The following is a 286526-nucleotide window of genomic DNA, read 5'->3' as shown; positions in this document are numbered from 1 at the left end:
TCATTCCCATGTAGCGCAGGCTCTGTGCGCAGCCCCCTAGGACTTTTGGTTCTGCTGGTCTTTAAGGCTTCAGACTTCCTGCTGCATTATTCCCATGGACCTTGGGCTGGAGCTCACACAGGGGTCTGCCCCCGTGCACTGCAAAGCTCTCTAGCCAGCTGGATGCATTTAATCTATTCACATCCCAAATGACACCTCGCCCACACACTTGCAGCCTCTGCTCTGACACAGGGGTCCGAAACCCCACAGGCTGGGGAAATGGCACAGGCAGAAGATAGCCTTAGCATAGCTTGCAAAGGCTCTTCTACAAAGGATACTCATCAGCAGAAAGCAAAGCAACCCTCCCACCCCCTATGTAAGAGGCAAGAGGGGTGGGGCTGGGTCAACCCTACCAAGCTGATGCCCTTACCCTGCCAGGGCACTTGCCAAACGACCTACACAGAGCATCACTGAAGTGCATCTACAACCAGAGCTTGTGGCACAAGTCAAGACAAGGGTGGTTTTTGGCTCAGGACACCCAGGGAAACCTTCGTTTGGGTTAGAAGAGGATTTTCAGGGTCTGATTTTCAGAAGCCCTGTGCTCACTCAGCTCAGCTTCCACGTGTGAAGTTGCAATGGTGATGATTGTTTTCTCAAATACAAACCCAGCACAGATGTCGCCTAGTTATCCAGACCGTCACGCTCCCTCAGAATCATGAATCACTCTTGTTAGGATGGGAAACAAATGGAGATGTGCTGGTATCAAAGGATTCGCACGTGTCTTTCGTGCTTGCTTCCAGATTTGGCAGTGCAAAGCTGCAAATGCTGAAAGCATAATCCACGCCAGGGGCTCCATCCATAGCCAAATTGCTCCAGCAGATGTAACAGTCTGAGGGGGAGGAGAAGCTCAATTAGGTTCCATATGACACAATTAGCAGATATGAATATCAAGCAGCCTCCGCATCAGCTGCAGGCCGAATCACAAATGACAGCTTTGGTGTACACGCTAACAACCGGCATCCCAGAGAAGAGTGGTTGCAGAACCAAATAGAAGGAGCTGCAATCCTGTCCATTGTACAGGGGAAATCTGAAAAGGCCGGACTGAAAGCTACCTTGGCAAAGGAAAGAGTGTGGGATGGGAGGGCAAACACTGAGGTCCATGACTACCTGCAGGTTTTAGGAGGAGGTGCTGGAAGACAAGTATTAGGGGTTGATTGCAGGGTGCCTGGAAAGTTCATGATGTGCTGTAGGAACTCGGGTGAGACACCAGAAAGATGAAGCAGAAGCTCCAGCCTAAAAGAGCAGAGCTCAGCATCACTGTGTTTTGGGCAGCAAAGCCTGTCTGTCCAACATGTAACCCTGGAGCTTTGCAATCAAGCAGATAATGTGGCTCCTGGCTGCTCTTCTGTGTCACTAGGGTGGCCATCATAGAGGACCGTCCTGTTGTTCTCTGTCCTCTATTGATATGGACATCCGATGCCTTTTCTCTTCGAGAAAAATAGAGGACATAAAGACATTGGGTTTCATACCAATAGAGGACAGAGTAGCAGAAAACTGGAATGTCCTCTATGATGGCCACCTTACCTGTCACCCACCCAAGGGGCTGCTGCAAACATGAATGAATGTAAAGCCACATGCCACGGGTCTGCATTTTGCAGAAGGGGAATCAAGGCAGGCAACGGCCCAGGGCTTTGCCTGAAGACATGCAAGTGGCTTGAGTCAGAGCTCTGAGTAGAGCCCACATCTCTTTACCCCACGGGAATATCAGGCTGCATTTCTTAATGCAGAGTTCCCTGACCCTAGCAAGTAGCTAAAAGTGCCTGGGATCACCCCGTGGGTGAAAGGCAGCCATAGGCCAACTCACCTGTTGCCGGGGATGTTGCATCATTTTGCAGAGCAGAAAAGAGCAAGCAAGGAGAGGGCAGTACCTGCGTCCCGAGTGACCACGTCCTCCCATGAGCACTTCCACAGCAGGCCATGGGCATGCCTGGATAGGAGGGGGCAGGAGGGAACAAGAGTCTTAGGGCCTGTATGGCACAAGGAGCCAGGAGGCTGGGAACGAGCGGGAGTCTCATTAAATCCAGCCTAATGATCAGGAGATAGTCTTCCAATGGGGTGGGAGTGCAGCGAGCCCGGCAGGCTCAGTCCACTTTGCCCTTAGTGGTGCTCAGCAGGGAAGCTGAGGATGGAAAGGACTGCAGACTCCCTCTCCCCTGACAATGATACTCCCAGAACCAGGTCAGCGCCCGCTGGCAGGGGAACAGAGGACGATGCACCTCTTCACAGCATTGCATTCCCGTGAATGTTTTTAAAGGGAGGGAAACAGCCAGCAAACCCCACCGCCAACCTCAGTTCCTTCTGGGCTGAAGATTTATATTCCACGCTCCTGCCTGGAGGGAACTTGGGCCCATCCAGATTTCTAAACTTGTCTAGATGAACTGAAGTAACCCCCGTTTCCAGCCAATGCTTCCCAGCAGCCTAGTTAATGGTGTCGCAATGTGAGGAGGACCCACGAGGCCCGCAGACAACAGGGAGCAAGGACAGCTCGGTGAAGAGAGCCTGTCTGTGTTACACGCCACCAGGACAACCCACGTGAATCCAGCGCCGGCAAGTGGGCCTTGAGCAGCAAAAGAGGGAGGTGGAAACATCGTGGGGTTGCTCAGGCTTCGGGTTATGCAGGTTGTGGTGCGGAAATGAGCAAACGTTAGCGGGCCTGGGGCACGTGGCTTAGGAGAGGCTGAAGGAATGGGGCTCGTTTAGGCTGCAGAAGAGAAGAGGAGGGGGGATGTGACAGCAGCCTTCAACGCCCTGCAGGGGGGCTCCAAATAGGATGGAGCTGGACTGTGCTGCGTGGTGGATGGCAGGACAAGGTGCAATGGGCTCAAGGTGCAGCAAGGGATTAGGTTGGATATTAGGAAAAACTTTCTTACTAGGAGGGTGGTGAAGCACTGGAACAGGTTACCCAGAGAGGTGGTGGAGTCTCCATCTTTGAGGGTTTTTAAGACCTGGCTCAACAAAGCCCTGGCTGGGGTGATCTAGGTGGGGCTGGTCCTGCTTTGAGCAGGGGGTTGGACTAGATGTGACCTCCTGAGGTCCCTTCCAACCCTCATTTTCTATGATTTTAAAAGATCCCGCTGCAGGTTAAAGGTTACATCAGCGAGTCAACCTAAAATAACGGAGAATCCAGGTGACATAGGAGGGGTTAAGATACACAAAGAAACAAATGCGACTGGCAGGTCTACCAGCTGGATTCACGTGCGCATGGAAATATTTTACAGGAACCATTATCTAACGGCCTCTATAAGGATCTAATCTGCATCCTTGCACCCAAACGCATGGTAAAAGGACTGAACTTGGAGGATGGCCACCTTCTGCTCTGCCTGTGTGTCACAGGCAGGCTGTGGAGTTAGGGTTTCTGTTTCGGAGAAGCCCATTTCCTTGGACATCTGGCGCCATCTATGGCCTGATGCTCTGCAGTTCCCATTTGGCTCATTCCTTCTGCAAAACCTTGGCTTGGGCCCATACTACAGACAACCTCCAGCACATCTCCCTAGTCCTCTGGGGTTTGCCCTTACCTCTTCTTCGTTCCCCAGAGGAGCTTCCTCAGAGCAGGCAATGCCAACCAGGGGCGAGTGCCTGTTCCCCCGATAGAGGATGGTGGGCACCCAGTCCTGTGGTGCATCACAGACCACGTGCGGTGCATTTCTGTCATGAAGTTTTTATTTATTACCATCACAAAGGTCCTGGTTTTCGAAGGGGTTTGCTTTCTGCTTCGCTCTTGAATTCACGTCAAGAGCCAGAAGACAAGGCGGGAACGTTGCATGCAAGCCAAATCGGAAAGGGAGATACAAGGAGATGCACACAAAGGGCTTCCTCTTCACTAACATGGCTGTTCCCCAAAGCTGTTGTTATTTAGCCCCGGGCTCAGGGCAGGGAAACCTGAATCGGAGAGCTCCCCCCATACCCGGTGCTGAGTCTCCATTCTTTAGGAGCAGAAGCAGAGAGAGGGAAAGGGGAGTTTTAGGATGTTCATTTCTGGTCTGATCTGTCGCCTTCTGAAATCACCAGCAATTCTCCAAAGGTGCAGAACTAGGTCCTCCAAAACTCCCTATTCCTTTTGCAAAGATAATCTCTTAAAGAGTGAAATTCTCCCCATGGTGGACAGCTCAAGTACAATGTATGCACCTCTTTAAATGCACGTGATGACCCCAAGGTCCAGATCCTCAAAAGCACTTAGGCACTGAAATCTCTGGGAAATAGGTACTTAAATCCCCTTGAGGATCTGAGGCAAAGTGCTTTTCATTCATCCTTGCTGCACCCCAGAGTGGGGATCTCCTTCAGGTTCCCGTGGAGACATACAATTAAAATAATAAACCAGTCTATTTGCTCAGTTTAGCTACTCTCTTGCATGTGCAAAACATCTCAGCAGCCCCCTTGCTCCCCACCCACTTCACCCATGACATCCTTGCTAGAGGAGGAAAGCCCAGCGGTGGAGCAGAGTCGCTGCAAGAGTCACTCAAGCAGCCAAGGTAAGAGGATACACGTTAAGAACAATCCAACATGTGGAAATGAAATCCTTCATCGCTCAAACGCACTTAAACTGTGGGATTGTGACTGTGAACAATTTTTTTTAGCAGGGGAGAGCAGGGAGGATAAGCGGGAGGATAGCCCCAGGTATGGGACAGATGCCTCTGCTATACAAAACAGACAGGATTCATTCCCTGCCCTGCTAGTGGCTGGTCGCTGTACTTCTCAGCCAAAGGCACTTCCCTAAGGGTGCCTCCAATGCTTGCCTACCCAGGATCTCTCTAACAGCCACTGTCTTACAGGTCTTGCTCTGCTGGCTGAAGAGACAGTGCTTTACCATGCAGTGCAATGCACAGTTGCCTCCAAAGTGACACCGGCTCCTCTCCCAGAGGGGACAGGACACCCGTTGCATAGGCTGGTGGGGCTAGACGGGACAGCTAACAGCTGTTCGAGAGGCAATAGGGCACGTCAGGCATGTAGGCCTAGGTTTGCAAAGGAGGCTAGTGATTTTGGGTGCTCAATCTTAAAGAGGCTTGATTCCCAAGAGAAGCTAAGCACTCTCTGAAGAAACCAGACCTCTTTAAAGGGTTATGAGGTCCTAAAACCTGAGGCACCTGGAGTCCCTGGAGCAGGCTCTTCAGAGGTATTTAGAAGCCTACAGATACGTAGTGTGTTTCCAACGTGCCCCAGGTGCCTACTAGTGCGAAGTCACAAGGTATTCATTTCCATCCAAGTGACACGCAGATGGGAACAGTTTGCATTTACCTTGACTTGCTCCAAACTATTCAAGGGTGACGCCATGGCCAATATGGGACCAAATACCCGTCCAGTGTAAATGCATGCAGCCTCACTCATTTCCAAGGGCTCTTACCTATTTACATCAATCGAGAATTGAGAGCTTATTCTGTCCCGTTTCTCCACATGCCATCAAGGCCCATGCATGCAAGCCAACGTCCCTTGGCCTGAAGTGACAGGGACACATCTTGAGTACCTGCTCCTGGCATCAAAGCTGAACGGGCCTGTGAGTGCTCCATCCCATTCAAGAAGCATGGAAGATCAATGCTACAACTTCTTTCTGAGGCCATCAAAAACCAAATCATCATTTGGGCTCTGGCTGCCAGTGAGGGAACAGCTGTACAGGGCTGCTTTTGTGTTACAGATCACCACAATTAAATGAATAGTCAAGAGAAAATACCCCACTTCTCCCTCTCCGTTTTGTACCCTGGAGACTTACTATTACTGGCCAAGGGATCTGCCAATCTTATTTCCTCCAGATCACACATCCTGTCTCTTCCAGAGGAAACCATGCAGCCCAGACACGACCCAGAGTGATGGGGAAAGGGGACACAAAATGGCAACAGTTATCACACGAACAGAGGAATAAAAAGAAAGGAAAGGAAAGTACAGATACCGAATTTTAATCTGTGCAACACTGACAGTGACAAACAACACAGAGTGCCAAGAAGCAATGCAAGTCATCAGAGCCTGGACATGCACCTTTGACTATAACGCTTTTGTTATTACTCGTTTTTAATGTCATGGCTGCCACAATCTTCGTTCATTATTTCAGAAACATCTCTGGAAATGGAGTGCAGAAAACATCACAAGAAGAAACCAATCGGTTGTTGTTGTTTTTTAATAATGACCAGCTTAAAAAATAATAAGAATTAGTCAAATAAACTGAATATTCCAAAACCAGAAGCAAGACCTCTCCGTTACCCAGGGGGCCCACGTACTTGATTTTCTGTAGGCTCTGCAACATCTATTCCCTGGTCATCAGTAACAGCAATGAAATACGTGGTGCTTTTACAGCATTTCTCATAGGCAGAGCTCAAAACACTTGCCAGGGTGGACGGGTATCCTCAAACCCACTTTAAAAATGGGGAAAGTGAGGCACACAGAAGTTAAGGCCAACATTTTCTAACCCAAGATGCTTCCTGCCTCATTTTTAGAAGTGTGGAGAGGTCTGAAGCGCCAGCTGTTCTTGCCTGTACTCGAGGGTCCTCCCTGCTTCTGCAAGTGAAGCTGAAGGCGTCTCAACACCAGGCTCCCAAATCGCTGGCCACGTTGCAAGACTGTGGCCTAAACAACTTGCTCAGAGTTAAGTCAAGTCAAAAGCTGGGAGCGGGATGAGCACACAGGTATCCTGAGTCTGGTCCAGAGCCTAGAGCCTCATGGACACGGTGCCTTGCAGAGAAAGGGAAACCACACCATATTGCAGAGCCACAAAAGAGATGGCACATCTGCTTCCAGCAACAGGCTTCTCTGTCCAAGAAGAAAAACTTACATTGCTACAAAACCTAGCATCAAGACAGGCTCTTTAGTCATCAAGAAAAGCTTTCTAGTCAGGCAAGAGTTGTTTTTTTGTTGTTTTGTTTTTTAATGTGCAAATATATAAAAGAAGGGATGGGTGGGGGGGGACGACAGCAAATCTGGGTTCATGGACTACAATGTCCGGAAGGTGGAAAAGCGGCTGCTGCAAATGCAGGCCAACAAAAATCAACTGCCAAGCAAAAGTGGTCTTCAACAGAGGTCAGGCAGGCCGCGATGGAGACAACAGGGATGATTTCTAAAGAAAGTGGGATCGACTGGGATTGCCTTTATCCCTCTGCGTTTTAGGGTTTCTCTGTCGGTTGAAGCCCTTATAAGCCCAAAACCAACACTTCTTTCCTCATCCACCTGGGCTCTCTCTTCCTGCCAAACACATTTCTTTCCTACCTCATCTCAAGGGAGAGAGAGGTGAAGGGCTCTACTGTTTCTTTGCTCGGGCTGCGTCAATGTGGCCTAGCGCCATCCTGAAGGCGTTGTACGCGGCTCCCAGGAAGCAGGCTAAAGAGAGCCATGGCATCACGCAAAGCTTGTGGTTTCTCTGAGAAGGGGGATGACTCCCTTTTCATCTGCTGTCTTGCTGATGCAAGACTCCTTGCTTCCTTGAGTAAGCTGGACTCTCCGCAGCTTCCCCAGACAGCAACAACTATTGAAAACCCAGGCAGCCTTCCCCAACTCGGCCAATATTTTTTGAGGGACAGGTCATTTTGCATGGCTCACACAGCGTCCCTTTGGGGATAGCAGCTCCTCCCTGTGATGAACTGGAAGATGCAAACCCTCTGCCAGACTTAAAAGCCTTTCAGAGGAAAGCGTCGGAGCAAAGGACGTTCCCTCTGCCTGCGGAGGGCTGCAAATTCTGCACCGTTTGTCATTCATCATTAGAGAAACTTGCAGAAGTTCATTTTAAACACCCGCTGGCACCTGCAAGCGACTGGAGAGTAAGGGAGAGGAGAGGCACAGCAGAGTTTCCAAGAGGATAGCATTTTGGCCCTAAAAGAAGGAAGGGAATTGAGTTTTCCATGAAATCAATGGGGTCTTATGTGCCACTGCTCAGCTTGCAGAAACCCAGGCCCCGCCGGCTTTGACAGGAGGGAGATACACCACTACAGAGCACGCGGCTATGGAGTCCAACCCCGTCCCTCCCTCCCTTCCATCTCCTAGGCAATGGATCCAACTGCAGTCAGGAGGAAACAGATCTCTCAAGAGGCCATCAGATCCCTTGTGTCATTGCAGTGGCTCTACATGATTCAAACGGTGGCCCTGCTCCAGTTGAAGGGAATGGCACAAGTAATACGAGCTAGTCTGGCCTAGGATAGACCAGCATAACTTCACTGCAGTCAGTGGAACTTGTTACAGCAGTGGAGGATTGGCCCATTGAGGGGCTATCAAGACCGGGAATTGCTGAAGAGCCAGAAATATTGTCATATCAGTCCTGATGCAGGGATGCAAGTCTCCTGGAAGGGCACTTCAGCACATTGAAGCATGTGCGGAAGTGATTTTCTGAACAGGGTTGGAGTTGGCTCCCGAACTGAGTTGTGGTTCAGGTGGAGCGATGACCGCAGGACCCCTCGCGACGAGGCAGCAAGCTCTGTGACAACCAGAGACACTGACATTCCTGCCATATTTTCAAGCATAGGTGAACATCCTGAGGGATTACAATCACTCACTGCAAGGTTTCAGGCCTTCCCCCGTGAATGCTGCCTTTTAGGGGAAACAGAAATATCCAGTCTGCAGTTCTCAACCCCCTCCTCCCCTCCAACACATTTTTTCTTTTGCTCTGCCAATGCAAGTACCATCCAAAGCCCCAAAGCTATTGCTCTTTCTGTGCTAAGAGGCATGAAATCATATCCATCAAGGTCTCGGAAAAAAAGAAAGCCGGCAGTACTGTTTGGAAGCGAGTAAGCCAGATATGCATTCGAGTCAAGCTCCCGTGGTACCGCTTAACAAGCAACAAAATAGATCATGCAACTTCCAACCGCTTTGTGCTTTATATTACTAGCAAGAGAGATGTGCAAAAGGGGATGACTTTTCAGAACAGCCCAGACAAGTCAGTCTTATTCCTGTCGTAGCTACAAACAGAGTACAGTCGCAGAACAAGAGTGAGCGCCTTACCAGCTAAGCTGGGGAGAGGGGAATAAGCAGTCACCCCAGGTAGATGGTTACTCTGCTTGAGGATCCGGGCTTTTATGAGAAGCTAAGGGTAGCTGGGTACCGAAAGGATTTGGGTGCCTAACTCTCTTAGGTTCACTGGAAAATCCCAGTGAAGGTGCTGAAAGTGAAATATAGGTTTCATCCTGACTCAGGTCTCTTCTGTTGTGTAAGGTCTGTGCATGGGCGGTTGGACTTCTGGCCACCTCCGGTTACTGCAATTATCATCGTCTCACAGCCAAGCACAGCCCGTGGCTCAGGACTGCTGGTTCGAGGTTGGATGCACAGCAGGTGTAATGCAGAGCAATTTATGCCAATGGCAGAGCTGACCTGTTAGCTCTACACATTGCTCCTGGGAGTTGGACAGTGAGGAAGCGCAGGTTCAGGAGAAATACGGGAAAAGCCCGGTAAAAGAAGAGACATTGGTGCTATTCGGGGAGAAGAGATCCAGTCCCGTGCACTGACGCCTGCAGGTATGGGATTGTCCTGCTGGGAAAGAAATCAGGCTGAGCTCTCAAAAGATTCAAGCCCTCCTGACTCGGACTGGCGTATGAAGCACGATCTCAAGAGTTTCCCCATCTAATTGTGTGCTACAAATGAGAGGAAATAGGCTGCATGATATTTGAAGCCTTCCTGGTTTCCAAGGCTTGTGACAGGGCAGAAGGCCTGTCATGCACCCTCCCATAATCAGAGTAACGCTGCACAGCAGCACAAGCGGTTTCCATCACAAAAAACAAAAACACTGCACTCTGTAAGACGTGGCTGACTGAGCACGAATGCAAAGCACTGGAAGAAAGTCATTGTTTTCCCAGTGACGGGTTCACGCTAATGTGGATGTGACCTTGTGGCCTTCTCCTGGAAGGAATCGGACCTGGTTGGATTGAGGGTTGCTGAGTTACCCCTGGTGCAGCCTACAGGGGAGAACAGACTTACTACTGGTGGCTGCTGACGAACCTGTCATTGCTAGTCTTCACAAGTCAAATTGCTGATGTTTCTGGAGCCTGAGTTAATGTGCGAAATCTATGTGCACGCACAGATGGTCACGGCTGTCTGATTATGAAGGCAGGCAATGCCTCTTCTGAATATTTGCACCCGTGGGGAAAGCTACACTTGCTCACTAGCGTGCAGACATTGCCAAAGCAAGGCCATACGGACTGGCTGCTGCCTGACAAAGCATGGCTTGCTGTGGTTACCCCACAAGGTTACGGTTGGAGGGGAAAGGGAAGCAGTGCCTGGCACAGTGGCTAGGGTTTACCAAGGCACAGTCCTATCTATTAATCATTCTTTTGGTTCTGAAAAGCAGCCACTGCCCGTTGCACAGGTTTCCATTAGTGGCACACGGCACTACACAGGAAAACGTAGGAGCAGGTTACATCACATCTTTCCTCCTTGCTGGATGGGAAACCAGATAAGCAGCCCAACAGGTGTCATTGCAGCCTATGGAAGTTTTGGGTACCATTTCAGTAGCGTTGGGTTTGTAGCAGGGATGGCCACAGGCCATAAAATCTAAGCATCCCAGAAGTCAATTGGCACGTGGATCTTGCACACACAATTTTCTATTTAGGGAGGTGCAGCCAGGATGAGGCCAAGAGATCTGGCCTGATAAGCCCTGGGAAATGGGAAAGACTGGAAGGCAATCACTAGTACGCCTGCTCACCCTCCTCCACAAATTCAGGTGGCAGCTGATGTCCACTAAGCTGCAGACCTCAGCTAGAAAGTGCAAGAGGTACCTGCACGTGCATGGCTAAGGATGTCGGGAAAGGTCCCCGGGATCCATGGTGCACCGCCCCAGACACAGGCAGCACAAGGAGTTTCCTGCTGCATTGTGGAGCCACCTTCAGTCGTCTCTCTGCACTTAGGGCTGCTTTCCAGATTCGGGAATCTGGACAGAGTCTACACGTGCTATTGCGCTTCTGGTCTGCTCTTCCATTCTGCCAAAGGGAGGAGAAAGAAGGAGCAGCCCCATGAGGGGCTGGATCTGATTTTTCTGATTTCCTGTTGATCTGGCTTTTTTTTTTTAGCAGAGGCCCATCGTTGTGACACTATAAGGGAGCAGTAGGAATGGACGTGACCTCCTGGGAAAGGCTTCTCGACTCCCCTCTCCACGTGCTGCCCAGAAAGCAAACCTCGCTGTACTTTCCAAAACTGAAAAATGAGAGCAAACGCCTAGGAAACAAGAGTCATCCTTCCGCCCTGCGCTCCCTTCCAAAGCCCAGCTCTGGTGTAGCTCTGCACTGTGTCAAGGGGTGGTGGTTTTGCCTTAAACAGCTACAAGCTGGAGTTTGCTCAGACAGCTCTCCTGAGCTCCACGGCCCTGCTGGTTCTTTTCAGAAACGATGAAAGCAGCTAACCAGACAGTCGCCCAGCCGTCTCTGTCCCCAGGCTCCAAATCTCCTTGGCCATTACAAAAGAGTTAATGTGGTTCCAAGTTTTTAACCCCCTTCCTCAACCCAGAAAGATGGGACACACAACATTCCCAGTGTATTCAGAAAGAGGAGTTGTTTTAAAGCTAAGACAATCTTGGCCCCATTAATACTTTTCATGCAGAAAAAAATCTGGATACTGTATATATTTCATCAGTCTGCTTTACACCAAAGGCAAGATGGCAACGTGAAATGCGAAAGGGAAACAGAAAATGCAGATCGTCGACAGAAAGATGGAGCTCAGTTCTGGTCTTGAGATCCGTCTCAGGGGAATGAGCTGAGCTTATCAAGAGGATAGAGCAGAAAGGGCAGGAAATGGGAAATGAGGAAAAGGAGCTACGTGATCCCCCCGGAAACATCAGCCAGCCGGCAAAGCACAGTAGACGTGGGGGGGCGGAAAAGATTTTTGGCTTCATTGCTATTGCAGGCTCCCCTTCCCCTGCAATAATGTGTAGGTGTGTAAACCTCGCAACCAATATCGCCTAGGTGTTCGACATACACGAGACTACACGCAGCAACGTCCACGACAAATAAATAAAGATATCGCTCATGTAGATAAGTCTATAAAAAAGCCTCACTTTTTTCCACCAAAAACAAAACAAAAAAAGAAAAGAAAACCCAAACCCCACAATACTGTATCACAAAAGAATAATATTATCCCAAGCGACGCAGGCTGGGCCGTTGCTGAAATTGCGGATGATGTGGAACGATCATTTCCAAATGCCTTTTATCCGCCGCCTTCCCCCCGCCCCGATGCAGTGAAAGCCCACTCCAACCGTGAGCGCTTGGAGGGCTCGCAGGGGCCGCGAATTCCCAGGCATCAGCAGTACCTTTCGGCTCCTCCTTCAAGTCTGCGGTTTTCTACCAAAGAAATGTCCAATCTCGGGTCGTTTTCGGTCCGTTCGAAACAAAAAAGAAATGAAAGGAAAGCGAAGTGTGCGGGGAAGGGGGGTGCTCCCCACGCAGCGGCCCACCATTCCTCCCCCCACCCTGATTCTCCACAATTTGCTGCTTTTTTGTTATTTTTTTCCTCCTCTTTTTTTTTTCTCTTTTTTTTTTTCCTTTTTCTTTTTTTTGGGTTTTTTTTTTTTTGAAAAAGCGGAAGTTGGCAAATGGGAACGGCTGATTGAGAGCGCAGGGTGGGTGGGGGTGGCCTCACACTTCAAGCACATCCTTTGTTCGCGTAACAGAAAGGAAGGCCTTAGAGGGACAGGCGAGCTTCTTTACTGAGGTGGTCTGATGGCACAGAGAGAGTCTTCCCCCAGACATCTGAAAGAGAGACGGGGTGGGGTGGGGAAGGAGAGGTGCAAGTCAAACCACGCTTCAATCAAAGACACCGGAGGCAGGACGACATTTTGGAGTGCGAGAGGCAGTGCGGCCAGCTCATACAATTGTATCCAGGGTGTGTCCATGTTGGGGGCTGCTCTTAAGGCACTAGCTCCTGGAGTCAGGGGATGACAGGAGGTCAGCCTTCATTGGGAAGGAAAAAAAGGCAAGTTTCTAGCCTCTATGACTGCAAGAACAAGCTTGGAAACATGACACTGGACAGGCCCCAAACCCACAAGCCAACAGTTGTTATGGTCTTAATCAAAAATCTCGTGTTTTTTAAGCCCATCTCATCTCAGTCTACCGAAATTTCACAATCAGGAACTTGATCCAAAATTGTGAAATCCTAAAAAAAAAAGACTCAGGTAGCACCAGAGCAAGGTGAAAACACAAAGGGCATGAGGGGAAGTAGTGCATGGAAATGTCTTATATGTATGTAGGGTTGACTTATAAATCAGACTAATACAGTAATTAAATAAGAATCCACATAAATGATCATTAGTGGTTTCTAATAACATGCTGGCACTGCTTGGTAGTAGCCCCTGAAAGCTGTGCTTTGCTCAAGAGCACCTTCTCCAACCACTGCATTTTGCAAGCTGCCTCCAGGGCTTTGCTAAATGTGATCGCTGCAGACACAGCGTGATCCATACCGCAGCACCTGCCAGCTTTAAAGCCTTTACAACGAGGTAAGCTTTACTGTATCATCGCTTACAACAGCCCTGGAGGATGCCTGAAAATCCAAAGGTTGTTTGTCACTGTCCCCCAAGCACACAGAGAGGGATCCACACCGTGTCAGCTGGTACCAGTGATGAAATGCCTAAGGGGCAGTTTGGAACAAAATCCAGCTCAAGCTGAGTCTAGCTACAGATGTCAGCTCCTCTCCTGTACCCTGGGGAAAGGCTTCTCCCTCCCTCCCTTCCCACCACCAGCTTCTCCAGGTTGGCATCTTCTTGAAGCCTCCTTGCACCTCTGGAGCACAAGGCTTTGAGAGCCGCTTTGCTGTGTGCAGGCACCCAGGGCCAGCTCTGCTTTCCACACTCTTTCCCTCCTGAGAGCCCAGCCTTTTCCTACACTTGTTCTCCACTAGAGTCTGCTAGATACCGCCTTAAAAGCAGCTAAGTGCATACAGGAGGGGAGGGCTCAGAGGAACCCATGAGCTCCAGGGAATGCAGTATCTCCAGCCCTGCCCACTCATCAATACGCTCACCCTCGTTACCACGCCAGTGCCCCTTCTAGCAGAAATGCAAACATGGAAGCAAGCTCCAAAGCCTAGAGCAGCTCAGTGAAGTGGTACGAAGCCACACTGAAGCCTCTTGGGATGTTGCTCATCCTGCCTCAATGTGGGGAGCGAAGCACTGAAAACCCAAGGGTAGAGACAAAGGTGCGCTGGGACGTCACCTGGCAGGCTTGTTTCCTCCAGTGCACTTCCCAGGACCCAGCCCAGCCTATCTGGAGTGTCTCAGAGCAAGGGCAGAGCACCGCAAAGCAAAAGAGGGCCTGGCTTTGTAGCACATCAGCTGCTCCGTGGGACCTGCCCATGTGCACACTGCTACCCCGTGGCAAGCAGTCATTTAGCCCTCTTCCATTGAGGAGTGGATTAGCCAGAGCTGATCCTGCCCACGGGCTGGGGGTGGTCCAGCTTCCTGAGGTCCCTTCCATCCATCCTACTGTGGCCACCTACAAATTCATTAGGGGGACGCAGCAAGGGATTGGAGATGCTCTGTTCACCAGGGTGCCTCTTGGGGTAACAAGGAACAATGGTCACAGACTGACAGACAGCAGATTTAGGCTAGACATCAGGAAAATCTTCATGGTAAAGGTGGCCAAAATTTGGAATGGGCTTCCAAGGGAGGTGGTGCTCTCCCCTACCCTGGGGGTCTTTAAGAGAAGGCTGGATAGGCATCTGGCTGGGGTCATCTGACCCCAGCGCTCTTTCCTACCTAGGCAGGGGGTCGGACTCAATGATCTGTTGAGGTCCCTTCCGACCCTGGCATCTACAAATCTATGAATCGACTTCCCCTGAATGGGTTATTCCATGCGTCAGGCAGCAGCAGCCCCACCAGTCCTGCCTACGACAAACACTGGTGCCCAGCCCCAGCGCCTTGCTCAACTTACCGCAGTTCGGGACTCCAGGACTATACGAGTCCGTCATAGAGAGATAGCGCCTGTACGATGGAGGGGTCGGCTTTGGAGCCCTCCTGGAACTCCTGCAGCGTGAGCTTCCCGTCGGCGTTCTGAAAGGCAAAGCCAGCGAGAGCTGCAGAGGGCTGATAGCGAAGGGCTTTTATTCATTCATTTGAAACTTCTGCCCGTTAACGGAGGCAGAGTCCTTCCCAGGATCAAACCCCGGACTGGCCTGGGGAGAGCAATGCACTCAAGCAACCTCACCTCTCAGCCCCCCGCCCCGCTCAGGAACCCACGGGGAAGCCAGAAACCGGGAGAACATTTCAGGTAAATGCCCCCACTCCAGGATGTGGTCTAGGTGAGGGCCGTCATTGAGACAAGTGCCAGAGGCAACACAGGGGGTGCTGAGAAGCCCTGAGCAAGCTGGAGGAAGTCCACCAGCCCCAGAGAAGCACTGGGCAGGCTGTGGAGAGCTCACTGTGAAAGGAGACAGCTACACAGCTGGGCGTTTCATGCTCTTGGCGACACACGGGTACTCCCTGTGACTCACCTTGTCCATCATGGCGAAAATCCGATCCACCCTCTTTTCTGGGGTGTTTTCCTCTTCCGGGAGCTCCACTGTATTTCCCTATGGGGATACGAGAGTGCCAGTCAAACATATCCCCTGCTTGGGCATGCCCTGCCTCTTTCGTGCTGGGGGACCTCTGCATCTTGCTGTCTTTTCCCTGGCTTTTCTGGCACTGGTGACCAGGACAATCTCTGAAGGTCACTGGCAGCTACAGCAGCTTTGTGCTTCTCTGTCTGCACTGCAGAAAGCCAGCTCCCCTCCCCACAGGCGTGCCCCAGCTACATCACCCCCTTAGCAAAGACCCACACCTGGATGCCAGTCCCAACCTGGAGCAATAGACTGAAGCACCAGAAGCCCAGGCTGCAGCAGCCTGGGAAAATGGATAAGGAACAGTGCTCTCCCCACAGTGGGATGCGCAGCCAAAGGGGTCTGATGGGGGCTGCTTGGTCTCCCAGGAAGCAATGGCTCTGAAGTCACGTCTGCATCATAATCGCAGGGAAGGAGGTGCTGGTCAAGGGCTCCCCTGCTCTCCCTTGCCATATCCATGAAGCCAGGGGTGCAAACTCCTTCTGAGGCTGCCCATTTCACTTGCTAATGTGCCGTCCACCCTCCCCTGCCCAACTGCTTACCACCATCTGATAAATAGCATCTACGATGTCCAGCATCTCATTCCTCGTGATGTACCCGTCATTGTCCAAGTCGTACAGTTTAAATGCCCCTGAAACGAAGAGCAAGGCAGAGGGGCTTAGGAAGCTCCACGCACTCATGCAGGGGCACAACCCTGCTGACAGGGCACTGATCAGCTGGGGGAGGTGGCAAGCGGCTGAAGTGCTCTTTGCCTCCAGAGAGGATGAGACCCAAGCTGCAGCACACTTGGCAGTCAGGCAATGGCCTGTGTGTGAGATGAATATATAACCTCCAGCTGGCTAGTGCCTACATGAACCCTGTTGGTGCTAAGTGGCCCCCCCCCAATGCCAGTCTCAGCAAGGAGGCCAAGACCTGAATGGCTTCTGGGAACTGAATTTGCCCCTGGGAGCTGATATGCATTTGCAAGGGGACCCCTGCCCTGCTGCTGCCTAGGCTCCTCCCGTGCCAAAGGTAATGAGGCTCTTCCACAGGGCAGTCGATCCACCACACACCTTGGGCACTTCAGTGCACGCGCACTAAGTGGCACACAGCTCTGTGCTCTGGAAACCTGCCTCTCTACAGCCCGCTACATGTCCTCGCTCTTTGATTCCAGCTGGCACACTGCAAGCCTGGGCACTAAGAACAGGCCTGTCCCAGGGCAACCACAAGACCTGAACGAGACATGCCTTTGCAGTGCTCCCCTAGGCAAGCAGCCAGCTTGCAGGGTCTGCGTGCTTTGGGCTGTGCTCTCAATTTTAGCCCAGCCAGACTTCAGAGACAGGGGGTCCGGATCCCGGTTTCAGATGGGACTAAGCACTTACACCGCAGCTTCTCATCCAGTGTCCCTCGGGAAGTGACCGACAGGGCTTGGATGAACTCCGAAAACTCGATCCTGCCATCCTGAGAAAGGAAAGGGCCCTGTGAGATCCCGCAGCAGAGGCTCATGCACGGGGCAAGAGGCTGAGATGCAAGCAAGCCAGCTCAGTGCAGATGCTGGGCTGCTGATTCGTACGATGTGAGCAGAGTTTTGTTGCCACCTGTTCTAGCAACTGAGATCTTCCCTTGTCATCCAAAGTGACCCCCCAAGAGTCAGGGGTCAAGTTACTCCTAGAACTAAGGGAGTTAGCAAGGGGTAGGAGAGCGGGCAGGAAGTTGACCAGGGGCTGGGCACCAAAATGCACTGGCAGCCACCTGGAATCTAGACTGCTGGAGCCATGGCCTCATCCTGAGCTTCCCTTCACTGAAGATGGGCTGCACCCACCCCCAGCCAACGAGGAAGGGAACATAAGGGCAAGTCTGCAGGGCTCCCGCACTATGCCGGGGAGCGCCGCAGCAAAGTGCAGCACACCTGCTCTGCATATGCCGCCTCCTGAGACAGAGGTGGAGTGATGGGCATGTGCCCGCGAGTTCTCCTGAAGGCAGCATGTGTGCAGTGGGCATGGTTTGTCTCAGTGAGAGGGCAAGGCAGTTGGGAAAAGCCTGAGGGGTCTCTGGCCAGCGCGGCTATGTAAACTCAAATAGCTCTGGTCGCCTATGGAAAAAGGCACATGAGACATGGAAGTGAAACACCTTCTCTCCCTCATGGCATTATCTGCAGAATGAAGACACAGGAAACCACTGCCCCACATCTGCATGCTGCATAGGTCTGGGAGAGGCTGGCACTGACTGGCACCAGCAGGGTAGGCAGACCCCAGGATTATTTCCTCTGCAGTTTTGCAAAACCATTGGTGCCCAAGTCTGACAATATGCGGGCACAAAGAGGAGCCGGCACTCCCCAATACCCCTCTTTGGGAAAGAGAAGAGAGCTTTAAGTGCCAACAAGGAGGAGAGGGTTAAAGGCACGGGAGATTAACATTTATCTCTGTGGCAGCTCAGCTGTAAGGAGCATAATCTGTCTTGTGATGGCCATGTAAAACCTGCGGCAGCCTATAGTTCCAACCCCGGATCACGCCGGGGGCTCTTGGGGAGATGGGATGCTTGGCCTGGAGGGCTTTTGTCAGCTGCGTCAAATGCCTCATAGCACCTCTCTTGCTTTGCACTTCATCCCCTTCCCCCAGGATGATAATCAAGTAAAATAAGCATAGGGCCTCGTCGCAAAAGCTCCTCCGCTCTCATTTCACACCCCAAGAAACTAACATTGGGGCTTGGGCGCCGTGAGAAACGAGCGGTGAGCGGGCGGCTCTGCGCAATAAACTCCATGGGGCGTCACACACCATGGGACTGGCAGCGCGGAGAGGAGGGGCTCAGCTCCCGGCACACCCCACTTACTTTGTTTTCATCAAAAACGTTAAAAACAAAGGTGGCAAATTTGGTTGGGTCGCCAAAGGGGAAGAACTGCTTGTAGATCTTCTGGAACCCGGCAGCATCCAGCTGGCCGCTGGGGCAGTCCTTGATGAAGCCCTTGTACCTGGGAAAGAAAGAAAGAAAGGAGGGAGTTGCCTATAGATGAGCAACACATCACGCAAGCCCTTTGCACCTCTAACTCAGCTGAGGCTATTGTGGCCACTTTAGCTAACCAATGCACTAATCCTGAGCTGCACTTTCTCTTGCAGTGGGAGTCTGTGCAGACAGCAAAAAGGACCTGATGGCTAATTTCCTCCCCGTGACTCTCTTTCCTATTGCAATATTTCTAGGATGTCTCTAACTGAGACTGTGTCTGCACATACCTGGATGACCAGGAGGTTTTGGTGCTCCTGCCAAGATAGCTCTGTGCTTGCTCATGCCAGTGCCTGTTTGCAAGCTCTCTCGTGCACCAGCTGCTGCACGAGACGGTGCCAAGATCAAAGGCACAAGGTAATGGGATGCCCTCGTCCTGGGGGGCAGGAATGGCCAATGAAGACAGCACCGAACTGGGACTCAGAAGACCTGAGGGGTTCTGCTCTTTTCTTGGGCACGGACCTGGACAGGTGATCCCCAGGGTCCTTACCTGTCAGATCTACAAATAAGAAACACCACCTACAAGCCAGGCATTCATTCTTGTATCATAATGATGATGATAACAAAAATGAATCTAGCCCAACAATCAAATCTTCCATGTGGAAAAACAGTATTTTCACTGGCCCTTTGAGCCGGGGGACAGCCCAGGCCCAGGAACCAGCACGGCATGAGGGCTAGCCCTAGCTCTGATCCTACCTGTCTGTAGGGACTGCCCAGAGACGTTAATGCCTGCAAAGTGTTTTGTAGATGAAAAGTGCTGAAAACATTAATAATGAAGTGCTCGCACAGAAGAGACCACAGGCATTAGAGTAACACTGCAGCTGATGTGTAACTTCTAAGTCACTGCAGTGAACGGCACAGCATCTTATCATAGGAGTGCATTATGCAATTACTTATCTGCTCAGATTAGGCCCTGAAAAACCTATAGCCCCATATGTGCTGTTGCGCTATGTGCTCATTTAAAAGCACTTATCATGCAAGTCTCAGAGCAACAGTCTAACATAATAGCACCATATTAACAGGAGATAGTCTGCCTTTGGTCTGTGCATGGGGCCTCGCTGACTTGAACAGCAGCTCTGCGCAGGGAACGCAAACAAGGCCATTTATAGCTCCAACTGCAACACTGCAGCTCCATCCTGGCTCAGTCGAGGAGGCCTTTGTATATACAGTCCTGGGTAATTTGCTATAGGCCGTGTTTTTCATTCATGGATCTGAAAAACCTTTGCCAAGGAGATTGATATTGTTACTCCCATTTTAAAGGTGGGGAAACTGAGACATGGGGCAGTGGAGGGAGGGACCCAGAGTGTCACAGTGAGACACTGCCACGGTACAGGACTAGAACTCAGGTCCACTGACTTAACAGCAGCATCTTCAGCTGCAAGCCCGCCAGGACAAATAATTTAATCCGTCTAAGGAGAGAGTGTAGGGAGCAGCTCTTTCACCTTGTAATGGGAGGTGGGGGCTGCTGCAGGGGCTCACGGGCTGAGGTAGAGCAGAAGCAATGGCACTCAGCCAAGTGAATTGTGGTAGCAAATACTTGACTAGCATGTGAGCAATCTGCAGGCTGGGCCCGGGTCACGGGAAGAGTTCGTCAGACAACTACCAAGAACAAACCAAAAAAGGCAACGGCCCTTCCTAGCCTAGGCTGGCAGGGTTATAATGCCCCGGTATCTGCAGCAAAGGGGAGGGATGTGGCTCGCATCACTTCTGGCCCCCTTTGACTCCCAACCTGGGTCAGTGGGATACAGGAGACACCTCTGGAGCATCAGTGAGACACCTTCCCTGCTAGGAACACGCCAGTGCAGCAAAACTGGGGCCTGCATGCGAGTCGCCTGTGGAAGGGGAGCAGGGCTCAGTGCATCAGGGCAGTGGCTTTGCTCTGCTCCAGCTCCAACGAACCAGAGCACCAGCGTGAACGAGACTTCCCAACTCCACTGACAGCAATCGTCCAACTCCTCTGAGCTCAGTGGGGCCAGGACCTATCTCTAGGTGCTTTGTGTGCTGCTAGTTAGTCATCTTGCTGTGTCCCCCACCGATAAAGCATGGTGAGAACAAGCAAGGAGGAAGGAGAGGAACAGGCAGAACTGGCCTCTGCCATGCTGCTCTCCTGATGCCCACACACAGACTGCTGCCCACAGCAACAGCTACAGCCCCCAAGCCACCTGGGAAGCAGCCACTAGCCACCGAGAGCCACACGCACCTCCCTTCCACAGCTGCGGAGGAGTTGACTTGGTGCTGGGCTGGGAATTAGCACGCCAAGGCCCCCCCGCCGCCAGCTCTGTCCAGATGGAGACAAGCCACCGCAGCGATCAATCTTGCACCTCCATCCAGGACGGTGCAGCAGGGACAGGGGATGGAAATATTTATGAATTCCCACTGGCTGCTTGGCCAGCTCACAGAGTCAGGCTGTACTGCAGCCGGCGCTGGAATAATATTTACAGGAAAGGGAAGCACCGATTGATGTGGGAGCACGCTGTTACCTTCTGCGTCACTCCACCAGCTCCGGGCGCAGCGGCCCAAGTAAACTCCTCTCCCCTCTCCAAGCCTTCCTAAGCCCCAGGTGTTCGGAGGGAGCAGAAGGACGTTACAGGATATCAAATGAGTTTGTTTAAACATTTTTCCTGCCTTGGGACAGCAGAAACAGGACACCTGATCCTGATGGAGCCAGGTCGGAAGGTAGCTCGTCTTCCTTGTATATCCTCACAAGTTCCTTTCTAACTAGGGCCCCAGTCCTGTACAGCATCACTGTGGCCAACCTCCTGTTGATCGGCACAGGCTGCCCGTAGGATTGCTCAGGGTGGGCTGTTTTGAATGCTGTGGGGCTTGAAAGTTCAGCTCCAGCTTCTGGAGGGTTTATCCTGCTTGAGGAAGGATGGCCAGACAGCAAGAGACAAATCAAGAAGTACAGCATAGTGAAATGCAACAGCTGGGTGTACATAAAATGTTTTCTCTAAGGCAGAACAGGATCTGGGTCACTGGACCTATACCGCTGGCAGCCAAGGGTGATTCTCCTTTAGCTCAGGGGGGAAAAGCCTGGGTTTTTGGAGCAGCAGGATCAAGCTCCTGTCCCTGTAATCGCAGTAAATCATCAGCAGCATGCAGCATCATGTCTTAGGTATGCCTGGGCATGTTACAATGCACACCCGCTGCAGGGAATCCCACTGGAGACTGTCCAAGTGTACAGAGGCTCTTGTGACTTTTATGCCAAGACACCTGACTCTCTAGAGCAGGGGCGGGCAATTCTTTTGGGCAGAGGGCCGTCTACTGAGTTTTGGCAAGCCATCGAGGGCCGCATGACAGGCAGCCAGGGGCAAATAAATATTAATTTTCTACATTTTTTAGGGTCCCCATGGGCCGGATAGAATGGCCTGGTGGGCCGCATCCAACCCATGGGCTGCATTTTGCCCTCCCCTGCCCTAAAGCCAGCAAGCCTCTTAAGCGCTCCTGGGGAAAACGCTGTTTGCTTTCATTAGAGGTCATAATGCCTCAGACTACATGAGGTTTCAGAGAGGCCAGATACCACGGTGACGGGCCTGGCACAAAAAATACCTACACAGACAGTTCCTCTGTCCTGCTCACAGGAGCTGGATGGGTGACTCCCAAAGCAAAGCAAAGAAACCCAGACCCACTGACGCTTGCAGTCTCATGCCTCCCCCAATCATATGCAATTCAGTACCACTCCCTGGGAGCCAGTCCTAATGACTGACCCAGGTGTGAGTGTGGGGCCAGCTGTTGACAGGTGTGGTTGATCATGGTAGAGCCCTTTCACCCACACCCTGGTGTGTGGCTCTCCCCTTCACCTCTGCAGAGCTAAATTCGACATGGGTTCTCGGGAGCCTCCAACCCCGAGCCAGGGGGCCGGGGGCCTTGGCACGGCTGCGCTACTTGGCTCACCATCATGCCTGGCGGGTGCCGGAGCCCCAATGGGGACGGCAGTGGAGCCCTGTGGGAAGCAGCAGCCTCCCGCCAGAAGTGCCAGCTGCTGAGGGGCCTCTGCCCTCTCTGAAACCCAGGCACACAGCACCCTGCAGGATCTGGCTCTTGACTGCAGCAGCCTGTGAACTGGATGCTCCCTATCCAGGTACCTTAGGTAGCCACATAACCCCTATAGCAGCGGTTCCCAAACGCTGACAGATTGCACACCACCAATTTAAAATGATACAGCCTTAAGTACCAGCAGCAGATTTTTCAGTTCAACTTTATGTCCCACCAGCAACTTTTTGTCATATAAAGTAATTAGAATAAATCTATTAATGCATACCACTGACAGGTTGTCTGCGTACTACTGGTGGTATCCATACCACAGATTGGGAACTGCTGCCTTATAGCTGATGTACTCCCCATGAGGCAGGGCAGTGCTATTATGCCCATTGTACAGAAGGAGAAACCGAGGGCCATGTAGACTAACTGACTTGCCCAAGGTCCCACAGGGAGCCTGTGTCAGAGCAGGGACTGCAGCTCAGATCTCCTCAGTGCTAGTTGACGACACTGCCTCATCCATCCTAGGGAGAACCCAGCCTTGACCCCCGGCTGCTCCTGTAGTGACTGTGATGGTTTGAGGAACCCACCTAGGTATGGCAGGTATGAAATTGTTGCAGCCCTGGATGCCACAGAGGAGGGAGAGTCAACTTCCACCCAGACAGAGGCACCTTGGGACCAGGGGGTGCCCAACACCAGGGCTGGAAGGCCCCATTTTCATGCAGGGGGAAGAGAGGAAGAGCACTGCACCGGGGAGGATGAGGAAAGCCAGCACTTCAGCCTCCTTCATCCATGGATGCTCATAAGCACACAGGCTTAGCGTGGCGGGTCCCACACACAGCATGCCTGAGCGCCCGGCTGGGGGAGCTGTCGTACGGCTGGGTGAGGATATTACAAGGAAGGGACCCACTTCTTTCTTTTCGGCTTCTCCTTTGAAGGCTTAAAAGTGAAGCCACCTGATCACTTGGAGAAGGGACCACAGTGAAGGAAAAATTATATGAATTAACACATTAGCGACTCCAGTCTGCAATTAGGGCATTTAATCACAGAGCTCCTGATTTCAGGATGTGACCAGCACAACAATAACAGTCTTGATAATAATTGTTACCCGCACTGCGTGGGAAACGCACCTCGGTGTCACATCACACTAACGAACACCGCGCATGTTGCAGGCACGGGGCCGGATTCAAGTTCAGCAGGGGCCGGGTGACCTGGGGACCACTAAAGAGACCTGCGGCTGCTCCATCCATGCTAGCAAAAACCTCCTTAACACAAGCCTGGAGCACAAACCTCCGTGCAGACACCTGGGCCTGCCTCTCTGCTCATTCAGAAAAGAGCCTGAGATCCAGCCAGCTGACACAAATGCAGGGGCGTCCCGGACACAAAGGCATTATCCTGGGCAGGAGGGAGGAATGAAAGACAGGGCTGGAGGGAGGAGCTTCAAAGCACGGCAAAACCTTGTGAAGTGAGCTTTGTCAGGGCTCAGCTCTCCAATCTGCCCCACGCTGCTTGGAAGCTGGGCTATTCCCTGACCGTGGGACGGTTTGCTTAGCATGAAAGCATAACCCATCTCTCTTCCCCTTTGCACAGAGAAGGGAGGCAGGTTTGTGAGAAGCAAGCGCGGTCCTGACACGGGACGGGGAGCCAGGCTCCTGCGGGGTTTCAGCGTCCCACCTGCCAAAGAGGCAGTTCTTAGGTGCTGCGAGGGACACGGCGAGTCTAACCAGCGTGCATACAGAAAGCCAGAGCAACAAGATTGCCAAGGAAGCCCGTTAGAGCCCGAAGGGATCTGCCCATTAGTGCCGCAGTGCCGAGCAGCCAGCAACGTGCTCCGTTTCTCACCGGCACGTCTGTGAAGGCGAATGCCCAGTGCAGGGTGGTCCCGGGCAGGGACCTCTGCCTCCCTGCCAGACCATCGCCATTCAGGGCTCCCGACACGTCTAACAGCAGCACAAGGCAGCATCGTCAGAGCATCTGAAAACCCACCAGGCTTGCAGGCAGGACCAGGTACCACGTTTGAACCTGCAGGGAGTCCCAGGGCCTGAGGTGAGGAAGGGACTTATCAAAATAACTGACAGTGTACAAAGGAACAAGCTGGCAGAGACAGAAGCAAGAAACTCGGTCGCTTCATCTCCCAGGGCAGCTGGAGTGAATGGGAGCTGGCAGCTTCAATGGGCCTCACCCAGAACCAGATGGAGCTTCTGCCACTTGCATTGCCAACTGCTTTAGTCGCAGCGCACTGATCTCTCATGAGCAATTCCAGCAGTACCTAGAGAACCAACCTGAAACCAGGGCCCTGTGTATACACCGGCAGAGCGCTTACGTACAGCCCAAGCAGGCAGCCGGGTCGAGAAGGGGAGAGAGGAACAAAGCAGCCTGCCAGATAGCACACCGCAGATCCAGAGCGGCAAGAGAGTCTGCAGCCCTGTGCCCTGTCTCTGGGAAGTAGGGACTCGGGCACAAGGGTTAATCGGGGCAGGAGTGATGGACCGGCCCTGTGCTGGCTCAGTGCAGGGAAAGAATACATTTCATCTGGAGCAAATGACTGACCTTCAAACTGGAGAGATCAAGGCTGAGAGCAATGGCAAGAGCCAAGAGCAGCGCAGGGCTGTCCAGGAAGAGAGGCAGAGATGCTGATCCAGAAAGTGATGCCATTACTACCCATTGTGCTTCCCTTTGCACATCACTCCTCTTCTCCCAGGGGCCCTATACCTTCACACATAACAGTATAAGGCTTGCCAAACACACATCTAGTGCGGTAGGCAATCTCAAAGGGGTGCTTCCTACCTCAGCGGGAGAGAGAGCCTGTGGAGAGACTCTGGGATTCAGGACAATTTGCCTCGCCACTGCCACTGAACAAAGCACTTCATCTCGTTGCGCCTGGTCTATCCGCATTGTAAACTCGGTGGGGCAGGGGCTGTCTCCCATTTCTTGCTCAGGGTCTGGCACAAGGAGGCCCTGAGGGCCCTGCAGGGGGTACAAATCACGAACAAGGAGGCGTGTGACCAGGAAGCACCACTTTTCAGATTAGTCCTGGGCAGAGGAAAGGGTTAACCTAACACCACAGCATTCATTTCTCTTATCATCAAGAAGAAAAGCAGAAAGAGCTCCTAGCCCAGCCCCGCAGCTTGGCTGAGAACACAGACGGAGATACGCCGACATTAAAGGGCCCGGGGCCCAGAAGGAGCCCAGCTGATTGCACCGGTGAGCTATGGGGTTTGTGCCGCTTAATAAGATCAAAGTGTCTGTTGGCTGCGTATGCAGCAAGGAGTTACGGATAACGAGCTGGAAAAGGCTCCCTTTGCAGGCAGTACACAGGTGACCTCATCTCCAAAGGCTGCTTGCCTTTGCCACTTAAATCAATTCCCTGAAATTATCTCTGCAGCAAAGCCCTGAATTCCTCCACCTACAACGGCAAGCGGCTAAGGTTTCAGCTGCTGCAGTGAGAGAAGCCCGTTACTCCCTCATAGGTGTCATTGAGTCATCGGGATGGAGGGGCTGGCTCTGTTTGGGATACCTGGGTCCTTTTGGCATGGACTGGGTTCAGCTGGGCATCTTAATGCCCAGGAAAGGAGAAGTGCAGGGCAGGGCATGGGGGGACCGATTCACTGTCCCTCGAACATGAAGGAAGACAAAGGAAGAACCAGGCTTTCCGCTGAGCAAGGTGGACAGCAAGGAGGAGTGATCTCTGAACTGCATGGTCAGATGGGGCCCTGTCTTTGGCTTTTGCCCCCTGCCTCTGCCATGTTCAGACCTGAGGATGCTGCAGTCTGCCGTTAAGACCATCCTTATCCCACCCTCCCCTGCAGTGCTGGCAGCAAGAAGAGACGAACAGCTGGGACAACACAGCAAGACAGATACCCCGGCTGTCTGCCTGTTCCTGGAGCATGAGGGAGTCCTCCGGCATGCAACGTCCCCTGCCCCACCGTGCATGCGAGCGCTGGAACGGGCAGAGACTTTGCTCCACCCCACCTGGCCCTCCTGTGCTGGGGAACATGTACCGAGGCAGACGCAGTGCCAGCAAGGCGATGTCTGCTGTGCCAGCCCAGGCTGGGAAGGGGGCAGTAACCTGGATACAGACTGGGGCTCTCAAAGATTTGCAAAGTCAAAAGGCACCTCCTGTTTCAAGACCTTTGAAGCTGGCTGCAAGCATTCTGCGTGGATGAACGTGCTTCTTCAGCAAAGAAAGAGCACAAAAGGCCTGTCTTCTCCTCTGTGATGGGCGAGTCAGTCTGGATCTATTAATAGGTAATTATTAATAATTACTATTAGAATCCTTGACACTTAGCAAGCTCTAAGCGCAAAGGCCCTGCGCACGGAAATGCTTGGGCACAAGCTAATCTGCAACATAATGCCATCCGCTCCAGTGAAGCTAACCTGGAGTCCATTAAGTGCTTGGCTGAATCGCAGAATTATAGAAAATGAGAGCTGGAAGGGCCCTCAGGAGGTTGCATCTAATCCAATCCCAGGCTCAAAGCAGGACCAGCCCCAAGCAGATCATCCCAGCCAAGGCTTTGTCCAGTTGAGCCTTAAAAACCTCCAAGAGTGGAGCTTCCACCACCTCTCTAGGTAACCTGTTCCAGTGCTTCACCACCCTCCTAGTGAGAAAGTCTTTCCTAATATCCAACCTAATCCTCCCTTGCTGCAACTTGAGACCATTGCTCCTTGTTGTGTTATCTGCTAGTTGAAGGCTGCTATCAAATCCCCCCTCAATCTTCTCTTCTGAAGCCTAAACAAGCCCATGTCCCTCAGCCTCTCCTCACCAGTCACGTGCCCCAGCCCCTGAAACACTTTCATTGCCCTCCACTGGACTCTCCAATTTGTACACATCCTTTCTACAGTGGGGAGCCCACAGGGCTCCAGATGCGGCTTCACCGGTGCCGAATAGAAGGGGAAAATCACTTCCCTCGATCTGCTGGTGATGCTCTTACTAATGCAGCCCAGTCTGCCGTTAGCCTTCTTGGCAACAAAGGCACACTGCTGGCTCATATTCAGCTTATTGCCCACTGCAACCCCCAGGCCCTTTTCTGCAGAGCTGCTGCTTAGCCAGTTGACCCCAAGCCTGGAGCGGTGCATGAGATTCTTCCATCCTAAATGCAGGACTTTGCACTTGTTCTTGTTGAACTTCAAGGATCAGGATCTGACCACGAACCCAGCGATCTTCCTAGGTGATTCCTACCTGGGGCTGGATGCGAGCATCACCACCCCCATTTTACTGATGAAGAAACTGAGGCATGTGAGAGCAAAGCCATCAACAGATGGTATATACCCATTAACTGTCCCTGAGAGCTGGGCTCCTAACTCCCCTGGGCTCATTTGAAAATCCCACCTACAGAGAATTGCCAGCATTACCCACTGAGTCAAGAGAAAAACCAGGACTATAAGAGCTCATGACTCCCAGGCCTGGCTCTCCTCCAAGCCATGGTGCTGCTGAACTGGGCACCATCCCCTCTCTGTAGCCAGTTTTGGAGGTTCCAGACAATTTCCACTCACATGTGGAGTCCACCCATATGAAAACACTGCAAGAGGAGCAGGGGCATTTCCAGCCCTTGCCTGCTATCAGAGAGAAAAGGAAACATCATATAGGGACGTTCTATCTGGGCTGGCCCCTAGATTTAAACAAAGTAGGATCGTCACATCACCAAGTACCCAATTCAAGTCCAGCTCCTCCTCGGGGGTTAGCGCTACAAACTCTGGTTCCCCAAAGTGAATGGAAGGGGAAGATAGGAGTGATTTCTATTTGCAACTGGTAACCGCAGCTGAGACTTGCAGACTGCCAACAGCACAGAAACTCTATTATCTTTTCAAGCACCTCTCACCCCCCGCTCCCTTCTCCTCCGAACTGATTGGTGTCTTGAGAGATCTCCTCTGACCACATGGATTAGGCCCTTCCTATCCCCACCTCCTTACTCCTTTCTTCTGCTGGGGTTGGCCCGGCAGAGCTGTACGTGTGTTTATGTCCGTTCTTATTAACATTTGCTGTATTCACTGGGCTGCACAGCTCCTGCTTTTTCTTTCACGCTTGTCAGAGGCGCTGTCACTGGGGCACTGAGAGACAGACACACACCCCAGCAATGCTTAGCAGAGCCGGGAATGATTTTAGCAAGTGCTGTGTGAGCTTCCCATCCTCAGTAGGAGGATGCACCTCAACCCTGACCTTGCAATAGCCTTGCTACTCCAGTTCTGGGTTCCCAGCAGACTTGCTCAGCCACCATGTAAAGCATTTCAACCAAGCTTCCCAAACTGTGACCCAAGGAGCTAATGGACTAAGGAGAACTGGCTGGTCACGTGCTGATGATTCCTCCTCCTCCTGGTTTCCAGCTGCATGAAAAAGAGCTAAAAATACAGTACTTCCCTAATGCTGTTTCTCCATGTCAGCAACTGCAGTAACAGGCCCAGCAATACGACGTGATCCAAGTCAGAGCCAGGAGGAGCGCAGATGATCACAGGCCAGACAGGAGGGATCCCACGAGATCTTTGCATTAAACCTGTGGTCCAAACTTGGGAACCGCTGCATTGATGCATGAGCTTTCCAGAGCTCCAGCAAACCAGTGGCTTTTGCAGCCAGCAGCCACCAACCAGACAGCCTTCCTGTGCTGGCGTTGGGCCCAGGGAGATAGCAGCCAGCTGCCGTCCAGTCAACCAGTCCAGCATCCAGCACCTCTCCCAGTCCAAGCACTTAAAGGGGATGCAAACACTCAAGCAGGCCTCTGCAAAGGCAGAAGACCCCGCAAGCTGGAATGGCCACTGCCACTTCAGCATGGATTGCAATGGAAATTTCCATGTCAAGTGGTTTTGTGCCAGGGAAGCCCCTTAGAGATATGCCCCCAGGCTGCTGCAGGAGCTGCAGCTGTTGCCAGAGCCCTGTGCTGGGAGTGCTGCAGAGTGCCGCAGGCTGCAGCAGAGAAATGAGCATTTCAAAACCCCCTGATGCACCTTGCATCTCCCTCCCACAGCCAGTTTTAGGTGGCAAGGGGGGGCATTGAAAAAAAAAAAAACCCCACAGAAAAAATTGACCTCCAGCTGGCACCTCGGCTTTTCTATACGTACATTTAAATGTGCATCTCCTCAACAGCGCTGCTGCAAAGGAGGAGCATTTTATTAGGTGGAAGCGAGCCAGCAGGACTCTGGGCAGCCCCACTGGGCACATGGCATCGATGCAAGTGTTGGGCTGGCAAAGCGCTTGGCCAACCCTGAGCTAGTGCAAATGGGCAAGAGGAGGAGTGGACACGGGATTTGCTTTGGATCTGAGGGGAGCCAGGCTCAGAGCTGAGAGCAGGACCTGACTCGCAGCAGTGTTCAGTCCACAGGGAGTGCGAGATCTCACGGCTCAGGCCCTGGATCTCCATACTTAATACTCCTGGACCATGAATAAACGCTGTCATCTGGGACCAGGTGCCTGGTGGCCAGCAGCTAAGCCCAAAGCTGCCTGCCGTAGAGTAAGATGCACTGAACGCTGAGCAGGTTGCCAACTTGTACATTTTATTCTAAGTCATGGTGGGTTTTTTCCGGCGGTCAATCCCCAGCTCCTGGAGTCAGGTGAAGGTGTGAGACGCTCACTGTCCACCTTCTCAGCCCTCCCAGTTGCAGAGAAAAGTTGGAAACTTTGAATGCTGAAGCCTCAAAAAACCCCAAAGGCAAATCAAGAAACCTCAGCAGGTGTTACTGTATAAGCGCTCACGATTTTCAAGTCCCTCTCAGGATTTCTGCTTGGCTAGAGCTGGCAATGTTGCACTGGCCAACAGGGATCAGGTTTTTAAAATGTTGTTGTTTAAAAATACAATGCAGTGGAAAGGGCACAGGACAGAGACTGGCACTGAAGAGACCTGGGTTTGGCCTTTGAAAATCCAGCCTGCGGCAGTGCTAAGGACACTCAGCCACTCTCACACGTGCCCTGGAGGTCTGCACTACGTTATCATTTCACCTCTGCCAATGCCCTCTGCCCCCTTGAAGCCAGGGTCCCTGCAGCCCAGCTCTTCCTAATGGCTCCCTGATATCCTAGCGAGTACAGCTCCTTGTAAAGCCGGCTGGATGAAAGCTCCCCGCAGAATCGCTGCACAGATGCGAAGGAGGAAATCTCAATTAGCAGAAACCCTACAGTCATTTTACAACCCACTTCTCTGCAAGCACATGCTATTGTGAAGCCTCAGCAAGAATAATACACAGCACCTCAAGAATGCCTTGCTGCACAGCGCCACAAAGCGCTGCATAACCAACACAGTCAAACCCCCCTGAGGCAGGCAGCTTCGTCCAGGCTACAGATGGGTAAGCTGAGGCATGGGGTGGGTAAGTGACTTGCTCAGGGTCACAAAGCATGTCAGTGGCAGAGGAGGTCGAGACCCAAAAAAGCCCTGCCTCCCAGCGTTGTGATCTCAGCGTCGAATGCTGCTGCAGCAGACCAGACAGCCTCTTCCGCTATGGGAATGGTAGCAGGAAAGCAAGTTACAGAAGACCTTGAAAGGGCCACATTTCATCCATTGGGTTTGTGCATGAGAAAGAGAAGCTGTGGCCATGTTGCCAGCGTTCCCAATGCTATTCAGCAGCTTTCTTAAATCCCCAACTCCTGGCGGGCTGGGACGTGCAGGCCACTCGCAGCTTTTATTTACTGAGCTGTTGTTTTTTTTAAAGGAAACTTCTACTCCTCGTGTTTGCGGAGAAAAGCTTGAAACTGCGACCCAAATGTTAAACCAAAACCCTGAAGGCAAAGAAAAGTCCCTGCAACGGGCTATTTTTAGAAAATCTCATGATTTTTTCAAGCAATCTCATCGCTGGGAGCCTGAAGCGTGACTGTGGAGGCTTGGGGCTCGCAAGACTGCATGTGGCACAGAGAAAATTGGAGGGGCTCAGGGAAGATTCCTGCTGAGATGCGTCCCACGGAGCAGCAGGGACTGCAGGCGCTTGGGGGATGCATGGAGCCAGGGCTGGGCTAGTAATGATAGGATGAGACCAGAACAGACCTGACTATGCCAACCACAGGGAGCCATGCAGCCCTGGCTGTCTCACTCATTAGCCTGCCCACGCCCTCTCTCCGCACCTGGTTTCACACACAAACCAGTGCTTTAGCTTATCCCAGGAGGGTGGAAGAAGGGCGGATGCAAGTATACCAGAATGAAGCTGCTTACGGCTGTACGGCGGTTTCTACAGAGAAGTGATTGTGATCTACCAATACAAGATGCACGTCTCTAAGTAAAACTGGACACGCATCAGCACATGGGTCTAAAACACCTGCAGGCCAATAAGCATTAGGAGCCGTGTTGCCAGGTACAGCCACTGCGATGGACGGAAAGGCGTGTAGACTGAATGCACCTGGGCATGAATGCACCCTCTGCAGGTGCCAGGTTGTGGGGAGGATGGGCTGCCCCTGGGAAACAAAGCCACAGCATGTGCTGCTAGTGGGTAAGACAAGTGCTTGCAGGGGACTGCTTTAATGCCATCCCCTCTCTCTCTGGGCCTGGCATTTCTCCTCTGCTGTTCCCTGCATCCCACCCCCCACTGCCCTCCATTCACCTTAGCTTCTGGCAAGGTAGGTTTGGCAGAAACAGGCTCCCACTGGAGCCAAGCTGAATTTGGTGCCAACCTGAGGCTCTGCAGCTGTTGTGCTGCACAGTGCTAAAGGGTTTGAACAATTCCTGGTGGTAGCACCTCTACCCATGGAGAGGAGGGAGGCTAACAGGGTTCACTGAAGCTTTCACACTTGCAGGGAGAAGCTGGCCTGGTTCTGCGGCTGCCTTTCCACTCCTAATGTCAAGCAGGGCTGCAGGGAACCTTACCTGGCACAGAGGGCTCTTGGGGAAGGTCACAGGCTTTCACCTGTAAAAACCACCTGCCGATTTTGGGAAGGGGCCGTGGTTGCAAAGTACGGCCAGGAGCAGCTGCGGTAGGGCAGATGGAGGCAACGCCAGCCAGAGGACAGCCCAGCTCCTACCTGGCAGTCAGGGTGAGGCCTCTGTCCCTGAAGGCAGACTGGGGGAGGCGGCAGAGCTGCCTGGGAAACAGGGTCAAGCATAAATGCCCTGGGAGTGGGGAGGATACATGCAGCACTGGGGAAGGTGCAGGATGGTGAGAAAAGCCCGGATGTGAAGACAGAAGGAAAAAAGTCACAGGGGGCATCATCCCCCCCATCTCCGTGGGGACCCACTTTCTGGGAGCCACGAAGGGTGGCAACAGGGCACACACGAACACAGCGTGGTCTGCACTTCTTCGGCACCAGATCATGCTAAAAAGACCCAGCTGTCAGCCAGGCGCACGCATGCTCTACTGACTGGCAGGGGATGCATTAGGGCAGCTCGGCCCAGCGAACCGCAGGCAGATTTCAGCACAAAGATCCCGGGCCAAACTGGTCCGATCTGTGCACGCTATTCCGAAGCCATCAGGCTGAGTAGTTTGGGACTTCCCTGCAAAGACCCCACTCCTTCACACCCTGCCATTGTGAGAGAGCTCTGCTGTGCATGCCCCAACCCCCTCAGATGCCTGCTGCAACCTCCAAGGGTACAATTCATCCCCACGCAGGCCACGGGCTGCGGAGAGAGCTCCAGCTACCAGAGCCCTCCAGGCAAGCAAGGATCGATCTCATAGCAGAGTGCAGGCACCAACTTTGCACAGGGGGACTGGAGGAGGGGGCGGGAGAAATCCAAGAAGGGAGAGAAGTGGAGGAGAGGCTCAGCAATGATTACGTGAGCATTATGCAACTTGGTCGCCCAGATCTGTCAGGCACCAAACAACTCACGCCGAAGCCAGTTCAAGGGGGTGGGAGGGAGGGGAAGGGGGCGGCAAGGTGGGAGGCTGAAGTGCCAGTTACATCTTTTTCACTTTGCTGCAGCTATGACTCATCAAGAGGAGAGAGGGAGAGAAAGAAAAGTCCCTGCCTGGTTTAGAGAAAAGATAAAGGGGAAGCGATGGCATTTCTGGGGCTTCAGCATTTGGGATGGCAGATGGGACAGCAAGGAACGTGCCTGTGGGGGAAGCACACCCCCACACCCTCCTGCAGGAACGCTTCACTTAGTGCCTTGTCAGCAGATGCCGCCGCGCGGCAGCCTCTGGGTTCCCCGGCAGGGACTGGGCACAGGCGAACAGGTAGCAAAGAGGCCCCGCAGCCTGGGCCCACTCCTAGGGACCGCCGTGGGGATGGCCCAGATCTCCCACAAGTGGGCAGCACGGCGGCACAGCTCTCTGTCCAGCTGGCATCTCGGCCCTTCAAAGGAAAGAGAGAGAACAGGGAATCCAGAAGCTCCCTGCGATAACAGCGCTGTGCGGGGATCTCAGAAAAAGGGACCAGACGATTCTCTGACGAACACCATGAGAAGGTATTCAAGTTACAGGGAAGACCTGCCACCAAGAGACCCAATGGTGGGAGGGACTGGGAAGAGACTGGCACCGGTGTGACGCCGCCAAACTGGCGAGGAGGGAGGGGAGAGGGCTCCCCTCCTTGGGGTACCAAGTCCCAGCAACTTCCCAGCTCTATTTTACAGAAGCGGGTAACAGCCCTCCTAGGGGCTGGAGGTGAGGGCACACACGGGCACTCCAGGTGGGCCCCATCACACAGCTCCATCCCCCGTGGCAGGGAGAAGGCTGCAGGGGAGGCGGAGGTCTGCCTTGCTTGGCAAGTCGCAGTTTCCCTTGCCCTAGCCGGCGGGAGCAGGGAGCCCTTGGCTCACACACGCCTGCTGAAAGCCCCAGCCTCGCTGCACAGAGCTTCTAAATCACACACCCTCCTCTCCGCGGCCACCACCCTGCCTCCCGCCTCGTCCCTCCGCACCTCCCAACACCTCTGAGACAGAAAGTATAGCTCCAAAAGAGGGGTGAGGGGGTCAAGCAAGCAATAAAAGGGAGACACAAACCATTCATTCATGATACAAAGGTGTCTGTGGATACATAGAAAGCTCTAGCAAACAAGCTGGCCAGGAAGCTGTCCCCTCGGTCGCAGCCTCCACACACATATCCAGAGGCATCAATATTAGCCACTTCAGGGCGGGGGGGAAAAAATAAAGGCCAGTTTAAAATAGACTTTCCACCCACCTCCTGCCTTCCCCGGAGCCGCGCAACGTTCTCGAGGGGCTGCTATGAATAATCACAAGCTTCTTAATTTGCTCGCTGGCAGATCGCCACTGACCTCCAGTGAACAGGCTTCATTTAACAATTGCAAGGTGAACGATGGTCGCTCCCCACCCAGGCAGGCCCAGTGGAGCTGGCTGTGTCTGCGCCCTGGCAAAAGTCATCCTATGAATGAGGACTGTAATGACACTGGCATCCCGGCAGGGCCCGGCCTCGGGGGAGCAGGGAGCCCTGTGCCTGTCCCCGAGTCACGACAGAATCAGAAAGGGAAAGTGGCTGCCCACAACCATCCTCTGGGCTCGCAGGATTTCCTGGGGCTCCTGTGGCTGGAAAAAACCACAGCATCCAACTCCTTACCGAGCCCTAACCAGGACATGCCCTGTCCTTCTGGTTCCAACAGTGCACCCACCAGCTTTTCAGGCGGCACATAAAAAAAGTGACATTGCTGTGCATGCCTTCAGAAAGAGGGGTCAGCAGCTGCTTTACTCTTCATACAGGACCTTAGGAATAGCAGGACACTGCATGAAAACAGCACCAACTTCACTGCCCCCTTGGCTGGGGTTGAGGTGGGATCGGATGGTCATATGGAGAACAAGGTATCTGGTTACAGCAGCAACAAATGCAAAAGCCAGAGAGGGTATGAGACCCCACGCCTTGGGGTTCAGGCCCGTCTCTAATTTGTACAGATTCAGATGCAGCCTTTGGTGGGGATGGGGGGATTATCCCCACATCCACTGATTTTGACGGTCCTTGCACCATCTTCAGAAGCAGCTGGAGGGAGATGGGGTTATCCAGCCAGAGGGACTGTGGGGCTGACCCGACTGGCCATTCCTATGGCAGAAGAGGCAGAAAAGCAGCCCATAGCTAAGGACTTCAAGGTAGAAATGTTGGGGGAGGGATGGGATGAAGAGGTGCAATGCAGAGCGCGAGGGCCTTGTGCTACCATCTCTGCGTAGGGCTGGAGGCAGATTTGTGGCTTGGCCACAACCTGGCTGGCTGGCAGAGCACACTTCACTGCCAGCACTGTGCATCGACAGCCTGGCTTTATTCACGGCTGCGGCAGCAGAGTCTGGGATAAGGAGGCCGTCACGACCTGGGAGGCTTCTCACTGCAGCAGGAGCGAGAGAGAGATCCTGAGGAGGAGGAGGTGGTGTGGGAACGCGCTGCCGTCTCCCACGACTGTGCCAACACGTACAGCCCACCGGTAGCCAGGAGGAATCGCTGAGACCTTCCCCTGCCATCTGAGATAGGAGCCACCGAGTGCAGAGCTGTATTCCAGCTGTCCCTTCAGCCATGCTGCCGAAGGAGATACACGCAGACCTTCCTCTTCACTCCTGCAGCTGGCCCCCTTCCAGCAAGTGGGGCTTGGGGAGCAAGCCAAGTAGGCAGCACAAGTAACCTATTACACCCTGTAAATCATCTCTGTTCTCCCCTGCACACGGCTTCTCCCTTCCTCTCCTCCTCGGCCCCAGTGCCATCTTTTGCTGGCTGCCCCTGGTTCACCGGCAGACACTGGGGTGCCTGGCACAGAAAGCTGGTGCCTGGCACCCAGCTCTGCCCATCCTTTCCTGGGAAGTGCCGAGACGGAAACTGGGCCAGCATGACACAGCAGCCAGGACCCATGGCTTCCAATCCCTCCGCGTCCCTGAACATGCTGTGATGGGGGTGAATGGCTTCAGTGAGCCATGCCTCAGTTGCCTGGTCTGTAAAATGGGGTGACACCCCTGCCCTGCCTCAAAGCAGAAGGGTTTGGAGAACCCCAAGTTTTGAGACCTCTCTGTGAAAGGCACCACAGAAAACTCAAGTGTCATGCTCTGCTAAGAGCTCTCGCCACTCAGTGGGCATGAAGCTAGAAATAATGCAATCCCGACGATCAAAATAAAGACAGCCCCCGTCACACCAGAAGCAATGGGCAGCCACACCTTCCTGCTGCAGCCCAAGGGCTGACTGCGCACCCAGTGCTAAGGAGATGGCCTGTAGCCACCCACTCAGAGGCCCGGGGAACAAGGAAAGCAAAGAGCATCAGCTGCATTTTCCTCCCGCTGGCAAACACCAGCACTTCCCTTTCCGCTGCAGAGGGAAAGCCCAGGGAAGCACGAGCAAACATGTCTGGGTGCGTTCAGCTCTGGCTCCAAACAAAACAAGCTCATTTGCATGCAAATTAGGTGCAGCTCCCTGGCTCCTGGCCAATTATCAAGGTGGCCCCCTGTGCGGCGATGGCCCCTGCTCTCTGCTGCAGGGACGGACACGTGGCAGGGGTGCTCCCTTACCAAGCTGCAGACTGGCACACACCTGCACTGGGGTTCGGATGGGCAGGAGGCCCTCCCTGCTGGCCCCTACCTGCAGTCTCCCCCTGCTCTACTGCAGCAGGGAGGGCTGTTGTGAGGACCCAGGCAAAGAGAAGCTGATGCTTTAACCTGCAGGCTTGCGGAGAAGAGGAGGTGTCCCTGCTCCTGCTCCCCTCTGCACCTCAGCCCTGGAAGATGGCAGGGAGTCCATGTCCCCTTCCTGCAGTGGCTGGGTTGGGAGAGCTCAAGAGCAAGCCAACACGTGTGTGTCTGAGAGAGACACCCTCGTCCTCTAGAAATGTGAGGCTGCCAATGCCTGGACCCACTCACTCAGCCCCAGAGGTGGGCCAGAGGATTCCTGAAGCCTCCGCACCAGACAGACAGGCTTCCACCTTGACTTTGCTTCCTCGGCTGTCTGTTCCTCCCTCCTCTTGGTTGCTCTTCCCTCCCTGCCCCTGCTTTCCCTGGGTGCCCCTCTCACGTGAGCAGAACGCCTGGTTTGCATTCAGGGCACAGCCGAGCAGATGGGCACTGCAGGGCCCCAAAGGGCAGAGTCACTGTCTGCAGGGAGGGGGAGGAGGGGAGAGGGGCACTGACCTCTCACTGTCCAGTTGCTCGGGCCTCCTGGGATGAGCTCCGTGATGGAGGAAGAAGGCACTTGAGTCCTAGCACAAAGGAACAGCTGGGGACAGCTGTATTACCACATGCAAATGCAGCATCACCAGGCCATGCACTGATCATCCCACCGTCCTCCGCTTCCCTATTTCCTCCCTGTCCTCCGGGGAATAAGCTGATGCGATTAGACAGGGGCAAGGACTGATGCTGGGATGAACAAGCCCTGAAGGAGAACAGCTCAGCCAGCAACATTCAGAGAGCACTGCCCCGACCTCCAGGGCACCGCCAGTACTTCCTGGGGGCAAACGGAGGAAAGCCTGAAGTTGAGGGGGGAGGCAGATGCCCTGCTCCAACCTACCCACTCACAGCCTCTCATTAGGAGCCTGTCTACAAAGGCGGTCCTGGCAGAGAAACAGGACAGTCCTGTTTAGCCAAAGGCTGCACAGTGCTGTGCTAGCGGAAAGTTATAGCATCTTGCTGGGGCTCCAGAGATAAGACTGCTCTGCCCCCAGTTGACCAGCTGTAAACAGATGCCTGGTCATTTGTGCTGGGAAGTCAATGGCAATCAGTGCAGCGGTGGCCACATGTCACCCCAGTGAGTCCCAAGCTACAGAAACTGGCCTGCATCAACCACACCAGCCTACGGGGCTGTTTAGCTCCAGCAGACTTCTGTCCGCGTGCTGCGCTAGGGTACTAATTAGTCCGTACTATTGCAGTCACATGATTATCCCTCTGACTGCAGAGGACGTTGGAAGCTTTCCTGGTTTTATGGGAGGAGAAATTCTTCTTAGCACAGACTGGAAAATCTTGATGTTCACAACTCTTTAGAAACAAAATGCCCCATCACTTGCTGCAGAAACTGCTCCCGCTTCTTCTAGCCAGCCCCAATGCCCACAGCTTTCAGCCAGGCATTTTTAGCTACTGATTTTGGAAGCTGAGCAGGGCGGAGGTTGCATCTGAGCACCCCCAAGTCCAACCCAAGTCAGCAAGAGGCGTGGGTGGCCCAGCCCCTATGCAACCAGGCCAGTTTTCCAGAGTGTGGCTTTTACTGGGCTCAATGAAACCCTGAGGTTTCTCACTCCCCAGCCTCCTTATCCACGCTGCCAGGAGTGGTAAGAAATGGAGTGAGATGCCGAGGGAGGGATGCTGTAGCTCGCAGGCTGCTCTGGCAGTGCCAAGACGCCTCCTCCCTACCAGAATACATTGCGGGTGGGTTTTCATCGCACTCGCGGCTTCCTGAGACCTGGAGCGGGCTCATGTGCTCTCCCCCACTTCAGCTCTCCACACGCCACGTGGGAAGAGAGGCAACTGTCCCACCTCCACCCTGGCAGGTCTCAGTGGAGGGGGACGGGAACTGACGTTACTGGGCCCTGGCCTGCCCCATTATGACTGGATGTACTGGGAGGCACCGAGTGAGAGGGTCTGACTCTGAGCAGTGGAGGGCAGGACTGGGACGACAGCATCTCCAACAGCTCCCGTGCACGGAGAGCCCATGGTGCTCTCATCCCCTCCCCTGCACTGCAGTCCCTTTGTTCTCTGGCAGCATAAGGCACTGAATCCTGATGAACTGCCTTGCACTGGAGCTCGCCGACAAGGGGATCCAGTGTAATCGGAAACAGCCCGACTCTGCGGCCTGGACAAGATGAGCTGGGGGCATCTGAAATGCCTTAGAGAGAAGTCCCCTGACCTGCTCTCTCATGCCTTGTGTCTTTGCTCAGCTGATGCTACTGAACACACATCAGGCAGCCTGTCACCGAGGGGATGCACAGCCTCCTGAGAGCAAGGACAAGGGTCCTGCAGAGATTTTCCTTCTGATACGTGTGGTTTTCCCTCCACGCTGCAGAAGGCTGTGCTCTGGAGCACAGGAACCAAGTCGGACAGCTCGACCCTGGATCGGGTGTCCTCGGCAGGAAGGGGTCTGTGCAGGAGGGCGCCCTATCCCTTGGTCCTAACCCACAGCCCTGCCCACGACTCCCCTGGGCAAGTCATTCTGGCCTCCAGCCTGTGCCTCAGCTTCTCCAGTTGCAAAAACGGGGAGATGATACTTCCTCACCTCTCAGGGATGTTGGGGGTTAATGCTCCATGCAGCATCTAGAGTGCATGCAATGCCACTGAGCTGCACAGCAGAAGCTCTGAACTACGCTTGCCCCCTCCACACAGAGGAAATTGCCAGGTCCCTCCAGAAGCCCTGACATTTCATGCAACCAAGGATGTTAAAAGCTGAGCTCCAGCCTGAGCATGAGCACCTCTGTTCTGCCCAGAAGCCCAGCTGTTTGGACACCTGTTTCCCTGAAGAAGGGCTGAAGGCCTCCAGAAGTGTAACCCCCTGAGCTGCTGAACCCAAAGGGATGTTCTGCACAGACTTGCCTCAAAGCAGGATCAAGCCCCTTGGGCAGTGGAGTAAATGGGATGGGCACATTTACATCATGAAGGACTAACCAGCAAGGGCTCTCTAAACATTTGTGGCCCACCAGCATCTATCATCCCTTCCAGTGGGTCTGGCCAGCCTAGGCCAGCTCTGTACTGATGAGAGGAAACTATCTGAAATCCCTAGAGAAGACCTGCAAGACCAAAGGGATCCCCACTGCATTGCCACTGGCCTCACATCCAACCCCAAGAGTCAGCAGGCTTCAGCCAGGAACACTACTGCCATGGTCTTGATCCTCCCATTTCAACTGCTACCCAGCCAAGCTCTGCCCTGACTGCCCCCACCCCAACAGCCCCCTACCCTTTGCGTGCCTGCACAGACCGTAATAGAGACCCCAACTTATGGGTCTACGTTACACAGAAAGGGCAGCGTCGCGCCAGGTTGAGTCCAGTCAAGTGTGAAATCCAGAACAGTAGAGATACCACACCCAAATGCGGTGGGACCTTAAAGTCAGGCATCACCCAAAGGCACCTAGATTCATAGATTATAGACTCGAAAGGGACCCAATGGATCATCGTGTCTGACGCCCTGGCCCTGGCAGGAAAGAGGACCGAGGTCATATGACCCCAGCCAGGTGATTGTCACGCCTCCTCTTGAAGACCTCCACGTTCGATGACAGGACCACCTCTCTTGGGAGCCCGTTCCAGATTCTGGCCACCCTGTGAAAAAAAATCTTCCTAATGTCTAACCTGAATCTACTTTCCACTAGTTTGTACCCATTATTCCTAGACATTCCCTGGGGTGCTCTGGTAGACAGCGCATCCCCGATTCCCTGCTGTCCTCCTCTGATAAACTTGTAGGCGGCTACCTACCGCCCTATCGTAAGGCCCTTTGAACTCAGTCCTCACTGGCCCTAGGAATGACAAGTGCTGCACACAGGCAGAAATCAGATTGCTCAGGCTGGAAACTGGAAGAAGATTTATGACCATCAGTGAGGCTCAGGAACAGCCTCCCTGTAGAAGCAGGGCCCACAAGGCTTGATAATTTTAGGAGCAGGATTAGCTGATAGGGTTACAATACCTACAACAGCAGAGCACCCATCTCAGTGGCCCAGGAAGCCCCTTACAGTCCTTTTTACCTGGTCTGGAAACAGGGAATGGAGGGACTGGTTCCCAGGGAAGGCTGGGACAGGGTGGCTTGTGGGGTAGGAGTGGGTGACATTTGGCAGTCACGCTGCAAAACTCCTAGTGACGGGCTGTGCACCCGAAGTCGTTGATAAGGCTGCTTTGTGGCTTTCTGGCTTATCGACTGCTCTCCGTTCCTCCAAACCCTCTATGGAGCGCCCCATCCAGTGCTCAGAGAGGAGGCATCTTGAGCAGCCAGATCCCTGCAGCTTAACTCTGTCACCTGCTTGTTAAGAAGCTCGATCGTACTTTTCTATGCTGGAAAATACCAGCGCAAAAATGGACCTGCTCACTCAGCAGCTGGGCTCCCCGTGTGTGGTCTCGCAGGCTTCGGCTCACTCCGCTGATGAAAATAAGTTTCTTTCTCCTGGCAACCCAGCAGAGCTCCACCAGCCCTGGAAACGGGGAGCGGGAATCTCCAGCATCAGCCACAGGATTGCTAACCGAGCTCCAAAGCAGATCGGGATTCTGCCCCTAGTAACTCTCAGGCAACTTGCTGCTGGTCTGTCAGGGGAAACCTGGTCTGTGAAGGCAACACTGGAGGTGTAATCCAGAGGCTGAAGCCACATACGGTAAGTATTTAGTGTGGGGAACGAATCTTCCTTTCCGAGGCATGGAGCAGAGACGCCCCCACCTCAGGGCCCAGATGCCAGGTTGAGTTTGCAAGGCTGGCAGGCAGAAAAAGCCAACCTTTTAGTTGTTAGGGGTCTGATCCTGGCATCCGCACTTGGTATTGGGCAGATTCTTCCTCTCTGGGTAGTTTGGTCACTGTTTCCTCCACTAGATTATATGGCAACCTTTCAGATTTCTATGGAAGGGAGAAAAAAAAGGGGACAATGACTTCTCCCCCCTCCCCAGAAAAAGCTGTTGTGAAAAATGTCTCCATTTCTTTGCCAGCTTCAGTCCCACCCAGTGGAGAAAGGGATGGGAGAACTTGGGACCAGAAATCATCAACATACGAGCATGGAGCCACATGATACCACTTTTCCAGAGCTGCTTTCCTTCCAGCTCCCGGACTATTTTTTAGAAGCAATCACTTTGCTACCAAGCAGTGGAAGAAAAGGCATCACTGGCCTGAAAGCCCACCGAATCCAAGGGCTTCTCTACACTGTAGAAAGGGCTGGGACAGCTATTGCAGAACAAGCCGTTCTGCAACAGCTATGCTGAGACAGTGAACACTCTTACTGTGGAGTAAGAGCATGTGGCTGCTTTAACATACTCCAGCCCGGCGGTGAATTAAGCTGAACCAAGAGAAGGCATTGTTAGTCAGCAACTGGTATGCCCACCCAGGCAGCCAGTACAGAAGAGCTAATAAATTTTGAATGACTCCCTTCGCTGCGAATATCATCCCCTGTAGACAAAGCCTAACTAGCATGCTCAGGAGCAGAGTAGCCTCCAGCCTATGATCTACAGCCCACACCATTAGTGTCCCACGTATGAACTCCTGTTTATCATCATCTTGATATGCCAGTGTGCTTCCCTGAAGATAACACAGCGCTAGGAACTGAAGTGCACTTTAATTATATTACTCCGTTCTCTGCCAAGACTCCCAAGTGTTATTATTTACAGTCAGATGTTAGGCAAGCAAGGCTCCCTGGGAGTCATGGAGGCACAAAGGATAATCACCTTGTTGAGAAGGCATCACGTTGGGACATATTTTGTTTCATGCCTAGACTCTTTGTCCTTAATCTCGCCACACGTGAAATGGAAATGCCATTATCCGCATCCAGGAGGAAATCTCCACAAGGGAATCCTCCCAGGCCCGGAAGCATAATGGATCTCTGAATGCCGCTCGGACCCAAATTACCATAATCCCATTTGGCCGTCCCGACCCTGGAACAGGACTCTGTGCACTAGGCAGGCTGAATCACCTGTTGGGCTGTATGACACACCGCTGGATTCATGGGATTGTTTAAACGCATGCATGTGGATTTTTCCACCACGTTCTTCAGACGCGCCCGTGGTGCCCAACTTCCAGAGACGCTGAGCACTGCAAGCTTCAGCTGAGGTCCACACGGGCTGCAGGTGCTCAGCGCCCCTCGGATGATACGGCATCGTGCAAGGCATGCTTTGTGTCGTGTTGGGAGTGCAGCACCCTTTAGCAAACCTTATTAAATCCTTACCTGCCTAGCTGGACAGGGGGAAGCTAGTCCCTTCCTGAACAAACCTCAGCCCACTGAGTGCACACCCCTGTCCACAGCTCATCACTCCTGCCTCTCAGAACCAGTGGCTGGTTTCCCGGTTGGCCTACCTTCCGTAACCAACATGTCGAAGGCACTTTTTTTTCCCACTTGGGCCCGTCCTCCTCTGTTTCTATCATCAGCCTGTGATAGGCAGTTTGCATTTCGCACTAACGTGGTGTGAGAGGAGAATCAGTGCCTGTGCATCTACCCCATGCAACTCACCTAAGGAGCTCGCTCAGCAAAGCCAAGAGATGGCAGGAACCCAGGCTTTGGCAAGCTCCCGTTCTTGCCGACTCCTCCACATGCCACGTCCTCACTTCCAGCAGAAGCATTGCAGTTGGTGAGACCACATCGACATGAGCCAAGAACAATGTGCTCCTGCACGTGCTGCCGGGGAGGTGGGAAGGCCCAGCCGTCCCCGTGCAGGCAGGCGCTCCACCGGCTGAACACCGTGTGCAGAGCAAGCGCTGCTGGCCTGAGATTTATGGCAGATGCCACATCACAAGAGGGTCCCCATAGCTGGCACTGAGGAACGCTCTCCTCCACATTTATCAGTCTCTCATGCACGGGCAGAGGCCCCATTCTAGCATGTAGGTGACCACGGACCAGCACCGCCATCGCTTCCCATCTCTCTGGAAGGGGGCAGGAGAGGAAACGCTGGCTGCGGCTTGCTTTGTTCAGCCGCTTTCACTCCATTATTTACACCATGCTCCAAGAGTCTCACGGCTGTCTAACGCACAGCATCTTCCAGCTATTTAGCCAAGGAGATCCCTGGGGGGACGGTTCTGTGCCCTGCAGAGCCTCAAGGACTACAGGGCTTGTGTTGCACTCAGTCACAAGCAACCCAACAGGGAGGGGAGGGGAGGGGCAGGGGCTCCATGACGAAAGCCAATGGAGATTATCAACTGCTACCCAACACAGCAAACTGTGTCACCCCTTTCAGGCTAGCACCCTAGCAAAAGTCCTAGGTTCATATCCTGTCTGCCCCGGGTCGCCAACCAGCCATGCCCAAACATGAGGCCAGGTCATGAGACGTCTTCATGCACAAGGGAGCTCCACGGCCAGGAGTGGGAACAGCTGCTCAGTCAAGACAACCGGCCACCCCAAGCAGTTGGAGGCAGTGTGGGATCTCTACGTGGTAGGACTGGATTATGGGAAGGACTCTTGGGGAACAGAAGCCCCATCCCAAAGCAGCTTGGGGCTTTGGAGACTGTCATCCCTGCCTCCACCTCTCAGCTCAGCCAGCTCCTGGGCAACAGAGCTTTGTAGTCCCACTGCCTTCCTCCCCAAGACATCCACCTCCACGGGGGGCTTAGGATCTAGTCAAGCCTACCACGTTGCTTCACACAACCATTTTCTACAGAGAAAGAGAAGCAAGCAGGCGTGTGCACAGAATCAGTGCTGGGCAGTTGCTGCACACACGCACGTGCACACACACATGTGCATGCACACACACACACACTCCTGCACTCACAAGAACCAGAAAGACAAGGTTGGAAACTCACCACTGCTGCACCTCCTTCTCTGTAACTGAAAGAGAAAACAAGAAAAGAAAGGGTTTTAGCCATTTGGAGCCATTTCATTTGTTCACTGGTTTCACTTGAAGTTGTCTGGTCTCTATGACTTGATTACCTTGCGCACATACCTTCATGGGGAGAAAGTGCTAAAAGAAAGAAAGAAAAGGCTCTTGCAGAGAAAGGGAGGGCATGAACCAAGGGTTGGAGGCTGATGCCCGACAAATTCACAGGCAAAATAAAGCACGCATTTTAGCAGCAAGGGTGATTGACCCTTGGACCCAAGAGCCAAGAGTAAGGGTGGCCTTGCCATCTCTTGACCTCTTCCAGTCAAGACTCAGATGCCTTTCTGGAAGAAACGCTTGGGTTTACTCAAGTGACTGAGCTCCAGAGACAGCGGGGTGAAATCCTGTGTCCTGTGTTGTGCAGGAAGTCAGACAAAATGATCTCATGGGCTCTTGTGGCTTTGGGCTTGGAATTTATGCAATTTTATTACTTTAAGGAAGCCTCTTCCATTACCAGTTAGCAAAACTTTATGGCTGCTCCTCAACTGGTATGAACCAGCCTGCTCCACTGAGGTCAGTGATGCAGCCCTGATGACATCGGCTGAGAACTTGGCCCTATTCCCCTAGCCTTTGAAACCCAACACAAAGGCTTACGCAGACGAAGATACAGAACAGCCAGGAATTTCTTTCCAGTGCCTCTTTTACCCTGATGTGGGGAGATAAAAGCACCTACCTCAGCCTGAATATCAACAAATGAAACACACACAGGGAGAGATGACTTACCCGCTCCCTGCGGTTCCTTTTCACTGGCATCGCAGCTGCCGACATGCTGACTTTAAAACCTGTCTGTTTGTGCTGGGTTCTTCTCCTACCTGTTGTCTCAGATCCCACTGTCACATTTTTTTCCCCTGATGACTAGCTAAATCCTTCGAGAAAGTGCTCGCTGATGGTTTGGAGATCTTTTGATGTCTTTGCTTGTCATAACCCTTTTTGCATTAATCTGAAGCTTCAGAACGGGCTCCCTCTGGGTTTGGATGAATAAGCTTTGTGCATGTGCATGTGCGTGTGTGTGTGTGCGTGCACGCATGTGTGAAGGCTCCGCTCCTTTTTTTGGCCTCCTCCTCCCCTCCGTGCTATTTCTGTTCCTCCATTGTCATGCAGTCTCTTCTAGCTGCCTGCACCACTCGGCAAAGCTCTTGCTGCAGGTACATGCATGTAAATGGGGCGGCATCTACCCAAACGTAGCCTCCAACAGGGAGCAGAGCTTTGAGGCCCTGGGCTGTAACAAAAGGCTGTAACAAAACCTGGCTTTTGCACCATTTCAGCAAAAAAATCAAACATTTCCAAGATGAATCCCCCTCTTTGCCCAGCTGAGAAATCAGCCTAACACTCCCCTCCCAGGACTGTGCGAGGCCTGACACATTAATGGGTGCGAAGGCAGTGCATTTGGAGTTATTCATATGAGATGGGCTAACGGTGAACAACTTATCATGTGTAGTGTGGCAGAACTGAGAGCCTGGGCTAGACCTGAGCACAAAGGTGCCCCTCCACCCTTGCTGTAAATATACGTACCAGCCTAGAAATGCCCAGCAGGACCCATTTTCTAGGCACTGGAGGATTAGCACTGATAGAGCATTGCCCATTTCAGCCGTGCACAGGTCAGCACCGACTGAAATCAGAATCTCTGCGCAGCTGCTCCATGACCTAAGTTTTGATAGTCCAACCTCGCACCCTTGCTAACAATGAATGAAAGGGCCATGGAGGCTGAAAGGCTGAACTACCTTGTCAGCCCTTCCACTAACAGAGCCGAGACACAATGGCAAAGCTGTGAGGGAAGTCGAGACTGCTGCTGCCTGTGCTTTACCTGTGCCGCGGATAAATAGGGCTTCTCTCTCCAACATGAAACATTATATGAGGACTAAATTCATTCCAACAGGGAGCCCATTTACTTTGACAATACTTACACGAACTAAGAGATTTCCTGCAAAGCAGCTGCAGCAGAATTCTATTATTAAAAAGGTTCAGCGTGCAAGCAAGTTCACGGGATTGACAAGGATTTACTCATTTACAGGGGCTTGCTAACTGTTACCATGCAAACACAGAAACCTGCAGAGAAATGTCAACCTAGCTGGTGCAAGCATTTGACCAAAAGCGAGGCTTGGCCGTGCAACAAAAATCAAGAGGGGGGAAATCTCTTCAAGCAGCTGGGCTGGCATTGGAGATTGGATCAGTATTGGCTGATATGCCTCCTTAAAAACTGGCTATCGGTATCAGCCCCCAAAATCTCTATTGGTGCACCCCTACAGGAAACATTTATGTCGAGGGGACTTGGTAGCAGCTTACTGCTACACTAGGGGAGTACATCGAGGCTCAGTGAGCACCTGTTCACCAAGGCACCCAAAGGAAAAACCAGGAGTAATGGCCACAAACTCCTGGAAGAGCGATTCAGCCTCAACATAGGAAAAACTTCTTCGCAGTCAAGATGTCCAGACTGTGGAATAAGCTCCTTCCAGAGGCAGTGCAATCGCCTACCCTGGAAATCTTCAAGAGGAGACTAGACAGTCCCACCTTGCTGGGATCACTTGACCCCAGTTGTCTTTCCTGCTCGGTGCAGGGGGCTGGACCCGATGATCTTCCGAGGTCCCTTCCAGCCTTACAATCTATGAATCTATGAAATATATCCTCTACTTTTCCTCCAAAACCGAGGGAGCTAGAAACCGGATGCTGACCCCAGAGTGATTCTCAAGCACTTGGCCCCTCAGCCCAATGCAAGGTCAAAGCTGGTCCCCCAGCTTTCTTGAGAGCACTGCTAACAAGCATTTACCAAGCCCAGAAAAGAGGCAAAGAAGCCACCCTGGGCATGGGGATGGAGACATCCACAGCAGCGAGAGCATCTTCATTGCCTCGTTGTTGGGTGCAGTGGGTGCAGGGCATCAGCCAGGGTAACGAGAGGGCTGTGCTCTTAACAGCCTTCTCCAGAGCACCAGGCAAGCAGTACAGACCCATGCTGCCCTGGAGAGTGACTCTGCATTGAGCGGGATGGCCAACCCCCTGTATTCAAGCGCTGCGGGAGTGGCCCACCCTCTAAAACCCCAGGAGAGTAACTCAGAAGTCAGGTGATTCCAAGAAGAGGCCGATGCTTGTTATCGGCCTCCCAGTTTGGGAGTCTTTAGGATCTTGCGCTATTGAGGAACACACTTCCCGAATGAGGCAGAGGGCAGGTTTGCTCTGTGGTCCAGGAGCGTGACTGCAATTTGCATTGGCTTAGTGAAGCTCAGGGAGTAGCCTACCAGTATTACAGGCATTAACATCCAGCAAGACCCACTTCCCAGGCACCGCATGGCTCTGAGGAAGAGGCACTGTGAATAAAGGTTTCACTCCTGCAGTGCCCAGAGGTCAGAACCTCCGCATGGCTGCACGGTGAGCTAGGAGCTAACCATCTCAGCAAACGTCCTCACTAGCGATGAAAGAAAAGCCAGGAAAATCCACAACAACACGGGCTTCAGCTGATGAGCCCATCCCCAGGAATCCAAGTGCTGTCTGTGTTGCAGCAACTAAACTGCTCCCGAGACCCAAGCCAGCTCAGGGCTGCATATGCAACCTGCAATCATGTCTTTGGGTTGCAGTAGAGCTGCATCCTGCGGCTCTCACATCATCCCCTGATTCCAGGAGCTGGCTCTGCAGGAACACACAGGGTCTGGCTCACGGGAAGGGGAGGATGCATGGCAGCATCCCTCCCAGGACAGGCTGCAGGCATGGGGCAGACATGCCCTCTCTGCTCAAGGATCTTCCATGAGCCAATGGGGAGTGGTTGAGACCTGGTCTATATTCACTTATAAACAATTGTGACAGAGAAAATTGTGAAGATTAGCAATAGGAGGCTGCAGAATCAGCCTGTTCTAACGCACCTGTTTGGAGCTTGCTGGAGCCAGAGACAGTCATTGAAAACCCAGGGCTGCCCAGATGTTTCTAGCCCCAAAAGAGAAAACATACTCTCCTTCGCAGACAACAAGCGGCCCTTCCCCAGCGGATGCCTCCTCTCTTTCCCCAGGCGATGCCACTTGGAGGTATCCGTTAAGCTGGCTGATCCAATACAAGGCAAGTTGGACCACTGTCATCAGGACAGAGCCATGACCATATATTTTCAATTCTTCCCCCACAGGGCACCCAGCAGGAACCTGATGTGAGCAGGTTGGTTGCTGAGAGAATAGCCTTGTTAGTCATTTCCTCTGCATCTAAATAATAATAATAATAATAAAAAAAGCAATAGGTCTAAAATTGACTGGGATAATGAGGCGGAGTGGAGATGTGGCAACATGAGAGCCGCTGATAAAAATAGAGACCCACAATGCATCAACAGATGCCAATTACCTTGGATGGCGCGGCCCCAAGTAAAAGAAAGCAATTTTCCATCAGAAAGATTTATAATGTGCTTGGCAAGAGGAGCAGCTTGCAGGAGGGAAGGGCTGGCATGGATGCTACCCCAGGGGCAAAGGAGACGGCACAGGCCAGACACGGCTCCAGCATGCCTGCTACAGCACCGGGAGGCACAGGGCTGCCAGAGGGCTCCAAGGGCCTCTGCTATCAGCTGTTCAAGGGAAAGTGGATACCAGATCCCCAACTGGTATCAATCACGCGGCTCCACTGACTTAGCAGAGCCCTGCTGACTTCCACCAGCTGAGGATCTGGAGTGGTAACCATATGATTACCGCTGTGGGAAGGGGTATGGGCTCCACTGCACCAAAGAGCATTTCCGCCCCCAAGCACTCACCGCTTCAGCATCCTTGCCTCGCTTTCTTAGTCCAGGCCTGCCCCTCGTCCAGCTCCCGTCTGCTCAAAGCCCTCTGGCTTGCACATGGAGGTGTCTTACAGCGGACAGGCTGGCCCGCTGGAAGAAGAGGCTCAAACCCAAGGCCACCCCACACTTGAGCAGCTAACACAACAGCTGTGCAGAGGGGATGCCAGCTAAGTGACCCCGGCACCATCCGTCCTGCTGTGCCTTCCTCCAACCCCCCTGCCCTGGATTTTGCTGCCCTTTGCCTCCTCTCTGTTCCTGGCCTGGGATAAGCACTGCTGGGACAGGAGGAGCCGTAGATGACTGGTAATAAATAAAGACAACCTGATCTGCCTTTCACCCCAGGAAAGCCCTCCCAGGCCCCATTCCCACTGGGTTCAGTGCCTGGTGCCCCAGTTTCACAAATTCAGGTGCTTCTAGCAATCCCTTCCCTGGCAGCGGCAGGTGCCCAGCCCCGCAGGAGATCAGCTCCCTTTGTTAAATACTGATGCAGGGATTTAAGCACCTTTGGGGGCAAACTTCAGCCTGGTCATCGGGTGGAGACAGGCACCTCCTCAGTGGCACCCATAAGCATCTGAGGACAAACACAAAGCCACTGCAAAGGGGGATCTCTGCAGGAAAGGCTGCCCTGCTCAGCCCAGAGCAAACAAGCAGGTTGCACAGTCACTGGGGAAGAACAGCCTGCCCCGATCCCTGATCAATTTAGAAACATCTCTGAGATGGACTGGGATCACATCTGGCCCTGCAGCAGGAACACACGCATACAAACGGCAGGGGACCTTGGGTACCCGAGTTGGGGGCACAGCATGGCATGGAGGGGGCCCACAGCAGCACAGCATTAATTGCCCTCTCCCCTCCCCCCTCCCTGACTGCATTTCCTCTACTGTGCTATTTCAGTCTCCAATTCAGTGTTTCAGCTCCAGCAGGAAACAATTAAGAAACTTGGGCTTTTTTTAGTACAGGAAAAATGCTGGTAACTCCATGCTTGGGCTGGGAGGGGAGGGAAGCAGGGATGGAGCTGAATGCCTGCTCATCCGCAGCACGAATGACGCTGCCTGTGGGACGCCTTCCAAAGCCTCCCGGCACCCACTGAAAGCAGGGAACGGCACAAGCTCTTAGGAGCATACGGCGCAGAGAGGCTAGGTGCAGCAGGGGTGGGGGTTGTTCCAGTGCTCATCTAACAGGCACCATGTGCCTACGTCTACACTGCTCCGATTTGAGGTAGCAAAATCCCAGCCCCAATCCTGGATGCTCTGCAGACTGCTGGAACCAGAAGTAGTCTGCACCACTTCAGGTACTGCAGTCACTTCAGTGTGGTGCTGGGGCCCAGCTAATCCCTCTCAGGTGTGCCAGGATGCTCCTATGTGCTGTGGCAGCATTCAGGGTAGGGGGAAAGGGAAAGCAGATCTGGGGCCAGTTTTCCAAATTTGGAGTCCAAGTCCATCTTAGGGACTCTTCAGGACACTGAGACAGCCCCGATATTTGGGGTGGTCCTGGACTATTCAGGACAGCTGGTTACTTTATCCAAGTCTCCAATGGGAGTGGTGCCTCTAAATCTCCTAGATCTCCATTCTGGTCTCAGTTACACCAGCGGAAACTCTTGGGCAAAGGCCACCTTGGGAGTTGTCTCCACCCGTCTCAGATGGCATCTTTAATGCCAGGCAGGCATGAAAGGAAACCCACCAAGCAAACAATTGCATCTAATCGGATCCAGAAACTGCCCTAACCATTTGCAGGTGCCTACAAAAAAAAGGCAAGGGAGTTTTGCAAACTGCGTCATTAAAGCATTAGAAACAGCTAGGGAAGGCCACAGAGAGCTGAGGTCCCACATCCCAGCTTCGAGCACCATGAATAAACCTGATCAACACATCAAAGAGCTACTCAGCACAGCTCACAAAGACACTGGCATGGACCCAGAAGGACAGACTTCCATCTTCAGCTCCCTTTGTGCAAAAATAAAGTTTATTTCCAACCTATGGGGACTTTTTACCATCTTGTACCATCTACACTTTTCCTGGAGCCTGACAAAACGACTTTGATTCCCGAAAGCTTGCATAAAAGAACAATTTTCTTGCGATTCTCCAGTTGGTCTAATAAAAGGTAACATTTTGGAACCAAGAGTTCTAGTTTTTTGTATGTAGACCTGAGGCTCTCTTGGCCATGCAGATGAGGACGGCAGAGCAGAGCAGTCCTGTGCCTGAGCTCGCACAGCAGGTTGCAACCCAGGAGTCCGGATTGCTATAGCCAGTAATGAACATGCTCTGCAGAAGGAGGAGCCAGGCTGCAGCTCAGAACAGCAAGGGATGAAACCCTGCCTCTAATAGTCTGCACAGGTGAGTCTTCCTGTATGAGACTGATCTTCCTCTAAACCCATCTGAGACCTTGAAGCTAATTCCCACAAGCATCCCAGGCCTCACCCCCCACCCGCCGGATACCTCTCCACTGCAAGTACAATGCTCCTCCAATATCAGTACAGAACAGCGCACACGCACAACTCCTGCCCAAACAAACCATCTCCCTGCACACATCAGCCTCCCCCTGGGGAGAGGACAGGAGAGTGTGAGCCATCTGGGATACATCATGTAGCGCAATATTGGAAAGAGCTCAGATGACACAGTTAGGAGATGGCTCGGAGAGCCAGAGCAGAACAGAGCAGAGGGCTGTGCCCCATGGAGATGTCCGCACCACGTCCTTGGCAGGGATGTCCCCGAATACGCAGGGGTGACTCCACTCCAGGGGCATCTTCCAAGACCTCACACCCCAGCGTGCTTCTAAGAATGGTTTCTCTGCCATGTCTCTGGGTCTGGCTCGTGGGAGGGGGAGGATGCATGGCAGCATCCCTCCCAGGACACGCTGCAGGCATGGGGCAGACACCCTCTCTGCTCAAGGATCTTCCATGAGGCAATGGGCAGGGGTTGAGACCTGGTCTATATTCACTTGTATCAGTCCTCACCGGTTAAGTTAACCCAGAGTCACATTGCCTGTGGGCTCTCTCATCCCCATTTATACCTGGCTTCTATCTGTTCTCCTCAGGAGAGTAGATTTGCAGGCAGAAGCCAAACCAAGTGAATGACTTTTGCGTTTTAAGCCAATAAAAGACTCCCCACAGAGGTGAGACCCCATTCAGCTGAATCCACTGCAACCCTGCTGTACGGGCAGGGCCTGGGAGTCCGTCTCTGGTCTCTCAAGTATGATGTTGGGCAGCAAACGACAGGGCCCAGAGCCTGGGGCATGAAGAGAACAGTCCCCATCCCCCCAGCATGATCTATAGGGCAAACTGGAGGTAACCTCTACCCGGGGAGGGGCATGATACTGTAAGCCCCGTGTCCTTCCCCTGAGCAGAAACCCCTGCATGCAGAAAGGCCTGTCTGCACGTTCCTCATCTAACACAACCTCAACCTCGTCCTGTCCCAGAGCCCAAGCTCACGTCTGGAGCCAAAGACCTTTGCAATCCAACTAGTGCTCCGCAGACTCCATGGCTGGGCTCCATTCCCCACCTCTTTCCCTTATTGAATGGACGGTTTATAGATGCAGCTGCCAGGTCACCGTGGCGTGTGCCATCAGGGAGGACAGCCACGGGCCAGACATATCTGCAATCACAGCTGAGCAGAGAACAGATCCTGCAGGAGCCCAACAGACAGTCCGTTGCTTCCTTGGTGCTGCCAAACACTAGCACAAACTGTGCAAACCCCTCCCTGTGCAATAGCTCGGTGGCTGACCCAGCCTCCTGGCCCTTGAGCCAATATAAGAGTCCAGCTGCAAACTGCGCCTGGCTGGCTCAGCTCCTTGCATTAGTCAGAACAGCCCGCTAGTATTTTTTAAACCTTTTCCTCAGTTGTCGCAGAGGTGACGCCTTGACTGAAACTGATGCTGATCTCCCAAGGTGGGACTTGTTAATATTCATCCCTGGAGCAATGCCAAACAAAGCAGGGTTTGATGGAGAGACCCGTGACAGTTTTATGGTCCAATATCCAGTGAACCACCAGGGACAGCCATAAACGCTTGTATATCATGTGCTGGGAAAGCGGGGAATCCCAGAAGGATTTCCAGGGATACAGCATGCCTCCAGCAAGGTTGCAGCATATTGAACCTTCGCCTCGTGTTATTCTGATCACCACCTTTATTACTCTTCCCCACCCCCAGACCCGACCTGCTCCACTTCGTGTCTCCATCACGACAATAGCTGCACTTTCACATGGCGCCGTTCAGCCAGAGCTCCAACGATACTGAGCCAAGGCATGGAGAGAAGTACCAGTCCTATTCAGATACAGGAAATTAAAGAGCACTGAGGTTAAGTGGCTTAATTAAGGTCCTGCAGGGAATCAGTAGCAGAGCTGGGAAGAGATTTCACATCTTCAAGCTCTCAGCCCTCTGCTTTAACCCCAAAACTGCTCCATCCCCGTGCATTCAGACCCCTCCCAGCCCCTGGAGGGTAACAGCGGGCTCTCAGCCCCACGAAGGCTGAAGCTGGCCCAGGGGCTCACAGGTGAAAAAGAAGCATCTATTCACTGCTCCCCCTCTGAATTCACATGCGTTTCATGTGTGGCAGGAAGGAAGAAGATGTCTGAGAGATCTGGTCTCCTTTCCAATGCCTTCCTGCTCTACATTGATGGCACAGCTGGGAAAGGGGGTGGGGAGGCAGAGCCCTTCATTTGGGACATAAATCAGAGTCAAGGTGTTACCTCCATCTCGCTTGCAAATGAAGCTGCTGCTACAGCGCTGAGCACCAGCGAGCACATCATGAAAAGCCCCTGCCCTGGCTGGAGACAGGGAAGCACTGAGGGATGGCATCTGGGCAAAACAGCAAGGAGTGGGCCACTCGATTCCCTCTTTACCCAGAACAAGGAGGCGCCAGCGATAGGAGCAGCAGGACAGGACAGTACCTGCTTCCCTTAAAGGGACACTCGGGTTGACGAAGACCCCCCCTTTCCCCCAGCTCCACATCCCAAACACTTCATTATTCTTCACATTCCCTCCTATAGGCAGCACCCCTTCCCCATGTGGCTAACATCCCTCCTTGCTGTGCGTCCCCCGCCCAGGTAACACAGGGCATTCAGGACAAGAATCTCTAATTATGGACACATCAAGCCGAATGCCAGCTAACCTGGAAGATGCTAAACCCGTAGTGGCAGGTATTGACTTCAGCTCCTTGCCACCCTTAATTCCCACTGTCACTTTGCTTTCAAACTGTCTCAGCCTTCTCCTCTTTGCCCTCCAGTGGCTGTGGACAGCCAGGGAGGTGAGGACACTGGGAGCCTCTTGTAAACCCATCTCTTGCTGGATGCTTCCCTGGGGCAAGATGCCATTAAACCTTCCCACTGCAGAATAAGCCCCTAGCTAGGGATTTGCACTCCTGGCATGCTACTGACTCCATCTACGGGCAATGACACCCCTCGATCGAGAGGGCGGTCTCTGGGCTGTCTCTCCCCCAGCCCTCAGAACCACATCCAATGCCGTGCCACACAGACTGGCAGTGATTAGTGATGCTAATCAATGTCCCTGCAGCAGCAGCTAGCAGATGGATAAACCTCGGAGGGCATATCTGCTTTGGGCTCCAGGGTGTGACTAATACAGCTGGAAAGATACTGCAGGAAAACGAGCTTCAAGGTTTGGATGTGCCCTTGGGTGGGGGTGTAGCAGCCACCCTGGAAGATCCTGTGCTGTCATTTCACCCATTCTGATCTGCTTGCAGCTCTACCATCCCGCTCACATCTAGGGACTGGCAGAGCTCAGAGCCTTGCCAGCTATGCTTCAGCATTGAATAGGGACTTGAACCTCAGCTGGTACAACAGAAGTCAAGGGAGTTACATTGATTTACACCAGCTGGGGCTCTGGCCCTGAGGGTACATGTGCCAAGCGCAATGCAGTGCCTGGCAGAGAGATGCAAGCCAGCTTGGTACTGGGAGCAGGAAGGCTGGATTAGCATAGCATGGCACCTGGGCTAATTATCTCTGGCACTAACATGACTGCTGCTTCCCAGTCCCTGTTCTGAGCGGGCCTGGGTGTCTCTGCACTGTGCTGGGCTGTGTCATGAAGACATACCCAAAGCATTTAAGGACAAGAGGTGATCTCAGATCAAGAGATAAGATCCAGCACACCCACCCCATTTGAGTTCTGCTACAGGATCTGGAGCTAAATCACATGGGGGGCCCATTTCTGCACCAAATGCAGCTCAAGTCTCCTGGGATCAACTAACACAAAAGAGCTGCCACACGAGGGGCAGCCGTTTATGTTGGCAGCTCAGCTGCCTGTAGTGGCACCGGCCCCCAGCTAGAACACTGATCTGACTTAAAACTCACGTGGATCTGAAACTTCACCCACTGAGCACCGCTGACCAGTGGGGTTTTGAACAGCACCAGGAGAAGCACAGGCTCCAAGGCTCCTGTTCCCCGTGGGAAGACTTTTTAAGGCATGAGGCTGCCTCAAAGTGACCCGCACCCCTAATTCTGCTGAAGCTTCCTTGGTCTCTCCCCATCTCAGCAAGTAAATCAGTAGGTACCTGACTGAAGGCCAGACTGCTCTCAGTTCTACCCGTGTGATTCCAGCCTGACTTGGGCTTGACCTCTTCTGGTCCAGCCTTGTGTCCTGCAGGAGATGTGGTGTCCTCTACAAATAGTTGGCATATTGGCTTACATCTGCGGCATGTACTAGGATCCTCTGGGATCAAAGGCACTGGAGAAATGTAAGAAATCATTATACACATAATTAGCCCTAACAAACAATGCTGGGCTGAAGCCCTGTGCTATGTGTCGGAGCCATCCTCCTACATATACAAGGTGCTGCGCCCACTTGCAGCATTAGCAGCTTGGCGTCTACTACTTGCATGAAAATGGAGCCACCTGTGGAAGGATGTGGAGGGGGAGCAACAGGAATGAGACTGGGCTGCCCTGGGGATGCAACTCATCTGGGTAAAGGCAGCATGAGAGAGGTTATGGAGGGCAGCCAGCTCCTTTGGAGAAGCTCCATCAACTGCAGGAGCCTCCCAGGCCTGTGGATATCATTTTGTGGTCCAAATCCTACTCAGGCTGGCCACCCTCTCACGGCTCGGTGCCAAGCAGGGGTCTCAGCCCCAACTTCCATTAATGGGCATAATAAATAGGGAGGCTGGTGCTTGAATGGGCCCTGAAGACCAAGGACCTCTTGGGCTGGTCCCTCGGCCCCAGGAAGGTCAGCAAAGCAGCACAGAGAGGAGCAAAGGATATTGAACCTGGGGGCTCTTGGTCCAGCACCTCCAACAGAAAATGAACCCGCCCGAGCAGTAAAAAAAGGGAATTAAAAACCTTAAGGGAAGAAATCGCGCCAGCTGGTGAAGGGGGAAGGGAGCGGAAGCAGAAGGCGAATACAATACTTGGGGATTCAGAAGAAAACTGGGCCAGGCTGGCCCTTTAAACAGCAGCTTTGGTCATTTCTGACAAAGCCTGCCCAGTGCCTCTGATTTACTGGATCTCCAGAGCCAGGGCCAATCCCTTCACTTCCCATCAGCTCAGCTTCCAGCAAGAGCTGAAGTGAAGCACTGGCTGCAGCCGTCCACGCAGAGGGGGGCCGGGGCTCTGCCTGCAGGGGCTTGGGCTCCCAAGCGAAGGCTGCTCCTGGACCCCACTAGGTACGCACAGACCCTGCATGCATTGCAGCCCATGAGCACAGCACTGTCACAGGCTCCCATCAGGCCACCAGGCTGCTCCAGGCCTGCGCGGCTTCCTGAAGACGTGGCTGCTTGTTCGCATTGCCACCCAAAGGGTTGTGTGTGTGAGCCTCTCTTCTTTCCCCAGCCTTTGCTCGGTGTGCGCCAGGCAGCTGCGCTCTCAGTCACTCTGCTGCTCCTGCTCTGTGGGCAACACCGGGTCTAGGAAAAGCCCTGCACTCTCTCCCACCCAGCGCACGTGCACCCGCCCCAGGCTAGCTCAGCACCCACTGCCCTCCGTCCTACAACAGACAGTCAGAAGCCCAAGGGGAACCGTGGCAGGATGGCAACCAACACTAGGCTCGTGGGGCCAGAGCATCCACTGCTCCTGTAAATACAGGGGAACACCCTGCCTTGCCTAGGCAGGCTCCTGTGCTGCTGCACAGCCCAGACTGGAGATGCAATCTGGAGATGGGGGGGTCTGAGCCAGAAAAAAGGGCTCTGCAGACAGGACCTGGCAGCAGAACAAAGCACAGCTCTGGTCCCTGGGCAGGGGGGGCGTGCACCCACCCATGGCTGCAGGATCGCAGCGATGTGGGGCCAAAAGCAATGATTGCCTCGTAGGAATGACGCCCCTTCTGCTCCCTTTGCAGTGCTTCTCCTGGCTCGTGGCACAGCAGCCCTTCCCTGCCACTTCCCCGGGGTCCCCCCCCTGGCCCCCCTCACCAGCAGGGCACAGGCACTCCTGAGACAGTGGAGGCCACGGCAGGTGCTGAAACCTAGCAGCAGGATGAGACCCAGCAGGAGGCTGCTCGGGATGGAGAGACTGCCCCCGCCTGCATGCAGAAATTCCTGCTGCTTCCAGGAAAGGCCACGGGGCCTCGTTAAACACTGCCCTGCTGAAGGAAGGGGATGGACGGGTCACTTGTGCTGGTTCCTTCCAGTCACTAATTCTGTTCTAATGAAAAACGCGCCTGCCCCCAGGGACTCACCCTGCTCCTCGTCACGGCTCCAGGGAGCTCTTAGCAGAAAAGCATTCGGCCTTAATGCAGCACCTTCTCGGGGGAGCACTGGGCCTGGATCCTCCATTAGCTTGTACAAGGGGACATTTGCACTGGTTGCGATGGGAGCAAGATGACAGCGCAAGGCTGCAGGGAGGCTGGACTTTTGTACCACCCTTGGGAGAGAAGGGCACAGAAAGGCGATGGGATTTCCTCAGGGCCACGCAGTGACTCAGGGACAGAGGCAGGAATAGGTCCCAATGCGTCCAACTCCCCATCACTCGCTCTGAGCAGCTGGCAGGGATTCCTGCGTGCCCAAGTGAACCCAACCACACACCCACCCTGCCACATTTGTGTTACCTGTCACAGAGTAGGTAGGAACGCAACACTTTAGAAATATCTGAAGCCCCAGGTGCAGGTGGAGGATACTTGCCGGTAGCAAGTATCCTCCACCATGTGGTTCTTGGATGATTCAAACAGATTTGAACCTGATCTGGCTAATTTGACCTGGACATGAAAAAATGTCCAAAAAATTAAAAAAAAAAAAAAAAGAAGGCAGAACAGCCCCCTGCACCTGCAGCAACCCCCAAGAAAGCTGCCAAGCCTTGCACCCTTAGGGCACTGGAGTGGGCAGCCTGCCACGGAGCAAGCAATGGAGGGCTCTTTCAGGAGTGGCGGCAGCAGGCAGACACCATACTGCAGCAGGGATGCACCTGCCAGAGGACGGAGGGGCAGGATACTTCCATCCAGGGCTGTCTCTGCTGCAGAAGGCAGTTGCATCTCCCCTGGACTGAGGATTTTGTGGGCAAATGTGCCCGGCTGCAGACAGCACTAGGAAGGGGTGGAGGTATGAAGGTGCCCCAAAGCCTTTGGGAGCAAGCATGCGGCTTGGTGAACCTGGGGATGGGCCCACAGGGCTCGGTCCTTGGACCGATACTCTTCAATATCTTCATCAGCGACTTGGACGAGGGAGTGAAATGTACTCTGTCCAAGTCTGCAGATGACACAAAACTGTGGGGAGATGTGGACACGCCGGAGGGCAGGGAACAACTACAAGCAGACCTGGACAGGTTGGACATATGGGCACAAAACAACAGAATGCAATTCAACAAGGAGAAATGCAAAGTGCTGCACCTAGGGAGGAAAAATGTCCAGCACACCTACAGCCTAGGAAATGACCTGCTTGGTGGAACAGAAGCGGAAAGGGATCTGGAGTCCTAGTGGACTCCAAGAAGAACATGAGTCGGCAGTGTGACGAAACCATCAGAAAAGCTAATGGCACTTTATTGTGCATCAGCAAATGCATGACGAACAGATCCAAGGAGGTGATACTTCCCCTCTATCGGGCGCTGGTCAGACCACAGTTGGAGTACTGCGTGCAGTTTTGGGTGCCGCACTTCAAGAGGGATGTGGATAACCTGGAGAGGGTCCAGAGAAGGGCCACTCGTATGGTTAAGGGCTTGCAGGCCAAGCCCGATGAGGAGAGACTGGGGCACCTGGACCTCTTCAGCCTCCGCAAGAGAAGGTTGAGAGGTGACCTTGTGGCTGCCTATAAGTTCATCACGGGGGCACAGAAGGGAATTGGTGAGATTTTATTCACCAAGGTGCCCCCAGGGGTTACAAGAAACAATGGCCACAAGCTAGCAGAGAGCAGATTTAGATTGGACATTAGGAAGAACTTCTTCACAGTTCGAGTGGCCAAGGTCTGGAACGGGCTCCCAAGGGAGGTGGTGCTCTCCCCTACCCTGGGGGTCTTCAAGAGGAGGTTAGATGAGCATCTAGCTGGGGTCATCTAGACCCAGCACTCTTTCCTGCCTATGCAGGGGGTCGGACTCGATGATCTATTGAGGTCCCTTCCGACCCTAACATCTATGAATCTATGGGGAGGGTCTACTGCAGCTCAGTGCCACAGAGAAGTCCTTGTGCAGGTGGGTGCCGTGCTGTCTTGGGCACTGTACATATGCAGAGGAAGCAGTGACCCCTGCCCGAAAGAGGTGAGAATCTTGATTGACAAGCATTAGCATCACTTCCAGAATAGGAAAAAGGGGCACAGGATGAATAAGCAACTGTCTAGCAGCACTGTGACAAAGCTGAGACTGGCACCTGCCTCTCAGGTCCCAGGCCCAAGTTTTAACTGTAAGCCCATTCTTCTTCTTCTGGTAGCTATGCAATGTCCTTGAGACAGCCACTCTAAGGATATGTCTACACTGCAGTCAGGGCAGCTCAGAGAGGCACCTGAGCCAGCTTTGAGCTAGTTACCAAGGGCACCAGCAGGAGCGCAGCTGCCCCAGCAGCCAGGTAAATGCCCCGGTGGTCTGCCATGCTGAGCTCTGTGCTGCCACAGCTCCAGTGCAAGTAAACCCCAACTAGTCAGCTTAAAACTAGCTGAACCGCAGCCTCCTAAACACACCTCACTTCATTCCCATACCCTCGGCTTCCTGAGCAATCACTCTTCCAGGCTGAACCTTCCCCCGTCTGGTCTCAGCCTGAGGGCGAGATGCTCTGGAGGGCCCCAGCCTCATCTGTTCAACCATGCTCGGGCACACCAAAGGTGGGCATAACATTGCTCTGCTCTAACACTTTTCTTTGGTGCTAACAGCCCTTTGCACATGCACCAGATGAACCATGGATGTTTGATGGAGGCCTGAGACCTTCCTCACCATCTGCACTGATACAATGGGGATGATGACTACTGCTGCCTTCCAGAGGACGTTGTGAGCGCCCAGGCAGCCTGTGCTCGACAAGGCCTTTGAGATCTTGGTGCAGCAAGTCCTCAGCAGGGAAAGCACCACACCACCAACGCAGTACACCCTGCGGTTCCAAGCCAGCCGCCTGCAATCAGCTGCACTGCCGCAACTCAACTCAACTCAGGGGGCTGGACAGCAGGAAGGGCAGTGGGTGATGAACTGGACCCCTGGATTTCTATGTTCTTCCAGGGGAACTCGTGCACGCAGACCTTGTTAACACGAAATGCATGCCCCATCTGCTGCACACAAGGCTCCCTTTGACCTCTGCCCAGTGCCTCAGCTGGGCTTTGCCAGGTTTGAGTCTCAAAACAATGACATCTCAGTGTGTCCATGACCAGGCAGCCCTCCGGTGTGACCTACACACCTCCAGCTGTTTCCAACAAGCTGAGTCAATTCGCAAGCCCCAACATCACCACAGGCACAGTGCAGGCTTTCAAAGAGGCAGGGGCAGCACTTCGTAGAGCTGCAGACACTGACAGCCAGAGACTGGCAAAGAGACATGACCTGGCACCAACTCCCGTCGAGTCTGGGTATCCCAATCCCTTCATCCCCTTGGAAAAGATCAGCCTGGTGAACAAGACCCCACAGGAAATGAGGGTTGGAAGGGCCCTCAGGTGGTCATCTAGTTCAATCCCCTGCTCAAAGCAGAACTGTCCCCCAATATATCATCCCACCCAAGGCTTTGTTGAGTCAGGTCTTAAAAACCCCCGAGGAGGAGGGAGAGTCCACAACCTCTCTGGTTAGCCTGTTTCAGTGCTTCACTAACCTCCCAGAGGGAGAGTTTTTCCTAATATCTAACCTAAACCATCCTTGCTGCAACTTAAGACCATTGCTCCTTGTTCTGTTATCTGCCACCACCACTGACCTAGGAAACCTTGTTGATTCCCCCAAGAAAGAAGCAGGATTCAGAAGAACTGGCTTGGAGCTTGGATGGGGCCAATGGACCCTGGGGATCATTGCAAAAGGATAAAAAGGAAATGAAAGCAAAAAATCAGAGCCAGAGGCCAGGGTGCTTTGCTCCAGAGGGAGCTTAGCTGTGAATCATTTAAACAGATACATCTTAAAGGGAACCAGGGTCTGATCCAAACTCCTGTCCTGCTTTTCCAGTCCTGGCATAGTGGTGTCCTTAGAAATGGGGAAGCACTGGGCCAGCTCAGGAAGATGCTCTGAGCGGGTTCCCGGGAGGTAGCAGTGAAGAGGGGTGCTGTGCGGACTGGGTACCACTCAGAGACCCGGGGTCTACCCATGGCTGGGCACAGTTCCTCCCTCTGCGATTCTGCTTCCTATCTCTGGAGGCAGCAACCTGCTTGGGGCACCACCTTCCTCACCCCCGGGCTCAGCAGCCGTGACTCTGTAGGTACAGCCCCAACATGACACAGCCTCCAGGGCAGCTGCCTGGACTCCTGTCCACCCTCAGCACCTTCCCAGTGCAGACTCCTGTGTGCCAACAGGTTCAAAACTGCCTGGCACAGACTGACACGGCAGGCCTCACTCTCCCCTGCCTTGCCCCTTACCCCCATACTGAACAGGGATAAAGGGCTCCTGCTCTGATGCGGGACACGTCCTACAGCCACTCAAGAGTGATGTGAACAGCACCCGTGTGGGCAGCCAGCTCTGATCAGGTGTCCTATGATCTGCATGGGACCCATGATCTGCAGATGGCCCCTTCTCCCAGGGACGTGAGGGAAGCGAGTGAACAGGCTGGCCTGGAGGCAGCAGGGATGCAGGTGAGCTGTACAGATACTGCACCCGCCTCCGAAGAACCAGCAAGGCTCTTCCTTCCCCTTCTGCAAACAAGGGGCAGGTTCTCGCTGGCAAAGCCCCTTCCTTGGTGGCCATTGCTGAGAAAGGCATCAGGAGGAGCAGAGAGCACTTCTCACGATGCCTCTCAGAGTATCTTCCTTGAGCTGTGCAGCTCAGCTTCCCCAGCTGCAAAACAGAGACCTCAATGGCTGCCAAGATACTAAGAGCTACTCTTTGACCAGATACAGACACGGGAGGGTCAGCACCAGGAAATGTGAGTGCCACATACCCCTGTGTGATGTCCCAAGCTTCAGCGTGACCCCCACCTCACCCCCTCTCTTGTCTCGAACCCCTTGGGCCTGAAGGGGGGATCGGGAATAGGGGTGTGCATCTGTGGAGAGAGTGCCGGGGAAGGTGGATGGCCATGCAGGGAACGCGAGAGCTGGGCATGGACAGGTTCCTCTAGCAGAAGCCAACAGGCAGGAAGCTCAGCATGCCCGACGCGCCCACCTGCTACCAACAAAAGCCAACCTATAGCCTGTATCTAATGAGTGCCCAGTCCCCACACAACGGGACTCCCCACCATCCCAACGGCAGGCTTGGGGTGCCACTCAGTGAGATCAATTATGACCATTCCTCCCAGCCCAAGGCCACCCCCTGCATCCCTCCATTTTGGATGCCTAAACAGAGAATGAGGGACTGGCCTACCCCCTTCTCCCCTAAATGGCTTGGCTCTGGGGCTCTGTGAGGAACAAGCAGCAGGTCACTGCCTCTACCATGAACCCCCTCCACCAAGGTGCAGCAGAGCTGCTCCTGTTAATCATTGATTACACTTGCTAACATGTGCGCCAGGCAAGGGAAAGAGCAGACAGCGAGGGCGGTGAATTCTCATCCAGCGCCATCTGCCCGGAAATATGAAACATGATTGGATCTGGGCAGGGGTGGGGTGGGAAAGGCCTCCTTCCCCCTCACATGCATCACACACTTGTCATGCGTCCGGCAGGGAGCTGCAACACTTCATGCAGCTTGATCCTAGTGGGCATCCCGGCCACAGGCATGCTCATCCTACCCACCCCTGCAGCCAAGGTTTTCAACCAGTGACTGCAATGGACTCAGCTAAATCGATCCTAGTGTTTCTGCATCACAAAGCAAGAGGGGCCCGGGCTGGTTAAGCGACCTGCTCGGTATCATGCACCAAGCCCTCGGTCTCCTTACCCCAGCCCTGCACACTGCCGGCACAACACAGCAGCAGCACTGCTCCCATCCCAGACAGGCAACATCTAGCTGCATAGCATTTTTGTGCCGGGAAAATGCTTCGAGGTCCAGACAATGGCAGAACAGACAAAACCCAGCACAGACACCAGGTAACTGCGCTACCTGCCAGCAGCCACGAAGAGATGGGTGGGCTCAGATGTGAGCAGACCAGACTATATAGCCAACTGCCCACATGGGCAGGCAACAGTGTCCATCTGGCTCTCTCTGTTAGCCAATGCAGCACCCTGCGTCAGGCCGGTGGCGAGAGCAGCCAGCTGCTAAGGCTCCCTGCAAGAGCTACCCAGACTCTCCTCTCACCTTCTGCCAGCCACAAAGGAAGCCAGCTGCCTCTCTCAGCCCCGAGCTGGGGAAGACACTGTTGTGTGGTGAAGTCACTAGGGGCACAAGCACTTCAGTACCAGGAACATCCCAATGGATATCAGATAGTTGCATCTGCCAAGAGGTCAGCGGATGGAGCTGAATGCAGAATCTGGTCCTCTCTGCATATAATGTAATGCCTGCTGCACCCCTGGCACACTGCCATCCTCAGGAGCACAAGATACCCACCATCGCCCAAAATGAGATGATAGTCAAATGCCATGGGCACTTAGCAGCTTGGGCCCTCACACCGCTAGTGCCCATCACTGCCATTCGTGTTACAACAGCACCACGGGCCCAGTCAGGATTGGGGACCACAGAGGTATTCACGTTCATCTTATGGGAGCCAGCAAACAGTCCCTCTTTGTACCAGCCTCTCTGCTCTCATTTGGACCCGACCCTCCCCATCAGGTTTAATGCTGTCTACGAAAGCCGAGCTATTTTCTCACTTCAAACATCACCATCTGCCAGCAACAACCCCTTTCCAGACAGCTCTAGCTTTGGAAATGATCACAGCCCCTTCTGAAGTGCCGATGCCGTGTGTTAAAAGCGTTCACCTCAATTTTCATAAATTAGCTCAAAACAGAAGGGGAGAGAGAGAGAAAAAACACCTCTTTTTCCTTTGCCAACTCTGGCGTTCCACGGGAGTCGCCAAGCGATTCATTTCAAGCGGGTCCTTGCAGGACCCTCCGATTACTGCCCTTCGCTCTTGAGAACGGACACTGTCCTTCTCTGGGATCCTAGATCGGCCCTCAGCAATGCCGACGTCTCCGGAGGAGCCGACCACGCCGCTCTCCCCGACCGGACGGAGAATTACCAATGGGACTCCTTCAACCGGGGGAAAAGGCTTGTCTGGCCCTGCTACAATTCATACGATGCACCACACTGATCCCATGGGAAATGTCGGAGGCAATGAGAACACAAAGCAGCTGGAAAGGTCTCAGTTGAGAAGCTGTGTCTGTTAGTTGAAACACAGAAGGAATAACGGACGGAGAAAACCCTTCAGACTGGACTCAGAAACTAGGCTCTCCCCCCGCCTCTGCCCTACTGAGCAATCATGAGCAAGCCAGGTTATCACGCAGTGCCTTGGTCTCCCCCAGTCCCTTTGTCTGGGTGCACACTGGAAGGTCTTTGGAAGATGGACTCTCTCTTACTATGTGTTCACCCAGCACAACTGGACCATGATCTCAGCTGGGGTCTCTAGTTACTACTGGGGTTAGAGCTGCAATAACACTCATTTCAAGCCCACAACAGTTTCTGTTTGGTCTAAGGACTTCCTCTTATCAAAATTCAAGTTTAAAAATATAGGCAGCTTTGCTGGTTAAACATTAAAGGTGCACCACATTCCTAACCCCCCGGGCTCAGTAGAACTGCCACGGTTCAAACTGGGAAGTACTGCTGGCCCGTCACCCATTGCTGCTCATCACGGGGCTATGCCGGGAAAGGAAAGGAATTGCAGACACATTGGCTGGACTTGTTCAAACATCCTCTCCTCATCTAGCCAGAAGCCAGATTTCTCTGCAACCCCCAAGAGCAAAACTGTTCAGCTGTGTGCCTGGTTCTGCGACAGTCACGCTGTGCTCCGCTCTGCCATACAAGGAGCTCTCATAAGTCTTCCCTGTCCATGGGGAAGATCCATGTCCAAATCGGATTTGCAGGAAAACTGATCTGAAAGTCATGCTTGAACACGACTCCCGCTCCGTGGGGTTTTAGCAGTCGGCCTTGAACTGCTTAGAAACCATGGCTCAGGAGCCGATTCTAGACTAGGCTGGCAGCAGGGCTGTAGGACTTGGCGCCGGTAAGTCCACACTGGTCCTTTAAAACCACGTGAAAACCTTAAGTGACACTTGAACTCTCTAAACACTGAACAAATCCGATCAACACTGTTCCAGTTCCAGCAATACCGAGGCACCCTTTGCAGAGCTCTTTGCCCTGGGGACAGCTATACCGTGCACTGTACAGCACTGCAGTACGGCATAGAGCAGTGGTTGTCAACCTTTTTAGATCCAAGGTCCCTCTCAGAAATGCCAGCTCTTAGTTTTCACTTGCTTTTTGACTATGATAAAATACTGAAGCAATTCTTTCATTGCAAAAAATTCAGAAAAGGCCACAACAGGTCAGAGTGCTGTTGACACTATGGATCCCTCTTTGAAATCTCTGGTTTCTCTTGTGAATCATGTTTGCATGCTTAATGGTGCTAACACTGCATGGCTCCCCACAGCACTCTTGACAGGATCTCAAGGCACCCCAGGGTGCTGTGGCTCACCCGCTGAGACTCACCAGAGCAGAGGAGCCCCAGAGCTCAGTGAGGGCTGCTACCATGCTTCTCCAGCACCGTCATAGTGAGACAGCTGCTGGTCCTTGATCAGGCTCTTTCCATGCCATCTCAGAACATGCAGTGCCCATGCCCAACGTGCTTTACAAAAGAGGTCCATGCAGCTATTTCTATATCATCAGTGCAGAAGATGAGTCACAGAGAGGTAAAGTGACTGAGCCCAGATCGCCCAGCAAGCCAGCAGCAGGGCTGGGGACACAACTCACGTCATCGACTCACAGTCCAGTCTCCTTGCTCCATGCTGAGATGCTTTGAACCCTGGAGTTTTCCTGGGCTCCGTTTGCCAGCACGGTTACTACCGCATCACCCAGACCTGGGGCAGCAGCAGGTTAGCAATAATAAACCAGAGGTACATAAGGGCTCTCAAGGCCACTAACTCTAGAGCTGCGCCAGTGGGGAAATGTTTCGACCCTCTCCCTCGTGTCCGTAATGTCTGCTTCTTAACACAGGAGACCAGGAGTCAGCAATCCTGCGCTCTATTCCAGCCTGGCCTAAAATTGGCCAGGTCACTTCACTTCTCCATGCCTCAGTTTCCACAAAAGGTATAGCAAATCCTACATCGCAGCAAATACAGACTAGAGGAATAGCAAGCCAGGACTGTGGAAAAACAAAGCTTTATTGTTAGCAGCGCCACAGTGCTCTAATTATACACTATCCTGCATCTGCGCCAACCCCACATTTTCCAGTTCAACATTTAGGACAAACAGCTTTTTCCCTGAATACACCGGTATGCCAATAGCTACTGATAAATACCTAGAGCCATGACTGCCCAAGGAAAGGATTCGAGGGGTTATATGTGTTGAAAATACCAAAATAAAAAGTGTACTGAACACAATTCTGCCTTGCTCTGTTTTTTGCAGACGCAAGAACTGCAAGTACAAATGGCAGAACTGGAGCAGGCTCAAGTCTAGGTCAACCCCGCGTGTCAGTAAAAAGCGATTTTAAGGATTCTTCTGGAGGGGAAAAATACAGTAGATTTATAATCAGAACAATACAGTACCTGTTACTTCTAGAATATTATGCAAGAGGCAGAGGGAATTGTGTGAGCATCCGGCAATCTTCTCTTTAACTGTCGCCATTAGTGGCTTGTCTAGCTACTATACCAAATAAACAGGCCCATAAGCAAATCTGATCCCATCTCCCTCAGGGCTGGTACCAACAAGTACACTAATATGCAATTAGAATCCTCTGCAGACACTATTAAATATTTAACGGCTGAACGCTGGCTTTCAGAAATCAGCTCAAAAAGAGAGAGAGAGAGAGAGAGAGAGAGATTCATAGTTTGTAACAAACAGGGGAAGAAAACTGTGTGACAGAGTAAAAAGATGATACTGAAATACTTCCAGCAACATCCAGTTGCTGCTTTCGTTTCATTCTAAGTTGGAGTTAACCGTGGTTTTCCCCATGAGCTGACAGCTATTTCCAGGGCACAAGGTTGATTCCTTCAACAGCCTGGAAGTCCGAGGCAGATGGGATCCCATACGTCTTCCAGGGATCAGTGCAAGGGTAGTCCATTGCTTGTGAAGCAGCCAGCAGTCCTGGGGAAAAACATGCTCTTCCACAATGGCTTGTACTAAAACCTGGGGTTATTGCTTGGTTAATTTTCCTGCTTCACACAGAGTATTTGCTACTGCCTGGTTCACAAACATGATGCTGCCTCCCTACCCAGCCCTTACTCCAAAGGCAGGGGAAATAGGATGTCTTTTGGCATTGGCCACCTCCTTATTTGCAGCATGCATGGGGAGAAATTGGGAAATTCCCAATCCGGCCAAATGAAGACCCCAGGAGAGTTTGATCCTGCATGCACACAAGGGTAGGAAAGACCATGGGTTGTCAAACAGGGACAAAGACGTGAGTCTGTACCCTCATCTTAGGTAAGTCTCTTAGGCACGTGGAAAAATGGAGATTCCACCTCCTGATGGTGTAAGCAGAGAGAAAATCTACTACTGCAAGGTGCTTAGATGCACAAGTGATGGGAGTCACAGGAGTACCTAGACAGCTGGCAATCTGGAGGGGCACGAGGACCTGCTGGGGAATTAGGAAGACCCTCTGCTCCTTTCCCGTAAGGTAGGGGAGGATCAAAACTGCACGGGGTCCCTGTGTGGAAAAGGTCGAACAGAAAGTGGCCGCTGGTCTGGAACATGCCAGCACAGCCCTGGATTTGGGGGCTGTGCCCCGGTGCCCCACAACAGTCCCTGCTTCTGTCCTTGTATTTAAGACTTGATCCTGTATCGCTTCCCCCTTCCCATCCCACCCCAATGTTCCCACAATGTCAGGCAGCAACTTGCTATGTCTGCTGCGTGGGCCCAGGACAAGGCTGCCCGGTGTCGCAGGAATGCAGCTAGGCAGCCTCGGGGTCAGGAGGCAGCGTCGACCTCAGCACCAGCGCTGGCCCCCCTGAGCAGAAACCGTTCCCCTGCCACTGTGTCCCATGGAGGAGGCTACACCCAGCAGAAATGAAGTGGGGTAGGCTGCTTCCAGGGCCTTAGGTGTGTGGGGTGGCTGGACCAGAGCCCTGGATTTTGCTCCCCCAAAGTGGGCCGCTTTAGCTGATGCCCAGCATGCTAGATCATCACTAGCCCTCATGACGTATCAGCTTGGGGATGCGACCAAGTGGGTAGTGACTCGTCCACACAACTACATTCCCAGCTGTAGTCCACTGCAGGGCCCGGGTGCTTCATCGGGGATCCCCACCGCCTGCTCGGGGTACGCCCAGCCCGAGCATGGTTGATATTACTGCTCTTGAATCTTTCAGTGCCTCCCGTTCCCTTTTTACGTCTTCCAATCCCTCCTCCAAGGGGATGCAACATGGAGAATCCAGCTGCTCTGCTCCCCAGCCCAAAGAGTTTCATCCACATATCACACCAGCATCAATCCAGAAACTGCTCAGCAAGAAAGCACAGCACCATGCCATGGCCAAGCCGTAGCACCTACTCTCTGCCCAGCAGCTGCACTGTTGGCCTTGCTTAGTGCTACTCTGAATGTGGGCCAGCTGTTCTCAGCCAGGCTGTTGTGGTACCCTGGGGTGCCTTGAGATCCTTTCCAGGGTGCTGCGGGGTGCCACGCAATGCTAGCACTGTTAAGTGTCTGCACGATTCACACAACAAACCCAGCCATTTCAAATAGAAATCTGCAGTGTCAAAAGCATTCAGACCCGTTGTGATCTTTCTGAGCTCCGTGTCACAGAAGAACTGCTCTATTACTTTTCCATAGTCAAAAATGAGTAAAAACTAAAAGCTGGCATTTTCCAAGAGGGGCCTTGAGTCTATTGAGGGGGGCTCTCAAGGCTACAAAGGTTGGGGATCACTGATGTAGGCAGATGTTCTCCTTCAAGTTCAGCCCCCCTTTCAAACTCTCCTAAATAGTAACTGCCAGACAAGCACATCAACCACTGAGCTAGGATACAAGGCAGCAGAGCACAGCATCCCTTACTGCGGAGGCGCAGCCTGCGCGTGGCTCCAGGCTCCAGCAGGAATTTCTGCTTGATGAAATAAAGCACAAGTGCAGACCTCCAAAAGACAGTCTGGAGAGAAGCAACAAAATGAAGCTGCAATTGATCCTTTTCATTCCCACCCTGATGGGATAACATTATATCTCTGTTATAGCTGCCTCCGAGAGGAGCCCAGCATGCTCTAGGCTAGACAGCCAGAGACCTCCTTTCCCATCACCAAATGCAGCTGCCTCTGGAGTGGAGCACAGTGTCTGTTCAACACTGCACAGTGTCGCCACTGGAGTCACAAACGGGATAAGCGGTTACCAGAAATTCACCTCTTCAGGACACACATGCAGTGAAAGGGCCTAGATGCCACAGCAATAGGTATACTGAAGATGATTAATATAGAGATTAGTCTAGTGAGATCACCCCGCCAAGGAACAGCTTAGAGAATGGTTTGGAAAGAAATGCACAGGGTAAATTTACTCGCATTCAGCATCTGAAAGACAACTTGATTTGCCTTGGGTCACCACAAGACTGAGCTGCAGGAGTGCTAAGGCCCTATTGCTCCAGCTCCCCAGCATTTCTCAAGGTCAGACTCAGGGTCTATTTCCAGGCATGTAAAGATGGACATAATCCTATATAAACAATGCAATGTAGTGCCTAATGGAAGGACAACTGGCAACCCGGGCACTTGACTGCCTTCCAACAGGAGCCTGTGCTTGGGGTGCAGTTTTGGGGAACTGTTTGCCCGTAAGGGCTGGTGGTTGTGTCTTGCTTTCCTGGTGCATGCAGACGATCAGCTAAGGGGCTCATGTCTACCTACTCCCAGAGAGGAGCCCTATTCTTCCAGGGGGGTTACATCTGCTGGACACCATAATGAACATGCTGGTGCCAGGGGCAGTCCTGCCTAACTGGGCCCTGCAGCTGCAGAGCCGTACTGGCAGCAGGCAGTCTTACGAACCAAAGCAGCACAAAGCCCTGAAGAGACACATCAGAGACCTGCTGCCGAGACAGATGCCTACCAGACTCGTGCTATTTGCCAGAGTAACACTCGGGGCGGCTGCACAGAGAGCAGTGGGGTTTGGGAAGGGTCTGCATCCCTTTGCCTCGCTCAGGGTCACTGACACTGGTGAGTTGACAAAAATCATGCCCCCTCTCTGGGCCTTGCTTTTCTGACCTGTAAAATGGGTGCACTGCTATTAACCTGGTTAGCTGCTGCGCTCGGGACTCTGCAGACAACAAGCATAAGAGGTGAGAAGCACTGCGCTCGATTTTTGCTATCCCAGCTGTGTTTGGTTGGGGTGTTTTTAAAAGGAAACCACTTGGCTAATACGCTGTCACTGGGGCTGAACAAGCCAGGGTTTTCAAATAAGTCTCCCAACAGGAAACCCTTCCCACAAGCCCTGTTGCAACACAATTTCTACTTTCCCCCTCCCGCTTCCACGTGCCTTTCCAGGCCCCCATCCACCCTCTCATGTCTCCATCTCCTGGAATCAGTGTTGCCAGCCAGCAATTAATCAGTGCGGCGAGGGAGGAGCTGAGCTGAATGGCATGGCAGGGAGAGTGCTTCCCTTAGCCTTTCCTCTCCCCAAATCTGTGGCAGGCTAGGCGGCTGCAGCTCTAGGCACGAATCTTGCGCTCACTCCTGCCAGGGCCCTGCACGTGGCCGCACTCTGCGGGCTGACTTAGGTTGCTTCCAAAAGGTCTTGCCTTTCATTCGGCTCAGGTGGCTCCATGCGGATGTCTGCAACCAAGAGAGCATGGTGTTCCGTGCAAGGTCATGCAGAGAGGCACTGGCAGAAGAGGGAAAGGAGCCTGGGGCTCCATCCACTGCCGCACTTTGCCTTCTGGTGTGCACAGCTACATCGATGACTGTGCCACTAAAGGAACAGCCGCTAGCATGAGATCTGCCCATTACAAAGCCCCCAACCCTATGCTCTTGTTCAGAAAATTCGAGGGAAGTTACTAGTTAACAACCGCCACGCTGGAGAAGCTTGCTCTGCCATCCTACAGAATTCAACCCACCTCTAGGTTTCACGGCAAATCGAAATCAATACCTTTATCGTTTGCTCTTAAACTAATGCCCATTAATTCAATGCATTACTGTTGAGCACCAGAGCTAATTTTGTGGCTGCATTGTAAAGGAGGAAGAAAAAAAAAAAGAAAAAAAAACAGGATGCTGAAGCGAGTTTAAAATTTACCAAATTAATCAGTGCGTGGGACACGGTGGGGAGGAAACCAGCACTGAATTCTTTGGAGGACCGGTTGGCGATGGGGGACTCCTTCATGCTGGCACAGGTCCCTCACCAACAAAGAGCTGCCCCCACCCTTCACTCCTCTCTGGGTCTTCCACAGAAATTCATTGGAGACCCCCAAACTACACCTGTAAAACACACGGATCTGGGCCCCAACTGTGCAGTCGGATCCACCCAGGCTGGTTTCTTATAGCCCTAAGGATCCTAGTCCAGCCTGGTCAGCCCTCGGGGCTTTTTTCTGAAGACCACAGGTGCCTATGTGAAGTGACTGCATAAGAACCTCAGCTTTCACTTTAAAATATATATTCTTGGCATTTCTGCACAAGATTCAATACCCGAATGCCACAAAAACCAGAAAGTGCCCCAAACCACCACCAAACAGTGTTTTTAAAAAAACCCAACAAACTCTCAGACTTTGTAAAGCAACCTCATGAGTGCTATGAGTAGCCAATACTGTTACCACTGGTTTGGGAGTGAGATTTGAAAGTACTTGGTCCTCTGCCTTTTGGGCAGAAACCAATGTCCCACACGATTCATTCCTGAAAGACAAATATTCTGCCCCTCTCATCGTACAACATGCGTGTGCTCTTGGCACTGTCCATGGTTTTGGTTACATGCATGCCTGGCTTACGGGGATGCTCCATTATCTCAACAGTGCCATGGCTCGACAGGACCGAGACAGGACCTAAAGCACCCTGGCCCCATTTCTGCCAAGCACACTAAGGTTGGCGAGGTTAAGGACCTGCTTGAATTACAGCCCGTGCCTGGTTCGGTGTTGAATCAGGGCCTTGACAAGGAGAAAGAGCAGGAAGGATTTCCTTGAAGACTCAGGCAGTTCTCCCCTCTCGGGACAAAGTGCACAGCAGCGATCACCATCTTTCTATACTAGCTCAACCGGGCTTTAGGGCTTAATAAATTAATGATTATGAGGCACTTTAAGAGGCTGTGGATGAAAGGCACTTTGAAAGTGCAAAGAATTACATAATTCATTATTAATTATTATCAACGTTTGGTGTTGGCTTCTGCTGTATTCCCCTAAGAGGCAGCAGCTTGGACTTCTAGAAAAGTTAGCGCTCTCTGTGCTTCATCTGGGCTCCAGTCAGGTTGACTCACCCCGCCACTTGGCAGGCAAAAGGAACCAATTTCTAAAAGTTTCTTCTCACATGCCTGGAGATGCAGATCAGCACCCAGTGGCCACCCCCAGTCAGACTGAGGTATCTAGGCACCTTTTAAAACTGCAATAAGCATCTGCCTGCATCCTTAGGTATCTAAACACCATCAAAAAAATCTGGCCTAGCAGAGCTGGAAAACAAACCCAAGAGCTCTGGTCTCCATTCCTCGGGCTGTGGGTTATACGGCACAGCTCCACATATCTTCCTATCAATATAAGCCAATACGATGTCCGCCCCCCCCCGGTTACAGAAATGCACAGTGTAACATTCCTGGGATAGTCTGGACTTGCACCAACACATGGAGCTGTGGTCAGTTGTACGTACTGACAACTTTATTCACTAGAGTGATAGGACTGGGGTTTTGTGCACTGAAACCCAGCAACCTCTCCAATGGAAACACAAAGCTACCCCACAAATACGAGCTGACGTAACAGAAGGAAATTTCCCGTTGGGATCTGTTGCTAAATGGCTCTGCTCCATACACATGGCTCGCGGCATTATAGAAAACTACGAGATGGGATGATAGCCTCGCAGGAGAGTGACCTGCACCCCCACGGGAGCCTCATCTAAAGGCGCTTCTCAGTTTGCAATGTAAATGGGCCCTGGGACGGCAGCACACTGTGCCGCGGAGCAGACTCCATGCTGGCAGGCCTGGATCGCACGTTGAATTTCAGGACGGACGCCAGGGGATGGCACTCCACAGTTGTTCATTCAAGGCCTGGCAGCGTCTCTCTTGGCTCACAAAGGTGCTCAGATACTATGGTGATAGGTAGCATTGATAAAAACCTACCACGGACAGCAATTTGGACCAGGTAATGGATGAGGGCATGAGGTGAGAGCAGGGATTTTCATCCCCCCAAAGGAGCTGTGTGTTGGTTCACTGATGCAACTGCCCTCTACTAATTCTGTTTGGTGAGAGAAGTGGGTCTAACAGACTGGACAACTGCCCGTGGGAGATCAGAGTTCAATTCCTGGACTCTCATCTGCAAATGAGGTTCATACTTCTCTATGTCACAGGCTCTGAGGATAGACTCTAAGCTACGAGAGCCATGCAGGCACTGAGGCCACAGGCAGAAACCTCACTCGCCTGGACCGCTGTGGCAGACACGAGACCACTTTGGAAAATATGATTAGCACCAGGGAGGAGGCCTAGAGGAGCAAAGCGTAATAGTCCAGTTCTAGTTCTGCAGATACCGCTCTGCTAAAGGCATGGAGGCTGCACAGGTGTAAGTACACGCAAATCTGGCCCCTGGGACTGAACCTGTGCCTGGCCTGTTGAGCCTGTATCTTTTACATACCCACACAGATAAAAGTGTGCAAAAAGCCACCTGCACACACCAACTCAGGGCTGGCAAGGGCACTGCTGCCCTGCATGTGTGTACACACCAAATTCAGTGAATTGGGTGGGACAGAGCAGATGTGGCAAATCAAGAGCCTTGCTGAGGCCAGCTGAAAATGTCCCGTAGTCTGTAGCAATGACTTGCTTTTTGGGCCAGCATCCAAAGAACGTCAGATTTTTTTTTTTGGTGGCAGAGGAGGGGGACAAGCAGAAGAGAAAGGAGGAGAAAAGAAGGTGGGGGGAGGGGTGGCAGTGTTAAAACACCTTACCCTGAGTTGGGTTGGGTCAAATACAGTCAAATACAGTTCAGTCTATTGACCAACCAACTATCGGTCAAAAAAATGTAAAAAAATAGCCAACAGGTCCAAATAATACACAGAAAAAGCACAAATTTTCCATTGAGATGTGTTAAAAACAATTTAAAATATATTTCTATCAAGAAAACTATAAAAAGTGGGGGGTTTTTTGTAAAATTGTTATAATCTTTGACTGTCAAAAAATATGCAGTCAATTGACAATGTTTCACCGGTTAATTGACTGGCTTCCAACCCTAATGGAAACGTTCCCAAGGCAGACACACACCCATTCTGCAATGCTATTACATTTGTTCTGCACCTACCACTGAAACGACCCTTGTCTGCCACGTACTTGTCCCCTGTGGGATTCACTGGAAAGGGCTGCTCTTTCCCTAGGGTAGAGTGGCACTACAGAGTAGACTTACACCGGTAAGCAAGTCCAGTGCCAGCTTGGGATGGTGCCAGACCAGCCTGGAACCATCTCCACCATCTCCAGGAAACAGTTTGAGATGGGAGTTGGGCTGAGGAGCCCTTAAGGGTCTGTCTACAGAACAAAAGGAAGGTATGATTGCAACCCAGGGCATGCATGTGATGTACCCAAAGTGCCCTGTGCTTGCACCAGGCAGCAAGCTAATCTGGTGGGCCCCTGCTACAGCTCCCTGTGCAGAATGGATTAAATCTAGTTTGGATATGCCTGCCTGGACCCCAGTCACACCTGTGTTGGGGTATGCAGCCATCCCTGTCTGACTTGCTCTAGTGCTATCAGCTCCTGGCTGTCCAGAGACGGGATGCAGCAAGACTGAATGTCGGGGTTGTGCAATGCACCAGTGTGCCTCTTCTTCATATGGGAGAACCAGCTGCATCCTAATCTACTGCTTTTTTGGGCAAGCGCTGCTGTGGGACTGCAGCAGTGACAGTGGAGAGAGCTCCTAGGTCTGGCTACACATATTTCAACTATGCAAAGAGAATACCTCCAGCCTGGATGCAGAGAGGTAAACTTAAACACAGTAGCCTTGGCTTTCCCTTGATTCTTTCCGTTAGAGAATCATTAGAGCAATCCACTTGCACCAGACAAAACAGTTCCTCTGCTAGGAGCACCCATAAGGGCAGATCAGAGCTTGCAAGTCCTCTCCTTTGGAAGAGCAGAGTATTAGGCTATTAAAATTTATAGCAAAACAGAGAGGGAACTTTCTGGTGTCTGACCCTTCACTGTGCTACAGAATAGGGAAAAGGCTCCTCTGCTTCATGCACCGAAACTCTGAAAGCCCTGCCAAGGGGCAAGTCCTCATTTTAAAGTAAAGCAAGCTGCCTGGTTCTAAAGTGGAGTGAAGAGCCCAACTGCAGTGCTCTGCACGTACTGATGGATCAATGCATGCCCATGCTGGGCAGGAGGAAGCCCTATAAAGATCTTGAAGCTGCAGATCCAGGTGAAGTGCATATGGCGTTAAGCAAGTGATAACACAAGGCCATGTATGTGGGGAGGGGGGAAGATGGGGAAAACACATCCCTTGGACATTTACAGCTAAGCAAAAAAAGCATTTTTTAATAGGATGGGGGTGTTCTCTTGGCTTCCTGCCCCCTATAAATAATTTGTTGTCTATATGCCTCTCCCAACTAATCTCTCATGAATTCCTTCAACAAAGCCCAGCAGTGTCTGTGCAATCCATTAAGAGAATGAGTAAGAAATTGTCAATGCCATGAACCCCCCTCCCTGCTCTTTTACTAAAAATAAACCAAAATCAGAGGGGGCAGCGACAGAATTTCCGGACTCCCTGCAGCTTCACCAGCACAGCACACATCACAGCAGTCTTTGCCACTGAATCTTTTCTCTCTGCCCCCTCCCCGCTCCATTTCTCCCTCTCTCTCACTCGCATACACACACAGAGCGTGGAAGAGATTTGCAGGGATGGGGGTGTTTTACTCTCCTTGCCAGCACTTCAGTGCATTGTGATGTCTGAATCACCACCATGAGCTCCTTGAGAAAAAAAAAAAAAGATACCTGTCTGTCTAGTGCCTCTCACAGCAGCGGTGGGCTAGTCGCCCAGAATAATTAGTGGAAGCATTTTCCCCCTTGCAATTGCCCCCCCCGGAATACCTGCCTTTTGTTTTTTTGTTACGAATGCAGCGCATCCTGCAAATGGCACCAAGGGACACATTTCCCTGCTCCACCCCTGTGCCCTCCCAAGCACACACATTCACATGGCATAAATCGCACATGTGCAGCCCCCAGATGCACACAGCTGGACCCCATCGCGACGAGCAGAGGTGTCTTCTGATGAGGTTTGGGATGTACTCCAGCCATCGCCCTCATCCCACAGCAGCGTAGCACATCTTTGCAGAAGAGGGGAAAGGGGTTGGATTGGGGGGTGGGGTGGGGTGGCGGGGTGTGCGTGTGTGTAGGGTTTTTTTTCTTTAATACTCACAGTATGTTTTCCTGGTCAGCTCTTCCACAACTTCAGGCTTCAACTTGCTGTTGGATTTCCCCATTATGGCCCAGCCGCTTTCTCTCCAGACTAATCAGTGCATAAATTGCTGTATCGCCCTGCAAACTCCCCCTGTTTCACTGAGGAGTCATCAGGGCGCTCGCTTTGACTTCACAAATAAATAAATAAATAGCCACACCGCCACCGATACCCTCGGATGCTTCTTCCAGCTTTCTCTTCTTCCTTCCTCCCTCCTCGGCAAAGAACAAGGCTCTTTTTCCCCCCCACCCCTTTTCTTTTCCTTTCAACAGCAGCAGCAGGGTCAGGATGAGCAGGGGAGATCTGCTGCTGTTTCAGTGCCTTGCTGGAAGCTGGGATCTCAGTCCTGGAGGATCGGCGCCCACTCTTCAAATGAACAACCACCAAAGAAAAGAGCTGCTATATCCCGCTCGGGGAGACGGCTGCCTGGCTCGGCCGCGATCAGCGCTGTGCTTTCGTTTAAATCGCGGTCTCTCTCAATGGGAACAATCATAAAAAAAAAAAACCCCACTGCAGGTTGATTTATTTTTCCGCCCTTCCCTCTCCCGTGCGCCGGCTGGAAAGGAAGGTTATTGTGCAGGAGCTGTCTGCGCCTGTCTCCCTCCCTCTCTATCCTCCCTGTAGCTCCGTGGACTGTTGCTGCTGTCGTCCCTGGTTACAGAAACACCCTCCCCTCCTTTCTTTCCCTGTGTAGCTTCAGCAGGCGCGGATTTGTCTGCGGCCCTGCTGATAAGGTGTTAACTAGAATCTGCCAGTCAGGCAGCAGCAGGCCAATACCTCCCTTTTTTTTTGTCTCTTCCCTGGCTTTTTAGATCAATCCCGTTAAATGAGACCAATAACCTTTTCATTCAAAACAGCTCCGCTGCTGCTGTTACTTCTTTTTTTTTTTTTTTTGCACGGTGTGTTGATTTTTCTCCCCCTGGGGGCTAAAGAAAAGGCCGTTTCTTCCCAACTTAGATCTCAGCGTGGAAGGGAGATTCAGTCTTTACCACGCCTCCCTTCCCCTCGCCAAAGTCATTTATGTTAGATTCATAAAATCTAGAGATGCAAGAAGCTGCCGGGGTCCGTGGATCGCACCCGCGTGGCCTATGCGGGGTCAGTCCGCTGTCTCCTGCCTGCCTTTCACTGGGAAGCAGCACCGGTCCGCAGATAAAGTGCCCTGTCCATAACTGGGCTTGCTATTGTTACTGGGAGTTTGCTGCCTTTATGTAAAGTCTCTTGCTTAATGGTAGTTATTGCTTCCAGCGCTGCAGCTTCTTTTTACAAGACATATTCCCTTTCCTGGGTTCCTGAGACTGTGTTTCTCTGGGCATGTTTCCCCATCAGGTATTAATTAACAGAAAAGCAACTTCCAGCGAATGTTGTAGATAAGTCGATGGCATTTATTTGCTCTCTCTCTCCCCTGGGGGAATTTTATGCTGAGTTTCCAAGCGAGGGTGGCAGGAACCTGCAAGAAACAAAATGTGTTTTCATTGCCGACCGCTCTTTGTAAATCATTATTTTCCTTATCTCAGAGGAGGTAAATGCTCCTTCTTGAAGTATTAGACAGGGGTCTGCCCATAGTCAGGCTGCACCTGGATGGGTGCGAAAACACTCCTTTATCTGGATGCAACACAGAAAATAAATACACATCCCATTTGGCAACCTTTCCTACACATGCTGCCTATCTCCAAAGAGATCAAGTAATCCAGTGCAATATATTAATCTCATCATTTTTAAAACAGCAAAAGGGACACTTCCTCCACTGGAGCCATTCAGAAACCTAGGCACCAGCTTCTTCCCTTGATAAGCATTTCATTTTAAAATGTAGGGCATCTTGGTGATAACCAAGTGAATGGCACCCAAGATACCCTGTAACAACCAGCTGGTCAGAGAGGTCCCCTCTTTTGCAGCCAACACCTAGAGCTATTTACCTAGAGCATTTGCACAAGGGGTACACTGAGATGGGGAGAAATCATCAAGTCACCTCCTATAACAGTACTAGGCATGGTGCTCACACAGCAGAGCAGAACCCAGACCATTCATATCTGGGGGACTCACAGTTTAGTTCACAGGGGGCGCATCTACACGAGCTTTAATGCGCATTAAAGCATCACACAAAAAAAGGGCTCTTTCACTAATGCGCATTCAAATAGTGCACATTTTTCTAGTACTTCACAATGGAGATACAGTCCTAGATTTAATGCACATTACCTAAAGCGCATTAATGAACGTGTAGACATGGCCCAGGAAGTAGCCAACCCAAGAATGAACTGCTCGGCTGTCTGCTGCAGCTGCGTGCACCCCGGGCTAGTCCGCAGGCACTCGCCTTCACAGGGGCAAGCAACCAAACCCTGCAAAGTACCAGGTCCTATAAACAGGGACATCTGAGCACCATCAAAAAAAACACCTCATTTCATGAGACTCCATTTCTTTTAGGTTTGCTGCTTCCCAGATTCAGGTGGGGGAGGAGGAGAACTGATCAAGGGAGAAACAGCCCAGCAGCATGGATTTAGAGCCCAGAACAAGGAATATTGTGGGGCCTATGGCATGCTACATGACCACAGGCAAGACACCAGAGCCCATGGGTTCAGCCAGGGCACCTGATTTTATGGACCGCCATTCTGGGTAGCGCCAATTTGAGACAGGAAGGTGCAATTTGCCCACCCGTTTCTCACCAGGCTCTTCTGAGGATCCATTCATTGTTTGCAGAGGGGAAAGGGAGACCAGGAGAATACCTTCAAAAATCTGGCCCCACTCAGTCTACCCTAGGACCAGACAGACAATCAGCGGCCGAGCTGCAAACACATCTCAAGGGATAACTGCTCAGCTCAGGAGACCAGGGGCATTATTCATTTGGGGACCCAAAATTCTTGCCAGGCTTTTTTGTTGTTGTTGCCACAATGCTCTCAGCCTCCCAATTGTTTGCAGCTGGAAGGGTGGGACTCTAGCCAGCCAGAGGTTTTTTTTTTAAAAAAGGCTAAATTTGGGAGCTGAGACCAAGAAGCCCACCAATGGGGGCTGGGAGGCTGCTGGGACTAGGGCAGGAAGAATCAGCCATGCTGTCTCATAATCCAGAAAAGCTCTGTGTGTTAATGATCTGTACGGATGCACTGGTTTATTTCTGCTTCCCGTCTTCTCTCCTACCTCGCATCTCAAATCCTGCCTAGGCATGCCCTTACTCAAATATCAGTGCCCAGCGAGAGAAATCATCAGCACTAAGGCAGCAGAAACTGTTCGGTAACCCCGCAAAGCATGTGTGCATATTTATAAGTAACAGAGGTGAGGGGTAGGCAGGCACAAGATTATATTACACACACGCTTTGCTCCTCTATCGGGGAAAGGCTGCCTTACCGTCAATTGTCCAGGGACGTATTCCCTACAGCAGACCTTCCTAAAATAAATAATTCTCTATTATCAAACCTTCCACAAACAAGCTCATTAAGGCAGCAAAGTTTCAAAACACAGAGGAACCCTTCAGCAACACATCACCTGTCTGGGCAACAGCAGGCTGATGGCAATACAGGAGACAAAAGGAGGGAGGGACAAGAGCTTCTCTCTCTCCCAGTGGTGTTATGACCCCACCGACTTCCAAGACGTTGCTCTGGATTTACACCATTGCAGCCAGGAGCAGACTCTGGCAAGGGTCTTTTTTGCTCCTAGGTGTTCTTGAAGGAGGGGGCAGAGGGCCTCAGGCAGACTGCGCTCAGGGGACCTTGTAAGGCCAAGAGGAAGCCTGTGGTTCAAGCACTGACTGAGACTCTCAGATTCAATCCCCGTTTTGCTCGGAGACACAAGAATATAGCCTTGGGCAAGTCCGCTCCTTTGTGCCTCACTGGGGAACCACTACCAGCAATATTCCTTTGTCTGTTCTGTCTTGTGCAAAGACAAGCTCCTTGCAGCGCAGCGCCTCTTGCAAAGGGTGCATGCATGCACCAGCACCAAGGGGCCCTGACACAAGCCCAGACCCCCAGGAGCTCCCATAGGCCACAGCATCGTTCCCAGCCTCCTCCGTGCCGCCGTGGCATTTTAAGACAAAGATCTGCAGCTTAAAAAAGTGATGCTAACAGGATTCAAATCTATTTAAAACCCAGCCCTGCCTGTGCTACACAGAACGCTCAAGGAGAAGCTGCGATCACATGAGGGAGAGGATAAAAGTCATTAAAACTGTGCAGACAACTCAATTTCTCTCCCTAATTACTGCCTTTACCCCCACATCAATAAATAAAAAGGGCGGTGGCATTTGCTGGAACATAGTGGTATTTCCAAGCCCCCTGGAAAGGTCTCTGGGGCAGGCTGGTGTGAAATGGTAAAAGGGCGGGGAGGCGCAAAGCCGTTCCATCTAGCTAAATGTGAGCACTAACAAATGATCTGTGCACAAACGAAGCATCCAAATAATGTGCCTGAAGGGGAAATTCAGCACTGGGCCAGCCTTTGAATGCAGCCTCGCTCCTAAACCCGCTACGTTTCTCTCCTGGGGTATACGTCCATGTCCCAGGCAGCTCTCCGTTAACCAGGCAGCGAGCGACTGCAGTACAATATTGCAGTGTAATCACTAACTATCTTGGGTACTCTTACAACACGGCAACAGCAATAGACACACAATGCCACAAAGGATATTAAGTCCCGGGTTTTCAGAACTAGCTTTTTCAGTCTGTGCTCAGAGTTTATACACCTTCTGTTCACCATATTGCAAGCCGCTGCCATGGAAATGATTATTCATTCAACGATATTCATTATTCTACTGCCTCTGTGATCAAAGAGGGTGAGAGCGGGAGGGTGGGAGGAAGTTCACACTTAAATAAAAGCCAGCGTCTTTTCAAATCCAGCAGCGCCAAAGCCTGGAGCATGCTCTGCGTTATTTATTACTGGAAGAACTCAGAAGCGTGTGGGCTTGGAGTACAGTAAGATCGGTTGTGCACCAGGCATTTGTTTCCTTGGGTATTTATTTGAGAGAGTTAAACAGAATGACTTCTCCCTAACTGGTCACAGCAAGTCTATTAGCTACAGAAATACGCTCTGTTACAGGTGGGATAGCCACCTTGCAGTCCAACATAATTGAATAAGCATCTCCAGTGGTTTCTGCTTTAAACTCAGGACATTGTTGGGAGGGGGAGTTTATTATTATTGTTATATAACTGATAAATCATTCTGGCAAAACATTGCTGGACCAAAACATTGCAGTGGCAAACATCGACATCTTCGTTTGCCTGCCTTTGGGTCTGCGTAAACCAGTGGTTCTCAACCTTTTCAGATTCAAGGCGCCCCTCCTTAGATGCGAGGCCCACTTTGCAAAATGCCAGCTCTTACTTTTCACTCCTTTTTTTGACTACGGAAAAATAAAAGCAGTTTTTTCTTTCGGTTGCCAAGACCCGAGAAAGGCCCCAAGAGCTCAGAACGGTTTGGCAACATGGGGTCCTCTTGGAAATCTCTGGGTTTATCATGGGAACCATGTTTGCCCGCCTAACGGTGCAAACACTTTGAAGACTCTCAAGGCACTGCTGGCTGCTGCATCCTCCTGGTTGAGAATCACTGGTAGAAACAAGCACAACACCCAAAAGCTCACAAAGAACAATTTTTCCAGCTATGTAGTTGGTCTAATAAAAGATATCACAATTATTCAAAGAAACCTTGTCACAGCACCCCAAGGAGCTTGAGTACAGAGGCCCAGAGCTGTTACAAGAGCTGTGTGACAGCAGTGTTACACCAAAGGGACCGTGTGCACCTATTTGATGCCTCCCAAATTGCTCCTAGTTCATTGCTTGGAACATCACAGGAGTCCTGAACCCCCTGACCCCGCATTCAAGCCTGGGTGTGCCAGACACTGCACGTGCACGCATGCGTGCACACACACGGCCAAACATGTGTGCACACACGCATGCACACACACATTTGCATACATACAAATACATGTACACGCATGCACAGCTACATGCACGAAAACATGCAGTCACACTACATGCACATACACGCATGCAGATACACCCACACATAAGCAGACATGCACACAAATACGTGTACATACATGCGCACACACGCAAGTACACACACACAGATGGACACAATACATGCACATGAATACAAGCACATCCATGCACATAAATACATGTACACACATGCAAATATATGTGTGCACACAAATATGTGCACACACATGCACGTCCAGAAATACGTGTGCACACGAATACATGCATGCACATAGAGACCCACAGGTAAATACAAGCACACTCACGAATACACACAACTGCACAACTACACGCACACACACAGAAATACATGTGCACACATGAATACACACATGCACATAGAGACCCATGGGCAAATATATACATGGACACACATACATGTGTGTATTCAAACACACTACACGCGTGCACACACAAATACACACATGCACATAGAGACCCGTGGGTAAATACATGCATGCACCCACAAATACAGGCACACACACACATGTGCACACACAAACGCACAACTACATGTGCACGCACAAATACACACACATACACAGAGACCCATGGGTAAATACATGCATGCACCCACAAATACAGGCATACACACATATGTGCACACACAAACGCACAACTACATGTGCACACACGAATACACACACATACACAGAGACCCGTGGGTAAATACATACATGCAGACACACAAGCACACAACTACACGCGTGCACACACAAATACACGCATGCACATAGAGACCCACATGTCAATACATGCACACGCACACACACAAATAGACGTGCACACACCTATGCGTGCAAACGCACAACACGCGTGCACCTAGAGACCCACGGGTCAATTCGTGCACGCACACACGAATACACGCGCACACGCGCTTGCACATTCGCGCGCGCGCACCGAGATCCATGTGCACGCAGGGATACGCGGGTGCACGCACAGGCGCACACGCGGACACCCATGTGCACACGCGAAGACACGTACATCCACGTGCGCACCCCCGCCCCGCCCAGCCGCGCCCCGCTCGGGTCGGGTGGGGTCGGTGCCGCGCAGGCCGGGCGGCGGGACGCGGGCAGGGTCGGGCCGGGCCGGGCCGGGGCCGGGCGGTGCCCGCGGGGAGGCTCCTCCGCAGCCGCCCGGGCCGCGCCGCCCTCTGCCCCGCGCCCGCCGGGGATGCCGCCGCCGCCGCCGCCGCCCCGCACTCACCGCGCTCCACCGCGGCTCCAGCCCGGGCCCCAGCTCCGCCTCCGCCGCCCCGGGCCGCGCCGGGCGGGGCGGGTCCACGCGGGCTCTCCCCACCGCCTTAAAAGCCTCCGGCGCTGTCGTGGCCTTTCTGGGGTCTTGGCAACACACAAAACCCACCTCCGGCTCCCCCCAGAGCCGGCGTGGGGGAGACGCGGGGCCGGGAGCACCTCCAGAGGCCAAGCCATCCCGGACCATCACCCCCAGCTCAGCCCGCCACGGGTAAAGCAGGGGAGCCCGCTATAAAACCTTGTCAACACTCGCTCAGGAGAGCCCTGCTATGGAGGAAGGCACCCCCCCCACCCCTCTGCCTGGGGGGGCAATTCCTTCCTGACCCCAAATAAAACGAGTGAGGAGCTGGTATTTTCCAAGAGTGGCCTCGCGCCTAATGCAGGGGCCTCGAGTCCAACAAATCGAGCAAGGCTGAGCGCCGCTGCGGTCTGCCCCACCTCGTTCCCCAGCCCTGCACGCGGTGAGGATGAGGAGGAGGAGCAGGGTTTGGAGGAGGAGGAGGGTTTGTGTGGATGGAGGACCTTCTGGCTTGGACCTGCCCCCTGCTTATTGCTGGCCTGGTGTTGATAGCCTACCTGTGCACTGTGTGTGCACGTCTATTTGTGTGTGTGCATGTATTGACCTGTGGGTCTCTGTGCACGTGTGTTGATAACTTACCTGCAATGCAGGGCACCTCCAGCCTGAGACCGGTGCTTTTTAAATATGATTCTGCAGACAATTAAACTCATAAATCAGCTATGCAGATGGCTAAGGGAAATGTATTACTGCTGCCTTCCCCTCTCACATGGAGCCATCATGGGCACCTTGCTGTGTTTTTAACTACCCTCCCCACACCCGTCTGGGGTAGGGAAGTCACAAAGGGCACCAACACCAGGCCAGGGGACCTCTCCAAATCCTACCGAACCTGTTCTGAGCATGGGACCGTCTTTGCTCAGTGCGCCAGGACGTGCGTAGCTTGAGGCCTGTTGGGCGCTGGACTTGGTAGATCACACTCCACACAGGTACGGCCGCTGCTGCGTCCTCACTCATCTGCCCCGGTTCCAGCGCCATTGAGACCATCCTGCTCTGTTTGGTGAAGTGCTGAGCAGGTGTGAGAAATCCCTTTGCCCTCCATCGTCTAGGCTGAACAGTTTCCCAGGCAAACGGGAGCAGAGGCGCCTGCGGGGCCAAGCGTGCTGATGTGGTTCCACGAACAATCAATGTAGACTCATACTTAGAGCGCCGCTCGTCAGCAGAGAGCTCGCAGAGGCTCTCCTGCATCAGTCCTGGTGCCAGCAGGCTGGGATCACGGGGGAAGAGGCATGTTGCCAGTGTTGTGTGCTTATTGTCTCAGTATCATTATCCCAAATGATCATTGTATTTCCACCATCTCCTGTAGCAGACTAGGGAACTAGCAATTAGTTCCTTCCAACGGCAGAGATGATTCTCATACCGCTGCATGCCAAGGGTGGGGGGCGCTTGCTGTTTGGATAGCTTGTTCTGGTCTGGAGGTTGCCAACTCAATTCAAATTGTGCCTTGGTAATACCGGACTTCCCAGGTGGCCCCATGAAGAAGGGCGTCTACACCTGACGTAAAGGTGTCACACAATGTGAATAAAAGCATGGAAATCCAGCCCTGCTGTAAAAGTGAACAGCCCCTCTCGTGCACTTAGCCCGCCCGGCAGGGTTCATAGAAAGCCAGACTTGGTGGGGGGAAACATGGCAAGGACTCGTCTCAGGGAGGGAAAGGAATTTACACGTGAGGCTGATTAACTACAGAGGCAGCAAAAAAACAGCTATTTTAGGATAATATTAATGATCTGACTCAAGCTGACAAAAGCCAAAGAAATTCTTGGCACCTCTGTTGGCTGCCCCCAGCTAGGAGCTGAGAACGGGACTGGCAGAGAGCGCAGGCACTTATGCCATCCTTGGAAGCAGGCCTGCCAGGTCAGGGGCGAGGTGTGCTAGCAGGATGTGGCAAGACAGACCTCAGATGCACTATCCCAGAGGCACCCGCTCAGGGATGAAGCAAGGTCTTCGGTCCGTGGGGCTGAGGCTCTGGCAGCCTCCCAACACGTGCTTGATGGAGCATTGGACTGGACTGTGCTTTGTATGCACATCCTTGCAGGTTCCAGTTGGACGCATTGCACAGAAATGGTAATTTTATTGAGGGCAGAAAAAGGTTGAGGCTGAGCCAAATTCATCCCTGAGGCAGCAGCCATCAGCAGTTACACAGAGATGAATCTGGCCCATTTCCTTCATATACCCTCCTGTCCTCTGCCCTGGCATTTCAGGGACCTCAGACCCAGGCACCAACTCCAGAGCAGAACAGGGTAAGTTAAGGGTGCTGTGAGCCGCCTTACCTACGACCCCATTGCTTCTTGTCTACCAAACACCACATATTTGAAGCATTCCTCGCCTTGACAAGACACGACTGGACCAGCTGTTGTTTTGGCCCTGAACCCACAACAGGTCACACTTTCAAAATGTAAAATCCTAGCAGAGGATTGACATGGTAATTGCTTTGATGACTGAGCTATAAGCAGCCAAATCACAGAGCCTTGGAAATTAAGGTTTATAACCTCAAATGCTGAGGGACCTGAGCTCCAGCAGCCCTGCTGGGCACCACTATAATAAATCAGTTCTACATACTATGAAGTGTTAGTACCGAAATCCAACAGGACTTCAAGTGAGAGTAATGGAAAATGTATTGATGTACCAACTCGGTGCCAGCTGGGAGAGGGGTCCTGCAGGCTTTTCTCCTCCAGATGGTGGGTCTTTAAACATGAAACCATGGACCAGCATCAGAGAAGGGGTAGTGGCAGGCATGCCTACATATGGCTCAGCGCAGTTGCTTTCTAAAGGCTGACATGCAGATGGTGCGCTGGGCACGACTACCCACTACACTATTAATCTCTCGTTAAATTCCAGTATATTTTTTGAAGACTGCATTCTCTCCACAGCCTCTAGGGCATAATTATTATGTTAATACAGCAACCTTGAGAGGGCGGGATGTTGTGAACTAATTGGTTCCTCTCTTTTTTTTTGCCTGCCTTATGTATTAAATCCTAGGGCTAAGACACAAGAAGGCAAAAGGTAATGACTTCTGCAGGTCCTTAAGCCTGCTAGGATTGCGTAGCGAACAACAGGGAAAAACACTCTTCTCTCCGCCCTTTGCAGATTCAGCTTGCGGCAGAGCGACCCCAGTTCTGTTCAGCTCCTCTGAGCCTCCAAGATGCATTTCCAGCTGGACAGCTTGCTTGTTAAGAGGCTGAATCCCAGAAAAGTTTTCTGAGAGATCAAAAAAAAAAAAAATGGGAATGTGGCAGAGTATTGTCTTCACTAAATACGCTAGCACTGTTAGCTGTGCGATTTGCAGCAGTTGCATACAGCAGAGCCACTTGGCTCCATTCACTGGGCTGCTCAGGACACATGGCTCATGTGGAAAGGCTTTTTTCTCCTTTCTCTTTAAAACATTTCCAGGCAGGGGTGGGTTGGCATGAGGGAGGTACCCCTGTGAGGACTGCTCCAAAGGGACAGAGAAACACTGTGGGAAGTGTAAAGAAAATCTTTTGGCAAAAGATTCCTTGAGCAGGCCTACATCCCTTGGGGTGTAGCAGAGGTGGCAGGGTGCAGTCTGGATTTCCAGTGTGACACACAGATATTGGGGATGGCCAGAGGGCCCTGGACAGACACATTTTTGCACCCATGCACCATATAAGCTTTTGCACTCGAAGTTCTCCACTCTGAAAAGACCTGAGAAGGGGAGTTCAATCTTCATGTCCATTACAATCCAGTCCAAGTACACACATAACGCACAAGGCGCACAATTGTGATGGCCACAGTTGTGCTGGGCGCTAGGTGGAACCCCACTGATTTCTGAGGTCACTCATGAGTCACATTATATTTTCAGCTCCTCCGATTCACATGCAGCAGAAACACCGGACACATTGTCAGTGCTACAATCAAAGAAATGAACAGTCAGCAGATGGCCGCGAGCTTTGGTCACTATCGTTTGGAGTCGGTTTTAAAAGGGCAACAGAGCCACAACAGGCTCTTTGCCAAGCCTCCTGTTGCAAACCCACCATCACCACCACCCAAGTTTAATGAACCCACCCCTTTTCCAGCAGCGCCCTCAGTTGGCCTAAGGCATTTCTGTCCCTTCCCTTCTCTGAGGCCTGACTAAAACCATCCGCACCCATCCATTTTGCAGATCTCAGCAAGACCATGCCAGGCACTGTTGCAGCCTCCCACCCAGCAGCTGTGATTCATGACAACACGCAGGCACTCTAGGATCATTAAGTCCCAGCAGATATCTCTGTTCAGCGTTTGCAGCAAAAGTTAAGGTCCCTGACTTCTCAGGAATACAGATGAGAGCACACACACGGCTAGCCTCACTTTCATTTATCGAACTGGTGTCGTGGAGGGGATGTGGAGCCGACTCAGTGTGCGCGCTGGAGAAGCAGGGTTGCACACCAAACTGCAGATCAAGCACTTTTAGCCCACATAGAAATGAGCAACAGGAAAGACTGAATCAGGCATCTGGTCCAGCCGATCGCCAGTGGGGGACTGCTCCCTGCAGGATATTTAGCAGCGATTTGACCAATCTCATGCTAATTATCTGAAGTTATAAAGAACTGTCTGCTTCACTGGGGAGATGGCTCTGCAGCCTCACAGATCCCACTGGCAGGAAAGTTTTCCTCACATATTATTTTTCCTTCCCTTCATTTCATCCCATTCCTCTGTATTAAATGCCTTCAGTGCACCCCTCCCTTCCCATTAATTCCCCTCCCTCCTTGCTGTTTACACCCTTCAAGCATTTTGTAGCAAGTTACTACTCCTCCTCAGCTCCCTTTAATCAGCAATTAGCCAAAATCTGCAGCTTTAATTCTTTTAATCTTCCAACACGGGCCAATTCCCTCTCGCCTCTTAGTCACAACTGCTGTTCTCTTTACTCCCTCCAATCTGGCAGCAGCCTCCTGGCATAGGCATCAGCCCAACACAAACTCCATTTGGTCTGCCCAAGAGAGAAAAAAAAAGGTCAGTGTTTATAGATAGGGGGGTGTTTTTGTTGGCTTCCCTCCTCTTGGAGAAGGGAAGCCAGGTCCCAAGGGGAGGAGAGGGGGTTATCTTCAGTGGGCCCAGGCCCCTCTGTTGCGTAAGGCCCATGTTAGTGACCATTCCACAGCAAGCAGAGGTCATTTTTTAAACCTTCCTTGTCAATATAAAATTGTACCAAAAAAGCAAGAAATTGGCCTTGAATGAGAATTTTAGGAGATGGCTAGCAGCTCTTTTCAGGATCTTTTCCCATTAAGAGACTCCAGTCAGATAGTTCAAGGGGGAGGGAGAGATTTGAAGCCATCACTCCCTTTCCCTTCCCCAGTCTACCCTCTGTAATAACTGCTCTACTATCTTGTTTTTTCCCCCAGCAGTAGGACAGTTGCATCCTAATCAGTTATATTGTACTTCACTGCCTGTTACCGAGATTCCTCATCTCCGGCTGGAAGAGCCCATCTCTCTGGAACAGCAGCAGTTAATGCCTGAAAAGATTTTGTGGGGGGTTTTTTTTGCAAAAATCTTGCTGATCGAATGAAAGATCTCATCTCTACAACAGTACAGTCCTGAAAAGAGATTGTGATCTTTCTCATCTGATGTAGGGCTAGTGGAGTTCTCCTCCAAACCTTTAGAGAGAATATGGAAGAGAACTATTAATTACTACACTCCCTCCCTAGGAAAGGCAAACTGCAAATGGGATTTGATGACTAGCTCATATATATTTAAAGGGCAGAGGAACTGATAAATAAAACTAGTCCCACAGAGCAAGAGAGCTCTATTCCAGCTGGGGGTTGCTATGCATTTGTTATAGCCTTGGCACATGGAAGGCTCCAGCTGATAACCAACAAACCCCTTCTGTAGTCATAGCAGACTTTTTTCTATACCAGCTTGTTACTGTAGAGCATCCACCATACACAGCCTCACACCACTTGAGATAATCATTGACAGGTGCTAAAAAGTGTGATTGTTTTATTTTTCTTCTTTTTTAAGACAGGCAGCAAATCATTGCTCTAGCAGAAGCCTCATGCCAGGGAGGCGATTGAAGCTATGGGTTTGGAGAGCCTTTGGGAAAGTCAAAGAGGAACAGCAGTTGGTTTGGGAAAAGGGCCCCTAAAAGTGTTAGAAACATGCAGAGCACCCTCTATTCTCCTTAAGGTAGAGGTGTGGGAAATGTCAGGCCTGCACCCAGGAAAGGCCATGTGAACCTCTAATTGAAAGGCTGCAGGGAAGCCATTCAGGGGAGTTACAGCACAATCCCTACTTGGAACTAGTTAGTAGCTGGCCTAAGCGTCTGGGGTTCAATAAAGCCAAGAGCACATGGATAACACTCAGCTGGGCCCATCTCCCTTTGTAGGAATACAGCAACAATTGGGGGTGAGGTACAAGAGTATACCCAGCTTCACGGGTAACATAGGACTTGAGACATCTGGCTTTGGGGAGGGTGGGGGACAGGGGGCAGGGGAAACATAATACCACCAGAAAAAAATAGTCCAGTGGCAGAAGGAGTAGCTGGCACAAGAGGAAGATAAAACCTCTGTGCCATGACTGGTCAACTCAAAAGGCAGCTGTGACAGCTGCACTAAGGCAAGCAGGGTTATTCCTTTCATTGCTCAAGTGAGGACAGAAACAGAAACCAGAGTTCTCTTCTGACCTAGGCCGGTGTCGAGCTCTTACCACTGCTTGGCACTCTGCCTTCATACAGAGTCCTCTCCGCTCTTCCCTACATTAGCTGCAGTATGTCAATTCATCCCTGGTGCAACTCCACTAACTACAGCAAATTTACAAGACGTGAGTTGAGTTTGGGCCCTCTGGTTCACTCTTATTTGTTTTGAGAAGTGACTATGCAATAAAGGCAAAAAACAAGTTAACTTGGAAGGAGCTGCCTATTCAAACCTCCTCGTTCCAATTGAAAAAAATGGTCCATATACATATTCCCTACTGGAAGCTTAGTTTTGTTTCTAGAGCAAAATGTTTTGTGTTACAAGTAGCCTCTGCAGTCACACATTTTAGGGTTCAGTCATGTTCCTACTGACATTCACAACAAAGACATCCATTGATTGATTTGAAGGGATGCAGAGCAGACTACTTCGGTTTCAGCATTTAGACAAGGAAGTCTGTCCCTCTCTGGTGAAATTTGTTGCCAGACGGCTGCATTTGTAAGAGAAGTCATTGCAAACCATCCAGATTTAGAATACCTAGGATTTCATAATCCATAGTGTGTTAGTGGGAAGGAGTCATCTTTCATAGGGTCCTTTTTCCATCAGCCCTGTCAATCACTGCCAACATATCACTAGCTTTTGGCAGTGAAGCTGCAGAAGTTAAATAACCCCATGGTAGAAAGACAGGTTGTACTAATGTCCTGTACTGCTTTGAACTGGTCTGGGAAGTAATAGCTCCAGGACTTGCTGTCCCATTACACTGTATTTTCTGCAAGAGACCACTAGAGAGATAATGCTCATCTCATTAGTGCAAAATGGTCAGACGTTGCCATCAAGGCAAAAAATGAGCTTCAGAAACTGCACTACCTAGAGTGCACAAGCTTATAATATCCTGAGGCATGTGAAAAATAAAACCAAAAAAAAACATTCTGCAGTGTAAGCACAGCAAACAACTAAATGGCAGCTAAAGCCAGTACAGAGCAGCATCCTATTGGTATTCAAACTCGTTAATTAAAAATAATCTTTTCCCTATGGGGCAGACCATGGTCTGAACATCTACTCACATTCTTAAATAGTAAAAAAGCATCAGCTGCAGCCAAAATGCAGCTTGTTGGCCAACATGAGCAACCAGGCATTCTGCTGGCCAGGCACATCTTCACTAGCAGGAGCTAAGGAAGAGTGTGCACGTGTAATGTGCTGGAGCCACCGGGCCTATCTGGTCACTACAAACCTAGAGCAGAAGACCAAGAGAGACACTTTCATTCCAGTCATACAATCTTTATTTTACACGTTTATCACAGCAGGAAAAACCAAATGACCAATCATCCTGATTTGTACCCACCCAAATTAGCTTTAGATAAATACTGTTCATTGCTCTTTTATTAAAAGTTAAAAAAAATACTGAAAAATCCATTTTGCGTCGCAACATGAAACCAAGAGTCAAATATTTACACACCTTCAAGCAACCCCAAAAAGCAAGAGCTCAATGAGGATTTTAATCTTTTGATTCTTTTGGAGTTTGGATGGCCAAGTACAACCTACAAAGATGCCCTAAAGCAGATTTAGGATAGAGAAGGATCTTTTTTAAAAAAAAGAAAAGAAAAAAAAAGACCCCCACCAACCACCGTTAATAGAGGGGCACTTTTCAAAGCCATCCTTTGCTTCAGATGGTTATCACCTCACTGCTCCAGTCTCCTAGCTTTCGGACTTGTAGATACAAGAGAAAGTCTGACTCCCCTTTGGCAACATGGTTGTCAAAGTTCAGATTAAGATATGGAGATCAGAAGGCTCAGTGAAGTTTCCAGAGGGAAACATTTAAAACTTGCTCACTACAGAATTCACTGTAGTCAAAACTTAAACAGGTCCTTGAACCAGTCAACTTGCAAAGAATGAGCTCTTCTCAGCCACTTTCTTCTGTGCCTTCACTTCACGTATAATGTAGTATCTCAAGAGAATATTTTCTCATCAAATCCAGCTTCAGCCTCCTAGAAAACAGCTTTCAAGTATAAACCATGCAGAGACCTTAAAGAAATCACTGCTATAGCTAAACAAGACATCACTAGGGAAAAGCTACAGAATTCTCAGTATCACTAATAAAAATGATGTGAGCAAGCAGCTGCATGGCTGTGGCTACCAGGAAATCCAAGATTAATCTTTAAAAAAAAAAAGAGATTACAACATTTTCCAAGGAACACTATAAGAAACTAATTGCTCAAGAGTCTCACGAAGTCTCTTTCCAATGTAATTTCCTATGAAAAACATTTAAGATACGTGCCGGGTTTATGTGCAAAAGTTCTGGAGGCAAAATAATTGTTCTTGGTGAGTCTTGAGTGTCACCTTGTGACTTCCCCTCACTGTTGGTTAAGCCTCCATGGTCTCTTCAATGGAGAGAGGGGAAAGGGTCATGTATGACAAGGACGGAAGCAGCCATATCGGAGCTAGCATTCCAAGTCTGCTGTGGTTAGCTAGCTATAGTCATGGGAGATACCGAATGATATTTAGAGACAGGCTGGAAAACAGATTTCCTTTCCTCCCCCTCAGTATTTGTCCTCTCATGGTTCAGTTTTCAACAGGTGTCCAGCAATCTCACCAGCCGCGGAGCTCAGTGGAATTCGCAGGTGCTCAAAATCAGACAGGTGTTTCCCAACTCGCTGACAGCTACCTTTCCCCTTATTCCCTACCCCACTGTGAGCATCTGGTGGTCATAGACTGGAGTGCAAGTCCCCCCTCACTAGGGGCGATGTCACTGGTGGCAGAAAACAAAGGCGGCTAAAAATGTGCATTTAAATCCTGTTTTCTGGAGTGGATTCCTGGCTCGTACTTTGATACTTAAGAAACTCAAGTAGGATACATAAATTTAATGTTAGGAGGAATGTTACATAGCTAAAAGAATATACAGTAAATGTGTGCTCACACTCTACAGGGTCCATGTAGCTTAGGAAAAAAATAGACATCTTCCATATACTAGCTCCGAGACAAAAATGCTGCAATGCACCAAATCTTTACAACATGCTCCCAGGGTACGCCAGCACGAAAATCAAGGGACAGGGCAACCTGCTGGAGAGAAACATGCTGAACAATGTACCGAGCAGACCGTGACATGCTGGTTTAGATGGTAACATGAAAAAGAGCTTACTAATAGCATAGCTTGTTGCTTCCCCAACTGGAACTACTGCACTCGAGGGAAGGAGGTGACATTCTGGGTGATACTGTTAATATCATGGTTGAAAAAGAACAAAACAAAACAGAAGCCTGAAGATAAAACTACCAAGGGAAATATTTCCCAAGCCAGTAATATTCAAGCATTTGGCAACTGCACTACAAGCAAGCTTATTGTGGAAGACAGCTTGCTGAACCAAACTACAGCAGTCACTGCTACCACAGTAGGCAGGAGTGTTCAAGCATCATTTGGGTATCATTATCAATATTGATTTATTGGGGCATAAGTTGCATGACTACTGAAGAGAGCCGATGCCTGAGACGTTTCACAGTTTGCACAGTATGTGCTGCAAGGTCTCTAGGGGTGATGCATCAAGCCATCCGCAGCTATATGCTCACAGAAGGCCCAGTTTTCCAAGCCTTCAGACACTTTTAGCGCTATGGCCTTGTAAAGTCTTTTTCTTTTTTTGCCAACTTTCATCATTACAGGCATAAAGAGGGAAGTTAAACCACCTGCATCCTAGGATGGTCAACTTAGTCGCAAGTAATTGGATCACCCTCTTTACAGTGTCAGTAGGGTACCAGGCATCTGTGGAAGCAGTGTTTGAAAGCCAGGTGCTTTGATTATCGTAACTTTTGGGTCACTATTTCAGGGCAGTGGGGCTGGCCACCAAAATCAAGCACTTGCCAATCGCATGGAGTAGACAGGGGGGGAAAAAAGGCAAGCCTTCCTTTTTGAGAAGCAAGTAGAGAGAGTGCCTGTAAGATGGTGGCTGCTATATGAACTTTTGATTGCTCTGCTCATTTTTCCACCCACAATGCTAAGCACTATATTTTCATAGCAATAATTTAGCTGCAACCAGCTGGTACCATTGGTTGTCTTCCAACATTGCTGACATCAGATGCCAGCTAGAATTGGCCAGAAAGTGGCGCATTTGTCTCTGGTTCACAGACCAAAGTTGCCCATTTTAGAAACGCTTCCTGGGTTCCTCCTCTCCACCTCATAGCCCATGAGACAGCCTCAACTCCTGCTTATTCCTCGACTCTGCAGACAAATTTCTAGCGGATATATTAGCAAAAGTGCATATAAAGAGAGAAACCTGAGACTGAAGGTATAAGCGTTACCTATACCGGTGGCTGTGTTGCCGTAATATGTAGCAGTTAAGAGTTGGCATCCCCTAGCAGTCCTCACAAGACTTCTGAAAGGGCCAACACCCATTGGAGTAGAAAGAGCCATATCCTTTAAAAAAAGTTCACATTTAATTCAGGAAGTGTACAAACAGATCCCCTGAAGGCATCACTTCTGGAGTAAGAATGTGTTGTTGCACCTCTATTCCTGACATGAAATCCTTACTGCTTACTCAACCACCTCCATTTGCCAGAAGAGCACTGGAGTTGCCAATGCATTATTCTCAACAATTTGCAGGCAAGTCCACATCTAAAAGGCCATTCCCTGGAATTGCAAATAGGCAGCCAGGGACTTCCACAGTTCTGGGGCTGCACATCAGAGCAGAGTGAGCGTGCTTTCCCATATAAGAGCAACAGCTTTCAAGACCACAACTGCCTTGGCACACTTGGCTGAGTGCTACTTCCTCACATCTCTACCACTTAACATGCAGAAAGAGCAAAAACAATTATTTCCAGGAACCCTGGAAGCTCTACAAGATCATGTGTGGACCACCCCGCTAGTGAAAAATTTCCATTTCTCCTAATGAAAGCTTGAGGTTCATGAGATGTTAGCCACCAAGGGTAGGGGCAGACTATTACAGCTCTAATGTATTATGAAGCAAGTGAGAAAGTTGCTACAGAAAAAAACCTTGGTGTTGGGAATCATGATGTTTTCAAGTGCAATATGAAAGGAAACTGATCCCAGGCATCAGAGCAGACAGACTCTTCTTACCATCCACTTTCAACATTTTTGAAGCTTGCAGTGATGATGAGAATTGGTGTAGGGAGAAAGCAATACCGCTGTCCAATGGGAAGCAGTTTTAAAGAACTGAAACCCCATCTCAGCCTCAGTTCCCAGAAAGAAACAGTTCGACAATCCAAAACCAAAAAGTGAGTTTCACCCTGTTCCAGGCTGTAGGAAGAGAACAAAGCTGCCAGCAAGTCTAGCTCCCCAGGCAGTTGCTCCCTGGAGATGCAAGCTCTGCAGCCATTGAACAAATCTGATCCCTTGTGGGTTTGTCATTTGCAGGTATGCCAAGCTCTTATAGTGAAACCTATGCAACCCTGCATTATATCTACATAGCCCTGCAAAAGGACTAAGGCTGGTGTCCAAGTCGCTTAGTTTCTACTTATTTTATTTGATTAAGTTATATACCACCTTATCCCTCTTATACTGAATTAAAGAGTGACTCCCCTACCCAGCTAAGAGCAGCCTTATTAGTACTATGTTAGATGCTTGTGCTATCAGAAATACCAGAGCACTACAGGTAAAGCACAGGGCACTTGTAATTTGTCTGTTAAGGATCCTATTGAAGACTAGAAGCCAGTAGGTGAAATTCCTCAATTAGCTAATCACCAATTCTTTCCACAAGCACCTACTGCTTCATCACTATCCCTGTTCCCCTACACAGCCCTTTCCCATTTTCTTTTACTTTAATGCCTGAACAGAAAGCTTTAACTTCCTATTTGCTGAATGTTTACAGGGCCTAGGAAGAAATACCATCATCTTACTTCCCAACATGCTCCCTGCTATGACTGGAGCTGCAGCTTACTGGTTACGCCATCAACTCTGTTCGACTCAGAGGGGCTCAGGCAGCAGCAGCATCACTGATTCTACACGTTCCAGCCAGAGGCAAGCAGCCACCCACAGAGACAATATGGTTCAGAATAAAGGAGATGAGCCAGAGATTCGTCCTGCAGTAGTCACAGCATTCTTTCAGAAGCTCTTCCTCCCCCACACAAGTAAGAAGCTCCTCTTGCTGGACCATTGCCCTTTGCAACACTCCAGCCCACCACAATGTGTTTCTCAAACATTTCATATTGGAAACCAAAACGTTCTGGGTCACAGTTTAAGAATCAAGACTTAAAATAATCCCATAGGGCCCTAACAAACAGCATCAGTGTTACCCAGCTGATAGGAAAGGGCCCGAGTACCAAATGCTGATTTCTTCTGCATCGGTGCATAAATACAGAGCAACTTTTCCAACGGTGGAAATCAGAACTTAGCCTGAAGGACAAAAAGCTCAAACCATGATGTTTTTCAATGAAGCACATGCTTAAACTGATGCATCCCAGTATTTACCTGCACGGACTAGAAAAGACCAACCTCTGGACTTCACCAAAGGGAAAGATGGCAAGAGAGTCATCTCTGATCCAGTATCTGGTTACATTTTCCAAATGATCATTCCTGTTAGTTTATTTTACAGCCTCCTCACTGTCTCCCTCCTGGCCATCAAGAAGCCTGCCTGATTTGGCAGAAGTTTACAAAAAAGAGTCACATACCCTCTCCCATTTCCTCATTTTTCATGATATTGTCAACTCCAGCATGTATGTTACAGAGCATGTGTGTATCTATATGCATTATATAATTATAAGCTTTACATACACACTAAGAGGTCTTTCTCTCTCTCTCTCTCTCTCAATTTGTATTACACTTTTCAGATAACGCCACCAAGCAATTTGGATCAACCACCTGTTCCAGAAAGGGGGCAAAATAATATTACAAAAAGAAAACCAAAGCCACCCTTGCATCCATAGGAAAGTGTCACACTCTCGGCAGGTACAGCAAGAAATTCCATTTTCTTTAAAAAAAAAAAAGAAGAATAGTTAGGTATTTTTTGCAATGTTTTGCTCCCCCTACACACGCCCCGCTGCAGTGTCAGTGTTGGGAAGTACAGGTTGCTCCCTTTCCACTGAGAGGTGTATTAATAAATTAAAAAAAAAAGTCTCTCTGAAAGTGCTGCCTTGGTCCAGGGGATCAGGCCATCATGCTGTGTTCTCCCACTCGCCCTGGGACTCCGCTGAACCATTCATCACCTTCTTGACCTTCTTCATCCCCTCCATTACCCCAGAAGTGGTCACCCTGGAGAAACAAGGAAAGAAAAGCAAAAAAGCGAGTCTCAGAATATGAGTGAAAACAACAGTGCTTCAGAAGAGTCAAGATCCACAACCCAAGAACTGGAACACCCATTTCTACCAACCACCAGGCTTGGCCCTCTATTTTGTTTCTGTTTTATTATAAACCAAACAAATATGATGATTACTTAACCAAATCAAAACAAACACAATTATCTTTCTATAATTAAATTTGTACCGTTTTACTTCCACAGAAATCTCTAATTAGTCACATCTAGATTAGACTCATCTTTTTCCACAGCTTGCAAAATAGTAGCAATGCATTTCCTCTAAGACAATGCTGATGTTGTCTAGGAGCCAAAGTCACATGGACAGATATTTAAGTGGTACAAGAGAGGCAACTGAAGTCCAGTCACATCCCTAAAAGAAGGATCTTTAGTATAGACAAATTGAGGTTTTGGAAAATAATTCGACTCCAAGTTAAAGGATGACACTGGATTTTAAAACTAGGGTTTGAACTAGCTCATTATTTGTGCTGATAGTTACATAGTCTTTGTCCTAAATATCTTACAAATGGGCAAGAATGGCACCTATTATTCAGCAGAGAGCTGGGACAAGTGACTTAAGACCATGTAGGGTGATGGAAAATCCAGAAACCAAACCCAAGTCTCTAGGGTGCCAATTGTATGCCTTATACATAAAATTATCCTTCCATTTTGGTATCAAGAACTTCCATTTCTCCTTCCATAAACATCCTCATTTGTTATTTTTCCAAATGGAAATGGCTGGCACAGATTCTTGCTGAATTTCAGTGGAAAGACTGTTGTTAATGCATTTGCGTTTTGCAGGCTTCAGTGCAAAAATGTGCTGAAGTTTATTCTAAAAAGTCTTTGGGCAAAAACAGATGCATCCACAGGAGCCAGAGTAACCATGCTGGGACTAAACTGTTTGTTTTCAGCAGTCTGAAGAAGCCACCCACAGCCAGCCCTACAGGCCTAAGACAGCACAGAGATCAAGACCGCACAGAAGGACTGGGACCAAGGAGGAGAAAGCCACAGCAATGCCAAGGCTCCTTTATATTCTAAAGAAGTGTTGCTGTGGAGCACTGTGTAGAACTTCCTAGCTAAAAATATCTTTCTAGGATGGAGAGGAGGTAGCAGGGAAGCAAGCAAGGTATAATTGGTTATTGGAAGCTCTTTGCAAGAGGATAAGGTCTTCCAGTAGGAAAGCAAGTTGCTAGCTAGGCCAAGGGAAAGATCTACCAGAGCAGTTTTACGTATTGTGCATGTAAGTACTTTAATCTGTGTTTATGTTAAAGAGAAACAATATAATCTGGGGCTCAGCTCAACAACCAAAACCCTACAGCCTACCCACTTTTACTAAAGTTTGAAGCCTATAAGTTAAAAACCCCCCAACAAACTACCCCATGAAACACATGCATTTAAAAATTTTCTTAATTCTTTAATTAACATACAGGGTTCATCATTACCTCTTCTGGATCTTCGCTGCTTCTATACATAGTAACCAGAGGAGGGGAAAAATATCTGTGCTATGTATTATGCACATGGCTACAGTCCAGAATCAAACAGTGGCTTAAAACATACTGAGTCCTGCTAATATCAAAGTTATTCAGTAGAAATCAGGATAACAATAAAAAACCGAGGTCACTTATATCAATTTGGAACTGGATTTATCATGGCAATTTGACAGAAGGAACATAAAACCTCATAATACTCTGCAGATTATACAGGCACATCTGTGCACCAAGCTGGAATAATGCCACCAGTGTCAGACTATTACCTTGAGGATAAGACAAGCTCTCCAAGATAGGGATACAATGTCCTTTTCCTCTGTAAACCACAGATAAAATAATCTCTCCCACACAGTAATTTGATATATATGCAATTTAATCTTTTTATTCTGTTGTAGAATATGGTACTTGCTCCACTTATTTATCAGTGCCTTTTGATGTCTTGTCATGTAATAAAATTCTTTACTGCGGACCCCAAGAGCCCCAGGTAAGAATGCTCCCTCACCTCCTCCTTGGGCCCCTGTGCAAATCCATCACAGAAAATCCTAATGGCAGGTAATGTCCTGTGTTGAGATGCAGCTTTCATTCTTGCTGTGCCTTTTCCCAAAGAGCTGGTTTGAGCAAGATATTTTTAAAAGGAAAGGAAAAAAAAAGTCTCTCTCCTCATCCTTTTTTGGATGAAGGGAGAGGGCTGTTTTAAAGGCTCTTTAGATAATGTCATTTTACTTCCATCCCAGGCAAGATCTCCAAGCTTGTGTTTATTGTAGCTATAATTTTCCCAAAGAAACACACTATTGCCAGCAGAACTCCACTGGTGACAGAACAAGTGTGGACTGCACAGAGGAGGTCCAGATGGGACAGCATTTATATACCTATCACCTAGGTTTTTGTTTCTACCTTTGTCACCAATAACCATTGTGAAGTATTCCCTCCCCCGAAGCAGTTCAGACAACACTTATTAGGAACCATGAAACTCAGGACCAAACAGCATTAGCTAAATTCAAGCACTCGCATTCAGACTCACTCTCCAAGCTGCCATGAGATTTCAACCCTGATCCACAATAATGTACCTCAAAGATTCCCAGAATTGCAGTGTATAGGAGCTCTGGTTATTTCTAACCAAAAAATGATACTGAATGACAGCTAAGACATGTCAAACCCCTTCTCCTCTGTTTTTTAAGCAAGTAATACTTGTAGTTGCTACAGGAGCAAATAATTGGTCACTAACAGGAGGAAGGAGCGGTCCATTACAAACTCTGTTAAGAGGTGTCCCACTGCTTTGTTCCTGTCCTAGTTATCCCAGACCTTTAAGGAAAGGATTGCCATGTCTGCAGAAGCGTTTCCATCTTTCACAGCTCGGAACATCCTGACCCTCCTTTTTGCTTGGTCTTCTGTTCTATAGCTCTGTAAGAGGAAAAAACCTGGAAGGGTGATAGAACCTGACCTCCAGGAGTCAAGTCTGATACTGCAAACTGGACTGAAAACTGATCTGCCATCAAGCAAGGTCACCGAACTCAAAGAACAGAGCTTTAGGGATGCTTGCTTTTTACAGCAGTCTGCTGTGATGCAGGACCTGGAAGCCTGTGGAAGGCAGAATGGCAGGGACCTACAGGTGCTGCCATTTCCTTCTCCTGCAGAGCAGTTTATCCCACCTAATGCAAAGGGAACAAACTCAGGATGCAGAGATGAAACAAAGGTGACAGTATTCTTACAGTGTTTGCTTTATTGGGTGGCTGCAGGTAGCTAGAAAAATAATTGAGGTTACAGCCTTTATGCATTGGTGAGATGCTTTCATTTAATTTAATACTTTTACTTCCACCTGATCCCACTTCAGAGGGGATCCCACACCCCCAACACATGCTCCCATGCATCATTTGTAAAATAGCACTGAGGCATCTGACATGTACAAATGAGGCCTATTGCTTTGGACATTCTCCCCACCCTTCCCCAACCCTGCCAGGAATGAGAAAGCAGCAAACTGCTTTCCCACCCACCCCAGGGAGGACAATTGTTTACATGCTGTGTTTTGGTCCAGAAGATGGTATTAAAACCAGAAACCAACAGACTTCTCTTTTGCTTGAGAGTATTTGCACCTTCAAGCCACAAGCCTAAAATGAAGCAAAATTCTGGCTCCATGTGCACAAATGGACAGCACATGCTTTACAAGTGGCATAGTACAGAGTATACAAGTCACTTGGCTGGTGAAGAATAGCTATTGCCCCTGCTCAGAAGAAAAGATCAGTCTCCAGATTAGTTTTAGTATACTCTCACCTGCACAGACAACTCCTATTGTTTTCTGTTCAGGTGCACCAAATTCAAAGGCCTACAATGTCCAAGATCATTTTCTTCTACTGGCTAAAGACCCTCAGTAAAAATGCAACCAATACATACTTTAGCCTTTCCTACAGTTAAGCCTTTCTAACTTGGATTTAATTTAAAAAAGGTGAAAGCTGAGCAAAGTTTTCATGTGATTAACTGTGCAGTCCCCCCTATGCCCCCTTTCTCACATGTGCATGCACACACACATGGTCTTCAGGTTTACAGCTTCTACCTTAGCTTGCCATTTCATCAACTGCAATTTTGTTTCACATGCTGGGGAGGGGTGGAAGGGTTCTTTCTTTTTTTTTTTTCTTTTGTAAACATGGTCATCAACAGCATTTTGGTGTTGCACAGACCAGCCAAGTTTCTCAAGCTTCCCCCGTTTGAAAGTGGGCATGGATCAGAGAGCCAGAGTGAAAATATCCAGTGCAACAGCATTAGCTCATGATTCTAACATTTTCCTGGAAGAGTTGAGCAAAGCCTGGAGCCCAGTTAGGGTGAGCACAGTAGGTTGAAATCTAAGACACAGTTCTCCCTTCCCTTGATTTATGAGAAAGGGGATGTTAAAGCCAGCAGTTCTCAACCTTTTTAAACGCAAGGCACCCCTCCAAAAATGCCAGCTCTTAGTTTTCATTCATTTTTTTTGTATTGTAGAAAGATTAGAGTAATTCTCCTGTTGTAAGACACTCAGAAAGACTCCAACTGGTCAGAAGTTTTGAATGCAGTAGATTCCTATTTGAAATCTCTGGGTTTCTCTTATGAATGTTTACACGCTAAACACTAACATGAGGTGGCACCTTTGAAAGGATCTCAAGGCACCGCAGGGCGCCACAGCCCCCTGCAGAAGAATCACTGGGCCGAGACCAACTGAACACTTCTGCAGCACCGTTCCTCAGAAAAATCAAAGGCATTTTCCATCTATCAAATAAGAGAAAGCCTCCCGCCTTGCATTTCACTTACAAAAAAAAAAAAAATCAAACTGGAACAACCTAACATGGCAAAGGCTCCCTATGAGATTTCTGAAGTTTGCAACCTTTTATCTTCTGCCATGGGCTCAGAAAAGTGAGAGGATATTTATTACATGAAAAGAAGCACATGAGCATGTGTGCATACATACAAAAGTACTCAGGATGCCATTAGCCACCCAAATGTCAATGAGCTCTGATTTTTTCTGCTAAAGCATTATTTAATAAAAAAAACCCAAACCAAACTAAACCAGAACAGGAAATGCTTAGCTGGCAAACAAGCATATAGATTTTTACTGCTGTTTCACCTAGCACATAAGTGTTTACAAATGCAGTTTTTCAAATGTGTAACCTTCTCTTCCTTGATGTAGCTGGAGAATGAAGAATGAATGTCTCTTTACAGATCATCTCTGCCAAATGTTCAGTGGAATTAAACTGACCCATGAATCGAGGACCTCGCAACAGGGCTCTGGGAAGTTACCCGAAATGGGCAACAAGGGAAGTCTTAGAGCAAAACACTAGATTCCCTCACTCTATCAAAAACTCAAAAATGCAATTTTCTCATCCCAAGTCTCTTGCACGCTCCTTGCTTTCCTGTGACTGAGACACAAATAGTTTAATTTATTCAAGTCACTAGGTTTGCTCAAACAAGAACCTACCCCTAGCAGATTTTTTAAAAAGGATTAACAAAAAAGTTAATAAAGTACATAAAATAGATGTCAGGTTATTGGTCCTACAAACTGGGGGTACATCAAGGACACACTACATGATGTGTAGTTTGGGGAGTGAGAGATCCACTGCCCAAAATGAATCTCGGTGCATAGCTACCAAGGAAGTTAGCCAAGTGTCCATGCCTGTTCCATGAGTCCATGTAGCAAAGTGTTCATGCCTGGACCTCTCATGAGTCATTTAGGACTGTGTTTTTCTGGCATGGACATTTATTCACCAGCACCCACCCTGGAGCTACATTTCATGCACAAAGGCCTCCTAACCATCAATAGGTAATGACTTAATTGCTCCTGAAAAACTAGGTTAAAAAATTAGTGATGCTGAGTTTTTTGCATTACCAACTCCACAAGCTACTCTAAGCATCAGATCCCCAATGTAACCGTTGAAGGGCAAACACTGGAGCCAAGTACCTCTGTGGGCTACCTCAGGGCACTTCACAGTAAAAAGGTACAGACACAGCATCAGAAAGAGGATGATACTGCAGCACTTTCCACCAAACAATTCATTTGAGTTATCTGGGGGTACTTGTACCTATTTCAGCCTCATTTATCTTAAACATTCCATTTAAGTTTTCTCTCTTCGCAATAAGGAGAACCAGATGGCCGAAATAAGATGCTACAAATGAGAATTGAAGCAAGAGACTGTTTCCTTTCGCCTGTACCAGGATCAAGAAAAACTGCTTTTGTAAGCAGTTCCATACCTTACTACTGCTTTTCTGTAACCAAAGGTTATGGGACAGTTGAAAGACCAAGCAAGGAGGCATGCCATCAGATGCATTTGAAAACTGGCCACAGAGTTCCAGTCCTAAAAAGCTTGTAATACAATAAAAATTAATTCCAGAGACCATTTTTATCCTCCACTAGTTCACAAAAAAAATTGAATAGAAACTTGTTGCAAGAAAAATCTTTTGCCGAATTCTTTAGGGTAAACTTGTCTTCAGTGCTTTCCCCAGCTAATGCTACTTCCAAACTGTGCTGACACCGGTGAGGTTGGTGCAAACGTGTTTTGACGTGCAAAGGCTCTTCATGAATTGGAATGTTAACTTCAGTTCCATTCAGAACTGGATGAGGCAAGAGCTTGCCAAATTGGAGAGAAATTAATTGGAAGGAAAATTCTTGAGCTTGTATGCAAATTACAAAAAAAAGGCATTTTCTAAGTTTTACTGACAACATTCATTGGAGCTGCTGGTTTAAAATGACAAATACTGCTTCTTTCTACAGTCCAATGAGGAAAGAAAAAAAAGCTGGGTAATAAGTAACACTCCTATCAGGCAGCACAGAGCATCTATAGTGCAGTGAACTATTGAAGAGTAGCACAAAATACAGAACATCTGGTCTGAAACATTCAAACCTGTCTGTTTTACATTGTATCCAGGGAAGAGTTACATTTATACAATTGGTTAGATAGGCTAAAAGTTCAACACATTGTCTGGTGTTTCCTGGAACCAGCTAGTCAGGTTAGATACTGGCCAAGATTAATTTAGTTAGAGTTTATTAAAAATACTGCAAAAACTGACTTTGTCACTAATTATTCTTTAATTGCTGCTCTCATTCCACTTATGCACCACCTTAAACTGGCTCAGAGCACTGGAGATCCCAGTCAAAGTAAGCTTTTAAACCAATGGACCCCTAAAGACATAAGATAAAGTATGCAGAGAGATAAAGTGCTATAAGCATTTTGAGAGCCCGTAGCATGAATGCTCCAATATGGCACCATGTTACCCAGCTCCTAGAAAGCAAAACAACAGCACCTTACAATTAAGAAGCAATTAAAAAAACCTCACCTGTGCTGGCCAACAAGGCTCCTTATCAAATTTTACCTCATCCTCAAGATCAGAACAGCACCCTAGCCATATTTTGCATTCAGACTGGAAACCCACCTACCTGCATATCCCCTACAAGGTAAAAACCTTTCAAATTATCTGGGACCTACAAGCATTTAGGGCAACACTGCTCAAATGTTTTATTAGGCAAGCTAGATGAGACAGCTGGCTAATGATTCCTGACAGTCCTGTTGCACTGAGTACCTGCCTAATCAGAACTTCTATCCAGATCTCTACTTTGCCTAAACCTAGTCACACAGGGTGTTTATAGACATGCTCCCAAGAGGTGTGTGTGGAGAGGGGGAGGCACTTTAATTAGAGAACCACACTAATTAAAAGTGCCTGAGCATCATGTGCATCAGTATCCCCACACTGAAAGATGGTGACAGGGCACTCTGAACTATAGCTCCTTGCATAAGCTTTAGTGTAAAGCACCCTGCTGCTGCTTTTCAGCGCGGGGAGGCTGCTAGAGCGTGTTAATTTCCGTGTTCCAGCAGACTTGATCAATGGCGCTGGATTTGCAACACAGCGGAGCAGCCTTACTGCACGTCTATAGGAGTACACAGTTGTTCTTGTTCTTGTCAGGCCCTCTGCTATTGTATTCTTGACATTAAGCCTATCCTCTCTGCTTCTTCCAACAGGGAAATGATTTCAATTTCTACAATAGCCAAAAGCTATTAAGAGCCTGTCTGGGTTATAGAATGAAACTAGTGGAAGTATATAAACCTCAATTGTGCTTTGACAGTGACCAGATGTGCCACCAGTCAAGCTACAATTACATTGCTTCGCTGAAGTTTGGACCACTTTGACTATCCTACCCACACAATGGATACCAGGGATGCAATCTAATGTTTCAAGATGTGCTAAATTTAGATATTGCATCTGCTCCCCTAATCTTCTTGCAAATGTTGCTGGTTCTACTTTTTCTCTCTCTCTGTTTTTAACAAAACAGCTTCTAAACTCCTGTGATCTAAAGGACTCCCACAAAGGAGAAACTGTTTACAGAGAAGTGGAAGCAAAAGAAACCCAAAACAAACCACGAGGCATGCTATTACACATGCACAGAATAAGCCACAGAGAACTTATTTTTCTGATCTCAGTTAAAGTAAACCCTGAAATAACTAAAAGGAAAGAAAAAAATACAGACAATGTGATTTAAGATGCTATTCCTTTAAAGGTACCTCTGGGAAGACCATTCTATTGTGTAAGCCTCTAGGAAAAGGAGCAGATTCAGTCTTTCATTAAAATGAATTGGGACAGATAAGGTTAATAAGAGCCTTGAGACTTTAATGATGGATTCAAGCATCTGTAGAGACTGCCTCACCATCTCTGCCCTTTGTTTGTCCTCTCATCCCAAATACATCAACTCTCTCCCCGCTGCTTTCTCCAAATCACAACACCCCAAGAAGGTCTGAGAAATCAATTCAGATGGGCAAGAATACATGTTAAATTACACTGAACAAGGCTTTTTTATGGCATTCCATTACAGGAAATTAGAAACATTTCTGAATCCCACCCTGAGGCAGAAATACCAGAGGGGCAGGGGCAAGCATTTGGATTGAAATCCATCTTTGTGCTTAATTATTCCAGATTATAAAACTCTTAGAATTCTTATTTCCATATGTAATGGATCATCAGCCCCAGGGCCTGGTGATCTAGCAGAAGCAAGGGAACATGGAAGAGGAAGGCTTCTAAGAATTCACCCTGTAGTTCTGCCTTGCTCAGGATTGTGCTGTCAAAGCTCCAGGCTCAACTATCAGGGGTAAGAGTAAGTAAAGCAGCACCCTGCATTGTACTCCACCCACTCTACGGTGGGTGAACACAGATTAGTATCCTGCAGCTGCAAGGAAGTTGTGTGCTTGCGAAGAATTCTCAGGGTAAGAACCGCTGGAAGAAACCTCTCTCTGATTACACACTGGATGCGCTCCAGTTAAGATGAGACTGCAAGGGAACCAGGTCAGTTCATTCTGGTCTTTGAGCCAAAGGTCAAATAACTTCTCCTCCATTTGCACTGGAATTAAGGATTTCCCAGGGATTGCCTCAAGTTAATCTAATTGCCAGCAATAGGCTGTGACGTGACAGCTAGAGCCAGCAGGTTCACTCTAAAAAGCCAGGCTGAGAAAGCTTTATGCAGGCATTCAGCTGTCACCAAAAATAGCAAGGTTAAGATGACTTCAGTAGGGTAATGATCCACAGTAGCTCGTCTGCAAGATCAAGACCTTCCTCATGTAAACAAAACCTAAACCATAATAGCACCTCTCCACTCCAAGCAGACCCGAGTGCAGGCAAGCCTCATTGTCTGCAACAGTTAATACAAAGATGCAAAAACACAGACAGGGGGAAAAAAAAAACTGAAGGGGTAAGACAATAAGGGTGTCTATGTTTAAGCAAACATGTGGATGCTTTTAGGGGGATAGATGGCCACTGGTGTTGCCTCTGGCTGGAGATACATTGCAAACTTTGATAAAGGTCTATGAACAGCAGATACTGAAGCAAAAGGGAAGAACATGGCTCTAAGTTACAATATAACAATCTTATGTTACAATGTGACACTATCTTTTCTCTCACCATCTCACCCTCCTCCCCCAAGTGGGATTGGGAAGGATGTTGCAAAGAGGGAGGGTATGGCCCTCTTTCTAGGTTTACCTCAAAGTATCTTCACCTAACCATTTCTCTGCTTCTGCCATTACAGAGCATTAAAAATGCCTTCTCTTTTTTATAAGCCAATCCCATGGTGGAGGTGGTGCTTAGCTTCTTTTTTGCAAAGTGCTGTATGGCTGCAGTACATGTCAAGGCCTGGAGTGCCCCAGTTTGAGACCTCTGGATAAACAGTTGCCTGAGAATGTAGGGGACTGGCCTCCATGGCCTAAGAGGCCCCTTCTAGTCCTGTTCCAGCCCCAACAGCACCTTTGCAAATGACTTAAAAAAAAAAAAAAAAAAAGCAAAGCTCTTATGTGACCTAGTATCTTTCTGCACACCAGTACAATGCTCAGTTCTGGTCCGCACATAAGCACACAAGCTTCCTTCGTGCTTTGAGAGCCACTGAGTAGAGCAGTTAGCTCCAGACCTCACTTTTACACATCCCAGACTGATTTGCTTAAGGGGTAGAGTGGGGAGAGAATAATAAGTCTCCTTCAAACGAAGGTGCAAGCAGTCTGTTCTTTCTGCACAATGTTAAAACCAACAATGAGGAGGGGCAGGAAAGTTCTTACACAGCTTCCATCTCCAAGTCATCCTCGTCTTCCAGAGAGAGTTGTAGGTAAGGGTTGTCTGATGCCGGACGGAACTTGTACCCAGTAAGGACGAAGAACACCAGTGTGGCCATTTCATCCAACAGCTACAAGTAAAAACAGGAGACAAGATTATTATTTTTGACCCCAATATAGTTGCAATACATTTCCCTTTGTTTGAGAATTGGAGGGTTTAGTGAACCAGATGACTTTAGTCTGGTAAAAGTGCAACAAAGCTATTCCCTGCCTGATTGATGCCAGTATCTGGACAAATACTGTCAAGCCTTCTACTTTTGTTGTTTTCCTGGTTTTAAATAACCAGTTACAAATCTAAACATTATTTCAGTTCTTTAAAATTAAAAGCAAAGCCTTACTGCAGTTAAGGAAACAAAGATCCTTTAAACTGTTTGGAGCTACCAGCAGTTAACACATTCAAAGACTCCCTGCATGGTAGCTTGGATTATACTGTAAGAAACCAAGCATTTAAAAAGTCACCAAGCAAATAAAGCCCGTAGATGGAAAAGTGAAAGCCTATTTTGCCAGCTCCCTAGAGCCTCAATTACATAGGACAAACCTGGGTCTGATTTTTTTCCTTTGTATGCTCTTGATCCGTTTCCTTGAGACACTTTTAAACTGAAAAGCTAAAATCAATAATATGATTACCTCCAGACATCTCATGTATAATCCAGCAGCCATGCTGGATAAACAGGAAACTAAAAATATATTCCTTCCCCACCTCAGGTATATCAGGGTTAAGATCAGGAGAAATCACAGACCTTAGTACTGTATTTAGAGAAATTATGTTATAATATGGAGAAACACTTGTGTGTTTGCTTTTAATGTAGTCCCATTTTAAAATAAAGGAGTAAAAAATACAGAGGATGGAAGTATTCTCCTTTGCCAGCAAGATACCTGGTAGAGCCATTTCCACTGGAATGGGACAGCAACCTTAATAAGCATCGCAATGATCCGTGTGAAGTAAATGTAACATACAATCTGTGGGAGGAGAGAAGAAAAAAAAAGGAGTAAGAACGAAGGCATCATCATTTCAAAACCTCTTTTTCTAGAGAAACAGTACAAGTGAAGAGTTACTTGAGAATTAAGCCCGATTCGACTTATTACACTATTTGATAAACAAAGATACAGATTGATGATTTTATTACCAAAATCTAAATGCAAAACACTAATGCAAATCTAAATGTCTCGAGGTATGATTAACAGCATAATATATATTCCTTTAACTTTCACTGGGGATGTGTAAATGTTTCCACAGAGTAGCAAAATCAGGCACATAGTTTTTTATTCTTACAGCTTATGAAAAGATGTCTGACACCAGGCAACTGAAAACCGTTAACAGCGTGGTTCTTGTGATAGATGCTTACAGCTTCCTTTACTTTCAACAGAGACTGCATGCCCCTCTCGGCACAATTTGGTCCCAAATTTAAATTTTATTAGGCTGACAGTATGTTGTTTTAGGCTCAGCAACTCAGTAGGCAAAGCTCAAGGTGACCTCAGGGGGAGTGAAGAAATGCAGTGTACTCTACTTATATACCTACCAGGTAAGTGCATAATTCACCTGACTGAAAACCAGTGCCAATCCCAAACACTTATCTATTACTTAACTCGTAAGTCATAGCAAACATCAGTTAAATGCACAAAATAAAAGGTAAGCTATGAAATCCTGGCCATATTTTTGTATTTTCAGAGAGCTACCCCCTTCTTTAAATGAATTTATCCTCATTAAACGCCCTTGTGACCTAGGACAGTGCTATGCCTATTTTACAACTGAAGCCCATGGAAAAACTGACTTGCCCGTGATGACACAAAACAGGCTGCATCACTAAGGTTAAAACTCAGTCTACAATCCCAAAAGAGTTCTGCATGACACCAGGAGATTAGTGCCAGCAATGCAAAATGCATTTTGCTTTGTTGACCTCAAATGTGTAGACAGACATCTGGTTAAACACATTTGCAGAATATTTCCATTAAAAGAATGAGCAGCAAAACTCAGTCTAAGCTTTTAAATTGTTTTAAGGTGATGTGGGATGCACTTTACATCTCAGAGCTGCTGTTTAAGGAGACCCAGATACACTGTGCACAAGAGCTTGAAACTTGATGCAAGCAAAGGATCTCTCCAAGCTGCTCTCCCCATGATCTGGGGCCATCTTACTAAGCATCTGTAGAGCAGCTGGCACAATTGGATACAAAGCCGCTGTGCCACTTACATTCTTGCAACACCTGTGTGTGAAAGGAAGAGCTTTCCAGCCCTGATCACAGACATACCTATCAGTTACTTACTCACCATAACATAGTAATGCCTGAACAGCTTCAGCTTCGCTAGATTAATGGCAGCTGTAGAGAGAACACAAAAAGGCCATTAACAAAAACATTAAGACAAACCACCTGATGAACAGGCCTCACAGGACTTTTCTACACGTGGACATATACTGCTATAGCTTACAGCATGGTAGCAGTATCAGTAAAAGTCTGGTGTGGACACCTGAACTATGGATGCCTCTATGTAGTGTATGTCATTTTGCACAATGATGCATTTCCCTCAAAATGCAAGGAAACATTTGCGAAACAAGCCCTGAAGAAGCTACCCATCAGAGCTAAAGATTTTTCTGTCCACTTCCATGGATGGTGTGGATAGGTTTTAAAACTGAGCTGTTATTATAGAGAGACGGTTTACAGTGGTTTCAAGAACAGAATCTGGATTTCATGGAAGCAAGTCAGTGGCAAATAAACAAAAAGGAGGAGTGAAGCTTGTACTCTTCAAATGTCCTTGGTGAGGAACATAAACCCATTCTTCATCTCCAAAGGATAATCTCGCAGGGAGGCGAGGCATGACAGAACACTGGAGTGGGGAAATGCACACGCACAGCCACAGAAAACTGCCTGGGAAGTAGCTATGAGACAGCTGGTATTTTCAGGAGGCATTATAATCTGTGAACCAATTTGCCGTAATTACTGGGGTCCCTATATTTGTTAAGTCAACACCCTGCAGAGTGAAGTATGGGGGGTGGAGATGGGACCCCCCAATATTCAATTCACTGTTCAGGCCCTTCCAGCTAAAAGTCAACAGGTGTGGGAGGACGTCTCCCATCACACCAGCAGAGTCTGCAGTCTATTAAATTCTTCTGCAGATCTTTCTGACGCACCTTTCAAAAAAAGGTCAAGCTGCGTTTCCCTTGAACTTAAGCAGCTCGCCTGTGAACGAGAGCTCAGCCTCCAGATCACTTCACCACTTCTCCCAAAACAATATATCCAACTCTTCCCAAGGTCAGAGGGGTCAGAGATGCAACTTCTAGTTTCCTCCCCTCCCTTTGTATGAAATATTGATGACTGCCGAGGGCAGCCCGACTGCCTCCTCCTCTGTCAGCAAACGCCCTCTCAAGTCTCACTGCAGGAACTGGGAAATATTTTGTCTCCTCACAACACTCGGCTCATTATCGCAGTCAAAGAAGAAGGAAAGAGAGGGAAAGCCAGAAACTAACTAGCAAGCTGTGATTGACAATTAACACAGGATGCTCCAGATTACAGAAATTTTCTCCTTGAACAAGTCATTTTCACAAGATGTATTCTCGATCCTTCCCAACACGAGAAGCAATTGAATCTTTGGCTGGATACATTCCTAATACAGGTCCCTATACGGAAAGCAACTGCCTCAGTTTACCGGGAACATCATGCCATTGCAATTCATTGTTCAGGAGAAGGTTGACAGACGGTGCTGGGGAAGGCGCGAGTAATTTATACCCCTAACAGTTCTGTGGTATTTTGCTACATCATACCTGACTGCCATCAACTTCAGCTTCCCTTTTCTCTCTCTGCACAGGCTACACCTTTCCCAGTGTTTTTCAGGGCAAGCAGCACATTTTTATGGGTTAAATCTACACTCATTTCTGTTCAGTCTATGCAGACTAAATTGCGGTCTTCTGCATTCTTTGACAGCTGCAGTCCCTTAAGATCTGGGCTTCCGCACTCTCCATTCACCAAAAGCAGATACATTAACACTCCCAAGCTAGAATGGTTCACATGCCATCAACATAAGCACTTCTAGCTTTCCCATCACCCCTCTTGCCCTCAAAGCGCTGAGCACTTCAAAATGGAGTGGCTGACCTCCTAGGCCACGCCGCTCAATCCATCCAGAAAAGATAGTCTAAGAGATTTTTTCCCCCCCTTTCTTCAGGAAGTGTAACTTTTGTGATGGGGCTGAACAGCATAAAATGCTCTGATGCTATGTTGAGCAGAAGGATAATTGCTTATTAACAATTAAAAAAAAAAAAAAGCAACAACACTGCACTGAACTGTAAGAGAGGTAGATCAGTTCAGGATGTGAGGAATAAAACTATAGCAAAAACAGTACAAAAGTTACTCAGGGTTTCTTAGAAATACAGCAGAACTTACCTTGTCAGGCACAAGGAAAAAAATTACAGCTATAAAGCTTTTTCCTGTACCAATCAGTCATGCCTCAGCTATAATTTAAGGCTGATATTTGAAGTCATATTAGAGCAATAGTTCTCATGACAAATCCCTGCGTTCCAGTCCCAAGCTGCGCAAGCGAAGGCCCTGGGGCTAAACGGCCTGTTTATTGAAAAGATTATGTAGGCTCTTGCTGAATGCAGCATATATTGATGTGGATGAGAATGGAGGTCAGCAACAGATGGAGCAGCTGTCAAACTCGGTTTAGGATTCAGACTCTTCCAGGTGGTGCTGGAATTATGCGCGTGGTCTCCCGGTGCTTTAGTGACATCACGAAGGGCAAAAGGTCCTCACTGTGACAGTCTACATAGATACAATCGACTTCCAGAGCCACCGAACATAGGTTTCTAGTCAGAATGCCTGTGGAGGCTGCAGAGAACAGAGCAAACCTGTCCAGTTTACACAAGAGGTAAATGTTCACTGCCTGTCAAAAAAAAGCTACACCAGTTGGCTCAAGCAGCATCCTAAGAGGGTTTACATAGCAAGAACTGCTTTCTGCCATGTCTAACCTTTTAACTGGATGTGAAATTTAATAAGGAGCAGCACTGCTAAGGCCTTTTGTTGAAACTGCACTTGCAAGCTCTGCAGCAAATGAACCTTAATAATATCAGAGAATGCAACCCAGATTAACAGGTGAGCACTATAGATCCAACCCTCTCCAGCTTCCTGGATGGCTCTTTTGTGGCACGTCTGATACTCAGCTCCCATTCACCAACAGGGCTATCTGGAACAACGAGATGGCTATGAAGTGACAGTGAAGGAAGAACTGCTCTTAAAAAGCATGCAGCCTGCTACAGCACAATCGCTACCTCAGTGCATTCAGCTCGCCTACCGTTGTCAATGTACAACACAACAGTTGTCTGGAATAGACACAAATGTTGTGCATCAAGTCGTCACTGACAACAGCTCTAGAAAGCCAGGCTTTTGAATCTTGGGCTACGAACATTCCTAAGTCATCATTTCTTGGTTCATCTGGCAGACAATGAAACAGCCCGGTAAGCAGGGCGTGTTACTGCCGTGTCAGTGGTATGAATAGGTCTCAACATGTAGGAAAGCCTCACTGAACACACCCAAAGCCATCTCTCCTGTTGTGTGCATGCGCACGCATGCGCAGACACACACACACACACACACACACACACACACACACACTACAAACTTCCTTGCTCTTAAAGGAACACACGCAACATGGTACACACAAAGCCACCCACACAACCTGGCTTGGTACAAAAGGCAGGTGCAGATGCATCTAGTCTTGTGTACGTATAAAGTTTTCCATGGACTCACAAGTGCAAGTAGGAGGAAACCAAGCATCAGAAAGAGGCACCATGTTGTTGCAGTTGTGATTAACTAGACCAAATCTTGGACTGGCTAGCTCACTGCAACAACTGCACTCAAGGGCCCCCTTATATACAGTACAGCAAAGATACTGTAAGCTGCATTTAAAATACACTGAGGTCAAAATCTGGAACTGGTAAAGCCACAACCAAAGCAGATTCCACTTTACTTGGAGCACTGAAAACGAGCAGCAGAAAGCTCCTGTAACACATGCATAGAAACCTCCAATAACAGCACACTTAAGATTCACCAACCTAGGGCTAATTTAACTTGAAAGTCTCCAGGGCATGGGTAAGCAGTTGGTTTGTAGGTAAAGTTGTATAAGCTAAGTATGTACTAACTTGATTTAGGAGTAACTGGAGCATTCTGCATCTTCCCCTTCAATTAAACTAGCACTGGAAGGGACTACCCAGCTCATGGAATCTAGTCCCTATCCAACCCAATTTATCTCTAACCAAGTACCCAATATGCCAGCAAGGTACAGAACAGCAGAGCCGCAAAGCATTCTGATCAGCTGCAATGTGCTAGTCTGACCTTTATGGCTTGTCATTGCCTCCAAGTGGCCAAAACCAAAAGGCTGTATCCCAGTCAGATCAGATCAGATTAAGCTCTTCACCAAACATACCATGCTTAGCTTCAGGAAAACAATTAGTACTAATAGCATTTATGGAAATCCAGCGCATTGGAGCAGACTCTATTAACAGAGCCTGTGGAGCACGCGAGCCAACATGCCCGGCACCGCATCACATGCATTTGTATAAATGGTGAAATGTACATCACCGTGCAGAAAATGGCAGTGGTGTACTTTTGAACTAACACACCTTCAATGTGTTTTAGTTCAAAAAGTGCACCACCACCATTTTCTCAGCACTGATGTGCATTTTGCCATTTATACAAATGCATGCACCACAGCACCAGGTGCTTTTAAAAGCATTTGGTGCTGCAGCACGTGCACGTGTACAAATGCCCAATGAGATTAGTTTTGCTGCTCCTCCTCCTTGCCACAACTCAAAGTTACACTCTGTCTCTGGTTTAAGTAAGATAGCTTTACATACTCACGGCTCTAGTCTTGCAATAGAGACACAAGCTATTAATAAGAGCTGCTCATAAGTAGGCTTGGCAAAATTTAATTTTTAATCGGTGAATGTCGATAAACGCCAATTTCACCTCACACACAGACCGATGAAAAATTAATTCTATCAGTAAGTGTCAAAATTTATAGAAAGGGAATGCAAGAAAAATGATGAAGTATGCAATGACAGGACAATGCTGACTGTAGTTTGGACTGCAACTCCCAGAAACCCCAGAGGACTGGGAACAAAGGAAGATGATGTGGCAAAGCAGACGAGGGAGCTACAGACAAGCAGAGCCGGGACTGATGGCAGCTCTGCCACTCAGCTGGTGATAGTTACATTTGTCACAGCAGGCGGTTAAACTGTACTACTAATAATAGTATGCTGTCATTAATGAATTGTCTGCCCTCTACACCCCTGATTTCAAACAATCCTGAAAGTTTTAAATAAATAAAAATCTAAATAAATGCTTAAAAATAAACATTGATACTATCAGTCAAAATTATTAAAACTCAAATCTGCCAAGCCTACTCATAAGCATGAGTGCAGCATAGGAACTGGCATATTGTTCCCCCGATGTCCCACTCTGAAGGAGTTACTCAGTGATCAGAGTAAGAAATGCCATGCAGCATAACACCATCTAACATTATGCCTGAGTGACGACCAAGAGCTTGCGACTTAATACACTCCTGTGTCATTTCCCCACCCCCCCGGTCCCTTCTCTCACTAAATCCCTCACCAAAGACTGAACACAAATACTAGAATGCTCAGACTTAATTTTTTTGGTGGGTGAGGGGGCGGGCATTGCAGTGCTGCTGTGATTCAAACTTCCAGTCTATCGATGCTCAGTAGTCCTTGACTCATCATTTGCAGGAGTTATGCTATATGATTCATACAGGGGGAAAAGGGCAATGACAGCAAAAGACCTGATTGCCAATTAAAACTCATCATGCATATTCCCCGAGTTGACAGGGACTGAACTCTGCTCTGAAAAATCTCTGTCTAGGGATAATCAATATGCAGCTTCACAATACCCAGTGCTCACCTGTGGTTTGGGGAGAGATGGGGAAGACAGAAACTACAACAGTTATGAAAGGAAATGAAGAAACTGTTATAGGAAGCTAGCTTGCTCAAATAATCAGAACGTGCTGCTTTCTTCAGCTGCGTTCAGATGCCATCTCACTGCACCAGGGACAAAAACCAATGTTTATGTACTGCCGTGAGGATCAGCCAGTTTCTCTGTCCCCCAAATTAAAAGTATGGTCCTACACTGAAGAGATTAAAAATGACAATATGGCAGTTCCACGAGTACTGGTGATCAGTAGCTCATGCAATTTTTTTTTGGCAAACTGAATACACTCAACTCTGTAGCAACCCAGTCAAGTCTTGCCGTGACTGATCACTAAGTAAGTTTAAAACCCATCTACCCACATGGCCCAGATACTGTAACTAGAATGGGACATATAAAGCCACTGACAACTTTTTGTAGAGGGAATTTATGCCAGGACAGCAGCTGGCATTTATAACCTAGAAGTCAGATAGGCTTCCTATCTGGAGCTCTGATAAGACAGGAGTGCTGGAGAAGGACAAGATGCACACAGCAACTTAATGAAGGCTTGGCAAGTATGTAGAGAAACTGACGTTACGCTCCTTCTCTGGTTTAAGCAAGACAGCTTTAAACACTCATGGGTCTGGTCTTGTAATAAAGACACAGGCCATTAATAAGAGTTGCTCATAATCAGGCTTGCTATAACTGATCCTTAAATTACTGTTATAGTTTCTTCAGGTAAAAGTGATATCTTTTATTTGACCAATTAAATATTAGTTGGTCTAATAAAAGATATCACATTTACCCAAAGAACCTTATCTACTCACGTCCCTAAACCAACACAGCTACAAACAACACCCCTGAAACATGGCGAGTATGTAGTGGTTCTTTAAGGGACAACGTGCTTAACTGGAGAGCAGTACAGAGAACTGAAGGAGGGCCCCTCAAGTTCTACAAAGTGCAATAACTAATTAGGAAAAGTCACAGTTATGTTTCAACCCCTCCTTGGAGGGATTTAATGAATTAATTCCCTTCACAGGAAGGTGTCTCATTGGTTTGTAATAACACTTACATCTTGGCTCTGCCAGTTCCCCTCTCCGTCTCCATTTGAAACAGCATGTACCTGCAATATTCAGATGTGCATCGATCAAAAATGGCACAACACAAAAGTCTGGAAAGAAGAATGTCTCGCTCCAAGTGTCTACTACGCTGATCTCAGATGCTACAACAGGCTACAAAGGTGGGAAAAAAAGGTCAGACTGTCCATCACAGCCCAGCACACCGGCAGACAAAACTTTGTTGACGAGCAAGTCTGACCGTTACAGAATATTTATGCAATAGCCATAAGGATTGTGGCTCAGGACACAGGCAGACCCAGTCCAAACAACTGTGTGGCATGCAATGGAACGTGGTGAATGGAATATCTAGAACAAACAGCACTAAGAAAAAGCTAGAATGCACTGCATGCTATGGCAGTCCTAACCCACTACAAGTGCATCACGCCAACAGCAGAAAATACACTAGAAGCTTCCCAAATAGATTCCTTATTCCCTTCCTCCTATCCCCGAAGGATTAAGTAAAGTATGTGCCTACTTCCTGTTGCCCATTGTAAGAGTAACTGAAGAATGCAACTGCCCCGAGTTGCTGCAGGTTCAGTGCTGGTAAAACATTCCAAGCCCAGAAGCGGAGTTTGGAAGCCGGGTTGGGTTAGCATGGCAGCCAGTATGATATGCTCTGGTACCAAGCATATGCATCAAGCAGGGCACAGAGATCGGCAGTCTAAACTCTAGTAGGAAAAAGAGGAGAGTTTGGTACACAAGTTTCACGTCACATGCACACTCGCAAGTAAAAACCTCAGGGAAAAAATGTCTTATTTTAGCACCTCTAAACGTGAGGCCATGAAACCATCAGAGCAGTCATACAACCTAACTTAGATCTGTGACACCTGCAAGTACGTTATCAGATCTCCAAGGGAAACATTTGACAGGTCTACTCCCCTAACTCGCAACCCCCTCAGTTATGCTCAAAAAGTCGTGTCTCCCCCCTGCCCCACTCAAGGTCAGATCCTGCCAAGTACCCCTGCCGCCATTAGGAGCAGAGGGTTTGCTGCATCCTGCACAATTATGCCCTTCATTCAGTGTTTCTTTGATGTAGCAGCAGGAGTAGAGGGGCTAAAAGTGAAGAGTGATCAAGTTTTTCTAAACTAGGGGGCAGGCATGAAGGAATTCATCATCATCTGCCCACTGCAGAGCATACAGGGAAGGTTGCCTGGGAGCTACTAGCTGCAAAGTATTTCCTCTAATATTGCTGCCAACTTTGGCATGCTGCAATGCTTCAAGAAAATAGCTAGCAGTTCGTGACCAGACTGCACCAACTTTCATATCTCTCTTCACATACACAGGAGAGGGGCACAACAAAAACTTCAGCAGTATTCTTCCTCTTCACCCTGTCCAACAATACCAAGGGCTTTCAGCATACTGAAGAGTAAAGTTATTGAGTTTAAGGGGACGTGTATTGCAACCGCGAATTTAGGAAAGTGTCTCAAAAGCAGAAATTTTACTAAACAGTACTCCCTTCACTCCTCCATGCATAGTTCTTGCAACACCCTGAGACTAAAATGTGAGTGTAGATGCATGAGACACAAAGCGTACAAGCCATTTCACTGGAATCTGCAGGGTTGCTTCCCTTCATACCCACCAGAGGAAACTGCTAAGCATTTAGATTTGTGAACAAGACAGATTTGATCTTCAGTAACTATTGAATCAGACAGCCCAATGAATCCTGTCTGGAAAGCAAAGATTTGGGGAAGGATCAGAAGCACAGCCAAGCTTTTAAAAGCTGGCAAAGAACACACAAAGCAAGTTATAGGCTCTAAAATGCACTGCCAAACACTGGGAAGAGAGGAAAAAAACAGCCTAGAGGAATGATTATACCCATTGCTAAACGGGACAACAGCCAATCATTTTGTTTTAGGAGAATAAAAGGTTGCCTTACAGGAGTAAGATCAGACAGGGCAGAGTAGCAACTCCAATTGTACGGGTACCATGTCTGAACCACACCCAGCTGGCAGTCCCTCCTGCCCACACAGCTAAGAATTTTTCCTAGAACAATAGGAAAAAGTCAAGTGTCAACTACTATTCCTTCTTCCAGACATGCACTACAATTAATCTCGGCTAATTGGCCTTGAACCACCTCTGCATTTAGCGGCCCTTTTACTGAGCAAGTAGATGGTCCAGTGAGCCTGCAACAAGCATAGCTGTGACTGGCAAATACAATTACTGGTCAGGCAGCCTTTTACTTAGAGTTTCTATTCTAGTCAGACTGCAGTCACGACTGAACTAGACTCAGGGGGGCTACTAGCTAACACGCAGTTTGAGATGCGGCTAAAATAGTTCAAGACATGCAGCTAAGTGGACGTGTGGGCGGGAAAGACTGCTAGGATAATGTGCTGAAGAGTCCCTGGGGACCTGATCCAACTGTTCCAAACAGCACAGGAATCACAATTGTGCACGGTTCCTTAAAGCAGCCAAGTCTTCTTCACCAGTGGGAAGGTTATAAGGTAAGAGGATTTAGCAGCTAGGAGGTAGAGGCGAAGCAGAGACCTCCATGTCAACAAGGTATGGTTGCAAAGATCGAGACAGGAAGTAGGGTAACTGAATAAGAGAAAGTGGGGTGAAGCATCTCTGGCTGCTGGCATGCTGGAGATGAAATAAAGGCTAGGGACACAGAAGAAGTGAAACCAGATGGTAGTGTTAATCAAGCAAGCACAAGCAAATTTAGACAGGTTTGATGATAAGGCCACATTAAATAAACCAGTGAAGAAGTAGTTTTCTAATTTGGGACAATGGAGCTGATTGCCCACCAGTTTATGCTGATCAGTGTTACTAGAGCCAATCACCAAACTAACTCCTCTAGAATCAAGACCCTGGGGTAGCTAGTGCCTCCCTAGGAGGACAGTTTGGCAAGGTGCAAAGAGGGGAAATGGAAAAGCTAGTTGCTGTGATAATGGGGTTTGGTCGCAGGGAGATGAGGAAGCCAAACTTAGAAAAAACAAACTATAAATCAATGAAGTTTGAGAGAGAAACAGGGGAAGTCTCAAAGGTAATGCTAGTAAGACCGGCAAGGTGACAAGCAGTTCAACCAGGACTGCACCATCTGCAAGATTCAGATTAGGACATGCAGCACTGCGCTTACTGTGCATGATAGAAAATCTAGTAGCTCTCACCAGTTAATAAGGAGAGACCATCTCACCTTCATCTAGGAAAGGAATGCTAGTCCATTTACAGATAGGGCCAGTCACATTTTTCCTACATGACTAGATAGGGCCTTCAGAGCAGTAGTATAAACTACCCAAGAGAGTCAGAATTGAAAAGGACCATAATGATTTCAACTAAGCATATCATTTTATATTTAAAAAAAATTAATGCAAATTAAGTCTGGCTGATAATGCAAACAAAATTATCTTTCATACTCTGAACTAGTCAGCTAGGGTGGGACCCGTCACACAATTCTACTGCTGGCACCAGGCTCCTGTTAATCCTCTCACCAGGAGGATTCCCACTTATATTCCTGAGAATCCTATCACCAATAGCATAATTACTTTACCTTTAATGACTGCATTTATATCTGTCACATGAAGCCCCAGGTGCCCCCACTAGTATCTTAACTAAGAATTAAGCAATAAACTTTCTGGCACAATGCTCTTTTTCATTATAAAAAGATGGCAAGCAACTGACCTATGGGAAAAGATGCACTCTGTGAGCACATCCAGATGAGCATGGGCATGTGGCACTGCAGACCCACAGACCCTTCTACAGTGGCACACACCACACATTCAGGTGTTCCCCGCACTGCAAGCTAGCAGTACAAGGGGTGGGGGGGTTTGATGCTGGAAGATCCTGAGATCTGGCTGCCAGCCAGGCTCCAAGTAGCAGGACTGCCATGGCCGCAGCTCCCCAAGGCCCCCAGAACCCCAGGTACAGCTGCTGGGGCCAGCACGCTTGCTGGTCCCAGCCTCCCCTACCCCACCCAGGGTAACCTACCACATGTCAGAGGGCATGTGGCACAGGTGTTTCCCAGGGAGAAGCAACAGTGGCACAAGGTGTGCCACTGCTTCTTGTCCCCGGGGAAACAAACATCCACACTCATGTAGATGCAGCCTGTCTGTTCAGAGGATGCAGCAAGAAAGGATAAAAACAGCCATACCTTTGCATTGCATAAAGTCACAGCCCCTCAACAAATATCAAATATCCATGGCAAACTGAATAGTGTTTAGCCATACCGAACAGGAGTCTCACAACCAAAAATAAAGAAGTTAGAGAAAAGGCTCAGAGGTTCTGACAGTCAGAGGGACGTAGCTATACTTGTAAGACACATTAAGAGCCAGACCTGTTGTACCTTTCCAACCTACAACCTGAAACTGAAATGTATGTCCCCCAAAAATTCAGGTTTTACTTGAATCTTGATTTTCATGTCCCATGCTTTGTGGGCAAGTCTTCTATGTTGGGTACCTCTGATGACAGCCACTTCATTTATCTCTTTCAGTCAGTTCATTTGAACATTAAGCAAACTCTACAGCACCATCTTGTGAAAAAGACTGGCCAACTGCACAGCACTATGATCTGCTACCATTACACTGGATCTCAGGCTCTGATCATCACTCTTAGGGCAGGTAGGCCCTAGACACAGAATTAAGACATCTCCGTATTGTCAGAATTCATTTCAAAACAGTGTTGTACTCAGGACACGCCAGATAACCAGGCATATGTACCAGCACCTAGAAACCTCAGAGGGCTTGGCACCATGCATGTGTACACACACTCCCACACCTTGCTCCAGAGAGCTTAGAATCTAAGTATACCTTGATCCAGAGACAGATAACAAAGCAGACCAGAAAGAGATATACATTTTTAAGGGAGATTCATATTCTGGGTCAACATGGCATGTTGTTTTATTGAAGAATTGCTTATAGAAAAGTCTGCATTCAGTGTTTAATGCTAGCAGCTCTTGCTTGCATTTCTGGTAGCAAATCTAATACTTAATACTTCTACAACATTCTGCATCCCTGAAGCTACTTTTTTTCAAACCATCATCTGTATTTTACAGCTGGGAAACCAATATTAAGCAACTCACCCAAGGTCTCTCAGTAAGACAGTGACAGACCTGAAATCAGTATCCAAGCTTCTAATTTTACGATTTGCCCGCTAGATCACTGATGTACCCTATATCTAGGGTGACCATAAGGAAATCTGTGACACTGCCCTACCCCTTCCCCACCCCAAATCAGCATCAGTAGTGGTAGCCAGCAAGCAGGGGCATGGGCACAGTCCGGCAAGGAGGCAGAGCCTCTACCATGCCACTCTGTCTCCTCGTGCTGGACTGCACCCCATGCCCCTGTGATTCCAGGACTCTCATTTTAATTTTCACCAACCAGCTGGGCCCAGCTTTCGAAAGCTTGGAATGTTCTGGCCAAACCACGATGTATGGTCACCCTACCTATAGCTAACATGAACTGCAATTGTACTATCTCACACTGGAAGAAGCTGCAAAGCTGCAACTGCAAAGATAGAATAGAGGAAGAGAATAAAAAGTAGTTAAATGGAAGCATGCAAACAGGTTGGAACAAGGAGTAGACAATAGCATGTATTAACAGTGTTGCCTCCTGAAAAAGAAGGTTTAGGCTTCAGTAACAGTAGTATTGGAGAGTATTAGGTATTGCCAAAGCGATCCAGTTTTAGTCAAGAGATGGAGATCTGCAATCATGTGAGCTGAGTACTGATCCTAGAGAAGCAGGAGGACAAGTCAGGAAAGCCAAACACCTCAAAGGCTTTATGCTCCAACCTCCCTTTCCCCTCACTTCTGCAGCTGACAGTTAAGTCAAACATACTTCCCCTCTTTGACCAGCTCCCCATAAAGATGAAGTACAGAAATATGCAAGTTAGGAAACTTTGGAACAGCTGGAGCTTGCTTAGTAGTCACTGCTGTATAATTTACACTAGTTTCTAAACAGGTTCTTTCAGTTCCCTCCTTCCGGACAGGAACACAAGTAAAGATAACAATTCCTGAAATTTGTTTCAAGCTTTGCTATGAAGTCACTGACATTTCAGACAAGCCATCTACCCTCTCTACCTCCATTTGCTTTCCAGGAAATTCAGATACTGCAGAGGGGGTTACAGCAGGGTTCTTCAGCAAAAGTTTTATGTACAGGGTACTCCAGCAGCCAAAGTAGCGAGGAGAAATGCCACTTTACTTAGGTACCACTTCTGAGAGTTTGTCTAACAGATGTTAGTCATGTGACAAACACCTTATTGGTATAAGCATCTCAGTGCTGCCCAAGCAGCATTGGTTATTGTGTTTAAAAAAAAAAAAAAAAAATCAGCACTCTCTCACTCATTCAAGGACAGACATTTCTAAGACACTTGAAACCTAAAGCTCATTGAAAGATGAAACTCAGGCAGCAGCAGTTTTTGACATTTAGTGTGAAGCAGCAAAAAAGATGCAGATTACTTACCTTTCCCATCTGTTGCTGAGGCCTCCTGTAAGTGTCTTATTGACCTGAAAGTAAAACACAAGTTTTCACTATAATAGTGGAGTGCTAAATTTAACTCAACATTGGTCAACTCTGACAACGCGAGTTCCACAACTGGTTAGTGGCAAGGGAAGTATCAAGTAACTAGAGCATACTTAGCACTCTTTACCATCTCCATCTCCTCAAGCCAGATATATTAAAATTGGAGCACTGGAGTGCCCTCTACTGCTGAGAAAAACAGATGAGTAGGATCTGCTTTACCCACTGGAAAGCTACCCAAGAAGATAAGCAGCTTGGATATTATTCATTTTAGTACTTTCCACTGGTATGAGAAAACTGCTACTACTCACAGTGCTGCCAAGTGGTTGGCATCTTACTGCTTTTTTAAGCTCTTTTCACTGAAACTGGTGATCACAGCTCATGACTCTAAACAGTAAATGTCACAAGTGCAAAAGCCACCCTGAGGGAACAGAATCTCAATGACCAACTTCTATTCACCTTGCTGAGATGAGTTATCCCATCATTTCCAATGAGACTTATCCACAGGTACAGCTCAGGATTTCAACCCCAAACCTTAATGTCTACGTATACTAACATCTTGGCAATACTGCCATTTGTTCAAAAGGAGAGGAACTCCTTAGATACAAGAGCTTACTAGAAAAAGGGTTTTGTACCCATGGAGTTGCAGAAGTACATTTCTAGCCCTGAGAGTGCATTTCACCTACCCTGGAGATCTTCAAAAGGAGACTAGACGCACACCTTGCTGGGGTTATTTGACCCCAGCGGTCTTTCCTGCCTAGAGCAGGGGAGCTGGACCCGACGATCTCATGAGGTCCCTTCCAGCCCTAAACCTCTGTGCATCTGTGAGAACAATTTTTACACTATGCTCCAGTAAGTGTTCCTTTACCATAAGAAAAACACCACACAACTTAATGCTTTGGTATTGAAGTCGCTTCATTTACACTGTCCATATAAAAATACATATATAAACCTGAAAGTACCATCAGGTTTTTTTGAGAGGGGGTAGATGGCACACAATGATTTGTTAAAAGATCCTACAGATGTTATGGCAAAATGACAGTATGAGTTTAGACAGTCTTCTGTCCAACTACTAAACTGCATAAAAGACAACCCCGTTTGACCAAAGCAAACCAAGGTGGAACTCTATTGCCATTTCCTTAATTCCATTTGCTGAGCAACATACCCATCTTGAGCAGCAGCTTTCCAGAGTAAGGTCAGGAACATGGAGAGTGCTGCACACTTAGAGAACTAGAGGTTATCCCTCCAATATGTTTGGATCCTCTGTGTTACACTAGAGGAGTAAGGATCAAAATATGACAATTCTTCCAATTGTATTATTCAAAGGAGCCAGCAGCCCATTTATATCCGCTCATTTAAATCAAGCTGTTGATTTAATTAAGGCTAAAATGGAATTCAGTAGATAAACATTGCAGCTAAATGACTGTTTTAAGGACCAAAGATAGCATTTAACAGAGTTATTTATGTTTTAGCCTAGTTCTGTTTAGCCAATGTTTCCTTGGCAAAAAGAGTGGAACAAGGGCAAGGAAATGTTCCTTACAGGATTCCTCCCTTCAAGCGGCGAAGTAAATACATAGGAACTGTGGATGAAAGCCAAAACCATTTAGTTGTCATCTAGCTGCTTGATTTTCCATCCCACATCACTAGAACAAAACATGCTTCTATATCTTTAATGACCAGCACTTTTGAAAAAAAGTTCAGGTGCATAAAGAAAGCTCTGAATAAAAAAAGAAAAAAACATGGATAGCAGCTAGGCAAGCAACTTCTTCCTTCATACCTTTTAGGGTCCCCCATTTTAGTTCCATATCAGCTTGGCACCCCCTGTTACTCCAGGAGATAATTTCCAGCAGAAGTAAAGGGCAGCAAGGCAGAGGTTACAAGAGAAGCTAGCTCACATACTCACACTACAGGCAAGAATCCTGGGATGTTTTACTGCCCAATCTGTTTCCCTTATTCTGATTCATTTCTAGACTTCTGCAGCTTCAGAGGTGTTCCCTACGCTGCTTCGGACCCAAACCTCTTAGTGCCCTCACACCTAGTGACCTTGGAGAAGTTCAGTTTCCATAACCTTTCAGCCTTTGCTTCCCTGTGTGGAAAGCCAAGAAAACAAACTGGTGCTCAATTGTGGTCTTCTAGGGACAGGACTCAATATGCCTTCTTAATTCACTGGCACCTCCAAGCTGCCAAACAGATCACCTGCCAATTCACACCCACCTACCAAGCTGTGTTCGTCAACCAAAGCTCAATACCACATTATTAGTTTCTCAAACCAAAACTTCTCATCTTTTTTCAGGTGACAAGCCCTTATTCAAAATAAAAACATTTTCAAACCAGAAAACAGAATGTGATCCTACATAATGTATGCATTTCAAGAGGTTGAACAAAGAATATTCTACCTCAGTGAGGAGTGAGACTTTCTTTGCTTTACACTGCACTTTTACCACCTTGAGACCCACCCTCTGGAGTCAAAACCCATGAGTTCAGCAACACTGCCCAAAGAAATCAGGACCCTTAAAGCCAAGTGCATCAAATGCATTAACTCACCATACTACTGGAAATAGGATGGCCCCACAGCATAGTAAGTCTACCAGGAACAGGATCTCTTTCCACAGCCCATATTCAGTGGTTCCCTCTTCTGTTGATTCTATGATGATGTATGCCACATTTGCCAGGACCTACAGGGCACAGTAAGCCATTATCAGTTTGAGAACAAAGAGCTGAAGTGCCATCATAGAGTCCCACCCTTAACTCTGGGTATGTCTGCAAAGGTCAACACACTATGATGCAGACATGTCCAAGTTAACCCAGAATCTAGTAGCTCTTGTGCCAGCAGCAGTATAGCTGGCTCTTCACCTGGATCAAGCAGCTCTACTAACACAGGTGTACTCCCTTTGGTACCCAAATTAGCTCCAAGTGTATTGTGTCTTGTAGAGAAACTGCCAATGACTCTAGATATATTGCAATTAATTGCACTGATTTTCTAGGTTGCCAGCTCCATAAAAAAGTCAGCCTAATTTCCTTGACAGAACTTGTGCATCAACTGTCATGACACTTAATACCTCCTCTGTAAAAACTTTTGTGACAAGGTCATGTTTTCAATGACACCTTCACAGATTTCATACCAAAAGAACAAACTGGAATTAAATTTCTGCTGATGTTCAAGAAAGGATCAGAATCTTTTTTCACTCCACTGTGCTGGATCTGCAGTGCCAGCGATAAGCAGTGAAGGCATTCACTGAAGTATGTAAGGAAGACTGCATACACACACGCAGGCAGAAGATGCATTCTGAAGGCCAAACTCCAGGCCCACACATTCAACTGGGTATGGGATGCAGTCCTTTGTGCCTGAAGCACCAGTTCTAGGGATGTCCAAATGGCAGCTAAGATTTGTGCATCTGATTTTGCAAAACAAAACTAGCAAGACCACAAGACTATGCTACTGGAGGCAACAGGCCTTGGAACTATCCCTTTCAGTTCCTGTGTCTACTTTCACTTCTGGAGCAGAAGGGGAGCTCAGGCTATGCAATACATTGGGGATATTTACTTCTGTTGTCCCAATTCTAGACTCTTCAACTAAGTGTTTTTTTTAACCCACCCAGTTCCAATATTTCAGAAGCCAATAGTCTTCTCTCATCCTTGATTTTTGTTTGATCATTCAAATTGTGGCTCGAATTCTGCTCCAATACCAGTAAATGCATCTCATGTAGTCAAAACCCACTGTTTAATCCTTGTATCTGCCACTCATCATGGAGAAAAGACATTTGAGTGACCACACACTGCATCTTCAGAGACCAAGAGACTGGAACCTGAACCCCACCACACCAATAATGGGTTGACAGGCTTGTTCACAGAATCTAATATTTTAGACTGCTAGCTTCATGGCCAGTACCCTAATGCAACCTGCCATCACAGGTAACACCTGCAACTAGACATCACGAAAGAAATGTAAAAAGTTTATATGGATTCTTGCAGATCTGTTCTCACCTGTAGCGGGATGACGATCATGAAGATTTTTTTGTCTTTATCTGAAAGGATGTGTTTAATGAAAGCCCAACCAGTTCCAATGAGTGCAATGGTGATGAACAGAAGAGCACCCTTCAGTCTGAAAAAAGGAACAGATGCCTGTAGTGACAGACTTATCCCACTTCACTCCCACTCTGCCTGGTCATCTCTTGTGCAGACAATTTTAACAAAACCCCCAACCCAAGCAAATGTATTTCTTTAGAAAAACTGACAAACATTTAATTTATAACAGAAAACCAGATTTACTCACTTATGCCTGCACACTGCAGAGGAACGTGAGACTTTTCTTACAAGCGTTCACAGAGTGCTAGCATTCTGAGGGAGTTATGCATCTGTCATTATGATCTTAAAAAAAAAAGCCTGAAGGAGAATTTGAAGTCTCCTAGTGGAACTGGCAACCGTCTTCCCTTCACACTCACAAGGGAATGAGATTCCAGAATGAAAAGCTACACAACAGAGCCTCAATGTAGAAAAGCAAAGCATTTCTTTTTAGAAACTCATTTACTCTTCCACCTGCAAGTGCCAACCCCCTGTAGGTGCGCTTTAAGAGGCACCCCCCTTAAAATTAAGATGACTGCTTCTTGGCATGCAGCCTGCAGCATCAGCAGCCTCCCCATACTGGCTGCAAAGAAGATTGAAGACCCTGCACTAAGTTACAAAAGAACCAGACTTAAGCTGCTAGGGGATGAAAAGTCAGTAAGATGCCTTACACTGTTCTAATCAATTGATCTGTTACTGAAAAAGAGGAAATTTCAGACTTCTGGTAGTTTTCAAAACAATTAGAGCTCTGACTTAAGTGTTACATTAGTACCCTATGGAATTAAAGCAGACAGACTCATTAACATTAAGATACAGTTGCCTCTAAAATTGCTACCATCAATTCAATGATAATTTACAGAAAACAATCCGACTGTGGGGGAAATTTACATGACTACTTTGTTAGCAGTTTTAATAAAAATAAAATGCACAAAAGCAGGGAAGGGCAGTAAACAAGTTAAGGTTCTTGGCTGGCTCTTTTCATGTGTATTATTTTGTCAGGAAATTTAAGCCAGAACTAATTTTATATAGTCCTTCCAGATTAGAATTTTATGATCAGTTTCAGAACAAGAATTTTCATCATTAAGTGAATACTGCATTATTTTCTCAAACCTAGCACCAACTTACATTATAGCATCAAATAGGTCACACCTAATAATAGTTACTAGGGATTGTCCTATACAAAAAGATTCCCGACAGTCCCTCTCTTTGAAGTCCAGAACAGCAACTGTCATGAAACAAATGTTTTTACCTTTTTCAAACCAGGACTAGAAGTGAGAAGCAAATTATTCATTTCATTTTGATTCTGCTGTAGCATTCCATCCCCCTGCCCCCCAAGCAGAAATAGTAGAGACTGGAACCATTTGTGTAAAGTCCCAGACAGACAATACTGTAGTTTACATTTGAAATGTTGCCTTAATTTTAAGTGTTAAAAATCACTTTAGTGTTCTGCAGAAGTGGATGGGTTCAGCTCCACAGCTTGGCTACTGAAAAAAAGTGAATTTATTTGGGCTGTACCATATTGAACTCACTTGACTTAAAGATCCTTCAGGAGGACCTGAACAGCAAAATCCTGTTTAATTAGAAGTAGCAACACAATACACACCTAAAGGAAAAAATTAACTTGTAATACAGACACAAGTAAGGCTTTACTGGAGGTATATTACAGCAACTGGTCACAATACAATTCTTACTCAAGTGAACACGAGGACTATGTTGTCATACTTACAAGTGTGTGATGTAATAGACAACAGCCCAACCTTCGATGGGAAATCCCTGAGAGGAGATGTAGTGGTAGTCAATCTAGAAGCAAGAGGGTACAAGATGTCACTTCACAGATCTCCTTCGGCAGAATCTCAACCCCTACTAGAAGATGCATTTCATTTGCAATGGCTGTTTCAACTTGACTAGAATGCTAACGGCAATTTGTGCAGGATTCACATCCAAGGCATCCCCCTGAAGGACACCATAGATGGGCTGCCAATTTGTACAGGTTTTAGACTAACCTAGTAAAACTAATCTAGATGGCGCTCATTTGTCACATCCAGCCCTTGTCTATATTTAACAAGACCGCTTGCATTTGAGATACTTGGCATTTTACTAGTTACGTCAGTTAAACTGCATTAACCTAATAAAGACTCTTCTTGCCTTCCCTGGAGTTGAACTACTTGAACCTAGTGCCAGAGACATTAACTGTTTGTCCTCATTAATAAGATCCTTCCAACAGAAAGGCAACATCCAAACAGATTCTTTGCATTACTAGGATTTTAGAGATATTCCATGACTTAAAACTTCTAATTTTAGATCTGCTATGGCATAGTGAGATACAAATATGGATTTCTAGAGAAATGGTCCTGAAGAATGTGTATAAAACCAAGAAATTCAAGTTCTCTTGTCCATGTTTACTTCACAGCCATGAAGCTAAAGAAGCCCTCTGACCTAAAATTCCAAAACTGACACAGATGGCTGAAGCTTTAGAATTCATGGAATTTGCTCTACCCTTGCTTATTGTCACATCATGTTGGGCTGTGATCTCATCAGCTCTATTATAAATCAAGCTTTATTAGGACTTGACAGAAAACCCAGACTTCCACAAAAGTGGACTGATTCATTAGGCAGCACTCTTCACTTGCAGAGTCTTTTAAAGAAGTGTACACATCTGTGCCAGGTTGACAGCTCTGCCAATTATGATTTTGAAGTTCCCACAGAACCATTTTCAAGAACAATTACATTAGTTATATGCCCTGATTAAATTTAACTTCTTTAAGATGTTTAATTGACAGAACCTATACTCACTGCCCTTCTAAGAAACACTGCATTGCCGTATTAGTACAGGACTCTTACGTTGCAACTCTGAACATGTGCATTTCAGTGGTGAGAGAAGTGAGCCCTATATAAACAGTTTGGGAAGGGCTTTGAAATCTCTCATTAGGAAAGGTGATATAAATATACATGCTCTGTTTCCTCTTATACAGCTTATCCTGGCTCATTTGTTCCATTTCCCCCACACTTCTCTTCCACCTTCCCGTCATCCACTCCCGCTTCGCAAACTCCAAGAGGACATATTATACATACCGCATGGAACACTAAAGACAGAGACTTTGTAAAAGGGAGAGCTGCCATTAGCCAGTGAATCTTAAACACATCATTCCTGTAAAAAGGAGACAAAATAGCATGAAGTAAAAGCTCCTACAGGAATGCTAAGGAAACATCCCTTTGAGAACAGTATCCTTTATAAACCTCAAGAACAGCTATACCCAGAGGTTACTATTTAAGTTAAAATTATGGCACTATTTTATTTACTCTGAAGTTCAGCAATAGTCTACAGAGACCTTTAACTGGATAGTTTCTATATTTATATGCAGCATGTACTTCTGCAGCAATACCATCTTAAATAGAGCCCTTGAATAAGGATCAGAACTAACTCTAGGAAATTTAAAAGTTAGCTTACACAGATCCCCAACACATGCAGCCATTTATATCTGGTAGAGAGCTATAATTTGCCATCCTCATGGACCCCATGGGAAAGACATAGCTGAAATATAATGGCTATGAAACAGATACTCCATTTCACTAATACCAAGTGTAGTTTCATTGTGCATCTGGTCTAGCAGGCGCATAAGCCTTAACCAAACAAGCCTGCTCTAAGTGGTGGGTATCATGTATTATTCACTTGTCTAACAAATTTAGTTCTTTGCATTTTGAAGCCATTAAATTGCTAATTATCCACATTATATCCCTAAAAGAATTAGCAAATCATTATCTTCACACTGCAGCATTACAAGCTGAGGCTGAGAAGTGAAGTGCCTTTGCCAGTTTCACTAAGCAAGTCACTGAAAAACCAAGAAGCTCAAAACTTCTAATTATATTCCTGAACCTGTATTCTAACCATCAGCAAATGCCTCAAATAAAAAAGCTTTGCACCTTTTACTTATGATCAGGGATCCTGGTTTTCTCTGTTTAAAAATCACAAACGTTCCAACTGAAAACCTCACCAATTCTCCGATTTAAAAAACCCCCAAAATCTGTGTTTTTCTTCTTTAAATAGAAATCCATGTTTTTCCACAGCAAATGGAAAACCTGGATCCCTGCTCATGACCACCTTTACAAGATCTAATTATTCTCTCTCATTCATAATGACGGGTTTTTTGTTAACCCATGTGCAGCCAAAGGATTTAACCACAAGGATAGTGGATATGCATTTGAGATTTGCGGCAAATAATTAATACATCAAAATAAAGAATTAGCCTTTTAGATTCCGTTCCTCCTTCAGTATTATGGCCACTTCCTCACTTTTGGAATTTTAGAAGCTGAAGTGTGACCTCTAGAGAATGGTTTAGCTAAAGGATATCCTCCTCAAGTTGTTCTTTCAAAAAAAAAAAAAAAAAAAAATAATGCTCCAATTAGCAAGTCAGAGAGCCATTAGGAATTGCACTCACCAAAATTCATATTTATCTAGAAGCTGTTGCACTCAAATGGGCAAGACTTCAAAACCACAAAGCTGTCTTATTGCAATACATAAGAGGCTACATCAAGTACATATGGATGGAGTGCAGAGGAGGAAGAGGGGCAGGAAACAAAGCAAACGGTTTCTCAGTCTACCTCGTTCTTATTTGTCCTTGCACTGCAGAGAAGGAGTTTGTTTACCTGCGCTTACGGAGAACATGGATCCACACAGTCCCAGAAAGGAAGAAGAAGAGTGCCATAGAAATGTAAAGCTTTGGAAGTGGAATCTCATCTGCTGAGAGATAACTTTCAGGATTCTTTTCAGTGATCTCTATCTGAATGGATACAAAGAAATTATAGGTCTATAGCTGAATGAGATTTTGATCACCAATATGAAGCTAATTATTGGAGTTCCTGATCACAGAGTATTAGTTTACAATTCATATTCCTAACATAGCATTGGCTATAGAAGTAAAGGTTCTCTTGCCTCCTTCCCCCTGCCATGATAAAGCTTTTCACCCTGAAGAATCCCAGAGCACTTTGCATGCAGGAATCATCTCACTGGAATACAGCAGCTATATGTATAAGGTAGAGTCAGGAAGGTAGAGTGTAAATTTCCTAAACCACTGTTTTGTACAAGGAGAGAACTTTGAGCTTGACTGCAAGACCCCACATGTTCAAACCACAATCCACAATTATGTAAAGATAAAAAGAGAGGTATTAACAGTTGTTTTGAATGAATTCTTACCACAGCACATCACAGCTCTAGAGACTACACCCAACCCTCAGTTTTTATATTTTCATCTGCTTACTTCTGGCACTGAATTTCTTCCTGCTGTAACATACCTGATGTCAGAGATACTTCCTTCAATGATGTCTGTGCTGAACAGTACAATAGAGGATTTTTCTTTTAAAAGATGATACCTGCACATTCACCTGCTTTAAACCAAAAGCTGATGTTCCTATGCTGCAGCAGTATGTTTTCATCACTTGATGCTGCTAATTAAGTGAATCCATTAGCTCTTGTGTATATGTTACAAGCAATACTCACATCAAGGCTAAACAGGAGCTGATCATTGGTCTGCATATCATTGCCAATACACTTGTAGAAATAAAGGTTGTAGAGACCTTCTTGGTCATCAGAGCTGATACTAAAATTAAACTGAAAATAAGAACAGGGAGAATCAGCAGGTTTGTAAGAAAGAACAGAACTGCTCTGCTGTTAACACTCTCTATTGAAGCGTGAAAAGTACTTGCAGTCATTTAGGGTCAGATCTCCCCTTTGCACAAAACCCACTGCATATCAGAAAGATACCAGTAATAGTGTCAAAGTACTTCAGATGCATTAACAGTGTACTAAGCTCCTTCATGATGTGCTCTTAAATTCAGGCCCACCAACTAAAGGAATCAGTTTTACTTCACTTTTTTCTCATATGATACAACGTCACATAATGAATATTCAAAGATTAGGGCAGACAGACAGGATCAGCCTTGAGGCTACATAAACTCATCCACCTCCCACAACACCTTTTCCCACCAACAGCTGACAGCATTTAGTTTTTTAGACAAAAACAAGTGAAAAATAGCATTGAGGTTAGTCAAATGTGTTAATTTGGTCTCCCTCAACAACAGTCGCCACCTAAAATTTTTTGTTACAAAGACAAACCATAGCTATTTTCATTAGAGTTCTCTATACTTTTAAGCCTCTAATTACACAGAACAAGTTTTATTACCTTCTGCCTAGCAAATGAAACAGCATGGGAGAGCCAAATCAGAAGAGCAAGTGCTGGTTTACAAAACCAGCTTCTACAGCTACATCCTGTAAAGAATGAACTTTCCAGATCCTACTCCTAAGAAGGCAGCACAAACAAGGTTTTATAACAGAGCAGCAGACTTACATTTTTTAGCAAGAGAAAGATAGTCCTTTTACATTTTCAGAATGAGGTGCAGACTGAAAACATACCTGGAATGAAACAGTTCCTTTATCATTATGAATAGGGTGTACTTGTTCTATTATGTTCTGGTGGAAGAAGAAGAGAGAGCCAGTTACAGTTTTGTTTAAACAGATAAATATTGCAATGAATTATGTTATACACCATGTTTTTCTAAATGTGTAGATCAGGGGGTCCCAATCCCCAGGCCACGGCCCAGTGGAAATTCCAGCCGTGGTCAGCTGTGACTGCTGGGCCGTGGCATAAAAACTTTGCAAACCCCTGGTGTACATATTACATTGCTTCTATCCTACATCAGTCTGAAAACATTCTTATTTTTTACTACAGCTTGTGTCTGGAAGATGGCCCACCCCTTTCCCTTTAGCTTACCCCAAAGGTCAACTAATGTTTCTCTTACCTGAGCTGCTGTTGTACTTCGTTTGATCTTTTTGCCTAGAGAGAATGAAGCAGAACAAATTCAGACACTGTTTGAATTAAAACACTCTCACATACTGCACTACCTTCTATTTCTGCCTGGCAAATATAATGATGACTTCTAAGCTCTCCTGCTAGTCTGCCTGTCAGTTTTCAAGTGGACTTTAATTGCAAGAGCAAAGTCTCCTCCTCAAGCACTTTTATTAATTCAGAACTGAAGCAATGATGGATTTCCCACAGTCGCACACCTTCCAAGGAATACTACTCAAGGGGTCACAGTTTCAGCTGCGATGTCCCTAGACCATGTCCCAGTAAATGATCAGAAGTCACCCACTAGCCAGGGGCAGGCAATTATTTTGGGCAGAGGGCTGCTTACTGAGTTTTGGCAAGCAATCGAGGGCCACATGATAGGCAGCCAGGGGCAGATAAATATTAATTTTCTAAACTTTTAGGGGCCCTGCAGACTGGATAGAAAGGCCTGGCAGGCCGCTTCTGGCCCCCGGGCCGCATTTTGCCCACCCCGGTACTAGACCAAGGTTGAGGACTTTTCCCCAACAAATGCAACTTCCCTTTATAGCCTAGAGTTAATGGATAGGCTTTAATGGAACATAACAGAGTCCACAGTCCCACTTGAACAGAACCTATGAGCAACTTTACAGCAGCTGTGATTAGTAGAGTAATAATTGGAAAAAAAAGATAGAGTGAAGCTGAAGCTTGAGAATACTACAGCCAGGCAGCCACTTCAATCCACTAAGACTAGCCTCTAGCATTTTTTTCTTTTTTGCCTGCCCATAGACAGAATACCACAGGCTGTTTACAGGGAATCTCATCACAGCAGGTACTACCAGGTACAGTTCACCACTGCTGGGGATTAACTCAGAGGCACATATCACTTTATTGCCTAAGAGTGGTTGCTGCTGCATTGCTAACAAGTGGCACAGACTAGGCATCTACTCAGTCCCGATGCTGTGAAAACCACATCATTGGATTCCAGAGGCAAAATGTTCTGCTGAACAAGTCACAGGCTTGAGCATATAAAATGATACTGAGATGGGTAAGTGTAGAAGCTAGTGTGCCAAGCATCGCCTCGGAGGGGATGTGTGACTGGCAAATCAAATTAGAATTAGGTCCCATTAATTTCAAAGAGAAAGTTGAGCCCAGATTATACATTCTCATCAGAAAAAACATAGGAAGATGAAGACTGTGGAGCATTTTTTTTAATTCTTTTTTTGTGGGGTAAGGGGCAGGGAAGGGAAGCATGTTCACTACCTATACAAGGCTACTGCTCAATCATCAAACCCTCCTATTTCATAAATTGAGAATCAAGAGCAGCTCTCTCTTTCTACAACAGCAGTCTGACAGGATTTCCAGCTGCCCCACCCCTTGGGCCAAGGGAGACCCAGAATGTCAAAGGGGGCTCATTAACAATGACAAAACTAAGAAAGCAAGAAAGGGTCTCACATATACTGTGCTGACATACAAAGCCTCAGAGTGGCCAATAAAGACCATTGTTCGACACCACTCTGTGGTAGAAACCAGATAGTCTGAATCGCAATAGCAAATACAAGGGGACAGAATTCATTAGCAGTTTCACCAGAATTTGGACTCTACAGCAACACATTTTCATCCATCCGATGAGAGATTCCAGCACCTTAACCAGAAAGGAACCTACAGCTAGCACTGGGGCCTGGCTGGACAACTAAAGGATTAAGTGACTTTGTTGTGGCCAAATGGCTGCAAAGGGCTGCGTGTACATGGCATAGAAATGCTGGCAGTGGCAGCACGGCCTACTTTGTTTTGACAGGCTCACCTTGGCTTTCAGGATTCTGGCTGCTCTCCCCAAGGGCATGTTCAGAGTCACTGGCTTGTTCTGAAGTCTTAGTAGCCTCAGAAGTATTCCCTTCTGGTGTGAAGAAAATTTTAGGCAACTGAGCAGCAGCTTCTGGAGAGACCCTTACTTTCACACTAAAACAAACAAGAGGGGTCTTGTATGTAAGAGAGCAAATAGGACAGTCAACAGCAGACTATTAGGCATAGTTCTGCACAGGAAAAGACTGCCTAACACAGTAAAAAGAATGAATAAAGAAGCTGGGTGGCGTTTGGACTAAAAGCAGGGAAGAGAGTAGCATTCAACTTAGGGGACACACTTGAGAAAACTACCCACTAAGATGGCTTTGAAGACAACTTCCTCTAAAACAGTAGCTCCTGAATTCTTTAAAACATATTAACAAATTTCCTGCATTATTTAGAGTGAGCAGACCAAAGACTAACCCAAAACTGTTACCATATGAGACATGAAGTGAACCCCCACAATAAAAGGGGACCTGAACAGTTATGGCAAGTGAGCAGTGAAAGATTTTCTTCAGTTTTGGTAGTTTTAGATGTTACAACTAATAACAGTGAAGCCTTTCACACAGAAAGGAATACAATTTTAATTTGAACAATCGTGGACAGTGGCACAAGGGAGACAGGGAAAGGAATACTTGCATTATAAGATAGGTTCGCTACAAGCATCTCAAAATATGTTATAAGCATTATGTCTTACACTATGTTAGAAGTATCATGTCTTCACCATTCAGCAGTAGGCACATATGTGATTCATATAGAAAAGGGGCAAATTGAAACAGGATTTTAAATAAAGTTAAATGAGAACTGGGTTTTTTGGGGGTTTTTTTTGGAGAACAAGTGACAGAGTTGGGAATACAACCTAAGAATCCAGGTTCTATTGCTTCTAACCATTAATGCAATACTTTCTATTCAGGAGAGAGAGGGGGGGGAGAGGGGTTTAAAATAGTACTTGACAGTGGGACTGAAGCAGATCACAAAACATTATCAGTTCCCCTTGGCTTCTCTAATGTCATGCATACTTGCACTAAAAATGGCAATACAGGCAAAACAGGTTTCCTATACTTTCCAACTAGCGCTGACTTTGCTAGATTAATCTATAAGTGTGGAAAATAATATACAAAAATGAGAGAGCGAGAGAGAGAGCGAGAGAGAGAGAGAGAGCGCGCGCGCACGCACGCTAAAGTCTTTTTCTGAGTTTCACTCACACATCATTTTTGAGGTCCAGGAGTAGAAGAACAACAGAGACATCCTGCTCTGGTTTTTTTTTCAAGATACAGTAATCCACTTCTTCATCCTGACAATGAAAGAGCAAAACATCTCACATCTGCCCTCCTGTTAATACTAGAATCTTTAAGTGGCCTGTTGGGCTGAAAAAACTGGGACAAGACCTACTCAAAGGAGCAGACAGGGCCAGTCTATTGTGATGTTAACATCACACCACCCATAGAGTAATTTAGATTAATGGGTAATCCTTCTCCATCAGTTCTTGGAATGCTGCTGACCATGGGATCAATTTTTAGAGAGTCTGATTAGTCTTCAGGCTATATACAGAACCTTCACCCCTTCAGTCTTACCAGGTAAGTGTAGAGACCATCATTCTTCGTTCGGTCCAGAGTGAATCCCACCTAAAAACACAAGCATTTTAACATCATTGTTGCATTAAATCCAAAGCTGAAATTCTTCAGCGCCAGAATTCAAATCAGCAGCTAGATGAAGACAGTACTTCCACCTGGCTTAGTTTATTTCGAGGCAGTTGCGTTTGAGGTCCAGGAGTAGAAGAACAGAGACACTGGGTTGCCTACGTTATCTGCCACACTGGGTACAGAACCTACTAGTACAAATGGATTTGATGCTTCATCCAACTAAACTAAGAAAGAAGGCTGAATCAGCACCTACACTGTTTCAACTCTGCCAATAAATTCTAAACCAACCAACCAACTCAGCATCTCATTAGCTTCCTCAAATTGAGGCTAAGGGGATCATTCATATTTTAATCCACTGTGAACTTTTTTTTAACTACCTATCAAAATCATTTTGTTGAAGGACATCACATGACTTGGGTCTATAGAAAAATAAAAGCAATAAGGATTTTTTTTCCTTTTTACCAGTCCGATTTTATATTTAACAAGGCTGCATCAACAGACATTGCATTAACAGCCCACCTTGCATTAACAAACATTGTAGTAACTGTAAGTCTCCTAAATATTAATCCATGCAATATTTAAAATGGTATAAGATACCAAATGCAGTTATCCTTTGCATTGGGAACTTATCAGTCCAGTACAGCAAACTATTTTGTGATGTTGTTTAAAAGAACAGTAGCTCTACTGAGAAAAATCCATGGTAGAGGACTGTTTAGGAAACCATGAGATACTTACTTCCTATATTGATCAATGGAGAGCAAGCAAGTTAGAGCACACCATAAAAGTAAAAAGGCTGTTACAGTAACTTGCCAGGAGCAGAGACAGACCCATTTACTAGTATAACTCTACCAAGATATCCATATTGAAGTGAATTAAATCCCAGTAGTGAGAAGCAGCCATTATAAGACCAAACTAAGAAGTGAACCCTAATCAGAGTCAAGATATTGAATTGAAATACTTTTTATATAAAGCAGAGTATAGGTATTAGCACAGAGCTTGGTCAATTCACAAGCAACACACATGGATCAGTTATACAGAAGTGACAGATTTCTCTTAAGAAAACTACTGGAGTGGGAGCTCCCATCTTTCTTTAATACCTGTTACTTCCATTAGCACTAAGGGGAAGGGTCTCATTATGTACATAAGTCACTTACTGCTAGGTTGCTTTTGTCTTCAAGGACTTTAGGTCCTTTCAGTGAAAGACTGCTGACATTGACCTTCATTAAACCATCCTTGAAGAAGCCAAAAGTGTTGAGGTGAACTCTCTGCCTCACATCATCCTGCAAGAGATGCAACAATCAACTGTTAGCAACAATGCAGGTTTCTAATATATCAATGGGGGAAAAAAAAAAAAAAAGAAGTTGGAGAAAAAGTGTGGGGGGGGGGGAAATCACATCATCTCTATCAAGTGTTAACTCAAAACAAGTGATGGGTCATCCACTCAGGGGGGCCAAATACAAGTCAGTTTTAAATCAGGATCCTTATTTTTTCCATCAGTAACAACCCAGCTGTATTCAGGACAAAGATTAAAAACAATCTGGAGATGGTATTGTTTTGACACCACTGCCAAACTTAATATTGGTACAAAAGCAAAAGCTGTCAGTAAATCAAAACTGCTACTGTTTGAACACTAGCTGTTCTCTCTGAAAAGCAGCTGTCATTGCAGCAGATTAGAAAGGAACTAGTTTCCTCAAATTCACTTGCCTAACCAAAGCCCAGCTCTCATTTAGGTGCCTTATAAGCATCACATTCTCCTGTCATCTCTCTCATGTTAAACAGGGCCAAAGCTCAGATGGTCAAATACATGAGATGCTGGAGGATGTGGCACAGTCAGTTTTATAATTAAATCCTTTTCCTTTCAAATACTCTAAAGCCCCAATTTGTCACTGAGAAAGAAATTAATGAGAGTACTATCTTTTCAGTGAGATGTATAAGAAAAATATATATAAGTAATGAATACTGGGGCCATGCAGAATCCAAATGCACTTTAAGAACAGAGGTGTTAGCTCTAATTAAAACAGCAAGATTCAGCCCCAGCTAGTTTGGTCCTGCATACATAAAGTCCACCTGGAATTTTATGTGGGGTGTTTGTGAGCCCCTAAGCCAAACTAATACTGATACAATTCAGCTGTGGAAGAAGGGTCCTTGTTTACACTTTGCAGACGGAAAGATAGAAAGAAAGCTTAGGTGGCTAAGCACATCACCATTTTCAGATGACAGGCACTGAATGTTTAAGTATTATCTCTGGGGATGCCACATCGTGGACAAAGAAGGTCATGACCCTACTAGGTGTCATGGATGCATCTAGATTAACATGCACAATCTGGAGGTTCTTAGTCCTAGAAAACTATTGGGAACCAGAGGGAACTCAACAATAACAAAAAATAAAATGAAATGAAATAAAGGCTAATCAATGAGGAAGCTTTTGAAGTGCATTTTACTTGTTCAAGCTTTTGTGGATTGAAAATAGGACTACTTACTGGCATAATGAAGGGTGTGTGGACTAGGGAGACTTTTTCTGTGCCAAAAAAAATCAACAGGTTGAAAGTGAGGCAAATTTCTGATAGTGTAATAATCAAAGATGTATTAGTTTATAGAATGCTCTCTCCTATTCAAGGAAGCACCATTCCTCAACAGTCTAAAACTAACCTGAAAAGGGCACTGGAGAAGTCAACAGAGAATATAGGAATTGCAAGAGGTTCTTTTCTCATACCCCCATCTTTAATTTCTATGAAACTTGTTTGAGATCTCAGTTTAAAATACCTTATACATAACTACCACGACACATGCATACCCTTACACAAATAGGCAATAAAAAGGTAACCCCAACAGAATTGGGTTACCCTTGTAAATAGTCAGATGGTCTCTTCAGTATTCTAAGGAAAAAAAAATAGTGACACATGGCTCACAGCAGATGTTCTGTTTAACAGATTATTATAGTTGTGTTCTCTCTTCAGGTTCTGGGTCATTTGTACACTTGAAAGAAGAATCCAGATGGCTCTTTTGGTACCACGCTCAATACAAGTCTTAATCCAATATACTCAATTAATGCTGTTTATAATATACAGCCAAATAGCATATTGTGGATAAATATCTGTTGGGCATGGGTGGGGGTTAGGAAAGAGGACATTTTATGAGTATTTAATCTTGAAGTGTTCCAAGCTCATGGGCTTGAAAGGACCTTCAGGGCCATCCAGTTCAACCCCACTGACACATTGCAAGGTTCTTGACTTTGAAATCAAAAGGTATTGGCTTGCAACTCAAAAAGGTTGTTTGCAAAATTCAACTTAGAAAAGTGGAGGCCAATCTTTTTAGCATGTGTACCATTAAGCAAGCCCTACGCACTTTCTGAGTGCCACTTCAATCTTGCTCCCTTTCCCAATCCACCACTCTGCTTTCTGTTCCCTGCCTTTCTGCTGCTCTACTTTCTGCTCTCTGCCCATGTGACACTGTTCTTCCTGCCCAATCTGCTACACACAGAGGTCGCCCATGCCACAGGTTGGCCATTTGTGACTTAAACTATGCTTAACCTGTAGTGTATTTTGGGGGTGTTGGTTGTAGCCATGTTGGTCGAAGGACATAGGTAGACAAGGTTCTTTGGGTAAACATGATAACTTTTATTAGACCAACTAAACAGTTGGACAAATCGTTCTTTGCAAGCTTTCAGATATAAAAAACTGCTAGGAAGAAGGGTGTTTGTATCCGAAAGCTTGCAAAGAACATTTTTCCAACTATTTAGTTGGCCTAATAAAAGATATCATTTACCCAAATAATGCTGTCTGCCTGTAACCTGTACTATGTCATCTAACACACATTAAATGAGAGGGTCAAAATATTGACTATGGTAGGAACAAACAATTACCTCCAACTTAACCAACTTCAAGTACTAGCACAATTTACAAACCCAGTTAACAGGTTTGCAGGTTGAAGATCTGACACAATGTGTCACTGTGGCCTATTTGTAAACACTTATAGACTACCCACACACTCGGTATGCATCAACAGTTTAAAGACACAGATGTCTTAATATTTATCTTGCCTTTTTCAAAAGGATGAGGACTCACCGAATAAGTTCTTATTACCAATTACACATCATCTGATTTAAATGAGGCTACTCAACTATAAAACAAGGGCAGAATACAGTCCCATATTTACAATTAAAACAAAACTATTAGGACCAGAAAAAAGGTGGCACATTGTGTATCATCAAATTCCAAGCAAAATCCAATGTTAAGTGCGCCACGATGAGGGATTTGGAGCTCAGAGCAGCCATCATCCACCCATAATTCATAAAGTGGATGCAACAGGGTAGCCGGCAACTTTAATAATCACAGAGTTTAGAGCCAACCAGACCTTTAGTTATTAGACCAGATGGTAAGCTGTTAACTGTTCCCTGTAAAAGGCTGACAGGGGCACAGGAAAGAGCTATAGAAGGTGACAGGCTCCTAATGTCAACCCCAAACACAGGCACTGAAGGGATGAAGCCCCTAGAAGCAGCAGTGCCCAGGATGGGCCATGAAACAGTTCTGTATGATATCAAAACTTAGGCAAAATGTAAGAAGTACAAAACTGTATCTTGCCAGAGATATGGGCATGCCTGAAACCCCTGCCTAGTCTAGAAAACAGGCCAGGAGCTTATAATGATCGGGAAAGTATTCAGTTGAACATTTGAGTGCAACCTGGTTAAGAGACATGACATAAAAGGCTGCAGGTAAGAATAAATATCTAGAAAGAGTAACAGAGCAAATTGCTAAAAATTTGGTCTCTTACAATGAATTAAATAAGGTAATTAAGTCTGAAAATACAATCTGGAAAACATGTCAAGGAGGACAGGTTTGGCTGCCTCTTGGGAGCCAGTAAATGGCAATGATGCTGAAGGTAAGTTACAATGATTACTTTAACAACTATTTAAACAACTGTTACATTAGGTTTGGGTTAACACCACATCACAGAACTACTATCCTACTTTGTGTACCACAGAGTTTCCAAGGTCTTATGATGATGGTAAGCCAATTATTTCAGCCCTAATTTGCATCAAAGTTGACCACCTGCCGAGACATATTAAGGCCTCATCTGGAGATATTTTTCCCATATCCTGAAATAATTCAATAGAAGGCATACAAGAGATATTTTAGTTCCTGATATTGTGCCAGCCAATTAACATAATATTTTGAAGACTTGTCAAAAACAATGATTTTTATCCATCATGGTTTATTTAAAAAGTGATGCTTTGTCCTTACAGAACAATTCAAGTATGCTCCCAGACACCACTTAATAGTTGATGAAATGTATTTCATGATACAGAAAATCTAAAGTACAAACAAAACCTAAATGGCTTCTCTGGAAATAGCACTCTACACACACTTCAGTATTTCCATTAATGGAAAAAGTGTTAATTTTCAAAACAGTTCTGGAAATAACTATTTCCATGTGTTCCAAACAATAAACCATGTATTTTCAGAGGGTTTCTACTCTACCAAAGATTACACACGCATTTACAGACAAAGTAGGAATGCCAAAGGAAAACTTCTCCGAGTGAAACTACTAAGGTAGATTAGCATTTCAATAATGAAAGTGTGCACTTATCTTGAAAGATAGGACTAGCTTTGTAAGTTAAAACTGTTTTTAATGAATCAGCCAAAAGAAAAGATACCATTTTCTAAAAACAGGAACCAAGATATCAACAGTCTCAACTAGAAAACTGAAGGCTCCAACAGCAGGAACTAATGTGTTATGATGAAAAGTAGTTATTGAGACATCAGTATCTGGCTTTTCTAACAAGCTATGCGACAATGACTTGCTTAAGGAAGTAGAACAGCGAAATATCCAAAAAAGTGGTCTTTATCTCGGCAAACAGCATAGGCATAATTACAAGAATCATGAAGTTAAATAGCTGGTAGGAGCCACATGTTCACAGAAGAGCTGGAAACCAGATTAATTATAAATGGGAGGATTTTAAGTGGTCAACTTCCTGTGTAAACCTAAGCCTTCAAAGGGTGATAAGCACTTCTATTTTTCTTTAACTTTAAAAATAATTTCCATAATTCTCAATATTCCTGCCATGTTCTATCAATATCCTTAACTTGCCTAGCATGAGAATCTGAGAGTGAAAACCCAGGCAACTGAGCAGGCTCAGCAAGGCAACAATGCAATAGTTTGGAGTCTTACTGTCTAAAGAACAAATACTAAACATTAAACATCACAACAAAATTACAGGTCAAGTCTTGTAGAAAAAGTATATCCTTTTGTCAATAGAAAAAGTGCTTATCTGAGAGCCACATGCAAGTTTTTCTTCCCAAAGCCTCCTGTAACAGATCTGAAATGCTAGGGCTTCTCATAGCAGCCCTAAAACTAGTAGAAGTGACAGAAGCAGGTTAGTTTCAAGCTCCTAATAGTGCAAGACTGACGTACATGCTCTTTGGGCACTGCTTATATTAAAGTCAGATACATGTGCAGCTTTCAAACCCAAGACTATGAAAAAAGTGAAATGGGGTATGCTCTCTACCCTTCCCCAGCCATAACATAAGTAGGGAGACATCCTAAATGAATTCTTAATTTTAAGTGATAGAATCATATATTCACATTTTCAATATTAATACTTATTTCCATAAAAAATGTCTTCTTTTCTCTAAGTTTTAAAATTAAGAGACATTTCAAAAAGGTCAGTGTATGCAGGCTACGCTTTTATCTCCTCACACACTCCTTGTTAACTCCAAGCTACCACTTTCAGTCACCAGCACCCCCCTCTACTGAATTTGATACTGAAGTCATGAAAGCTGTCTGCTTTCCTTCTACCAGATTTAGGAGCCTATAGCAGCAGCAGCAATTCTTCACTTGAAGCACATTAACTAGTCTTTGGACCACAATATTTGCTTTCATTTTGTACAGCAGCATTTGTAAAGAAGGTATCACTGGATGCAACCTAATGGAAAAACAATGAAGGTATCAAGGATTCAGAAAAAGAGTAACACATACTATACTCATAGCCCTATGAGAAATAATAAAGTATCTTCCGGAAAGTAAGAAACAAGAGCCTATGTTTTGTATCCACAAACAGGCACCCAATCAGCATATGCAAGTCACAAGCATTTAAAAGGCTCTGCGTCCAATCCTTAAGATGTGTTGACAGTGGTCATGAGTTCTAACCTCATGAACTGAAATCCGAACACGAGCTGTGTATACCAATATTCAGCCTGGGAAAACACACAACTGAGAAGCAGAATGCTAGACATACTTCGTTTTTATTGATGAAAGCCCTTGAGTAGTCATGCTTGACCTGAGATTGAAGAGTTTAATGCAAAAATACGTAAATAAGGAATGCGAGAGTCTAGTTAGTTCTATTCGTTTGGAAATGAGGTCCAGTCAGTCTAGACTAGTGGGTCTCAACCCATTTGCCCTAGTGAGCTACACACTTGCAGCTCAATGTGTTATATGGACCACACCCACACAATTTATTTCCTGTCCATCCATTTAACAGGATTTCACATGGGCTGCAGCAGTGCAGTGCACTAATTGGGGCACGCAGGGCCCGAGGGTTGAGAACCATTAGTCCAGACCTGTTTACAGTAAAGCGATATCGCTGGGGATCAAGTTAAAGAACTGCGACTTTTCCAAGCATGATTTTAAGCCTTGTGAAAAAGTTAAAACAACAAAGGCAGATTTTGCTTCAGGCTTCCAATTTATCAGAAGAACTTAAAAATATAACCTCAACGCAACATTTGTAGAGCACGCTTCGTATTTTTATACCGTACACATCTCATATTTCCCACACGGGGCAAGTCGGTGGCTGATCCGGGAGCGGAGCCGCGCAGCCGCAACTCCCAGGGTTTTGCACCGATCCGCTTTCTTTAGCCACCCAAACTCCTGCTCAGCGACTTTCTCCTTATTGCGGGCAAGCCCACGATGGTCACGCACACGACAACACAATGTTTTTAGACAGATGCACCCAGCTGTGAGTTTTGTTCTTGTTTTCCGCCTTTGCTGAGAAGAACGGCACAAAAGCAGAACCGCTATCTGGAGGGCTTTTTTTTTTTCTCTTCTCTTGATGGTTATCTCCAACTAAGGTTTGCCTCCAAAGGAGGTGGATTCAAGGGGGTGTTTCGTGAGCACGGAAGAGGCAAACTATGGCTGCACCCACCGTGGGACCTGCCTCTGCTCAGCCGTGGCTCCCAGGCAGGCCCAGGCCACGAAGGGCGGTGTCGCCGCCTGCCCCTACTGACAAAGACACTCGGCCCAGCTCTTTCAGCGGCTGAGGCGTGCGCGGGGGTTTCCTTTCAGGGCCCAGGGGCAGCCTAGGAGAGGGGGCGCCCGGGTCGAAAGGCGCCGCAGGGGCAAGGGGCAAAGGGAAGGACCCCCCTCGCGCCCCGGGCCTTACTCTGAGCGTGAGGTGGTGCACGCGGCCGTGGCCCCATCCCGCCCAGAGCGACAGCAGCGCCAGCGCCTTCCACAGGGGAACGCGCCAGCCGCAGGCCGCCATGTTTATTCCAGCATCACCAGCCGCTTCCCCGCCCACTTCCGGGTTCAAGGGTCACACCACGTGATTTCCCCGCTTCCCTTCCCCGGCTGGGTTAGAGGGGGGAGTGTACGCGCATGCGTGTGCGCCTGGGCTCCGCTGGGGGAGAGGCGGAGTGAGCACGAGGCGGTTGGACCACGTGACCACCACTTCCCCGCCCCTCCTCAGCGGCCTTCAGGGCTGTGTGCGCATGCGCGCGGGGAGGTGCTGGGCTGCATGTGGGGGTGGTTGCTTGGAGGCGGGCAGAGGTTTGCTCTCATTTGAAAAAAAAAAAAATAGCAACGTAATTCGATTTTTATCTTTTTAATTCTTCCTAGCACAGTCTCTCCTGCTCGAGGGTGTTTTGGCCTCTTGGTCCCGATGCTGCTCGTCTCCCTAGGCACTTGGCTCTGCTCTGCCCCTTGGACAAATTTTGTGCCACCCTCCTGAGTCCCCCCCCCACCCCAGGGCTTCCCAGGGTTGGCTCTGCAGCCTGTATTTTGCACGCGCGTGTGCCCCTTGCCAGGGGGACTGGCGCTGAGGGATGATGCTGAAATTGGTTGCTTATTCCTGGTTCCTTTTTCAAGCTCCTTGCCGAGGCAGGTTCGAGGCCTGGAGAGCTGCGTCATGTGGAGTAGTCCAACACGGGGGTGCTCGTTCAGCCTGCATGCTGGTCCCAGCGTACGGGGCCGGACGGAGGTGGCCCAGGGGCCTAATCCTGGCACATGGGATCCGATGCAGCCCCGTGCTGTTGCTGCAGCCAGGAGGTTGAGCAACGCTGGCCTCGTGCGTTGGTGGAAGTGAAAACGCGCTTTCCCTGCTAACCATGGGAGAGAAGGACGTTTCTGCGTGTTGCATATGAGCTTTTCATCTACCTGTTCTCAGATGGTCCAATCTCTCCTTTTTTTTAGACGTTGTGCATCAGTCAATTGAAGCTCTGTTGTTTGTTTTTAAATGCCTAGCTTAGTTACGGGCTTTGTGTGAATTTTTAGGTTTCAAACTGTGAGGAAATGTCATAACAGTTGGTTATCTTTCAGACGGGGTATAGTCAACCTATGCTGAAACTTGAGAGCCGCTTCTGCCTGTTCTTTCTTCATCTGTTTGGTAGCTCCTGGTGTTGTACACAGCACGTAAGATTATTGTAAGTGAAAGGAATTAAAAGATACCTGTTTTTTATCCTGCTTGTTTATCTTGTGCATTTGATAGCACTTTTTTTTAATATTCACTTTAGCTGGTTTTCATCTTGAGAGGGGTTCTTTAATGTTTCCAGCACTCACTGAAGAGCTGAGGTATTAGCTGACTAACTAACCACAGGTTAAAGTAAAAAAACAAAACAAAAACCCAACACTTGCACGTAATAGTAAGGGAGCAGGAAAACTCTTATGTGCTGTGGTTTGTTAAAGGAAATTAAAAATAATTGCTTCATCAGAAACTGTGTTTCTAAAAAATCCCATAAAGTAACAAAAAGGCTTTTCTGCTTTATTATAATTCTTGGGTGTTGTTTGTTTCTTAACAGGATTGAACTGGGTCTTGAAGAGAATGTTACTGGTTTCACTCATTTTAATTATCCAAAGGGAGAGTAAGATAAGCGAAGAGAGAACATAAACCGTGAGAATGACATTAGCTTTTAAGAATTCTTGTGGGTGATATCTTTTATTGGACCCACTACATGGTTGAGATAGATATGGACAAGCTTTCAGATACTGCAGAACCCTTCCTTAGGCATCTGGTATAGAAGCAGATACAGTAGTTAAGTAGCAGATGTAACAAAAGCTTATGTAAAACTCCATATGTCCCTTGAGAATGATGTTTTGTTTCTGCACAAGTTTAGGAAGAAGATGACACAGTGTAGTCTGGCTTTTTTCTTAGATTTTAAGGCTTTTTCACTGTTAATACTCTGAAGTATTGCTTGTACTGTTGGTAAACAGCTTACAACAATTATTTTTAAATTGACCCTTTGAAGAAGCAAGTGAATTGCTGTAATTGGTCACAATGATTGTTGTATCGCCAGCTCTGGCAAATTTAAATCTTCTAGTTATCTACATAACTGTGCAAGGTAGCATGTCTGCTGGTTTCACTCATTACAGAAAATTGGTGAAAGCATAGAGGATAATGAATATACTGAGGAAAAAACTTTACAAGAAGCTCCTATGATCTAGGTCTATATAATATTGTGACTGAGACCAATGGCTCTCAACCTTTTGAGACTCGAGGCACCCCTCAGAAAATACCAGCTTTTAGTTGTTTTCAAGTTGTTAACAAGTTTTCACTTGTTTTTTGCCTACAGAAAAATAATAAAGCTATCCTTTTGCAGAAAACTCAAAAAGGTCACAACAGTTCAAAATGTTTTTGACACAATAGATTCCTATTTGAAATCTCTGGATTAATCTTGTGAATCATGTTTGCACACTTAACAGTGCTAACATTGCATGGCACCATGAAGCACACTTGAAAGGATCTCAAAGCACCCAAGGGTGCCAGAACACACTGGTTGAGACTTATTGTGCTAAGATGTCACCTGCACCAATTTTGAGTCGGCACCAATGTTAGTTGGTGATGTTCCCTGTTTATAGTTTTACTTCAACTTTTCTTATATTGTTCACTAGATGATGGTGTAAACAGAAATATTGTTATAAGCAGATGGAGCTGGGATAGGGATCCAAAATTATTTTTAAATAGGCAAAAATCCAGAGTGATCTTGTAGGTTTATTTCAACAATTAGTAACTTGAACTGGCCACTAGATGTCCTTTAAACTCCAAGCCTAGTATGAAAATACATCTATAGCCCAGTCACAATTAAATCAATTTTGACAATTAATTTGCTTTTATGGCTCTTTCATAATTTTTCATTAACGTTCATAATTCAGAATTTTTCCTAGCAATTGAGACGTTTGTGTGGCATTGGATGTATTTCTGTGGACATGTCAGACTGACAGCTTGAAAGACTCATGTCTAGGGGGAGTAGCTCCAGTGCCATTATTCAGACCTCTCTCTTACCTAACAAGCTTTTGTCCTGATGGAGAAAGACCAATTAGGTGGCTGAGTGTGATTAGTTCGTTCCCTGTGAGCTTTATGAGTAGGCTCAATCGCTGCATTCTCTGTTAGTCTCCAAACAATCCTGCAACTAATTATAAAGAATTTTTGTGTCCTGGACATGAAACGGGGCATGCCCCTGGAGGCTGGGTGGGGCATGGCTGCGTTGGTGGCGGCGGGATCCTGAGAGTGGGGAGCTCCTGTAGACACTGCCAGCGCTGTCGGTGGCAGGGGGTGAGCACTGACCATGGGTTGGCGACTACCTGCAGGCACCGCTGGCAGCATCGGCAGTGTCCAGGGCAATCGGGGACCACCTGCAGACGCCACCAGTGGCAGGGTGGTGGGCAGCGACTGCCCACAGGCAGTGCTGACAGTGTCAGAGCCACCTTTTTTGCAGGGGCTTCACTACCACGCATAGGGGGTGCACGTGCACCCCGTACATTTTACCCCTGGTTCTGGACCCAGAATCTACTTGGAAATCCCCTGTTTATTTTGCATGTTTCACTAAACAGCTGCTATTAGATGGTAAAGCCTTTCAGTACTTATCAGTGTGGTCTAGATTTCATAAACATTAGGGCTGGAAGGGACCTTGCAAGATCATCGGGTCCAGCCCCCTGCCCAAGGGGTAGGAAGTCAACTGGGGTCAAATGATCCCATAAGATAGGCATCCAAGTGTTTCTTAAAAGTGTCCAGAGTAGGTGCTTGCACCACTTCTGGGTGGGGAGTCTATTCCAGGCTCTGGGGAGTTGGACAGTAAAGAAGGTTTGTCTTATGTCCAGCCTAAAATGGTTTTCCCAGAGTTTGTGACCATTAGACCTTGTCTTCCCTTGCGGTGCCCTGGTGAACAGGCATTCTCCCAGTTCCTGATGCATCCCCCCTTATATACTTATAGGCTGTCACCAGGTCTCCCCCCCCCCCCCCCCCCCCCCCCCCCGAGCCTTTGGTTCTCCAGGCTGAAGAGTCCCATGGCTCTCAGCCTCTCTGCATAAGTCCTGTTTTCTTTTCTCTAATCATGCACATGACTCTCCTCTGGACTCTCTTAACCTTCTCCATATCCTTTCTAAAGTGCAGAGCCCAGAATTGGATGCAGCACTCCAGCTATGGCCTCACCAAGGCCGAGTAGAGTGGGAGGATGACTTCCTGGGTCTTGCTTGAGATGCATTGGTAGATGCAAGCCAGGGTTTTGTTTGCTTTGCCAGCTGCAGCAGTGCACCGGTGGCTCATGTTCATCTTGTGGTCAGTCATGACCTCCAAGTCTCTTTCGGTCCTGGTGCTAGTGAGTGTAACACTGCTGAGCCTATAAGTATGATGTGGATTTTTTTCCTCCTCCTGAGGTGGAGCACCTTGCATTTCTCCATGTTGAATTCCATCACGTTTTGATCCTCCCACCTTGCGAGCCTGTCTAGGTCAGCCTGAATCGCCAGCCTGTCTTCTAGTGTGACCATACTTCCCCATAATTTGGTGTCATCAGTGAATTTAGCCAGTCTGCTTCTGATACCTGAATCCAGATAATTTATAAATATATTAAGAGTACAGGTCCAAGTACGGATCCCTGGGGGATGTCACTGGTCATCATGCAACGTGTTGATACAGTTCCATCAACTACCACAGAGCCAGTTCCCCAGCCATCAGGCTGTAAGGTTGTTGAGGCTGCAGTTCCCCAGTTTTACCATGAGGACTTAATGGGAGACCAAGTCAAAGGCTTTTTTGAAATCCAGATAAATGATATCAACATCTTCTCCTTTGTCCAGGTGGTATGTCACCTGGTCATAGAAGGAAATTAGGTTGGTCAGGTAAGACCTACATGCAACAAAGCCATGTTGGCTATCTCCGAATGTTGCATTCTGCTAGCCTGTTGTTGATGGTTTCTTTGATATTTTTTTTTTTTTCCCCCAATATCTTACCAGGGATTAAGGTCAATTGGCCTGTAGTTCCCTTCCTTCCTCCTTGTCTTGAAGATAGGCACCACATTGGCCCTCTTCCAATCTTCAGGAACCTCTCCTGAGTGCCACAAGTTCTCCAGTATCCTTGCCATAGGCTGTGCTACGATGTCAGCCAGTTGCTTTAGTACTCTTGCGTGTTTTCCAGTCAGGCCTGCTGATTTGTGGATGTCCAGCCTCTCAAGGTGTTCCTTTGCAAGATCTTTGCCAATGATGGGCGTGTGTTTGCCAATACCCTGGCAATCCTGCATCTTGCTAGGCAGGGTGATCCCCTTGGGCTGGTGGAAGACTGACACAAAGTAATTGTTAAGGAGATTAACTTTTTCCTGGGTGTCAGTTGTCAACTGCCCCATTTGGTTTAGCAAGGGGCCAGTGTTGCCCTTGTTTTTTTTCTGACTACCCATGTATCTGAAGAAGGACTTTGTCCTTGATTCCTGAAGCCAGTTTGAGTTTGGTTTCAGCCTTGGCTTTCCTGGTTTGCTCCTTACAGGTGCAAGCCAGTGCTGAATACTCCTCCTTGGTGATGTTACCTGATTTCCATCCCTTATTTGAACCTGTAATCTGGAGATTAAAGTTTCTTGAGCCTCTTGGGTCATCTACTCCCCTAAATAATTTATATTTAAATGCTATAATTAAGGTTGCTTCTTACAAGTAAGTGGAACTGCCTCTTGTGTATTTAGAGTGCCATAAGACAGTCTCATACTGGTGTATATGTACATTAATAAGTTTAATTGTAGCTCTAGATAGGTACATTGATTACGTTTGAAATGAGCTTTCCTCAGTGGCTACAGGTCCTCTCATCAGCGTTTCTTGGTATTTAGTCTTGGTATTTTGTTCTTTCATAGAACAATGCTGGGAGTGAATCATAGGTAGGTAAGTAGCTTATTCAAATTTGAGGGTGCTGAATTCATAGCAGGGTTGATGCTGGGAAAAGGGTGAAGGCCCCTGAGCTGTAGAGACAGGCAGATTTTACACAGCTGGGGATATCAAATGGGATTTCTTTTCCCTGAGAGCCAAAAGTTAACTTGCTGAGATGGAGGCAGTAATGTTAAAGGCCTTATCCTTAGTGAGATCTTGGGAGATTGCGAATCTCAGGGCACTTTGCACTGTAAGGTACTGTAGAGGCAAATGTCAAGGTATAAAGGTGCTCCTTAAACTTTAGTGCATGAGGGATTTCAAAGAGAAACCAGGTTCCCAGTGTCTATCATAAGGGAATGGGCGGGGTGGGGCTCTAAAATGATAAGGGAAGCAGATGCAATGGTGGTGATACCAGTGGAAAGAGGCACCCTCTCTTCTTTGAACCTGAAAACTGAAAAGATCTACCTTTTCTTTGGGACTGGTCCAGTGAGCATTCTGCATGCCAGACTCTAATTGGAGTTCAAAGTTGTTTTTCACACGAAGAGCTTCCAGGATTGGTACTAGATTCATACTAGGCCTGTTCTTGTTCAATTCAAGGCCAGTCTCCCATTCAGTTCTGTGAGACCCAAGTCTGATGTCCGTGTGCTTTCTAAATCCTATCTGACGCACTCTTGAAATTTCCACCTATTAATGCTTCAGGCTTTACACTTTCTGGGTGATTTCAGAATTTCCTGTTTTATAAACTGTATTAGAATAGGTTAGAGAAGAGCCAAGCAGTTGTATTAGGTGCCACATGGAGACAAAGTATTTTGTGAGTTCTTCAGAACAGATACTGCTATCTCAATAAACAAGACCAGCAAAGGGAGGGGTAAAGAGCTGTTACGTAAAATCAGAGTGACTAATGTGTTCCTGGAAAATAGTAAGTTATTTCCATCTTTTTCCCTCTGGTAGTTTTGCTTGAGGTTTTGTTAGAAGGAGATTAGTTAAACCATGAGGGGAGGGATCATGAAAGAAGGATTTGATGCAATTTTTTCCTCTGAATACAGACAGGTTCCCTTAACCAGGCTGGCTTAACAGGTTTGTCTTGTCTCCCTCACAGCTGCTGTTGAAGAGAGAGGGGAAAACCCACAGTTCATCAGGCTAGGGCTGTTTTGTGTGCATGTTCTCCACGCACTCCTCCTCTAGCAGGTGATAGCTTCTTAAATTGTACTCATAAGAACCTGAGCCCAGATCCTAGAATGTATTTTTTGTGGCCGGAACCCCTGAAATCAGTGAAGCAGATTGCTGCCAGGGGTCCACTAACTCATTGTTAGACCAGGTCTGTGGTGAAGCAGTACCTAAGCAAAAACTTATCAATGTGGTTGTGATATCAGAACACTTGCCGCAGGAACGTGACCTGGTGGCTTTAACTTGCTGCAAATCCACCCTTAAGAGGTATAATATGAATAAAACCATCATCACCCTTGCCCCTTTCCAAAACAAGATGGACTGCTGTAGTCAATTTTATCAAGGTATTACACTAGACAGAATAAATATGCACACATTTAAGTAATTGATATCACCTTGTGCATATTTGTACTATAGATGTTGAAATCCTTTGCCAAGTTTTTGCTTCTGCTGCTTTTACAAATGTCAGTTTAATAACTGCAGTTAGATGCTCCCATATTTTGAAGGGTAAGATACTGTCTTGATTTAGCCTAAAGTAAAACCTGTCCAGCTGGTATGGTGGTAAGTAGCTTTCTTACCTGTGTGCAGTAAGGATCACAACCCTACCTGCCAAATAGTCCTTCCTCACGTGAGGTGTCCCACTGATTTTTGCATTCCTAAAGTTTAAGAGCAGGCTCAACCGTATTTAAAAAATAGTGATCTAAAACTCTTGCAGGTTTCCTGTGGTTAGACAATGGAATTGTAAAATCAGATTAAGCTCACGGTGAAGGCTGGCGAAGTCTTGCAACTATTGAGCAAAAGTGAGCACAAAATAAATCTTCCTTTCCAGGGGAGAAAATATGTACAATTTTCTGGAAGGCTCCATAATTGCTAGGATCCCCTAGGCAATTATGAATATTCACAGAGGCAATCTGATGGCTTCCCCTGTTCCTTCCCTCAATTTAGAGGAGACAAATGACACGGTCCTAGCTTGGGTTGATTTAGGATTCATTTCTAGAGGCGTTTTCTTTACTTCACCAGATTTGAAGCCTGCGTGTTTCACGCTGGTTTTCATCCAGCCATTTCCCCCGCTTCCCCTCTCCCCTTACAGCACCAGTTTCACAGGCACAGCTGAGTTTCTTGGGGACGAAACCAAAAAAAACCAAACCAACCCAACCCACTGCAAAGGCAGCGCTCTCGGACTGGTAAGAGACGCGGGGGATCGGGACGGGACCGGGACAAAGCACCTTGCAGGGAGGAGAGCGAGGGGCTGGGGGTGAAACGCTTGCGAGGATTGCAATTGCATCCCGGGGAGGGCTCAGCTCCTCGCCCCCGCTGCGGTGCGGATCAGGGCAGAGCAGGGGGGAGAACCCGGATTGCATCGTGCACATGGCAGGGTGGTGGAGGCAGCGCAGCCCCTTGCCCTGCACGAGCCTCCTCGCCTGCCACGTGCGCTTGCGCAAGCCCCACGGGGGAAGGGGGCGGACACACACACGCCTGCGCAGTGTGTTGGAGCTGTCACTGCCCCCCCCCCACCCCCCTGTGCTGCTGCTGCTGCTGCTCTGGCCATTTTGCTGTGGAGGAAGCAATGAGGCAGCAGCCGTGACCACAGGAGAGGAGGGGGAGAGCCCCAGCCCCAGGAGCGGGGCTGTTTGGTGCATTCCCTCCTTGGGGAGGGGGCAGCTGGCTGCTGGGAAGGGGTGGGGGAGAAGGGGGCCAGCCCCCCCAGGGACTAAACATTGCCCCCCGCCCTGCAGGGCTGCTCCCCTCGCCCTGCCCTCCCGGGATCTGGTGGAGCCATGAGCTGGGGCACGGAGCTGTGGGTAAGTGAGCACGGGGAGAGGCATTCATGGGGTGGGGGTGAGCAGCAAGGGGAGGGGGGGATTTCTTTGCATATGTGGGAGGGGAAGGGGGAGGATGCACCCTCTGCAGGGTCTAAACCCCCACAGGCAAGGGAAGTTCAGTGTTTTGCTAGAATAATATAGAGATGCCCAAATGCAGCCCTGCGTGCCACCCTCTGCTTTCTGGAGTCATTTATTGTCATAACGGTTTGCCAGGGCAGGGCATGAGTGCGCTCCTGCACTGTAGCACCAGGCACCTAAGCAGGCTCCGTGCAGCTGCCGTGGAAAAAAATAAATAATAATAAAGACAAGATCTCCCACGATTATGATAAACATGCACCTCTCAAGTCTCCAGCAGCTTCTCAGCAAATGTCTGCAGCCCGCTCTGTTTGCAGATTTGGGATCAGCACAATGAAAGCAGCCCTAATGCCCCAAGAGGCAGGGTAGCGAGGGTTATTTCCCCCCACAGGCTACCAGACACGCTTGCTTTTGTTCAGTAGATTTCTTTTGTAAAGTTTTATGTCTGTTGAAAATTGTGTGTGGGGGATTTGAGGAAGCGATGAAGTTGGAATGGTTTGGTTATTTTTTTTTCTTGCTGTTTCTTGGTTGAAATAAGCAATGGGTCAAACCGAGCAGAAACAAAGAAAGGGAATTGTAAAGCAGAAGAGAGACTTCCAAAGCAGAGCCTCGTCTTATTTTTCTTTGAAAGGAAATGGAGAAGAAGTTTAAAGTTGAATTTATATACGAAGGGTTTTGATTTCAGGAGGGGGAGCTGCAGGGAAGAAAAGCAAGCTGATACAATTCCCTTTTGCTGTTTATTGTTTGTGTCCTGCACTTTCTTTTGAAGGAAGTGTTTGATTCTGGTGGGGGGAGAATATTCCAAACTTTTGAGAGAGAGAGTTTTGATTGTATAGGTTACCTGTTTGGCTTTTGAAGTCATTTTGGAAAGTAAGAAGGAAAAGGCATTTTGATTTACTTTGAAGCATTACAATAACATGTAGTATAAACCATATACAAGTAGATTTAAAGTGTGATTTTTTTTTTAATTTAATTTTTATTTATTTATTTTTTAATTAAAAAAAAAATTTGCCCTTATGCAAATCTAGGAAAACAAGGGTAGCAAAATCAAGGATATCTTTGAGGTTAAAAAAAAAGGAAAATGCATACATATGAGATCACAAAGAGGATATGATGCAGCCATGTTTAGCCAGTGTGACGGTGGATCATGGAGCAAAATGATACTGAGGGTTGCCTTGTCATAGTGGGTTTGGGATTGTGCACTCACTTAATGATGTAATGATAGGGTATTATAACTCTTTGGGCAGAAGTGTACTTTGGGTGAGGAGGAAAAGGGAAATTGAGCTTGGGTGGGTAGGGCAAATTAGTGGTGGAGAGCCACATGGGTTGCAAGATGCTGCAGGATTTCAGTCTTGCCTGCAAATACGTAAATATGCCAATCAGTGCAAGTCCATATGTAAACCTAACCCTTTCTATAAAGATAGGGCTTAGGAAATTAGGTATTTTAGATGTGCTAATTGTTAATCTTCATAGATGTTACAGGCCTGCTCTGGTATAGAGTTGACTAAGCATCCAGTTTTGATGTGATATAGTTATGTTCTATGTGGACGTGGGTTATATCTAGACTGTAAATTAGAAGCTAATGCTTGTTTTTAGAGCTTATGCTGGTATGTGTGGGTGTGTGTATGGGAGAGAAATGTGATACATAATATTAAAATAGTGCAAATGATGCTATGTTGATTTGTCATTGTTTAAACAGTCCCACTTCATGGGAATGCTTATGGGGAAAGTCTGCATTTTTTTATCTCAGATACTGGTGATGTTTCAATGGGGGAAAAGATTCAGTAATTTAAATGGAATTGAAACCATGAGCCATGAACCAAATTACTCATTATGATACTTCTGAATTGGAAGAAAACATGCAGAGTTCAAAAAATGACCTGCTGCCTGTTTTCACAGTCTGAAGAATAGTGTACCAAGATGCTTCCACAAAAAACGGGGGTAGGCTGGTTTTTGCTATAAAAAAATTACCTTTTGACCAGCATAGAAATCTGCTTTAGGCTTCTTTAACTGAATTGCTTTGGAAAGGAGTGTTTGTATTTTCCTGGTAACTCATTTTTTGCTTTTCAAAGAATCTTGTGGATGCGTTCTCAGCCCTATTGACTTCAGTGGGCTTGGGATGTTCCGATATACTATGAGAAGCATTACAAGTTACTGGGGAAAGAACTGTGTATCCAAATTACACTGAGATGAAGAATAATGGTAATAATTTAGGAGTAGAATAAATCAGAATGGGCTTATTTTAAATTTGCTTAACAGTTTCCTTTGCTTTTAGATCTCCTCCTGACTGATGCTTGGTTTTCACATGCTTGTTTAATATATAAGTTGTTCTTATTTTGAAAAATTAACTTCCTGTGAATGTTAAAGCCTAGTGTTTATATTAATTGGCTAGGGAATGGAGGTACAGAAGTGTAACAGTTTTTTGTTTGAAGATCCGCATTATATTGGTGTCATAGATTAGTTTCTACCTCAGCTTGCAGTTCAGGAAGGTTTTGTGCAGTAATTAGCTATTTGAAATCCAGTAGAAAATTGGCATTGCTTTGTTTTTCATCTAAATTTATTATGTATGCTTGACTTGCTGGGTGAGCACATGTTCACCTTAGAATTAACAAAGTGGAGGTAAAACACAGCTAATCTTGCTGCCTAGGAATGTTAGTGTGTCTGCATTTATGCACAGCAGCTGCTTGTTCCTGCAAAAAGGCTGGTGTTCAAAGCACAACATTGCAGAAGGAATGCAATAGGTAGCTTATTCCCAAAAGTTTTACCCCTGTGATATACTTGTCTATAGTATACACGTTACATGTAGCAGTCTTGCAGTCCTGAGGTTTTTTTAGGAAATTTTACCCCAGCAAAATTTCCTTTGATTTCTCTGTGAGTGTTGTCTGAGAAATTTGGCCCTCTGAATGTAAATGTGTACTTAACAAGTAGAACTCGTTAGAGCTATTAATGCAATAATGATATCTAATATCAGATTAAACATTTTGCATAATGAAATCATTTGGGGCCTCCACCCTATCCAGGCATATGGAGCAAACCTGGAGTATCTCCTGTACCAGCCTGCATGTGCAGCATTTCCGGTATGTATGAGAGTTACTCAGCACAGCACAGGCTGCTCGGCTTGTTTCTCCATGCCGAGCAGAACCTGCCTAATCCCTAAATATCCTCTGCTGCTATGGTAGTGTGAAAAGGAAGCAAGTCAGAGCTGGAGAGGGAGGTGATGTGTACCAAGAGCTGAAGCTAAGAAATTCCAACATGTATTGTTAGGCATCTGTAGAGACCAGTAATTGCTTCTGTTGTCTCTTCACCCCAGAGCAGGGGTCATTTAATTGTTCTTGTGGAACTGCATAGTTTCACTTGAGGATGGGATGTGAATGCAGAGAGTAGGGTTTATTAGGTGTTTTTGACTCCTGATGTTAACCTGTGCTTATAATCAATGTCCAGTTGATAGCATTCTCTAAATGCTTATGTTAACTTGGATGTTAGTGTGGAAGAAAGGCAATATAACTGGCAAATTAGTATTTCAGTACAGTCCCCTTTCACCAAACTTCAGTGAACAAAATATTTGGGTTGTTTCCTAAGGCTCCTAATGTACCTTGGGCTTTTCTTAACTTTTCATTCCCTGCATGAATGAGTGCAAGTAGCTGTACTTGCGCGCCTTCAGTCAAGTGTTCTGAATAATGGATAGTGGGATGGGAGTGGATTTTATTAAGTCTACAGTCAGTTTTTGTAAGTATTGGATTGGGTACTTGAAATAAGAAATGATCAGATTGATTACAGGTAAAACTGATCTTGGGCCTGTAGTCTGCCTCTTGAATGGAAGGAGCTTCAGTTGCTTAGTATATTGAAATAAATGAAGTCAGGATTTTTTTTCTTTCTTTTTTTTTTTTTTTTGGTGATGATGGGTTTGGTGTAATATGTAGTTTGAGGTAGCTACACATAATTTGTGGTTAAGAAATAGTCAGTCTGGTTACTGAGGAGAACTCCAGTGGCAATGAATCCAGTGTTGCATAGAGTTATAAATGCAGGTGGTGAAGGGATTAGATCTGGAAAGATTTATCCTGTTTGACTTATGAATCGGGACCAGATGAGTGGCAGAGTTTTGGATGTGGTATTTTAACCTTATGCTAAATGTGAATAGTAGGGTGAGAGTTAGAGAAAACTTTGACCAAGTTATTCATTTACATACTCCCTCTGTGTACAGGACATTTGCTAGCTGATGTTTTAACCAAGAGGTTGCTGAATATCCTATATGTACAAAAGAGTTTGACCGTTCCACAAGTGATCCTCTTGGCTTCCCTTAAAGACTGTTCATATGAGCTAGGTTTTCAGGACTGTGCCTAAAGCTTGTAAAGGAACCCTACAGTATGAAAGGTGCTTTGTAAAACAAGGTTACATTTACTATGTGCAGTTAACATGACTCAAAAGTACAAAATAGCTCCAAAGCAATCTATCATATGTCTTTAATTTACAACCTTAAACCATGTAGATCAGTGGGTCTTGACCTTTTTAGATTCAAGGCACACTTCAGAAAATGTCAGCTCTTAATTTTCACTCAGTTCTTGACCACAGAAAAATAATAGAGCAATTCTTCTGTTGCAGAGGACTTGGACAGACCACAACCGGTCAGAATGTTTTTAACACTATGGATTCCTACTTGAAATCTCTGGATTTATCTTGTGCCTCATGTTTGCACACCTAGCTGTAGTAACATTGCATGGCACCCTGGCACACCCTTGAAAGGATCTCAAGGCATCCCAAGGTGCTGTGGCACCCTGGTTGAGAATCACTAATGTAGAGTTCTTAGATTAGATTAATACATAATTAAATTAACAAATGACACATTCTGTTCATTTGAACCATTGAAATAATGGTGGAACACTAGAGATTTGAAGGCCTGCTTCCTCGCTGCAGCTAACAGTATAATTGCCTTTTGCATTACTCCTGTCTTTTTGTCCACATTTTCAAAAAGCCTTAATGCAGATATCAAATACCTACATTTGGATTTAACAATATCCTGACAGTGGTATCTTAAATTAATAGGATTTAAAATGTACGAGTGTTTTAAATGGGGTACCTCACACGATGAAGTTCTAAAACGCATGAGAGTGACCTTGGCAATATTATGCAGGATTGTTTCAACTTTGCATTCACAAATAATCTTCAATGAAAGCTGTGCTTTATTCTTTAAACTGAACTTTAAATTGTATTAAACTGGGTCTTAGCAAGCACATTATTGGTTCCCTTTTTCATCAAGGATTACCTCCTTAATAATCAACCAGTCCATTCTACTATCTGGATTATATCCATTACAGTTTTTGAGCTAGGGAGAAGGGAGATGCTTCTTAAGGAATCCAAAATATTGAACTAGAAGTGTGGATCCTCATATATGTAGAGAGTTGATGAGTTGTTTATGAACAAATATGGGAGCACTCCTTTTATATAAAGTAACATCATGGCCTGATGTTGCCCACATGTACCACAGCGTGCAATGTACCCTGAGACTAAGTGCTTGTAAATAAACCAGCTCTGAAGACTTCTGAGCTTCATTTGGAGTCACTTTAAAATTACGTGAGTCTTAAATCTGTTCCCTCCCGGTATTTCCTCTTACTCACTATGAGCAGTACTTTCCTCTGTGAGTCGTCCCAAGGTGCTTGGGGAATTCCTGGGCTGTCAAAGCCACTGCAAAATTTCCCTTAAATTCAGCAGAGCCAGGATTGCACCTGATAAACCTGCTTCCAATACAAGATATGACTCGGAAGAAGCAAGACTGGGAATAAAGAAATTTGGCTCGTAATTAAACTGATCACAAATGATAAATGTGGCCTTTTGTTTGTTCTCTACTTCCATGTGACGGATGTATCAGATGCCAAGGATGAACAACTCTTCTTTTTCTCCTTGTTAGTTCCTCCTATTTAGAGGTGTTTCATTGCAAAATAGCATGTATACGTCTCTAGGCTGTCCATATCATTATAAGGGTGTGATTCTAATGTCTTACTGTTGTTCCATGCTGCGTCACGTTATGTGTAATGATGGCTTACCTATAGATGTAAATTATTATCAAATGGGTGGATCATTTTTACTGTATCTTAACTGCAATATATGTTTGACTGTATTTTAGGGTACAAGTAGCAAATGACTCAATGTATTAGAATTCCCAAGCAAATCTTCCTTAGATCATATTAAAATAAATTGTGTGAAACTTCCTTGTTATTATCACAAGTTTAGTTTGTCTGTAAAACAACCAAGTTATGTAAATCACCTTTTGTATACCTATTTATGTTTCTTTAAAGCCTGAGGGGCAGAAAGACTCCGTCCCTCCTGATTGTAAAAGCAGTCATTGACTTCTTAAGGTAAAAAGGTCCGAGCAGTTGCACTGAGCATTTTGCTTTTGTCTTTAAGGAGACAGGGTTTCTACAATAATGAGGTATCATTTGCCTTTTATCACTTGCTACATTTTCATTAAAGACCAGGGAATTTACAGTCTTTCAGCATGAATCAGTATGGAGGAAGGCTTTTTTCTTTTCTTTTTTTTTGTCTTAGTCACAAAATCTTCCAGCTACTATGTGATCAAAATCCCCCACCCTCATAAGTCATGGAGGGGTATAATCAAACATCAGATGATAGACAGGCTTTTGGATTCTTTGCAACCCATCTACATAGTGAAACTTTCTTTTTTGAAGCTTCACTTTAGAAGTCCTCCTCTGCATGAGTACCTTTACTAAGAGAGAGAGCAGATGAAAAACTATACTGCTTGTTTTACCTCATTGCATTATAGTGCCAGTTTGTCAGAAAGGCCACATCTTTCCATTGGAAAATCATTCTTAACTTGCTAAAGTACTGTTTTATCAAGCGGTTACATTGCATTTTGGCTAATCTATGCATTACAAGCCAAATTAGACATTCCATTCTCAATTATCTTGCAATTCCTGTAACAACGCACGACGCTTTCGATTTTAATTTCTCCACTGAAATTTACCTTTGTGCCTGATCAATATTTTTTACACAGAACTAGTTGCATCAGCAAAAAATAAAGATGTTGCACTCTTTCAACATGTGTATTTATTCCTCTTCCTCTTTAGGTAGCAGCACCTCAATGCCAGAATAGCTCCCTGCTTCTTGAGCAGACATGTTAGTGCTGATTGGGGGTCCCTTTTTGTTTTTCACGTGATTGGATTGCAGTTGAGCTATGGAGCTTTATTTTCCTGGTCACTGACTGCTTTTGACTCCATTTATTTGGAAGGGTTTGCCCATAAGAATTTTTTTTAAGCAAGTTCACAATATTTAATCAAATATGTTTCTTGCTGCAGGTGAGCCTGGTATGAAGTCTGGGCAGATGCTAGATTTGTTAACATACAGGGCAACAGAATTAACTTTACAACAGGCATTTCCTTTTCTAAGAAGGCTCCCACAGGACAGCATTGCTGCTTCAAGTTCCACTTTATGGAAGGCTGTTGGGAAAACAATAAAAAGGGTCTTTGGAGGGGGAAATACGATAGAGGGGGAAATACGATAAAGGGAGGTCCAGGTTTGTCTTAAATTCTTGTGCCACACACCCATTCTCTTTGATGGGGTTGAATGGGTATAGCTGATAGGATTTTGGCTTTGAAACAAAACGTTTTAGGGACATGTTTTGGTTTCTATTTTTTTTAGGAGGAAAGAGATGTTGGGGGTTTTTTGTTTGTTTTTTTGTTTTTTAATCAACAATTTAGCATGGAGGCTCTTCGAGATTAATGCTTGATTTAGGTCAGCGGCCTTCAGTTTAGCTTTGGGTCTTCAAGTTGCTCATACAGTCAGTAATTCCTAGGAAATATGCTCTTGGATTATGTTTTGTTGTTGCTTGAATAACACACCATTTTTATACCAGCTGTAGCTGCATTTTTGGGGCATATTGCTCAGAGAGCATCCATTATGTAGCAATACTTTTTAGCTGTAGAGAGTGAGGGGGGCAGCGGAATAAAAAATAGTGTAAATGTGATGTGAATGTAAAAGGGTTTTTTTACCCACATTCTTGTGTAGGATAGGGCCATTTTCTGTCTTCGCTGCTGCTAGGGCAACTGCCTTATCTGCTGTGGTTGCTTCTGTGTGGTTAAGAGCAGAGAATTGCACATGGCACTTATGTTTGCTTTGCTACCAGCAATAAGTACAGTGCTCATCCAGTGATTTGAAAATCATTTCTTAATTGCACTCAGTTCACAGATGCACAGAGAATATGTATTACTACTTATGGAAATAGAATAATCATCTACACATGGGTATACATGCTGAGAACCCTGTTTCTTAATAGTTACAGCTTCCTTGAAGATTGTGATGACAGTTCCCATTAATTTTGAAAGGAGTTGGATAACCAAATACTTTGGACAGTTTTAAAAACCTCACTCTACATTTTTGTCAGGGCTAAGTACTTTTCATTAAGGTTCTCCAACGATTCCTATTGTAAGACCCTGTTCACAATTGCATGCAACTGCCCTGCTCCCAAAATTCTTATCTGTATGCAAAGTGTCCTACCTCGGCTCCTGTGTGCGGGACTAGAGAGTGTACGTGTCACCCCAAAGAGTGATATGACAGTTCAATCTGCATCGGGGTGAAGCTGGATATGGCTGCTCCCAGAATAGAGGAGGAGAAAGAGGCCTCATTTGAATGTGAGGGAAGGGATATAGAAAACGAGATTAGGATAACATCTGGAGAGACTGGGGTGCAAAACTGAGCAGAAGGGAGGCTGGGATTAGAAGGGGGTGGAGTGGAGGCTGGGACTGAAAGTCTCTGGGGAAAACTGGAAGCAAATTGGCTGGAGGAGCACTGAGGTCAGACTGGAGAGATGAGAAAGCTGGTACTAGGAACCAGTTTAGGAGGTATGGGAGGAGGCCAAGGGTGATGAATCTGATAAGGAGGTGAGGTGCAGGAGGAGAATTGCTTCTGGGTGAGCAAAGATGTGGAGGTAGAAAAAGGAAAGACTGGGACAAAAAAATAGCCTAGGGTATATTGAAAAACTAGTTTATGAGAAGCAGGTGGATGGAGGGTAGGATTGGAAGCTGGGTGGGAAGAGATCTAGATGAGATCTTAAATGAGCTGGGGGGAACCAGGGAGAAGCAGGAGAAAGATTGTGTGTGTAAGAATGAGGACTGGCTGGGCAAATCGCTTAACTTCCTCCAGATGGTCACTCTGTTCATTTCTTATTTTCTGTGTTCGTAACCAGATACTCTGAGCTCCAGCTAGCATTAAGAGCTAAACATTCACAGCTGGCACCAAAATCAGTGGGAGCTGGTCTTTGAAAGTGATGCTGAGTATTCTGAAAAATCAGGTCTCATGGGCAACCCAAAAACAACCACATTATTTGACTTCTCTTCATGCCATGGATCTCTATATGCCCGTGTTTTTTTATTTATATCTGTGGTCCACAGGCGGTCTAAGGGTTCTGTGAAAGATGACTATGATGAATCAAAAGTATGAGAATACCCACAGCTGGGTGTCCACACCTTTCAAAAATGTTTAGGGGCCCACAAATGAAAAAAGGTTGAAAACCAGTGCTGTATGCAAAACAAAGAGAATGCCATCCTCTCATTTTACCAGGACATTGTAAAAATAATCTTATGTGAACTGCTTGGGTGCCATAGTGATGGCTACTATAGAAAAGCCCTTGCAGCTATGAATAACCACCTTCAAAGCAGAATTTGAATAATGAGTTATATATATAAGCCATGGGTTGCACACTACACACAAAGGCAAAGTATTTTGCAACTGCTCATTAAGAGGGCACTGCACATTCTGTAATGCTGAATAAGTCCTGGATTGTTGGTGAAAATGGTATGACTAGAGAGACTGAGATGTCACCATACAGATGCACAATTTATATACGGTTGTTTTACTGGACTGAATGCAAACACAGACGTTGATTTTTGTACTTGAGCTTTGCTTTCCTGTTCAGTGTGGGTGAGGAACTGAGCAAAAACTAAGATGACAACCTGTATCCAGGAGCATGCACATTGTTTGTTCTCAGTTTGCAGCTTGTCGTCTTTGAGTACAGATTATTTTTTAAAGCTTTTCTAGTCAGTAGTTTTAAGATTAAGATCAGATATGGTTTTTACGCTGCATTACTGCTCACAAACATCCAAAAAATTAAGCTTCTGCTTTATCATGTGTTGGTGTTTTATTGGCACATAACATCAAGTGAATGAATGAGCATGCATTTTTTTTCCCCCTAACAAAAGTTAAATGAGCAAGAGGAAATATTTCTTGGCCTCATGAGAGCTGTTGATCTATCACAGGCGGGGCTTATAAGAGCTGTATTCATTAAAGTGTGTGTAGCCAAGATTCAGCTGCGTTTCTGTAGCAGAAGAAAAAATTGGCATCGCACAAACTGGCAGGACTGCCACATCATGTTGCATAAATGGCTTTTCAGTCATCCCACCCTGTCTCTTGATAATATAATACTCCATGGTATTTTTGCTAATGTGTTGTCAGGAAGAACTTTATAAGGAGAAGAGGGAGGGAAACAGATGCATAGCAGTATCCTTCATCTCCCTGGGATAGCACTTTAAATGTGATGATACATTTGTATGCTGAACAGAAGATAGTATCTGGCATCTGTTCTCAACTTGATATTTTGTTGTAGTTAAATAAATGCCTCCACAAGGTTGAACTACTACTTTCTTCTAGCTTTTTCTTATGGAGAAGAAGTTGAACACAATTTTAAATAGCCTCGTCTTATAAATAAATAAAAACTTATTTAGATGCTTGCTTGCTTAAAGCTTCCATCATCAGCTGGCCAGAAAATGATGTTTGTTCCTCTCAAAAGGAGACTAACCACAGCAATCATGACCTACAGGAGAGCTCATTGCCCAGTAAAATACACTGGAATGAATATGAAGGGTATGTGGAAGCAGAGTAGCTTCTCTTCTGCAGGAGGAAATCACAGTTATGTGAACCCCATGCATAGGCAACTTGTAGGGAGGGCACAGGGGGACATGTGTCCTCCTCCCCCTGAGATTGCACGCTGCCAATGCCACTGGCGGCTTCTGTGGGCCATTTGTCCCCCTGCTGCTGCCCACAAATTGTGTCCCCTCGGTTTTGGGAGGCGCCAGTTGTTCATGACCCCATGTGTGCATTACTGGCTCTGTTTGAATTTGGGTTCTTTTGATCTAGATCCTTACTTTCAAAACCCTTGGTGGATTGGGACCTTGATATTTAGAACATCATCCCCCCCTCATTTTTTATTACCAGAATATTTTACAGGTATAGTATTGGGTGGGACTCTGTGATGCTTACAGTAGGGCACTTTCAGCAATGGGCTGAGAGCTATGAGATGAGTATTCGCACGCTACCAGTGGGCCTTATGCACACTGGATGTGTGGGGTTTTTGAACCCAAAAGCTTGCTTAATAAATATTCTCCAAATATTTGGGTTGGTCTAATAAAAGATATCAAATTCACCCAAGGAACCTTGTCGGCCTATGTCCTTAGACCAACACGGCTACAACCTAAACCCCTGGTGCATGATTCAACATTTATCAAGAGCCTTCCATCACTGAAGCCAGGAAGAGAATAGGCCAGCAACAATTAAATAAGAATAAACAACCTAAGACTTCCTCAGTCAAAGGGACTAGAAGGGCAGAGTTGTTGGAGTCTGTTTGAAAAATTTAATCCTGAACATGGTACTCAAGTACTATGATGTCATTTCACTTAGCAGTATGTTTGTTGTTTAGGACCGGGTTTCTTTGATGAATAACTGAGGAACTCTCTGCGTAGTTCTTCATGAGATGAGCTATTTCAGCTGGTTGTTCTGTGCGCTAAAGCTAGGCAATGAACAGAGATGGCATGAGCAGAAGAGTTGCTTCCCCAGCTAATGCATGAATTCCATCCAAGGTCAGAAGACTTTCCCTTGCATGTAATATGTTTGCTTTTCATCCAGAGAGGGCACAGGAATTGGTACGGGCTTGACATAATGTTGTCTTTCTGATTGGTTTGTGGAGTTGCCTTTGGTCAAGTATAAACCCATCTCCTTGGATATTGAATAGTGGGATGTGAAAAGGCACAAAAACCAGAGGAAACCTAGAAGACTGTTTTAGAATTAGGATTGCAAAACATACTGCTTTTCCTTTTGTTCAGAACATGAAAGGAAATTTTTGTGCCTGGTGCTTGCTGGTCAGTGGAGCAGTATTAATTTCCCCTCTGGGGGCAAGTCACTCAGCTGGGGATAGAATTGATTCTTTAATCATGTTGGCTTCAGAGGAGGGGTTGTACGAACCAATCCATCCTAGGAAGGCAGTGAAGCTTCCTCAAGGTATTAGGGCGCAATTAAACTGTCCGGCCCTAATGGGTAAACCATAATGCACTTTGAAGGGTTCCCTCATAGAGGGAATTTGGAAATAATCAGAAAATCAATCCACAACTAGAAGAGAAAAAGCCCAAGGGCAGAAGTCTCCCCAATACATTTGCTTTGTGTAGTGTGACACTTGACGTTCAGATTCTGTTAGGGAGGAAAATTAAAAAATGCATGGAGTACACAGTTCTGTTCCTGGCATTGCATTAAGAGTGTGTTTTTTGTTTTTTTTTTCCATCCTTTATACATATGTTCTATTATGTCATGCAAAAATGTCTGTGATCAAAGCCTGTTAAAGGTATACAATTAAGGACAAGCCAAAGTTGAGGCTGCATAATGTTACTTTTAGCTTTGTGCCCCTTCTTCATATGAATAATTATGGGCTTTAATTAATCAACCTCATACTTTAAAATTTTTAGTATCTTCATAGTCTAATATCCTTGTCTACATGCAAGTAGACTCCTGTTCATTTCTGATCAAGTTCTAATTTTGCAAAGATTTCAGCATATACTTATTTGTGCCCTTAATGCAGAAAGAGAAGCATGTACATCTTTGCAGGATCAGCCTTATGAGCTGATTCAGCTTCCATTGAACTGGATGGGAAATAGACTAGGACCTCAGTGAATATTATTCCACATATTAGGTGCTCTGATTCAATGGTTAAGACCTGGTCTACAAGAAGTTTCCTCAGATGTGCTAGAGAACTGCTGTTCTTGAATGGCGTTTATAGACAAGAGTATAGTGAGAGGAAAGAGGCTTCTTGACATTACCTCTGACTTGAGGTAAGTCGCTTAACTTTTGCCTCAGTTTATCTACCAGTAAAACGGGCATAACTGTAATTCTCCACCCATTTACAGCAGTTTGAGACTCTGTATAAAAAAAAACAACCCATAATTTAGTATGGGGATGATGCTATAAGAATTAAAATGCTTTTAAGGTACTGTTACTTTTTATTGTGTTACAGAGGTATACTTTATACCAACTGAGAAGGGTTGACATAATGTACAAAGGGACAGATGCGTTATTTTCCTTCTGCATCTGATTCTCAGAGGCATTCTGCTAGCCCAGTCCAGCACAACATTTTCCTAGCCATCCAGGTTCTGGATTTCATAGATTTCATAGACATTAGGGCTGGAAGGGACCTCGGAAGATCATCGAGTCCAGCCCCCCGCCCAAAGGGCAGGACGTCAGCTGGGGTCATAGGATCCCAGCAAGATAAGCATCCAGTTTCATCTTGAAGGTGTTCAATGAAGGCGCTTGAACAACCTCCGGCGGCAGGCTGTTCCAGACCTTGGGGGCTCGGACAGTAAAGATTGTGATGGGTATTGGCTATTGTGTGGCAGATCGACACATGTAGGAAAAGTCTGAGCTTAGCATAGAAGCAAGAACAAGACCGTACCTTGGGAGGGGTTTTAGGGCATGTGAAAACCAGCTCTTTGTATTTTACGCTTCCTGGCTGAGAGAAGTGATGACGTTCAACTGGTAATAGGACCATCCTTGTGGGTTTCAAAAAACTTGTATTTAGGCTACTGTTGGAGAGTTGCTCACCATGTCAGCCTGAGGACACAGAGGGAGATCCCTGCCCACACCATGGCTATGGCAGAGCAGACTGGCTATCTGTATCTGGGTGGAGGAACTTCTCTCTTCCTCATTCTGAACATTTGTGCACATGTATTATTTTTTTAAATCCCTACCCAGTTTGGCTCAGAGATTCCAGTTCCTTTTTCTCTCTTGCCAGCAGGTCTAGGACCTGTAAACTCAAGCCAATAACCTCTTTCAGGTTTTTTTTGTGGTTTTTTTTTACTGGATGATTTAATCTTGTAAAGAATCATCTCCCTGTAGTAATGGACCACCTAGGAACTCATGGAGAATTCCTTGAAGCCTTGCCCAACTGCTCTAACTGCATTATGGGGTGATCAGTAACTCCACTCCTAGGAAGGCAGTAGTTGGGCAGGAGTTACTTCCCTTTCAGAAGAGAGGTTTCCAAGGCCAGAATGCTCTTAAATCTAACAGACAAAGTCCTTGCAAAGTCTAATGGCTGGAAATTGAAGTTAGCAAAGTTCAGATAATAAGGTGTACGTTTTAACAGCAAGAGTAATCAGATATTGGAATAGATTATCACAGCATCTGGCAGATTCTCCATCCCAAGGACTCTGTAAATAAAGAATGCACAGCTCTTTGAAAGAGATGTTTTAGTTGCACCAGAGACTGCTGGGATAGCTGGGCTTGTTATGCAAAGGGGTCAGACTGGGTGTTCATAATGGTTCCTTCTGACCTTAAAATCTTGATTCTGTTAAAGAAAAAAAAAAGCTGCAAAATCCATGGAGCTCATGGAACTCCTGTTAGCTGATATAGTCTAGATAGGTGGATTATTTTAACTGAATCTGAGTCCTTCTTTGCATGTTATGTAAGAGTATTGCTGGCTACCTGCAACAGAGAGACACTTGTTTTGCCTATGATAGATTCTTGTCTTTCTTGGTATTGAAATCAGTTTCTGCATCCCTATTTCCAAGACACTTAGCCACGATGATGGTTTACTTCTCTGTTTTTAAATGGAGGAATTTTGCTTTAACTGAGAATTACGTTTTCTGTGAGATAGGTAAGGTTGTCTCTGAACAAAGCACAGTAAATAAATGAAGTAGATGCTTTCCCGATTATATTCAGTTTTGGAATAGTATTGCTGGCCTTTCTATTTTAGTATCTATATTATCCAAAAAAATAAAGGAACAAAGAATGCTTTAAAAAATCTTCTCCTGGAAGAAAAAAATTAAATCTCATATGAAAATGTGTGGAAAGACAAGCCAGGAAAAGAAAAGTGACAACTGACAGCTTTTAATGCTGGGATTTTCAGAGTATTTGGTTTTAATATTCATAAAGCCTCTGAATTTTTCCAGTGTCAATTGAGAGAAGTACAGAGGTATGGGAATTAGAAAGGTTTCAGGCAGACTGTCACAGGCACATGGCAGATAACTACAGAGTATGTTTTGGTTGAAGTGAAAGAATCCTCCTAGGCATTTATTATTGGTAAATTATGTCTTTCATATTTTCTTTCATCTAGAGGAGTAAAGCAATACAAGTTAAATTCATCTTGCCAGAATGCTCCCTTGCAGTACAAAGATCTGTATATGTCTTTTATTAGATTGAAAAACATTACTTTGTTTGCATTCTTTATTTAACTTTACTATTATCTGATAATACTGAATAACTTGATATTCTGCTCAAGTCCTGTGCCATTTTTCAGCTACCACATCTAAAAGTCTACAAACTTTGTTTTTTTAGCCCTTACTCAAGTGAATTATCTCAGTGTAACAACTACAGAGCTGTATTCTTGTTTGAAGCCCAGTTTTTTCTCTTTTCTTTTGTTTTGAAATAAATAAGAAATTTAGATTACCCATGCTTAATTTAGCAATGCTGACTCTGCTTCGAGTTGAACATCTGCCACCCTGTTTGCACCAGGATCTGTAGATTGACAAGCTGGGTTCATATCCTTTTAAGATTAATTTCACAATCAGGAACATACATTTTCAAAGCATTTGCACATTCAGTTCCCCCCATTTGGAACTTGCTGCTGCTTTGTGCGGGCAGTTCACCATTCTCATTCCTGAGCTCTGGATAGTTGAAATCCTGCTTCCAATGTTGTGCACCAGGACAGGTAGTCAGGTCAGTACTTTCTCCCTTTCATTTTTCTTCCCTGCTGCCCCTAACTTTTGTCTGTAGGAGATCTGTGGGGAATGAAGCCTACCTTAGGTTCTGGGGAAATACTTTGTCTGTCACTACATAAACTGGGTTTCATGCCTCTAAAAAGGCTGTCACAAAGCCAGAAGGTTTCAACAGTTGCAAAGTAGCTTTCATGAATTCACCAGAAGTTCTGCATGTGAAGAGTTTGCAAGATTGAGTTTCCTGTTTGTAAATCTCATCTTAACCAAGGAAAGAAGCATAAAGATGACAAGTAAAATCTAAGAAATGCCATAGAAATGGGAACAATTTGCTCCCATTTCAAGCCTGCAGAGGAAAGTAGAGAGCCTTAGTTTATTATAAAAATTGGGCCCAGAAAATATTGATGTGAACTTGCTGCAGTTTGCCTAAATACAACCATTTCAGAAAGACTTTCTTTTCAGTAATTGCGAAGGTTCCTACTATATGCCTGGAGACTGCCATCACCATAAGCAAGGAATCCTTTGTGTCCCCTCTCCAGTTGTCCAGCCTTTAATGATTCTTCTGTAGGGAGACAGTGATGCAAATAACTACTGCAACCTCGTGCGTTATTTTTAGAGGTGATCCTTTGGATACTGAATATTCAGTGACACTACCTATTGCTTGGTATTTGGAACCATACTTTACCAGCAAATTAACTCCACTGATAAAATAATGCTGTGCAGAATAAGATAACATTTGTGACCAAAAATGTGCCATGTTTGTACTTTAGATGTATAAAATGATGTAACCAGAGAAACTCAAATCATGTCCTGCTTAAGATGCTTTTGTTAATATGACAAAAAAATAGACTCCAATCAACTTATTGATGGTTTTCAGTGAAAGCAGTGAATCCTTATAGGCCTGAACAACTTAGGTTGCTTTGTACAGTACTTTCTCCTAGAAAGCAATGCTGAAAATTACCATATGTATATCTTGCAAACAGCTAGCTAACCTCAACCTTAATCTGCAGTTAATATTTTTTATTAAAGATTTCATATACTGTACATTCCTTTTTTTTAATTAAAAGGAACTATTGTATGATGTTCATAGCAGAGGTTATGCTTAAAAAGCACTTAGCACATTTTGGACGTTACTGCAGTGTAAATTAATAGGTGTTTTCATGTTTATGCATAAAATGCACATGCAAAAAAAGGGAACAAAATCCTGACTCTTTCTTCCCTTAATGGCTAGTCGGATAAAGAAATACATGTAAGATTGGATTTTGATCTCTTGTGTATTCCCACTGATCTGACCCTCCAGGTAGACCCCTTGGTTGTAGTGAGATTGTTTGTGTAGGCCAAAGTACTACTTGGTGTTCGTAGAGGTAGCAAAATCCAGCCCATAATATAAAAACCTAATGGTATTTTAGTAGTACTTTCAAAGTGGTTTTACTCATGTTCTTTAAAAGCAGAAAGGAACCAAAGAGATGGTTTGAATGGATCTATGAATTGACCATTTTGACAGTGCTGCCAGAATACAAGTTAGAAAAACTCACAAGGAGGCTGTATTTTTTATTTTTTAGCGCTGGGCAATTTGATTTTTAGGTACACAGTACGAGTGCCAGTTTGAGGTGAGAATAAAATACAGGAAAGATAGCTAGGTCTCCCTGTGTGCTGGGAGATTTGTTGAATGAGAGCACGTATATGTTTTTAAAAGTTCTCAGAAATGGTTATGTTTTAATACTTTTAAGGGACACAACATTGTTTTTAAGGCTGTGCGCCATATTAGATCTGTGCTACAGCAGCCACTGACACAAGAGATTGGAAATAAAATTCAGAGTGAAAAACCTCATGATGGTCTTAGTCTAAGAGAAGTATATTGCAAATTTGCATCCTTGTTTGTTTTTTTCTGTTATGTAAAAACAGCGATTCCTCATTTCTTAAGAGGAGATAGAGGTCTGCAGTACTGTATTTAATTATTGTAACTTCTAAAATCAAACATCCTTAACACAACAGTAAAACAGCCCCTTTTTTGATACATTTATTTTGAAGGGAAGTGCTACAAACCCACCTTAAATCCTTTAAAATAAATAAATAGGCCAATAATAAATAATCTACTGTACAGCTCAGACGCTCTCCATGTAATAGAAGCTATCAGGCCCTGTACTACTTGGATATTTGTTCTCTTCTGCTAACTGTAGTAAGTGTATTGTAGGAAAAGGGTGTGTTTGTTAAAATGGGGAAAGATTTGATTCCCTCCCTTCCCCCCTGTACAAATTTGGAGACTCATTTCCAGTTGTCCCAGGAACCCCAGGAGACGAGCCTCTCACCCTGTGGGTAAAATACAACCCTGTGCAACAGGTTCTGCAAACGAGCTGTGTACTACATAAATCCTGCTTATTCACAGTATCATTACCACCAGGAGTAAGTAGAGCCTCAAGGCTCCAGCTCCATTCTGCTAGGCACAGTGCACTCATAATAAGGTATTTCTGGTTTCTGTCCTGAAGTGCTTACAATCTAAGTAAAAAGCAACAGAGATATGCACTGCATACTCTGGGAGAAAAATTAAATGAGTGAAGCTGATGTGTCTATTTAATTTACCCCTCCATTTCATGGCAGCTTCTTCTTTGGAAGAAATGGGGTGAAGTTGCAAACAGCTTTTTAATGAAAACACTGACCTAATTTTGATGATAAACTAAAGCTGGTGAATTTGGGCTCCAAGTCTAAGGCAAAGTATTAATCAAATGGATCCCTCATAGGATGTCCAGATTACTGCAGTTTCTTAACTTTAAACTCAGTATGCTACAATAATAAAGATACTGTTCTGAGGATCTAATAGGATATCTTGGTTCACTTAATAGTATTAAAAATCCATGTGCTTGACAAGCTGTCTTCAAAGAGTTATTTACCCCATGTACAAATTAATTCCCCTTCAAATAAATTACCGTGGAATACGAAGCATATAACAACATCAATATTTAATGGCATCTGCTAAAACCCTCCAGGGTTAGACTTTCAAAGTAGTGTGTGGGTGATACTCACGCAACTCAGATAAAGAGATAGTAGGATTTGTACGTGCACTTTCCACAAAAGGAGTTGATTACTTGCTTCTTAAAGGCTCAGTTGTGAGGTGACCTACATGCTCATGCAAGAGAAAGAGGAGACCCCTTACTGTCCTGCCTGGGCTCTCTGATTTGTGAGTTGGCATGTGAAGTTAGGACTGCCACCAAAAGCCTGTTACTCCAGGGGACAGGGGAAAGGGATGTGTTTTAGATCCACCACTCCCTAGCACACACAACTGAGCCAATTTGCAGAGAAGGAAATGAGCTGGAAAAGGGCTAGTCTAGCGGCTTTCTCTATGCAGGAAGGAGGAAGTGGGGACAGAATTGGGACGCAATCACGCTTTGCTTCTTGCTCTGTACCTGGGGCAGTCCTGCTCCCAATTTATGGTACATTAGAAGGTGCCAATCCAGCTCTGAGATGTTTGCACTTAATATTTCACCTTCACTATAATTATGCTGTTATGAGTTTGTTATACTGCAGATTGGTTTTGTAGAAAAGTGGATTGCAAGGGATTTACATGCAGTTTACAGGCACTACTTATTATAAGCAGACAGCTAGAGTTTAGAGACATTTGTCCTTATGAATTCATTATTTTTTGGAAAAGAATCAAACGTCTGTTAGACTTCCTCCCACGGTGCTGGTTGGAAAAGAGCAGCTATATATTTTGCCATTGTTTTTAGTACTTCACATATTTGTTATTGCCACAGTAGGAAAAAAACACAAGACATTATGCTAATGATCAGCATTCTTGCTCTCCTGTGCATGAACTACATGCTTTGTTGTGATGGGTTTATGCCTACATTTGAGTAAAACATTCAGAAAGGAGAAGCCAGGAACGTATAACTGTGAAGTTCCGTTTTTGGCATTGCATAAAAAATACGACTTCTTGCATCACAAAAGTGTTATGCATTTCTGTAGCCATGGTGGGGAAACTATGATTTAAATCATTTTTTTAGTTAAGTCACACACAGGATAAATTATTTGGATAACTGCTCCATTCCATATGCTATAATTACTGATGAAATTAATCCACATTTGATCAGCATTATCATAAAGCTATGTTGATTATTTTTAGGTCACAGGAATCTTTTAATAACATCAGCATTTTGTGGTCATCTTTGTGTGTTATGTAGGGGTTTTGTCATTGTCCCCTCCATTAGTCTGAAGTACAAAAAGCTGCTTTCCACTTGAGAAACTGTGGCACACTTTCAGAATGCTTCTTTGGTGCCTCAAAGGGGTTGTTTTTTTTCCAGCCCATTACTACATTCAGATCACAGTACAAGCAGCTTGAGATGTGAATGAAATGGTTCAGTGGATGAATTTGTGCAGAATATGAATTTGCTAGCGCTTCCAAACGTTAGCAAACATTAACTATGTTTTCAGTTTTCTCAGCTGTTTTCCAAAGAGTTTTTAATACTTTGTTGTCTCTTGTAGTTGTTGCTCAGCTTTGACGTCTGTGCTTTTTGAGAGCTTTGATTGAAACTGCTGTATATCCAAGGCTTAGTGAAGTCAGTGGGAGTCTTTCCTATTGGAAAACTAACACTTTGGCCTGGCTTCTCACTGTGCCATAGGTTTAGTTGTTATAACTTCAGTAGCTACCCGATATATGGCGATTCTAATACTACTCTTTCAAAATATGCAGCACTTGTTAGTTGCTAATAAGGTGCCACTGTGCCCTGCTTTCTTCCTGACTTCAGACTAACATGGCTAACCGTCTTTTTCCAAAATACGCAGTCATACAGTTTTCAATATATATCATGTCTCATCCCAAAAGATAATTTAAGATTCCTGTATATTTCAGCTGGGTAGGCTCACAGAAATGCTGTAGGTCAGTCTCCATACCGCTAGGTTTTAATGAGATTAGGTAATCAGCAATTTGGTTTGTACTTTCCTTTGCTGTATTGGAGACATCTGCTGGCCATAAATTGGCATTTATACATGTGCATACATGGCATGAAGCAACAACTCTCCTTCTACTTAGTGTATTGAATCACAGCATAAAATGAAGAAACAAAAATTAGATTCCATTGAGCAGTTTTGAAGGAGACTAGGCAGATATAGGTTTAAAGGAAATAATGTTTGTGTAGTGTGACTGAATCAGTGATTTAATAGAAAGTTATCTGGGCGAGGAAAGTGCAAGTTTGTTCTTACTGCCTGTTGATCAGCATTAGGCTAAGCATTTTAAGATTTAAGAAGTCAGCTTTCTGCTCAGAATTGGGAAGCTTCCTTTCCTTTCCTTTTTTGTGTCCTTATGACAAGGTATTTAGCAGAATTTGCAGATTCGTTGGAATCTGACAGGGCCGCAGGGAGCTAATACAAGCCTATTGCTGTCTTTGAAGTCTAGGGGTGGGTCCATCTCTGCTTTCATTGTGATGAGAGTTTTGGCTAGCATTCAGTGCTTCTGAAAATCCCAGCCTAGCTGCAAGTGTATATGTGAGAGATCTGTGTGAGAGAAAAAGAGAGAAGTGATCACAACACATTCACAAGGTACAGGAACATGTAACTGCTTGTATTAACCTTGATGTCTGCTCTGAATTTATTTTACATTGAATAACCATCCTCCTTCACATTTGGTCTCTATAAAAATAGGGATATTGACTAATTTATTTTAGTAGAATGCTGTGAGACTAATAGCGGTACAAGTGTTTCGAGGGCATAAAATGCAGGGCGATAATAATTATTGTATATGCTACAATACAAAGCATTCGTGGAATTTGAGAGGTATTTAGAGATTTGTTGAAGACAAAGCCAGCAATAGCAGACAAGCTGAATAATCCTTCTTGTGCAGCTGAACTTGCTTATCCTGAGTACTAACTAATATAAAGTGGCTGGGGAAAGGGTCTATTATTTAAAGTATTGAGGAATGCTGCACTCTGCTTAGTATGAAACATGGTTTTTCTGTGATATGAAGGTTCCCAAGTGTTGCTATGCTGGTTAAGTTTCACAATTGGTTTGCTCCCATAAAGCATCTCAATTGTTCTGTTTTAATAGGGAAGAGGTGTTATAGGGAGCAAGGTTAAAGGGTTTGCAAAGTCAGCCAGTGCCTAAATGTAGTCAGCTTCCATTTTTTTAAGACAGAATTAATTTTAGTTTAACTTATGATTCAGGCATTAAACAGGGACTCGGGAAATCTTGCTGTGCCCTAGATGCCCTTTGTGACCTTGGGCAAGTTGCTTAATCCAGTTGTGTGTCAGCTTTCCTCCTTTTGTCTGTGTTTGTCTATTTACATTAATTTCTCTAATTTGCCAGGAAATTACTCTCTAAATCTTCAGACTTGTATGGACAGCCAGAGTATGAAAGTCTGCTTTGGCCTGTTTCATGGATCCTGTTTGGTGTGTGGGAAGCACATTTTCCTTGTCCTAAATTGTGGATGGAAAGTGACCTCTCCATATTCCTGTGTGAATTACTCAATTTGATCATGAAGGAGCTAGACATAAATGTGCTTCCTGTTTCCTTTTGACTGCTCAAAATTTCCTGTACATCTCAGAGGATCTCTGATATCATTAAGTGAGTAGATCAGATGGCTGAGTTGCATCGCAGCCCTGCTATCCCTACAGAAAATTGCTTCCTTTGTTAACATGAAATGTGCGTGGGAACTTTTTTGTGCTGTAGTGTGTGTGTGGTTTAATTGCTGCTTGGTAACTTGCCTCAGATTAAATTATTCATAGTCTCTATTTGAACAAATGCTTTTGTGTGCTTTTGGTAGGTCAGCATTTTGCACAGATATTTTACTACTTTTTTCCCCCCACCTACTGCACATTAATTTATTTTTGCTGGCATCTTGTTTCGGAGAGTTACAAGAGGCTTCTCTTGTGAAAAATGTACTGTAGCTTCAGAGAAGAGATTAACCCAAAAATTATTGCTTAAGAAAAGATGTTAACTTTCTTCAACTTCAGACTTTCAGTGCAGTAAACAAGAAGTGAAGGACTAAATTCTGCTGTCATGTGTGTGTGGGTGCATTGAAAATGATGGAAGTTGTACCAAATGAATAGGGAGTTCTTTTGTTTTAAAGTAATTTGTATCGATGTAGTTTGTGCTGTTGATATTAAGCCTGATTTTGCAGTCCCTTCTGAGGCAGAGGAGAATTGTTTTGGGGGCTGTAGAAACAGAGTGGAAATAAATACTTTTTTATAAAACAGGGGAGCATGTATTGTAATAAATTTGTGGCCTCCTAGTCTTCCAGGAGCAACTGCTAAGCTCGTATTCCAGGTGAAGACAGGTTTCTGGGCTGCAGAGAGCAGCAGGCTCCCCTCACCCCCAGATTGTTTTTTGATATGTTAATTATGTACTTGAATAAAGTAATGGGAGTGAACTTATGGTTAACATTTCCATTAATAAAGTATAACAGTGCCAACTCTTCATAGTTGTACACTGTGTCCACTCAAAACTTCACAGTGATTGATGACAAGAATAGGATCTGGAACCTCTTCTAAAAGCCATAGACCTCTGCCAATTGAGCTTTGGGAAAATCTCCATTAACTGCTGGCAGTATACAGTTTGACGCACAGCATTTCTCATAACGTTCTAGAGAGGGTAGCGGTGCATATGTGCACTGGTCCATATCTAGCTATATTTTCATTATGCTGACAGTTTGGGTAGTCTCGCATCACAAATCATTTGGTGTTCTTTACAGAGGGTGAAATGCATTCCCAGAGTTAGGCCACAATGTGATGTCTTCTGTGTAGCTAGAAATACATTACGAACCCTTTTTTTTTAGTAGTTGTAGTAGAGCCAAGAGATTGCATTATGTTATGTTATATGGGGGATTGATGCACCATTGTGTTAATTTATTGTAGAAAATAGTCCAAAGTTTCCAAAGTTCATGATCTAAGAAGATGAACCAGCCCAACAATGACAGTAAACAAAGAAAACAACTTGGTTGAGTTTTTCCTAAGATGTGAAAGGAATTTAGCCACTCAAGTTCCACTGAAATAAGATATGTATAGGAAAATCCTATGACTGGCTTTGAAAAATTTAAATTCTTTTTGCTGATTTTTAACCTGTGCTTGACCTCCTAACACATTTTATCTTATGTTTTTTATTTATATTGTCAATGCATTTTTTGCTTTCAAAATAGCGCAGATGAGTGGATAACAATAAAGTATGAAATATCTGCAGTTCATCGTTTCATAAGTCATTTTGTACACTTTCATTTAAGTTGAAAATACCTCTTAATTTGCAGATGCTTAAAATGTTGGGCAGCTGCAATTACTCTCTCTATCAAAAAGGACAACTCTTATCCTACTTACTGGGTTAGGTCTCCTGATTTACACGCGATATCTCTATTAAAGTGGTTTTGGAAGTTCATCTTCAAGTTAAGGGAGTTGCTCAAGGGTTAAATCTTGGACATAAAATCGAATAACTAGATTATAAGTACAGAGCATTTAAGTTCTATCCTGAAGAGATTTTTTTTTTTTAAGCTTCTATATGGAGGACTGGCTCCACTCTGTCAGCTGGTAATAGACTTGAATATACTTAATCTTGAGGAAAGGAAAAAAGAAAGAAAAGAAAATCGGCTTCAGGGAAGGAATTTTTCTTCTTGTTTAAACATCAGGGGAGATTTGTGGCTATGTAAGAAGAAAAACTTTTTATCTCTGACTGAGTGTATCATTTTGCATTAAAGCAATTTTCTAAATGCATTTTATGGTTCCAGGAGGAACTTTCAGACTGCTGTGCTAAGCAGAATTAGTTCAACTTTTATTTTATTATAATATTTTACAGTTATAAAGCATATTTCATCCCAGTCTACTGTATAAGCACCGGTTAAGCACACCCTTCATGCAGTAAAGTGTAGCAGCTAGTTCCCTGTCCATTTTACAACACTAGGAGGGGAAATTGAATCAGAGTCCAGGTTGTCAAACATCTGCTCTGTTTTATAAAAATAAAATGTTATGGGTTCTGTAATGTCTGGGCAGAACAGATAGCGTATTTACTTGAATAGAAGTTTACCCTGATTATAAGGCGACCCCCCCCTAATAATTAGACTCTATATATGGAAAACTTATAAATTGTTTACAGTTTTCCAGGTACAGAATCTAATTATTGGAGGTTTGCCTTCATAGACATTAGGGCTGGGAGGGATCGTTGGGTCCAGCCCCCTGCCCAAGGGACAGAAAGTCAGCTGGAGTAAAATGATCCCAGCAAGATAGGTATCCAAGTATTTCTTGAAAGAGTCCAGAGTAGGTGCTTGCACCGCTTCTGGGGGGAGTTTATTCCAGACCCTGGGGACTCAGATGGTAAAGAAGTTTTTTCTTATGTCCAGCCTAAAACGGTCTTGTCTTCCCTTAGGGTGGCCTGGGGAACGGATGTTCTCCCAGATCCTGATGCACACCCCTTATGTACTTATAGGCTTTCACCAAGTCACCCCTAAACCTTCACTTTTCCAGGCTGAAGAGTCCCATGGCTCTCAGCCTCTCATCATAAGGCCTGTTTTCTTGTCCTCTAATCAGGCACGTGGCTCTCTGGAGTCTCTCAACCTTCTCCACATCGTTTCTGAATTGCGGAGCCCAGAATTGGATGCAGTACTCCAGCTGCAGCCTCACAATGACCAAGTAAAGTGGGAGGATGACTTCCTGGGTCTTGCTTGAGATGCATTGGTAGATGCAAGTCAGGGTTTTGTTTGCTTTGCCGGCTGTGTCATTGCATTGGTGGCTTATGTTCATCTTGTGGTCAGTCATGACCTCCAAGTTTCAGCCATGGTGCTAGTGAACGTAGCACTGTCAAGCCTATAAGTATGATGTTGGGGTTTTTTTTGCCTGAGGTGGGGTACCTTGCATTCCTCCGTGTTGAATGCTATCAGGTTTTGATCCACCCACCTTGTGAGCCTGTCGAGGTCGACCTGGATCGCCAGCCTATCCTCTAATATGACTGTACTTCCCCATAATTTGGTGTCGTCAGCGAACTTAGCCAGTCCGCTTCTGACAGAGTCCAGATAATTTTTAAATACATTAAAGAGTACAGGTCTGAGTACAGAGCCCTGGGGCACCCCACTGGTCACCATTGACCGTGTTGATTTGGTTCCATCAACTATTACTTTCTGAGTCTGACCACAAATTTGTCCCCTTCCCACTGCTATAGCAGGGAAAATAAATCTGGGGGTCAGGTAGCCCTTTGCTCTCTATTTTCCGCCGCTAACTTTTTCCCCTGGCAGCCCCTTCTTCCTCCCCTTACTATCAGACACTACTCTCTCAGTGCACGTGGAAGTGAGGAGCAAATCTGAAAACAATAACCTTGATATTAAACATGGCGGTAGCAATTTGCATATAGTATCCATAGACTCAATTCATCCAGAATTGATGCACTTTTTAAAAAAGTTTTAACACATGTATTTTGTAAACACAATTCTGAGCAGAATTTTGGCTATCTAGTATAAACTATTTTATATATTTTGTTTCAAGGGGCAAATCAGTTCCAGATTCAGTTGGGCAAAGCACCTTGTTGTGCATCCACAGATGCATCACAAGCAGGTCCAGGGAGGTGATACTTCCTCTCTCTGCGGCATTGGTCAGTCCACAGTTGGAGTACTGCGTCCAGTTCTGGGCGCCGCACTTCAAAAGGAATGTGGCTAGCATTAAGAGGGTCCAGAGGAGGGCCACTTGCATGGTCAAGGGACAGCAGGGCAGGCCCTACGAGGAGAGGCTAAAGGGCCTGAACCTATTCAGCCTCCACAAGAGAAGGCTGAGAAAGGGATCTGGTGGCCGTTTACAAACTCACCAGGGGGGATCAGCGAGAATTGGGGAGGCTCTGTTACCCCGGGCACCCCCCAGGGTTACTAGGAATAATATCCACAAATTGTTAGAAGATTCAGGCTGGACATCAGGAGACATTACTTTACAGTTAGGGCTGCCAGGTTGTGGAATGGGCTCCCAAGTGAGGTGGTGCTCTCTCCTACCTTGGGGGTCTTTGAAAGGAGGCTGGACAGATATTTGGCTGGGGTGCTATGACCCCAGCACCTGTCCCTGCCTGGGGCAGGGGGTCGGACCTGATGATCTGTTTAGCTCCCTTCTGACCCTAAGCACTATGATACTATGAAGCTGAATAGTCAAGTTGCAAATTTTGACTGAGCAGAGCTCAGTCATCAAGTCTGTGTAGCTCTACTACTAGGAAAGTATCTCTTTTTCCCTTACCCATCTGTCAAGGGTTTTAGATATTTTCCAGATCCAGGCAGACATCGTACATGCAAGTCCCAGGCCTGTGGTCCTCAAGGTTCAGGCATCCCCAGCTTTGCTTGATCTTACCATAATCTTAGCCTTTTGGCTATCTCCTCTGCCAGGTAAATTATGTATGCTACTAGTCTAAAGCCATAAAGCCCATGATTTACCATATCATTTGTTGTGCTGGGCCCCACCAGAGTCAGCACATTTCAAGTCATGGTGAGCCACAACATAGCCTACCCAGAATCCCTCTGTTGCACCCTGTCTCAGCATGGCACATATAATTAGTGTGGTCCTGCCTTCCATTGTAACACCACAGCTCAGCAGAGCTCAATATGTGTGTATACACCAAATCTCTCCCCCCCCCAACCCAAAGGGTCCATGTGCTAGTTAGCTCCCCACTCATGAGAACTGAGTGTTCTTGTCACAAGTCCTGGCATACTCCAACATTTGTGTGTGAATGAGGTGTGGGGCAACCTGGTATGGCTTCACTTATGAGGGGTGGGGCCACACTAATCATATGCCCCAGGCTGAGAGGAAGCAACTGAGAGAACAATGTTGTGGCTCACCATGACTTGAAAGAGTTGGCAGTGAAGGGGACTGCGCTTAATGGGCCCTACCATATATCTTGTTCACACGGGCTTCACTAAGGAAAACAAATAGTTATAGCAAACCTAGATTTAGAAAATGCACGTGACAAAGTGGATCATGAATACATATTTGAAGTACTAGTAAAAATGGGGTTCCCAGAGAAATACATATGTTAGATAAGAGTCTTGTATAGAGAAGCAGAGAGTCAATTCTCTGCAGGCCAACTCTGTAGCTTAAAAGATGGGGGAAACTGAGGAACAGAGGTCTGGGGCTTTGTTTTCCGAAGTTCCATTTTGACATTGGCTTCACATGGCAGCATGGGTGCTTAGTACCTCTGATAATTTATGTCCTAGGTGACTTGACTGAAATGGCACAGCTAGAAATCTCACCTCAGAAATTCAGACAGATTCTGGGCTCAGAGCACCCTTTCCTATTTGAAAAAAAATCTGACTTCAAGGAAGTTGAAAAATTGAACATTGAAAATGGATTGGACCGTTTAGATATTCTAAATGAGGAACCTAATCTGATATAACCAAGAGATTATCAAGGCAGGGTTTGAGCAGAATCCCAGTTTTCCCAACCCGTAATACCATTTAAATTACTGCTCTTGTGCATCATTATATATCAACTGTCTCAAGTTGCAATATTAGCTTAAGGTGCTAATTATTTCATATGTTCAGAAAGTTCTAAATATGTCAACAGATCTATTGTTTGTACTCTAGTTAGATGATCCATATGAGCAGAAGCATTGTATGGTTTGTTTTCAGTAATTAGTACATGTTTGCCCAAAGGGGAAAGCATGTGGGCCAAGATGTTTTGTAGATTAAGTTTTAACAGCTGGCAAATGAAAGGAAGCTTCAGAGACTGAGGGAGGGGGGAGAGGATAAAAATTAGTTGACAACAGTTTTAAAGATCTAGCCATGTACCATCTGATTTATTGGGAATTGGTGCTTCAGTTAGTTTAATTATGGAATAAAAGAATGGCTGGGCAGTGACTTGATCAAAGTGGAGAGCACTAACTTAAAAGAACATTGTTAAGTTAAAAATCTCATTAGAACCACAGTGTATATTTACCCGTATTACAGAGCACCAGGCTTTTGAGAGATGTAGTTTGGAATCTCATTTCTCTAGATGTCTGAGTTATTCTTTCACCAGCAGTACAATGAAAGGTGCCAGAATCTGGTCAGTCTTGGAGCACTTGTCGACCTTCATTCAGGAGTGAGCCCAGCGAGGTCCTTGTCATTGTTCCTCTGCTGCTCTGGACATTGTCAGCAGAGGCTGAAACTTGGTCCCTTTCCTGTTCCCTCAGGGTGGGTGGAAGGTAGAGCATAGCACTTCTTTTTTTAAAGCTAGTTACATAATTGTCATTAACACTAATGAGAGATATACAGAAATTATACCTTTGGGCCCAGTAGGATTCAGCAGTAGCAGCCTCTGCTTAATTTCTGAATCTGAATGCAGCCGTCTGGATCCAAAGGGCCAGATTCCATTATCCCAGTGCACCTCAGGAATAAATGTTTTGAAGTTGTTAGAATTGCATTTGTATTAGTGAGAGGAGAGCTGGGCCCTCAATTTAAATAACTCAGCATTCAGGGAAAGATTAGTGCTGGTTGGGTTTTGATTTCTGGCTTTGGTTGAGGTTTTGCTTTATTTAAAAAAACCAAACAAAACCAAAAATAATAATAATAAAAAAAACCCTTGAAAGACAACACATTATATACTGCACTTTTGAGTTGTAAGTTAAGCATTAGCATATTTAAAAAACAGTTCCATCCCATTCTGGGATTTTTTGTATAAATGTTACAAGCAACATTTTATGCTTGGAAAGGAATATTTGTTTCTGACTAGGCTGCTTACGACACATGGTTCTCATTGTGGTCAAGCCATTCAGTGCCCAAAACCTCAGTGCCTATAAACTTATTTGAGGGAAATTAACTGCTGTTCCAATGTGGTGGACTATGAAAAATGTCTTTAGATGCTATGAAGGAAGTGTATTTGCTCAAGGTTACACTTTCATCTTTCTCTGGCAGTGTTTTTCTATGTAATTCTCATTAGTGCTATCTTCTCTTTGAATATTTACACACTGGACAGGAAAATGTCTCTTTGTTCACTGTGTCCAGATCCTGGATTTTACAGGCAATTATTTGTCCAAACAAGTCCACAAAAACATCTGCTCCAGCCCCCTGTGCACATCATGGGGTACAATTCCTGTGGTACATTGTTGAGTTTTTTTTAAGCAGGAAGAAAGTAAGAGACAAGGACATCAGTAATGCTTGAGCCACTTTAATGACAGGGATTTGTTAGTAAAATATGCCCAGCTGATCCTGATTTAAGGGCCACAAAGCTGCACTGAACTCCCTTTGAACTTGGTTCACCTATTGACTTCAGCAGGCGATGAATCCGGTCCATAACCTCTTAGTGCAGCCTTTTCAAGAAAACGTGCCCATTTCAGCAGAAATCTGGTAGCCCTCCCATGCTGATAATACCAAAGGGTAGAAACCACCATCCTCCTCCATTATCCCATACGTCGATATACACACTCCCACCTGGACGCCTTAACCTGTTTGCTTCATAAGAAGCTCTTCTCTCTTGCAATCAGAAGCTTCACATCCATTTTTCTCACCAGCAAACAGATATCTTGCTGTCCAGCTTCTTCTCTGACTCAATCACCCTCACTTCACCAGTTTTCTCCTTTGTCCGATCTGTTTGCTTCCTCCTGCACGTCCACCCCCCAAATTCACTTCTCTTGGCTGTCTTGCATCACAGGAGGGTCTGATTTTAAAGGTACAGAAGCAATGGCCTCTTCCCCTCTCTTTCAGCTCTGCTTTAAGCCTTCTTCTGACAGTACCTGCCTCCCCTGTCTTCCTGTCAGATCTGTTTGCTTTGCTGCTTCACCTGGAGAGCCTGGGGGTTCTGCTTTACCCTCTCCCCAGCTTGAGGAAAAGGAAAATGCAGCTGAGCGTAAGGGGAAGAGAGAAGCGGGGTTGGCTGCAGGGTATTAGTATAGAAATGCTCTGGGGCTAATCTCACTTGGGCTGGGATGAGACAAGGAGAGAGAGCCCATGAACAAGAAGCAAACAGGATTCAGCTGAGGATGCTGCACCTGCTCCCCCCCACCCCCATGTCGTCACTCGGCTTTGAGACAGTGGGTGGAGGTCCCCACATGGGCCCAGCAGTCTAGCAGCAGCAACGCTGACTCAGATGCTGTCTGGCAGCTAGGCTTCCGCTGTGCTTTAAGGTTTTTTTTCCAGCAAAGGGAGCTAGAGACTTTTTAAAGAAACTTAGTTTCAGCAGCCATTGTCCGGCTTGTCCAGTGAAGCTTCCTCCTCACTCATTTAGAGGAATGGGATCTTGTGCTGCTGCCTTTAATAGGTGCTGGTTTGGGTCATGAATACAGCTGGTTGCACTGTGCTCCCAGTGACCTGTTAGATAGGCAGAAGTGTCCAGAGTCATAGATTGTAAAGCTGGAAGGGACCTCAGAAGATCATCGGGTCCAGCCCCTGCACCAAGCAACTGGAGTCAAGTGACCCCAGCAGGGTGACTGGGGTCTTGAAGATTTCCAGGGTAGGCAATTGCACCACCTCTGGAGGGAGCTTATTCCACAGTCTGGACACCTTGACTGTGAAGAAGTTTTTCCCAGTGTTGAACCTGAAACGGTCTTCCAGGAGTTTGTGGCCATTACTCTTGGTTTTCCCCAAGGGTGCCCTGGTGAATAGCTGTTCACCGAGCCCTTGATATACTCCCCTAATGTAGTGGTAAGCTGCTACCAAGTTCCCTCTCAGCCTTCTCTTTTTCAGGTTGAAGAGTCCCAGGTCCCTCAGCCTTTCCTTGTCTGGCTTGCCGTGCAAGCCTATGATCATATGGGTGTCTCTTCTCTGGAATCTCTCAAGCTTGTCCATGTCCTTGTTAAAGTGCGGCCCCCAGAACTGGACACAGTACTCCAGCTGTGGTTTGACCAGTGCTGAGTATAGTGGAAGGATCACTTCCTTGGTTTTGTTGGCGATGCATCGATTGATTTACGCCAGTGTATTGTTACCCTGCTGGCTCATATTCATACTGTGGTCTACTATTATTCCCAGCTTCCTTTCATTCGTGGTGCCGGTCAGTTTGGCGCCTCCAAGCCTGTAGGTGTGTTGGACGTTGTTCGTCCCCAGGTGGAGCATTTTACATTTCTCAATGTTGAACTTCATCTGGTTCTGATCTGCCTGACTTGCTAGCCTGTCTAGGTCCGCCTGTATCAGTAGCCTATCTTCAAGCATGACCATGCTCCCCCATAACTTGGTGGTATCCACAAAGTTAGCCAGTGAGCTCTTCACCCCCATATGCAAATCATTGATAATAGTTTTGAAAAGTACTGGACCAAGCACCAATCCCTGCGGGACACCGCTGGCCACTTCTTGCCAGGATGACACAGATCCATCCATTAGGACTCTCTGGGTCCTATCCCGCAGCCAGTTTCCCACCCACCTGACTGTCTCAGAGTCAAGCCCACAATCCTCCAATTTTCTTGCAAAACATTGTGGGATACCAGATCAAAGGCTCTTTGGAAGTCAAGGTATACAGTGTTGATTTCCTCTCTCTTGTTCAGGTGGTGAGTTACCTGGTCATAAAAGGAGATGAGATTGGTAAGGCAAGACCTGCCCATGACAAAGCCATGTTAGCTGTTGTTCAGAATCCCACCTTCTGCAAGCTTTATCACAGATAGACTCCTTGGTGAACTTTTCCAGGTTTTTCCCTGGGATAGAAGTTAGGCTAATTGGCCTATAGTTATCTGGGTCTTCCCTTCTGCTCTTCTTGTGGATTGGCACAACATTGGGCCTCTTCTAGTACTCAGGGACTTCTCTAGAGCACCACAAGTTTTAGAAGAGTTTTGCCAGGGGTTCCACAATAACTTTGGCCAGCTCCTTCAGCACCCGTGGTGAAGTTCATCTGGTCCTGCTGACTTATATATGTCTATTTTTTTTAATTGATCACACCTCACTTCTATGGCAATAGTAGGAAGGTGGTCATTCCTACCCTGCTTATTCTGCACCCTACCTGGCATCATTTTTCCCTAGGCCCAGTGAAATACCGAGGCAAAGTAGTCATTCAGGAGTTCAGTTTTCTCCTTAGTGCTGGTAACAAGCTGCTCCCTCTGAAGAATCTTTCTATTGAAGCAGTCATGTTCCACAAGACTTTCCCAAGTGTCCCCTTTTGTTTCTCTAAAAAATAATAGAGATCTTAAGTGAAATAAGTAAATAAATGCCAGTTTAAGGAAGGCAAAGGTTTGTAGCTTGCTGTGTTGCATTGTGGCCCAGAGTGCTAGAGACTCCAGAGCCTGCTACTATTTTAGAGTTTGGTGGTGCTAATTGCTTTGCCTAAAAATAGATTGAAAACTCTCCACCAGCATACAGAAATATCCAGCATCTAAATAATTGGATGCTGGCCCCACCTAGTTTTACTGTGGGATAGGGTTTGGTTTTTTTATTAGAAGTCTCAGTTTCAGTGTGCTCCATATGCATATTAAAGGTCTGATGGTGCTGTCATAAGAGTCTGACTTGCCTCAGCTTGCTGGCCATGAATTCCCCTTTGCTTTACTACAGCTGTCCTGCCTGCTGTGTGTTGGACTGTGATTTGCAAAGGCACGTAGTGTTTGTCAAACTATACGCCCATTGAAGCCAGCAGTAAAACTCCCATTGACCACAAAAGGGAGCAAGGTTTGGCCAGGGATGATTCTCCCCACGGCACTTGAGACCAGCCCTGCTTCCTGATTGCTGTCAAGTTTATGTGGAGCAGCCTTTTGGCAGGGGTTAGTATCCTGTTGAAAGCAAGAAGCCCCTCTTGCCTCATTAGGCCCCTCCATGAACTGGCATGCATTGTTTTTTATATCAGATACAACTGCTGTAGAAATAGAGATTTCATATTGCCTTATAGCTTCAGCAGAGCGCTAGGAAAACAGGGATTGCTTCTTCTAAGTTTGAGGCCGAAAGCATCAAACACAATTTGTGTGTTTATTTACAATGTTTACAAGGCTTACAAATTAATTTACAATGTTACAAGGACAAGGAGAACAAGTAGGGGAGAGATTATGTAACACAAAGCATGCCTCAATTTAAAAAAAGAACCATCTGCAACCTTTAATTCCTGGGAGGTCACAGAGATTCAAGATAGTTGTTTTTTGGTTTGAAATTTGCTTAGGTGCCCAGTGATATGACTTTTTTTTTTTTCCTGTCCAGGTTAAGATTAACTTGGGCACATCTAGAATGATATAGAAATAAACAGCTGTTAGCCCTTGTGAAAACCAGTCTTGAGGGATGAGGATGAATTGAGGGTGTGTGTAGAAGTAGATCTGTTTCTGGGTTTTGTTGTTTAACTCGAACTGAAATGTTTAGTGTGTCGAGGTGAAATGTCAGGGAGGATGCACAAAATGAAACATCTCTCATGAATGGAAGGGCAGCAAGTAAAATATAAGGGATCAGAAACACCTCTGTCTGTGAGCCAGTAGGATTTACTCTGCTTTCGTCCCTTCCCGTGTCCCCATGAAACATCTGTTAATGCAACAGCAGTATCTGAATGGAAAGAATGCACTCCTTTTCTGCTAGGCAGTCCTGTAGTGCTATTTCTTCTTATCTACAGTGCATGAAGTAAAAGGATACAGTGTCTTAATATCCTATGTCATTCCAATATAATGGGGATTTGCTTAATTTTCATAACCTAAGAACTGTACTGACTTGAGACTTTTTATATAGGAAGTCAGTGTTTGTTAAGTCAGGCAAACTCTAGTGCTTCTTTATTTCTGCTCACCTGTATTTTCAGAATGGTTCTTGCAATATCACTCTACATTTAGTCTTTGATTATTCATGTGTTTTAAAACTGCTATTATGTTTGGACACTTGTTATAGGTGCCTGTGATGGATTTAAACTTGTGTTGTGTTCTGTTCACACCACAATGCCACGTGAATTTAATTGGGCCTAGGAGGCTTTCATCATCTTGTTAATTCTTTTTTTAATTTGCAGTTGTTAAAACACAGAATTAAAAAAAAGAGAAAATGAATATGCTAATGACACAGGAAAGTGTTTGTTTGATCTTCACTTTTTTTTATTCCTTTTTGGGGTGGGGGGAGGAAGAGGGAAGTATTGGGGTAGGGCAAAAAAGCATGCTAGGCAGAGGTGACAATGTTTTATACCCTATCATTATCAAGCCTTTGACTTTTGGGGGGGTTTGTTATTTTATTTTTAGCTAGTCTGGAAAACATGACTTTTTTGGGGGAAGGGAGAAGAAACCCCAGTATGCTTAAAAATTTGCCCCTGAGAATTAGGAATTCTCAGCCATTTTGAACCTTGCCTGGCCACAGTTGTTTTATTCTGTTGCTGGTTGCTACAGGTGAAATGACAATACTAAACAGAGGCAGACAAAGTTCCTTGGGTGAATCTGATATCTTTTATTAGTCCGACCCAAATAGTTGGAAAATAATTATTAAGCAAGCTTTTGGGTTCAAAAACGCTTCGTCAGGCTAAGGAAGTTTCAGCGGTTGGTGTGTGCTCTACCTTGATGGAATGAAAAGTAAAGAAGCCAGAGGCTGGGCTGGTATGCATACAAGACAGGTAGTCAGTGAAAATGTAGATTGAGGAGTCAGTGGGTGAGAGACAGGCTGGGGGGGCAGGGGGGGGGGAGAGAGAGAGAGAAGGGGTATGAAAGTGGAGAGGTACCTGGGGAGTCAGATGTCAGGCAGGTTATAATGTGTCATAAATCCAATGTCTATGTTTAGTCCATGATTTTTTGTATCCAGGAGGTTGATGAAGTGGAGTTGATAGGTTCGTCTCTGGGAAGTGTTTTCTAAGTTTCCTTTGAGGATCAGGACTGAGAGATTGGAAAGAGTGGTTCTCTTGTGAGAAATGTGCCCCCACAGGTAATTGGGTATTCCTGTCTTTGCTAGATTTCCAGTGTGCATTCATTCTGGTGCACAGTTGTTGTTTGGTCTCTCTGAACAGAGATGGTTTAACTTCCCCTCCTTAGCACGTTAGTTTGCATTTGCAACACAGTACTAAGTCTGTCTCCATGCTGCCTGTGTCTAAACTAGCATTTTTTTTCAGTGTCCCATGATTTTCTCTGTCACCAGAGAAAGCAGCTGTGGGAGCAAAGATGTAAACCAGCTGTTGGAGTATTAAATGTTGCTGTCTAAACCTTCTCCAAGCTTATTTGCATAGGAGATATAATGATGAATATTCAGCAGACACAGACATCCTCTCTTCCAACACCTAAAGTTGTATTAGCATTTCACAACAAACCAGGGGCAACAAATCAACCTCTTTTGGCATTGACTCGGTGAATTCAACCGAATTAAATCAGTAGAGAATTTGACTCTGTCACTAGCTCTTCTGTTTATTCAGAAAGACTAAGAAATGTGGCCAGTGACAGCATGCAGTGCTGCCTGCTTGAGTCTGTAGACAGCCCAAAACAGTAACTACAAGAGAAATACCAACTGTTCCATTCATTTGAACGTGTATTAATGCTGAAGCCTGTTGATGACAAATTAAAGTCCCTTGTTCCGCAAGGGCTGTGAGTGGGCACTGTAATTTACTTTGATTTCTGTTCTTGGAAGAAAAAGAAGTGGTCTTCAGGTGGCTGCAAGTAGCACTTTAATTTAGTATCGGGAATGAATGGAGCGTGAGTTGTAAGAATTTGGGAGCCATCCTAGCAGTAGATAGGAGACAATGCTGATAGAGACTGAACTATCCATAAGCTTCTGTTTTAATCCCCAAACCTGGACTGATGTTGAAACTCTCTCTTCCTTCTATTTTTCAATAACCAAAACACGCTACAATTTGTATTTTGTTTTCTTTGCCTCATTACTTCGTTCTGGGCCTTTTTGGGCTTCTTTTCTTCCAAAGGTACTTTGTTGTGGATAGAGCTGTTTAAGAGTAGCGAATGTTTACAACTGAGAGTTAAAACAAAAGGAGGAAAAATAAGGCATGACTTTTTCCATATTGAACCTTGCCAGGGTAACAGCTGCAAAAAGAATGCAGGGATATTAGGAAGGTATTGGGGCTGTGGTAAAAATGCAGGGAAAGAATTAGTGGAAACAGAAATCAAGCTAGAAGCACCAGTTGCCTGAGGGGTGAGAGTCTCAAAGATTTTTGAAGATTTCAGATGACTGGTTACCGTTTAAGTTAATGACTGATACTTTTCCCTTTCCTCTTTTGAACACTTACTGTTTAAATAGGGAATCAAGAATGTGCTAGGCACTGATTCTCAACCAGGGTGTCTTGAGGCCTTTTTGAGGGTGATGAACAGTACCAGACAATGTTAGCCATGTTAGGTGTGCAGACATGATTCACAAGATAAACTTGGAGATTTCAAACAGGAGTCTATAGTGTTAAAAACATTCTACACTGTTGGAGTCTGAAAGCACAGACGGAAGTGATAATTTTCTCCCCATTTGGCCTCTGAAAACACTGTACTGCCATGACCCAACACAAGTGCACAGCTGCATAGTGCTTTAAAAGGGCCCAATCCCACGACAGTCTGAGCCCTCATTGCATGAGGGTTCAGATGAAAATGGTCCAAAACAGAGCACTTTTATTAACATCTGTCTCTATGCGCCAGGAGCAGGACTGGGCTGATGTGGACCAGCCCTGCTCCTGGGACTGTCTTCAGAATGGGAGTTGGGAGATGGGTGGGGAGGGAGCATAGGGAGTTCGGCCTGGGTTTTTTTAAGCTGTCGCTGGAAGGTGGGGTGAGTGCATTGGAGCCTCCCCAAGCAGGGGTGACTGGTGCCTCCTGAGTTTGGGGGGACACAATTTGTGGGCAGGCCCAGGGGTGGGCCAGAAGCCCCATATCCTATACTTCTGTGCTGTGGCTTAGTGCCCCCCCCCCCCCCCCCCCCCCCAATGCCGCCAGTCTGCACAACAAAAAAACGTGCCCCATCCTGAGAGGTGCTGAGTCGGGGGCCGATCTCAGGGGGGGCATGTGCCCCTCTCCCCATGCCCCCCCTCCCCCAATCACCTGGCTGCAAATGTCTGTTGGGTCTGGAGGATCACTGTAACTCATGGCACTTCCTCTGAAGCGTATGAGTTACAATGGGAAGCTGCACTTCTGTCTGCACCTTGAGATCTTTGCCACAGAGGAACTGCTGTATTTTTCTCTAGTTAAAAAAATGAGTGAAAACTCAGAGCTGGCATTTTCCCAGGGTGGGGGGCGGCTATTGAAGGGTGCCTTGAGTCTAAAAAGATTGAGAGCTACTGCACTAGGGTCTATATGTGAGAGCAAGGGTCTGTCTTTGGGAATCAGGGTCTAATGTCAAGTGTGATGAAGTGAATGGGGCTCACTGGCAGTAGGGTGGAGTGGAATGAGCAAGACCAAGTGCTAGCGTAGTACAAGCAATGATATGTAGATGTCCCCATTATTAATCAAAAGCTCTTCTTTTAATAAGGTGGTGAGGCTCACAGTAAGTCAGCTAGTAAAGAAGAAATGAGTCTGAAGGCAAGATTTGTATGAGGGGAAAGTTGCGATATGACAAATCGGAGATGGGGTAAATGTACAAAAATGGATGGGGGCTCTCCTGGGAGAGTCTTCAATACAGGTTTCCTCCTTAATCCAACGTCCAGCTAAAAATTGTATCTACATGCAAAGTAGCTCCTGATACAGAGGAAGGACACTACAACCAACCTATAGAAAACATGGATGTGTTATTGTCATTGCAAAGTCGTGAGTGGGAAGTGAATTTTTTTACTGTGGTCCTCCAATTTGGTGATTTTATCATGCATTATATTGCCTGCATTCTTCCTGATTAGCTTTGCTGCTTTGTACGAGGAACGTGAAAGACTTGTTGAATCTCCTTTGCTCTTGACACTGCTTCCAGTGGATAGTGGGGGGAGTTTCAGAGGCATCAAGAGGATTTGGGGATATGTCTACACTAAAATCCAGAGGTGTGATTCTAGCTCAGTAAAACATACTTGAGAGCTTTAAACCAGCTAGCTCTTGTATTAGTAGCACTGTACTGCCAAAGGCAAGATCTTTAGGTGTGAAGTGGCCAGGACCCTAGGGCTTCTGTACTAGTTGTAGAGATATTTGAGCTATCTCTACATGTCCTCCAGGCTCATCCCTGGATTGCAGTGCTGATGTATTCTTATGTGAGAGGCAAGGATTTCTTAAGGTGATATTGTTTAGTGGACCGACTAGATAGTTGGGATAGACAAGCTTTCAAATGCAGGCCATCCCTCTTCAGGTCTCTGTACTCCTATGCACCCTACTCTCATTTGCTTTCTGCCTATCTGCCCATTCTACTTCTGAGTATCTCCCTCGGGGGTCTTTTCAAAGTGCACAAGGAGTTCCTTACAGACAAGGCTGGGTGCTTAAAGCTAAGTGTGTTACTGTGATATTTAGTTAACTGCTGGCATTACCATTCTGATGGTACCATTGTGATGGAGCAAGTCAGGAGGCCAGTTAGAAAAATGACTTCCCAATTTATTAAATGTCTGGCAGGAGCAGTGGGCTCCATCCTCAAAACTCTAGCATGTGTGGGATAGCCTACCAGGAAAGTGATGGAAGCTCTATTGTTTCAGATGTTTTTAAAACCAGGCTGAACAAAGCTATAAGAATCCTGTAGGGAGCAGTCTTGAAGTGTCTGGCAGATGGTCACAGTGAACCTGTCTGTCCTTTACCATGTCTGAGTCTAAGAAGTAACAACACAACAGCATGTGTGTGTTTTCCCCCCCCTGAAACGTCACAACAGAAATGCTAAATTGTCAGAGGCAGCTCTGATTGGTGAATTTGTCCTTAGGAAGTATGACACTACTGGTTTTGAAACTTGCCTCTTCTCAAGCTAAGTCTTTTAAAGCTAATGCATACAACACAGCTTTAAGGATTGCCTGCTTTTAAAAGCTGTAACTTGTGCTCTGATAAATTGGTTTTCTATACCCAGGCCCCACCAGTCTTAACACATAACCACTTCTGAGCCTCAGCTTGTTGACTAGAGACACAAGACAATCCGAATGAAGGGCTTCTTAGAGCCTTTTCTGTCATTGCTCTGCTCTTCTTTGAACAGTTCAGTCTTCTCTGTTGCTGTTGATCCAATTAGGCTTGTTTTTGCCTGGCTCTGATTTTTTTTTTCCCCTACATCATGAAGAAACACAAAAAAAGATAAATAAAAATGTACACGTCTAAAGGATTGCTTCTGGGACAGCTTCTTACTAGACATGTTGAAGTTGGACCTCCCTTTCCCCGATCTCTGCCCATATTCATAGTTTCATAGTTTGTAGGGTTGGAAGGGACCTGAGCAGATCATCGAGTGCGACCCCCTGTCATGGCAGGAAAGAGTACTGGGGTCAAACGACCCCGGCAAGGTGCTCATCCAGCCTCCTCTTAAAGACCCCCAGGGTAGGAGCCAGCACCACTTCACTTGGAAGTTGGTTCCAGATCCTAGCCACCCTGACTGTGAAGTAGTGCCTTCTGATGTCTAGGCTGAATCTACCCTCTGCCAGCTTGTTGCTTCTGGTAGTGCTCAGGGGAACAGGGACTCTCCCAATGCCTGCTGGTCCCCCCTGACTAGTTTGTAAAGAGCTACTAGATCCCCTCTCAGCCTTTCAAGTGACATTCAAGGATCAGCAGCTCTTATCTGCATATGAAGGCTTCAGGAAGCAGCCTGAGTTCATCTTGTCTTTGTTTCTGTTCGGGGAACTCAGTGCTCACAGTTGTTCTGGTCATAGTTAAAACCACTTAATTCTCTTCTGTGGGCTTTTGGTTGATAAAATTACATCCTCCCAACACCTGCATTATCTCTTACTTCCAGTACAGTACTTTAGCTTCTGCACTCCACACCTATGGAGTTTTCTTTGCCAAAATTAGACCGGGTCAAGCAGCGAACACAGCTGAGCAGACTGAACCGTGGAATAGTGGAGCAGACAGATTTACCCACGAGGAGCCATTATCAGGTTTTTGGTATTCTTGTCTAAACTCTATTGTGAAAACTGGGTGTTTTGATGTGTTAATCAGATGCAAAGGTGGTATGGAGATGATTTTGCTCAGAGCAGTATAGGAGGGGTAGGTCGTAGGAGTGTTTGGCAAAGTGTGTAGAAATCAAACAGTGGGCTATGTTCTGCTTTCTGTTACATCTGGGCAGTCGTGTTGACTTCAGTTGGGGGCAGATGGTTGAAACGCCGAGTCTAAGGCAGCCATTTGTGCTAGATCTACACCCCGGGGACTCCGTCATTTCTCTTTCTGGCTTGAATTGCCTCTGAGGAAAGAGGAGAGTCTTGGGCTTCCACCTATGTAATCATTGTATTCTCTGCAGCTGTCAAGGGCTTGGATTAGATTGGGACTTGCAGCTTTTCAGTTAAAACTCCTACTTTTTTGGGTGAATGCCCACATTTTTGTTTCATAACAGTGTATTTTAGTTAGTGTAAGTTTTTATTTAGGTTGGTTTAAACCTGTTCCTAATTGACTTTTTACATATTTATTAATTCTCTGGCTCCATAGGTTCTAGAAACACTTGGCTGCTTCCCCAACTTACTGCTCACCTTAACTGGCATCAGTTGGACTGTCAAAAATGTGGTTTAAACTACAGTAACAAAAGCTGTAGTACTTCAGCTTGGAGTTTAAATTCATTAAGTGAAATTTGAGTGCAGTCTGTGTGTAGACAAGCCCTAAGTGTTATAGCCATTACATTAGATGGGTCCTGCCTGTCATATTAACTTGCTTGTTCATAGAATTCTGTTAGCTGCCCTTCTTTAATCTGACTCCACTTTCTCCCCATCACAAAGTCTAACCAAAAATGGAGCCCTGAGGTTTTCAAGTAGCACAGCAGCTTCTGCTTGCAAGACTGCGCTTACTGTACATGAGAGAGCTCTCTACTTAAGCCACCTTAATTTACACTTTTATCACAAATATTGCACTGCACTAAGTGCAGTTTTCTTAGAAGCAACATAGGCATGCTGTAGACTTCGTGGTAGTTCTGTTAGTTTTCCTATTCTGTGAATCGAAGGAAGTGGGTTATTTTTGTGCTCTGTTTTCCTGATGTTCAGTGCTGTTTTTGTAAATCAGAAGTTGCTCAGGATTGGATCCTTAGCTGGTATAAATGAGTATAGCTTTAACTTCAGTGGAGCAGTGTTAATTTAGGACAGCTAAGCATCTCTAAAATTAGAGGCTTGTCTCCGATTCTGTACTGTGAATCTCATTTTCGGAAGGCCAGGTTTAGGAAGTTTAGCCTTCTGTATCCTTTTAGATAGTGGGATACAATTTGATAGAGTGACAGCATCAAATCTGAAAGTTAGAAGTTGAAAAGCTAAGACAATTTTTCATTAGCTCTTTAGAGACTAGTAAGAACTTTGTATTGTAATGTTTTGGTAATTAATCTGAATTCAGCATTGTGTAATCCCTTTTGGCATCTGGAAAGCCCAACCTAACTTTTGGAATGCTCTTAGATATAGAAGAGTTTATTGAAAACACATGTGCAATTTTTAGGGCAGCACTGTTTTGAAGATGAAAGGAGCATGTATATATAAATGGATATATGCAAGAAGATTTCCTATAAACATAGCTAAAGTCATTTTTTGTTCTAGCATTTGTTTAGCTTGTTTTCTGTTTTATAAAACAATGTGAGATTCTGTGGGAAGACAACTCTCGTCTGTAGAAAGATGTTCTATAAAAGGCATCTGCTTTGTCGGTAGAATATTTGTACACCTCTGCCTGAGCACTTCTTTGTTCTAGCAAACTGTTTTCCACGTGACAAATGCAACTTTCCTAGCCTGTGCGAAAATAACGCGTAAGGCAGCACTTTAAGAGTATTACAGTCCTGGCCCTGCACTGAACTAGACTTGGTTAGGCTGATAAAAACCTGGCTGCAAAAAAATATGCATAAGTGCAGTCGTGGAAAACATTAGCAATACTTTCTCTGCAGTAATGCATCCTTTTGAGCATTGTTGTTTTAAGTTATCTCCGACCTCAGTGAGACTAAACTATCTATTTTATTCACTGCAGGATCAGTTTGACAACTTAGAAAAACACACACAATGGGGAATTGATGTTCTGGAAAAATACATCAAGTTTGTAAAAGAAAGAACGGAGATTGAAATCAGCTATGCAAAGCAACTTAGGTAAGTGGACATTTTCATTTTAGAAGGATTTGAGTAATATGGTGGGAGCAGGTAGCCAGACTAATGAATGGTTTTGAATGGTATCTGTTTAACTTCTTTATACAGATCTAGTTTGCCCCTCTTCCTTAGGTGCTAATTTGTTAGGTTTATAAAAATCCAGTTTTGAAGGCAAAACCTTTGAGCCACTTTAACCATAGAAAGCCGAGGTTAATTTAAGACACTGTTCTTTTATTACCGCTGTTTGCAAAACATTAGGCTGTGTGCTTTGTAATAATCATGTGCTGCCTTGGTGACAAAGTAGTATCCCTTGTTTACTCATCACTTGTGGTCCATGTTTCAAGGATTTTGATGAGACGTTAACTGAAAGTAAAAATGGGTGAAGGAAAGGGTGTGCAAGCTTTGGGAGTCGAGCCTTTTTGCTATCATATTAATTTGTATTACTGTTGTGCCTAGGATTCCCCTTAAGAGACTGGGACTCTGGTATGCTAGGTGCTGTACAAACACAGACCACAACAATGATCCATGCTCAGAGTTTCAAAGTTAATCACTGAGACTTGAACCGAGGCTACTATTCGAGTTTGACAGCTTTAAAACCTTGCTAGTTCTTCTCATGGCTTTTCATCTTAAAAGGTCAGAGGTATCATAAGCTCACCCTGAATGTGGAACTTTTGGAAATTCTTGTGAGATGTTCCCACTTTCTTGATCAGAATCTTATGAGAGACTGCCCTTGTCATTAAATATGCAGCTACACATGAGCTGGAACCAGAAAGTAAGGCTGGCTGTTTAAAGTCCATACTAAAACTGGGAGGTTCAGATTCAAACTCTTCCCCACCCTCCAAAATTCAATGGGATATAAGGTGAGATTCTGGTTTTGGCCCCTTTCTACACCTCCAAACATGGTAAGGGCTTGCAGGGGTTGTGGTGTTTTTGCTGACTATTTGCATGTGACATATAGGAGGACCTGTCACTGTACAGTGAACTGACATCTTGGTAAAGCTCTGTGTTTGTGACTATCTTGTATTTCTGCTTTTGGAGAAGGATGTTTTCTCCCTTTTGAGATTCCCTATTGGGTTCTGTTATATAGATAAGCAGGAAATAAAGGATTAGGTATGCAGAGATGAACTATCAAGATCCTGAGGAGTTGAGAGACTTGATCAAACAGGCAGAGTGAGTTGGAAGATGAAAAGCCACTTTAATTAAAGAGCCCGCAGTGTCACGTGTATTCAGCATCCCATGCTTCAAAATGGCGGCGGGGGTGCTTTAACTAAAACTTGTTCAATGAGCTTTAGTTAAAGTGCTCTCACCACCATTTTGAAACAGAGATGCTGAATATATGTGACGCGGAGGCTGCTGGAGTACACTATTCGCACGCTTCAGCAGACTTGCAGCAGACTTGATTAATCAAGTCTGCTCCGATGTGTGCCAATTAGCACGTTTCAGAGCAGAGGAATGTCACATGTATAGGTACCCATTGAAATCAATCATCAATTGAATTCCTTAGGGTGAAGGTTTAATCTGAAGATAATATTTAAGGAAAAGGAATAATAAGTGTTTAAAGGTTGTAGATACACTCTGGGGGGTTCAGGGAATCTGAGTTCAGTTTTTAACTCTGCCATTACTTTCCAGCCAGACCTTAAGCAAAGCACTTAATTACTCTTGTTTTTCTGTTCCTCATTTATAAAATGGGGATAGTACTTGCTGCATTTCCCTGGGGCATTGTAAGGGGAAATGCAGTAACTGCTGGGAGAAACTCAGATACCCTGGTTCTGGGAGGCATATTAGAAGCTAGCTAGGTACAAAAGAAAAAATAATTAAACTAGTCTGTCAAAAACTGAGATAATACAGCTCTGGCTGTTCTCACCTCTCCTCAGGCTGCATCTGCTTTTCGTAAACCAGAAGTTTGTGAGAAGCCTTTCTCATTTGTACCGCATCCATTTAACGTGAAAGGGCAGCGGGATATCACTACGTGTCCTTTCTTATGCATGCTAACAGAGAGAATCTGGAGGTGGATTCCGACCAGTGGGTTTCCATCTTGCAAATGTGAGAAAAAAAATGCCCAACTGCTTCAGTTTCATGGGCGATAGCTGCATTTCCTGTCATGCCTCAGGACTTCTTTATTCGTAACACTCAACGCTATTTTTACCACCTGAAGCTATTCTCCAAGCCTCAAACTGATCACCCGTATGAATGTAGTTAACTGTTGTTGAGATATATTTTTCTTTACTTCCTATTTATAATTCTTCAGATGTGTCTCTTGTTTGTCAAATGAGGTCAGCATCTTGAAGTGCCTTGTAGGCTACTTCAGTTGTGTCTGATTTTACGCTGTGAAATATGCTCATGTGCAGAGTAGCAGGACAAGGTCTGTGCACTGTTTGCCTTGCTTAAGTGATGCATGGCTTAGAGACACTCTGGTATTTTCCATATAATCCTCCCTGATTTTTAGACTCATATTCTTGCCTGTCAAATTCCCTCTAATGCTTCTCTTGTTACTATAAGTTATTTCTACCTTAAATTTGTTAAACCAAGACTGTAGGAAAAAATATGTGAAAAAGAAATGATCCAACATCAGGTTTCATTCTGTATTGTGTTTTTTCCTACATTTGGGCCCTGATAGGTTGAGTGGTTTGATCTGGGAATTCATACCTCTGCAACCTGATTTTATTTAAGAAAGCACCAGGCTTGGAGCATGAAATAGCTAAGGTGTCCCAGTGTCAAAGAGATGAGCTTAGTCGAATGCAAAATGGATAGATACCCCTGAGAGAAACAGATTTGAAAGAGCATCTAAGATGCTATAATTTGAGAATGAAAAGCAACAGATGGCTGATAGATCATGAGTTGGGAAACCATGAAATAAATGGAAATGGGAGAGTTAAGGAAGCAGCAGCCGAAGAGGCAGAGAAACAGGCAGGATGAAGAGATGCAAGATGATGAGTGATAAAACTAGACCATCAGTTGCACAGGTCCGCAGAGGAGCACATCTAAAGTTCATACTAAACGGAGACCTATCAGCTTTCACCAGTCTTAATATCTATTACCTGGTTGCATGTTTCATCACTGCTTGGAACCAGCGAGTCAAGGAAAGCTTCACACTTCACAGTGATGTGTATTTTTATGATGCAAATGGTAGTAGGGCTCAGTTCTGAAAAGTACTGGGCACTCTGGCCTCTGTCCAGCCCAGCATTTACATAAATACCTAACTTTGAAGTTCAGGAGGAGTGTTATTGACCCTAGCACAGGGATGGACAGGAAAAGTCTGGCCCGCTGGCCAGATCCGGTCAGTAGTGGACTCCATTTCCCAGCTGCCCCTGCACGTAGCTGGGGTTGGTCTTCATGGAGACCCCAGCTGCAGCTGCGCATGAAAGTGCAAGGCAGGGACCGCCATGGAGACGAGCTTCAACTGTGCTGGCAGGGCACACAGCAGAGCAGGGCAAGGGGCTACTCCGGAACCGCTGGGATCTTGTAATGGGGGCAGCTCGCTTCAGAGCTAGGGCAGAGCAATGATCTGTAGCCTGTATGCTCCAGGCAGGGGTGTGCAGGCAGGAGATTGCAGATCTGTCCCAGCTCCTTGCACTGATGATAGCCTGGTCTGGAGCAGAGGCAGAGCTGCGATCTCCTGCCTGCACACCCCTGCCCAGAGTGTGCAGGCTACAGATTATGGCTCTGCCCTGGCTCTGGAGCTAGCTGCCCCATCGCAAGATCCCAATGGCTCTGGAGCAGCCCCTTACCCTGCCCTGCTGTGTGCCCTGCCCGCACAGTTGGGGCTGGTCTCCATGGCAACCCCAGCCTTGAGCTTTCACAGCCAGCTAGGGCTGGGGTCTCCATGGAGACCGGCCCCAGCCACGTGGGCAGGAGCTGCTGGGAAATGGAGTCCGGCAGCTGGCTGGGTCAGCCATTTTGCCCACCCTGGCCCTAGCAAGAGCAGAAGTACTCATCTTCTTGCGGGGCATGACCTTAGGTGAGGAAGAATATCCTCACTGATTTTATTAGAGCTGTGGTTACAGTTCCATTGCAGGATGGCCCTCAAACTACCCTGCCTATACAGTACACGGTAAATAACAATGCACATTTATTTAATCCAAGTGCTAATCCTTGTCATATGCCTCTTAATCCTTTGTATGTGAAAACATGCTCTGCTCAGTGCTTTTCACACAGCCTTAAGGTTTTCTGTACAACCACAAGACAGTAATAACTGGAGATGTCAGGATTAATTAGCTAATGGGGGGTGGAGGGGAGGGTTGGCCTTTCATGGAGACAGTGCATTTTTGTGCTTGTGAAAACTATCTTTTAGTTCATTTAGCCTTTTGTGCACATTTTTCATATTTTTTTTTCATTTGTGATGGAAGAATTGAAGCCATAAAGATGAACAAGATGGCAGGGATTCTCACAGGATCCCAATGGCATCAGAAAAAGCACCTTTGACATGCCTACCAGCTTTCTGCATTTTTGCAGCAGTGATGAGCTCTGATTTAAACTGCCATCTTTTCATGAACAAGCTCACCTGGGGAGGGGTGAGGGGAGGGAGTTCACTGTTTCAGAGCATCCTGTGTTTGGGAAAATCATAGGACAAAATAGACTAGATGCTAATTATGAAACAGGTTTTGGATTGTTCCAGTGGGGAGGTGCAAGGGATAAGGAAGACCAGAAGATGCTCTGTCTCTTAATACATCCCTGTGCAAGGTCTGGCCAGAACCACATTTGGGAGCACAGTCCTTGCTCCCTCCCGCCACTCCCCAGTTGTTAGGTATCCCAAAGGGAAGGGGAGAGCAGGTTCATAGTCTTGCTTTTCCTCTGTGCCGGCAGGTGGAGAGCCGGCTTAGCATCAAGCAGACAGCAGGCTGAATCCTCTGAAAGAGTGTGTGAGTTATTGTTCCAGCATGTCTGCTCTGGGAGTCCTCAGGAAGAAATATAGGTGGCTCAATGCAGCATCTTCAGCCCCAAGGACAGGGGCATGGCCAGTGCCACTATCATATCATTTATAACCATTAAAACATAATCTTGCAAAGGTGGAAAATTTTCATCACCAGGCTTGCCATAAGATATACCAGTAGTCTTGTAATCGATATTCCTGTTGTAATTTGTTTTATCCTTCAGACATAGGTATTGTCATTAAAGTGTAAAATGACCTTGCTCGTTCTTGAATTTCATTGTCCTGTGTGAACAAATAGTGCCTTGGTTGTCTTTCTGCCAGCAACAAGGTGTAAGCTGTGTGTGTCATTTGGATGTGGTGCCTTAGAGAGGAAAATTTGGCAGGGCAACTTCATGAGTGAGACTGGTTTAGAAAGAGCAATGAGTAATACAGAACCAGGATATTTTCTGAGGATCTCCTGAAACTCCTGGTAACTTCACTGGGAGCCTTTTTTTGTATAGCTGTACTCCCAAAGCTTCTGATCAGAGCAACCCAACACAGATCCTATGAGCTAGTTTTGAAACTGGAAGCAGGAACACAGCTGTGTTAGGAAGAGATTGCATTTGGGCAAATAAACACTGCTTCTCAGCAGGGCAGATTAGCCCAGGGGCAACACTACACTAAGATACCCTTGCATTTTTGGCCTTAACAGCATTATCAAAACAGTCAGGTGGAATGTCTTGAATATGATGTGCTAGCTCCCCAGGGAATAAGCAGGCTTGGATTAACTGTCCATCCAAGCAGCAGACCTTTGAAATCAGCTGTAGAGAGGCAGCTGCTGGTGTGATTTCTTCCAGATGAAGAGGAAGGGTGAAGAATTGTGGTTAATGGGGGATGTAGGTGAAAATGAGTGTTTAGCTCAGTACTTCTGTCTTTGGAGATGCACACATTCATTTTGCCAAACTCTGCTCATAATTGCTTCAGCATTGATACTTAGTATCCCCATTGGCTTTAATGGGTTGAGAGAGAGATGAGTGAGGGCAGAATTTGCCTCGCTGACCTTCTACTGTAAACTTTGTGTGTAAAAAAGCTGCAGGACGAATAATAGAGGCAAATATTCTTGGCTTTAGCATTGCAAGCCAACTGAAATCAGGGCCATATCGGGCAATCACTTTTTAAGGGCTAACTATTTAAATTACTGGAGGTTTCTGATTAACACTGTTGGCCTACCATGGATCAGAATTTGGTCCATTGTGCTGGAATTGAAGGCAATTTTCCATGAAGGATAAAGATGTCTCATCATAAAGTACAATACTGAAACCAGTGTCCTTCATCAAGTGACCTTTGCATACTGATGGTGAAAATTTATTCTGCACTTTTCTCCCTGGCTTAGGGGTTTTTCCTTTGTATAAGTTTATAGAAGTTGAACAGATTCTGAGAAGTTTCCTTGGTTACAGCTCAACTCTGCCCTTAAATCAGTGTCAAGAAAAGAAAACATGGAGATGTACATTTTCATTCATTCAGGTTGAATGAAAATAATGAAATTTGCTGAAATAAGAAAGCTGCCTTTGCAAAAGGGGAAATGGGGAATGAGAAAATTGATAAGCAAGGAAATGAGTACCACGGAGAGTGCAAAATGGAGAGTTGTTTATTGCAGGAACCAAGGCTGCTCACCTTGGAATAATTGCTACATGAATGGTTCCTGCATAAACTAAATTTTGAGAATATACTTTGCCCACAATTCAGCATTGGGGCCCTTAGAAATATTGTGTAAAGTCACTTCAGCTATTCAGTGTGCATATTGAGAAGGTGCTCTGTGAGCCATGCCCTACAGTGAGAGGGGACAGATATCCTTGCTAGATGGAGAAGAGGATCACAGATCCAAGGGATAGGCACTGACAAGCTGCACTGAGTGTTTGGCATACAGTGCATGTTCATTAAATCCTAAATTTGCCAGTAGCGAGGGATTAGTAGTTCCTGCTTTCAAAGTCAGAGCTGCAGTAGTAGCTGTCAGACATGTTCTAAATTACCTTTGGTTTCTCTGTTGCAAACACAAGCAGTTAAATAGCATAGCAAGGTTTGAGAAGATAGCGGATAATTTTGATAGCCAGTAAGAGTGTGTAGAATTGAAGCCACCTGTTGGGTATAGTCTTAAATGATAAACTGTTCAGGGGCACAGATTGCCTTGTTTGTAGACTGCAGTGCATGGTGGGGGCCTAGCTTTGGAGTGCAAGGCAGTACAAGGTATAGATCATCAACAACAATAATGTATCCAGTCTCTGAGCCTGGGGACTGGGGGGCATGTGGAGACTATCCAATGGTAATTATTTACTTGCTTCATTTTTAATTTTTAGGAATCTTTCTAAGAAATATCAACCCAAAAAGAACTCCAAAGAAGAGGAAGAATACAAGTACGTACATTATCAACCTGTAGGTGGGGATTTGTCCAGGTGGAGGAAAAGAGAGGAATATGCAAATATTCTCAATGAGGGCTGTGTATGTGTGAAGCAGCGAGTGATGTAGAAGGCCTGACAACAGAGAAGACTTGCATGTTGCATATAGCTAAATATTAAGGTTCAGCTTTTCAAAGGGATTTAAATCTGTCACTCCGCTTCTATTCGATGTTGTAGGTACTGGATGCCTGCTTCCTTTCATTTTCTTTGAAATCCCAGCCAAATTCCAGGATCCAGACAGTGTTTATGAAGTAGTGAGGGAGGTGGATCTGTTTTCTTGTGGGCCTGATTCAATTTAATTTATTCCATATTAATTCTGAATAAAGGTCAGATAGTTTGTCATGTCACCCAGAACCCCAGCAGAATGTCTATATATATGTGTGTAGATATATTGATATAGATATATCTATATAGATCTGTACATTTTTTAATTTAATTTTCTAACATAAGGTCAGTAACTTTGAGTCTCCCTTATTGCTTCTGGAGTTATACGTTCTGGATGCAGTTCTGCTTGACAGTGACTGACAAATGTGGCTGTTTCTGCTGGGATATAATTTGATTTATTTTCTTGCGTTATTCACTTGTATCCTTTTGCTCCCTAATGTCCCTCACAATTACATTTGTGCCCCTCTGCTGTTGTTGCCTCCTTTTCTCCCACTCTCCTATTATATGCACTGGCACACACATACCCACCCACTCTCCTACTAACACATGCACCTGCAGATACACATATGTGCCTTTCTTCATCTTGTCTCCACATCTCCTTCCTACCTTTTTCATTTTTTCCCTGTTCCTTTCCATTGCCTTGTTTCCCCTTTAAGTGCTGCTTTTAATGTAAGGGCGTCTAGCACTGAATTTATTGCAATCTAACATTAGTAGGAATTGTAGTATCAAAGTGTATCTCTTTTTAACTGCTCTTCCTTTGATTAGATAGCACATCAAGCTGTTTTGGGGTATTTAAGTGCAGCTGTATGGTTTCAGTGAGGTAGGTGCATGCCAGCAGCATACTTTGCCTTCCTGAAATGAACCATCTGCAGGGCAGCTTGCTTTCCCTTTGTTGATAGTATCTGGAACATAGTATTACTAATGCTTTCACTCATGAAAAGGAAACCTTATAATGGTGCTAGAAGATGCTAACAGGATATGGAGGAAAGCCTCATGAAATGTTGGGGACTGTTCCCTTGCTAAAAGAGAACACATTGCTTCTCTTTAGAGGCACTATAGAGGAGTTATTTTTGAGTGCGAATCAAATAACAAAGAATTCCCTGCTGTAACTGATTGGTCTGTATATATTGTATATGTCATGTTATCCAAATGCTGAGCATTTAGGCATTCTTAGTGTGTCGAATTGCAGGATTGGGTTCAAAATGGCAAGTGAAGCTGACAAAAAATTCTGATCCAGTTTTAGCCTGGGAAGGGCCTTTATACACGTGCTCCAGGAGGTGGGGGTGGGATGGGGGGGTGGTTCAATTAGAGCGGTTCCGAGAGCGTCATGTGTATCAGTGTTACACTTCAGAAATGACAGGGGCGCTTTAACTAAAGTTTATTGAACGAGCTTTAGTTTAAAGCACCCCTGCTGCCATTTTTCAGTGCAGGGACACTGATGCTCAAAATGCTGGAGTCTGCTGGGGCTGGTAATTATCACGCACCAACAGACTCGATTAATTAAGGCGGCTCTGATGCACTGTAATTACAACGTGTTGGAGCAGCCTTGCTGCACATGTATAGGTGCCCGTAAAGCCTAAGTTCTATACTAATGAAACACAGGGCACTTAAATATATGGGGTTTGTGAAACCCCAGTGCCTAACTGTGCTTACAATCAGTTCAGTTTCTCAGAGAATTTCCAGTTTATTGCTTTGGGCACCCATACAATGGACTCCTTCCTTCCAACAAACTTTTCCTAATGAACATCCTACCTCATCTAGCAATAGTAAATGTTAGCAGGGGAAAAATGCAAACTTGGAAACTGAGAGAATAAAAACACTGTATGCTTTTGTCCTTTGCAGGTACACATCATGTAAAGCCTTCTTAGCCACTTTAAATGAAATGAATGACTATGCTGGACAGCATGAGGTCATTTCCGAAAACATGACCTGTCAGATCACTGCAGAGTTAGCACGCTATGTGCAGGAGCTGAAACAAGAAAGGAAATCGGTAACTACTATGTGTATATATTTTTTACTTAGTGTTGTTCACGATAAATTGATATTTAAAATGGGTGACTAATGGCAGCTGAGTTCAATGGAGAGCAAATCCTTTATGGGAGTTTAACACACAGCTACTAAACACAATCAGGCTTGGCTGATGAACTAAGCATAAAAAAAAGTGGGTTACATGCTTGGGTCAAGTCACTGAACCATTTAAATAAAATATTATAACATCAGACAGCGAGCGGTGCTTGCAGGAGAACGTTCACTAAAGGAGGTCATAAAACCCATATGTGCTTGAGGCACTTTCACCCAAAAACCATGGTCTGGGAAGAGAGCTCAGTAGCACAGTCTAAGCATGAAATAAACAGAAGTGCTTCATCCCGGAGACTAGAGGAAAGAATTCTTATTAACTGCCTGGATTAAATTTCCCTGCTTGTCTGCTAGCCCTGGTCAATTAATCTCTGTCAGGAATTGTTGCTAATGAAAAGTAGGTGCTTGTTTGATTGTTTAGGATGCTAATCAGGGAATCCATTTTTTGATTTGGTTCTAATCTCAGTCTGTTAGCTTTATCAGAGATTTATTTCTTTATCTACTTTTGGCGGATAGCTCATGCGTTCATGCTCCTTATGCAGTATGTGTTCAGAGATGTTTATCTTGTGATGTGCCTGAGGTTCAGCAGGCAGATGGCTACAACTGATTTGTTGTGCCTTGTTCCTTGTGTAGGTTTTTATCCCTGTGCTCAGAGGACATAAAATACTGCCAGATCAGATCTCTTGAGTTGTCCAAGTTTTATACAAGGCAAAATGACTAAATAAGGGAACAGATAGGCGAGAATCAGGCCCCATAATTTCCCTTTTAAACAAGAATTTTACACAGTTAACAGTCTGGTGCTTGATCCAGATTGGTGCTGAGTGCTCTGCCTTCAATCCAGTCTAGTACTTAATGCACCTGCATGTAGTCCCATGGAAAGGTAACCACCTGCCTCTGTGCCAGCTTTTTCAAATAATTGTACTAGGATGAGAAGTCTAATGGGGTCATCTACATTTATCTCAACATACTTTGAGTTTGTAGAATGTCATACATGACCGTCATATGTGGTCAATAATAGTAGCACAGAGGGTATTTTCTACAGAGCTCCCATTTGGAAGCTTTTTCAACCCTCTCTCTGATCTTTTGCCCAGTGTGGACTCTGCGATGCTGCTGCTCACCTGTCCTAAGGGATATATTGGGCACTTAAACACGAGCAGCAAGGCTGCTTGGGCATACTGTAATTACAGTGCGTTGAAGCAGGCTCGATGAATCTAGTCCAGGGGCAGGCAATTATTTTGGACAGAGGGCCGCTTACTGAGTTTCGGCAAGCCATTGAGGGTCTCATGACAGGCAGCCCAGGGCAGATTAATATTAATTTTCTAAATTTTTTTAGGGGCCCCACGGGCCAGATAGAATGGCCTGGTGGGCGCCATTTTGCCCACCTCCATCTAGCTTGTTGGAGTGTGGTAATTACTGCTCTCCAGCAGACTCCAGCATCTTCTGTATCAGTGACCCCACACTGAGAAATGGCGGCAGGGCTGCTTTAACTAAAACTTGTTTCAGCTTTAGTTAAAGCACTCCCACCACCATTTTTCAATGCAGGGATGCTGATATGCGAGACACTCTGGGTGCTTTAATTAGAGCAGATCTCAGAGCCACTCTAATGAAAGTGCCCCCCCACTCCCAGAGCATTGTATAAAATCACCCATTGTTGCTGGAATCATGGCAGGTTGCATTGATGGCTCAAAAAGTGCTTAGAAGGAATGGAGAATTGGGAAGAAAAGAGTATGTCAAGTCAAAGGAGGAAGCTTGCTGCCTCATGTTTGTCTGTTGCTTCTGATGTTTCAACTTAAACTGAAAAAAATTCTTTTGTGCACAAGTAGGTTCTTGTCACCTAATTAAGGTAAGCCACCTGGAATCGGCTTCTGTTGGTTATTTTAAGCAAAAGGAAAGAGGGATTTGCTGTGTTTTTTATGAGTAAGGTAATTTATCTGTCCTGCAATAGTGTTGCAGAAATGTCAAGTAGATATACCGTAATTATCTGACATGGGAGTGAAAAAATAAGGCATATAAGTGGCATTCTAGCAAGAGTTAATGTAGAACCATAGCTCAGATACCACATTCAGCTTATTGATGGTTCCTAATGGCAGTAAACAAAGAGCAGACAATAAGTGACAGTAAATTTACTTGCTTTCGATGGTAGCTTTCAGCCTTTAGTAAAGGACGACTGTGCTCCAGCGTTGTTAGTATGTAGCTGTCTCATGAATGCAAAATACCCGGACTGTGAGTCCGTGCCTGATTTCTACAGATTTAGTGTTGATGAGCGGTGTTGAAAAGCAAGCTGTTTTTTCCTTCAGGCTCTTTTCAGACATAGTCTCTGTTTCTTGCTGTAAAACATCAATAATGCATCATTCATACTGGGCTCTGTAGGAGGGGAAGACTGTTGGTGTGATAAATATCACAGAGGTTTGATATTTCAGCAAAACTGCTAATGATATTCACTAACGAAGGCTTATGATTTGCAGAAGTACTGCTGGGAAGGTCCTCCTGCCCACTCTTTGATATAAATATATAAATAGCTCGTGTGTTTTAAGTTATTAAAATTCCAAGCTATTAAAAATAAAGCAGGATCCCCTGGTTAGGGGACTAGACTAGAACCTGGGAGAACTTGAGGTGTGTCTGTACCGTGGATATATTATACCCGATGGTGGCATGCTCAAACGCGCTGTTCCACCGGGGTTGCCTCCACCACCAGACATAGGGTAGCTGTATTGGAGCGGTCTGATTAGCACTGTCCCTCAGCTGTGTGATTTAGAGGGGTCTCTCAGCTGTGCCAATTAGCCTCCCCTTGGCACTATGCAAACAAGACTCTACGGCTTCAAGGTCCAGCGGTACCCTGCACGGAGAGGTGCAGCGTGTTTGAGGGCACCACTGGCACAGTAAGTTGGTAGTGCAGGCATGGTTTTGAGCTGTTGTTGACTGAGGGCCATTTTTAATCTTTATTTTTAAAGCATAGCTCCCAGTGACTTCAACTGGAGATGGACAAACCAATACCATTTTAAAATCTGACCCTTAGTCTGCTTGCTGTCTCACTTCCTCTTCTAGAAAGTATGAGTAACCACACTCCCCTTCCTCACAGCGGGTTTTGTGTATAAATTTATCACAATGTTGTGAGGCACTCAGCTGCTGTGGGCATGGGGGTGCCATGTAAGAGCTGTAGGTGTGTATTTCCAAAGCACCTGGAAGATGAAACGGGGGTTTTAGTTTTAATGATGACTACATGTGACAGTGAATTGATTATGTGATGGCGGAGGCAGTCATGCACAACCCTTACACACCCAGGGTGTGGTGCACTGCTGCTACTACCCTCGTTCTGTGTGGGGATAACTCCATTGATTGAAATGAATTCACACCTGCGGAAAACCACAGTGAATTGTGCTTGCTTTCTCCTCCTTGTTTAGGGGAAATTCACCAGCAAAGTACCTGCACCCACCCCTCCTCTTCTACCTTCTCCCCACCCCGCCTCCCAACAAATCAAGGTGTGTGTTGTGTGCTAGGCTCCATCCTGGAGCCTCATGCTTGTGCTATTTGAAAAGGTGCTGGGTTTGACTACTCTGAAAGCTATCCTTAACATCTGCATAGATAGCATTTTGTGAATGTGATGGCTGCCGCTCGGGAAAGGCAGCAGATCCAAAATGGCAGATGAGGCTGGCAGGGGCCTTGAAGCTTCTTGGTGAGAAGACGGGTTCCTTGCACTTCCTCTGGCCCGATTTGGACCTCGGAGAGAAGTCCTGGCCACCTTCTGTTTTTGAAGAGTCCTTTATGTGCCTGGCTGCATGAGCTCTGGTTGATCATAAGGGAACAGTCTGCAGAATCAGACAAAGGTTATCTTCTGTGAAAAGTGGATGTGGTTGGCAGTGAAGGTTAAGCCAAGCTTGTTATTTTGTCACCTACGTTCTGCTTTGAGCATATTTCTCACTCACATCTGATGGACTCAGTAGTGCTGGTGAGACCCAGTAAATTGTGCAGAGGGATTCCTTCACCTTCATTCACATTTACTGGTATCTCACTCTGCAGATAATCCCACTTCTCTTGGAGCCACAGCCTACACAGGTGTAGGGAAGGGTAGCAGAATCTCACCCTGGAAAAGTGCCTGGTGGCTTTTGCATCCTCATGTGCGCATTATTTGTATTATGATGCTGCTTGTAAGTCTCAACTGTGACCCCATCACCATTGTGCTAGGTGCTGTATGGACACATGCTTAAAGACGCCTCCCTCCACATGTTTACAATGTAATAGGCCAGACAGACTCAGGGAAACTGAGGTACAGAGCAGAGAATAATGTGGCGAGGTGACACAGCAGCTCACCGGCTGAACAGAACACACGTCTCCTGCGCCCAGTCACTTAGCCTGTACTGCCCCTATGATATATGGACACAGGTTTTGGATTCAAGTTTCACACTTCAAAATTTTTTTTAAAAAGAGGGGGCGGCAATAAGGGTTATGTTGCCAGGTAAAAGCTGCAGAGGAGCCATTCATTAATGGAATGAAAATACCTGGTCATTTATAGAAGACTCTTTTGGGCTAAACAAATATGTTGTGTACTAATACAAAACAATATTATATTCTTGATATCTTTTATGCAACCTGCATCTTAATATACTTTGCAAAACTAATGGTACTCTGACCGAGGTAAGTAATAGCAAAGAGAAAGATGGAGGGGTAAATGTAGGAGAGAAAAAATATGCTACAGGTTCATAAGAGTACATTCGATATATTTATCTAGCTCTCCTCCTTTTGACTGTTCCCAAATGTTATTACAAACTTGAATAAATTTGCATGTCACTTTATTAAAGGGATCACATAATCTGACTGGGAAATGTATCCAGCTCTGAGATAAAAACATAGCAGCTGTTTAATACTCAAAACCACCAAACATTTTAGGATGGGAAGTGAAGAGCATCACATCTAACTGGAAAAAGACAGGGAGAATCTTGTATAGGCAGAATGCCATTAACTAATTTAAAATTTAGACAAGCATTGTATTAACATACCTTCCTTTACTAAGAGTGTAATGGGGATTTTTTTAGTGATCATGGATGATCAGGACCTTGTTTTCGTATCTCCTCTGTAAGCTGACATGTGGAAAGATACGGAGAGTCAATGAAGCAGAATGCTATAGACAGGTTTAGTAAAATGTTTAATAATTTGTGTAACACAGGTCTCTACTCTTTGATCATTGCTGATTATTAGGATCTTCCCCTGTGAATTTATTGTAGCATATGCTACCAAATATATGCTTCCAGATCTAACCTGAAATCACTGAGTGCGTTGTTAAAACTTCATCTTACTTTTAGTTAGTTTGCTTAAAACGGAAACTAGAGGGGAAGGATGCTTACTGTGTGTGGTTAATGGTTTGTAAGGAGACCTATTTAGACAGTGGTGAGGGTTAATTTTATACATCCATTGGCTATTTCTGCAGAAGAAGGAAAGATAACAAAGGTCACTTTCTGTCTGTATGCTCAGTAAATCCATTTACTGTGACTTTCCATTTAAGACTATTTCTCCCCCCACCTCCTCCACACACACTTGCACAGGTTGAGTTGAAGTCCTTTACAGTTTTCCATTAGTTTATTGCATAGGGGGTTCTGATCAAGACAGAGAGCATCACAGAGTAAGTGCAAATCTGGTTAACATTTTCTAAGAGAGCTTAACTACTGAATTGCATTTCCAAGCAGCAGCCTGTTATGGCAACAAGGTAAAACATCTTTTACCCAGTGGTACTCTTTTTAACGATATGCAGGAAGAATGAGCCTGAGAGGCTTGAGGAGATGAAGGGGCGAGTATATACTCTGTATGCGCCTCATCTGTTTTCATGCTTTTTTGATTAATCCGCAGTATTACTTAGATGGACTTGTGTGTTATGTCCATGAATGAAGGAACAAGGGTAAAATAAGTGTACCAGACCTGCAAGTGGCTATGTTATTTAGCAAGGATCCCTGGCACACTCTGTATATGAACATGTTTTGGTTACTGGGTCCATGATCAAACACTTGTTTCAGTTGGGGCTAGATCATTTTAAATGGAATATGATATGCAGTAATAAAAGATTTATGCGTGCATATGCTTCCTCAGTCTTGCACACACAAATATTAATCTTTAGGGGCATGTGAAAATTATTAATAGATTTCAGGTGTCCAGGTTGTAGCTGTATTGGTCTAGAGGAAAAGGCAATCAGGACTTGTAGTAGAGATGATATCTTTTATTAGGCCAACAAGGTTTTTGCAAAAAAAATTCTTTAATTGCAAGCTTTCAGGCACAAACACCCTTCATCAGGCATTGGAGAAAAGATTGTAAGAGTTCTCCTGGGTAGAAGTGAAAGTTCATGTTTCATCGGATTTCATAGATTTCAGTCATTTAAAATAACGGAAATTACATGAGTTGAGGTTTCTCTTTCTTTTCTGATGATTGGAAGGTTTGGGAAAAACAGTTATGTCTGTTACTGGCAGATTCGTGTGACAGTTTTTGTAAATGAGGGATGTTTTGCCATGACTCTGTCTTTCTGTGTAGAATGGAGCTTTTTTAGCAAAAAGATACAGAGGGATAGAGTGCTTGTTGGAAGCCAGAAGAAATAGGGTCTGGAATCCCATTGTTTTTTCCAGGGCTGTTTAAACCCTAAACAGCCATTTTTTGAAGTATTAGTGCAGTTATTGTGGCTTTGTGAGCAACTTCTACAGTATACCACAGAGGAATCTGCAAGCTGCTGAGCACCTTGGCCCTGATCCAGCAGAGCACTTCAGCATGTGTTTAACTTTAAAATAAATGAATAGGACTCAAGGATGTGGACATACGTTCCCCAAGCAGTCTGGGATACCCATCTCTGAGTGCAGTTTCCATGGCCAGCTCCCCTGATAATATTGATACCTGGCTTACTTCCACAAAGCCAGATGGTTTAGCAGTGCCACTCAAAGAGCAGGCCAGTGCAGTCGGGCACTGCCAGGGTCCCTGAAGCTCTGCCCCTGTGGTGTTCTGCTGCTGCACTGCAGGACTGAAGTGCTGCAGCTTTCTATCTCATCTACCTCCTGCCCATCCTCCTGTCACTTCCATATCCCCCTCAACACCAAAACCCATCAGTTCCAGTCCCCACCATTCCCATCGGCTTTGTCACAGCTTCTCTACAACCCCAAACGTGTATCGCCTACTAAAACTGCAAGCACTCTGTGGCCAATTACTTTGGCTCCTCTGCCGTCCTTCAGCAGTCCCAGTGCTACCCACCTTCCCGTACCTGGATGCCAGAGAGAAAATCATTCTGTTTTGGGTGACAGGAGACTGCCAGAACGTGGAATTTAGTTACTAGAAGATCTACTGTACAAGGTCTCTGCAACTTTCAGTGCATAGCTTAAAATGTCATATTGATATAAATATTACTACCAAACTTGGGCTCAGCTCTTCTTTGTCTGTCTGTGGTAGCCCTGGATTACACAGCTCAGTAGCTCTGTCCAGCTAGTTCTGCACCCCTCTTCTGGAGCGTTAAGCCTATACTCTTTGAGCTGTAATCATGATTCCCTTGTTCTGTTATACTTCAGAGGGAGACAGGATGTGGTTTAGTTAAATGCTCATAAAATCTACCTTCAAAGGAGATCTATTGATTGGTTAGATGCTAGAGATAGTGACAGTTGCTTTAAAGATGATCTGAAAGAATAAAATTAAATTACCAGTCCAAAAAACAGCATATAAATAAACATATGTAAATAGTGTCCTGCATTTCATGATACTGTTTTCTGGGTTGTCTTGCTTACATTACTGTTATTACAAATGAGAGAGATAAGAACTCAAAAGCGTATTACTATTCTTGGAAGCAAGCTTTCCTCCCGAGAGGCAGCATTTCCTGCCTCTGAGGTTTGCAGGTCAGAGGAGAAAAGGCTCAAAGTTCTGTCAAACGCACAAATTAAACTGAGAAAATAGAAATGTAATTACTTTCTAATACCTCTCTATTATAATAGTTAGATGTTGCTTGTAACAGGAGTAGGGAGAACTTTTGACCTGAAAGATGAATGGTTGAGCTCTTGGCGTTCTGTTGATATTAACTACAGTGATACCATATTTACTCAAATTCAAGACAAGCCCCCAATATTTAGATTCTATACATGGCAAATTTATAAAGTTGTTATAATTTTCAATGTATAAATTATTGAGGGGTCATTTGAAATTCATTCCCCCCACACTGGAAGGGGACAGTTGTGGGGAGGTCAAGCAGCTTGCCTCCTGTTTGTGCCTGCCACCTCTGTCTCTTGCCTGTCCCCCCTGCAGCCTCGGGACACACTTCCCCCTCTGTCTCTGCTCTTCCTCCCCCAGCCTCTGCTCCCACCTTCTCCCTCCTAGCTTTGCTCTGTTCCCATTCTAGCCTGGGACACTTAAGTTATAGCCCCAGCCCAGCTGCTGTAGCAGCCATTTGGGCTGTATGCCATTGCTACGGGGTAGGGATGGGACTGTGCTTAGTGCCCCAGGCTGCAGCACGGACAGATTCTGCCACTGTAGAGCAAACGTAAGTGGCGGGGAGCTGAGGCTGTGTGGGGTGGCATATAGGGGGAAGAGGCTGTAGTGGGGAGATAGCGGGGTGTAGAGGTGGCAGGGAGGTAGCGAGCGGGCAACAGCTTTGGCTTATAGCCCTGGCCCCAGGCAAGGCCTGGAGTCTAAGCCATAGCATCTGCCTCCTCCCGCCTTCCCCATATTTGATTGCAAGATGGGGGCTTCTCCCCCTCATGTTAAACAGGGGTGGGGAACCTCGTCTTAGAATCGAGTATATACAGTACGCATTTTGTTCCATTTGGCATAATAAACAGCAAATGTTTTAAAACAGGATAAAAGCATCTGCTTAATATGTTGTGCCATTGGCTAATTGAAGATATTAAGGGACTACATAGAAAACAGAGAGGGCCTTGCACGTCATTTCATTTGAAAGTCCATGCATGTGCATGTAAATCAGTCAAGGATAAACATACTGCTTTGCCAGATGACTTCACTATCTCCTTCTCCTATAAACAGAGCTGGAGCTCGACCCAGGGGGACAATCACTGTTTGTTTTCTATGGGACAGCTGAGGCTGTTTTGTCACAACCTTTCACAAGTAAAATGTTTCACTTGATCAATTTTTAATATAGCACAAGTAGGTCTGTTCTTATCTCACTAACATCCTGTGCGTCTCAGATGAGCCTTTCATTTAGAATTACACACCCATCTGACACGGCTTCCTCAACGAGGTTGTACAATGGCATTATTTTCCCTCAGAGAATTGGGAACACATCTTGCTCGATTGCTTGTGACCTCAAATGGGCCAACAGAAGGTCACATTGAGGTAACATCTTCCCCCAAGTTTTTTCTGCCAGCTCCTTCTACTGCCCTGGAGAAAGTAAAGCTATGTCTACATTAAGGAAGGTTAAAAACAATTTCCAACCTGTTAGCAACGTTGGGAACTTTTAGAGCAGACTAGCTGCTTCCGGTCATCTTAGGATTTGGGTGAAATTCTTGCCCCAGAAATCAGAGCGGGCATGACTAGCAAGAGGGAGCAGGGCAGCTATGACCATGCTGAAATTTGCAGTCCCAGATGCGTTTTTGGACAGTCTCCCAGGTCTTATTTTAGAAACTTAACACTGGCTGTGCTAACTATGGTGTGTGTTTTTAGAACTGTTGAACGTTCATTATTGGCAGTGCTGTTCCCAGAGTGCTTAGGAGCCAACATCAAAGAGCAGGCCACTGTGGCACTTCAGAAACACAGAGCAAAAATAGAATCCCTCCCCAAAAAATCTTACAATGCAAGTGTAAGGCAAGGCAGATACAAAGATCAGAGTACAAAGAAACCATGAGACCATGTGATCAGTTTGATAGGCAGTAGCCTCACCACTCCAGTGGACTCATTGTTGAGTATTTTGTAGGTGTACTAGCAAAGGAGACTTTTGTGGAGGGATTTGATAGAGGAAAAAAGGCATGCCTTTAACAGTGTTTACAGGGAGCTCTTCCTAACCCTGTAGAGCAGTGTTTCTCCACCCGTAGTCACAACCCAAAAGTGGGTCGCAAACAAACTTAAAAAATGGATCAACAAACCCACTGCTGTAGAGCACTGGGAGAAAGCAGGGATGTGTTTGTTTAAATGCCTGAAAGTGGGTGATGCTGTCTGGCATCATAAACTAATCTGAGATAGGAATTGAATGCAAGGAGGATGCTCCATTGTTGGTGATGCTAGTAACAAAAGCAATAATTACAGTGGTTAATTTGGTGTTAGCACTGTCAAACAAAAGTTCAGTATCTTTTCACCCTAGCTGAGACATGATTTTTTTTTTTAGTAATATAAGTTAAGTTACTTTCCAGTTTTTTCATCTAAGAGAATTCCTCCTAAGCTGAAAACATATCTGGGTCCAGAAGTTCTCACAGGGTCACTCAAAACTTGAATCACAGGGTTTACCAAACTAGCTTAGATCATTGATCCATCAAGTCAAGTGATGGCCAATTCTTGATAGGTCAGAAGAGACTGCTCCTCCTGCCATGCTAACTCTGTTGCAGTTGAGCAATTATGCAGTGTTTTATCATGATGGGGAAGAGTGTCTTCCTGGTCCTTGTGCATTTACTGCTATTGATTACTTCTATAGTGTTTTCTCTTATTTTACTGAATTAGATAATCCTTAAAGGATTTAGACCATCTTTTATCTATTCAGTTGAGTTGAGATGTCCATTAGGCTTCCATTATATTCTAGCTTATATCATATTGCGTGGATTCCCTCTGCAAGACTAAATAAGAAGAGTCTCTGTAGGGTTAGACTCTGCCTGGCACTGGATGCGAGTGGGAAGGGTATGGAAAGCGTTCTCTTCATTCTGCCCTAACTTGTGCAGAAGCTTAATACCGATGTGCCCAATGGAAGTTTTCTCATTGACTTTGGTTGTACTTGAATCAAGCTTCTTCTGCATTCACACAGGCCATCTTGCAATATTAACAGCGATCAGGTGATAACAGGTCTGATTTTTTTTGTAGTATTTTGCACCTCATACAGCAGTCATTTGCTCTAGTGCCAAGTTGGGTATAATGTACATACTACAATTTTGATTTGAGAGCATCCTTTCTCCTGTAAATAGCAATGATCATGGACACCCCACTGTTATGTTTAGGGTGCCTTGGCTTTTTATCTGTTTTATAGGTCTGATATCGTGAAGTATTTTTTTTCCAGCAAAGGCTGGCAAAGTGGCTAATAGCAAATCTAGACCTTAAATTAAAGACTTGAAAAAGTAGTTTGGGGAAATAGGAGACTGATCAACCTTAAAAATGAAATATTAACTTCACAATAAATAGCTTACTTTCAACATTTCTGCATACGGGCTTCTTGTGAATAAAGAGTTGGCCCATAAGCTCTGACAGTTCTGTAGTAAGTATATCATGATATAATCAATACCCAGCAAGGTTAATGCTTCCTTTTAAGCTTTCTTTTTGTGTTTTCTTCTGGTAAAGGATTTTTCTCTGTAGTCCATTACATTAGTTCTTTGTGGGTTTTTTGTGATGCTATTGAGTTATTGCTGATACAGTTCTTGATACAGCTTCTTTTTGTATGTTTGTGCTGGTGTAGATACCTTCAGGAAGCTTTCTGGGGAAGGTGAAGCACAAAAACAATAGCTCACATCACTGCTATCCATGTCTGAATGTATTTCAGGCTGGGCATGTGAGTCACTGCATCCTACTTACACCCCGACTCTTCGTTTCTAAAATAAAATGCCTGCTGAAGGTTGGGTTTGAACATTCACACTCATAAGGGAATGCTGCATTCTTTATTTATCAACTGCTTAAACAAACACATCAGTGTGACTCAGCTGCAGAAATCAGTGTGAATAATTAGAGGGGGAGGTTTTCTACGTGATTTCCTGACTTGTTTGTCTTTTTCACATGTGCTGAGCACATACATTGGGCAATAATCAATTAATAGGAATCTCTGATTTGGGTTTAAAAAACCTTAAATTGAAAAAGCACTGCCTTGGAACTTCAGAAATGATCACTAGAATTACAGGGTTTTTTTTCCCAAAAGATGTAAATCCAGAGGAGAGAATATGAAATAAACTTTCTGCTTGTAGATATGGGTTAAGAAAGTGAATTTGCTGCAGGCAAAGTGATGCAGTGGGTTGTAACTGGGTGTGGCAGGCAGGACCTGGGTTCTAGTTTTAGCTCTGCCACAAGCTTGCCATCCGGTTCTGGGCAAGTTACTTCATTGCTCTATTTGTTATTTTCCTTATCTGTAAAATGAGGCTAATGGAACTTAACTGAATTCTAAAACGCTTTGAGACTGAAAAGTGCTATGTGCTATCATTATTCACTTTTGATTAAAAATAAAATTGTTAGCAGGAGAAATGACTAATTCTTCCTGAGAATATAAGAAGCAGAATACAGGAAAAAAGGTTGCAGCAATAAAAGCATGGTCTCAAAATACTTTACATTTATCATCACACACAAACATGCTTTTGTTGACAAAGACAAAAGTGCTCCAAGGTCTGTTGTGTTACACATGCATTTAAAGAATAGCTGGAAGAAAAGTGCCATGCAGGATTTGAAACTGCAGTGATACAATAAATTAGTGGCATACTGAAATTCAGTGCAACAGAAATCATTTAGCTTTAACTCTGCATCCTGATTAATGTTCTTCCTTGGTCTCATTACTTTCCTAATCCCCACAGATGCTCATCATAGTATCTCATTGCTCCATTCCTATAAAATGAGCTTCTCTCAAAATATAGTGGCATCTGAAGAGATCGCTACCTGCTCATGTTGCAATTCTCGCCTTGTGCAGTTATGGCAGTTTGGAGTTTCGTTTGGCAAATAACAGTAACCTAACAGAAGGTTTTTTGGATTGTACAACATTTCAGAGTTCTCTTGATTGAACAGAGATTCTAGACGTTAAAGAAATGAGGCCTTGCAGTTGTTCTGTTGTCTTGTTTCCCTTTCCTTTTGTCTGCAGGAGTATCTCCAGCCAATAAATAAAATTATGTTCTGTTAAATCCTCTGTCTTGTGCAAAAAAGGGGGTTTGGAAAGCACTGCCAGTACCTCTGGCTCTGAGCGACAGCCTGGTGTGGAATCAACTTCCTTCATGCAGCACACTGAATCTACAGGTTGGGAAGGCAAGAAGAGCAATAGGCATTTACAAAAGATAGCGACAATCAGGAAATGCAGTATGAAGAAAGCAACCCGGTGCGGTTATCAACCTCAATGTAGCCGAGGTCTTCCCCATATCTCTCTGTATAGAAAGTATGCTCAAAAAGGAAATGGAGATAAACTACAATAGTTTGAGGCCCTTTCTGCTAAACTTTACATACAGAATTAGGACAAAAGTAGGAGCGTTTCATAATTCATGTTGGGGTGTGGGGGGAAGGGAGGTGGGGGACTCCATACCTCCTCACCACAGTAACACAAGGACCTAGAGAGGGATGTTTAAAGCAAATGCGAGTCAAGATAAGGAACTTGGATCACCCTGGGGTTATTTACTGTAGCAGCATGTTTTTGTAATGTTATGCTTCAGCGAGTGTGCATGACATAGAAGCAAACTGTGGTAGGTAAGAGTTGGAATAGCCTGAGTCTCATCAGAGTTAATGGAAAAGCAGTGGGTTCTTTGAAGTTGTAGTGCTGCCAACTTTTCAGCTGCATTGCCTTTTATGGCTGAGCTGCTTCACATTGAAGTGTTCTCTATAGGTAGGGCGATGGCAGCCTGACTCGGACGCTGCATGTTCCTATAATTAAAAGCGTTACTGAAGTTATGGCGCTCTCCTCTGCTCTGGGGATTCTAGCTTGGAGATGAACTCTGCCAGAATGCTAAAATTGTACAGTGCTGCTATGATTTCCTTCAGAGGAGCACCCTGGTACCTGAGAACAGTGCGTGTTCATCCCTCTACCTGAAGGCCACCGTGAATTTAGTTTTATGGGTTTATTTTTGCATCCCTTGTATGATACAGCCAGCTGGTTTGATGGTATCAGAGGAACAGCTAGGAAGTGTCGGTGATGCGTGTAGTCTAGTATGCTGTTTCTCAAGACTCCGGCAAATGTCAGTTGCTTCAGAGGAAGGGGCAGGAAACTGGAATCATGTGCCCTTGGGGAAATGTTTTTTGAACCTTGTCAGTTGGTTTATATGCAACAGCACATGTTAGTCTTATGCATATTATTTTGCTTGGTCTCAGCCACTGACAATATATACCAAAGTGCCTATAGGGAAGTGCTGTGCACCTGCCCGGGTGAAACACCTTGCCTCTGAGTTCGCCACGTGGCTGCATTGAAATGAATGTACCATCCCTATTCCCCATTCTCAACTGGAAATAAAGTAGTACCGTTTGAAGGCATCTCTCTGCCTGTCAGCAGATTGCACTTGGAAGTTTGTTTTGGCAAGGAGTTAGGAAATGCGTAAGTGGGGTCCAGTTTCTAAAAAGGGGGTTGCAAAGACAATGCATGGGTTCTGTTTGTAGTTTTGCCACTGACTCACTAGGTGACCACGGCCTTCTGCTGTGCCTCACTTACCCCTCCCACAAATGGACAATAAGAATAGCCGTCTTTATGAAACATGTTAGATAACCAAGGGAAGAGCAGTGTAAGTGCTAAGAGGTATAATTTAAAGCTAACTATTATGAAGAAGGGTGTATTCAAGAAGACCTATTTTCACTTAGCACAACTCAGCTGTTCTTAAAGCATTTTTATTGGATGTGTCGCTTAGTAGACAGCTGCTTCATGCTTCAAAATTTCTATGATGGCCTAAGGTACATAATAAAATTATATGAATTAAATTTTCCAGGGAGATTAATTTCAGAACAGAATAGAGGAAGACGGGTGGTGCTACAAACATAAGCCTGTAATGGGGAAAAAGGAAAAACACATGCTGATATTGTATCTGAAAATCAGAAGGAACTATCAGTGCTAGAATAGAGGAATCCAAGAGAATGAGTCTTATGTAATTCAAAAACAGTATTCAGTCAGTAGCCAGAAAGACCCTGTTCAGGTAGAAGTAGTGTGTGGGGATGGTAGCTTGGGAAACCAATAATTAAGAGCTAGCCTAACGATGCAAAATAGAATTGCTAACAGGATTAATTAGACTTTGTCTAGGAAACCTCTGTAATTGATGCATATCCACATCTGCGGCCTGCTGAGACATTAGGTAGCTATTCTACACCTGAGCAGTTTGGTAGATCTAGAGAACCCAGCTGCCAGAATAATTTTGGTTTCTCTACAGCTCCTGTATTCAATTAAATGTTCTAAGTGTTTTTTTTTCCCTTTTTTCTAAACAGCACTTCCATGAAGGCAGAAAGGCACAGCAGCATATTGAAACTTGCTGGAAACAACTTGAAGCAGTAAGTGGAAACTTTCTTTCAAAGTCACGTTTAGAGCATTTTAATAATGTCTTGAGAAGTGTTTCTAAACATTGGGTTTAAAGAAAGATTAGGATTAGGAAAAGGTCTGAAAATCAAAGGAATGTAATTCGAAGCTCTGCTCTTTGGGATATAAAGATAGGCATAAAACAGTCTGCTCCTCATGGGTAGTATTTCATTTGATAATGGTCAAAAGCAGTGGGAGACGACCTTTTTGGCAGGCATGCTGCAAATTAGCCTGGCCCTTCCTTGTTCTCCCTTCCACCCCATGCCACTCTGATCCTCTTCCCTGCCTGATCTGCCCCTCTGCTTTCTGCTTCCTTCCCTGTACTCCCTGCCCCATGTGCTGCTCTCCTTTCTGCTTCCTGCCTTCTCTGCTGCCGTGCTGTTTGTTCCTTCCCTGATCTGCTGCATGCTGTTAACGGAGGCTGCCGGTACCACTTGAGGTGTATGTGCCACAGATTGGTCACCTCTGCTCAAAGTATGCTAGAAGCTATAGAAAATCCATAGTAAGGCACAGCCTCTACTGCCAAGAGATTACAATCCAAAAGGACTTTATTCTGATACTGTTATGGGTACTGAATAGCACTTTACTCCATGCATGATTTCAAATGAGACCATCTGCTGAAAAGGTGCTATTCCACAGGTGTAAATGTATCGGAAACTGGCCCTCAATATTAGGTGTGACCTGGAGGGAGGAGGAGAAACCATATGAAGGGGAAGGGATGAGGACAGGGGAAGATCAACAGTGGATGTGCTGTGCAGACCTTAGTCAATCAGTCATGAATGCACTTGTATAAAACAACAAAGGTAGCATGGGCTCACTGACCAAAGGATGGCAGAAGTGATGGATTTAAATGCAGAGAACAGCAGTTTGGCAGTTCAGAGCAAAAGGCGTGTTCCATGTAGAGGGGGACTGTAGAAAGGCTGAGAGACCGATGGAGCGTCAATATTGCCGTTGCCAGAAGAACCCATCTATCTGAGGATGAGGGCAGAGATTTTATTTCTGATAACTTGGATGTATTTGTAGTTCTTTAGTATGGAAATTTATGCAGATGTAAACGAGCCAATCTCAAACACTCTTGGCAGTGATTACAGCAAATTATGTTAGTAAGCAGTGCTTATTAGGTTGAATTTCAAATAGTGTCTCTCTCCCATATCTGATGTGCCTGTTTTTCCCTTTCAGAGTAAAAGGAGGTTTGAACGAGACTGCAAGGAAGCTGATAGAGCGCAGCAGTATTTTGAGAAGATGGATGCTGACATCAATGTTACAAAAGCAGATGTTGAAAAGGTGAGCCGGGGGAGGAGGCTTTCACTTCTAAATACAAATTAAGTGTGCTGGCTTTGACAACCTTGCCAGGTATCACAGCTCTTTCAGGACTGGTCTGATCACAGCTCTGATCCTCCATTGTTGAACCAGGATAGTACTGCTCTGCAGTGCGACACCTCCAATTACCTAGGAAAACTGAGGGACCCTTTCTGTTGTAAATGGTCTCAGCTTCACTGAAGTCAGTAGAGCTGCCTCAGTTTAAAGTAGCTGATCTAGTTACTGTGAATTGGGTTAATGAAAAAACAAGTCTTATTTGTTTAACGGCCCAAGTTCTGCCATACAAGTTGTAATTCAAGTTAGCAGCAGCTAACCTAGTGTTTCATCACTGGGTTTTCCACCTTTATTAATCAATCTTGGTATTAGGTTAGTGGAATCAAGACAATTACTCCATTATAGTAGCAGTAGGTAGAGGCATAACTCGTATCCTATAAATGAACATAGACTGCTGATGGGGAAGGTACTTTAAATGTATCGTAGAGAGAAAATACTTCCTGCGCTAAATGGAGCTGCCCTAGGGGGTTGGTTGGGTTTTCCCAATGGCAAGTGAAGGTGAAAACTGCAGTTGTGCTTAGAACTGTGAACATTGGCAACAAAGGGGTAGAATCTAGAACTGATTTTCTGGTTACCTGATTGCTTTAAATGGTATAACTATGGACTTCTTTTCCCATTTCTAATAGAAAAATCAGCAGAGTAGCTGTTAAATTGCAACGTTAATTCAGAGCCTGATTCTGTACCTTATTCCACCTATGGACCAACACACAGCTGAAGGCACAATTTTGCTGTCCTTATTACCAAATATGAGCCAGGATGGTGGAATGGGGCAGATGTGGCACATACTGGATTTAGGCACATGATGGTTTCTTAGGGTGCTGGCACCAGGCTAGTTTATATTGTTCTTTAGGGCTTTGTTGTCCAAATGCAGGCCAAGTCCTAGTCATGTGTCTATTGGAGCAGTCTGAAACTAACCCTAGGTTTATTGCACATTAAAACTACTCAATACCTGATGCATTGAGGTAGTCAATATAAAATGTTGCTTTGTCAGTGTTATCAGCATGTTGCTACCTTGCTTCATCTGTAGGAAATGTTGTGACCGTGAGGCACCTCAATAACCTGTTCTAAAGTAATTGTGTGTTATCTTTTTGTTTTAGTGGTTGCTGACCTGAGGCCTAATGTTTTAATCCTTGCTCCTAAGAGTTATCCCATTAGAGGCAATGGGGAATCTCCTGTGGGAAAGGGTTATATGAGTGGGATCATATTTAGTGGTGATATTGGATGTAACAAATTATCATCTCACAGGGTGTGCTTGTAACACATTTAGTCAAAAGCCACCATTACGTTTGGGATTGGGTTCAGTATGCCAGGGATTAGCACCCTGCTACTGGGTTGTAGAAGGTGTAGGGTTGCAACATTACTTGTTGGTTTTGTTCTTTAGCCCTGATTCAGCAAAGCAGTTAAGCAGATGCTTAACTGTTAAACTTGGGTTTAAGCACTTTTCTGGTGCAGGGCCCTACTATTGAACCTTTTTCTTAGGCAGCTCCTGAATCGCACCTGCAGGAAGTGTAAACATTTAGCCCAGTGGCAGTACTATAATTTAAGAAAGCAGCATGGAGGAGAAAGCTTGTCTACATTGCTTCGATTCTTGATGGAACTGTGCATCTGTTCAGAAGCTGCAGAAGTATGACATTCCTGATCTAGATAGCTAAAATTAGCTTGGACTTCCATGGCCACGGGTTCACCCACATAGGTCAAAAATAACATGTCCATGCTGACCAATATGTAGTGGATTTGGATCAGATGGCCTCTTTGAGGTGCATGACATATTCAGCACGTCTGAAAAATCAGTCCAGAAACATGGCATTGTTGCTGTGATTTAGCTGAGAAAAGGGTTTTGCGACCTCCTCTATAAAGTCAAAACTGTAGAGTTACAAGCATTTTTGGCCCTTTAGTAAAGAAATCTGTGTATTTATTGGGGATTTCTTAAAACCTTCAGGTTTGAATATACCAAACACCTGTTGTGACAGAAGCCAGAATACAAGGAAATAGTGATTTATAACAAAATGCTTCTATGTAGAATGTAGCACTTACACATCTGGAAGTCTGCTTCATGCCATTTCATTTCTTTCTGGGAGTTACAATGGAGGAACTTCTCACTAAAATCAACAGGAAGCTAGAACTTCTCTGGTATGCTTAATAACATGCAATGTAGAAAGTAGACCAATAACACTAGGGCTGCATATATTAGCAACTGCACACACAAATGCAAAACAGACCCATAAAATTTCCCGGAAGCTTTCTTGCACATCAAAGCAGAAAAGACCCAGGTGGTTTTATCATTTGCTTTGCTATTAATTGTATATTCACCATGCAGATTTAATCCCTTATCACTTTCTCAGTTTGCTAGAGTATTTTTACAGTTGAACACACGCACATACAAGGATGTCAAAAACAGAATGCATCAGATAAACTTTGTACCAGAAAGGGGTCAACTCTGCTTTATCTATAAAATGATGCTAGATTTTTTTTATGCTGAAAAATAGGACTTCCCTTAGATTTTATGCAAGTCAGAGGTTAAACCAGAGAAGCACAGCTGTGACTTACTAGCCTAGGAAAATAAGAACTTGTGAGGTCTGAATCCAGAACTACTACTAGCTTTCTTTCTGTGCCACAGCCAAGTCATGTACCTGTGCCACGAGGGATAGCATGAGGTAAATTCTGGAAAGCAATCCCTGTCTTAATTTTCTTCCTCTGTGATTTGGACATGGAAATGAGGAGGGCCTTACGAGGAAATAGAGTTGACCTTAGTATTTCCCCTATATGTTAACACATACATTATAAATTGCAGTTATTACAAAATAAGACAATGGCATCTGGAAGGCAAAAAAACCCCAAACATTGAATAGGCAGGATCTGTTGCTAGGGTGCTTAGCTAATCCCTGAAGAAGGCATTAGTCAAGTCCCCAGTTATGCTGTCAGTCAGCAGGCTAGATGGAGAAGGACGAGGTTATCAAAACGAATGGAATGTGAAATAATATTACCGAACAGAGAGAACAGTGTTTTCTAAGTGCATGTGTTAAACCGGGTTCATCCATGTCAGCCTGTGAATAATGCCCTTTCTTTGCTTGGCCGTGCCCATGTGACTGGAGCTGCTGTTACATAACTATCCAGTGCAAAATAGGAGATTGTTTAACCAGGGACTGCGGTTGGGGGTAGCACTATCTGACTTGTTCCAGAGAGGCAGAAACTGTTCAGTCTCAAGTGAGGCCATATGATCATTTTCTCTCCTCCTTTTATTACAGCGTCTCTGATTTCACTTGCCCCTTATAGCTTGGCTGCCGCAGTTTCACCTCCAAAAAAAAAACTTCCTGGCCAGGAAAGCAGACGATTTGGCTTTGTGTGGAGCCAGTACTGTTCAGTCTGCTGGCTGGATGTGATGCCTCTCTGGGCAACATGATCAGTTGCCCTAATTTCTTGGGCTCGAGAGTGACACCTCTACAGCTTTAACTTGTATTTGCTAATGTGGGGAGACATTGCAGCTGTATTTTGAATCGCATATTAAAGAGAAATGGAATTAAAATCCTGCAGTGCGTCACAATTACATTTGCACTGTGCTAAAATAGCTGTGATTCACTGTTCTGCCCTGTGATTTGTAAGACTAAAGGAGGCTATGCCAGGCTCTGAGTCTCTTAGTCCCCTACCTTTCAATCTTCAGATAACAGCTGGCTTTGTCAAATGGAACAGGAAATACTGCAGACTGGTTCTTAGTATTCAGCACCTTAATATGACTTTGTAAGCTGCACTTGAGTCACCATTGGGCCTCAATCAGCCAGAAAGAGGGTGTGGAAATGGATTATGAATCACCTCCCTTCTTACTGGAATGGGGCAAGGGCTGTGTGTGACAGTGAGGGACTTCTTTCTGCTCCAGTGCTGGGGAAGGGCTGGCCTGTGAGTTGTAATGGAGCATAATGCCCTTGTGATGATCACCTAGTCTGGCTTTTTGCATAGTCTAGGCCATCCCAGCAATTCCTCAGTGAGTTTAGTGAGTTGTGGTGTCATTAGAAATAGTGTCTTTTAACAGACTCTTCCGAGCATGCTACAGAGCTGGCATTTGACATTGTGGCTCTGCATCAACAGCAGCACAGGGGGCTGCTTTACTTTTTGTGCCTAAAGTCAGCATTGCCTGTGATTAACAGAGGGGCAGTGGAAAGGATCACGTGGCCATTGGATGCAAGCATAATAATCTGGACTGTGCCCAGGTAGTTCCTCGTCCCTGTTGGAGGCTGTGCCAAGGGGCACTGTCCCAGCGTGCTAGCCATATCTTTAAGGCCTGGGGATTTGTCTTTTTATACCTCGTGTAAGTAACTATTATTTAAACGGCACAGCCCTCTTTAAACCCAAGTGCTTATTGTAAGAGCCCCAAAGGCCATTCTGGAACCCCTCCTTCCAAAATGAAAGTCCCTGCAGCCCTGTGCAGTACAGACACATACTTCATGCACCAAGGAGGGGCTGTGCAGGGCATTGTGCTTTAGAGGGCCTCAGTGATCACCAGTACAGAGGGAGAGAAAAAGCCTTCTGTGTCCCATCAGGGAACAGCCCATGCTCACCTCTGCAGCAGGTCAGCTCTGCTGGCTGGTACAAAGATGAGGAGGCCAGAGGTTTTCCTCTCTCCCTGCCCCTGTTAGAGTGGTAACTGTACCTTTGAGCCCATAAAAGGTATCACCAAAAAAACCCTTGCAAAGCAGGAGCTTAGTCTCTGAGTTTCCTTCCCTTTCTGTGGTCACATTCAGGCCTTAAATGACAAAACTTGAAACATTCTTAGGGACCTGATACTTAGGTGAGGACTTGCATGTGCAGTTCAATGCAATCTCTCTGCTGTGAAAGGCTTTGCCAGTTCAGCACCTTGGTTTAGATGAGATTGGGTTAGGAAACTTTAACTTTGCAGTGGGCCGTGCTACAAAATCCTAGAAATGAAATTGGCTGGCATGATCGTGGAGATGCTGTGCTGGCTTGTTAGCATTGCAGTGGCTTACAGAAGTGTGCAGTTCTTTTTCAGAAGCCACAGCATAGTTGTTTTAATGTTTTGACCATTTGGGGAAATGATCTCCATCACATGAGCAGCCTGATCAGTGTACATATAAGGAATTGCTCTATTGTTTGTTCCTTTTCTTTAGGGCAGCAATCACTAGCAAGCTGACATCTTTATGGGATGGTGTGGTATCCAGTGGTGTCTTTGCAGACACTGTATAATAAAAAATGTTTACCTGCTTCTCTTAAGAGCTTATTTTCTGAGCCGGATTTTACAGAATCGCTTTGCAAAGAGGAAGTGGTTAGGTCCCTGTCGTGGGGTGTTGAACTTTTTTGCTTCTGGCTGAGTTGCTGGGAGTAAAGGGCAATTAGTACCTTGCAGTGGATGCTTATCACCTAAGAGGATCAGCCCCTTAGTTGCGCAGTAGCAAAACCACATTGTCATGTCCTAGATAGCAGTCCGTTCATCATGAGATAGTAACCGTTTTTAGCTGCCCACAGGAGAAACTATGCTTGTGCAAGAGTGTTCAGTATTGCCGGCCTGACATCGGGGAACTGGAGAAACGGTTCAGCTGTTCGCTTCCTGTTGTGGAGGAAAGTTCCAGCACACCCCAGAGCTAACGTACCAACTCTTAGACAGATGTGACCTTTGGTGGATTTGGGTGTGGGTGGAAGGCTTATAATGGAAACTTGACCTGCACCTTCACGATGGGGTACTTCCCAGTACCTGTAGTAATAATTTGGAGGAGGGGAGATTCTTTTTGATAGAGAACCTTTGCTAAATCTTTGGTCACACCCAGAAAGGCTCTGTTTGCATCATAGCTTTATTCATATCCTGTGGCATGTGACTGCCTCTTTGGGGTTTTTTTTCTTTTTCCCTAACCCATAGGGTTTTCATTTCTATTTGCCTTCATAGATGCTTGAATTTGTTAGGGGTCTGCTTTTTGACTGCAGTGAATCACCTTGTCCTGCAGCAAACTTTAGTCATCCCTTTTCTTGGAGAAGAGGTACCCCCTCTCTTTCCAGTGTTTTACAAACAGTTATTGTCTTTCTAATTTTATGGCCCCCATCCTGGTGGCGTCTCTCTTAAAGATTTTGTCATCACAGCACTCAAGGAAGTGCAGAATTGTTATCTTTACTTCACAGCTGGGGAAACTGAGGCAAGGAGAAAGACCCAAGGCCTCTCCATTGGGAACCTGACCTTAATGTATTTCAGATCCTAAGTGGCTTGTCCAAGGTCAATCATAGTAGAGCAAGAAATACCATTCAGATCTCCTGAGTCCCAATCCAGTGCTCTACACCCATGGCAGCCCTTAAGTTAAAGAAATCCCCCCAAACACTTCCCCAGCCAATGGCCACATGTCCAGACATGTGTGAGATATGATCTACCCCTTTTCTGCCTGTTTTTCTTTTTTATTCAGGATAAGTGGAGGTGGTATGCAAAGGGAAGTAAGATTCCACAGAGATTTAATATTAGCAGACTGTACAAAGTAGATCAGACTGTGCCAAATCATTTAAATCACTGCAATGTTATTGAATTTTCTAGTTACTTTTAGTGTTGTACATACTTTATTTTTTTTTCAACTGAGTGCAAAATTTATATTTCTTCTCTTCCCCTCCCCCTCCACTGACTTTGGATGCTCCTTATCAATTTTTATTCAGTTTGGAAAGCCTAAATTGCTTCACCTCTTGGGAGCCACATCTGTTAATGTTGCATTAAGCAATCATGAGCTGGGTCACCAGCAAAGTCAGACTTAATGGAGAGGTGAGAGAGCTGGCAATTAGAGGGATTCTTGGGAGAACTGGCTCTTCTTGTCTTTGCAAATGGAGTAGGACCTAAACTGTCAGCTGCTCTCAGCCTGCGGGCTGATGCCCTTCAGGCCATAACTCCTTTCATTAAGAGTTTATACATTCTTACTTCTCAGTGCACATACAGTTTTTTTTGTTTTTTTTACACGAGCCCTTTGGTGATCTGGAGAGGTCTTTAATCTGTGTTTGGAAGCTTCCTCTCATTTGTCTTTTTACAGTGCACATGCAGCAGTCAGGTCATCATAGATTGAGAGAAGGTGTGCTCTGTTACAAAAGAAAAAGACAAAACCCACAAACAAGCCAAAGAGGAAAATTTATCAAATTCAGAGGTGAATAGTAGTAACATCTCAGCAGCTTTGTCCAGGAACTTCACATTAAGGTTTCCAGTACAACCAGGGATTATGGATGTCTCAGTCCTTGGGTACCTGGATGACCTTATGATTTCAGATTGATTTTAATATTGATACTGTTGATTTCAATAATATTAAAACTGCACATCACAGTTTAAATAAGAGAAGAAAAATGGGAGAATCCCCACAGTATTTAGTCATTTAATTCATGTTGGGAGTATTCCTCCTCCCATTTTATTCAATAACCCCAAACCTCTGTTTCTCCCATACGTTGTCCATTGTGAATTTATAACAGTGTGTCAGCAAGATGTAAACTAAAGAGGCAGCCTGGTTGAACTTTGACCCTGTGCCTAGCCTACCACAAAGCTTATGCATGGCTTGCTTTATTGGTAAAGCTGGGTAACCCTGCATTTTTCAGTTCTAACTCGGGAAAAGTCCCCATTCATTTGTATGGGATTTTGTCTGGATAATGTCTCACTGTAGTCGTTAGTATTTGACTTAATGTAATTTAAGTTATGCAGACCTGTTCCATTTTTGGACTGTTTGTTTCTTAATTGGCAGGGCAGTACATAGAAGCATTAAATCCATCAGGAAGGCCTCTAGCATGATCTGTAATAGGGAGTCCTATAAACACTTATGGCTCCTATAGATCCATGGGAAGCCTGCTCCGACGTGCAGGAAATGCAGTGCGTCAGAGCAGACACGATTAATTGAGTCTGCTGGAGCACAGAAATTGATGTGCTCTGGCAGCCTTTCGTGTCACATGCATCAGCGTCCCCATGCATCCCCACGCTGAAAAAATGGTGGTGGGGTACTTGGAAATAACACATTCAACGAGCTTTAGTTCAAAGCGCCCTGCTGTCATTTTTTTCAATGCAGTGACACATGGAGGTGCTGATATATGTGACACATGGGTGCTTTTAATTAGCACAGCTAGCTAATTAAAGCACCCGGTGCCATGTCCCGAAGCACATGTAAAAATGCCCTTAGTGACATGCTGTGATTTGTGTATCAGCTGCTTTTCTACTGTGACTCATTTAACATATTAATTTTGCTTTTCAGTCTGCTAAGAATTAATGACTGCAAAGGCTTTGTGCGTTTGTAAGGAAGGAGCAGCCACATTTCCTAAATCTCCTTATTTATGATGTGCAGTTTTTGTATTGACTCATCTGAAAGCAAGTATTGAAACACGAGGCACAAGACTGAACCCCCCTGAACTCATCTACTTTCTGCATGTGGTAATACCCCACAGCACTACGTCATGATCTGGCCATTTGAACAAGCGCCTTATACAGATGCATTGTTAGAAGTGTCCTTGTTTGTGTAACAACTAAACTTTAGTATGGGGGGGAAGAAACATGCATGCCAACAGCAAACTCCTGAATTACTAAGGATCGGATGTGAGACAAGAAACTTGTATAAGGGATAAAATAATAATAAAGGGGGGCATTTAGTGATGCAGAACTAATTAATTTTGTGCCAGATAGTTAGGACTTTTTTTACTTTTCATTCCATTCTTATTCAGTCAGACTTCTGAGACAGCCAGTGGACATTTTTCCTGAATAAAGAATATGTAAAAGTGGAGTAAAGACTTCAGGATTTAGCTCACTGTCTGTAAGCTCTTCCATGAGTCAACATTTTTGCTGTTAGTAATTTATGGCCATAAATGTAAAACACTGTAAGCCTAACTGATTCAAACTGGCAACTTCCATTGGCCTTGCTTTGCTGTGTTGTATATTGTCTGCATTTTAAAATCCTTCCCAGAGAAATATGAGCATAACTGTGCACAGTATTCCAAGTATGATCTAACTGGTCTATCATACAATAAGGGAATAATTTCCACTGTTTATATGTGATACTTCTATTTATGCATCCCAGAACTTGGTTTGCTTATTTTACTGACACTAAACAGAGCACTATGCAAATGAGTTATGTGTATCACAGTTCCAAATCCTTTTTTATTCTGATCAGACCAACGATAAATATTATTGTTGTGCAGGGGTTCTCATTATTTATGCTGCAGGCCACTGCATATGAGTGGATTAACTTCCCTTCCAGCATCCCAGGCACCCATATCTTTCATCCTGCAGACAGCCAGAATTGGTGCTTCAGACTGTTTATGCTCCATTGGCAGTGCCCTTGTCTCCTTGCTCTTTGCTGGTAGTAGGTTATTTAGAGGTGCTTTTTAGGGTCTGCAAAAGGTTGGAGTGGATCTTCTTATGGATCCTTTTGGATATCATTGCTTGCAAGCACAGGCCCATGGACACACAGGCCTGGGATGTCCCTTCTAATCCTGGGGCTGGATGGTTATTGTGGTAGGGAGCTGGGCTCCTTGCTTCAAGGTATAAGTTGATTCAGTAAACTCTCAGAGCAGCATGGATGAGTCTTGGTGCTTCTTCCTAGGTGGAAGTAGCTGCTGGTGTTGCTTTTTTTCATTATTTATAAGAGCTAGAGGCTCTGATCATTAGAGGGGCCTGTTGTGCTAAGCACGGTAGATGCGAGACAGTTCCTGCTTTGAAGCTACGGCAGTCTAAATGGACACCGCAAAGAAAACATGGTAGAAAAAAAAAGTATTATCCTCATTGCTATTTTACAGACAGAGAATTGAAACACTGAGAAGTTCGTGCAGTGTCTCACAGGGGAGTCTGCGGCAGTGCTGAAAACTAAAACCAGTTCTCCTATTTCCCAGCCCTGGTCCTAACCATAAGTCCATCCTTCCTCTGGCGGGCAGGTTCGCTGGTTCGTGTTGGACATACTGCAGGACTAATGACACCAGCACGTCTGGTGCAGTTAGAAGAGTCCCTGTCTGAGTAAGATGTTTTTTTTATGCTGTAGATAGGAAGAACTGAAACAGTAGAGTTGTGTTAGGGAACTGTGTTGCAGCCTCATCCTGCTGCTGCTTCTGAGTGCTATAAATCTGGTCTGTCCTCCTCATTAGTGCCTTATTGCTATTTTATTGTTTTAATACATTTCTCATTAGCGTGTGTTGAGATAATCTAGCAGAATTGCATGCTTTGCTAACAGACCAGAAAACAGTTGGGAAGGTTTGATAATGAAGATTTTCTATCCCTGTCAGTTGTTTGCTCATTTGTATTTTGTTACATTCAGCCAAGGGCTTTCTGGGATCCACAGCTTGCTTGTTTTTTCCCTTCTAATTATTGAAAGTAACAGTCTGTTTTATTTCTTTTTTTTTCTTTTTCCAAGGAAAACAAGGGTTTTCCTTCCTGACTGAGAAATGATCCAAATGGTTGCTGTAAAATAGTTAATAATAGCGCCTGATCCTGCCAGTCAAAAGGTAAAATTCTGGTCCCCTTGACGTCGCTGGCAATCTTTAATGGATTGAGACTTGCACCCAATAAGCCTAATCCTATAAGTGATGTTAAATGTTCTGTATTTGTATGGTGCTGAGTGCCACAGGGACCTGGTCTTTGACTACGATTTTGTGGTGCTTCAGCAAAACAAATAAATAGCAGTGTGTGCTCACAGGATCAGGCTTATGAATGGTGGAAGAATGAAATAATACACAATTATGTCATTCACACTGTGAAAATCATTTTTAATAGATTGGGATATGGGCCCTCATTCTGAGACCCTTGTTTCCTTAGTGCCACTTATGACACTACTTAAGTATATAGGCATGATTTTAAGGTTGTGAGTAGCTCTGTTGATTTAAGGAGTTGCTAAGATACTCTGGTGCATTGGGACCACAGACCCTGTGTGCAACCATTAGCTTTAAAAGTAGACTTGGGGTCTGATCCTGAAACCACTCCCGATGATAGTGCTGCTATGAGTCATCCCATTGCCAGTGGTAGTAATGACCCTTTGTGACTGCAGGCTTATAGAAAACATTCCTAACAGTGGTGAGGTATTGCTTAGCATGCTTTAATAATTAACTTGTTTTGAAGTTTCTTTTTCATATTTGTATTCCTGTCTGGTCTTGTATTCACCAAAGAGAGATCTGTTGTTTGGCAGGCGACAGCCTGGCAGTGCTGCATCTCACACTGTTTGGGAGTGGGGGGAGCTGCATCAAAGTTTTGACTGGAAATTCTGCAATTTTGGACAAGAGGAACTGCTGAAAAGTTGAACTGTTCCACTCATTGTGGATCTGCTGTACCCTAGAGAAATCTTTTTTTCTGCCCTTTTCAGTTATTCATATCCCTCCCACCACAACAGCCTTTGAGAGTTACATTTTTTGTCTGTGTAAACCCTGAAGACAATATGTCTATTGACCCTCTTGCTGTTTCTGGAATGTGTCTTCAGAAAAGTTCCCTTGAATTGTTCTCCTCAAAATATGCTGCATTCCTCATCCTTACTGCAGACTGAAATGGTAAAAATGGTCAGGGAAATTTAACACCCCCCCCCTTGAAAAAAAACTAGTTGCCAGTTTTCTTTGAATGCCAAACCTTATTGCTGTGCAGGCAATGTATTCTGAATGTATTAATATCGTCAACATTTTATCATGTGATAGTAGTAGCATGATAGCATGCTGCCCACCCTCTGGTTTTTCACAGTGCTAAATTATGGAAGGGGCTGTTCCATTTTCCATTGATATCACTTATGAGCTTCCCATTGCTTTCAACAGGAGTTAGGCGAGGTAAGGTAAGCCACCTGTCCAAGGCTTTAGTTTGGCGGATTTCATATTACATTGCTTCTCGGCATGCGTCATTCATCCCAACCTTCGTTGCACCTTCGTAGCATGAGAACTCTACAGTAAAAGGAATGGAAGGAGTCTTGTTCGCAGTTGCTCACCTTTCTCTTTATGAGTGCTAATCAAAAATTTCAAGTGCTTCATTTCTTTTACATATTAGAAAGCAGGTGCTTCAGTTGTACTGGAGGTTTGCAGGAACTGTTGGTAAAAAGAATGATTGCTAGGGAGAGTTATCTATCCCTCATAGGCAGCATCTTTCATATAGAAGAATGCACCATGTTGCTAAACTACAGAAATTTGAATCATCAGTATGAAAAGTAACTGTTCTAAGTAGCAAGAATCAAACATGCCCTCTAATGCAGGTTACATCAGAACTAATGTTTGCCAGAGTTTAAATTCTTTTAATTCCTAAATGGAAAGGGGGAAAAAAATCTTCCCTTAAATGAAGTACTTCATCCATAAAAGGCTGTAGGCTATTACTGTTGTCAGCTCCAGTGACAGAGTTTTGGCTAGCCTTTTTTTTATAACCAGAGGCTCATTAAAAGCGTTATGAGCATCTGAAGCCACCAACTTGTGAATTGTGTGAATGTCTAATTTTTGCATATCATAGTGAAGTAGAGAATTGCTGCAGAAAAATGTGGCAAAAACAATTTTGATATGAGCATGTTTGTGTTTTTTCTTGCTGCTTTGCAGAGACAGATAAGTAGTTGCCACACTGAACAGCTCTTCTGTTTTGCTTTGTTTTCCAGCTTGGGGTTAGGTGTCTCTCTAGGTAAGGTCTTTACATTGGATTGTAGCTTCTTTACACCTCTGAAAATAAGCACCTCTGAATATAGCCCATTGCTTTGTATTAACTTTATATAAGCTTACTTACTGTTGTCATAAGTAGCCCTGTATCTGAAGTAGGTGTTTTATGTTGTATTCTGTACTCATGGGTGGATCTAGGATTTTGAACAGGGGACTGCAGATAGCATGATACATCATCCCATATAACACAACACACATTTTTCTCCAGTTAAAAATGAATTAGATGCTTTACTAATATGCTAGGGGCATAGAGCTATACTATGTAGTTTTAAATTGCTGCAAAAACAAATATAACTTAATTGGAGTATGCATTAATTTGCTATAATGTATAAAAATGTAGGCAAAAAATAATCAAAAGGTGATGTTTCATTAGTCCTGTGTTCATTAGAGTTGCATGCATGTCTTTTTCAGATTCATAAAACAAAATCTAGCTTTCTTGAGCATCTCAGTAGTGCATCCAGTGCTTAATTGAAAGTTATTTCCATACCCGAGTTAATGATCACCTAAATTAATGTTTTTAGCCAGAGTTAAAAACAGTCTGCAGTGCTGTTAAATAGAAGCTACATTAGCAGGAGCAGCTAATAGCAGAATTGCTGAAGAAAGGATAGCTTGATTAGTAGAACAGCAAGACCTTTAAAAAGGAGAGAGGGTTGTTAACACCTGTGGAAGGGATGTTTAGAAGGAATCTGGTAGCTTACAATGATCCCTGATGTTAATTGACTCCCTCGCTGTTGCCTGAATAAAAATGCTGCTGCCACTGCTGTGCAGTTGTTTTTAAACTTTGGGTGGAGCAGGAACCAAAAGGGGCAGGGGGTGCAACTGCACCATTGCATCTCCCCCTGGATCCACCTGTATCTACTGAGCCCTGGAAATGCCATTCTGTTTACAGCCACAGCTTTAGGTTCTTCCCACTTGCCGTCACCTAACACAGCAAACTGAGAAAGAAGGACTCAGTCTTTTGAACTAACAGACAAAACAGTTCTTTGTTGCCGGTGGACTAGAGAGTGTTTTAATGGCCCTGATCTGGAGCTAATGTAGACTGGAATAGCCCCACGTAAGTCCAGCAGAGCTGTGCTTGTTTACACTGGCTAAAGATTTAGAGCTGTGTGTCCTCCTCATGCTTAATTTATAATTCAGGAGTTTATAGGAAGCATATTTTTGAACTAATTGTACATTAGAGTCTGAGTTGTGGTTTTGATTTAAGTAGGGGTTTTATCGCATACCTTGGCAGGGCTGAAAAGGCTGCCTTCGCATCTGTGACCTTTAGGCTTTGCTGCTGCCATAAAAACTTTAAGAAAAAAATGTCTAAAAAGTGAAGAAGCAGTGTTTAGTAAAAAGTGACCTGCCCCCTCTGCATTTTATATGAGTGCCCATTCAACTAACTTTGGGAGTGGGGTACCATGGAGTGATCTGAAGAGGGGAGAGGCCTCCTTGGTGGTTAGCATCAAAGGTAAATTGCAAAATAAGTGTAACATCTCTGAGTGGCCTTTTGGGGGTGGGGGATGTATATATATTTATATATTTAAATGGTGTATAAAGGTGATCTCATTCATTTCTCTTTCATGGAAAAAAAAAGTGTTTTTTTGGCTGCTTTTGTTGCATTTATAAATATCTGCACATAGATCTGTCTTCTGTATTTTGGAGAGCTTTGGCAGTCTTGGGGAGACCTGGAATGTAATTTCCCAGATGGTGATGGAAACCTGAGTTCTCATTTTATCAGCTCTGCCCAATTACAAGGAGAAAAGGACATTGGCTGAAGGAGCTGCATCTCAAGTTTCAAACCCAATCTCTGAGCTCGTGGTTGGATTCCAAAGGCTAGGTTTTCCAAAGCTCGTCTGAAAAAAAAACATGCGAAGGGCAGATATTTTTAATGGAAAATAAAAAGGAAAGAAAAGAAAGGAAAACCTTCTCTGGACATCTGTCTTAAAACATATGAGCAGTTGAGCATCCACACATTTATTTACATATTTATTTGCTGTGCTACTCAATTTGAAATTACTTCTGAGATTTTTCAGTTCCCTCTCCAAAGTTACTGTGGCTATGCAGGAGCCCAGCTATAAACTATAACTTGCTAATACTAAAGTGATGATGTTAGCCATAGGACACATTCAACAGAAGTGATTTAAAAAAAAATAAAAAATCCCAAGGCTCTTTCAGATTTTATTTTAGGATCAAAATACCTCACTGGAAAAATATTTAAAACTTTTCAAGCTTGCCAAATGTGTACACACACACACTTCCATAGAAGAGAATTACTGTTTTGGAATGTAACAAATTCTAATTACTCATCCTCTATACTCTTTTTTTTCAGGCCAGTTAATCACTTGAAAAACTGGGCCCAATCCTGGTTATATTTAGGTACAAGTTACTCATGGGAAACTACTAGGATGACATATGAGAATGAAATGACACTTGAGCTCAGTTGTTTGCAGAATCACTCTAAATCTGTAAAAATGAATGTCTTGTCTTACATTTCAACAATGGAGGCAAGAGGCAAATCCCTGTGTTGCACTATGAGAAAAATGGCAGCTTGTACAAGCAGAAATAGCTCTTGTATAGAAATTAGCTCAAACAATGGATTGCTCTTAGGTGGCTGCAGAAATGGTATTCACAAGTGAATATTGATCTGTAGCAGCTGGAGCATGAGTAATGGAGAACGGAAGGTACAATCTTGCATCAGTGTTATAGCCTGGCAAGCTTACAAGCAGCATTATTTTTATACTGCTTTTTCTTTTTTCAGTATAAAAAAAAGCCATACCATGATATTTTCTTAGTCAAATTTAATGCAAGCAAAAAATATGCATTCTTCTCAAGGTCAGATTGACATGGACCATGGGTTGGCTTTTTTAAAGCCTTCCTCAGTAGTACACAGCTCAGTCCCATTCTTAGGATCTTCTGAGCCTACTTTAACTTGACTAATTTCCTGCCATAGTAATGGTAAAGCATTTATAATACCTGTGTCTCTCTTGCTCTTTACTGGTGGCATGTTGTAGAGGGAGATTTAATAGGATACTTTGTGGCTGTGATGTGCATGATTGTCAGAATAGATGTTTTTGTGGACCTGTTTGGAAAGTTGTCTACAAATACAGAAACTTGAAGGCCTGGGGCGGTGCCCTCCTCATCTATATTCCTATATAGCTATGTATAGGTTTGATAAGAAATACAGCCTTCTCTTAGAAAAATAGCTGAACTGGTTTCTTAGCATTTTACTATGTGCAAGCCAAATTCCTGACACCCTGCATTCTGCCTTATCGCAGATAGCAGAGAGCTGAAGATGCAGAGAGCATTTTCTATGGAGGATGCTTTTGATTCACTTCATCTTTCTTATTTTCATCACAGCGTTTTGCATGTGATGTTCCTCTTTTTGCTCCTCATTGCCAGTGCTTTCTCATGGGGGTTCTTGAATTAGTTAATGAAAATAATATATGGTAAATCCAGGAAACTTTTTACAGTTAAATGTGCTTACACAAGAAATGTCAGAACTGAGCTGAAATAAATTATGAGGTGTGATACCTGTGAGCTGAAGAGATGGGTAGAGAGCAGGCCCCTTTCTCTGTAATCGGAGATTTGAAACCTTTTGGCATAAACTTTTACCTTCCATCTATCATGAGCAAAATGTTCCATGATTTGGTATTTCATGGATTTATTGTCAGGAAACTATTGTCTGCCTGGAATGGCTCACTGCATAACCCAGTCTTGAATTGTTTTTAATAGGAACTTGCGTCTAGAATGTGTTAAGATCATTTGCTGAGCTGGTTTCCCTGAAGAAACACAAAAGCAAATATTTATCTCTCTAAAATGAGCGGTGTGTTCCCCTGCCACCACTCTTTTTTTTTTTTTTTTTTTTTAGCAGAGAGAGTTCTGAGAGTGAATGAGTGACTGTGGCAGGGCCCTTAGGGTACCTGCCAATTTAAGAGGTCAGGCAGCCTGCGGAGCTGCCAGCAGGTGTGCGCCAGAGCTGATGGGGAGCCAGATAACCCAGGAAGCCAGCAGGTGAGGCTAGACTTGGTAGAGGGAGTCATCTGACTCAGGAGGAAGGCTGGGCTTAGAGCAGGTATAACCCCAGGCATGGAGAGAAACCCAGTAGTAACATCTGGGAGCCTGCTGAGTGAACATCCCCTCAGCAGGGTGGCTGCAGCTTCAGAAGGTCAGCATGGAGGGCAACACCTAAAGCAGCCTGGAGATTTGGGTAGGAGCTATGGGGCTGGAGGAGGTTCCTAGGGACCCAGGCTCGGGTCTGGGTGAGCTCAGAGCAAGGGGCTCAGTGCAGAAGACCTATTGTGAGTCCAGAGCGAGAGGCATAAGATGTATTGTGAAGCCTGGGGGAGTCCAGATTGAGGGGCTCAATGTAGAAGACTGATGTGGGATCTAGGTGAAGCCCAGGGAGAGGGGATCAGTGTATAAGACCTGTTTTGGGCCTCAGGTCAGCCCAGAAACAGGGGCAGAGAGCCTAGGAGACCTGCTGAGGAGCTTGAGGGAGTGGACCTGTGAGTGAGGGTGGGCTGGTAGGTTGGAGAACTGACCCCAGGAGGATCTCGCTGGCCTGGAGGGGCCTGGAGTTCTCAACTGACCCGAGGTGGGGCCAGGGCCTGGGTTTGGCCAAAGGTCCAGGTGGGGCCACTGCCAGAGAAGAAGGGGTCAAAGAAACAGGCCCAGAGTGAGAATGGCTGGAACAGGGCCATCAGATGTAAAGGAAGGTCTGAGACAGTGCTGAGACGAGGGGGCCCAGAGGTAGGAGAGCCAGGGCCGAAGGTGGTTTGGAAGGAGGAGAGAGCTGACCCCAGATGAGAGCTGCATGAGAGCCAACAAGACCAGATTCTGAGAGAGAGAAATCTGGGGCCAAGGGAGCCCCAAGGGGTGGCATCAGTAAGGGGCCAAGGAACTTGTAGCCAGGTTGGACAGGGACAGCATAGCTCTGGGGGTGGAGGCAAGGGTCTAAGCTGGCCAGGGGTATAACCGAAGACTGCACCTTACTTGAGTTTGGGATCATGGTGATGGGACTACCTGTGGCGAAGCAGCCCCTAGAAAGTCCCACCAGTGCCAAACCCAAGGGAAGGGCAAATCTGGGACACCCTAAAATCCCAGCCCCCATTGCCTTGCAGGTTGAGGTTACCTCTTGGCAGGAAAAGGCTAGGAGAGCATACCCTGGAATAAAAGCAGGGGCAGGACCAGATGATCCAGAAGTGCAGGGTTTAGATTTATGAGGGTTTAGATTTACGAGGCCAGTCCTGGCATCACTGAAATCCATAGCAAAACTTCCATTGACTTCCCTAGGGCCAGCATTTGGTCCACGGGATGGGCTGAGCAGAACGAGCAACAGTGTACTGTCCCACATAATAGGGACGGAGAGAGAGAAGGCAAATAAGTGAATATAGTCAGAATAGGAAGTGAAGGCATAGGCATGTAGCAGGCAGGGGAAGGGAGGGCTTTTATGCAAAGGTCTGTAGTAAGGAAGGAAACAGCTGACATAGACAGATGGGTTAGGTTGGGGGGAAATAATACTGGGCAGTGAAACAGATGACAGAAGGCCTCAGGAAGGAAAACTCAAAAGAGAAAAATCCTCAGATACAAAGGAATCACTCTGAGAAGTTTATCTTCGCAAATGGAGAATTGTTGCCAAAAAAACCATAGTACGAAAATGTATGCAAATTATATCACCATTATCATATTAGTTGAAATGAGGCAACGCAGAAGAAATCATTACTGGCTAACAGGGGCGTAGATTGTTCAGAGGAGAGCTTCCAAAGGCTGTGGATGGAGAGGGAGGAGTGGCATTGTATGCAGAGAGGTAAGGAAGAGTTATAGAGTCTAAAGTGAAATACTGGTAAGACAAACTTGGTATAGCCTAATTCATACAATGAAGCGAAGGAACACAGAATTAAAAATGCTGCTGGAAAGAACATATGTTGGAAAAGGAAAGATCAACTTCTCCAGGTGTAAACTGAGGCATACTAAGTAGAGGAAATAAATCTGCCAGTAAGCTTGTAAACATGATAGAAAGATGCCTTGTTCATATAATACAAACTGAGAATAAGGAAAAGTGCTTAGCTGAGCTAAGAGCAGAAAAGCAGAGTCCTACAAGTCTTCCATGTGCTGAGCTCCCATTTACTTCAGGAAGATTTTGGTATAAAGAGATCACAAGCTTGGTCCCAAGAGCTTATCATATTTACAAGAGGTGCAGTGGTGAATTATTCTAGGAAGTAAAAAATGACAGCATTTAGAGGAAAAATCTGGACAGAGTTCTGGCTGTATGAATTTGGAATAAACACTTGAAGTAGACGAGATGAGACCGTGAAAATTGAAAGTGTTCAGGGATCCATATGCCAATGTTTCCCCAAGGTTTTGTGTGTGCTGACAGTAGTAAATACAGTAGGAGTAACATAGGAATGGAGAAAACTATTCAGTCTTAATCTGATGGGGTTTATTTCCAAGCAGTGTAACATAGGATATTCTTCTGGCTTTTCCTCAGGCGAGATCCCAAGCTCAGCTACGACATCAAATGGCTGAAGAGAGCAAAGGAGAATACTCATCCATTCTTCAGAAGTTTAACCATGAGCAACATGAACATTATTACACACACATACCAAACATCTTCCAGGTGAGATCTTTGATACTGGGGCTCTTGCGAGGGGAGAAGAGAGGATAAGATCTCTTGTTACCTACAAGGAAGGGCAACCAGTAGGTTTAATTATATGACGCCAGCTCATTGCTCTCCAGCAGTCTCAGCACTGCATTATCAAAGAGCAGCCTTGACGCATCAAACCATGAAGTAGTTACTCTCTTTTAGTGACAGTTTCTATTCCTGGGATTTCATAGAGAAGTTGTGCTGCTTCAGTTGTTATTCTATTGCAGTTGCACTGGGAGTAGGAGGAAGGGAGAAGGGGAGATTGTAACTTGTTCAAAATGTTTACCAGCTGCTCAGAAGTTATTCATGTTTGTGCAGCAAACAGGCATTTTCCCATTCAAACATTTAAACTTCTTAGAAGATCTTCCCTTTAGTTTCATGGTACTTTAAGGTGGTGGTGGTGGTAGTAGTAGTAGTAGTAGTAATAATAATAATAATAATAAAAACATCCCCAGGCTATGTATAAACTTCATACAGTGCCTTACAGAATTAATCTTTTATCGTTGGCATTGCATTTGGTTTTGGTAAGGAAACCTTTGCCTTCTCCAGTGGTTTATTTCAAGTGTTAAAATGACATTTACTTTTTAAAAGAATGATATCAGTGTGTTCTTTCCTTTAATTGTTTTATTTTTCTGTTGCTCTTGGTTGGGTCAAGGTTTAACAGGAAAATGGTATGGATTCTTCCTGGTAGCCAGTGTCATATCAGGTTATATGATGCCACACAAAACATGCATCCTTGATTCATGTCCTCTGGATACACTTTCTGCATCCTTTTGTAATCCATCATAACAGGAATATGCAACCTCCACTTTTCCTGTGTTCTAAACCAGAAGTCCTTGGATTTGATACTTGGAGATCCTTGGCACCACATATAGAGAACAATAAAATACCTGGTTTAAACAACATAATGTGATGTGTAGAGGCAATCTGGACAACTAGTGTCTCATTTCTCAAAAGTTTGAGGTTTTTAACTTTTGTTTACAATCTTTGTGGAATTCAGGTGAAAATTTTTTCAAAATGTTTCACAAAGAATGAGAGAGAGAGAGAGAGAGAATTTATCTTTATAGGAATTTCGTTCTGGACCTGGAAAACTTCCTTAGCAACATTTTTATCAGGATCCATATAATTCCACTTCTTCAGTTTTGACAAATGAGCATTTTCCAACAAGAAATGTTCATTGCAAAATTACCAACTACTGCTTGTAACAAAGAGACTACTCTTTGACCGGCCCTTCAGTCTTTGTTTTCCTGGATTTTAAGTCATATTTAAATTACTTTATTTAAAAGGAGTTGCTGTATGGCAGGAAGAAATTGGTTGAAACAGTGGTGTAACTCAATGTTTGATCACAATGATATGTAATGTTTTAGAAAATACAAGACATGGAGGAAAGGAGGATAGTGAGACTAGGTGAATCCATGAAGACCTTCTCCGAAATCGACCGCCAGGTGATCCCCATCATTGGGAAGTGTCTGGATGGAATAACAAAGGCGGCTGAATCGATTGATCAGCAAAATGTAAGTGTTGCATTGTTGAACCTTGTTTTCTGCATTGACATTTGTGGGTCACCTTTAAGCCCCAGGCCTAGATCTCTTGTGCTGTGTTCTGGATGATCACAGAACAAAAGCGACGGTTCTTCCACCAAATGACTTACAATCTGCTGCTCTGTGAAGAAACAATGAACACAAAACTGAAATCCAATTAGAGCACAGAAAAGGATCCTTTGTCATAGGTTCATTAAGGATAGGTCTATTCCTAAGGCCTGTTTTAAAATATAAATGCTAGATGCTTTGTCTTGTTGAAGCAAAAATTCTGTTCCTCTTGTAGATGTGTTTGTTTAGTAAGATTTTGCATACTGTCATTTGCCTTTTAACGAATAAGTTTTCTTTGTCAAATGTACTCCTTTAATGTTCATTCTAGGGATTTGGTTTGGTGCATCCTTTTGATAGGATCCTATCTTTTAAAGACTTGATTATTTGTAAATAGACTTCTGCAAACCACATTTTTAGATGATAGGCCAGACCAGTCCTTCTGTGGTAAAGAGTTTATTCTACTCTAGCTTTCCAATGGAACCAAAAATCAAATGGAACATTACAGAAATATGTTTGTTTTAGTTATTCTGTTAATTATGGAAGCACTAAACATGTTGTATGTGCAGATTTGTATGTCTGTCCAGCTTTCTTCAATGTATATATTCACCTTTGTTCTGTTAGTCTGGATCCTTCAATTTGCAGATGAGCACTGGGGGATTTTAATTTCTGAACATCACTCTGATAAGGAGTTTGGTTGTGCTTCCTGTTGCACAGGCAGCACAAGAGCAGATCTGTTTTCTGTCTAGTTGAGAATGCAGTGCTCCCACACTCCGTTGGTAAATGAAGTCTCCATCTGCTTTTCAGCTCTTTTTTCATGGATCACATCAGTGCTTCAAATACAAACAGCATGTGTATTGCTCACTGTTTGAATTTCCCCATATGTCTTGTTCACTGGACCCTTCTAAGCTTTTCATTGCTCAGAGCCTGGATATTGCAGTTAATTGGTTGCAGAGGCCTAAGGGTGATGTTTCAGAATATAACTTTCTGCTCAGCACTCGCCAGCTCCCACTGACAGTTTCTTAGGAGATGACGGAAACAGAAAGAAAAAGTGACGGTTGTTGTTTCTTCTTTGGTGGTATTTTAGGTACTGCTGGGACATCATCAGTACAATGTACTTTTGTTATGGTGCTAACCTGGAAGATATGTATGCACTGTGGAGAGCCAGCCCAGGCTTACGCACTGCTCAAACCCTTAAATGAAGCCATAGATAGAATATAAATGAGGAATAGGCTAGCCCTGTGCAGACAGCTAAAGTTAACCCTCAAATTGATGTTACATACATGTCATTTTGAGGATATATCATATTTTGAGTGCATGCAGATGTTTTAATGTTAAATGGGTAACTGAGCTTTCTGTTACAGAAGACTCATGAAACACACTCACGTTTCAAGCGTTGAAAATGGCAGTTGCTAGAAATGCCACTGGAGTGAGAATGTGTTTATATTTAACAAACCTTGCTTAATGTTCCACACCTCATCACAATGGAACAATCACAAAATATTTAACAAACTTTCTATGCACTTAAAAGGCTCCACTTGCTTCTTAAATGGGTTCCTTGCACAAAAGGAGGACACAGACATTATGGGTATTTTTCTGCTACATTATCCCTTCCAAGGATCAGCCTGAAACCTTCCACCCTAGAACTTTAGTTAACTTGGGAGAAACAAAAATGTTTTTAGCCTTTAATAGTCTTCTTTTTCCCTCAAAATTCATTTGAAATTTGTGAAGTTACATAGTCATTTGAAAAATAGGGCAGAGTAACGAGAAATGCATGAAAAAGCATCTTTTTCTTTTGTTAATACAAAGCTTATAAGTACAAGGAGCTTCTGAAATTAGAAAAATGCTCCCAGCTCTATCTTGATCTGGTCTGTATTGTTTAAAGCGAGGAAACTATAAAAGCAAATTATCACAAGGAGGCGGGAGAAATTGGGGAATATGTCTCGCAAAGGAATAATAAAGCTGTAAAATAAGGTATTGGGGAAGGTAGTTGGAACTGAAAGTCTGTCCGTGTCCGAAGCGTCACGTAGCTATATGTTTGTGGAAGGAAGGAATAATGTTGGGTGGGATGCGGTAGAGCAGGAAGGTATGGTTAAAATGCAGCAAACAAGGGCAGGGCCCTTGGATGCAGTGGGCTTTTCCTGTTAAAAGGTCGTATGTCCTGCTGCAGATATGCAGTCTAAATCTTTTGCTTTGCTCATGCTCATGTAGCCAGATTATCTGGTTAACTGTATTACCTCTGGGGCCCTGTACAGACGTAACATGCTTTGACAACAGTAGCTGGCCCCTGTACTGCCTGGCCCCTGTGTCTGCAGGTTGTGTGTTCTGACGCTTTCTTGCAAAACCTTCAGCATCAGCAATCTTAGTAGCTTACTATTAGATATGTCTTTCTCTGAGCGCAAAGAAACTAGTATGCAACGGCAGCCTGAATAGCCTACCTAGCTTCAGGCTGGATTTAGCTTTGGGAATGAGCCAGCACAGGTCAGATTCAAACAAAGCAGAGTGCATTGAAAAGTGCTGATAATGCAGATGGCATGTGGTTAAATGAATACAAACAAGACCCAAACCTGCCCTGGCAGGGAGAAGAAACAGTCTAGCTTTGTGCAAGACACTGGGCTTTCCCATAGGGAACCAGACTGGGAAAAGCCCTTTGGTTTTTGAGCCTAGGTTGCACTCAGGTTACACTTTCAAGTTTTCCCCCAACCTTTAAGCCTAGAAATTTTTGTTTAAATGACTGCAGACAGTCTCCTATAATAATGTGACTTCAGGATCTGGCTCTTCATGCAAAACAACCAACAGTACGATGCTGACAGAAGATTACAGCAAAAGTAGATGACACTGCAGCTACCTGCTGTAAAAAATATCACACAGTAAATTTCAGATGGAAGACTGGAAGGACTTCGAAGATGTATAAATCCTTCTTCCTTGATACTAGGATATTAAAGATTGATGGTAAAGCTATTACTGGAACTATTTTAGCAGTATTAAACAATGCTTTGCATCATCTTCAGTGAACTTCATATGTGGATCTCCAAGTCCTTTTATCAAATACAGGTTTTTAACAGAAATTCAGGTTTTTAACTGAAATCTACTACATGCAGTATTGCTCAGTACACTCAGTACTGAAACTTTTCCCACAGCATCCAAGAAACACTAAATGTATAGTGCTAAAATTGTACTGTACCAATAATAAGAAAGCATTAGAATTGTGTTATATTTCACTAACTTACTGAAAACACAATTTTGTGAATTCCTTAGGAAGTGCCACAGTTGTGTTTGCATGGTGTGTAGTAATACTTAGTGCTTGCATTATACCTTTCCTCACTGGATGTCTGAATATATATTAAATGCCTTATACAAGCCACAGAGGGAGTCATATGAGTGCTAGGATTAGAATTCAGGAACTCCTGCCTTCTAGTTCTTTGTACGCTCCATTAGAGTCTTGTCTGTTCTTCTGGTCTAGGTATACCCAAGTAGAATCAGTAATAGTTATTTATTCAATTTATATGCCTCCCTTCCCAACAAAGGCACAGGGAGGCTTACAGTAGAAAACAGAATAACTTAAAAAAAAAATAGAAGAGTGACAAGAGGACCACAACAGTTTAAAGGGGAACTAGAATATCAAGATAAAACGGAGAACCCCTAAACAGCATCTCATCTTAGTTTTGTTTGGTGAGTGCTTGCCCAGATAGGAAGGTCTTGCTTACAATGTTTCCGAAAGGCGTCCAGGCTCAAGCTTGGACTTGTCTTTCCTGCTAAGGTGGTACTTCATGCATCAGTATGTCATTCATGTCTTCCTTTCCATCTACAAACTGATGACTGGGAAGCATTACATATAGTCATCCTGGGTTAGAATAGCCAAAATGGGACCATTAAAAATATGTTGCTATCAACATTTGCGTTAAGGAAACCTCTGCTGTGGAGAGGCCAAGCCATTTATTACCTGCATTCTGCCAGGTGTGATAGACATGCTGCTGTACGGTAAAATAAAAATGCTTGAGTTCTCATCTTTGACTAATGGATTTCTAGAGACTGACAGGTTCAAAAGCTGAAAGAGTTCCAAGCAGAACTTGAATGTCCTTGCCTGTTGCCCTCTTCTTTAGTTCCGAAAGAGAGCTGAGGATTTCTTGCAAGTCCTCTGAAAAAAACACCTTTGTTTCATTTCATAATATGATGTTAAAAACTGACAGGGTATATTGGATAGATTTAATATTTTATGACAATTTAGCTGCAAAGAAAGCAAGAAGCTTGTCTGTTGCCCAGATGCAGCCCTGCCAATTTTTCATTCTTAGTTATGCCACTTGAAAAAAGTAGTATACTTGCTCAAGATTGAATTCTGTCTTTGCTAAAGCATTCCCATCAAAAGATCAATGGGAGCAGCACACATTTATCTGAGAATAGAATCTGAGCCTGTATTTCTAGAATTCTTACAAAGCTTGCTGCTTTTCCACTCTTTTAAAAAAAAAAATATTTCTAATAAAGCAGAGGACATGTTTGCAAGAGTAAGCCACAGTGACTGTTAAGTGAACCTGGATGGAATTTGCCTCTGCAAGCTCTGGCAGCAGATAAAATTAATTTGTTATGGACTTTTGAGTTCCTGTTATGACATTATCTTTTTCTGATATATAAAGAGAAATAGTTATTTTTAGCCCCATTGTAGGGAAAGGAAGCTTTGACTATATAGAAAGAATACTGTATAATTAAAGGAGAAGAAATTAAAAGTTCATAAAGATGAAATGATATATACTAGTATGGAATGTAACATGTATGGGTTTAATTTATGTATTTTTAATTTTTAACTCCTTCCCCCCTGTGGCTCTTACTTTCACACCTAAATGATACCTTTAATTAGATGTTTAAAATTAGGGACGTTTTAGTATCACATTACAGTTTAAGGTTTGTGGAGGAGATGTACCGAAACGCCTGCCAAAGTAATAAGCCTATGTGTTATTAATTTTCAGCAGGCTACTTGCTTCAAAATCCCTTTTAAAAGCTTGTGAAAATCTTTCCCTGTACCTTGCTTTTGCTTAATCCATCCTGGTCTCTGACTGCATGCATATCCTCTGAGACATCCTTGAGATGGTCTTTTATAAACAAATATGAACAAAAGTAATGAAATATGGTCAAAGCAGCGAGGTCAGCCTTCACTTTCAATTGCTCCTGTTAAACAGTGTTCCTAACGTCAGTGGCTGAGTCCTTTATGCGCTATGGTGCAATATCTCTAATGCTCTTGGAAAGAGAATGTATATATGATGTAAAATGAGGACTTGCTTCCCAGGAAAGGCTGCTAGATGATAGGTATGTTGGGAAGAGTATTGAGGGGGCTGGAGTGGGGAGTATTTTTTTTCATTTATTCTGTGCTTCTGAATATAACACATACCCTGTTTTGGAAGGCTCCAAGAAGGAAAAAAGGTCAGACCTAACCTGGCACGCTGGTGCTAAGACCATGCTCGTGGTCCCAGATTTAGCGCACAATCCCAGATTTGGCATTCTGGGTCTGACCTGACACAGCTCCAGAGCCAGCACGCAGGGTTGTACCCTAGCTGTTTGCTAAGTCATGCCTGGTGCCCTGGCCCCACACAGACCAGCTCTGCATGCCAGCCTGATCTGGTGTATGGTCTGGGAGAGGAGCTCCTTTTGCATCTGGAAATTTGGCACCTAATGGAGGGGGCAGAAGCTGTGGTAGCATGAATTGCTATGGCTGCCACCGTTCTCCCTTTCTCCCTCCCACCAAATTTCTAGACCCATAGGGAGCCCTTTTCTTCTCACATGATACCCCAAATTTCCCCAGTTTTTTGTGGGGGGAGGGGAGGAGTGCATGCTATATGTCAGAAGTTGGCAACCCTCGGGACATGGGTCAGTGCATGGCATGCAAAGGCATTTTGCTTGGCACGTGCACCTAAGGGGGGAACGTGGGGGAGCTGCAAGAGGCCCAATTCTTGTTCTAACAGTGCAGCCCTGGCCCCTTCCTCGCCATCTGCCTTGAGGTGTGCTTGCACCCACATCTGGCAGTGAACTGGGCCATGGTTCTGCAGACCCTGGTGCAGCTGCTTGCAGCCTCTCTGCCGCCTGCTGCAAGCAGCCCAAGCTCTATGGTGGGCAGCAGGGGCCTGCCCAGAGCCTGGGTCGGCTGTGGCAGGCAGCCAGGATGCTGCGCTAGGGTCTGCGAAGCTCTGGCCCAGCTCATTCCTGGTGGCAGATGCACGTGCACCTTGGGGCAGATGGTGGGGAAGGGGTTGGGGCTGTGCTGCCACAGCAAGGATCAGGCCCCTGGCAGCTCCCCCACCTCCGCCACTGGCACGCCAACATTTTACAAGTCGAGGTTGTGGGTGTTTTGGGCACTCTGTCCAAAAATGTTGCCGACCCCTGCTATATGTGAAAATGTATGGTAATGTTTTCTGTGTTTGAAGCTTATGTTCAGCTGATTGGTCTCAGACAACCTGATGAATGGTTTTCATCTTGATGCTAGATTAAAATGCATTTACCTTACTGCTATACCTGATGCTGAAACCACCCATCAAAATCTGTTACATTTGTAGTTCCAACTAGCAAGCATGTTATGCATCAATCAGTTGTTATCTGTCAGTACATAGGTAACATAATTGCATATAGTATGTGGCTAACGTGCGACTTGACAGACTTCCAGTTTAGACAGGATAGCACTCTACTTTTCATGGCACCATAAGACTAATTAACATTAAAGTTGTTTCTCATTAATAGAGCAGATGGGCTTTACCGTCACTGTAGAGTTCCATTGTATCAGTAACCATAGTCTTTGTCCAGCAAGTTCATATGTGTACTGGATCTATTTCAGGATTCGCAGTTGGTAATAGAAGCCTTTAAATCAGGGTTCGAACCTCCGGGAGATATCGACTTCGAGGATTTCACTCAGCCAATGAAGCGCACTGTCTCTGAATCCAGCCTTTCCAATTCCAGAGGGGATGGAAAATCTGAGCCCAAGTTTGGTGGCAAATCGAAGGGCAAGTTATGGCCATTCATCAAGAAAAATAAGGTACTGACTTCCAGTTTTCAGCTCAGCGTTAGTAGATTTACTAGCCAGTAACTTCTGTCTTGTTTTAAAAGTCCTGGCAAGTAAGATTTTATTTTATTTTTTTAAAGAATTTATGTTGCAGAAAGCTAATAGCTGTCCTGGTAGGTGTTTTGTTGTAGTTTTCTTTTTAATTTTGTTTTATTTTCAAAATATTTTTTTTCCTGTATAATTTTAAATGCTGTTGCTGCTTATTGATTTATTTACTTTTTAGTTGTCATGTCTTTTGCCATGGCCATTTCTGTTTTCTAATTCAAAGCGGGGATTGTATTCACTTCTGGAATGCTACGCGTGCTAACTAACATCATTACTTTGGGGCGGCTTTATTACAGTGTCACTCTTCTGACACTCCTAAAACTCTCCGTGCTTCTTTGCATTACTGTTTCAGTGGGTGCAGTGGCTGGGGAGGCTGGGAATGGGGATTTGCGATAACTCATCCTTTCTCGGTACAACTAATTGAGCCTCTACAATGCAGTTGACTTTTTTTAAGCTCACGCTAACTTTGTATCCATTAAACCCGTTTTCTTTTCATTGTTGTATTTTATATCATAATGCATGGCCATGTTTACCTGGGGTTCTCAGAAGGTGTCAGAGTGATGGGACAAAGCTTGTTCACAGCTATGCCACTACAGTCAAGAGTGAGACCTCTGATCTGATCTCATCCTCTTTGCTCTGCCTCTTAATTTGACCCTTTATGTTGATGGCAGAGTGAGTGGAAAGAGCTACCAAATCATAAAGGGGCACTTGTATTGTACTGGTGTAAGTGACCATTTAAAACACAGGGCAAGGGAGAATCAGGCTGTCTGACTGGAAGCAGAATTGGGCCTAATGCCTCCATTGCATTTGTTTATAGCATAAAATTACAGCATCATTTTAAAAAGCTAAGAACTCGAGCAGCATGATTTGAAAGAAGTAAGAAATGAGCCTTCTTGTTTTCTGGATAATAGAAATACCTCTGGGCACTAAGGTACCTTCCTTATTGGGCCTGTGTCCACATATGCAGTTGGAAAAATCTGTCCATATGCATTATTTTGACCTGCCCACAGAATTAGTACAGGGGAACTTGTGTAGCATTTGCATGGAAGAGTCTGCATGAGCTTTCTGTCAGATACTTGGTGTTGCTTTTTTGTTGCGTTACTAACCCACCCATTTTCTCATATTCTTCTTTTAACGCAAGTCTTAAACGTTCCTTTTCCCCTTCTTTGTTGAACCATGGCTTTTAAATATTTAATTATTTAATTGTTTTTTTCTGGATGTTCAGATATTGTTTTTGATGCTTATTTTCGTTTTGTGTTTTATCTTTTTATTTTGGTTTTTATTCTGTCACTTCTCCATCTCTTATACGTAGCTTATGTCCCTTTTAACATCCCCCCATCAGCCCCCTCCTCCTCCCCCTGCCTCTGCCTCACCCTCTGCTGTTCCCAACGGCCCCCAGTCTCCCAAGCAGCAAAAGGAACCCCTCTCCCATCGCTTCAACGAGTTCATGACCTCCAAACCCAAAATCCACTGCTTCAGGAGCCTAAAGCGCGGGGTAAGTTCTCCTCTGGATACCTCTCTCTCTCTCTTTCTCTCTCTCTCGCGCTTTTATTGCATGTTCTGTTATGTAAAAACTCGTTTTGTTTTGTGAATGGACCCATTGTGTTTTACCATAACATGCAGACGAATCCAAGGAATATGAGACTGTCAAGTCTTTTGTAGTCAAAACCCCACAATGAAACCACAAAAACGCAGCCCTGTTTGAAATGACCCATAGCTTTGGAATTAGATGTTGCTTGAGTGTTCCAAATTAGGGAAGGAGCAATTTAGCAACACTCCCTGGATCTGTATGCTTTAGTGGACTTTGGGGGCATGTCTGTGGGAAGGGAACTGTAAAATTCCAAGGGTTACTACAGACCTGACACTTTTATATTTAAGCATTTGCTACCCTCTGCCTCTTTGCATTTCTACCTCTGCTTCAGGGGGTCTTCTGCTTTATAAAGTGGACTCATTGGAATAATAGTGTGAATAGCGCGATACTGTTTTTACAAAGGAATGTCAAACTCCAGGACTGTGAGATCGGGCAGAATACAGACAAGAACGCCCCAGGTTCAGTGAGAGGTAGTCAGGCACTATGTAAAACAGGTGCGTCAAGTCTGTGGTCACAGCTAAAAGGTCTTTGTCTGTCGCACTGTGAGTAGCATGAGTTTCTTTGGAAGGGTTGTGTCGGGCTTCTGTTTTGGAGACCGATCCAGACAGGCAGCCAGCTCTTGCAACTGCCTCTGATATCAGTTTCTCTAAGATTCAGGCCTTTCATAGCAAGCGTGGTGTCTTAAGAGCAGAAGAGAAAACAGGTGAAGTGAGAAGCTGAAATTTCCCCTGGTTGGTAATGTATGTAATCAGCTCAGAACTAAAGCAAGTCCCTCCTCAGGTGTGCCTGGTTCACTTGGGAACCTGGCTCTGATGGGGAGCAGAATCTACTGTCCCCACTGGATTGGTAATTAGTATTGACTTTGAAGCTTTAGAGCTGATGCATCCCCAGAGCCAAACTGCACAAAGTGGTCTTTCAGGAGCGCATAAAGATTTCACTTCATAAGTTATAGAAATACTAAATAATCAGATTCCCGGTGACATGCTCTGCGCACTTGTCTGATGTTCTGGGTACCAACACACATTTCATATTTACACCTGGATTTGTGCCTAATTAGATGAGTCAGATGTGTTGAAGCTACCCTTTAAAAAATAGAAAGGCCAAATAAAAAGGAAAAACATTTCCTCATCTTTTTCCCATTTATTTTTGTTTTCCTCCTTGGCATTTAAAAATAAATTCAATTAAAAACCCTGCTCTGGTGACAGCAGTTAGCAGTTTTCTGCTCTGGATGTCTAAGCACAAAGTGGAAAGAGAGAAATCAGGCACAGAGGAAACCCAGGGAGAGTTTGCTTAAGATCATACAGTGAGCCAGGGCACCGCTGGGGAAAAATTCAGGGCTCCTGACTCCCCTTAGCTGTTTTGTTTTAGACTGCTGCCTCCCTCAGTATAGTGGCACACACAGTTGCAGACCGCTGTTTCCAGACACTTTTTTTCTGGATGTTTCCCATTTAGCTTCCAGATTCTGCTAGATTCTGAACTAATCTAGTTCAGAATCTAATCTAGTTGGGAGTCGGACTCGATGATCTATTGAGGTCCCTTCCGACCCTAACATCTATGAATCTATGAATCTATAACTTTCCTCCTCAGCAGCAGGAGTTGCACGGTTTATACTGTGTATGTAAGAACTTCATCAGCCTATGTGCATGGGGTTTTAAAGCATACGAGCTCTTTAAATAGCTATGGTGTAAAGCTGCTTTGTGGTGCTGCTGCTTTGCATTGTTCCAGCAGCGCCAAGAGCCTATGAAGCAGTCGCAGCTTGTCCTGGGAGTTTTGCCTCCAGATAGATCAGTACTCCAGATGGTGCTGTCGGTCCTACGCTCCTGTTCTGGCTGCTGGTTTAGAGGATGTGCCAGGGATGAGGGGAGGAATGGTTCTTTCCTGCCTGACATATTGGGCCTTTTGGGGTCATTGGCAGCAGACAGAAACTGGAGCCTTGAAGCTGCTCTAACTTATTCCAGGCAGCTAGCCCAAGTAGCTTAAAGCCACCATTGCACCATCCTCTCCCAAGGACACTCCTCAGCCCAAGGCAGGAGCCTGGGCTAAGGCATACATGTGTACATGGATGCTGACATTTATAAAGCTGTCCACACACAGCCTCCTAGTTAGACAGAGAGAGAGAAATATATAAAGACTAGAGTAAACTGTCCACACGTGGACATGAGACAACAGGCCCGAACCTCTAGTACTTGCGTCAGGAGTCCTTGCTCATGTGATTTCAGTGGCCAGCTTGCTGACCCCGTGCTGAAGTTTGTAAACTGGGGTTTGGGGCATTTACATTGAAATGTATTCTTGCTGATGGCCTTCTATATTTGGTTTTGGTAACTTTAAAACAGCATGCTTAAGGGGGTATTTTCCTTCCTTCTGAAACAAAAAGACAGCATTTTTGCTTTTCCAACATGTGCTAAAAAGCAGATAGCACCAGATGGCCTTTGTTTATTAGGTAGTTTCCTTTAGGATTGTTTTCTTTTTTAAGCATAGTAAAACAGTATAGAAAGATGCTATAACTATTTGAGATTCTTTAGGGAAAACTGTAACAGTAAGAAAGCAACTAGTTAAAAAGGGCCAAATCCTGCTGTTCCTAGGGACTCCTATTGATAATCTGGCCCACTTATTATAGTTACCTACCTCTCAAAGCAGTGTTTGGCAAACAGAGTAAATGATGAAAAATGGAATCCCTTTAAGTATGCGAAAGAGGGATTTAATTCCTTATCAGGGAACTACCAAGAAACAACTTGTGATTCAAAAGAGGACTAATACAATCAGTTTCCCCATCAGAAACCACTGGGAATCTGAAAGCTTCAGTTGCCAGAATCTTGGTTCTGTAAACGAATCTCTTCCTTCCGCCACAAAATTACAGAACTTGCCACTCAACAACATTTCCTAGTGACTTATGATGAGGAAGCTTATTTTTTCCGTTCTGCTTTGCAGCAGAGAACTAGGGGCCTTGTACCAGAGAGCTTCCCACAGACAGCCTTCACAGCAGTGCAGTCTGATGGTCTGTCTTGTGTTAAGGAGCATCTTATTCCATGGGCAGCTCCATTGATTTAAACAGGGAGCATTCAGAGACTAAAGCACTATTTTGCATGGATAGCATATATCACAGTCTGGTCCTCTGAGAGCCAGAAACAGCACCATTCACTGGACAATGTTGTCAAACAAGGGTTGGGTATCTTCAACTTAGTGTAAATGTGTTTTTATTATTTCACATCATAAAAAAGTACCATGGGCACTGCACAAGTATATGTTTGTAATGTACATATACTTATCCTTTAAATATTTGGCTCTGGAAGCAATTATGACTAATTGCTTCACACACTGTACTGAAGAATTACTTTTATACATTGATCAAATGACAGCTCTAATACCCCCTCACTGAGTTCACAGGCATATGGTGTATACTATATCGTTTTCAATTGGAATGAAGGCTGGAGTAATGATAAAAAGCTTTCTCAAGAATCACTCTAATTACCCACTGGTATATTTAATGTAAAAAGAGAAAGGAAAGAAAAAAGTCTCTCTAGGCCTTGTTAAACCTTTGGGCATGTTTCTCTCTTTCACATCCTTTTGTTGTTAACTACCAGGAGTTTGTGTGTAAACATGTATTTTTCCCTGTTTGATTCATTCAGCAAAGCCTTAAGTGAGCGTGCAGAGCATCATGCTTTTTTCTAGCAGGGGCAAATTCAGAGCATTTACTCTATATGCAAATACAGAAGAAAGGAGACGGGCTGCTCTGACAGGCTCCAGCGTTTATTGAATTGATATTTCACAGGTCCTACATGGCAAGACTTACTGATAGAAATGTTGTGGTCTCCATAATGCTGGAGGTCAGAGCAGATTATCGTAAACATCAATTCTGGCCTTAAAATCCTGTTAGTGTAAAGCTAACACATGAGTATAATTGGCCCGTATTAGTGCAGATACAGTCTTACCCAGGCACTCACCTGTAGCACAGACTGGCTTCAGCCCTGTCTCTGCATGGGACTGCAGCTGGATGAGAATATGGGCCCATATTCATACTGCTTTTATAGTATGATATTACAAGGCCTGCCTGCCCTGCAATTACTTTCCTTCATCCAGAATTGAATAGCACCTGAATTGACATGCGACAGGGGAGCACTGATGTTACAAATGCCGGGCAGAGGGGTTGCTGAAGAAATGGGAATAGAGAAGGTGGGAGAAGTTAGCTATATTGAAGAAGGCTTTTATCAGCAAACAGCAATGTTGATGAGAAGCAATGGTTAGAAAGGAAATACAGGAAATCAAAAGGACAGTGCGATTTAATGGATATTTGGCAAAACAAACCCAAATATTTCATTTGTTCCATGAATGCCTGGCTCTTGCTCAGAGAAGAAATGCATTCCCATTCCTCCCCAAATGTCTTGCAATGAAGTCTGTCCACCATAGACATTTAAATATTACTTGTAGATTATTTAGTTACCCTAATCAACAAAAGCCAGATTCTGTCATCTTTATTCATATGGTGTGATTCTGCAGGGCCCAATACAGCTTCTGCTAGAAACATTTGGAAAGATTCACACTGATTTCAGTGAGAGTTAATTCTGAATTCCCTCTTTACTTGCGTGGTAGCAGGCAACTCAGTGTGAGCTAGTCTGGTAGAATCTGCACCTTCAGATCAACCAAAAGGTGCAATCTGCACGTTAATGGGCACTTGGGACAAATAAATCTCCACTCAGATAATACTTAAATGCAATATTTAGATATTCATTAAATTCTAGTAATTTTTGCAAGAAGTTTTTATTTAGCACAAGACAGTATACTGCACAGGGGCTGGGAGTAATAACTCCAAGTCCAGTAAAGAAAAGGCAGAGAAAACCACCAGTGAATAATAAAATAAGTGGTATAGAGTACTCGTTCTGTGCGCGGCCTGTTTTTTATGCTTCCAAACTAGGGATTCCTTGAACCCTCCCTGGGAAATGAATAGAAGTTCAAAGAATGACTCTGCAGCAGACGTTCGGTTAGTCAAAAAGGGTTTCCATTTGCATCCATAGATTAGCGCTGACTGAAAATCTTAGTCTGACTTAAATAACATACAAGTATTTTCCAGCGCTGTATCTTGCCCGTTTCTGTGGTTTTCTAATAATATTTTTCTATTTTCTGCAAAGTTGTGGTCTCCCCTTTTGCTGTGATAGACCCCTACAGCAGAAGAAATGGTTAGCATAAGGAAACCTGTGAATCAAATCCATACATGGTGCTGTCATTAAACTAGCAACTGAGAGAACATGGTTTATTTAATGATTTTAGTGATAGTCATCTGAAGGTGTTATGTGCAACAATGATAACTTTTAAGAAGTCCTTCAGAAGTATTATATTTTAAACGATTATGGCCCTGTAGGGAAGTTTAAGCCAAAAAATACAGGAAAAAAGAGAGAAAAACAGGAACCACTTACATAACTCATACTTTCATTTATGCTTGGCTCTGCCTTTTCAAATGTCATTTTGAGGTCAGAAAAGCTCATCTTTAGTTGATATTGATTTGTGTATTTTCCTTTATTTTACAATTGTTGTGGCAATAGCACAAGCTTTTTATTTAAAGGAAAACTCTTCTAAAACTAACATCCAGGGGTAGAACTTATACCGTTGACTCCTTTTGCTTAGTATTCTGCAGGTGTGCATTGCTTCTCTTTTATTAACTTAAACAGGGCATCATGAAATAAAAAACCCCAAAGTCAGGAATATGACTGGGATCAGCCGAATGCCACTCCCCAAGCCATTCCACTGAACACAATCGAAAGATTTTTGTGGTTTCCTTTTTAGTGGAAGTTGTTGACTTTGTTACAGTATAGCTGTAATTGCCATTGCACCAATGACCATGTTTCCTTGATCATCTTGTCTCTCCTCTGTGACACATTGTGTGCTGTTCTCGTTGACACACCACCTTAACTGTCACTCTGCCTGGGTGAATATTATTTCATTAGTGTGATATGCAGAGTCAGCAAACCAGAAAAATAACTCCATTCCCTGCCCTTGGGAATACTTGTTCTTTAAATGCATCACCTGTGCCAAGACCGGTTTTTAAGAAGTGTTAATTTATTCCAGCCTGAACAAAGTCTGGTTTCTAAATTGGCATGTTTACACTAGCCTTGAAATGTATGGAGCTAGTTAACTTTCTTGCCTAAAGAATACGATCCCTCTGTACTTTCTTTACACCTTGCAGGTTCCTATCAGTATGCTGAAGGGCTGATTAAATTTTGAGCTATCTTTTTTGCTGTAGAAACAGTAAATGTAGAGGTTTTCTTATTAGCTTCCCCTCTAACGAATGTGTGTTTTCTCTTGCTGACTCGCCAGCAGACTCAGTCTGCGTATTTTCACAAAGAACACATGAAGAGGACTTTAGGGAAACCCACGTGTGCCCTTGAGGCTAGGGACTATGTTGTAAGTTTGTGTATGGTGTGACCTACCCATACCAGTTGCTGCACGGTCGCTAACCCCACTTACAACGCTGCAAGAGGGTGCTTCGGTGGAAATACACTTTGCAAAAGGTGTAGGGCAGCTGCCAGTTCAGGGAGAGGAGTGCTGTGACTTACTGGCAGAAATGACAGAGACACCTGTCGGTCATGGGAAAGCTGAAATTGGCTTTTCTCAGTGCAAGGAATTTAGACTACCGTGGAACCCACCTAAAATGAGCGTGCTATAATGAGGAAAGCAGGATAGAGTTCCTAAATTATTTTAGCGCTTTGCCATGTAATAACCATAAGAGGGAGTAGATCTGGAGGCTCACCTTTGCTTTTGAGTTACTCTGCACGAAAAGTGTGGGCAGAGGGTTCCACAACATTTGGTCAAAATGATCTTTTTGGTTCTTTGTAAATATTGCCCTGGTCGTGGAGAATGGCGGCCCATCCATGCGAGTGCCATTGTGCTGTGGTACACGTAGTGCTTTTACATAGAGCTTGAAATTAGGCTGCCATCCTCACTAAAGCTTCCCTGTTGTCCATGGGGTCAAGAGCTGCGACTTCTAAACATGATGCCGAGAGAAAGCAGAATGGGAGACGAGATTGTTCCAGGATCAGAGATAAAACAATTTACTCTTTGATACTGTAGAAGCCCAGTGGTTTATTTCAATCCCCAGTCTTTTTGTAAGTGAGGTTAGTGTCCGTGACTGTCCAATAACACATGGACTTGCTGGCTTTCATGCTCTCTCATGTGTTATTGAAGCTTGTGGCTCTTAGGCTCTTCATTGTTCCCCGCAAAGCTAAGTTAGATCAGTCTTAAACTGGCAGCTTGGGAAGGATTTGCTCCTTGCATTTTCTAGAAATGTAACTATTGAATCCTTTAAAGGAAAGTTCAGTCTCCCAAGATGCGAGCAAATCTCCAGCTATGCAAACCCGACAGAATCGGTGAAAAAGTAGTCACCTAGTGAATGCATTTAATACAGATTTAATTTTGATCTGCTTTAGATGTACAGCAATTGAATCTCTGCTGTATAATTATCAGTACTTTCCAAAGACAGAAAGCTTTGAATATGCCTTTAATTTCAGCATTTCATTGTTTTCCGTCTGTTTACCATCCATTTGAATCTCTACCGCTTTGTTATTCATGCTGTATATAACAATGCCTGGTGACCTTTTTTGGGATGTTATTAATAAAGTTTCTGGTTTTTGCAGTAATTAACAACATAAGTATTCAACATATAATTCCTTAACATTTGCTGAATTTACAGCAAAAGAATAGTTTTAATGCTGATAACTCTGGCTGTAGTTTAGCTTTTAAAGTGAGTAGTGTTTAGAATGTAGCGCATGTAGCATACATACATTTGTGCCTTATAGAGTGCTTTGTAGGTAAATATTTTTCCTGCACCATAAGTGTTGTCTGTATCTGCATATAAGGATTTTGACTCGTGCTGACCATGTCTATGCTAAAGTTCACAGGAATGCTAAAGCAATTACCCAAAGAAAGGCTGCCTAGACTGAATGTTCTTCATCAAGATATTTAGTCTGTTCCTCTTTCCATTTGAATAATAATTCCTCTTCCTTCAAAAAGGGATTGTTTCTGTTTGATCATTTCAAGGTCCTCCTCGCAGCGTGAGTTGAATCCTATAGTGCACTGTGGCTGGTAGCATATTTTTATTTTTGGGTTGATTTGAGTGCCGGGGAAGAAGGTAGCCTGTTATATTGCTGCAGTATTGGGATTCAGAATGAATTCAGGTGAAATGCAGTATCATTTGTTTTTAGACCATATTTTTTGCTTCAGTGCTTCTCCTGTTTTTATTCTAAACTATAGTTAGATTCTGCCAATTGACCTTTCTATATACAAGGTTGTATTTTAAAGACTAAATAGAAATCACCTTTTAATCTCAAAAAGATCAGACCTGAGTTTCCAGTGTCCCACTGTCTTTACATTAGAAAAAGCACTATTCTTTAATACTAGAGCTAAAACCAGAATATCTGGTAGCATATTAAAGACCAGAACACAATGTGCAGTACACTGCCTGCTTTAATTGCATGTGATTTTTTTTTAATGGAAAGATAATCTGTATTTTAAGATTTCTGGGTATCTCACGGTGTTAAAGATATATTTTTGCATCCCACCAGGCCTTTTCTGCTTTGGAACAGAGAAAAGAGAAAATGTAAATACAGTTTTGGGACTAGTGTTTTGTTGCATTCAAGCCATTACACGCAGCGGGTAATTTGGGTGGGCAGCTGCCTGTGTGAATTTGTTCATTTGCCAGTTTCTGTGACCTTGCAGCTCTGTTGAAGAGGACTACATGCATAAGGGAAGCAGGACAGGGGCATCTGTTTTAATCTGGTATTAAAACAGATGCATCACACTTGTAGGGCCAGTAGTGTACAGAGTAACTGAATGCTAGATAATCCATTGGCTGCTCACAAGAAAAGAGAGTAGCCTTTGGGAAACCAGATCAGATATCTCATTTAAGAATTTTGCATATCAACTGTTAGAGTGGTCATGGAGATAGAAGTGAGAAATCATACCTGGAAATAACTGGGTAAAAAATAAGGGAGATAGTTTTTTTTTCTTTTGTCCTTTTTTGCTTTGATCTTGTATGACTTCACAACTTCAGCAAGTATGAGCGCACTCATATATGGATAGGAATCTGCAAAGAATGTCCCGGGTTCCACAGAACGTGGCAGAGGTGGCTACCCGGAGGATACCTTCCTTTTGTAATTGAAGGCATCAGTATGGTAGTAAGGGTTGGTGTGTAGTGTTTCACTTCAAAAAGTGGCTACATTTCAGCACATCCTCAGGGAGGAATGAGGTGACCCAATTAGTAATGTATATAAAGCACTCTGTTCTTTCCTGCATAGAGGGTTTACTTAATGCAAGGAGCTACTGCTGCCTTAGACACTGAAACTAAGCCAGCCCGTGTCACATTTTCATTTGCAATGCCAAAGCAAACCTGAAGAGGTACAATGTGTTTTCTTTTTGTTTCCACTAATAAAAAGGCAGCTGAATGGTACCATTTGGCCCCATCTTGTGAACTTTTGCACAGATCTGTTACAAGTGTTACCCATTTCCACGTACCAACAGTGAGGAGAATGCGTGTCATTTTTAAAAAAATATCAGTGGGACTAAAGAAGTTCCTCTTCTACTGATGCACTGTTCTTTTTTCTCTTTTTCTCCTGTGTTCCTTCAATTTTTACATGAAGCTTTCTCTCAAGCTGGTAAGCACAATTATAACATGCATGTCCTGTATTTTAATCACAATTGTGTGCGTGCGCGTGTGTGTGTGTGCGCGTGTGCGTGCGGGTGTGTGTTTTATGTGCACTGTACCACCTACCACATGACTCTGAAATTAATTGTTAATTTTTTTTGTGTTTGCTTTGTTTGACATTTATCAGATAACTTTGAATACTCAGGTCTGGAGTCTAATCGAGGTGATCAGAATTCAATCTTTCTAATAAGCTGCTAATAAAAAATAACTCTAATTTATAGTTTAGTTTTATTTTATTTTTTTTTATAACCTAGGGCTATAAAAGTGTAGTAAAACCAACACCAAGCAGTTCTACTGCTGCATGATGGTTGCATTTAAAAATTAGAACAATTCAAAGAAGTCTGTGCTGTGCTTGTGCCTTTTCCTCTATAAAGGGCCAAAAGTCGAAGCTTTTTGTACAACTGCAACACTATTGCAAATTCTGTGTTTTCCATGTTCAGGTATTAATATTCATTGGGAGCCTACATTTTACAGCCCTACATAGTTCTCCCGACTAACTAATAATGCTATTAATTAAAGTTAAATAAACCTTAAACAAAAAGGTTACTGTAAATTTACAAATGATCATGCATATATGAGTCTTAAATCCCATCTTGGATTCAGCAGGAACGATACCTCGAAAAACGGTAAGAGAATACAACCCAGAGCTGGGAAGGGAAAAGGTGACAGCACGTATGAGAACACGTTTCGTAACGTGGTATTGTACACTTAAGACAGCATACCATTTGGATAGAGTTATATGTAGCTCAGGATGTGCCTAATAATTTGCTCTGGCTCCCTTGCCAAACCTGGCCCCGGCCACAAGAAGAATTCTGTTAAAATTACTTTGCTGAGTGACTGCAGGCCAATGTGCCAGAGACGCCAAGGGCTGGCTGAAGTTTTAGGAAACCTAAAGAATTTGTAGTAGCTCCGTGGGGATGTCTGTTTGGAAGCTTTCTTGTTGGTGGTCAGTGAGGGTCTCTGAGCTTATTTTGCTTCATTATTCTTGGAGCCCTTGTTCTTTACCAGTTCTCTCCTGACTCAGATGGATGTCATCTGTCAGGATGTAAGACTCAGTGATAGCTTCCTCTTAGAGGAACACCTGTGCCCCACAGGCTATTTTGAGCATTTGTGATGCCCCTCCATGGAGATGCAAGCCCTTCTGCTGCACTCATGTGGCCCAACAACCTACTCAGGCAGCCTGAGTGGACATTACCTTTCCACTTGCAACCCAGATCTAAGCTTCAGACTCATGCTAAGCCTGAGGAGCAGCGGCACAGAAAACCCTAGGGTACTTGCAAAACCCAGCTGTTCTTGGCTGTCTCCAAGCCACAGGCCTGGCAGTCAGTAATACTTATGCAGAGTCCTTCCATTCATCCTAGTTGCTAGAATGCAGCTACTGCATCAGGTTCATGAAGCAGTGAATCCCCAGAGATGGTGGAGGTGAAGTGCTGCCCCCTCCACCAAGTTTCACAAACCTGTAGGACATAAGATGCATGAGAGATGAGAGCCATGTGTGTCTGAGATTGTCTGGGGTGGCAAGTATGCCTGGCAACATCTAGCTTCCCTCCCCTGGGCATGGTCTGCTCCAGCTGTTCCAGCAGCTAACGTCCTACACAAAAACAGTTTATGTCGGGGTGGGTAAAATGTGGCCCAGGGGCCAGATGCGGCCTGCCAGGCCATTCTATCTGGCCTGCGGGGCCCCTAAATTTTAGAAAATTAGTATTTATCTGCTCCTGACTGCCTGTCATGCAGCCCTCGATGGCTTGCCAAAACTCAGTAAGTGGCCCTCCACCCAAAATAATTGCCTGCCCCTGGTTTATGTCCTCTCTGCATGAGAGGACACTCCAAAGGCTCATTCACCCGAAAGTTCGGTCCGGAGAGGAGCACCTTTTATATACTCTTTTATCCTGGGGCTATGGTTTATGTGTTATCTGCAGGCAAACGAATTGAGGCTGATAGGCCCAGCCCTTCATTATTTCCATGAATAATGCAGACAACAGTAGCACAGTTCCTCTGCTTCGTCTCACAAGCAGCACCCCAGAAATACAGACAGTCTGCGTTAACTCAAGACAGGTCTCTGGTAGTGTAAAATGTACTCAGCATGTGCCAGGAGAGGCTTTTGATTGGACCACTTTAAGGGCAGAAGCTGCATCCTCCTTTTGGAGGCATGGGGTGAACTTAGTAAGATTGTCTTTTGAGTCTCAGGCGTGTGGTTCTATACAGCGTTAATGCGCTGGTCTGCAGTATTGTCTGCTTTGCTGGTACACGCTATGCTGGTATCCCCACCACTTGTAGTGCAGGCCAAAGTTTCTGAATGACAGCAGTTTCAGTAGTTTAAAAAAGGATTTCTGGTCTGTCATTTGTTTTTGCAACTTTCAAATAAGAACTTCCTGGGAGGAATCCGTGCCTGTATCATCTGGTGGACACGTAAAAGTAGACTTGTAGCTTTCCTGTAACTACGTATCCCTCCTGTTCACTAAACCATTTGCAGTCCTTCAGCCTGACCACGATACGTACCATTTAATGGCCTGTCCACAAAATATTGAAATTGCTGTGGCAGGGGGGAGATGCCCCATTATGGTGGGCCTCTACTCCCCCATACATGGTCTGTCTAACAAATGGCACATTTTATAGATTAAAAAGATGGGAGGAAACTCCCCAGGTGTGTCCTTTTGCATTTGTAAAATCCCCTGTGTACATTTTTGTTTGAGAATTTGGACATGGTTCTCTTAAACTGAAGCTGGTTAGTTAATGCTGAGATGTTTTCAGCATCACTTACCATAGCCTATGCTCTCATCTCCTCACCAGCAAAAGAAGAGACTGCAGTAAAAAAGACAGTAAAGACTTGGGGACTTAGGGCAAAATTCTGTTGCCCTTTGTGCATCTAAATGGCAGATGTCTAACTATCTGCCTGGCCATCTTTGGCCCCTGCTTTCTGCTTTGTATAAATAAGCCTGTGTGTGTGGAGTTAACATGTGCAGTAGGCCTTTGTGTTGGCTGCATGTGTACATGGCTTTGTACACACATCTATAGCCCAGGTACTCATGTAGCTGAGTATACTACCTGGAAAAAAAGATGGTGGGTGTGGAGGAGAAGTGGGTCTGTGGCTGCCTAGGTGAGTGCCCTAGCTGCTTAGCTATTTGGGAAGGGATCCCTTCCTCCTATTGAAACTAGCACCTGCTACTTGTGGGTTTTTGAGACTTAAGTAGCTGTGTGTGTACGGAACCTATTGTATTGATTGAACATGTACATGTGTGCATATGTGTCCACACTATAGAGGAGTAGAATCACTCCTGCCCATAATGGCTAAAAAGCTGCCATTTAAATACACAGAGGGAAATAGAGTTCTATCTTGACTGTACATATGTTCTATCTGCTGCATAAACCCATGCTGGTCAGGAAGGGGAATAGCATTTTAACAGTAGATATGGGTATTTTATTTTGAGTAGAATTGGGATCCGATATTCCCCTCTTCCTCTGGTTTAAATATGCAACTAGCAATATTACTCTTGGTTTAAACTAGTATACATGAGAAGAGAACTGGATTCTGTGTAGTTGAAGGGCAGATGACTCATGGTGCATTGATCCCGAGTCACTGGAGAGCCTGCTTATAAAGTGTATACTTATAAATGGCATATCCCAAAGGTAATATTTCTGTAGCGTGAGCGAGTGTCAGAGGGTCCTACTATTAGAGAGTGCTTCTAAGGAAGTAGGAAATGATTTACCCTCTCTTTCAAGGGTACTGCACCTGGACCTGCACCAACAGTTTCTGTGCTGCCTGAGCAAGTTGTGTCCTGGTTTGTGTGGTGTAGGTCCCTAATTTAAATTTGCATGGGAGAGATGCATTCCCAACACGGGAGTAAAAGCCAGTACATGCTTCCAGTAGGGATGACATCTGCAGCACAGCAGGGGAAGGCAGGAAAGATCAGGCTTCCCATGAGAGAGGAACTCTGCAAGATAAAATCAAGTGTGTCATATCAGGATGGCAACAGATTCTCCACTTCAGCCTCAGGCTCTGACATGTCACAGTCAGCAGTCTTTTGTTGTCCATTTCTTATGGCAATAGGGCATTGCACTGAGATGGTTTTCAAGTATTCAGGACCTAAACCATTCATAGCTTTAGAGATGTAAAGATAAAGCATGACAGTGCTTCAAACCATGGTGGTTTTGCACAGATTTTCCAGACGGCTGTTTTCAAACTGGAATTTTGAGGGATTTACTTGAATTTTTCAGGCTCTCACTCGTCTTTGTTTTTCCCCCTCACCGTGCAACGTGCAGGGTGCAGGACCAGAGGACTTCAGCAATCTCCCACCTGAACAAAGAAGAAAGAAACTCCAGCAAAAGGTTGATGAACTAAACAAAGACATTCAGAAAGAGATGGATCAAAGGTAGGCTGAGCTACCGTACCAGGAGAACTTAAAGAAGGCCTTTCTTGTAGGAGAATGGTAGAGTCTGAAATACAATAGAAAGTTGTTGCTTTTCGAAACAAGAGAGAGGAACAAAGTTGTGACCTGTGAGTGAGCACCCATTGGAGGGGGTGCTGTAGGAATGGCAGAGATGACTAAAAGCATGTTGGGCGTGAATTCAAGTATCTAGGGCAGGGATGCTAGTTATATTATCATTCCACCCTCCCACCTTATAATGCCATCCAGCATTGAAATGCAGGAATATGAAGGCTCCAGTACAAGAACCTCAATAGTCAGCAGAGCTAATGGTGCTCCTGACCATTTTTCCTTTGTTCTGGCATTGATGTGCCAGGCCTTTGAAGGGGAACATATGTGCAGTTATTTGGGGCCAAGTAGGTGTGTCACAGAGTGTTTGGATTTACCTCTGGGAATGAATCAGCCCAACCTTTGCTGCTTTTTAATAAACAGTTTGGTATTTTAATATAAGGTCCCTCTGTGCTCAGCTCCCGCCATGTCTTTCAGGACTACCAAACCTATAGACTTTTCAGCGTTGAGGTAATGGCAATTTGTAAATGTTTCAAAGCAACCTTGGACGTGTTCTGTCTTCTGGGGGATCCTAATAACAGGGGCTTTTATCAGCAAGGCAATGTTTACCAAAGTACTTGGTTAATCACCCATTTTAGTTTTAAAACACTGTGTTCTGCTTCTGTCTATTTTCTGGAAGCAGAACACCTTAATGATTTTTGCACCTTTGTACATTTGTTTTTTAGGAGACTAAGTTTTATAAGAAGCAAGCCTTTTAAGTGACTCAGCTTGTATGGGTTCTGGCTGTTTATAGTTGCAGCTCCTAGTTCTCATTCTGTGAATGCTTTATAAAAAAAAAAATAAAAAAAAATTGGTGCATCCCACACTTGCAAGAAACAGGAAAGCTTAGCTATCATCTAATGATATTTCAAGGCTAGGACTTTGGTAATATTAGGAAGAGGTGAGGGCTTGCATTTTTATCAAAGTCCTTTTTATGTTTGCCAAACAAAATTTAAGAAGGCATTTAATTTTGGTCTCAGTACCCACAAATCAAACAGCAGCTTTTTGTTATAAGCAACATGAGGATAATTCCCTATTAGAAATGAGAAAAAAATAAGAAACGATGTAACTATACCTACAGATAGTTACATTATTTGTTTTGCCTGTTGTCTTGATATTGTAGTATTTGTCCTTGCATAATTTCCCTTTCACCTCATTTTTTAATTGATTTTTTATTTGAATTAAATAATGGTTATCCATGAAATTAGAGCAGACTTGCATTAGGTCAGTATGGTATTTCAGAGATAAGATTGCTGAACGAAGCACTAGCAGGAACAGTCAGAAAAGCAGAGTGAATAAGAATCCATGACTCGTGTGTTTGCAATAATGTCCCTTAATGCTGCAGCCACAAAAACGTCTCTACTTCCTTGCCACCCACTCCTTTTCCTGGGTTCTCCCTACACAAAACAAAGTATGCACAGGGCTGCAATTGTCATGGGTTTTGTGGGAATCTCTCACATAAAGAGAACATTAACTCAGATCGTGGGACTCAAGTTAACCTTTTTACTCCAAGTAATGCCTGGAGAAATGCTGAATTGTCATGCCAGGAAGATGAGACGTCAGTTCATTAAGTCACCCCATTTCCAAGCCAGAAAATGTTTTCTTGTCCTGTAGATAAAATCGCTTAACACTTGACCTCAACCTGCCTCATGTCAAGTTCAGCGCATTGCCACGAATGATGGCTCTGCAAGACATGCCTTCTGGCTGGGCACAGGAAAGCATGAAGCACATTAATGTAGACCTGAGGTACCAGCTTCCAAGATGGCAATTGGCATCTATCTTGAGCTGAAATATAGCCCCAAAGACTGTCTCAGAAATGCTGCATAACTTCACAGGAGGCAGCATCGCTTCATGTGGCCTGACGTCCATCTGTTGCTACACTGTGACAAATACAAACCATCTGGCTATAATTTCATTCTAAACAGTGTAAAATAAATATACGTTGTGGGTGATTTATGTTTCATATGCTTAAGGCAAGCAAAATGCAAGAGACAGGGCAAGAGTTTCTGGTTAGTGCTTCATTCTGCACCAAGATTTCCAAGCCTCTGGCTCACATTCTGAGCTGACATTCAGTCCAGGATGGGGACACCATTTAGTAGGTGCAAAAAGCTGGGAAGATATTTCTCTGGAGAGTTCAAGTGTTGTTCTTCAGATCAATGCTGAGCTGTAGAGACCTCAGCCAGATCTTTTTTTTTACCAAGGTTAATTAAGTGGAAATCCTAATATTAAGTAATAGAAAACTTTTCTGAGTCAAAGCCAAACTCACACCTCAAATCTCTCCTCCCAAAGGCCAGTCATGCTGCCACCCAAGAATTCTACTCCAAGAATTTGGCCACTTTTCCTCTGGTTATAAAGGATGAGATATTCAGAGTCACCTAGGGGATTTGGATACTAATCTTGCCCCATATTGTATATTCTGTGGCCTTTCTTTGTCCACTCTTACCAATGATTTGCTTGTAGAGCTGATTATACAACTGTTATGCATATGGAGTAGGGTCCTGTAAGGCACCTCTGTGGTGCCATCAGGGTGGAGAATATGGCTTACACACACAACACACTGTCCCACTTATCAGTGTCTTATGGTGCAGTGACTGTCGGTAAAGATTGTCCAGGGGAGACAGTGCCCGGTAATTCATGAACTCTGTGTACAGACAACTTCTGTGCTGTCCAGAGGAGACCTCTAATTTGGAAATGGGTTAGCCTGAACAGAACAAAGTCCTTGCATAGTGGTTACTACTCTACACTTGATACAGCTGGGAGCCCTGTCTCAGAGTAACCTGCTTTAAATTTTTGTCATCAGGTTCAGACAGAAGGGTGGCACCCAACTGCTGCCAAAATCACCTTTGTTGTTTTTGCCTCTCTTCCTTGCAGAGATGCCTTAACAAAAATGAAAGACGTCTATATCAAGAACCCACAGATGGGAGACCCAGCCAGTGTGGATCACAGATTAGCCGAACTGGGACAAAACATGGAAAAGTTACGATTAGAGGTCCAGAAATTTGAGGTATAGAAGGGTTTTGGGGGCTAATGAACTCCTGTGATGGAAGCCTCTAATTCAGTGACTCCCAAACTTTGCCTCAGTGTGACCCCATTTATAACCCCATTTCCTCAGCATGGTCCCTCATACTCAACTTGCAGCCCCCTGCCCTCCCAGTGGCGCCCTAGCCCTGGCTTCTGCCTGCAGGAGATGGTGGCTGCTGCAACCAGAGCCTCGCTCTCCCTCTTCTTCCCCCATTGTGGGTGGCACAGCTGGAGCAGAGCTTGTGATGGGTGCTGGGCAGGATGTGGGCTGCCTGCTGCAGGCTCAGGGCTCCCCACCCTGCTGCCCTCCCCCAAGGGGCTCTGCAGCCCAGCAGATGGGACTTGGCACGAGAGAGCGCCATATGACACTGGTCACTGAGTTGAGGTGCTCCCTGCCTCCCCGGCAGCAGTGGGGAGCACAACTCCATGCTGCTGCTACTGTGCCTCACGTTGGTGGCCATGGTGGCACGGTGCTACCTCCCGCACCAGGTCTTGCTCATGGGTTCAGAGGCGGCTCCTGCCCAGAGCTGGTCTGGCCCCGCTGCAGCTCCATGACTCGCTGTAGGCACAGAAATCTCAGGGGACCTGTGCCCCCCTGCCCTCCTCCATTGCCTGTGCCCTCCCCACTCTCCCAGTGTGTTGGCTGTGCCCCTTGCCCTCACAGACGTAGCTGCTTGGCTTACATGTGGTGCCCCCTGCCCCGATCGCCCTCCCCTGCTCCCCACCCAGCTGCAAGAAGCCCCTTGCAGGCTGGAACTCTGCCAGCTTGCAAGGGGAAACCTGTATTTTCTTGTGTTTTTGTCTGGAAAACCCAGAACCCTGTTTATTGTGACCCTATTTGCTATTACGACCCCATTTGGGTCGTGGCCTGCAGTTTGGGAATTGCTGCTCCTATTAATTAGTTCTGGTTCAGTAAGCACTTAAGTACTTGTTTACCATTAAAGTGAATGCATTTAAAGTTAATCAATGCTTAGTATTTTTGCTGAATTGGGGCCTTTTCACAATAATACATCCTGGCTCCTTCATTTGTGTGGCTGGCCAGCAAACTTGGTCTATATTTTTCACAAAAAAGGATGATAAGTAGCAGAAGGAAGGATACCCTTTTCAGTGCTCTGCACTCTTCCATTTGCAGCAGAATGCCTCTCAGGTACCAAGCGAATTCCACTTCCATCCTTTCACAGCCAAAGTTTCATCTTCGCAGTACCATATCTGCTGATGTTATTAAACTGGTGTGCACTAAGGAGTGCACTCTCCACCCAGCCCCTATTCAGACCTTATGAGAATCCAAAGCAGGATGAAGGAAAAAAATCAATTAAAACACATTATTGCCCAAAGAAACTGCTTTGGAAAGTGTGATGAGGATCAATGGAGAGGCTATCTGTATGTCTAATAGCTGGACAGAAGCCATGAGATGAAGCACATTTTAAGGAACAGTCTGCTGTTAACAGAAAGCATTTAAAAGATACAAAGGCTCTCGATGGAATAATTGAACCCATTATCAATGCAAGCCATTGTAATTACACCAGAAGAATTATAGGGATGGGGAAGGATTACATTCCACACTCTGGCTATGTCCATTTATGTCTACAGTGTAATTTTGGATCCTTTTTATATTTGCTTTGTTCTCTACTGCTTGCAGTATCTCTTTGGAAGTTAGGAGCTTTTGCTTTCCTCCCAGCTACAGCCTTTTCCCACTTGACATTCATGGATTTTTTTTCCTCTAACGTTGATGAAATCCCCATGTTCCTTTTTCCTTACCTCATTGTTCCTAGACTAGCAGCATTTCAGTGCAGCTGTAGTAAACTACTGTTTCTGAGCCTGTAGGGACAGCTCACACTGTTTTCAATCAGCTTGTACACTTTTTTGGCAACACTGATATTTTTAAAAGTATGCTTAGAATGCAGCATCTGTATCCCCTCATCCCTGCTGACAGCAGCTTGAAGTGAAGTTCAAGTGCTTTTACAGTAGATGATTGTTTGCCTTTATTACAGCAGTGTGAGCATAAAGTATAACACCAAAGAGCCACACAATGCCCCTTGGCTATCTGGAGTGTTCAAGAGACACGTGAAACCTGCTGCTTTCTTTTTGCAGGGCTGGCTGGCTGAGGTGGAGGGCAGGCTCCCCATGCGGACTGAGCAGACCCGACGACAGAGCGGATTGTATGAAACCCAGAATACCTCGGCTGTCAACAATTGTGCCCAGGACCGGGAGAGGTACAGTATCTGTACAGAGCTGTCCTGTTCAGTGTGCTAGTTTCTGTTACACCTTCATTTCATTACAAGTACCAGCAGACATTTAAGTGCTGCATGAAACAAGGCTAATCCATAGCCAGACAGCAAGCTGCTGCTCTTTAGGAAAACAGTAATTTCCGTACTTTGATACAAAATCATTGTAATTTGCCACAGCAGAAAATAGAAGAATGAATGTTTTCCAGGAATTTCCCCTTCACACTGGAAGCAGCCAATGATACCAGCACATACTGCAGCTGCATGCTTGGTCTTGACTGTTCTGCAGCTGCGTGTTTCCTTGTCAAACTGCTCCTAAGACTGGTTGCTATAGTTGCTGTATATTTTCCTTTCTTGAGCAGCCCAGATGGCAGTTACACAGAGGATCAGAGTCAGGAGAGTGAGATGAAGGTGCCGGCTACGGATTTTGATGATGAATTTGATGATGAAGAACCACTTCCTACCATAGGAACGTGCAAAGCACTCTATACATTTGAAGGTATTGCTAACCCTCCACATCTATGTCACTTAGTGCTGATGTGTTATTTATTTTAGGGCTGTCAGTTAATTGAAGTTAACTTGCACGATTAATGCAAAACAAATTAACGTTTGTTTTTTTAATTGTGTTAATTGTGCACGTTGTTTTGACCAGTGGAGAGGACCAGCTCTGGATCAGCCAGAACCCGTGTGCACAGCCCCGATTGGCCTGCCCTGTGCCTGCTCCAGATTTGCCAGCCCACACTGAGCAGTGGCAGTGGCTGTGCAGAAGCTTCTACTCTGCACGAGGGTAAAGTGACCCCTCTCCTTCACCACTACTGGGCCTTACTTGCTGCAGCTGCCTGGGCTGTCCTGTGGCTCCTGTCCGCTGCTGTCACCGCTGCTTCCTGGCTACACAGCAGGTCAGCAGTCGCAGTGCAGAGGAGCTGCAGGGCAGCCTGGGTGTGGGCTCCAGGCAGCTGTAGCAAGAAGGGCCCAGCAGTGGTGAGGGGAAGGAGCTGCTTTTCCTCCGCACTGAGCAGCAGCTTCTGCCTGGCTGCTGTCACTGCTGCTGCTCAGCGTGGGCAGGTGAGTTTGGAGCAGGCGTGGGGCAGGCCAGGGTCGGGGTTGTTCGCACAGGTTCCAGCTGGTCTGCTCTGGCTGGGGTGAGTCTGGAGTGGGTGCAGGGTGGGCCGAGGTCAGGGCTGGGGCTGTGCGCTCTTGGTGGAGGAGCCTCAGGGCGCACGGGCTCCAGGTTGTTGGGTGGGGCAGGTGCTGACCATTGTTTAACTGTGCAATTAAAATTGTGATTAATCGCACCTATTTTTTTAATCTCGCAATTAATTGCGATTCATTTTTTTTAAAGTTTGTCAACCCTATTTATAATGAAAAGTAACAGTGAAACAACTCCCCTTCACTGTGCTTGGTGTAGTTCACACAGTCCCTTTCCCTGAAGAGCTTGATTGGATAAGACAAGCAACAAGTGAGAGGAAGGAGCTCAAGTACAGGGTGGCTGGACCCGATGATCTTGTAAGGTCCCTTCCAGCCCCAACATCTATGAATCATTATCTCCACTCTCCAAATGAGCCGAGGCACAGAGATATAAAATGTTTTGCCCAAGGTTACAGGGGGAATGAATGCAAAAGCAGGAATTAAGTACAGACCTCTTGTGTCCTGTGTGCATGTACAATAGCAGAGAGAGGACCAGATTTGTTTTCCACTTCATATACTTTGTTCTCTAAGGGCCAGATGCTACATTCATGCAAATCCGTTATAACTTTCCTGTTGACTTTAATGGGTGCAAAGTGTGGCCCAGAACATCTCCCTGTTGTTTGCAAGGCAAGCATGCAGTTGGTTGGAAAAATCTGTATCAAATGAACTGTTTAAAATTTCCCCATAAGGAATATTTTTATGTCAGGATTATATGAGGCACAGGTACTTCACTGAGCTATAGAACAGATGAACAGATAGATCTTCGCCTTGCTGCCATGCAGTGAATTGTAAATATACTCTGTCTATTGTAAACAGACACCCTGGTCTTTGGTAACTGCATCTCAGCAACATAACAGTAAAAGCTGAATATTGACTTAAGATGGTCAGTAGAACCCAAGCTCATGATACGTTACTGTCTTCTTCCTGGAATTTTCCACTGCAGGTCTGATGTCAGTGCTGCACCCATCCAGGTCTTTGAATACATGCCCTAGCCTCCAGAGTCCATGCTGCTTGTGATTAAAGGACATTGTTTCAGTATATTTACTGAGTTTCCCCCTGGGTTCCCATGGTTGTCTGTGTGGGCTACGTTGGGTAGGAAACTTAAACTGCTGTTCTCTGTATTTCAGGTCAGAATGAAGGAACAATTTCAGTAACAGAAGGAGAAATGCTCTATGTAATAGAGGAAGACAAAGGTGATGGATGGACCCGAATCCGGAGGAATGAAGATGAGGAGGGTTATGTCCCCACGTCATATGTCGAAGTCTATTTGGACAAAAATGCCAAAGGTGCTATGACTTACATTTAATACTGTTTTAATTACTTTGCTTGCTTTCACAGGGACATTCCTCCCTGAAATGGCTCGGTGTTGCAGACCGGACCTTTTTAAGGACTGGACAATGCCACAAAGTGCATTATTTCATACACTTGCATAATGGACTTGTATGACGTTATGTACTGTAAAAACTTGACTTTGCTTGGTCAGATAAGAAGATGCTGAGTGGTTAAACTGTTAAAATTTGGGGGAAGACCTGACTGTTAGCCTGAGACTACTAACTGCCAACACACAGCCCAACTTAACATGGGTCAGATAAGGCCATTCTTAACACCTGTGTGTGTCTTCACTAGATAGTCACTGGATATTTCCTAGCTACATTTCAGCCATAGTTGGAAATGAAGTATTTCTTTCAGATTGACTGTGTGAAATGGTATACACAAAATAATTAGTGCTTTTTATCTTTGAATGTGGCAGCTTTTTGGAACCTAACCTATTCTGTAGGCCCTTTTAAATAGAGACAGGGGCCACCCTTTAGTTTCTACAGTAGGAGAAAGTAAATCTAACCACCATGGAGCCATGAAGTTACCCTGTCACCCTTGGTAAATCAGTGAAGTGGTGGCATTTGAAGAGAATCAGGAAGTCCTCTTTTGGACATGTATGTTTTTTTAACTGAGATGCAGGTAGCTACTTCCTCTTCTGCTAACGTACATGTAAGCAGTGAGGTGCTTCTGAGCCCATATTCACGATTCTTGTTCCTCAGTTTCCTTTATCACTATTTACAGCTGATGACAGCCCTGCTGCCTAAGTGGAAAAAGTGCATACAAAATCATGGTTAGTGTACAGGTGTGATGCTCTGTCCAAGTAGCCAGGAACTGCCAGGATAACTGAGACATCAGAGGTGACAGCCCTGTGTGAGTGCCACTACTTTAGATCAGGAAGGTTCTGAAGTTCCCTGTTAGATAGTGGCTTTTTCAGTCATTAATTCTGCAAGATACCTTTGAAAAGCTTAAGTGTATCCTCTTTGTGAAACAAGCCTTTCTGTCCATTGTAAAGCAGTAATGTTTAGGCTGGACTGTAGGCAACAGATAGAAGGTCTTTCTGCAGACAAAGACCACACAACTCGATACGCTCACGTTGCCTTGATTCAGTATTAACGGATACCAGGCCCTGTCCTCCTGAGATGAAATACGGATTGTGGGTTTATCTTGACCTAATCCAGAGGGGTTCTGCTAGTGTTGACAATGGTAGGGTGAGTTGAAACCCTTCCTTCAAGAGTCAGTGTAGGAAGTGCAGCATCCTTTACCTGCCCTGGTAAAGTAGTAGGAAAGTTGACTCTCAGTGCAGCCTCCACATTACACGCAGATGCAGAGAGCTTAGAATCCGTTCTCATTCTAGTGCTCTCCGGTGTGGAGATTGACTACAAGTCTTGCCTCCCCTGTTGATGATGGCATTTGCAAGCTCAGGCTTTGCTGTTGTTTTGCAAAATGCTTTATCCTTCTTTGACCCCCATGGGGACTGCACTGAAGGGCCAGTAGAAATCAATATGTTAGAATGGGGGGGGGAACCTGTGACAGGTGCCACAGATGGCCTGGGCAGCTTTTGTGTGTGGCATGCAGCGGACTGGGGAGGGAGTTGGCAGCACAGTGGCAACAGGGCAGGAAGCAGAAGGAAGAGCAGCAGATTGGGCAGGAAGCAGAAAGCAGAGCAGCAAACTGGGCAGGGGAAAGCGACCAAATTGGTGCTCAGAGAGGGTGTGGGGCTAACGTTTGGCACATCTGCCAAAACGTTGGCTCCCACTGGGCTAAAACACTTTTAAAAACCCGCCCCCAAACAGCAAGCATGACTCCTTTGCCCTTGGATGTACGTCAGGTATCACGTCCCTGGAGCATTTTGTCAGGGTAATTGCTTATGAGCCCAGCAGCCAAGTGGATGGAATATGCAGCAGTGCATGCCAGTCTGACAGGGCAGGGAGAAATCCTAATAGTAGGAAAAGCAAGAAAATCCAGAATAAAGGCTGCCCCTTTTCTGTAGCTCATTGCAGACTGTGAGGATATTGCAGGAGCCTTTCAATCCAAACACAAGATTTGGCATCAAGCAAAGCACTTAATACACTGAGGTTATTATGCAAATTATGATAATAACAAGATTGCTGCATCATCTTACAAATCATGTGCACTGCATTACGAGTGGGCTGTTGACACAGCTGCAGTCATTTCTGTCCCAGCATTTGTTCATTTGCTTGCCCCTAATGTTTTAATTTTCCTCCTTTTTTTTTTTTAAATCCCCTTTGAGGGTCGTTTTAAAGAGCCATATACATGCCATTTCAGGAAATATGGTAACAACCCAGTGAAAAGTCAAGTAAAATATACAAGAGCCACAATATTCAGAAAATATTAATGAACTCGTTTCCTTCATTTTCTTAAAATCTAAAGTGGAACCCCTCATAAAATTGCTCTTAAGACATCAGTGTGAGGGGTTTGAAGGATCTGCCTTTGGGTTCATAAGGTAAGCCTTGTGGTCAGTGGCCACTGAAGACAGGTTAAAGTGGAAAATGTAAGTCCTTCCTTCTACTTTGAATAAGCTGCCAGAATCTACTACTATATTCTGCAGGGAGACTGGATAAAACACCCCACTCCTTTAAATATTAGTTAAAACAAAATTGGGTTGAATTCAGCCAAACTCTGGATAAATTCATTACTCTAGGAGAGCAGGTGCCAGGGAAAGGCCTTGTTCAATGACGCTGAAGCTGGGTCTGCACTGCAGTGAGAGGGATGCTGGCAGGACATGTAGGCATACCGAAGCTAGTTCTATTTAGCAGTGAGGCCACTATGGCACAGGCTGTATGAGCTCACTTGGGACCGGGTACTTTATCAGGTAACTGAAGCCCATGATGCACCGGCTTCTGTGCTGCTGCTGCTCTGACTATATTCAGGTAGGCCCAAATAGGACATGCCAGTTGCAATCTCTCTTCTGACCACATTACAGACAGGAAATACTCATGAGAGCAGGGGCCCCTCAGTAAGCTTAGAACGGTACGCCAGCGAACAAAGGTGTTAGCAAGCCCTTTCTCAAAAAGAGCAGTTCATGTTCATCTTGTCTTGCTTTCTTTTCTTCCAGATGTGTCCCAAATCACTTCAGAAAATCTCTGAGTAGGTTTGCATAGGCTTGTTCACCTTTTGTTCTACTGATTTGCTGCTATGGTTATTTTAAGAGGTGCATTTCAGAAGGTTTTCTTTAGAAGAGATGAAAGCACATACCACATCCCTGTCAATGAGAGACATTCTGTTAGGTACAGTTGATTCAGCTGCTGAACATCTGAAACTTCCATTAATGCTAGATATTTGCGTGTGCAAACTAAGAATTGAAGATGTTGGATATTAATCTGCATGTTTCAGGGTTTATGCTGTTGGGGATCAGGAAGAAAATTCTTCTATGGGCAGGTTATCCGACAGCAACCTGCTGCAGGGTTTCTTATACTTTCCTCTTATGCATCTGGTACTGACAATTGTTGGATTCTGGACTAGTTGGACTTTGGGTTCAGTCCAGTCTGGTCTGGCAATGTGTAAATGACTATATTACCTCGTAGTCGCCTTAGGAACAAAACTGTCTTTCAGTGATTACCACTGTGAAATCAAGATTGATGTTCAAAAGTTACATAAAATAACCTTCTTTCTATTAGACCAACTTCCTGCCCACTTCTCCCAACAAAGATGCCATGTCCAGGAGAAATATTGGCCGTTTGGGTGATGGGGAATAAACAGAGCCTGTTTGTGAGGTTTTATTTTTTGGAACAAATGTTGGAGCCACAGGCAGATTAGCATTTTGGTCCCTTTGTTTCTGTGGGCTCTGTACCCGTCACTGCATACAAATACGTCTCTGTGGACAGCCCGGTGATTCTAGCGGCTTTGTGGCTCTGCTTTTTATTTGCCATAACCATCATCTAGATTCTTGATGACTTCTTTTTTTTTAACCATGCTGATGCACTTTTTTATCTTAGGATAGATACGTGATTATTTAACGCTTGCCAAAATATTTAGGAGACAATAATTATAAACTGGATTATGGCAGTTTTTTTAATTCCTTTTGTTAAATGCATCTCTATAGTGCTCCTCCTGAAAAGAATAATTTGTATATAGTGTAACTTAAAAACTAAAGTGACTTGAATTTTGATTGTTTTTATCTTTTTTTTGTTTTTTATATATATATTATGGTTTTATTGGCTGTTCTTCTGCCTAACCGAAATTTTGTTTTGATAATCATTGAACAAGATGTGACCCTGTTACATTGATAAAACTTTTTGTTTCCCAGCTGTCTGCCTCTGCCAGAACTTTAATAGAACTTCCACTCTTCGTTAAAAGTTTGTAAAATATGGCCAGCGTGATTTGTTCCTCTCCTATTCTTATTCTTTAAAGAAAGCACATCTGTTGGGTCTCTCCTCATAGCTAGCTGTATTCCCAACTCTTCCTCTAATAAACATTATATTTTCTCATTCTTGTGGGGTTTTTTTTTTAGTGATTATTCACATAAGTTGATTCACTTTACTGACACAGAACAAGTGGGATAAACTTTCCCTTTATCTGCTGCCCACTCAGAAAAGCACATGCATACCAGAAAGGATGTTGTGTTGCCCTTTCTAGAAAATTGCTGTCACTGCACTTCTGTTAAAATGTTACCCCTCTCTCTCCTCTTTTCCCCTTGTTCCGCCCCTTATTTAGAGACATGAGAGATGGGCTTGGACCAATATTTCAGATCCAAGCACACTCCCAAGTATGGGGTTTGGCTCTGAAATTCTTCATGGGCCCAACTATCTTGGAGAAAAACAAACCTCTGAAACTTTAGAGAAAGTCTAAAAGTTGGGCCTGAACCTTATGGGTACAAACATGTAGTGAACTATATTGTCGGAGGTTAGGAGGACAGGCATCTTTTCTGGACTTTCCATCAAGATGAAGGGTCTTCACTGTTTGTTAGACTGTCACCTTTCTTTGGATGCATGTAGTGCAACTACTGTAAGATGCCTTCTCCGTATATACATCTGTTTCGCCCACCGTCATTCTTCAGTGTTGTTCATCGTCTCTGGGGGCTACGATGTGAATTGGCATACCCACTGCTCCTCTGCCAGTACAAAAGCCAGTCATTTCCTTTGGTGTGAATGATGCAGACTCACACTGGCGGTGTTGAATTTTGCATCTTGCTTGGCCACCAGAGAGGAGCAGTGCCCATGGTGAAGCGTGTGACGGAGGATGGCGGGCAGGGTTGACCTGGGGCGTAATGACTTCGAAGTATGCTTTACGCTGGCTGACAGTGGAGACCAGGAAGGTTGTTCTGGCCAAAGGCAGTCCTTGAGTTAGAGCTGCTCCTGGCAGTTGTAGCCTGGTAGATGTCCTTGGTGCTGAGCTTCCCTTTTCATCCTTCCCCAGGCAATGCCACTCTTAGGCGAGCCCTTCCCCAACCTCTGTCTAATTCAAGTCTTTCTTTTTGTCTCTCTTATGTTTTAGATTCCTAAAGGTGTTTGTGCTGGTGCAGGAACCTCGGGGCGAGCTTGTCACAGAAGGAGAAACAAATGGTCTGTTTACCCTGCAGGCAGTTCACACACACCCACGAGAGCAGGCGCCTGGTCTGGTCTGGAGTTAGCACTTGAGACAAACTAAAGTCTAAATTCCATCCCAGCATTACTCAGCCGCTTGCTCTTTTTTATGGCATGCTACTTGTGGCTCAGACTAACTTATTGACTCTCCCCACTGTTCTGCCAGCTGGGCCCTGCCCTTCTGTAGAACATGCTCAGCCTTCCCCTCCTCACCACTGCTCCCTGCCCCTCGACCAGATGACAAACTGCTGGCTGCACTTTGATACAAAGAGTAACCAGAGAATCCCAGGCATGTGCCAGATGGTATTCTACCCTCCCCTGGCCCTCAGTCCATCTGAATGTATGCACCAGTCCATCAGCATTTCACACAGTGCCTTTGGTGCCACTCTTGCAGGTAGTCTTATCAGACAGCTAGGAAAGGATGAACATACACATGGAAAGCCAGCTACAGGAACCATGTTACAGCAGCCAGGCTGGGCTCTTGAGTCCAGCAGCTAAATTTAACACATCAGAAGATGGATTCCCCAGAGGAGTCACAAATGTTAACACACCATTTCACTTTTTAAAACGTGGCAGGTGCTTGCTCCCTCCACTTGTCCCCACTGACGTTGTTACATCCTGCCAGCCTAGATGCTCATGCACGTATGCTTGCTTTCCTGCTCGCTTCCTCATGTGTGCACGCACACACAAACACACACACAAACACACACACACACAGAGGCATTTGGGTTTGAAGCCCTGTTCCCCTGGCTACCAAGACCTCGTTTTCATTTTGTTTCAGCCAGCATGCTCGCCCTGCTGCCTTGCCTGCACCCACCTTCCAAAGGGTCGTGTCACTTTGCAGTCCGTTGTTAATCTCTTTGCAGTTTTTTTTACGCATTTCAGACCTGCCTTCTCCTTTTGCATGAGCTCCTGTGCACTCTCACGAAATGTGTTTGAATAGCAGAACTGTGGGGTCTGTTTGTTTTGGTTTTTTTTTTTAAACATAAAAGAAACTGTACTTCATGCCCTTCTCCCATCTCGCCACGGACTGGCTTTTGGCCCTGGAGCTTCAGGTGGGAATTTTGGCTCATCCACTGTCACGTATCAACCACTCTGTCGTCCTGTGCTCTTCATAAGAGGAGAAACAGCTTGATGGTGATGCTGTGCCTTGTCACTTCGCATAGTAGCAAGGAAGCCATGCTGTTTCCAAATGTCATGTGATCCGGAACTAAGCTGCCTAGACAGGGGTTTGATCACTTCCAAAAGCCTCTGCTCCAAAAATGTCTCTCTCATCCTTCCCTTCAAAGTCTTTACACTTGGATGCTGCAACGATCCCATACCTCCTCAAACCTTGTCTAACAGCAGCTAGTTTGGTAATAATTTGCCATGTCTTGTCTTATGAATCTGTTGCTTTGATTGATTGCATTATGAGGAAACCATTTGGGGGGTGCAGGACTAGGAATATCCAGTTCTCATGACATTTCTCTGGATCTTTTGCAAATGTATTAGAATTAGAGGTAACTTAAGATAGATGCCACCACAGTTAATGGCCCTGACATGAGACCTCTGAGCTTTGGTTTGCAGGCATATGTCATGTTGCAATGCTTTCTGCTGTTCTTGTGAGCAGAGTCTGTACTAAGATGCAGTAAGTGGAATCATGCTGTTTCTGTTCAGATTTGCTGAAATCTTTCCCACTCAAGAGGAAATCGTTAAGTTGCTGTTTAGGTTAAACGTTGTATTCTTGGCTTTGTGCTCTCTTTTCTTTTTTATTTCAAAATTTGACTTTTATATTCAATAGCACAGAGTCACTCATTTTTTACAGTTAATGCTATAGCTATTGCATTATCAAGCTTAACAACTACAAGCTTCCACAAGCAGAAAGACGACCAATTTCTTCAAATCTAATTAACATGGCCTAGGAGTCTGCACTGTCAGAGAAGCTGGTATAAACTCAGAAACACCTTCAGCCACAGTGTTATCCATCTGACGGGTCATGATCAGCTGAACTGCCATCCTTATCATTGTCGCTCCTGTTTGTTTAACTCTTTAGATGTGTATGTGCCTGGTAGCAGAGTAAGATCAAGTCGCTTGCTCTTGTGAGTCCATACACAGAGCAGTGATACATGTGTGCAGTGAGTCTGTGGCACAGGAAGATCATCCTATCCCTATCGGGGATCTAAATGGTTAAATAATCAGGAGTGCAAAAATTCTTAGCTGCGGTATTTATTCTTTTGTGCATCTGCTACACTGTTGAATCAGCAGTTAGAATTGGCTCATTTTCACTCTTTTTTGTGCCATCTGTAAAAATGAGAGAAAAGTTTGCTTTTATATATTTAATCTAGGTGGACAGTATATTATTGTCAGCCTCTGTGGAACATTTGAACCATCGCAATATCAGTGTTGCTACATAGCGCTTTAGAAGGAGCATTAGCTTTGGCCATGCCAACTGATTTTTCTTTGGAAGTGTTACCGGAAGACTCTCTATGGAGTTTTTATAAACTTGATGCCCATTTTCAGAAGCCCAGATTTGACAAGAAAACAAACTAGCACCAGTTGGATACCGTATCCTACACGGCTTGTTTCTATTGTGTTTATCCAGGGTAAGAAGTAGGTAATTGCAGTAGAATTTACTTTTAAAATAAAACTGAAATAGATTAAATGTGTGACTGGTTTATAAAAACTCTGCTTGAACTTACTAAGATCACACTGCAAATGTGATTGTACATGCTATAAAACAAAATCTCACCCACCCTTGTCCCCAGAAAAAGTCTCTCTAATGCCCTTTCTTAACATCTGTAAATAGAGAAGAAAAAAACATATTTACTGATACTGAAAAGTTGTGTTTAATGCCGAGTATTTTTCAAAAGTTCTTTTGGTCTAATGCATATCAGTGTTTTTTTTTTCTCCCTGCTTGAAGTGTCAAAAGACCTGAAAGAAGCCAAATTCTATTTTAACATGATGATGTTGAGCACTTTTTTTATTTGTACTTGTGTGTGTATGTGTGTCTGAGCACTGAACTCTAGATTTTGGTGGCATCTCAGTGTTGTGATTTCATTGCCAATGTAAAAGGTTCTGGTGTTGCCCATTCATTTCTGGAGACAGAATTCAGCCAAATAAAGTGCTTCCATTTGAAAGCGATTATGGACCGTGTAACAGTAAATGGAGAGTCACCTACATATTTAAATAAACCTTTAATTTCAGAAATATAATTTCATCGAACCCTCGTGATCCTGTAGGGTTACAAGCAAAGTGACCTGCTTGTTCCCACCAAAAAAAAAAAGCCTAGACTTGCTTGGCTTTTTACTGTGACATATTATTACCCATGGTTCTACAAGAGCACTTTTGCCAGCACCACAAATATTTTCAGATGGGAATTCAGCTGTGTGTTATGTCATGTTTTAGCTGGATTGCAGCTTGAAACCCCTATGAGTCCCTCTTATGCCTCAGCATTCCCGCTGAGCTGCTGGGTGTTTTTTGATTTCATATTTAAGTGTTAAAAAGTTTCAGCTGTCATCTGTTGTCATCCAAGGGATGTTGAAGGAACGTTTTTACCCATAGTACTTGACTTTTTGTATCATCCTGGAGTTTTCAGGCACCTTGGAGCATTTATTTGTGATGGTCATAGAAAGAAACTGGCCTAAAATGAACATTACCTAAACCTCTGACAAGTCATTTTGAGATGCTTATAATTTTATCAGTCTTTCCCTTTTTTAGTTGACATTTGATACCCTTCTTATCAGTCTTTTTTTGTGTGTCTGTGTGTGTGTGTGTGTGTGTTTTTTAAGCTTGAGCAGAAACAGTTCAGTCAAGGAGAGAAGAAAAGTGCAGTTATTCTGGTAGGAACAGTGTTTATATACATTTTTATATACATATAGCTACATACATATAACAGTAAAGTTAGAGCTTGAAATTTAACAAGCACCCGTTTCCTATGCCATCACTGTCTCCGTTGGTGGCCGGCTGAAAAATGTGCTTTGAATGTAAAGTCTAGTTTGTTATACAAAAAAATTAAAAATCTGCCACTTCACCAGTTGTACATGAAATACCCAGGCATTACCATCGTGGAATATAATATGTACTTTGTTTTTTGAAAGGCACAATGAAACAAAAAAAAGATCTTTTGTT

At 45.3% G+C, this 286526-nt stretch overlaps 3 protein-coding genes across 15 annotated transcripts; 1 reads left to right on the top strand and 2 right to left on the bottom strand.

Moving 5' to 3' along the window:
* Positions 1-5908: 5908 nt before the first annotated feature.
* Positions 5909-84728, bottom strand: NCS1 (neuronal calcium sensor 1). Its single transcript, XM_059715622.1, has 9 exons — positions 84658-84728; positions 77468-78953; positions 44659-44683; positions 18319-18457; positions 16872-16950; positions 16053-16141; positions 15406-15483; positions 14847-14965; positions 5909-12674 (listed from the first exon to the last, which is right to left on the bottom strand). The coding sequence occupies exons 2-8, from the start codon at positions 77529-77531 to the stop codon at positions 14867-14869; spliced, it is 573 nt and encodes a 190-aa protein (XP_059571605.1). The 5' UTR covers positions 77532-78953; positions 84658-84728; the 3' UTR covers positions 5909-12674; positions 14847-14866.
* A 7926-nt stretch (positions 84729-92654) lies between these two features.
* On the bottom strand, positions 92655-147568 carry GPR107 (G protein-coupled receptor 107). 2 transcript variants are annotated; one of them, XM_019475730.2, is made up of 19 exons: positions 147420-147568; positions 140200-140325; positions 138977-139027; positions 138608-138696; positions 137365-137519; positions 135538-135572; positions 135152-135208; positions 134240-134350; positions 133390-133523; positions 131818-131893; positions 130472-130545; positions 128668-128785; positions 127228-127358; positions 124627-124670; positions 118189-118239; positions 111478-111527; positions 110088-110171; positions 109158-109282; positions 92655-98586 (listed from the first exon to the last, which is right to left on the bottom strand). In XM_019475730.2, exons 1-19 carry the CDS (start codon positions 147519-147521, stop codon positions 98490-98492), a joined length of 1710 nt encoding a protein of 569 aa, XP_019331275.1. In that variant the 5' UTR covers positions 147522-147568; the 3' UTR covers positions 92655-98489. The 2 variants fall into 2 exon arrangements, with proteins under 2 accessions (XP_019331275.1, XP_019331276.1); XM_019475731.2 differs by lacking the exon at positions 118189-118239 and having other exon boundaries at positions 147420-147567.
* Positions 147569-148555: 987 nt separating this feature from the next.
* FNBP1 (formin binding protein 1) lies at positions 148556-285539 on the top strand. Of its 12 annotated transcripts, XM_019500992.2 has the most exons (20): positions 148556-148677; positions 154467-154555; positions 155625-155718; positions 156271-156336; positions 199146-199261; positions 206462-206518; positions 208568-208715; positions 224033-224095; positions 225300-225404; positions 244549-244677; positions 246072-246218; positions 253105-253302; positions 254687-254869; positions 264589-264603; positions 268914-269023; positions 271997-272129; positions 274238-274359; positions 274731-274870; positions 276687-276845; positions 279953-281326. In XM_019500992.2, the coding sequence occupies exons 2-20, from the start codon at positions 154527-154529 to the stop codon at positions 279982-279984; spliced, it is 2046 nt and encodes a 681-aa protein (XP_019356537.2). In that variant the 5' UTR covers positions 148556-148677; positions 154467-154526; the 3' UTR covers positions 279985-281326. The 12 variants fall into 12 exon arrangements, with proteins under 12 accessions (XP_019356537.2, XP_019356542.2, XP_059571603.1 ...); XM_019500997.2 differs by lacking the exons at positions 148556-148677; positions 154467-154555 and having other exon boundaries at positions 155624-155718; positions 254717-254869; XM_019500996.2 differs by lacking the exons at positions 148556-148677; positions 154467-154555; positions 279953-281326 and adding an exon at positions 282331-285539 and having other exon boundaries at positions 155626-155718.
* The last annotated feature ends 987 nt before the right edge of the window (positions 285540-286526 follow it).

Source organism: Alligator mississippiensis, chromosome 12, assembly GCF_030867095.1.
Source record: "Alligator mississippiensis isolate rAllMis1 chromosome 12, rAllMis1, whole genome shotgun sequence".
In the NCBI taxonomy this organism is placed as follows: domain Eukaryota; kingdom Metazoa; phylum Chordata; order Crocodylia; family Alligatoridae; genus Alligator; species Alligator mississippiensis.
Note: the sequence above shows the minus strand (reverse complement) of the source record. Positions and strands in the feature narration are given on the sequence as shown.

What these genes read in the sequence shown, in the direction of transcription:
- FNBP1 (XM_019500992.2), top strand. Translation starts at nt 154,527, where the DNA reads ATGTTCTCCACGCACTCCTCCTCTAGCAG. An exon ending in TGTGCCCAGGACCGGGAGAG is followed by an intron (nt 274,360 to 274,730) that starts GTACAGTATCTG and finishes TCCTTTCTTGAG; the next exon opens with CAGCCCAGATGGCAGTTACA. An exon ending in TTTGGACAAAAATGCCAAAG is followed by an intron (nt 276,846 to 279,952) that starts GTGCTATGACTT and finishes CTTTTCTTCCAG; the next exon opens with ATGTGTCCCAAATCACTTCA.
- GPR107 (XM_019475730.2), bottom strand. Translation starts at nt 147,521, where the DNA reads ATGGCGGCCTGCGGCTGGCGCGTTCCCCTGTGGAAGGCGCTGGCGCTG. An exon ending in TGTCTTTAGTGTTCCATGCG is followed by an intron (nt 130,546 to 131,817) that starts GTATGTATAATA and finishes TCTTGCTTCTAG; the next exon opens with ATTGACTACCACTACATCTC. An exon ending in ATCCTATTTCCAGTAGTATG is followed by an intron (nt 124,671 to 127,227) that starts GTGAGTTAATGC and finishes TTTTACTTTCAG; the next exon opens with GTCAATAAGACACTTACAGG.
- NCS1 (XM_059715622.1), bottom strand. Translation starts at nt 77,531, where the DNA reads ATGGGGAAATCCAACAGCAAGTTGAAGCCTGAAGTTGTGGAAGAGCTG. An exon ending in GAGAAGGAGGTGCAGCAGTG is followed by an intron (nt 18,458 to 44,658) that starts GTGAGTTTCCAA and finishes TTTCTTTCCCAG; the next exon opens with GTACAAGGGCTTCATCAAGG. An exon ending in TTTTCGCCATGATGGACAAG is followed by an intron (nt 14,966 to 15,405) that starts GTGAGTCACAGG and finishes TTTGCCTTTCAG; the next exon opens with AACGCCGACGGGAAGCTCAC.